Source organism: Oncorhynchus mykiss, chromosome 25 (assembly GCF_013265735.2).
Source record: "Oncorhynchus mykiss isolate Arlee chromosome 25, USDA_OmykA_1.1, whole genome shotgun sequence".
Lineage (NCBI taxonomy): Eukaryota > Metazoa > Chordata > Actinopteri > Salmoniformes > Salmonidae > Oncorhynchus > Oncorhynchus mykiss.
The window spans coordinates 27,167,500-27,389,531 of NC_048589.1; the positions used below are offsets into that span (position 1 = coordinate 27,167,500).

At 43.7% G+C, this 222,032-nt stretch overlaps 1 protein-coding gene across 1 annotated transcript; it reads right to left on the reverse strand.

The window, feature by feature from the left end:
- Positions 1-31,291: 31,291 nt before the first annotated feature.
- Positions 31,292-204,115, reverse strand: LOC110505725 (cysteine-rich motor neuron 1 protein). The gene is made up of 17 exons (XM_021585125.2): positions 203,763-204,115; positions 185,453-185,626; positions 119,817-120,059; positions 118,889-119,009; positions 118,658-118,779; positions 90,836-91,018; positions 80,049-80,246; positions 66,037-66,165; positions 65,150-65,306; positions 58,887-59,008; positions 56,965-57,177; positions 56,515-56,730; positions 51,953-52,174; positions 51,447-51,635; positions 43,912-44,034; positions 35,597-35,787; positions 31,292-35,200 (listed from the first exon to the last, which is right to left on the reverse strand). Exons 1-17 carry the CDS (start codon positions 204,061-204,063, stop codon positions 35,015-35,017), a joined length of 3,090 nt encoding a protein of 1,029 aa, XP_021440800.2. The 5' UTR covers positions 204,064-204,115; the 3' UTR covers positions 31,292-35,014.
- Positions 204,116-222,032: the final 17,917 nt, after the last annotated feature.

Below are 222,032 nucleotides of genomic sequence, written 5' to 3' on the forward strand. Positions count from 1 at the left end.
TATACTATACATTGCTTTTTTTGTCACAGAAACTGAAATTAATCTAACTATTAGCATTTTAGCAACCAGTAAATGTCAGAAATGTTGCATATTGCACCTTTATATGCATTAATTCATGTTAAATTAATACCTTGCATGTTTAGTATTGTATCCTTATTGAAACAGATTATTTTTGGCTACTGTGACGTTACATGTTATTTGTATTATTATTAAATATATATTTTACAATTGCAAATATTTGATCAAACTCATATTATGGTTAAATAAATTATTTACACATATTTTGTGTTCCTCAGTAAAACTTTACAGCATCCTGTTGTTGAGATGGATTGCCCACCTCAACAACAGCAACAGCCCCTTCACAATACACTCCATGCAGTTTGGCTTCAGAGCAAAACACTCCACAGAAACAGCCAACTGCTTTCTTCTGGAAAATGGGGACAAAGGGGGCGTTGTTGGGGCTGTATTTCCAGACCTAAGGAAAGCTTTTGATACTGTTAACCATGAGGATCTCCTCACAAAACTGTCCAAGTTAAACTTTTCCCCCGATGCCTTGAGATGGATGAAATCATACATTGAAGGCGGAAACCCAGTGTGTCAGAGTGAGCAATGAGCTGTCGCCCACTCTCAGCTATGATGTGGGCGTGCCCCAAGAGTCAATACTGGGGTCCCTCCTGTACAGCCTGTACAATAATGATCTACTGGGTTTGTAGTTTAAATGCATGCAGATGATACAGTGGTATATGTGCATGCAAAGAGCAAACAACAAGCTGCACAAGAACTACCTACTGTAATGGTCCAGGTTACAAAGTGTCTCAGTGGCTCATGTTTGCATCTCGATGGGAAAAAACAGTCTGCATGTTCTTCACAGAGAGGGCAACTGATGCTACTGAGCCAGATGTCTATGTGTCAGGGGAGAAGCTCCAGGTGGTATCCTTGGTATCATACTTTATTCCAACCTCTCTTTTAAAAATCAGGTGAAAAAGGTAACTCAAATAACCAAATTCAACCTAGCTAATTTCCGACTCAAACAAAATTCTTTGACTACAGAGGTAGCAAAACTGTATTTCAAATCTATGATACTCCCCCACTTAACATACTGCTTGACTAGTTGGGCCCAAACTTGCTGTACAACATTAAAACCAATTCAGTCTGTCTACAAACAGGCTCTCAAAGTGCTTGATAGAAAGCCCAATAGCCATCATCACTGTTACATCCTCAGAAAGTATGGGCTCCTGAGTCAGGAAAGATCTTGTGCAATACACCAATGCGTCTTGTATTCAAGATCCTAAATGGCCTGGCTCCACCTCCACTTAGTACTTTTGTTAATATCTCTACAGGATCGGTGTCCCTATACCGGGACGGTTGTTGCTAACGTGTGTTAATGTGATTAGCGTGGCGTTGTAAGTAACAGCAAAATTCCAGGACATAGACATGTCTTATATGGGCAGAAAGCTAAAAATCTTGTTAATCTAACTGCACTGTCCAATTTACAGTAGCTATTACAGTGAAAAAATACCATGCTATTGTTTGAGGAGAATGCACAGCAACAAAAAACTTCACGGCAATTGGTTCACCTCTGAAGCTAAATCATGCACTTACATTCAGTAATCTTGCTCTGATTTGTCATCCTGAGGGTCCCATAAATAAAATGTAGCGTAGTTTAGTTTGATATTTTTTATATTTTTATATTCAAACGTAGGAACTGGGTTCTACAGTTTTAACCCCTGCTGTCTCTGGCTCCACACCCACCACACCCGGCCATCTAGATGTGTGAAAGTTAGTGTATAAGCTAATGATCCATCATGTATGACATTCCTGGGAGTGTGTAAACTTAAATGTTGTATTACCATATAATTTTTGTATGTTCTCAATCGTTATGTACTTGAAAATGTATCAATTGACCAATTTGGAACATTTGGGCAGACAAATATTTTGTCCAGTATTGCAATGCTGGATCAATCTGAAACTTTGCACACACACACTGCTACCATCTAGTGGCCAAAATCTAAATTGCGCCTAAACTACAATTTATTATGGCCTTTCTCTTGCATGCAAAAGATGATGAAAAACATAATAGAAAACGCATATTTTATTATTTGTATTATCTTCTACCAGATATAATGACTTATATTCTCCTAAAATAATTTCACATTTCCACACATATCAAAGTGTTTCCTTTCAAATGGATTTCAAATATGCATATCCTTGATTCAGGTCCTGAGCTACAGGCAGTTAGATATGGGGATGTCATTATAGGCAAAAATGGGAAAAAATCATCCAATCCCAAACCCATGGCAGCAGATCCACAAGGTCTGCCATGAGCAGTGACTGTATAGTTCCCTTAAGGAAAAGCACATGTAGACAATCTGCTTTCTCTGTGAGAGCTTCCAATGTCTGGAGCACACTGCCATCAGACACACATACAGTGCCTTGCGAAAGTATTTGGCCCCCTTGAACTTTGCAACCTTTTGCCACATTTCAGGCTTCAAACATAAAGATATAAAACTGTATTTTTTTGTGAAGAATCAACAACAAGTGGGACACAATCATGAAGTGGAACGACATTTATTGGATATTTCAAACTTTTTTAACAAATCAAAAACTGAAAAATTGGGCGTGCAAAATTATTCAGCCCCCTTAAGTTAATACTTTGTAGCGCCACCTTTTGCTGCGATTACAGCTGTAATTCGCTTGGGGTATATCTCTATCAGTTTTGCATATCGAGACACTGTGTTTGTGAATAGCAGTTTTCAGTTCTTTCCACAGATTCTCGATTGGATTCAGGTCTGGACTTTGACTTGGCCATTCTAACATCTGGATATGTTTATTTTTGAACCATTCCATTGTAGATTTTGCTTTATGTTTTTGATCATTGTCTTGTTGGAAGACAAATCTCTGTCCCAGTCTCAGGTCTTTTGCAGACTCCATCAGGTTTTCTTCCAGAATGGTCCTGTACTTGGCTCCATCCATCTTCCCATCAATTTTAACCATCTTCCCTGTCCCTGCTGAAGAAAAGCAGGCCCAAACCATGATGCTTCCACCACCATGTTTGACAGTGGGGATGGTGTGTTCAGCTGTGTTGCTTTTACGCCAAACATAACGTTTTGCATTGTTGCCAAAAAGTTCAATTTTGGTTTCATCTGACCAGAGCACCTTCTTCCACATGTTTGGTGTGTCTCCCAGGTGGCTTCTGGCAAACTTTAAACAACACTTTTTATGGATATCTTTAAGAAATGGCTTTCTTCTTGCCACTCTTCCATAAAGGCCAGATTTGTGCAATATACGACTGATTGTTGTCCTATGGACAGAGTCTCCCACCTCAGCTGTAGATCTCTGCAGTTCATCCAGAGTGATCATGGGCCTCTTGGCTGCATCTCTGATCAGTCTTCTCCTTGTATGAGCTGAAAGTTTAGAGGGATGGCCCGGTCTTGGTAGATTTGCAGTGGTCTGATACTCCTTCCATTTCAATATTATTGCTTGCACAGTGCTCCTTGGGATGTTTAAAGCTTGGGAAATCTTTTTGTATCCAAATCCGGCTTTAAACTTCTTCACAACAGTATCTCGGACCTGCCTGGTGTGTTCCTTGTTTTTCATGATGCTCTCTGCGCTTTTAACGGACCTCTGAGACTATCACAGTGCAGATGCATTCATACGGAGACTTGATTACACACAGGTGGATTGTATTTATCATCAATAGTCATTTAGGTCAACATTGGATCATTCAGAGATCCTCACTGAACTTCTGGAGAGAGTTTGCTGCACTGAAAGTAAAGGGGCTGAATAATTTTGCACGCCCAATTTTTCAGTTTTTGATTTGTTAAAAAAGTTTGAAATATCCAATAAATGTCGTTCCACTTCATGATTGTGTCCCACTTGTTGTTGATTCTTCACAAAAAAATACAGTTTTATAACTTTATGTTTGAAGCCTGAAATGTGGCAAAAGGTCGCAAAGTTCAAGGGGGCCGAATACTTTCGCAAGGCACTGTAACAGCACCACCTATCCCACCTTCACAAAAAAAACAGACATGGCTAAATGCCATTCAGACTTGTTAACATAATCCCTACCTGTGTATGTAGCTTGTCTGTGGCTTGTGAGGTGTGGAAACACTATTGTGTTTATGTATTTTGTTTAGTTGCTTTTTGTGCAATTGCTGTCTGCATGCTACGTGTTGCTTGTTCTATTTTGCTCTGCATGTGCTCACTGTTCATTTTTTGTTTGTTTTATTATTGTAATTGTTTTAAATAACCTGCCCAGGGAATGCGGTTGAAAATTTGCCGGTTGGCTTAATCCGTCACTTTAACTGAAACTTTGATTAATGTGCACTTCCCTGTAAACATTGAAATAACCATAGTTACTATGGACACCAGTAACCCTAACAATGAGTACTAAATAAAATAATTGATACACTGTAGTTACATAGTAATGACACCAACAGTTGGCTACACAATAATAAGAAAACTGTGTTACTGTTATCAGGAACCAAAGTAAGACCCAAGTGCAGAACGTGTGAAGTAACAATGTTTACGGTAACAGGGGCAGGCAAACGACAGGTCAAGGCATGCAGGGGTTGATAATCCAGAGTAGAGGCCAAGATACAGGACGACAGGCAGGCTCAGGGTCAGGTCAGGCAGAGGTCGGTAATCCTGAGGTGGAGCAAAGGTACAGGACAGCAGGCAGGCTCAGGGACAGGCAGAGTGGTCAAGCAGACGGGTACAGGGTCAGGACAGGAAAGGTCAAAAACCAGGAGGACGAGAAAAAAGAGAAACTGGAAAAGCAGGCGCTGAGACAAAACGCTGGTAGGCTTGAACAACAAGATGAACTGACAACAGACAGAAAACATAGGTATAAATACCCAGAGGATAAGTGGGGAAGATGGGCAACACCTGGAGGGGGTGAAGACAATCACAAGGACAGGTGAAAGATAATGGCGTGACAACTGTGGTGTCAAATCTGGTGCATTATACAAATCTAGCTAATCAAGAGGACTATCTTCACATACCCCTCACCTACATGCATCTCACTTAGCCTACATAAGTTACATATAAGTTACATAGATATTACAATTATTTCAGGATATGTCTTAACTCCCCAAGCACCACAGCAAGTGTTCTACTATGCATCATTTATGTATTTTATTCTCAGCCCGGTGTTATTGTTGTAGGTCATGATTAAATATGCTTATTGTGTCTTCTATGTTCTATGAAGGAGTGGGCTGCTTATGAGGCATATGATTGCTCTTAAACTGAAAGGCCAATATTCCGCTCAGCAGGCAATTTTATCCAGAGCAACTTAAAATGCAGTGAGTGAATACGTTTCTTGTATATGTATGAGATCCCCCACAACCTTGGCGTGGGTGGTTGCTCCAATGCCTGTCCCTGCTGCTACTGCCAGACTACTGCTGTGAGAAACACAAAGAAGGAAGTGTGTTTCTCTCTCTCTCTGGGCAGCATGTCACATGATGTCATAGAGCTGAGGCTTTGTCTGGCCCATGGCCTGGACTCAGATGACTGATCTCCTGATTGTAGCCCATGCCTGGCCTGGTATCAGATGACTGGTCTCCTGATTGTAGCCACCCCTGATCCTTTCAACTGAAATCAGCAAAAACAAAATAACGTTTTATTTTGCATGGAGACCCAGTGCTCTTCAGGTAATGCACCATTGACTGATATCATGCACTGATCAGTGACGGCTGGTTGCACTTTGAATCGGAGGACGGATCATTGTAATGGCTGGGACAGACTTAATGGAACAGTATCGAACCCATGATTTCCAGGAGATGGATTCAGTTCAATTTATTCCATTCCAGTTATTAGTATGAGCCATCCTCCCCTCACCAGCCACCAGCCACCACTGGCACTGATAATATGAAACAGATAGAAGGAGTCAGTGTGTTGTGTTCAATGTCTTCATCACCCTCCAAACCATGTGTTTCCTTCAGGTCACCGTTCCCCAGCTAGGAAAAGTTTAAATAAGGTCATTTTTTAGTTGTAAATGGTGTACTGGTTGAGGAGATTTCATATAACCAGATACATTACAACCAACTGGTCTCTGTTACTACCAGCCCATTAAATCTAGAGGGGCACAGGCCCCCGCCATTTTCTCCATCTGTAGCTTATGCTGAAAATATATGATTTAGGATATGGTTTCTTCTATGCATTAATGATTCAAAGATATTGAATTCGGCCATCTGTACCCCTTCAAAAACAAAATAGGTACATGAGTAAGGGCTCTGCTTTTTCTCCTCTTAAAAACTAGTGTTTAAAAAATAAATGAATTACAGCATCAACCTACTCAGTGAATACAGTCCGTTAATACACACTCAGAGGATTCTTTATTCCCCTGGGATTAGATTATGCTGTAGGGAGCAGAGGAGTGCGAACAAAAAATATAACCGTTTTTCCAGTCATCCCATAAGAAAAGAATACATTTCAATATATTTGAAGTTACATAAAATGTATTTAAAACATATGCAGATACATATGCATCTCTGCTCATGCATGTAATGCCTGACAATATTCAAGGAATGCATGGCTATGACCTCTAGTCTACAGGGTGGCCAAAGTGGTTCCTAATTCGACTTATTAGTCTTTACATATTGATCAATGGAGATAATTTTTTGGGCCACCAATACACAATGATATAATTTTAATTGTGATAGTGAGTTTAAAAAAAAACTGGTGAAAAATCTTCCGGGTTTATCATTCTTTAAATTGAGTTTTTATTGATTTAAACATAAACTATATATCGTACAAAGCTCCACAACATGTGAAAGTGTAGGTATAGGTCTCATGTAATGAGTATTATTGTCACGTTCGTTTGTAGAGACGGACCAAGGCGCAGCATGATTACAGTTCCACATAAATTTTAAAGCGAAACTATAAAACAAAACTATAAAGAATAATGAAATGTGACGACAGTGGAGTGCTGACATACAACTACACATAAACAATATCCCACAACCCACAGGTGGAAAAAAGGCTACCTAAATATGATCCCCAATTAGACACAATGATTACCAGCTTCCTCTAATTGGGAATCATACAAAATCACCAACATAGAAAAACAAAACTAGAACCCCACTTAAAAATAATAAACTAGACTAACCCCCCAGTTAAGCCCTGACCTACCACACCATAGAAAATAAGGACTCTCTATGGTCAGTAAGTGACAGTACCCCCCCCCCCCCCCCCCCCCCCCCCATTTTGACACGGGAAGAGGAGTGGAGAAATATAATTTATTTATTTCAGCATCTTGAGAGAATGTGAATGCTCAGTTAGTCCAGCAGGGCTAGACAATCTGGACCTCTCTTTCTAAAATTATCCGCCGCAATTGTTGCAACCACTATTACTAGCCTGTTCAACCTCTCTTTCGTGTCGTCTGAGATCCCTAAAGATTGGAAAGATGCCGCGGTCATCCCCCTCTTGAAGAGGGGGAGACACTCTAGACCCAAACTGTTACAGACCTATATCTATCCAACCCTGCCTTTCTAAAGTCCTCGAAAGCCAAGTTAACAAACAGATCACTGACCATTTCGAATCCCACCGTACCTTCGCCGCTATGCAATCTGGTTTCCGAGCTGGTCATGGGTGCACCTCAGGTCAAGGTCCTAAACAATATCATGACCGGCATCGATAAAAGACAGTACTGTGCAGCCGTCTTCATCGTCCTGGCCAAGGCTTTCAACTCTGTCAATCACCACATTCTTATCAGTTTATCGACTCAACAGCCTTGGTTTCTCAAATGACTGCCTCGCCTGGTTCACCAACTACTTCTCAGATAGAGTTCAGTGTGTCAAATCGGAGGGCCTGTTGTCCGGACCTCTGGCAGTCTCTATTGTGATGCCACAGGGTTCAATTCTCTGGCCGACTCGTTTCTCTGTATACATCAGTGATGTCGCTCTTGCTGATGGTGATTTTCTGATCCACCTCTACGCAGACAACATCATTCTGTATCCTTCTGGCCCTTCTTTGGACACTGTGTTAACTAACCTCCAGATGAGCTTCAATGCCATACAACACTCCTTCCGTGGCCTCCAACTGCTCTTAAATGCAAGTAAAACTAAATGCATGCTCTAAAACCGATCGCTGCCCGCACCTGCATGCCCGTCTAGCATCACTACTCTGGACAGTTCTGACTTAGAATATGTAGACTACAAATACCTAGTTGTCTGGCTAGACTTCCAGACTCACATTAAGCATCTCCAATCCCAAATTAAATCTAGAATCAAATACATTTAGAATGGCTTTCAATTTCGCAACAAAGCCTCCTTCACTCATGTTGCAAAACATACCCTTGTAAAACTGACTATCCTACCGATCCTTGACTTCGGTGATGTAAATTGGGGCAGCAGGTAGCCTAGTGGTTAGAGCGTTGGACTAGTAATCAAAAGGTTGCAAGATCGAATTCCTGAGCTGTCGAGGTAAACATCTGTCATTCTGCCCCTGAACATGGCCACTGTTCCTAGGCTGTCATTGAAAATAAGAATTTGTTCTTAAGTGACTTACCTAGTTAAATAAAATAAAAATGACAAAATAGCCTCCAATACTCTACTCAGCAAATTGGATGTAGTCTATCACAGTGCCATCTGTTTTGTCACCAAAGCCCCAAATACTACCCACCACTGCGACCTGTATGCTCTCGTTGTATGCTCTCGTTGGCTGGCCCACGCTTATATATTCGTCGCCATACCCATTGGCTCCCGGTCATCTATAAGTCTTTGCTAGGTAAAGCCCCGCCTTATCTACCAGAGGTCCGGACAACAGGCCCTCCGATTTGACACACTGAACTCTATCTGAGAAGTAGTTGGTGAACCAGGCGAGGCAGTCATTTGAGAAACCAAGGCTGTTGAGTCGATAAACCGATAAGAATGTGGTGATTGACAGAGTCGAAAGCCTTGGTCAGGACGATGAAGACGGCTGCACAGTACTGTCTTTTATCGATGCCGTTTATTATTATTATCACAAGATCCAAGATGGCGCAGCAGTCAGACGACTTTGTCCTGTCGTGTCCCTTGTACATATCGTTTTTTGCATATTTTTCTTTGCATATCTTTTAAAATATTTTCGAAACCTCAACATCTAAATACTCTCTTGCAACCCGCCTTACCCAATGTAGCGTGGATCTGCTTTTTCCCCCCTAAAGTATCTATATTTACTTCGGATCTGGAATCCCTCAACTGAAGCTAGCCAGCTAACTACCAGCTATCAGTCAGCAAACCATTGCCAGCGGTCATCAGCTAACCTTCAGCTCGAATAGCTCTCGACAGTTCGAACAACGTGACTCTAACCAGAGCATAACGGACCTATTATTTTTATCCCCGGATTCCCACAGCAAACTGAACATTTTCATCTGGATCTTCACAACTAGCTAACCGCAACCCCGGATAACTACTCCTGGCTAGCGTTTCCATCCACTTAGCTTGAAGCTAGCCTGGCCAGAGCTCCTGTGCTACCACCGAAGCATGGGCTACAATATCCGGACCCCTTCTACAGCCGGTATGGGGCATGGAACCCAGCAGATCCCCTACGACTGGAATACCGACATATTCTGCCCGAGGACTCCAACAGGCCCCTCAGGCGCGATGCCCACTGAAGGCCCATTATGCTAGCCAGCTAGGCCTGCTAGCTACCTAGAGCTACTCGGAACCCTACTAATTCCACGACCGGTCTATCGACGTCAACGCATGAAGAGACAAAAACAGACTTAACCCCATCGCGACGTCCCCCAAAGGCTAACTTTCTAGCCCCTGCTAACTGCTAGCTTGTTTAACCCCAGTCTGCTAACTGCTAGCTTGTTTAACCCCGGCCTGCTAACGGTCTGAAATGCCGTGTCTCCAGCCAGCCCAACCACTCACTGGACCCATATTTATTTTCAATCTTTTTTTTGATTTTTAATTCGATTATACCTTCTGGTAACCTGCGTCACCCAATGTGATACGGAATCGCTATTATTTCTAATTTTAGAATACATTCAAGAACCTCCAGAAGCTAACCAGCTAATTAGCTACAAGCTGTTTAGTCATTGTTAGCCACTGCTAGCGGCTTTGACCTTCTGCACAGCCAGCCCTGTTTTTAGCCTGGATAATACTCGCCAGTCTACCAGTATCGAACTGTCTCTCCACAACAACGCCGGATTCCTGCCGTAATCCCTGGACCACTACTTCTGATCTTCACAGCTAGCTTGCACCCAGTACCGAAGCTATCCCTGAGGCCCACCTCCCGGCCTACTCAGCTGTTCACCCGAACCCCACTCATACACGGCTAGAGTCCAATACTCCACTGGATCCTTGCTGTAAACTCTGGACCTTGGCTAACGCCACTGCCACAAAGCTAGCACCAGTTAGCCGTGAGCCAAGCACATCTCCCTGCTAGCTAGCAAACTAAATTCTACAATACCTCTTTCGCCATCTCGCTTGGATTCTCTGTCGACACGGCCCCCCGCCGCACCACCACGACTCGTCTGCCGACGAAAACTCCATCCGCTGTGCCTTCAAACGGCCTCCGTCTGAGCAGACCCCCCTACCACCCCCGGGCTACTAACTTGCCTGTTCCATCTACTGCTGCCCCCTGGACACTATGATCACTTAGCTACATAGCCGATGCCTGCTGGACTGTCCATTAATCACGGTACTCCATTCTGTTTATTTATGTTTTATCTGTCGGCCCCAGCCGCGAACTCAGGCTCTGTGTGTAGTTAATCCGACCCACTAGTCATCGCCATTTTACCTGCTGTTGTTGTGTTAGCTGACTAGCTGTTGTTGTCTCACCTGTTGTTTTAGCAGCTCTCCCAATCAAGACCTGCGATTACTTTATGCCTTGCTGTATGTCTCTCTCAAATATCAATATGATGTGGAGGTAAACCCAGGCCCTGCATGTCTCCAGGCACCCTCATTGGTTGACTTCTGTGATCGAAAAAGCCTTGGTTTCATGCATGTCAACATCAGAAGCCTCCTCCCTAAGTTTGTTTTATTCACTGCTTTAGCACACTCTGCCAACCCTGATGTCCTTGCCGTGTCTGAATCCTGGCTTAGGAAGGCCACCAAAAATTCTGAGATTTCCATACCCAACTATAACACTTTCCGTCAAGATAGAACTGCCAAAGGGGTAGGAGTTGCAATCTACTGCAGAGATAGCCTGAAAAGTTCTGTCATACTTTCCAGGTCTATGCCCAAACAGTTCAAACTTCTCATTTTAAAAATTAATCTCTCCAGAAATAAGTCTCTCACTGTTGCTGCCTGCTACCGACCCCCCTCAGCTCCCAGCTGTGCCCTGGGCACCATCTGTGAATTGATCGCCCCCCATCTAGCTTCAGAGTTTGTTCTGTTAGGTGACCTAAACTGGGATATGCTTAACATCCCGGCAGTCCTACAATCTAAGCTAGATGCCCTCAATCTCACACAAATCATCAAGGAACCCACCAGGTACAACCCTAGATCCGTAAACATGGGTACTCTAGTTGACATCATCCAGACCAACTTGCCCTCCAAATACACCTCTGCTGTCTTCAATCAGGATCTCAGCGATCACTGCCTCATTGCCTGTATCCGCTACGGGTCCACGGTCAAACGACCACCCCTCATCACTGTCAAACGCTCCCTAAAACACTTCTGCGAGCAGGCCTTTCTAATCGACCTGGCCCGGGTGTCCTGGAAGGATATTGACCTCATCCCGTCAGTTGAGGATGCCTGGTCATTCTTTAAAAGTAACTTCCTCACCATCTTAGACAAGCATGCTCCGTTCAAAAAATGCAGAACTAAGAACAGATATAGCCCTTGGTTCACTCCAGACCTGACTGCCCTCGACCAGCACAAAAACATCCTGTGGCGGACTGCAATAGCATCGAATAGTCCCCGCGATATGCAACTGTTCAGGGAAGTCAGGAACCAATACACGCAGTCAGTCAGGAAAGCAAAGGCCAGCATTTTCAAGCATAAATTTGCATCCTGTAGCTCTAACTCCAAAACGTTCTGGGACACTGTAAAGTCCATGGAGAACAAGAGCACATCCTCCCAGCTGTCCACTGCGCTGAGGCTAGGTAACACGGTCACCACCAATAAATCCGTTATAATCGAAAACTTCAACAAGAATTTCACAACGGCTGGCCATGCCTTCCTCCTGGCTACTTCAACCTCAGCCAACAGCCCCCCCCCCCGCAGCTACTCGCCCACGCCTCCCCCGCTTCTCCTTTACCCAAATCCAGATAGAAGATGTTCTGAAAGAGCTGCAAAACCTGGACCCATACAAATCAGCTGGGCTTGACAATCTGGACCCTCTATTTCTGAAACTGTCCGCTGCCAAAGGGGGAGACACCCTGGACCCAAACTGTTACAGACCTATATCCATCCTGCCCTGCCTATCTAAGGTCTTCGAAAGCCAAGTCAACAAACAGATCACTGACCATCTCGAATCCCACCGTACCTTCTCCGCTGTGCAATCCGGTTTCCGAGCCGGTCACAGGTGCACCTCAGCCACGCTTAAGGTAGTAAACGATATCATAACCGCCATCGATAAAAGACAGTACTGTGCAGGCGTCTTCATCGACCTGGCCAAGGCTTTTGACTCAGTCAAAAGGCTTTTTGACTCAGACAGAGTTCAGTGTGTCAAATCGGAGGGCATGTTGTCCAGTCCTCTGGCAGTCTCTATGGGGTACCACAGGGTTCAATTCTCGGGCCGACTCTTTTCTCTGTATATATCAATGATGTCGCTCTTGCTGCGGGCGATTCCCTGATCCACCTCTACGCCGACGACACCATTCTGTATACTTCTGGCCCTTCCTTGGATACTGTGCTATCTAACCTCCAAACGAGCTTCAATGCCATACAATACTCCTTCCGTGGCCTCCAACTGCACTTAAACGCTAGTTAAACCAAATGCATGCTTTTCAACCATTCGCTGCCTGCACCCGCACGCCCGACTACCATCACCACCCTGGATGGTTCTGACCTAGAATATATGGACATCTATAAGTACCTAGGTGTCTGGCTAGACTGCAAACTCTCCTTCCAGACTCAAATCAAACATCTCCCATCCAAAATCAAATCTAGAGTCGGCTTTCTATTTCGCAACAAAGCCTCCTTCACTCATGCCGCAAAACCTACCCTAGTAAAACTGACTATCCTACCGATCCTCGACTTCGGCGATGTCATCTACAAAATAGCTTCCAATACTCTACTCAGCAAACCGGATGCAGTTTATCACAGTGCCATCCAATTTGTTACTAAAGCACCTTATACCACCCACCACTGCGACCTGTATGCTGTAGTCGGCTGGCCCTCGCTACATGTTCGTCGCAAGATCCACTGGCTCCAGGTCATCTACATGTCTATGCTAGGTAAAGCTCCGCCTTATCTCAGTTCACTGGTCATGATGGCAACACTCACCCGTAGCATGCGCTCCAGCAGGTGTATCTCACTGATCATCCCTAAAGCCAAAACCTAATTTGGCCGCCTTTCCTTCCAGTTCTCTGCTGCCTGCGACTGGAACGAATTGCAAAAATCTCTGAAGTTGGAGACTTTTAGCTCCCTCACCAACTTTAAACATCTGCTATCTGAGCAGCTAACCAATCGCTGCAGCTGTACATAGTCCATCGGTATATAGCCCACCCAATTTACCTACCTCATCCCCATACTGTTTTTATTTGATTTACTTTTCTGCTCTTTTGCACACCAGTATCTCTACCTGCACATGTTCATCTGATAATTTATCACTCCAGTGTTAATCTGCTAAATTGTAATTATTCACTCCTATGGCCTATTTATTGCCTACCTCCTCATGCCTTTTGCACAAAATGTATATAGATTCTTGTTTTTCCTACTATGTTAATGACTTGTTTTTTGTTTGTTTACTCCATGTGTAACTCTGTGTTGTTGTCTGTTCACACTGCTATGCTTTATCTTGGGCAGGTCGCAGTTGCAAATGAGATTCTCAACTAGCCTACCTGGTTAAATAAAGGTGAAATAAATAAAATAAAAATCTCAGCTCACTGGTCGCCATAGCAAGCTGGAGACTTATATTTCCCTCACTAACTTTAAACATCAGCTATCTGAGCAGCTAACCGATCGCTGCTTATAGCCCACCCAATCTACCCACCTCATCCCCATATTGTTTTTATTTTATTTTCTGCTCTTTTGCACACCAATATTTCTACTTGCACATCACCATCTGCTCATCTATCACTCCAGTGTTAATTTGCTAAATTGTAATTCCTTCACTACTATGGCCTGTTATTTTGCCTTACCTCCTCATGCCATTTGCACACACTGTATATAAACTTTTTTTTCTATTGTGTTCTTGACTGTACGCTTGTTTATTCCATGTGTAACTCTGTGTTGTTGTTTGTGTCGCACTGCTTTGCTTTATCTTCCTCAGGTCGCAGTTGTAAATGAGAACGTGTTCTTAACTTGCTTACCTGGTTAAATAAAGGTGAAATAAAAAAAATAAAATAAAAAATAGCAGCACCCACCCGTAGCACGGCTCCAGCAGGTATATTTTACTGGTCACCCCCAAAGCCGACTCCTCTTTTGGCCGCCTTTCCTTCCAGTTCTCTGCTGCCAATGACTGGAATAAACTGAAAAAATCCCTGAAGCTGGAGTCTTATATCTCCATCACTAGCTTTAAGCATCCGCTGTCAGAGCAGCTTAACAATCATTGCACTTGAACACAGCCCATCTGGAAAATCGCCCACCCAACTACCTCATCCCCATATTGTTATTTATTTTTTTGCTCCTTCGCACCCCAGTTTCTCTACTTGCACATTCATCTTCTGCACATCTATTACTCCAGTGTTTAATTGCTAAATTGTAATTATTTCACCGCTATGGCCTATTTATTGCCTTTACCTCCCTAATCTTACTACATTTGCACACATAGTATATAGATTTTTCTATTGTGTTATTGACTGTACGTTTGTTTAGCACATGTGTATCTCTGTGTTGTTTGTGTCACACTGCTTTGCTTTATCTTGGCCAGGTTGCAGTTGTAAATGAGAACTTATTCTAAACTGGCCTACCTGGTTAAATAAAGGTGAAATAAAAAATGTAAAAAGAGATACCATCTGTAGAGGTGCTATCTTTATCAGCATCATAAAAGCTGATAGTATTTCAACCACATAAAATATATATCCAAGGCTAAATTAAACCTTATCAGAAACATGTTAGGTTGTTTTCACAGCTTAACATTTCCTTACAACTGGTCAAAATGATTTCATTTGGACATTTTTCACGGAAAATATTTCCTCCTATTTTAGTGTTATTGCATTTTCTCCCTGGAAACGTCTTTGCTCCACAAAAGAAGGTGACAGAGAAAACTTTCCTGATGTCAACTAGATTGATGCATCCGTTCTATCGATTTATGACATTTTTCTGGTGAGCAAGGGATTATTTAGTCTTCTAGGGCAACATATAATGACAGAAGTGAAGCTGCGTGTATGTAATTATTGACAAGTTGACTAGCCTACCAAAATGTCAGAAATTATAATCAGAAACATTTCCAAATCAGGCCTCAAAAAATCCTGCACCATCTGTCAAAAAATATTTCCGCCGTCTTTGACTGTATCCTCCAGTGCATTTTCTATATTAGCGGGTTAGGGTCGGTTGGTCGGGTGCAGGCATCAGATTATCACATATACTCGGGCGGTTGCGGATGGGTTATTAGCAATTGTGGGTGGGTGCGGGTGAACAAGCCCAGTGACGCAAGCCTCCCACACGAGATTAATTATTTCTATGGACGCTTCGAGGCAAACACTGAGCCACGCATGAGAGCCCGTGCTGTCCTGGACAACTGTGTGATCTCGCTCTTTGTAGCCAATGTGAGTAACACTTTTAAACAGGTTAACACTTGCAAAGCCGCTGGGCCAGAAGGAATACCAGGGCGTGTTCTCAGAGCATGCACAGACCAGCTGTCAAGTATCTTCACAGACATTTTCAACATCCCAGTCTGTAATCCCAACATGTTTCAAGCAGACCACTCTCCCCATTCCTAAGAACTCAAAGGTAACCTGACTGAATGACTATTGTCCCATAGCACTCACATTTGTAACCATAAAATGCTATTAAAGGGTGGTTATGGCAGACACTCCAACCAATCCACAGATGACACAATCTCTATTTCACTCCACACTGATCTCCCACCTGGACAAGAGGAACACCTATGTGAGAATGCAGTTTATTGGCTACAGCTCAGCATTCAACAGCATAGTCCCATCCAAGCTCATCACCAAGCTTAGGACCCTGGGACTGAACACCTCCGCCCCCAGGTGGTCAGGGTAGGTAACAACACAATCTCCCACGCTGACCCTCAAAACGAGGACCCCTCAGGGGTGTGTGCTTAGTCCCCTCCTGTACTCACTGTTCAGCCACGACTCTATGGCCTCGCACGATACCAACACCATCATCAAGTGTGCTGATGACGATGAGACAGCTTACAGGGAGAGGGTCAGAGACCTGGCAGTGTGGTACCAGGACAACAACCTTTCCCTCAATGTCAGCAAGACAAAGGAGCAGGAAATGGAAAGGTGAGAACGCCATCAGCCACATTGACAAGGTTGTAGTGGATTGGGTCGAAAGTTTCAAGTTCCTCAGTGTCCCCATCACTAAGGACTTAACGTGGTCTTCTCACACCAGCACAGTCTTGAAGAAGTTGTGAAAGCACCTCTTCCCCTTCAAGAGATTGAAAAGATTTGACATGGCCCCTCAGATCCTCAAAAAGTTCTACAGCTGCAGCATCGAGAGCATCTTGACTGGCTGCATCACCGCTTGGTATGGCAACTGCACCACGCTCAATTGCAAGACGCTACAGAAGGTGGTGCTGACGGCTCAATAAATCACTGGGGCCGAGCCCCCTACCATCCAGGACTTCTATACCAGGTGGTGTCAGAGGAAGAACTGGAAAATGGTCAAAGACCCCAGCCACCCAAGCCATAAACAACACTGACACACAAAACACAAAAAACACATACATGCATATTGATGCCAAACATAAACTCAACAAAAAAAGAAAAGTCCCTTTCTCAGGACCCTGTCTTTCAAAGATAATTCGTAAAAATCCAAATAACTTCACAGATCTTCATTGTAAAGGGTTTAACCTCTCTGATACAAGTGTCCCACCTCGACAACAGCCAGTGAAATTGCAGGGCGCCAAATTAAAAACAACAGAAATCCCATAATTCCAATTCCTCAAACATACAAGTATTATACACCATTTTAAATATAAACTTCTTGTAAATTCAACCACAGTGTCCGGGTTAATAAAGGCTTTACTGCGAAAGCACACCATGTGATTATGTTAGGTCAGCACCTAGGCAAAGAAAACCATACAGCCATTTTCCAGCCAAGGAGAGGGCTCACAAGTCAGAAACAGCGATTCAATTAATCACTAACCTTTGATGATCTTCATCAGATGGCACTCATAGGACTTCATGTTACATAATACATGTATGTTTTGTTCGATAAAGTTCATATTTATATCCAAAAATCTCAGTTTACATTGGTTATTTTCAGAAATGCATTGTCTCAAACAAACATCCGGTGAAAGTGCAGAGGGCCACATCAAATTACAGAAATACTCATCATAAACATTGATAAACGATACAAGTGTTAAACATACGAATAAAGATAAACTTCTCCTTAACTTCACTAGGGTAGGGGGCAGCATTCTGAATTTTGGATGAAAAGCATGCCCAAATTAAACTGCCTGCTACTCAGGCCCAGAAGCTAGGATATGCATATTTGTTCGAAAATGTCCCTCTTTATGACCCCCAAAAAAATAGTTTTTGTTTGGGCGTTTTGTCCAGTAATTTGAATGCTTAAGGCGTGTGCACTAAGTCCAGATGTAAAGTTTTTTTAAGTACAATAAAAGTTAGTGGAAACATGCCAAATTATGTTTAAAATCAATCCTCCGGTTGTTTTTGTCATAAACAATCAATAATATTTCAATCGGACAAAAGTTTTGTCAATAGAAAAAGAGAAACAAGAAAGGCACGTTCCCGATCAGGCGCATTTCCACAGTGGACAGTGGAAATTTCCACTGTCCACTGATTGAAAGTGCTGTATCACCCTCATTTTTCATAGTAAAAGCCTGAAACAATGCCTAAAGACTGGCCACATGTAGAAGAAGCCATAGAGCCTGTGAACTGGGTCCTTTGTATGGTGGATAGGCTTTCAATGGAAAAACAGCCTTTCAAAATAATAGTACTTCCTGGTTGGATTCTCCTCGGGTTTTCGCCTGCCATATCATTTATGTTATACTCACAGACATTACTCTAACAGTGTTGGAAACTTTAGAGTGTTTTCTATCCAAATCTACTAATTATATGCATATCCTAGCTTCTGGGCCTGAGTAGCAGGCCGTTTAATTTGGGCACGCTTTTCATCCAAAATTCCGAATGCTGCCCCCTACCCTAGTGAAGTGAAACACTGTTTCCTATGTTTGTTCAATGATCAATTCTTTTTTTTGATCCAAGATGGCGTAGCAGTAAGTCGTCCTGTCGTGTCGTGTCCCTTGTATATATCGTTTCTTTTTCGTTTTTTTACATATTTTTCTAAGCATATCTCTTTAAAAACATTTTGCTAAACCTAAGCTTCCAATACTCTCCTGCAACCCGCCTCACCCAATGTAGCTATTTTTCCTAAAGTATTTATATTTACTTCGGAACCGGAACCCCTCAACTGAAGCTAGCCAGCTAACCACCAGCTGTGCTAGCGGTCTTCAGCTAACCGGTCATCAGCTAACCTTTAGCTCGGAAAGCTCTCGCCAGTTCGAACAACGCGACTCTAACCAGAGCATAACGGACCTATTATTTTTCATCCCCGGATTCATCCCCGGATTCCCACCGCAAACGGAACATTTCTCAGCTGGATCTTCACAACTAGCTATCTAGCTAAACCGCAACCCCGGATGATTACTCCTGGCTAGCGTTTCCACCCACTTAGCTTGAAGCTAGCCCGGCCAGCGCACCTGTGCTACCACCGTAGCATACTCCTGGGCTACAATACCCGGGCCCACGACCGGTCTATCGATGTCACCGCATGAAGAGGAATAAACAGACTCACCCCATCGCGACGTCCCCCAAAGGCTAACTCTCTAGCCCTCGCTATCTCCCTGCTTGCTAATTAGGCCTGCTAACTGCTAGCTTGTCCAGCTCCGGTCCGCTAACTGCTACCTTGTTTAGCCCGGGCCTACAAACTGTTAGCTTGTTAGCACAGGCCTGCTAACCGTCCGAATCGCCGCGTCCCAAACACTCACTGGATCCATATTTACTTTCTATCTCTTTTTGATTTTTAACTTGTTTATACCTTCCGGAAACCTGCCTCACCCAATGTGATACGGAATCGCTATTATTTTTAATTTTTAGTACACACTCAAGAACCCCCAGAAGCTAACCAGCTAACTAGCTACAAGCTATTTAGTCATTGTTAGTTTTTTTAACCTGGATAACACTCGCCAGTCCAGCTTCCCTGCCCCATCCACCGCTGCCCCCTGGACACTGATCTCTTGGCTACATAGCTGATGCACGCTGGACTGTCCATTTATCACGGTACTCCATTCTGCTTGTTTGTTTTATCTGTTGGCCCCGTTGCCTAGTCAACGCCATTTTACCTGCTGTTGTTGTGCTAGCTGATTAGCTGTTGTCTCACCTACTGTTTTAGCTAGCTTTCCCAACTCAACACCTGTGATTACTGTATGCCTCGCTGTATGTCTCTCTCAAGTGTCAATATGCCTTGTATACTGTTGTTCAGGTTAGTTATCATTGTTTTAGTTCACAATGGAGCCCCTAGTTCCACTCTTCATACCCCTGATAACTCCTTTGTCCCACCTCCCACACATGCGGTGACCTCACCCATTACAACCAGCATGTCCAGAGATACAACCTCTCTCATCATCACCCAGTGCCTGGGCTTACCTCCGCTGTACCCGCACCCCACCATACCCCTGTCTGCGCATTATGCCCTGAATATATTCTACCATGCCCAGAAACCTGCTCCTCTTATTCTCTGTCCCCAACGCTCTAGGCGACCAGTTTTGATAGCCTTTAGCCGCACTCTCATACTACTCCTTCTCTGTTCCCCGGGTGATGTGGAGGTAAACCCAGGCCCTGCATGTCCCCAGGCACCCTCATTTGTTGACTTCTGTGATCGAAAAAGCCTTGGTTTCATGCATGTCAACATCAGAAGCCTCCTCCCTAAGTTTGTTTTACTCACTGCTCTAGCACACTCTGCTAACCCTGATGTCCTTGCTGTGTCTGAATCCTGGCTCAGGAAGGCCACCAAAAATTCAGAGATTTCCATACCCAACTATAACATCTTCCGTCAAGATAGAACTGCCAAAGGGGGAGGAGTTGCAGTCTACTGCAGAGATAGCCTGCAAAGTAATGTCATACCCAAACAGTTCGAACTACTAATTTTGAAAATTACTCTCTCCAGAAATAAGTCTCTCACTGTTGCCGCCTGCTACCGACCTCCCTCAGCTCCCAGCTGTGCCCTGGACACCATTTGTGAATTGATCGCCCCCCATCTAGCTTCAGAGTTTGTTCTGTTAGGTGACCTAAACTGGGATATGCTTAACACCCCGGCAGTCCTACAATCTAAGCTAGATGCCCTCAATCTCACACAAATCATCAAGGAACCCACCAGGTACAACCCTAACTCTGTAAACAAGGGCACCCTCATAGACGTCATCCTGACCAACTGGCCCTCCAAATACACCTCCGCTGTCTTCAACCAGGATCTCAGCGATCACTGCCTCATTGCCTGTATCCTCTAAGGAGCCGCAGTCAAACGACCACCCCTCATCACTGTCAAACGCTCCCTAAAACACTTCTGTGAGCAGGCCTTTCTAATCGACCTGGCCCGGGTATCCTGGAAGGACATTGACCTCATCCCGTCAGTTGAGGATGCCTGGTCATTCTTTAAAAGTAACTTCCTCACCATTTTAGATAAGCATGCTCCGTTCAAAAAATGCAGAACTAAGAACAGATACAGCCCTTGGTTCACCCCAGACCTGACTGCCCTCGACCAGCACAAAAACATCCTGTGGCGGACTGCAATAGCATCGAATAGTCCCTGTGATATGCAACTGTTCAGGGAAGTCCGGAACCAATACACGCAGTCAGTCAGGAAAGCTAAGGCCAGCTTCTTCAGGCAGAAGTTTGCATCCTGTAGCTCCAACTCCAAAAAGTTCTGGGACACTGTGAAGTCAATGGAGAACAAGAGCACCTCCTCCCAGCTGCCCACTGCACTGAGGCTAGGTAACACGGTCACCACCGATAAATCCATGATTATCGAAAACTTCAATAAGCATTTCTCAACGGCTGGCCATGCCTTCCACCTGGCTACTTCAACCTCGGCCAACAGCCCCGCCCCCCCCGCTGCTCCTCGCCCAAGCCTCTCCAGGTTCTCCTTTACCCAAATCCAGATAGCAGATGTTCTGAAAGAGCTGCAAAACCTGGACCCGTACAAATCAGCTGGGCTTGACAATCTGGACCCTCTATTTCTGAAACTATCCGCCACCATTGTCGCAACCCCTATTACCAGCCTGTTCAACCTCTCTTTCATATCGTCTGAGATCCCCAAGGATTGGAAAGCTGCCGCAGTCATCCCCCTCTTCAAAGGGGGAGACAACCTGGACCCAAACTGTTACAGACCTATATCCATCCTGCCCTGCCTATCTAAGGTCTTCGAAAGCCAAGTCAACAAACAGGTCACTGACCATCTCGAATCCCACTGTACCTTCTCCGCTGTGCAATCTGGTTTCCGAGCCGGTCACGGGTGCACCTCAGCCACACTCAAGGTACTAAACGATATCATAACCGCCATCGATAAAAGACAGTACTGTGCAGCCGTCTTCATCGACCTTGCCAAGGCTTTCGACTCTGTCAATCACCATATTCTTATCGGCAGACTCAGTAGCCTCGGTTTTTCGGATGACTGCCTTGCCTGGTTCACCAATTACTTTGCAGACAGAGTTCAGTGTGTCAAATCGGAGGGCATGCTGTCCGGTCCTCTGGCAGTCTCTATGGGGGTTCCACAGGGTTCAATTCTCGGGCCGACTCTTTTCTCTGTATACATCAATGATGTTGCTCTTGCTGCGGGCGATTCCCTGATCCACCTCTACGCAGACGACACCATTCTATATACTTTCGGCCCGTCATTGGACACTGTGCTATCTAACCTCCAAACAAGCTTCAATGCCATACAACACTCCTTCCGTGGCCTCCGACTGCTCTTAAACGCTAGTAAAACCAAATGCATGCTTTTCAACCGATCGCTGCCTGCACCCGCATGCCCGCCTAGCATCACCACCCTGGATGGTTCCGACCTAGAATATGTGGACATCTATAAGTACCTAGGTGTCTGGCTAGACTGCAAACTCTCCTTCCAGACTCATATCAAACATCTCCAATCGAAAATCAAATCAAGAGTCGGCTTTCTATTCCGCAACAAAGCCTCCTTCACTCACGCCGCCAAGCTTACCCTAGTAAAACTGACTATCCTACCGATCCTCGACTTCGGCGATGTCATCTACAAAATGGCTTCCAACACTCTACTCAGCAAACTGGATGCAGTCTATCACAGTGCCATCCGTTTTGTCACTAAAGCACCTTATACCACCCACCACTGCTACTTGTACGCTCTAGTCGGCTGGCCCTCGCTACATATTCGTCGCCAGACCCACTGGCTCCAGGTCATCTACAAGTCCATGCTAGGTAAAGCTCCGCCTTATCTCAGCTCACTGGTCACGATGGCAACACCCATCCGTAGCACTCGCTCCAGCAGGTGTATCTCACTGATCATCCCTAAAGCCAACACCTCATTTGGCCGCCTTTCGTTCCAGTACTCTGCTGCCTGTGACTGGAACGAATTGCAAAAATCGCTGAAGTTGGAGACTTTTATCTCCCTCACCAACTTCAAACATCAGCTATCTGAGCAGCTAACCGATCGCTGCAGCTGTACATAGTCTATTGGTAAATAGCCCACCCATTTTCACCTACCTCATCCCCATACTGTTTTTATTTATTTATTTTTCTGCTCTTTTGCACACCAATATCTCTACCTGTACATGACCATCTGATCATTTATCACTCCAGTGTTAATCTGCAAAATTGTAATTATTCGCCTACCTCATGCCTTTTGCACACATTGTATATAGACTCCCCCTTTGTTTTCTACTGTGTTATTGACTTGTTAATTGTTTACTCCATGTGTAACTCTGTGTTGTCTGCTCATACTGCTATGCTTTATCTTGGCCAGGTCGCAGTTGCAAATGAGAACTTGTTCTCAACTAGCCTACCTGGTTAAATAAAGGTGAAATAAAAATAAAATCCATAAACAATTTATGAACATGCACCTGTGGAACGGTCATTAACCTAACACTAACAGCTTACAGACGGTAGGCAAGGTCACAATTATGACAACTTAGGACACTAAAGAGGCCTTTCTACTGATTCTGAAAAACACCAAAAGAAAGATGCCCAGGGTCCCTGCTCATCTGCATATTCAATCGCTCCCTATCCCAGTCTGTTGTCCCCACATGCTTCAAGATGGCCACCATTGTTCATGTACATCCTCCTCCCTCATGTGGTACCCTTCCTGCAGGCTCATCCTCACATGACCTTCCAGCATGACAATGCCACCATCCATACTGCTAGTTCTGTTCGTGATTTCCTGCAAGACAGGAATGTCAGTGTTCTGCCATGGCCAGCGAAAAGCCTGGACCTCAATCCCATTGAGCATGTCTGGGATCTGTTGGATCGGAGGGTGAAGGCTAGGGCCATTCCCCCCAGAAATGTCCGGGAACTTGCAGGTGCCTTGGTGGAATAGTGGTGTAACATCTCACAGCAAGAACTGGCAAATTTGGTGCAGTCCATGAGGAGGAGATGCACTGCAGTACTTAATGCAGCTGGTGGCCACACCAGATACTGACATACTTTTGATTTTTACCCCCCTTTGTTCAGGGACACATTATTCAATTTCTGTTAGTCACATGTCTGTGGAACTTGTTCAGTTCTTGTTGAATCTTGTTACGTTCATACAAATATTTACATGTTAAGTTCGTTGAAAATGAACGCAGTTGTCAGTGAGAGGAGATTTCTTTTTTTGCTGAGTTTATATACACACATACACACTTTCACAGTCTACACGTAGGCGGCTGCTACTCTGTTATCTGTTATTATCTATCCTGAATAATTGCCTAGTCACTTTTACATATTACCTCAACTACCTTTTACCGCTGCACATTGACTTGGTACCAGTACTCCTTGTATACAGCCTTGTTATTGTTATTTACTGTGTTTGTATTTGAGAATTGTCTTAATTTTTAACTCTGCATTGTTCGGAAAAAGGCCCCTTAAGTAAGTATTTCACGGTAAAGTCAACACCTGTTGCATTTGATGCGTTTGACAAAAACAAGTTAATTGGATTTAGTTGCAATATATTGGCAAACATCTGATCTGATTGGTCAAAAGACCATACATTTGGCAAATATCTGAATTGGGCTGCTTGATCTGTCAATGAGCCAGGTTCAGTGTCATACAGAGGTCACATTTAAGGACAAAACATGACATGAAACTGTGAGGTGGAAGAGGAAGTCACACACATCAAATTGCATCTTGTAGTGTTAGCACATGGCATTGACAGTTATAATGTACTAGTTATTGTTGGTCAGGAGCCAGAGATCAGAGTCATGGGTTGTGTCCCAAATGCACTCTATTCCCTAAGTGCACTTCTTAAGTTTGGTTCAAATTTGTGCACTAAATCAGGAATATTTAGAGTATTTGTGAGCCCTGGTCAAAAATAGTGCACTAAATAGAGAGTTGGATGCTATTTGGGACACAACATGGAGAAATAATGGTGGAATATTTAATAGTCTATGTACGGTAGCTAGCAGCATAGTGGCTGGTACTGCAGGTTTCAAGGTGATTGGCAGTTTGTATACCCTTGGGCACTGACTGACTATGTCTGCGTCATCATCATATGTCATCATTTTGGTCAATTGACAGGCTCATAAATGATTAGGGTTAAAATGTTATTATAAAGACAAGAAGGGACTAGCTACAAAACTCCTGTCAAACATAAATTATGATAATGACATTCAATTCAATTTTCAGATTGAATGCTATTTTCGATTCCTTCCAAAAATAAATACACTGTTAGATATCTATAGTACCTTTATAAGCCTATTATAGATTGTTTCGGATTTTAAAAGGATACCAACACAAATAATTAAGCAGGTAAATTCATACCACATTCGTTGAAAAAAACAAGCGGAACCAGTGTCAATCTGGCAGCAGTGTTTTCTACCTTGCCCCATTGCCTTCCTTCCCTCCCATGGACAGCAACAGGGTATGGCAGCAAATTAGAGAAGGCCCTGACATGTGGTCATGTGAATAGCTTGAATTCTCCATGAGTGTGTGAGAGTGTATGAGAGTGGGTGAGGGGGTGGGTAATTTCTGTGTGAGTTACAGTGCATTCGGAAAGTATTCAGACATTTTGACTTTTTCCACATTTTGTTGCGTTACAGCCTTACTCTAAAATGTATTGCATTTGTATTTTTCTTCATCAATCTACACACAATACCCCATAATGACAAAGCGAAAACAGATTTTTGGCAAATGTATAAAAAAAACAGAAATATTATTTCCACATGTATTCAGACTCTTTGATATGAGACACGAAATTGAGCTCAAGTGCATCCTGTTTCCATTGATCATCCTTGAGAAGTTTCTACAACTTGATTGGAGTCCACTTGTGGTAAATTCAATTGATTGGACATCATTTGGAAAGGCACACACCTGTCTATATAAGGTCCCCCGGTGCATGTCCAAGCCATGAGGTCGAAGGAATTGTCCATAGATACATAAGATTGCGCCGACAGAGATGGTCGCCTTGCTTCGAGTTTTAGGAAACTATGCTGTATTATTATTTCTTACATTGCTACCCAGGAAAAATAAGTCTTATTACATACAGCCGGGAAGAACTATTGGATATAAGAGCAACTTCAACTTACCAACATTACGACCAGGAATACGACATTCCCGAAGCGTTTTCTCTGTTCGGACCACCACCTAGGACAATGGATCAAATCCCAGTAGCTGATCCAAAACAACGGCGCCGCAGAAGGGGCAAACGGAGCGGCCTCCTGGTCATGCTCCATAGACGTGCACATCGCCCACCGCTCCCGAGTATGCTACTCGCTAATGTCCAGTCTCTTGCCTTCCAGAGAGACATCAGAGGTTGTAACATTCTCTGTTTCACGGAAACATGGCTCTCTCAGGATACGTTGTCCGAATCGGTTCAGCCATCGGGCTACTCTATGCATTGTGCTGACAGAGATAAACAACTCTCTGGGAGGAGGAAGGGCGGGGGTGTATGCTTCATGATTATCGACATGGTGTAATCATAACAACATACAGGAACTCAAGTCCTTCTGCCCGCCCAAACTAGAATTCCTTACAATCAAATGCTGCCATTTTACCTACCAAGAGAATTCTCGTCAGTTATAGTCACAGCCGTGTACATTCCCCCTCAAGCAGACACCAAGACAGCCCTAAAGGAACTTCACTGGACTCTATGTAAACTGGAAACCATACATCCTGAGGCTGCATTTATTGTAGCTGGGTATTTTAACAAAGCAAATTTGAGAACAAGGCAACCTAAATTCTATCACCATATTGATTGCACTACGTGCAGGGGCAATACACTCGACCACTGCTACTCTAACTTCCGCGATGCATGCATGTTATCCCTCGCAAGGCTGCTGGCCCAGACGGCATCCCTAGCCGCATCCTCAGAGCATACACCAGTTGGCTGGTGTGTTTACGGACATATTCAATCGCTCCCTATCCCAGTCTGTTGTCCCCACGTGCTTCAAGATGGCCACCATTGTTCCTGTACCAAGAAGGCAAAGATAACTGAACTAAATGACTACCGCCCCATAGCACTCACTTCTGTCATCATGATGTGCTTTGAGTGACTAGTCAAGGATCATATCAGCTCCACCTTACCGGCCATCCTAGACCCACTTCAGTTTGCATACCGCCCCAACAGGTCCACAGTGATTAACAACAACTACAACTAGTCAGCCTACAGGGACGAGGTGAGGGCACTCGGAGTGTGGTGTCAGGAAAACAACCTCTCACTCAACGTCAACAAAAAAAAGGAGATGATCGTGGACTTAAGGAAACAGCAGAGGGAGCACCCCGCTATCCACATCGAAGAGACAGCAGTGGAGAAGGTGCAAAGTTTTAAGTTCCTTGGTGTGCACATCATGGACAAACTGAAATGGTCCACCTACACAGACAGTGTGGCGAAGAAGGCGCAACAGCTCCTCTTCAACCTCAGGAGGCTGAGGAAATTTGGCTTTTCACCCAAAACCCTGACAAACTTTTACAGATGCACAATCGAGAGCATGCTGCCTGGTACTGAAACTGCACCGCCCTCAACCGTATGGCACTCCAAAGGGTGGTGCAGTCTGCACAACGCATCACCGGTGGCAAACTACCTGCCCTCCATGACATCTACAGCACCCAATGTCACAGGAAGGCCAAAAAGATAATCAAGGACTACAACCACCGGAGCAACTGTCTCTTCACATCACTACCATCCAGATGGCGAGGTTGTACATCTGCATCAAAGCTGGGACCGAGAGACTGAAATACAGCTTCTATTTAAAGGCCATCAGACTGCTAAGCAGCAATCACTAACTCAGAGGGGCTGCTGCCTACATTGAGACCAAATCACTGGCCAATTTAATAAATGGATCACTGGTCACTTTAAACACTGCCACTTTAATAATGTTTACATCTCTTACATCTCTTACATTACTCATATACTGTATTTATACAACCTATTGCAACTTCCCTATGCCGCTCTGCCATCGCTCATCCATATATGTACATATTCTCATTCACCCCTTTAAATTTGTGTGTATTAGGTAGTTGTTGGGGAATTGTTAGATGACTTGCTAGATATTACTGCACTGTTGGAACTAGAAGCACAAGCATTTCGCTACACTCGCATTAATATCTGCTAACCATGTGTAGGTGATCAATGCAATTTGATTTGATTTGATAGAGCTCCAAGACAGGATTGTGTCGTGGCACAGAAATGGGGAAGGGTACCAAAAAAATGTATGCAGCATTGAAGGTCCTCAAGAACACAGTTGCCTCCATCATTCTTAAATGGAAGAAGTTTGGAACCACCAAGACTTTTTCTATAGCTGGCCGCCCGGTCAGACTGAGCAATCGGGGGAGAAGGGCCTTGGTCATGGAGGTGACCTCGAACACTGCTCCAGAGTTCCTCTGTGGAGATGGGAGAACCTTCCAGAAGGACAACTATCTCTGCAGCCCTCAACCAATTAGGTCTTTCTGGTAATGGCCAGACGGAAGCAACTCCTCTGTAAAAGGCACATGACAGCCCGCTTGGAGTTTGCCAAAAGGCACCTAAAGACTCTCAAACCATGAGAAACAAGATTCTCTGGTCTGATATAACCAAGATTGAACTCTTTGGCCTGAATGCCAAGCATCACATCTGGAGGAAACATGGCACCATCCCTACGGTGAAGCATGGTCGTGGCAGCACCATGCTGTGGGGATATTTTTCAGCGGCAGGGACTGGGAGACTAGTCAGGATCGAGGGAAAGACTGGGGCAAAGGTTCCACTTCCAACAAGACAATGACCCTAAGCACACAGCCAAGACAATACAGGAGTGGCCTTGCCAAAGCCCGCACTTGAACCCAGTCGAACATCTCTGAAGAGACCTGAAAAAAGCTGTGCAGCGACGCTCCCCATCCAACCTGACAGAGCTTGAGAGGATCTGCAGAGAAGAATGGGAGAAACTTCCCAAGTACAGGTGTGTCAAATTTGTAGCATCCTACCCAAGAATACGAGGCACCAGTCAGAATATCAGCTAAGGGGTTCACCACGTTCAACACAGTATGATGCTGTGGGGATTATCAGTGTATATGTGTGTGTTTAAAGTGAGTGTAGTGGTTTATAATGAGCACTTCCAACTAATCCATGACTAGCATTGTAAAACTACGTACTTAACGTGATTTCAAAGAAGCTTCTCTTCAACTCACAAGAATGTAAAGGGAAGTCCATTGACTGTTCGGGCTGATCCTTGACCACATTAGCTGGAAATCACAAAATAAGTCCACTTAGATGTATAAGACGTCCAAAAATATCTCTCTGCAAATCATGATTCTTGTTTAGAGATAAAAAATATTATTTTACAGATATTATCACAAGACTGCATGCGCTGCCCACGGCTATAGCCAATACTTTCTGGCCAGTAGGGAGGGAGAGGCTTGGCGCGCGCACACACACACACACACACACACACACACACACACACACACACACACACACACACACACACACACACACACACACACACACACACACACACACACACACACACACACACACACACACACACACACACACACACACACACACACACACACACACACACACTATACTCACTGCCAGGCTGAGCTCCTTGTTACATTAACATAAGGGCTTCTGTGACAGAGTCGGCATTAGGGATGGAATAAGAGGATTAGTTGATGGACATTTCTGTCATGCCTGGTCAATTATGAAAATGAAAATGGTCAAAAAGGTAGAGTTGCCATGCTATGTCACCGACACCCACCCCCTCTCCTCTCTTCCTCTCCCTTACTCACACGGATGAAGACAGATATATATACACAGGCACGGATGTGCACACACAGTTAACAATCACTGAAGATATTGGGCACATTTGCACAGAATACATATTTATTTATCCATACATTCAAAAATTACTGCAGTAAAAAAAAAAATATATAGAACTTCTGTGATGGCTGACTGCTATATTCCACTTGGCAACACTTAACAATATACTTATACAACATCATCATCACCGAATAGCCTTGTGGTTAGAGCGTTGGGCCAGTAACTGAAAGGTTGCTGGCTCTAATTGCCCAGCTGATCGAATCGCGCTCTGCCTCTGAGCAATGCAGTTAACCCACTGTTCCCCGGGTGCCAAAGACAGGGATGTCGATTAAGGCAATCCCCGCACCTCTCTGGTTCAGAGGAATTGGGTTAAATGCAGAAGACACATTTCAGTTGAATGCATTCAGTGGTACAACTGAGTAGGTATTTCCCTTTCCCTAGAATGGATGTGACTGAGGTTATGAATGACTTAGTCTTACTATCAACAACATAATCAGTCACATATGTCATGTCTTAACATGTGTAGTAAACAGAGCATGAGTCAAACTAATCCTAAAGGGATAACTGTAGACATATGTGAATGAAGTATAAAAGGTACAGGAACTGGAAAAGGGATATCAGATATTTTGATGTGCCATCATGGTTCTCTAAAAGCTCTGTGTCTCCTCCCTGTGGCTTGTACTGGTCATTTGTGCATGTGCTGCACAGTACCAGATAATGTGACATAGTAATTGAACCCTGTTGTCCAGACCCTATCCACCCACATACCGACATTGACTTTGGTCCATTACTGAGAGGATACTGTACATTACCGCATACAGTTAAAAATGAGAGATGGAATCTCATTTATTGACTCAGTGTTATTTCTAATTGTTGCAACTGAGAAACAATTCCTATGAACATATTTATGTTAGAGGAAAGTCTACATGGAGTACCAAGGTCATTATAGCTACCTAAATCTCTATCTTGTGTGTAAAGCCCCTTAAACTGCTGTATGAAAATGTATTCATATATAAATAAAGGCTTATGGGTTGCTTTGACCAGAAAATCATATTATTTTTATCCAAAGTGACTTACAGTGTGTGCATACAGTATGTTAGTAATCCTTGCTGGAGTTGAACCTTTTACCTTGCGCTATGCTTTTGGTAACTGAGACATACAGGGCCAGGTACTGTATCACTTAGCAGACAACTGGAAGTGGTCACACATTATTTATCTGCCTCAGCTGGCTGGGTCTGATAAAATGTTTTGGTGCCATCACTTACTGAGTGAGTCATCGCTAAACGGGTTGACCTGCTGTTATATTTTCAAAGTGCTGCAGGTGAAATGGTGTTTTTGTTCCTGTGGAACGTTTGTTGTTGTTGATTGAACCTAGCCTCTATCTCTAAACCCACAGAGATTTCTTCCTCAAGCAGAAAATAGCCAAAAAAGTGCACCATTGACATTTCATGATTGAGGCAGAAATCCCTGAAGAGAAATCACAGAGGAGATGGACAGGTTTGTGTCAGATCCTGAGAGGTAAGAATGACAACACCAGTACTAGTAATACTAATAATGATTGCACGGAAGATCCACACAGCTGTTTTCAAATGATTTATTGTGCTGCAAAGAAACAAAAAATAATAATACAAGAACTTGCAAAAGATAATCTGCTGTGCTACGGGAAATTCAGTCAAATATTCATCTATCCTCTTAATAAATCTTGTTTTTGCAATATCATCATTATCAATATCAACATATTTTTTATTTTTACAAAAGCATGAAACACCAGTAATATTCAGACTCTAAAGGGGATTGGCAGTTGTGTAAATAAAATGGTTAACAGGAAAGAATGGGGACAGAGAGATATTTCCCTCTCAATAGGCTATCTTTATTGGAACAGAGGAAAATGCTCATCAGGGTGTCAGGCTTTTGTGCTCCTTGGACAAGGCAGATGTAGCCTGATCAGATGAATTTGTGTTGTCTAGCTATCCAACTCCTATGTTCTTTGTCACATTGTGTTACAGTAAACTGCGTGACAATGACCATAGGAGTTGGCAAGACAGCACAAACAGATCTGGGATTCGGCTAAATCAGGTCCATGTGATAAAAAACACAGAAAATATGTGAAAGCTTGTGATCCTCCAACTTCTCCACCTACCTAAAGTACAACCTTATTTACATGCTCTTCGAAAGACTGACACAACACTAAAATAGTTTCACAATTTCAGCTGCATCATCGCTTAAGGCCTATTATGTTCATGTTCAATTATCTTGCTCATTAATAAATTATTTAGGTAATTTAACACAATAAATTAAATCTAATTTGTTTCCCTCTCTCTTTCTTTTCCAACAATGTTTTTATTTGTTTATTTTGGCAAGTGATACTCAAGTATTTACAACAATACTTGGAGGATGCACTGAAAGATACAACGATTTCACCCTGTAAGACCCATTGTGAATAAGATGCATTCCTGTATGAAGTTACTCAACCATACTGTAGGGGAAGTAGCACCACATCCTGCAACATAGAGCCAAGTCACATATGAACCCAGCCAGTCAATGTGATGCGAGTATAATAGAACTTATGGTCCTTAATCAAATCAATTATTATGATCCATCACTTCACCGATTGGAAATGATGTGGATTGTGTATTTAAGTGAGGTTTCCCTGTGGTTTGTGTCCAGATGATAGACAGACCTGTAAATAATGGCTGGAGAATCAAACCAATCAACTTTCATTGAAAAAGCATTTACATACAGTACATGTCGTTTATATAGTAGATTTGAGTATGTTTTTCCTATGTCTGGAGAATACATATAGGTTAGGAGAAAACAGAGCAAGCTTCAGCTGCAATTCATGTTTTGAAAGGTAAATATTTACCCCTCTTGTTCTTGCCAGAAATCCCCACCTATAACAGAAATGCAGTGCCTGCATACAATGACCGTGAGAGTTCTAAGTTAATTTAGGTTTTGTAGATCAAATATTCAGAAACAACTGGAACCTAACTGTAACACTGGGTCTGACAGGGCTCAGGAAAAAACCAAGGGCATCTCTTTCAATGAAAGTTTTTTTTTTTTTAATTAACCAAAAAAGGTTATTTTCAATATAAAAGTGCCAAGATGTATGATTCTAGTTAAATTTCTGTCAGACAGACTAAGATACACTGAAGACAAACTATAAAAGTCAACTACTACCCCTACCTTCCTCCATCCCACCCTCTCTCCCAGAGCTTATGTCCACCCACTTTTCAATAGTTTGACTTCAGAAAGGACAAATGAAAGAGAAGAATAACAGATTGAGAGAGCCTGGTACTGCTCAGCTCAGAACTCACTTGTCTATATTTGGTTGGCATTTTGGACATTGCTTCTTTCAGGGAAACTGATTGACTCAAATAGATAGGGAACTCACAGACCAATCAAACAAAGCCCTCATAGACAATTATTTTTTTTCTTAAAAAAATGACATCAAATAAATGAGGGAAAAACAGATTGAATACGATTGTGTTTTTTCTGTCCTGTCTCTATCACTCCTCTTTTCAAAAAATCAATGCAAATGTTTGTTCTCATCATGTTTTCTATTATTAGATCAAATCTATTTCTCAATCATAAATACCTTCAATAGGAAATGAATTGAGAAATGTACATGTGAAGAAAAAATCATGTGTGCATGCATGTGTGGGTTGACACGTACATATATGAATAAACAACATACACATAGACACATACATACTGTATATAGTCACACAATATTTCATGTATTTTTCATCTTCAGCAGTAATATGTACATACGTGTTCCAACTGTATAATGTTTTGCAATGAATAAATGAAGACAAAGGTGCTTGGGTAATATCGAGAAGAGGAGACTGTTAGTCTTACAGCCAGTAAGACAAAAGGAGAAAAACATCAGAGCTACTTTAATATAGCTCGTCCTCAGAGAACCCCGAGAGAAAACACATTTGAACATATTCGTTGATTCTATGTTTTCTTGTATCCTCAGTGTTTCCTAAAGGAGCTAAATAGTCTCCCTATGTGTGTGCAACTCCATGTAAAACAGGACGTACAGAAACAAAGCAGAAAAGCTTGTAAAGCATATGCTCAAATCCTAAATCCTCAAGAACTACACGACCCACTGGGCACACACTGGTTAAATCAACGTTGCTGCCACGTCATTTCAATGACATTACATTGAACCAACGTGGAATAGACATATGTGCCCAGTGGGTAGCTTCATCCTGCCTTTATCAACCCAAACACATTTATTCTTTATCCAAATAAAAGACACCATTGTTTGCAGTGTGTGAAAGTCAGCGTCAGCCTGCCCTTTGTTGTTAAATACATTTAGCCAAAAGATTATGGAGAATTAAAAGTGACCAGGAAAATAACACTTATACATGTTGAGCAGAATATCAAAGGAAAAGAAATGGAGTGAATGAAGCGTCTTCTTCCTTTCCACCTTCTATCCAACAGGTGACGTTCCACAGAGGGAAAACAAGACAGCAAACCAATGTCAACGTTTTCAAAGAAGGTGAGGAAAGAGGAAGGCAAGAAGAGAGCAATAGTCCAGCTTGAACAGACCTGAGAGAGGTGCTCATCTGAGGTCTGTCTGTGACGGGGTCTACGGTATCTGAACTCTTTCTTTCTCTCATTCTCTCTCTTTCGGCTCAGTGCCACATAGAGTCTGGCAGTCGTCAGTCCGTCCTGCCACGGCTCAGATCAGACTGGCCACAGTGTTCCTCTAGCATCTCTCTTACAGGGTGTGTTTTGATACGACATACAGTCAGCAGAGCTTTGGTTCTAAAAGTTCAGTGTTCAACAGAAAACACTAGCTTGAATTATTCTGTTTATCTCTTCAAAGGCCTTTTTCAAGGAAGCAGGAATGCAGGAAAATACCATACTTTGAAAAATACCCACTTTTTCCTCATCGCAAAGATGTATATCTAACTTTAAACACACACTCACACACACATTCACAAAGACCCACATACAGAAGCACGCCTCCATCACACACACCAAACACACGTGTAACACTCACTGGCAAAAAGAAGTTGAATAATAATCTAGGAAAAGTCTAGATTCTGGTTCTTCCATTATGTTAGCTGTAGTTTAAAATCATCATCATTATATTTTGTTTGATTCGTTATTCATCCTAGTTATTTTGTCATTGATAGGTTTGGTATCATTTTTCCATCCGTCTGTGTTAAGTAATAGTTGTTGTGACGGTACTGTAGGTAATGCGCTCTCTCTCTCTCTCTCTCTCATTTTGGCTGCTTGCTGACTGCTGAGTGTTGGACACGAGGCGAGGCCAGGCCAGTCTCTCTGTCTCACTGAGTCTGGTAGAAATTGTCAGCCTGCAGGTTGTTGAGGTTGTTTTGTTTCTGCATGCTGTAGTAACCGCTGTACCTGGAGTCAGGGTCAGCGATCCGGAGCATGCGCTGCGAACTGTCCACCTGCACCTTGGTGCCTTTCTGGCAATCCACATATACCAGCTGGTTGTTGAGGCAAGTGGGCTGCAGGGGACACACACACACACATACAGTTAGTTACTTCCACAGATCACACTCTAGTTAGGCTCAGAGCTTTAGATTTCATTTATATATTTATACTATATTATATTTCTCAATAAGGCTCGTTTCAGGCTGTATACATACAGTAAAGGCAGAATTTGCTGCTCATCATTACTACAAAGCTAGGCAATGTAATCATTCTATGTAATAGCACAACTTTTTTTTTTCATTAAATTATTTCAAGATTCAAATGTATAGACATTGATCAAGTATGCATCTCCACAAGCTGCTGATGTGATAATCTCTGGCATTTTAGACCATCAACTATATTACAACAACAACAAAGCAGTACAGAAACCAACAAGGCATACTGTAAATGTGGGGAATGGCACCCCTTACCTTAGTTGGGGTGCGATAGCAGAGAACGGGGATCCACTGCTTCTTCTGGTTAATGAAGAGAAGAGCTGTGATGGTGAACAGCATCATGATGATGGGCAGTGCCACCCATGCCACAGAGGGCAGTGTGGTGTCTTCTCTGGGAACTGGGGTCTTCCCATCCAGGTAGGGCATTTGGAGACTACCAAAGTTCCCTATGAAAGAGGCAGCACACAAACATTATGACACACCTAAAAGTCTGTATCACGAGATGTTTATATATTATTCATTAACTGGCAATTGGTTTCATGTAAGATTTGCCTTCATATGTAGCAGTTAAAATGAAACAGCAGACTCTGCTCCAAGTGGGGAGATGAAGAGTTACATATGTGCCTTCGGAAAGTATTCAGACGCCTAGACTTTTTCCACATTGTGCTACGCTGTAAGTTACAGCCTTATTATAAAAAGTCCTCTGCAATCTACACACAATACCCCATAATGATAAAGCGAAAACGTTAGTAGAATTGTTTGCAAATATATTAAGAGTAAAAAACAGAAATACTCAGCTCAGCTGCATCCTGTTTCCAAATCAAAGCAAACTTTATTTGTCACATGCTCCGAATACAACAAGTGCAGACTTTACTCTGAAATGCTTACTTACAAGCCCTTAACCAACAGTGCAGTTCAAGAAGAGTTAAGAAAATATTTACCAAGTAGACTAAAATAAAAAGTAACAATAAAAAAGTAACACAATAAGAAAAACAATACTGAGGTTATATACAGGGGGCACCGGTACCGAGTCAGTGTGCAGGGGTACAGGTTAGTTGAGGTAATTTGTACATGTAGGTGGGGGGTGAAGTGAATATGCATTGATAATAAACAGCGAGTAGCAGCAGTGTACAAAAGGGAGGGGAGGTCAATGTAAATTGTCCGGTGGCAATTTAATGAATTATTCAGCAGTCTTATGGCTTGGGGGTAGAAGCTATTGAGGAGCCTCTTGCCGTGAGGTAGCAGAGAAAACAGTCTATAACTTGGGTGACTGGAGTCTCTGACATTTGTATGGGCTTTCCTCTGACACTGCCTATTATATAGGTCCTGGATGGCAGGAAGCTTGGCCCGAGTGATGTACTGGGCCGTTCGCACTACCCTCTGTAGCGCCTTATGTCAGATGCTGAGCAGTTGCCATACCAGGAGGTGATGCAACCAGTCAAGATGCTCTCGATGGTGCAGGTGTAGAACTTTTTGAGGATCTGGGGACCCATGCCAAATCTTTTCAGTCTCCTGAGGGGGAAAAGGTTTTGTCGTGCACTCTTCACAACTGTCTTGGTATGTTTGGACCATGCTAATGGGGGCCTGTTCTCGACCCGCTAATGGGGGCCTGTTCAGCCACCTTTTCCTGTAGTCCACGATCAGCTTCTTAGTCTTTCTCACATTGAGTGAAAGGTTATTGTCCTGGCACCACAGTGCCAGTTCTCTGGCCTCCTCCCTATAGGCCTCCTTTCATCATTGTTGGTGATCAGGACTAACACTGTTGTGTTGTCAGCAAACTTAATGATGGTGTTGGAGTCGTGTTTGGCCACGCAGTCGTGGGTGAACAGGGAGTACAGGAGGGGACTAACCACACACCCCTGAGGGGCTCCATTGTTAAGGATCAGTGTGGCAGACGTGGTGTTGCCTACTCCTACCACCTTGGGTGGCCTGTCAGGAAGTCCAGGATCCAGTTGCAGAGGGAGGTGTTAAGTCCCAGAGTCCTTAGCTTAGTGATGAGCTTTGTGGGCACTATGGTGTTGAACGTTGAGCTGTAGTCAATGAACAGCATTCTCACATAGGTGTTCCTTTTGTCTATGTGAGAAAGGGCAGTGTGGAGTGCGATTGAGATTGCATCATCTTTGGATCTGTTAGAGCGGTATGCGGATTGGAGTGGGTCTAGGGTGTCCGGGAGGATGTTGAAAAAATAAGTTACACAAAATGCAAAAAAACTAATAAAACAATTGGTTGGGAGAATGTAGAACATCATCCATGTTCTTCGGCGCCATCTTTAATACATTGATCATCCTTGAGATGTTTCTACAACTTGGTTTGAGTCCACCTGTGGTAAATTAAATTGATTGGACATGATTTGGAAAGGCACCTGTCTATATAAGTTCCCATAGTTGACAGTGCATGTCAGAGCAAAAACCAAGCCATGAGGTCGAAGGAATTGTTGCGCTCCGAGACAGGGTTGTGTTGAGGCACAGATCTGGGGAAGGGTACCAAAACATTTCTGCATTTGTGCCTGTTCGTTTCCCTGAGTTTTCCCCACATTCCCAGCATAAGGCGCTCGTTGATTCAGGCGCAGCTGGGAATTCTATCAACGGAGCATTAGCCGTTAGGTTAGGGATCCTCATTTTTCCTATAGTTAGACCCTTCCCGGTACACGCTCTAGATAGTCGACCTTTAGGGTCCGGGCTAATCAAGGAGGCCACCATCTCCTTGGCCATGGTTATGCAGGGTAATCATAAGGAGAGAATCAGTCTCTTTCTCATTGACTCTCCTGTGTTTCCTGTGGTACTAGGCCTTCCTTGGCTCTGCATAACCCCGCTATTTCCTGGCAACAGACGGCTCTCACGGGGTGGTTGCGAGAGTGCCCAGGGAGGTGTGTAGGGGTTTCCGTTGGTGTTACCACGGTGGAAAGTCCAGACCAGGTCTCCACCGTGCACATCACCCAGAATATGCCGTTTTGGCTCTCGCCTTCTGTAAAAATAATTACCACCTCATCGAAGGGGGAATTGTGCGATAAATCTCCTGGCAAACGCTGCGCTTCCCAGGAGTCACGTGTATCCCCTGTCGCAAGCAGAGACGGTGGCTATGGATACATATGTCTCTGAATCCCTGCGTCAGGGGTACATTCACATTCACCCGCCTCCTCAAGTTTCTTTTTTGTGAAGAAGAAAGATGGATGTTTACGCCTGTGCATTGACTATAGAGGTCTTAATCAAATCACGGTAAGGTACAGTTACCCTCTACCTCTTATCGCCATGGCGATTGAATCAATGCATGGGGCGCGCTTCTTCACGAAACTGGATCCCAGGAGTGCGTATAACCTGGTGCGTATCCGGGAGGGAGACGAGTGGAAGACAGCATTCTGTACCACCACAGGGCATTATGAGTACCTCGTCATGCCGTACGGGTTGATGAATGCTCCATCAGTTTTCCAATACTTTGTAGACAAGATTTTCAGGGACCTGCACGAGTGGTGTATATCGATGACATTCAGATTGACTCCGCTACACACGCCGAGCATGTGTCCTTGGTGCGCAAGGTACTTGGATGACTGTTGGAGCATGACCTGAACGTCAAGGCTGAGAAATGCCTGTTCTTTCAGCAGGCCGTCTCCTTCCTAGGGTATCGCATTTCCATATCAGGGGTGGAGATGGAGAGTGACCGCATTGCAGCCGTGCGTAATTGGCTGACTCCCACCACGGTAAAGGAGGTGCAGTGATTTTTAGGGTTTGCCAATTACTACTGGAGATTTATCTGGGGTTTTGGCCAGGTTGCTGCGCCCATTACCTCACTGCTGAAGGGGGGTCCTGAAAGGTTGCGGTGGTCGGCTGAGGCAGACAGGGCTTTTGGGCAACTAAGAGCTCTGTTTACTTCGGCTCCAGTGCTGGCCCATCCGGATCCCTCTTTGGCATTCATAGTGGAGGTGGATGCGTCTGAGGCTGGGATAGGAGCCATGCTCTCATAGCGCTCAGGCATGCCCCCGAAACTCTGCCCCTGTGCTTTCTTCTCGAAGAAGCTCAGCCCAGCAGAGTGTAACTATGATGTGGGGGACCGGGAGTTGTTGGCTGTGGTTAAAGCTTTGAAAGAGTGGAGACATTGGCTTGAGGGGGCTAAACACCCTTTTCTCATCTGGACTGACCACCGCAACCTGGAGTACATCCGGGCAGCAAGGAGACTGAATCCTCGTCAGGCAAGGTGGGCCATGTTCTTTACCCATTTTGTGTTTACCCTATTCTACAGACCAGGTTCCCAGAATAAGAAGGCAGACACACTGTCCCGGCTGTATGACACAGAGGAGCGGCCCATGGCCTCCTGCCTGGTAGCGCCGGTTGTGTGGGATCTGGATGCGGACATTGAGCAGGCCCGCTCAAGCGTACAGAGCCCGCTCCCCTCCAGTGTCCTGTTGAGCATATGTACGTTCCGTCTGCTGTCCATGACCAGTTGGGCCCACACATGCTGTCCATCTCCTGGGCCCACACGTCTCCCTCCTCTGGTCATCCGGGGATCGGTCGGACGGTGCGCTGTCTGACTGGGAAGTACTGGTGGCCCACTTTGGCTAAGGAAGTGAAGGTTTATGTCCACTCCTGCTCGGTGTGTGCCCAGTGTAAGGCTCCAAGATACCTGCCCAGAGGTAAGTTACATCCCTTACCCGTTCCACAACGACCTTGGTCACATTTGGCAGTGGATTTACTAACGGATCTTCCTCCCTCACAGGGAAATAACAAGATCCTGGTCGTTGTGGATCGTTTTCCTGTCGTCCTGTCGTCTCCTCCCTCTGCTTGGTCTCCCTACGGCCCTACAGACTGTGGAGGCACTGTTTACACATGTCTTCCGGCACTATGGGGTGCCAGAGGATATAGTGTTGGATCGTTGTCCCCAGTTCATGTCGAGAGTTTGGAAGGCGTTTATGGAACGTTTGGGGGTCTCGATTAACCTTACCTCAGTTTTTCACCCCGAGAGTAATGGGCAGGTAGAGAGAGTCAACCAGGATGTGGGCAGGTCTCTGCGGTCCTATTGCCAGGACCGGCCAGGGGAGTAGGCAGCGTTTGTGCCCTGGGCCGAGATGACACAGAACTCGCTTCGTCACTCCTCCACTAACCTCTCCCCCTTTCAGTACGTATTGGGGTACCAGCTGGTTCTAGCACCGTGGCATCAGGGTCAGACCGAGACTCCTGCAGTGGATGACTGATTTAGGCGCGGAGGAAACATGGGAGGCCGCCCGTGTCCATCTCCAGAGAGGCATGCGTCGCCAGAAAGCCAGTGCGGACCGTCACCGCAGTGAGACCCTGGTGTTCGCACCGGGGGACCGGGTCTGGCTCTCGACCCGTAACCTGCCCTGCCCTGCCGGAAGCTGGGTCCGTGGATTGTGGGGCCATTTAAAGTCCTGAGGGTGAACGAGGTCCCTCCACCCCCTTTGGGCATTTAGGGGGCCCCGGTGTACATCGTTCGTTCCATCCTGGATTCGAGGCGTCGGGTGGGGGGCCTTCAGTACCTCGTGGAGTGGGAGGGGTACGGACCGGAGGAGAGGTACTGGGTTCCGGTTGCAGATGTTTTGGATCCTGAACTGCTGCGGGAGTTTCACCGTCGCCGGCTGGATCGCCCTGCACCTCGTCCTCCGGGTCATCCTCGAGGCCAGTGTCGGCGAGCCGCTGGAGCCGCGCGTCAAGGGGGGGGGGGGTACAGTCACGACTTCCGCCGAAGTCGGCTCCTCTCCTTGTTCGGGCGGCGTTCGGCGATTGATGTCACCGGCTTTCTAGCCATCACCGCTCCATTTTTCATATGTCCATTTGTCTTGTCTTGTTTCCATAATCACCTGGTTTTCATTTCCCCAATCAATCTACTTGTATTTAACCCTCTGTTTCCCATCATGTTTGTGTGTAATTGTTTCATGTTATGTGGTGTTAGTTTACGCGCTTTACTTTTATGTTCCGTTTTTTGAGTGAGTATGATTTATGTAGTGCTCTCGTTTTTGGAACTATAATAAAAGTGTGCCTGTTCATTATACTCTGCTCTCCTGTGCCTGACTTTGCCTCCAATACACCATTGACACTTACATTGTTACCCCAGGAAATCTTAAGTTTTATTACATACAGCCGGGAGGAACTATTGGATATAAGAGCAACGTCAAATTACCAACATTGCGACCAGGAATACGACTTTTCCGAAGCGGATCCTCTGGTTGGTCCACCACCCAGGACAATGGATCGGATCCCAACCGGCGACCCAAAACAACTGCGCCACAGAAGGGGCAGACGGAGTGGTCTTTAGGTCAGGCTCCGTAGATGGGCACATTGTGTACTGCTCCCGAGTATACTACTCGCCAATGTCCAGTCTCTTGACAACAAGGTAGATGAAATCCGAGCAAGGGTTGCCTTCCAGAGAGACATCAGAGATTGTAACTGTCTTTGTTTCAAAGAAACATGGCTCACTCGGGATATGTTATCAGAGTCGGTACAGCCACCTGACAGAAACAAACATCTCTCTGGTAAGAAGAAGGGCAGGGGTGTATGCCTTATGATTAACAAGACGTGGTGTTGATCATAACAACATACCGGAACTCAAGTCCTTTTATTCACCTGACCTAGAATTCCTTACATTCAAATGCCGACCGTATTATCTACCAAGAGAATTCTCTTCGATTATAATCACAGTCGTGTATATCCCCCCCCCCCCAAGCAGACACATCGACATCCCTGAAAACACTTAATTGGACTCTATGTAAACTGGAAAACACATATCCTGAGACTGCATTTATTGTAGCTGGGAATTTTAACAAGGCTAATCTGAAACCAAGGCTCCCTAAATTCTACCAGCAATTATCAGAATTCACGACCCAGGCTGTCAAAACCCTGGATCATTGTTACTCTAACTTCCACGATTCCATTTTGTTGCTCCCAGCCAGAAACTAGACAGAAACTAAAACAGGAAACACCCGTGCTCAGGTCTGTTCAACTCTGGTCTGGCCAATCGGATTCCATGCTTCAAGATTGCTTCGATCACGTGGATTGGAATATGTTCCGCATAGCGTCGGACAATAACATTGATGAATACGCTGATTCGGTGAGCGAGTTTAGTGTGCATCGTGATGTTGTACCCACAACGACTATAAAAACCTTCCCCAACCAGAAACCGTGGATGGATGGCAGCATTCGCGCAAAACTGAAAGCCCGTACCACTGCTTTTAATCAGGGCAAGGTGACCGGAAACATAACCGAATACAAACAGTGTAGCTAGTCCCTCCGCAAGGCAATCAAACAAGCTAAGCATCAGTATAGAGACAAAGTAGATTTGCAATTCAACGGCTCAGATACGAGAGGTATGTGGCAGGGTCTACAGTCATTCACGGACTACAAAAAGAAAACCAGTCCTGTCGCGTACCACGATGTCTTGCTCCCAGACAAACTAAACAACTTCTTTGCTCGCTTTGAGGACAATACAGTGCCACCGACACGGCCTGCTACCAAAACCTGCGGGCTCTCCTTCACTGCAGCCAATGTGAGTAAAACATTTAAACGTGTTAACCCTCGCAAGGATGCCGGCCCAGATGGCATCCCTAGCCACGTCCTCAGAGCATGCGCAGACCAGCTGGCTGGTGTGTTTACGGACATCCTCAATCCTTATCCCAGTCTGCTGTTCCCACATGCTTCAAGAGGGCCACCATTGTTCCTTTCCCAAGAAAGCTAAGGTAACTCAGCGAAATGACTATCGCCCCGTAGCATTCACTTCCGTCATCATGAAGTGATTTGTGAGACTAGTCAAGGACCAAATCACCTCCACCCTACCTGACACCCTAGACCCACTCCAATTTGCTTAACGCCCCAATAGGCCCACAGACGACACAATCGCAATCCCACTGCACACTGCCCTAACCCATCTGGACAAGAGGAATACCTATGTAAGATTGCTGTTCATCGACTACAGCTCAGCATTTAACACCATAGTACCCTCCAAACTCAGGACCCCGGGTCTCGACCCTGCCCCGTGCAACTGGTTCCTGGACTTCCTGACCCCCCCCCCCCCCCCACGCATTAAGACTGAAAGAAATTACACAAATTAACTTAACAAGGCACACCTGCTAATTGAAATGCATTCCAGGTGACTACCTCATGAAGCTGGTTGAGAGAATGCCAAGAGTGTGCAAAGCTGTTATCAAGGCAAAGGGTGGCTACTTTGAAGAATCTCAAATATATTGTGATTTGTTTAACAATTGTTTTGGTTACTACGTTATTTCATAGTTTTGATGTCTTCATGATTTTACAATGTAGAAAATTGAAAAATAAAGTAAAACCTTGGAATGAAACCAATTTTTGCTTTGTCATTATGGGTTATTGTGTGTAGATTGATGAGAAAAAAATACAATTTAATCAATTTTAGACTAAAGTTGTAAAGTAACAAAATGTGAAAAATGTCAAGGGGTCTGAATACTTTACGAAGGCACAGTATGGACGACAGCAGAAACATTTAGCAGCTACAGCAGCACTGAGGAGACAGACAGTGTGTTTGTGTGTGTGTGAGTGCATGCTGTGTGGACACGTGTCTCTTTTTCAGACAAGGAAGTGTTTGATTTGAACTCTGACCTTTGAACTGGGGCATGATGTCGTTCTCACTGTGGGTGGGCCAGGCAGGCTGGTGCTGCTTCCTACCTCTGTGCTGGTCTGTCTTCTCAATGGGCATGTTGGTGGGGGCTGGTGCATACATCTCTGTAACATAACATGGAAACACATGGTTAGAGAGAGCAAGAGATGAATTAGGAGTTATATTGAAATATGTGGTGAGTAGGGATTAACATGGGTGACCGGGAACACTCTTTACATTTACCCCAAAATATTTATGACAATTACAATGTCGCCACTAATGCAATTCCACAAAGTACAAAACAGATTAGCAAAAACTTTCATTGCAAAGCCTTTAGCGTAGTGTATTTACTTCACACACACATAATTGATATTGCCGGACTGCACACACGACCTGAATGCAGTTAATAAACCCTATAGGAAACCCCTACAGCCTATAAAAGAACCTGTGCCACTTTGAGCTGTCATTGTGACTCTTCAGATAGTCACACATTTGATAGGCCTATGCACAATTCACTACAAAGGCATTTCTCTCACAGACATAAAGGTTGTTAACAATTCAGAGAGCAATGAGAGAAAATTCTATCCTGTTTTAGAGTTTAGGCTATTTTCCTATCCAGTCCCAATCCCACTGAAACCCCAAATCCTAAATTCTGTCTCGCATGAAAATTCCTTTCCTTCTGTAATCAATAGATTGCATTATCAAAGCACGTCTCTCACCTATGCATGTCAAAATACTGCTATATCATTTTCCTCATCGAGCAGACTCGGGATGGTTGTAACACGGGATAGTTATAACACTCAATATCTCCGATCAGGAACAGGCTAGTCCTCAACTGTCACGTGTACTCCCGCTCTCCCTCTCTGGCACTCGTGGTCGCCAGTTCTCATTATTACGCACACCTGTCACCAGCGTTACGCGCACCTGCGCCTCATGAGACATCACCTTCCTGATTACCTCCCCTATATCTGTCACTCCCTTTGGTTCCTTTCTCAGGCGTTATTGTTTCTGTTCCAGTGCTTCATGTCTGTACACTACTCATGTTTTTTGTTTTCTTCCATGTACATTTATTTATTAAATTCACTCCCTGTACTTGCTTCTGTTTATTAGCATACACATTACAGTATAACACCTCAGGTGATGCCGGGTCCATGGGCCGCTGCCGACGCAACCGGGGATGCCTCAGCTGGCTCGACCAGCTTCCATACCTCAGCTAATATGATAGGTTCACAAGCCATGGTTGGCTCATCAGGCTTCCATTGCAAAAGCTGGCTCGTCAGGATCTCAAGCCTCGGTTGGCTCGTCAGGTTCTCAAGCCTCGGTTGGCTCGTCAGGTTCTCAAGCCTCGGTTGGCTCGTCAGGTTCTCAAGCCTCGGTTAGCTCGTCAGGTTCTCAAGCCTCGGTTGGCTCGTCAGGTTCTCAAGTCTCGGTTGGCTCGTCAGGTTCTCAAACCTCGGTTGGCTTGTCAGGCTCCCGCACCTCAGCCGGCTCTACGGGCTCCCGAGCCTCAGCCGGACCTATGGGTTCCTGCACCTCAGCCGTTTCTACGGGTTCCCGCGCCTCAGTAGAGTTTGGCGTCCTGTGGCTGGAGCCACGCGTCAGGGAGGGGGTACTGTCACATCTACTCCCGCTCCCCCTCTCTGGCGCTTGTTGTCGCCAGTTCTCATTATGCACACCTGTCACCATCGTTACGTGCACCTGCGCCTCATGAGACTCACCTGGACTCCATCACCCTCCTGATTACCTCCCCTATATCTGTCACTCCCTTTGGTTCTGTCACGCCCTGACCATAGAGAGCCCTTGGTTCTCTATGGTGTAGTAGGTCAGGGCGTGACTAGGGGGTGGTCTAGCTCAACATTTCTATGTTGGTGTTTTGTATGGTTCCCAATTAGAGGCAGCTGGTAATCGTTGCCTCTAATTGGGGATCATTGTTAGGTAGCCATTTCTCCCATCTGTGTTTGTGGGATATTGTTTTGTGTTTGTGCATGTGCACCACTACTTTCACGTTTCGTTATTGGTTTATTGTTTTTGTTTAAAGTTTCACCATAATAAAGGTGTGGAACTTCAATCACGCTGCGCCTTGGTCCCGTCCTTATTACGAACGTGACAGGTTCTTTACTCAGTGTCACGCCCTGACCTTAGAGAGCTTTTTGTGTCTCTATTTTGGTTTGGTCAGGGTGTGATTTGGGTGGGCATTCTATGTTAATTTGTCTATGTTTTGAATTTCTTTGTTTTGGCCCGGTATGGTTCTCAATCAGGGACAGCTGTCTATCGTTGTCTCTGATTGGGAACCATACTTAGGTAGCCTTTTCCCACCTGTGTTTAGTGTTCTGCACCTGACAGGACTTTGTAATTTTGTTCTAGTGTTCAGAAGTAAATACAATCATGAACACTTACTACGCTGCGCTTTGGTCCGATCCTTCTTCATTAGATGACCGTTACACTCAGGCGTTATTGATTCTGGATATATGTTTCATGTCTGTACATTTCTCGTGGTTTTTTTTGTTCCATGTTCGTTTATTTATTAAATTCACTCCCTGTACTTGCTTCCCATTTTATTAGCGTACACGATGCATCAACACTCACGTGAAGAAGCAAGACTCTGCACATTTTGAGGTAAGAATGTTTTTTTTTTTTGTGATGGCATCACCTGCCTTGTAGTTAGATTCACCAAACATTTACCTGGTTAATGACCAGTGTGTCTTTATATATTTCATGTAATTTAGCAATGATAAAGTTTTAATATGTAGCTAAAATTGAAACTAGCTAATTACAAACACGCACACACATTCAGTTGAGAAGTTAATAGAGGGTTAATCAGGCGCACACACACACACACACCCCTCACACACACATTTTGAATGTAGTAGTTCAATCTCTGAGAAATTGACAAAAAATGCTAAGTGTTACAACCATCCCCGGTCTCCCCTACTTGCTGCCGTTATGAGAGCTTCGGCCGAGAATGTGATCAACAAACGGTATAAGAGTATATATGGATATGTTTAAAACAAAGTTGGTCCCCATTAACTTCTTAAGGTATAGTGGGCAGCATTTTCACTTTTGGATAAATAGCGTGCCCAATTTCAACTTCCTGGTACTCATGCCAAGAATATAAGATATGCATAGTATTAGTAGATTTGGATAGAAAAAACTCTGAAGTTTCTAAAACAGTTTGAATCATGTCTGTGAGTATAACAGAACTTATGTAGCAGGCAAAACCCAGAGGACTAACCGTTCAGAATGTATTTCATTTTAGGTCTCTGTCTGTTCATTGATTTCTCATTGGGAAACAATATTTCTTAGGAACTTCTTTTCAGTTCCTACCGCTTCCACTGGATGTCACCAGTCATTGGAATTTGGTTGAGGTTATTCCTTTGTGCAATGAAGAAGTATGGCCATCTAGGAACTGCGTAACACTGTTGAGAGTTGCACAAGACTTGAAAAGTAGCTTGGTTTGTTGTCTTCCTGTATTGAACACAGATAAACCAGTCTTCAATTTGATCGATTATTAACGTTTAAAAATACCTAAAGTTGTATTACAAAAGTAGTTTGAAATGTTTTGGAAAAGTTTACAGGCAACTTTTGAAATATTTTGTAGTGACGGTGCGCAATTTGGAAGCTGTTTTTTTTCTGGATCAAACGCGCCAAATAAATTTACATTTTGGATATATATGGACGGAATTAATCGAACAAAAGGACCAATTGTGATGCTTATGCGACATATTGGAGTGCCAACAAAATAAGCCTGTCAAAGGTAAGGCATGTTTTATATTTTATTTCTGCGTTTTGTGTAGCACCTGCAGGGTTGAAATATGCTATCCTCATTGTTTACTGTTGTGTTATCATCAGATAATAGCTTCTTATGCTTTTGCCGAAAAGCCTTTTTCAAATCTCACAACGAGTGTAGCTTTAATTTAGTATCTTACATGTGCGATTTAATGAAAGTTTGATTTTTATATAATTTTATTTGAATTTGCCGCGCTGCATTTTCCTTGAGCGTCCCCTATACCATAAGAAGTTTTAAGTTCCTTCGCTATTTAATCTCTTTATTTCCCTGTTATTCATGAGCCGATCTTCAATCTATATAATAATTAATTTGATTTGGCTAAATATAGGAGATATTCTGTCATTTGTTGAAGCTGTTTAGAAAATTTGGTCATTTGACTTTTGTTTAACTGCCGCTACACAAAGTTTGTATGATTGGACAACACTATAGTCGGGGTGCACTCTGTGTCTATCCTGAGTGTGCTCTGTCGCGATAGCCTTACTGCGAAAATGCTCTGAATTCAATGAGGTACATTATAACGCTCTGAATTTATGAACGGCCTGTTTCGAAATTCACAACGTCTTTGGCGATCAAAGAGTTTCTCTATCATTACTAAATATCAGTTTCCTCTGTAATCTTTACATAGTGGCGGAGCACTACTCTTACTTGGGGAAAACCCAATAAAAAAATTCTATAATAATTTGATATAATAAATGTATATAAGAATTTTGGGGTATTTTTTGGGAACATTTTCGGGAGCGAGTGTAGTGAGTTAGTGATGATGATGTCACTCTTGCTGCAGGTGATTCCTTGATCCACCTCTACGCAGACGACACCGTTCTGTATACATCTGGCCCTTCTTTGGACACTGTGTTAACAAACCTCCAGACGAGCTTCAATGCCATATAATGCTCCTTCCATGGCCTTCAACTGCTCTTAAGCCCTAGTAAAACTAAATGCATGCTCTTCAACCGATCGCTGCCCACACCTGCCTGCCCAACTAGCATCACTACTCTGGATGGTTCTGACTATGTGGACAACTGTAAACTCCTTCCAGACTCATATTAAATCTAGCATCGGCTTCCAAGGAGCCGATCTAGCATCGGCTTCCAACGAGTCCCCCAGCTCTGCTAGAACCATTGACAACAGCGTGCCGTTTTCAAGTGGTTTTAATATCATCACCTTTTGAAGAGCACAGTCATTTTGCAACAAAGCCTCCTTCGCTCACGCTGCCAAACATACCCTCATAAAACTGACTATCCTACCGATCCGCCTTCGGCGATGTCATTTACAAGATAGCCTCCAACACTCTACTCAGCAAACTGGATGCAGTCCACCACAGTGCCATCCGTTTTGTCACCAAATCCCCATATACCACCCACCACTGCGACTGGTATGCTCTCCTCGGCTGGCCCTCACTACATATTTGTTGCCAGACCCACTGGCTCCAGGTCATCTATAAGCTCACTGGTCAACATAACAACACCCACCCGTAGCACACACTCCAACAGGTATATCTCTACGGTCAGCCCCAAAGCCAACTCCTACTTTCGTCGCCTTTCCTGCCAGTTCTCTGCTGCCAATGACTAACGAATTGCAAAAATCGCTGAAGTTGGAGACTTACAAATGCAAATTAATTACTTAAAAATCATACAATGTGATTTTCATGATTTTTGTTTTAGATTCCATCTCTCACAGTTGAAGTGTAACTATGATAAAAAATTACAGACCTCTACATGCTTTGTAAGTCGGAAAACCTGCAAAATCGGCAGTTTATCAAAAACTTGTTCTCCCCACTGTATATCTCCCTCACTAACTTTAAGCATCAGCTTGTAAATGAGAACTTGTTCTCAACTGGCCTACCTGGTTAAATAAAGGTGAAATAAAACAAATTAAAGTGACCTTCTACTCTTCATTAGTTGTGCCTGAATCTGAGAAGAGGTCAAATTTTTATTTTAATCTCCAGCCAATCACAATAAGGGATTACATTACTCTGTCTGATCTTTATCAGCCCTCTTCTCCAACTGTTCAACCAGTTATTGTTGGGCACCACAACAATAATTTGAACATTTGCTCTAGTCTGCTTGGAGTGACAGGTGGGTGCAATCTAGCAAAGATAAAGTATATTAAATTCTTTCAAATAGTATTTGAACCCAGGGATGAATTAAGGGCAGTGGAGTTCTCGTCAGCTAATTACACTGCTACTGCATCTCATCGATCCAGGGCAGGACGGTGAGAGAGAACAGAGGGAGCTATTATCAATCCATTATCCTAGCCTAAGCAAAGCATGCTAATTTACTTGACATCACCAGTCAAACCCTAATCCCTCCATTCAGATGATTAATCTCAATGAAGGTGTTTGCTGTGGTTGTCCTCAATTAATCATAGTTTAACAGTCAACAGAATAAATATTTGAGGGACATGGTGTGAATGAGTCAATATCACTACAACGTCACAATAAGGTGCAATTTGCCGGCTGGGGGTCAAGGAGTCCCCAGCTCCCCAGCTCTGCTAAAACCATTGACAACTGTGTGCCGTTTTCAAGGGATTGTTAAATAATTGTTAACTATTTGGTTTTAATACCATCACCTTTTGAAGAGCATTGTCAGAAGTACACATCTCAGATTATTCTACATTTAGCTCTATCATCAGAGTTATACAGGAAGTAACTGCCTGCTTTTCATGATCAGTAAACATCAATGATCATGCAATTTCAGATGCGTAGGGTAGCCTCACAACATCTCTCAATATTGGCCACCATTAATTGGATATTTGAATAAAATAAAGGTGAACTAACATGACAAGTATGAGTGGTTTAGGTTATTTCCCATCCTTTGTGGCCTCAGCCTGTCAAGCACCAGAAGGGCACATTTGCCTTTAAGTAGACCTAATGTCCTTTTTTCACCAACCAGCATAGGCCTACCTAGCAAAGTTAGCATTTCAATATTGCTTTTAAGAATATTTAATCATGATTGCTGCTGACAGACATGGTAGGCTACATTGATCGATGGACCACGTCAAATTGGCTAGCTAGCTAACAACAGATCACCTCAATATGGCTAGTTAACAAGCTAACTTTCAGGGGATAAACTACATGGCTATATCCAAGTACTGGTTGATTTGCTTGTAATCCTATAGTGTTGATGGCACTAGTCCCAGCCTGGTGGGTCCTGTGGCAGCCCCAAGTCCCTGTCCTTTCACCAGGACAGGGACTTGCTAATGTCAAGTTCGTTCCAGAAGGCTAATCCTAACTAAATTACACATTGTTTGCTTGGCTAGCTACATGCCAAAATGGATAGGCTACCACATATCTGAAATGACATGATCAATTGATGTTTACTGCTCATAAAAAACATGTAGTGACTTGCTGTATAACTCTGATAGAGTTAAATGTAGAATAATCGGAGACGTGTACTTCTGACTATGCTCTTCAAGAGGTGATGATATTAAAACCAAATAGTTAACATTTATTTAACATTCCTTTAAACGGCACGTAGTTGTCAATTGTTTGCAGATCTTGGCAGCCAAATCGAACGCTCTGCACCATATTGTGACGTTTTACTGATAATGACCTATACATACCAACAATAGGAGCACTCTTCTATAGTCCTTATAGAAGTCCTGCACTCTTCTATAGTCCTTATTTAAAAATAGTGAAGTGAATACATAGCAGCAATATTGATGACCAGGAAAAGCATATTTTGCAAGGGCGCGTGTTTGAGGGGGAAGGAAGTCATTAGAGGCAATGAGACTGAATGCCAACACACACACCTGAACACATAGGGCAGCAGCTGCCCTCCACTATGGTGGGTTGGTGGCATGGCAGGATGGGGCAGCTGACAGTAGAGCAGAGGGTCTGTCCCTGAAGGCAGTAGCAGTGTGTACAGCTGTCTATGTCCCAGCGCTCCTCGTCTGCATACGTCTTCCCATTGAAGTGGCACACGGCTCTCGGTGTGGCATCTGCCAGGAGACATAGGAGAAGATCAAATAGGATCCACCTCCAAGGCAGGAACAAATATGGAGGATACTCATTCAGTAAATACACACAAACATATAGGCAAGACCATCTCACCGATAGGGATGAATACAATACAATTTTACACATTTAACAACTATGTTTGTGGTTTCAAACATTGGTGAGAACACAGGTCAGGTTAGAGTTAAGGCTTAGGTAATGATAAGCCTCAACCCATGTATCATGTGAACACATCTCTGGTTACCTCCCCACATTGTCTATAGTACAGGTAGGTCCAATGATCTGTGTGTATGCAGCATACCGAGGCAGTAGGGGCAGCACTGTCCTTTGCGCAGCACGGGCCTGGCACAACCAACGGGCGGGCAGGACTCTGAGAAGCAGCTGATCTGACCGTCCAGACACACACAGCTGGAGCAGGTGTTGGGCTTCCAGGACTCTGCTGCCAGGAAGATGTCCCCCTCCTTGTTCCTGCAGTAGCTGGGTAAGCTGTCATTACTGGGAGAATGGGGGGTGATGGGCTCGTCTATAGAGGAGAGAGGGACACACACACAGGATCAACTGACTGCACTGAACACACAGTGAATACATTTCTTCACTTGGTCGGGTATGCTTTTAAATAGTGATGGGATATATTATTTTTTAACGATATCTTATCATTTTGACAGTATCTCAACAATTTTTTTTGCGGTGGTTGGTTGTACCAAAACTCCAGTGCTTTTCCTTCATAGGTTGTTCTTCATCTTCTTTTTAAATAGGGAACACATTTGTTTTCAGCACTTTTATTTCCATGACTGATCAAAACTCGTTTTCTCATGGCTCTCTATTGTCCCTTTGCAGCAGACATATGGTGAGCAATATGTTCGGTACATCAAATCACAATAAAAACACGGTATTGAATCGCAATATCGTATCGGCACGTAAGTATCATGATAATATCGTATTGTAAGATCACTGGCAATTCCCAGCCCTATTTTTAAAGATGGGTTCTTTAAGCCTGACTGTGCTCTCAGAGCAGCTAATAAAACCCATAATACAGGGCTTAAAATATTGATGACATTCAAACGGTAGAATGTTCATTTTTTCGTCTTTGATTTATTCGACTAAAACATCTAAAACAACCAGCTTAAGAGATGGAAACACACCAGCTATCCATGTGAGAGTTGAGTTGGTGGCCTTCCAGGTATCTCTGTCCTCTTACACTGTGTTTTACAGTGACAGAGGCCCAAAGCACTGCTGCCTGTTTCACGTTTGGCTTGGTTTGCCATGTCTAAGTTTTCTCATGCACTATTCATCTCTAGAGCTCCATAACTTATGCATTATTCTTTTTTTACTCTCTCTACGGAGTTTGGTTCTGGGCTCCGATCTGCGTTTTTTTTCTCCAGCTGTTTACCGTCAAACTATTTCCCTCCACTCTCTCGTCCTCCTCGCTGTGTCTCTCTCTGTCTCTGTATCTCTCTGTCCCTGTACCCCTCTCTCTCTGTACCTCTCTGTCTCTACATCGCTGTACCTCTTGGTCTCTCTCTACATCTGTCTCTCTCTCCGTTTCTCTCTACATATCTACCTCTCTCTCTGTCTTCACCTCTCTCTCTCTGTCTTCACCTCTGTGTCTCTCACTCTCTCTCTCTGTCTACACCTCTCTGTCATAAACATTTGGCCATCACTCTCTAGTCTGTTTGGCCAGACATACTATTGTTGTGCTGCTGTGTTGTTGTAGTGGAAATACAGTGCCTTACAAAAGTATTCATCCCCCATGGCATTTTTCCAATTTTGTGGCATTACAACCTGCACTTTAAATGATTTGGATTTCATGTAATGGACAAACACAAAATAGTCCAAATTGTTGAAGTGAAGTGGTGTCACGTCGTGACCTTAGTTCCTTTTTTATGTCTTTATTTTAGTTTGGTCAGGGCGTGAGTTGGGGTGGGCATTCTATGTTTGTTCTGTGTGTTATAGTTCTGTGTGTTTGGCCTGGTATGGTTCCCAATCAAAGGCAGCTGTCCCATCATTGTCTCTGATATGAGGTAAGGCAGCGCAACAGGCACGAGAGGCAGCCCCCAAAAAGTTATTTTGGGGGGCACACGGGGAGATTGGCGGAGTCAGGCGATAGACCTGAGCCAACTCCCCGACGCGTTGTACTGGTCAGGCACTGTGTTATGCGGTAAAGCGCTCGGTGTCGCCAGTACGCGCTCATAGCCCGGAGCACTATAGCCCAGCCCCCCGCAAGTTCCATGCAAGAGTGGGCATCCAGCCAGGGTGTGTTGTGCCAGCTCAGCGTGTTTGGTCTTCGGTACGCCGTTTCGGCCCAGAGTATCCTGCACCGGCTCTGCATGCTGTGTCTCCGGGGCACTTGGAGAGTGCAGTTCACCTATGCCTGCGCTCCGCCCATGCCGGGTGAATTTGGGCATTGAGCCTAAGGGACCGGTGCGAGTGGTATGCACCAGATCTCCAGTGCTCACCCACAGCCCGGTTCAACCTGTGCCTGCATTCTGGAGGGTCCGGGCTAAAGTGGTCATCCAGCCTGGAGGAGTGGTGCCAAGGCTGCGCACCAGAGCTCCAGTGCTCCCCCACAGCCCGGTCCATCCGGTGCCTCCTTCACGCACCAGGCCTCCTGTAGGTCTCCCCAGCCTGGTGGGTCCTGTGGCAGCCCCACGCACCAGGCTGTCTCTCCGTCTCCTCCCTCCAGGTTCTCCCTCCTGTCTCGAGCCGCCAGAGTCGCCCGTCAGTCAGGAGCCGCCAGAGCCGCCCGTCAGTCAGGAGCTGCCAGAGCCGCCCGTCAGTCAGGAGCTGCCAGAGCCACCCGTCAGTCAGGAGCTGCCAGAGCCGCCCGTCAGTCAGGAGATGCCAGAGCCCTCCTTCCCTTCGGAGCGGCCAGAGTTGCCCTTCACTCCGGAGCTGCCAGAGTCTCCCTTCTCTCTGGAGCTGCCAGAGTCTCCCGCCTGTCCGGCGCTGCCAGAGTCTCCCGCCTGTCCGGCGCTGCCAGAGTCTCCCGCCTATTCGGGGCCCGCTGCAAGGGTACCCAGTCCGGGGTCAAGACTAAGGTGGAGTGGGGTCCACGTCCCGCGCCAGAGCCGCCACCGCGGACAGATGCACACGCAGACCCTCCCCTATGGGTTTAGGTTTTGCGGCCGGAGTCCGCACCTTTGGGGGGGGGGGGGGGGGGGTACTGTCACGTCCTGACCTTAGTTCCTTTTTTATGTCTTGATTATAGTTTGGTCAGGGCGTGAGTTGGGGTGGGCATTCTATGTTTGTTCTGTGTGTTATAGTTCTATGTGTTCGGCCTGGTATGGTTCCCAATCAAAGACACATGTCCATCATTGTCTCTGATTGAGAACCATACTTAGGCAGCCTGTTTTCCCACTATGGGTTGTGGGTAGTTGTTTTCCGTTTCAGTGTTTGCACCATACGGGACTGTTTCATTGTTTCACTTTGGTTATTTTGTATTCAGTGTTCAGTTATATTTCATTAAAATGGACACTTACCACGCTGCGTTTTGGTCCGATCTGTCCTACTCCTCATCAGATGAAGAAGATCGTTACAAGTGATGCGTGCATATGTATTCACCCCCTTTGCTATGAAGCCCATAAAAAAAGATCTGGTGCACCTGTGTGCAATCTAAGTGTCACATGATCTGTCACATGATCTCAGTGTATATATACACCTGTTCTGAAAGGCCCCAGAGTCTGCAACACCACTAAGCAAGGGGCACCACCAAGCAAGCGGCAACATGAAGACAAAGGAGCTCTCCAAACAGGTCAGGGACAAAGTTGTGGAGAAGTACAGATCAGGGTTGGGTTATAAAAAAAATATCCAAAACTCTGAACATTCCACGGAGCACCATTAAATCCATTATTAAAAAATGGAAAGAATATGGCACCACAACAAACCTGCCAAGAGAGGGCCGCCCACCAAAACATTTTAATCAGAGAGGCAACAAAGAGACCAAAGATAACCCTGAAGGAGCTGCAAAGCTCCACACCGCTGTGGAGCTTTGCAGCTCCTTCAGGGTTATCTTTGGATTGGAGCATCTGTCCATAGGACCACTTTAAGCAGTACACTCCCCAGAGTTGGGCTTTACGGAAGAGTGGCCAGAAAAAAGCCATTGCTTAATGAGGTGTTGGCGCAAACCCAACACCTCTCATCACCCCAAGAACACCATCACAGTGAAGCATGGTGGTGCCAGCATCATGCTGTGGGGATGATTTTCATCGGCAGAGACTGGGAAACTGGTCAGAATTGAAGGAATGATGGATGACGCTAAATACAGGGAAATTCTTGAGGGAAACCTGTTTCAGTCTTCAAGAGATTTGAGACTGGGATGGAGGTTCACCTTCCCGCAGGACAATGACCCTAAGCATACTGCTAAAGCAACACTCAAGTGGTTTAAGGGGTAACATTTAAATGTCTTGGAATAGCCTAGTCAAAGCCCATACCTAAATCTAATTGAGAATCTGTGGTATGACTTAAAGATTTCTGTACACCAGCGGAACCCATCCAACTTGAAGGAGCTGGAATAGTTTTGCCTTGAAGAATGGGCAAAAATCCCAGTGGCTAGATATGCCAAGACAAATTGAAAACGTTAAAATAGCATCTCTCTCAATGCCAGGTCTGAGCAGCAATAATTAATTACCTTAAGGACCTCAGCTCAGTTAAGACAGCTTTGAGACCCTATCCCCTTCACATTCACCTCTACCTTTATATACGGCTTAGGGCTTATGCTGCGTTTAATAATGAGGCCGCCCCTCTCTATTATAAAGTAAAACATCATACAGACTATTCTTGCCAGACAGACTCAAATATATAGAGACTTAAAGACCAATAGTGTTTCAAAGCTAACTCAAAAACCCAATGGCTACTCAAACTCACCTGGGCAGTGGGGGCAGCATGAGTCTTGCGTTCTGATTGGGCTCTGACAGAGCAGGGGCGGGCACACCTCTGTCTCACACAGGACACGCCCACTGTGACAGGTGCACTGGGTGCAGGCGTCGATGTTCCACGTCTCCCCCTCCACAAAGTATTCTCCCCCCGGGGCCAGACACACTGACGAATCCCCCAGGTCTGGTTTGTGGGAGCTGGGCTCCTCTGAGGGAGGAGGACGGAAGAGAGAGCACAGGTTCAAGGGTGAAACATATTGGAAACAGCTTTTTCATTAGTGTGTAATGCATTATCAACATTATCTATTATATGAAACAATGAGGAGGATGGGAAAATGGTGTGTAAACCTGAAATCCTCTAAAACAACAACTAGCCTATCTAAGAATAGCCTACTACCAGTGCACTGTTTTTTCCCCATATTTCTTTTTTTTGTTTTTCTACCTGGGCAGGATGGACAGCACTGTCCGGACCGTATGGCAGGGCTGTCGCAGGATGGCACAGGGCATGAGATGAGGGCACACATCTCCCTGCCGCTGTGGCAGTAGCAATCCCGGCAGCCATCATGCCAATTCTCTTCGTTCTCGTGCCGTCTTCCATCCATGGACAGACAGGAACCCTTCTTCACTAACGGGGCCACTGACGAGGAGCTCTGGTCTGGAAGAGGGACAGAGGAGAGAGGAAAGGTTTTAGAGATACAACTACCAGCATAACCCATAAAGAACAGTGTTTGGCGGACCAATCACTGACTGGCTTTTCTGAGCATGGTCCAACCACGACCAGATCAATACCAGGGAGAGAAAAAAAACACCTTGATTAAACTCCTGTCTGAGACTCTGAGCTATTCTGGGTGGATGCCAAATTTCACATATTCAAAAGGGAGACAGATTAAAAAGTTTTTCCTCATTAAAAGAGGAGTTTTCAGTGCTCATTCATACATTTTTCACAACGATTTAATTATTTAGTGTGAATCACAGTAGAACACAAGAGGAGCATCAATAATAGATCTGTGTGGAGGAGATGACCCCAGCCTGCCCTCTGGATGCACCAACAGGTGGGGTCAAAATCACCAAATGGCACCCTATTCCCTATATAATACACTACTACAAAAGTAGTACACTATATACGGAATAGGGTGCCTTTTATTTTATTTATTTATTTGCATTTTTTACACCAGATACAAATGTATACATACGAACAACAACTTACAGACGCACACAAACAAAGACTTCATCCCACATGCCCACACCCCCATCCCTAGTGCCTGCATTACTGTTGGCCACATTACTGTTGGCCACATTACTGTTGGCCACATTACTGTTGGCCTTAAATTGTACCAATTTGTTTTTCTCTGTCGCCCATGCTATTCTAATATTTAAATTATAAATCATTCGATTTTCCATTCTGTTAACGATGGCAGATTGATTGATTTCCAAGTTTTTTAGTATACGTTTTTTCAAGATAAGTGATGAGAAGAGAATCGTCCAGCTTGTTGGGTATCTCACTACACCCCCATATGCCATGTCTTGAAATATGCAGACAGATGGATTAAAAGTAAGTTTACATTGTAATACTTCTGATGGACAACTAGCTCTGCCAATAAATTTGGGACTTCATCACATTCCCAGAAAACATGGATTATTGAGTCAATATGGTGCTGTAGAATTTGTACATTTTGTCTCTTGTATAATGAATTATATACATTAGTTTATACTGGAAGTGTACATTTTCGTTAGGGTGCCTTTTAGGCAGAGGCGTAAAGTAATTAAGTAAAAATACTTTAATGTACTACTTAAGTAGTGTTTTAGGGTATCTGTACTTTACTTTATTATTTATATTTTCGACAACTTTTACTTTTACTCCACTACATTCCTAAAGAAAATAATGTACTTTTTACTACATACATTTTTCCTGAAACCCAAAAGTACCAGTTACATTTTGAATGCTTAGCAGAACAGGAAAAGTGTCTAATTCACACACTTATCAAGAGAACATCCCCGGTCATCCCTACTGACACTAAACACAAATAGTTTGTTTGTAAATTATGTCTGACTGTCGAAGTGTGCCCCTGGCTCTCCGTAATTTAAAAAACAAGAAAATCGTGCCGTCTAGGTTGCTTAATATAATGATTCATAGCCGTTCCAGGTTTCTTCAGAACAAGTCTGGCAGCAAGAGACTAGCCAGACAACCCTCTATTGGTGTAATAGTTAGAAACAGTAAAACATTGATAGAACAATAGTTAAGACATTAGTGGTTCTCCAAGTCTGACAGTGAAAGCGAGGAGAGAGTTTGAGAAAAAAGTATTATCAGCCGTCTCTAATTTATGAATGCATAAGCATCAAAGGTTATCAATAGATGGCACTCACCTCTGCACTGGCACTTCAGACAGCCCAACTTGTCCTGCTGGAAGCCCATTGGACAGGCTTTGTCACAAGGTAACTCTGGACACTTCTTACAGCGACAGATATCACAACCATGCTTGTTCTTTCTGATGGGGTAGAGAGGGAGAGAGAGAGATATATAGAGGGTGAGAGAGAAAGAGAGAGAGGTTAAGATCAGGTCTTCATAAGTTTAGAAAATATAGGCCCTAATTTATACAGTTTACGCCAAAGTATCTAAAATGGATAGCCTATGTCCATTAGGGATGATGTCGGGCGATGAAACGACAAAGGTTCATACATTTTCAATAGAAGAAAAGCGAGGAGAGGTGAAGTGGGCAGTCGAGCGTTGGGCGACGCGTACATGGCGTGGGAGCATGAACAGGACACACCTACTCATTCAAGGAATTTTCTTTATTTTTTACATCTTTCTACATTGTAGAATAATAGTGAAGACATCAAAACTACTACATGATTCCATATATGTTATTTCATAGTTTTGATGTCTTTACTAGTTAGTGTAGTACAATGTAGAAAATAGTAAAATAAAGAAAAATCCTAGAATGAGTAGGTGTGTCCAAACTTTTGACTGGTACTATTGTCACGACTTCCGCCGAAGTCGCCCCTTCTCCTTGTTCGGTTGGTGTTCGGCGGTCGACGTCACCGGCTTTCTAGTCACTACCGATCCATTTTTCTGTTTTGTTTTGTTTTGTCTGATTACACACACACCTGTTTTACATTCCCTCATTACATTCCCTATTTAACAATCTGACATACATTTCTGTTCTGTCTGTGATTGTTCATGTCGTTAGTGGTTGTGTTAGAGTTGTGTTGTATGTTCCTATTTGGAATTTTGCTTTATTCTTTGAGTAAACTCAGTTGGATTACTCTATACCTGTGTCCTGCGCCTGACTCCGCTTTCACTCTGCACCCAATCGCTGACAACTATAAGCTGGGGAAATATGAACCTTATGCAAATAATCAGCAATATCATGGCTTAATATTGACCAATCGTAACTCACTATAGCTTCCAGCCCCTACTGGTTTGGCTGTTGATACCTAGCATGTTGTCGACTTGCTAGCAACCACATGACGAGCCACTCTGGACGAAGCTAATGTGGCTAGGCGAAGCATCGCTGCTTATGGATCAAAGCCGTGAGGGTGGCCAAACTGTCCATAGCGGTGGTGTTGGAGTGAGGAGGCAGAAATAATATTGTTTTTCTTCCTCAGATTTGGGCTTTATTTTTAAAAAGGTAGAGAATAAATAGGGGACAAAAGTGCTTAATAAACAGGACAAAGAGCAACATATGTCACTGCACTGATCTAACCCAGGCCTCAATAATGCCTGATAGCAATTTGCATGATCTGCGGCAAGTAGGCCTACAGTACAGCCTACGAGGACAAATAAAGTAAGAATTTACATGTCTTTAGCTTAACTTTAGTATTAATCATACTCATTAGTGATCACTTTGTAGTTATACTTTTAAACAACAAATGCATGAATAGAAGAGCAATTAGTGTGGAGCTGCAAACAAAATGTTTAGTGCCAAAACCAAATGAATCGGCATGCACGACCACACTCTCATACATTGTACTTCAGCCTTCGGAAAAAAAGATACCAAATCACAACTATTGCAATTCAATAAACAGGCCACAATACCGTGTCATTGAAAATTGTAATGACAAAAATTGTGCAAAAATAAAATGATGCAAGCTACAGAAGTGCAACAGTGAGTCTATAGTGAAAGTAAGAATATTAGGCTATGATAGTTTCATCTCTCACCTTGTTCCATAACACAATAGCACTGATTACAGATGATGTCCATGAGATTTTAGTTTGCCTTTGTGTTTGTTTGTGTGACATGCTTTAGTTACAAACAACATTGTGTTTGCTTGCCGTAGCATCTGTTTCATTAGGTTGACATGGTTTTTGTCATTGCACAGAAAGGTAAACACATTGCAAACTGCCAAACAAATCTTTGTATAGCAGAGACAGGCAGTGGATACATTCCAGCCAGGTGGCAATGACAAGCAGCACCGGCGACATCAGTTAAAACAAGGACAGAGATAAGTGCGTGTGAGAGAGAGAGAGAGAGAGAGAGAGAGAGAGAGAGAGAGAGACAGAGAGAGAGAGAGAGAGAGAGAGAGAGAGAGACAGAGAGAGAGAGAGAGAGAGAGAGAGAGAGAGAGATTGTTTGCGTGGACAGGTGTGTGTGCGCCAACAGATGGCACAAATGACTGACCATAGGGACATATCAAACATACGCTTCGCTCCAAGGCTTGCTGCTCTGACCATACCGCGCAGGGCACCTTCCCTTTCCTAAGTTAAAATTCACATCCCTATCCCATCCAGTTCTGCCTCTATCCTTATCGCCTCCCCTCCTCTATCCCTCTATCCTCCCCTCCTCTTTCCTTCCATACTCCCCTCCTCTATCCCTCCATCCTCCCCTCCTCTATCCCTCCATCCTCCCCTCCTCTATCCCTCCATCCTCCCCTCCTCTATCCCTTCATCCTCCCCTCCTCTATCCTTCCATCCTATCCCTCCTCTATCCTTCCATCCTATCCCTCCTCTATCCTTCCATCCTATCCCTCCTCTATCCCTCTATCCTCCCCTCCTCTATCCTCCCCTCTATCTTTCCATCCTCGCATCCTATCCCTCCATCCTCTCCCCCTCCATCCTCCCCTCCTATATCCCTCTATCCTCCCCTCCTCTATCCTCCACTTCCTCCCTCCCTCTCCTTCTTCCATCCTCCCCCTCTTCCCTCTCTTCCTCACTCTCTTATCTCATGAACAATAGGAGCGAGAAAAAATAGCCATGTGCAATCTTCATTTGGTTTGGTGATAAGGATCTATCAGGGGCCATTTCAGTTGTGGGGAACATCAATAGAGTCTGTATGGAGAGAAGAACGCGGCCTGTTGAATTATTCAAACCATACACTTTGCTGCTCGAAAAAATAGGGGTAAGGTATATCTTTGATAGGGCATAATAGATATCTAAAATTAGAATCTTAGATGCAACCATTCACCCCATGAACACTCATTTGTGAGAAAGGAGAGAGAAAGAGAGGGAGAGAAAGAGGGAGAGAAAGAGAGAGCGAGAACCGTCGGTTCAATGCAGACAGACCAGTGGAGTAACAGCTTTATGTGACAGACAGTTGATGAGTGAGAGTTTAGGTTAAGATAGGAAGACTGCCTGCTGCTTGAGCGTTTTAATCTCTGTCATATCCATAACTATTCTGTCATAATAATCCCTAGCAGGCCGGCCGGCTGGTCGGTCCACAACACAGTTAAAATACAGGGCAGATGGATTATTGTGCAGCAGGACTGGCCTCCCCAGAGTCCAATAGAAAAAGCTGCTAGCCGCTCTATGAAAGAGAACGTGTATTACTATTACTACAAGGAACTGGATCAGCAGCCATTAAAGTGGGAATCTGTAATTCTTACATTTATTTTACAGAAGCCCGCTACTTTTTTGTCTATAAAGCAATGGCATTAAACAACTTTATATTTTGTGTTATGATGGTGTAAGAAAGTTGTACTATGAGCTCATGAGTTGACTGGGAGTGAAAGAGCCTGAGGGGTCCTGAATCATTCTGAACCACTGACAGATATCATCTGCTTCTTCAACTCTTGTTAATGTAATAAATAAGTTGCGCTGATGTGGGGGTAAATGATCTATTAACAAGCTCATCACCTGAGATTGAGTCATTTCATATTGTTTTGGTTATGGTTCATTTCAAACTAATCAGAATGCCAACAGTGCTCGTTGTTTCAGTCCAAACATTATGTTCAGAGACAAAGGCAGTATGCCAGTTGGGCATGTGCTGCAATTGTCCATTCTTATACAGTACTGTACTGCTCTAGGAAAGCTTTTGTTTATGCACAGCAAGCCTAGGCGTTATAAGTGTGTGTGTGTATTTATTTATATATTTTTTTGTAGGGGGGGGGGGGGGGGGGGGGTCAGCTTTAATATTGCAGATAGATTGTAGCTTCCATCAAAGTAATTGTCTGCATAATTTCCAATCCCCCATATATATTTATTATATATATTTTTTGTAAATATATACAGTACCAGTCAAAAGTTTGGACACACCTACTCATTCAAGGATTTTTCTTTATTGTTACTATTTTCTACATTGTAGAATAATAGTGAAGAGATCAACACTATGAAATAACACATATGGATTCATGTTGTAACCAAAAAAGTGTTAAACAAATCAAAATCTATTTTATATTTGAAATTCTTCAAAGTGGCCTCCCTTTGCCACGATGACATCTGCTAACCTTACCGCTAACCCTACCAGTTGTGCAAAGTAATTAAGTAAAAATACTTTAAAGTACTACTTAAATATTTAAGGGTTTCTGTACTTCACTAATTATATACTTGCCAACTTTTACTACATTCCTAAAGAAAATAAATATACTTTTTACTCCATACATTTTCCCTGACACCCAAAAGTACTCGTTACATTTTGACAGGAAAACGGTCCAATTCACACACTGTTCAAGAGAACATCCCTGGTCATCGCTACTGCCTTTGATCTGGCGGAATCATTAAACACAAATTCGTTGTTTGTAAATGACTGTATGTCTGAGTGTTTCCGAGTGGGCCCTTGGCGATCCGTCAATAAAAAAAGAGAAAATTGTGCAGTCTGGTTTAATATAAGGAATTTGAAATGATCAATTATTTTACTTTTACTTTTGATACTTATTTAAAACAAATACTTTTATACTTTTACTCAAATAGTATTTTACTGGCTGACATACTGAGTCATTTTCTATGTTTACTTTTACTCAAGTATGACAATTGGGTACGTTTTCCACCACTGAACCGTACCACCCCTCCCCTAATTGAAGTAAACTAATGAACAACAACACTTAGGCTTCTACTTCCAGCTTATACACACTATATACATTTGACAGACACAGTCTATTTGACAATAGTTATATTTGGTTTGTTTTTAGTCCTTCCTCTACCCTCAACCTCTCCCATCTATTTCTGATGTCCATCCAGTTTGATTTCTATTTGCCATATATTTTGAACTGTGCTGTTTCACAAAAGTTCTGAACCTATATACATTTTATAGACACAGTATATGTTACATTTGTTATCTTGTTGTTATTAGTCCCACCCTTCAGCTCCATTCAACGCCTCCCATCTATCTCTTAACACCATCCATATTTGATTTCTATTTGCCATATATTTTTCAACTGTGCGGTGATGCTTCAGAAAATTTCTGAACCTTTCTATTCTCATAGTTTCTACAGATTGTAAATTAAAGATTAAAAAAATAAAAAATTCTAAACGTATTATTATATTATTGATCGACTGACTATGACTTTTCAAATCACCCATTATTGCGATCTATCTATATCTGTGTGTGTTTGTGTGTATTTGTGTGTTTGTTGGCGTTTGTGACAGGCCTGTGTTCATATCTTGTTAACCAGCAGACAAGATTCCCTAGTGAAAGCTGTAATACATTGCTTTCCTGATGTATTTCTGTGTAAATGGCAATCAGAGTATTCGGGGAGGGATGCAATGAGCTTACAAGCATGGTACTAGTGGCCGGAAGCTAAAAGTTTCAGTTTCACTATCAGAGGCCATCCTTTACAACGCGCAACAGCAACACAAGCAGCAAACCCAATCAGTAACCTGGGTGGAGCTAATTAAACTGTCAACTCTACATGCAGTGCCTGTTTAGCCAAAATGAGTTATGGAGAAGGAAAAAGGGATCATTTTGTCAGTTTACGAGCAAAACTCACTTAAGCATAACAGGCAAAGCAGGTAACTGGGGTATTTGTGACATAGGTTTGAAGGAGTCGCGATTTCAATTTCAATTGGCCATCTGTCTAGCTGTCTCTGTGAAGTTCTACTGCTTTTTAACGTCTGAAAGTGACTGGCAAAGTAGGGCTCATTTATTCTGAAACGATGCAGATTTGAAATCGCTTCATATTTCAAAGCGTGGAGTGCTGGAGTTTAAAGTAAATGATAATTGCATGAGCTGGGAATCGGCATTTTGGCTTTTAAGTGTGTCTGAGTGGGTAGTGTGTCGGTAAGACTGGGAGAGGGAGGGAGGAAAGGAAGAAAGGGGAAAGGGAGGGAGAGAATGACAGAGTAAAAGGGAGGGGGGAGAAGGGGGAGATAGGGAGGTAGCAATATACAGAGCGAGGGATGGATGGATGGATGGAGCGAGGGAGTGAGGGAGGGGAGAGAAGGAGGGAGCAAGGGAGAGAGAGAAGTGCTTTCTCACATGAATCCAAAGGGGCAGGCCTTGTCACAGACCACAGCCTTGCACTTCTTGGGCCTAGGGCGACACTGACACACGTCACAGCCGTGGGCATCTGTCTGCAGGCCGAAGGGACACTTCAGGGTACAGACAGAGATCAGGGCACTGCACAGCTCTTCTCCTGTAGGAAGGACATAGACACATCAGACATCATTATCAGAGGAGGCTGGTGGGGTGGGAGGAGTTGTAGCAGGACACATTGTAATGGCTGGAATGGATCTTTGGAACAGAGTCACAAATGTGGTTTCCATTTATTCCATTCCAGCCATTACAATGAGCCTGTCATCCTATAGTTCCTACCACCAGCCTCCTCTGCTCAATATATGGCCAAAACTACAATGCAATTTAATAGTTCTAAAAGCCCAATTATTATTTTATGACCTGTGGCAATGGATTAGAGGTGCATACACTCCAAATTATGATTTTTATTGAAACTCATAACTAAGTCATAACTCATATTCTAACAGGCAGGAACACAAACCAAAAACATATTTGTTTTTAAAAGCTCAGGATGTCTCAGTGTGCCCTCTGAGTGCCTTTGGTCCACAGCCCAGACAGGTATATTCATATCGAGAGTCAGACATTCAGGACAGTGAGAGAAAACACCAGAGAACAATGTCTCAATGTCATTGGCCCATGGCGGTGTTCTCTCCTCTATATAAACCAAACTGTTCAGAAGAAAAAATATACATATTTTTCATAATATGCTTGACTGACCGAGACGTCAGACCAGACCAGGGAGGTCACTACCTGGACTTGTCCAATAAGAAACACTCATTTTCGCTTTACATCGGAAAACGTTTTAAAACGTATTCCACTGTGTTCCCTAATGAATATGGCCCAGTACTAACGTGTTTTGCAGTGGCAGGTGCGACAGCCGTTCAGGTCCAGTTGGAAGCCGTATAAGCAGTGCTTCTCTGACAGGGAGCAGTTCTCTAGTGACTGACAGGCAGGGGGTGCCATAGTAATGTAGGTGGGCTCTGTAGGAACACAAATCACACAAACCACTCTGGAGGTGAGTCATAGACAAATGAGGAACTTCACTCAACACACACATATGACGCGCACACACACATGAATACGCACGCACACACACACCCTCAACACAAATATACTCATAGGAGTCATCAGAGTCAAAAGCAATTTCTTTGCAAACCCTCAATACCTTCCATTAATGTGGGTAATATCAGAGAGCAATAATCAATGTCCATTATAACGGCACGACCAACCTACCCTCTGTGACTTGACTCCTCCATCTAATGCAGGGATGGGCAACTGGCCTTTAGATCAATTTCCCCCCCACCCCCAAAAATTACATATATAAAGTCCTGTTGCGGCTACTGTAGACCTTAATTGCAAAACAGTGTGTTTTAATCAAATATTTGGTGAAAGTGTATTCGGAAAGTATTCAGACCCCTTGACTTTTCACACATTTTGTTACGTTACGGCCTTATTCTAAAAGGCTTTAAATCGTTTTTTCCCCCTCGTTTTTATTTTTAATACAATGGCAAAAACAACCCGTTTTTCCTTTGTCATTATGAGGTTTTGTGTGTAGATTGATGAGGGGAAAAAAAAACATTTTAATCCATTTTAGAAGAACGCTGTAACATAACAAAATGTGGACAAAGTAAAGGGGTCTGAATACATTCCGAATACACTGTCACCAATTAATTGATTAAAAGACACTGTTTGGCAATGAAGGTCTACAGTAGCCTCAACAGCACTCTGTAGGGTAGCACTATGTTGTAGCCGGAGGTAAGCTAGCTTCCGTCCCCCTCTGGGTACATTGACTTCAATACAAAACCTAGGTGGCTCATGGTTCTCACCCCCTTCCATAAATTTACAGTGACAGTCTTCTAACATATCAGAGCTCTTTCAGCAATAACTGATGCCGAGCAGTTGCCATACCAGGTGGTGATGCAACCAGTGCTCTCGATGGTGCAGCTGTAAAACGTTTGAAGAATCTGGGGACCCATGTCAAATGTTTTAAGTTTCCTGAGGGGTAAAAGGTGTTGTCGTGCCCTCTTCATAACTGTCTTGGTGTGTTTGGACCATGATAGCGTCCACATCACCAACGAACTAAGGAACTTGAAACTCTCAACCCGTTCCACTACAGCCACGTCGTTGTTAATGGGGGCCTGTTGGGTCCTCCTTTTCCTATAGTCCACGATCAGCTCCTTTGTCTTGCTCACATTGAGGGAGAGGTTGTTGTCCTGGCACCACACTGCCAGGTCTCTGACCTTCTCCTTACAGGCTGTCTTATCGTTGTTGGTGATCAGGCCTACTGCTGTTGTGTTGTCAGCAAACTTAATGATGGTGTTGGAGTCATGCTTGGCCACGCAGTTGTGGATGAACAGGGAGTACAGAAAGGGACTAAGCACGCACCCCTGAGGGACCCCAGTGTTGAAGATCAGCGTGGCAGACGTTTGTTGCCTACCCTCACCATCTGGGGGCAGCCCGTCAGGAAGTCCTCGATCCAGTTGCAGAGGCAGGGGTTTAGTCCCAGGGTCCTTAGCTTAGTGATGAGCTTTGTGGGCACTATGGTGTTGAACACTGAGCTGTAGTCAATTAACAGCATTCTCACATAGGTGTTCCTTTTGTCCAGGTGGGAAAGGGCCGTGTGGAGTGCGATTGAGATTGGGTCATCTGTTGGGGCGGTATGCGAATTGGAGTGGGTCTAGGGTTTTCTACATGATGGTGTTGATGTGAGCCATGACCAGCCTTTCAAAGCACTTCATGGCTACTGACGTGAGTGCTACGGGGCAGTAATCATTTAGGCAGGTTACCTTCGCATTCTTGGGCACAAGAGACTATTGTGGTCTGCTTGAAACAAGTAGGTATTACAGACTCGGTCAGGGAGAGGTTGAATGCCAGTTGGTCTGTGCATGCTTTGAGTACACATACTGGTAATCCATCTGGCCCTGCGGCTTTGTGAATGTTGACCTGTTTAAAGGTCTTGCTCACATCGGCTACGGAGAGCATGATCACACAGTCGTCCAGTACAGCTGGTGCTCTCATGCATGTTTCCGTGTTGCTTGCCTCGAAGCGAGCATAAAAGGCATTTAGCTCATCTGGCAGGCTCGCGTCATTAGGCGGCTGGGTTTCCCTTTGTAGTCCGTAATAGTTTTCAAGCCCTGCCACATCCGACGATTGTCAGCGCCAGTGTAGAAGGATTCAGTCTTAGTCCTGTATGATGCTTTGCCTGTTTGATGGTTCATCTGAGGGCATAGCAGGATTTCTTAAAAGCGTCCAGAATAAGTGTTAAAAGCAGCAGCTCTAGCCTTTAGCTTGGTGTGGATATTGCCTGTAATTCATGGCTTTTGGTTGGGAAATGTATGTACGGTCACCGTGGGGACGATATCGTCGATGCACTTATTGATGAAGCCGTTGACTGAGTTGATATACTCCTCAATGCCATTGGATGAATCCCGGAACATATTTCAGTCTGTGCTAGCAAATAAGTCCTGTAGCGTAGCATCCATGTTATCTGACCACTTCTGTATTGAGCGAGTCACTGGTACTTCATGCTTTAGTTTTTGCTTGTAAGCAGGAATCAGGAGGATTCAATTATGGTCAGATTTGCCAAATGGAGGGTGAGGGAGAGTGTTGTATGCTTCTCTGTGTGTGGAGTAAAGGAGGTCTAGATTTTTTTTCTCCCCTGGTTGCACATGTGATATGCTGGTAGAAATGAGGTAAAACGGATTTAAGTTTGCCTGCATTAAAGTCCCGGCCACTAGGTGCATTTTCTTGTTTGCTTATGGCCAAATACAGCTCGTTGAGTGCGGTCTTATTGCCAGCATCAGTTTATGGTGGTAAATAGATGGCTACGAATAATATGAATGAGAACTCTCTTGGTAGATATTGCGGTCTAAATCAAATCAAATTGTAGTTGTCACATGAGCTGAATACAACACCTTACAGTGAAATGCTTACTTACAAGCTCTTAATTAACCAACAATGCAGTTAAGAAAAAAAAGAATAAATAAAAGTAACAAATAATTAAAGAGCAGCAGTAAAATAACAATAGCAATTCTATATACAGGGGCTACCTTTACAGAGTCAATGTGCAGGGGCACCAGGCACCGTTCTATAGCTTATCATGGGGTATTTTGCCTCAGGCGAGCAATACCTCGAGACTTCTTTAATATTAGACATCCCGCAACAGCAGTCATTGACATATAGACACACACCCCCGGCCCTCGTCTTACCAGACATAGCTGCTCTGTCCTGCCAATGCACAGAGAAGCCAGCCAGCTCTATATTATGCGTGTCGTCTTTCAGCCAAGACTCGGTGAAACATAAGATATTACAGTTTTTAATGTCCTGTTGGTAGGATATTCTTAATCGTAGATCGTCCAGTTTGTTTTCCAATGATTGCACATTGGCCAATAATACAGAAGGTAGTGGTGGTTTACCTACTCATTGGTGAATTCTTACAAGGCACCCCACCCTCCTCCCCCTTTTTCTCTGTCTTTTCTTCACGCTGATGATGGGGATTTGGGCCTTGTCTAGACAAAGCAGTATATCCTTCATGTCAGTCTCATTACAGAAAAATCTTGATCTTTCATGAGCTTAAATAAAAGATCCGTGAAATTTTCCATACCAAAAAAAACGTATTTCTCTCAAATTTTGTGCAGAAATTTGTTTACATTCCTGTCAGTGGGCATTTCTTCTTTGCCAAGAAAATCCATCCACCTGACAGGTGTGGCATATCAAGAAGCTGATTAAACAGCATGATCATTACACAGGTGCATGTCTCAAGTTTTGAGGGAGCGATCCATTGGCATGCTGCCTGCAGGAATGTCCACCAGACACAGAGAATTGAATGTTCATTGGTCTACCATAAGCAGCCTCCAACTTCATTTTAGAGAATTTGGCAGTACATTCAACAGGCCTCACAACCACAGACCATGTGTAACCACACCAGCCCAGTACCTCCACATCCCGCTTCTTCATCTGCGGGATCATCTGAGACCAGCCACCCGGACAGCTGATAAAACTGAGTATTTCTGTCTGAAATAAAGACCTTTTTTGGTGGAAAACCCTATTCTGATTGGCTGGGCCTGGCTCCCCAGTGGGTGGACCTATGCCCTCCCCTGCCCAGTTATGGGAATTCCATAGATTAGGGCCTATTTCATTGATTTCAATGGACTGATTTCCTTAATGAACTGTAACTCAGTAAAATTGTTGAAATTGCTGCATGATTCATTAATATTTTTTGTTCAGTGTATCTCTTAAAATGAAGTGTTTACATTTCAGTTCAGTGAATTTCAATCCATTTAAAGATTGTACAACATTTCATATCATATCGTAGGGTGCTAGCTCACCAAATTTCACAGTCATGGACACCAGCACAAGGTTTAGTTATGACAGCTTTGACAAGTTACTCCCTGATGCCTGTCACCCTGCCTGGTTGGCTGCTACTCTGCTGTATGGATCTCCTCTCTGCTGAGCACAGGGCCAGGACCAGTGCTGTGCTGTGATTATAAATATGACGAGGGTTGTACAAGAGTTGTAGAGGAGACCAGACCAGGAAGTCAAAGAATGAGTGGGGAGGAGGACATGGGAAAAAGGTTAGGAATAGGACAGGAGGAGGTAGGGAGGAGAGGATCATAGGAGGTGTAGGACAAGGGAAGAGAGGTGTGGAGGACGACAGGAGAAGTTAGGTGTGGAGGAGGACAGGAAAAGAGAGATGGGGAGGAGGACAGGAGAAGTTAGGTGTGGAGGAGGACAGAAAAAGAGAGGTGGGGAGGAGGACAGGAGGACGGAGTGGGGAGGAGGACAGGAAATGAGACGTGGGGAGGAGGACAGGAGAAGGGAGTGGGGAGGAGGACAGGAGAAGGGAGTGGGGAGGAGGACAGGAGAAGTTAGGTGTGGAGGAGGACAGAAAAAGAGAGGTGGGGAGGAGGACAGGAGAAGGGAGTGGGGAGGAGGACAGGAAATGAGACGTGGGGAGGAGGACAGGAGAAGGGAGTGGGAAGGATGACAGGAGAAGGGAGTGGGGAGGAGGACAGGAGAAGGGAGTGGGGAGGAGGACAGGAGAAGGGAGTGGGGAGGAGGACAGGAGAAGGGAGGTGAGGAGGAGGTGGCCAGGAAGAGTTACGGGGAGGACAGTCAAGGTCAGAGGAGACACCAGTGAGTAACTGCTGCTTCTTCATCTCAGAACCCAGAACCAAATCACATGTGCACTGGACAGTCTACCCAGCAAACTGGGAACATTCCCGTCTCCCTCTCTTCCAACCCTCGCCACTCAGCGCATACCCAGATTGTCATGTGCCATTGCAATCTTCACTCTCTCTCGCATTTACATTTTAGTAAGTAAGCGGGCGCTCTTATCGAGAGCTACTTACAGTAGTGAGTAGATTCTCTCCCACTATTCTCTCCTCTTCTGTTCTATCATCTGTCCCTTCTGATAAATCCTTCTCCGTCCTGTCTCCTGATTTTGCCATCTTCGACCCAACTCTCCTCCCTTTCCGCATCCCCTTTACTCCCGGCTGGCTAGACACTTCCCTTCTGCTCCGTGACTGAGTGACTCATTGCGAGCTTACAGAAGAGGGCTGCGGGCAGCTAGGCAAAAATGGAGGAAAACCAAACTTCTGGGGGACCTTTAATCCTTTCACTACCTCCTCTCCACCTTTTCTTCCGCTGAATCCGCTGCTAAAGCCACTTTCTATCACTCTACATTTCAAGCTTCTGCCTCTAACCCTAGGAAACTCTTTTCACCTTCTCCTCCCTCCTTAATCCTCCACCCCCTCCTTCCTTCCTCTCTGCGGACGTCTTTGTCAAGCACTTTGAAAAGAAGATTGATGACATCCACTCCTCATTCACCCAGCCAATTGAGTCCACTGGTCCCACTCATACTTATTAACTACCTTTCTGCCCTCTCTCTCCAGATTAAATACTGTGAGGTCCGGCCACTGGTGAGGTTCGGCTTCCCGACAACCTGCCCACTCGACCTGATCCCCTCCTCTCTTCTCCAGACCATCTCTGGAGACCTTCTCCCATTCCTCACTTCCCTCATCAACTCATCCCTGACCACTGGCTGTGTCCCATCTGACTCAAAATGTCCCGAGTCGCTCCCCTCCTCAAGAAACCCTCAACTCCTCTGACGTCAAAAACTACAGACCTGTATCCCTTTTCAATTTTTTTCTCCAAAAACTTGAGCGTGCTGTCTCTGACCAATTCTCTCGCTATCTCTCGCAGAACAATCTTCCTGACCCTAATCAGTCAGGCTTCAAGACAGGTCACTCAACCGAGACTGCTCTTCTCTGTGTCAGGGAGGCTCTCTGCACTGCCAAATCTGACTCTCTCTCCTCTGTTCTTATCCTCCTAGATCTATCCGCTGCCTTCGACACTGTGAACCATCAGATCCTCCTTTCCACCCTCCCAGGGCTGGGCGTCTCAGGCTCTGCATCCTACCTGGCAGGCCACTTCTACCAGGTGACATGGAGAGGATCTGTGTCTGAACCATGTACTTTCCCTGCTGGTGTCCCCCAGTGCTCAGTTCAAGGCCCTCTCCTCTTCTCTCTCTACACCAAGTCACTAGGGTCTGTTATATCCTCACATGGTCTCTCCTATCATTGCTAGGAGAGACTCAACTACTTTTCTCCTTCCCCCCTTCTGACACCCAGGTGGCGACACATCTCTGCATGTCTGGCAGATATCTCAGCTTGGATGTTGTAACAGCTAATGGGGATCCCTATAAAATAATAAAATACCCCCCAAAAATCACCACCTCAAGATTAACCTTGATAAGCTGGAGCTACTCTTCCTCCCGGGGAAGGCCTGCCCGCTCCAAAACCTCTATCCACGGTGTCCCCCTCCAAGAGTGCAAAGAACCTTGGTGTGATCCTGGACAAGAACCTGTTCTTTTCTGCATCAAACCTGTGACTTTCTCCTGCAGGTTCATGCTCTACAACATCCTAAGAGTACAATCCTACCTCACACAGGAAGCGTTGAAGGTCCTAATCCAGGCACTTGTCATCTCCCATCTGGACTACTGGAACTCGCTGTTGGCTCGGGTACTCGCTTGTGTCATCTAAACCCTGCAACTTATCCAGAAGGCTGCAGCCCGCCTGGTGTTCAACCTTCCCAAGTTTTCCCATGTTACCCCACTCCTACACTCATCCCAGTCCAAGCTCTTCTCTGCCCTGGCACCCCAATGGTGGAACCAGCTTCCCCCTGAAGCTAGGACAGCAGAGTCCCTGCCAATCTTTCGAAAACATCTGAAACCCTACCTCTTCAAGTTACATATCTTGAAAACTGATTGCTGACATGAAAAACATTTTGGGACTATATTAATTAACAATGTACTAATGAAATAAATACCAAAATATTGTTTTTGGGTGGAGTTTTCCTTGATGAATGCACTTTAAGATGTAAGTCGCTCTGGATAAGAGCTTCTGCTAAATGACTAAAATGTAAATCTGTAACAACCCCCACAGAACATTCCCCTAAGGTTCTTATTAGGTTTCTAGGTAATGTAATAACAAATTGTGTTCTGGGAACATTCTTGCAACATCAGTTGAATATTTTATACAAAAATGGTATTATCATCAGCACAACTGGATAGTTTTTTTTGTTTTTAGAACTTTTGGGACAACCTAATGAATGTTCTGGGAACATTCACAGAACCAATTTTGGTTTTCTGGGTAGTCCATCACCAGAGACTATGAATGAAATGATGCGCAACATCAGTTGTAGAAATAAAACATACTGATAATGCTAATAATAACAATGCTCAATCTATTGGAAACCATTTAAAAGTAAATAGATAGCAGCCTATATAGAGAAACATTTCATTAAACATAGGCAAAACAAAATTGTTGCTGACAATTTGGGGTCACTTAATTACTGGTAAACACAAAATGGCCAGGTAGGGAGGGAGAGTAGGTCTTTCTGAAAACAACGCAGTACCAATTATTCTGGAGTTAAAAATTTAATTAAGCACCAGCAGATAAAAGTAACAAAATTACAAAAACATCTTCTTTCCTCTCAAGGTTATTTGTTTCTGACGAACACCTCCATTCATTTATTTCAGGGCTTTTCGATGTTATGATTTATAAATGAGCACTCTCTCTCTGATTTCATTAACTAGCTAAAAACTAGGGCTAAAACAAGGTAGCCATAATAACAAACAATTGGTGGGCGGGCTGAAAACAGCCTAGTGGCTATAGTAGCAGAGGCATGGCAAAAGACTATACACACAAACAGTGACAAAACACACACACACACGCACACACAAAGCACACACACCTGTTGAGGTTGGATTCCGCTATAAGTTATGCAGCATTAAAGAGCTGGCCTGACTGAGGAGGAGCTAAATTAAGCTGCAGGGAGCACAAGGCCGTGCTCCCTGGGGCCGCTGGGACGAGGGCAGGGGTGTGTTTGTGTGTGTGTGTGTCTACTGGCTGGGAGGGACAAGGTCAGGGGTGACAGTGGCAGGACCTGGCTTGTGTTTACCTGGTGTTCCCAGAGGCCCAGACCCAGTAAACACAGAGGCCCAGACCCAGTACACACAGAGGTCCAGATCCAGTACACACAGAGGCTCAGACCCAGTACACACAGAGGTCCAGACCCAGTACACACAGAGGTCCAGACCCAGTACACACAGAGGCTCAGACCCAGTACACACAGAGGTCCAGACCCAGTACACACAGAGGCTCAGACCCAGTACACACAGAGGCCCAGACCCACAGCTCACACTGACTGACCCAGCCTCAGGTTTAAAGCTGATGGGCTCTAACAGGCAACGACTGCATGTCACAAACCCCCACACTGCAAGTTGGTGACTACATTGGTGTAAATCAAAAAACCATTGTAATAGTGTTTGAGTAATATTTGATATGGTAAATAGATGAGGCAATCCCATTCATTGTTTCTCAGATGATTCTAGATGGCAGTGAAATAAGGTTGAGGTCCTAACCAGTGAGATCTCTATTAAGGGTAGCCTGCTACATATCACCAATGTCAGGAGTTTTTGTTGAGGAGGCAGAGTAAGGTCATGAGAGGGATAACGATGTGAGGGCATGTCACGGTTTTCTGTATGTGAAGGATAGTCGGACCAAAATGCGTCGTGTAGATTGCGATCCGTGTTTATTTAAACTAACGTAAAACACGAATCGATACAAACACTACAAAACAATAAATGTAACGAAAACCAAAACAGCCTAATACTGGTTCACATACACACAGAACAAGGACATCAAGACACTAAGGACAATCACACACGAAACACTCAAAGAATATGGCTGCCTAAATATGGTTCCCAATCAGAGACAACGAGAATCACCTGACTCTGATTGAGAACCACTTCAGCAGCCATAGACTTAACTAGAACACCCCACTAAGCTACAATCCCAATACATACACACCACATACAAAAACCCATGCCACACCCTGGCCTGACCAAAATAAATGAAGATAAACACAAAATACTTCGACCAGGACGTGACAGGGCATGCATTAAACTCTGCTGCTCCCTGTCCTCATAGCATATCTCTCAGAGTATCTCTCAAGTCCCCCACCAAGACACAATGGTCAATATCCCCAACAGCACATATGGTGAAACCCATCTTACAGTATAATACAAAAACTCATCCCATCCATGAATGGAATACAAATATGAATAGGTGTTTGGGAGAAATCACATTTTGCAATTATATATCTTTTTTCCATCTCCCTTAAAACATTGTTTAATTAGAAGTCAATCAAAGCCAAACCTATCCTAGTGACAAAAAACATAGGGATTCCATTCCCCAAACTACTATCAGTAAATGTAATGGCTGTAAATGTGTGTGAGCACGAGCATATCAAGGAAGCGAATAATATCTTCACCCATCTGTCTATCTCAGCTTTGATCTGAAAAACCCTGGAAACATATTGCTCGAATGAGGAGGACAGAACACACAAACAAATCATTATCAGCAACACAAACAGTGTGCCTACTGTGAAATAGTAGTATTGAGTGAACCATTTTGAGCTTATTTCACCTATTTTACATAATACAGAAATAAAATACGGTCTAAAAATGCATAAATACACATGATCTGTTATTATTCATATTACCGTTCAAAGTGCATGGCCAGGCATGTGACAATTGGGTTAGCGTGGGAGGACTGGGGACAACATGGTGACCCTACCTGCCTCTCCCTCTTTAGGTGTGAGCCTCGGTCAGTCAAAAAAACACATAATTTCTTCAGAGGCAGACAGGCACATAAAAGATTAATGGAAGGTGGTGTGGGTAAGCGTGCTCACCATGGGGTAGAGGCAACGGGACCTGCAGGCATTAAGACATGGCATGGATCACTGCCCTCCTCTCTCCCTTCCCTTCCCTCCCTCCACCCACCCCAGGTCCACATTATTGCAGACACAGGAGTGGAACTGACCCCAGGCCAGTGAAACTAGCTACCTAAGTGGAGATCTTTGCGTCCTGATTACAAAACAAAACTCACCATAAATCCACTGGGTTGAGCTTGTAATGTATTACGTTGCTCTTTTTTAATGTCCCTGTTAGTCATTGATTTTGTTTTAAAATGCTTTGATAGTCTAATATTGGTCTGTTTAATTGGAGGGAGAAGTGGAGGAAGAACTGATACAGTGGGGCAAAAAAAGTATTTAGTCAGCCACCAATTGTGCAAGTTCTCCCACTTAAAAAGATGAGAGAGGCCTGTAATTTCCATCATAGGTACATTTCAACTATGACAGACAAAATGAGAAGAAAAACCAGAAAATCACATTGCAGTATTTTTAATGAATTTATTTGCAAATTATGATGGAAAATAAGTATTTGGTCACCTACAAACAAGCAAGATTTCTGGCTCTCACAGACCTGTAACTTCTTCTTTAAGAGGCTCCCCTGTCCTCCACTCATTACCTGTATTAATGGCACCTGTTTGAACTTGTTATCAGTATAAAAGACACCTGTCCACAACCTCAAACAGTCACACTCCAAACTCCACGATGGCCAAGACCAAAGAGCTGTCAAAGGACATCAGAAACAAAATTGTAGACCTGCACCAGGCTGGGAAGACTGAATCTGCAATAGGTAAGCAGCTTGGTTTGAAGAAATCAACTGTGGGAGCAATTATTAGGAAATGGAAGACATACAAGACCACTGATAATCTCCCTCGATCTGGGGCTCCACGCAAGATCTCACCCCGTGGGGTCAAAATGATCACAAGAACGGTGAGCAAAAATCCCAGAACCACAGAATGACCTGCAGAGAGCTGGGACCAAAGTAACAAAGCCTACCATCAGTAACACACTACGCCGCCAGGAACTCAAATCCTGCAGTGCCAGACGTGTCCCCCTGCTTAACCCAGTACATGTCCATTCCCGTCTGAAGTTTGCTAGAGAGCATTTGTATGATCCAGAAGAAGATTGGGAGAATGTCATATGGTCAGATGAAACCAAAATATAACTTTTTGGTAAAAACTCAACTCGTCGTGTTTGGAGGACAAAGAATGCTGAGTTGCATCCAAAGAACACCATACTTACTGTGAAGCATGCGGGTGGAAACATCATGCTTTGGGGCTGTTTTTCTGCGAAGGGACCAGGACGACTGATCCGTGTAAAGGAAAGAATGAATGGGGCCATGTATCGTGAGATTTTGAGTGAAAACCTCCATCAGCAAGGGCATTGAAGATGAAAGGTGGCTGGGTCTTTCAGCATGACAATGATCCCAAACACACCGCCCGGGCAACGAAGGAGTGGCTTCGTAAGAAGCATTTCAAGGTCCTGGAGTGGCCTAGCCAGTCTCCAGATCTCAACCCCATAGAAAATCTTTGGAGGGAGTTGAAAGTCCGTGTTGCCCAGCAACAGCCCCAAAACATCACTGCTCTAGAGGAGATCTGCATGGAGGAATGGCCCAAAATACCAGCAACAGTGTGTGAAAACCTTGTGAAGACTTACAGAAAACGTTTGACCTCTGTCATTGCCAATAAAGGGTATATAACAAAGTATTGAAATAAACTTTTGTTATTGACCAAATACTTATTTTCCACCATAATTTGCAAATAAATTCATAAAAAATCCTACAATGTGATTTTCTGGATTGTAACTATGATGAAAATTACAGGCCTCTCTCATCTTTTTAAGTGGGAGAACTTGCACAATTGGTGGCTGACTAAATACTTTTTTGCCCCACTGTATATAAGAACTGAAATTTGAATCTGTCTCATTACTGATATGAGATTCAGTCCCCTGTTGGTCCCTATCAGATCATCCATCCACTGACTGACTGCATGATAGAGTCCAACTCATCTAAATACAAATACTATTTATTACAGCAGATATATCCTTCAAGTTACTGTGTGGTAAGTCAAGCATTCAAGGCCACAGTATTAAAAGTATGCTAATGCTGATAGTGATCTTACAGTTCATCGTTTAACAGCTAACAATGCTAAGCTGTAACAATCAAATCAAAGTGTATTGGTCACGGACACATATTTGCAGATGTTATTGCAGATGCAGGGAAATGCTTGCGTTTCTAGCTCCAACAGTGCAGTAATACCTAACAATACAAAAACAATGTATCCATATCTTGCATCACTGATTTTAGCATTTGCTGACTCTTGAAGATTTGTTTCATCGTGACTTCCACCTACGAAGTTTTGACTGGTTATGATTAAAGACATTTTTATATACCTATATACGTTTGGTAAAAGGCCATTTGACACAGTGCTTAGTCCATAGATAGTGTTCCTGGTATCCATAAGATAAGGGGTTATACTGTATTACAAACATGGTACTTGGCTACAAAGGTAAAAGAGACTATAATCAACCAAGATCTTCACCTACAGTACCATCGATCCAATATATGCTTGTGTGTGGATGTGTGTGATATAGAAACCGGCAGCATACTACACTGCACTAGCCCCTTGAACCTTAGATGTAATCTCATCAGTGATAGGAAGCCAGAGAGAGCCTTAGAAAGATAACACAACAACATCCCCAGATAGCTTTGCAAAAATCCATAATTCAGACTTGCCTAATAAAAGATTATGATTCTGTAAGCCGCTAAGCTCACTGCTTCCACTAACCAGACAAACGAGCAACAAGCAGCAACCTAATTCCCCAGTGTGGTCTTCCCAAACCAATATGAGAATAAAGGAGGTAATGTGGTATTCTGATACACATGCATGATGAAACTAAAGCAGTGCATAATGTCGGGGGAAAAGAACACCAGGGACGATTTGTGTGTCACCGTTTGTATGCAGATTGCTGCTGTATGACACCAGCGGTAGAGGAGCCGAGGCACGCACCTGCTAACTGAAATTATGCGATTCTGCTCAGCTTCAAATAGATTTCCCTGGATTTCCCTAGATTTCATTAGAATCCTCACAGACACCGACCCTGTCTGTCCACTGAGTCACACTGCACTGCCAAGTAGATAAAACATACAGACACATAGACAGGTCCATATGGATACAAAGACAAATAAACATAAAATGTACAGTACACAACGGCAGAGAGAGACAGGGGTAATGGGGAGAGAGAAAATGCGAGAGACAGAGAAGCAGACAAACTGAAACTTACGCTGAGAGAAAGAGGCAAAAAATTTAGACAGAGAGAAAATAAAAGAGAGAAAGAGATAGAAACAGGCACAGCTAGCATGAGAGATAGAATTAGACAACAACTGAGTAGAGACATACTAGGAGATGCAACCAGACAGAGGCAATGAGACAGACACCAACAGAGACAGACAGGTTGAGGTGAGAGGGCATGTCAGGTGGCGGTGTGTGTTGCTCTCCTTACCCTCACAAACACAAACACACACACACACACACACACACACACACACACACACACACACACACACACACACACACACACACACAGAGATACAAGCATACACACTTACCCTCACACACTGGACAGCACTCTCCGGGTACGGTCACTGGGTTGAGGCAGCTGTGCCCACAAGCAGCGGCCACACACCGGGAGTCACCACTCACACACTGGCAGAACGTACAGTCGTCCTCACGCCAGTGGTCTCCGTGTGCTAGGATCTCCCCATTCACGTAGCAACCTGCGAAGTTCAGCACTGGGTAGATGGGGTCTGGAAAAGAGATAGTAGCAGAAAATATTGATTCATTTTAAAGACCCCAAAACAACAGAACAGGAGCCCGTAACTTGAATCCCAGATGGAATAGCAGTCGGAAGTGTGTTTTTGTCTTGTCCCGTCCTGTCCCTTGTTTAAATCGTTTTCTTCATAAATATTTTGTATATATTTTAATCTCAATTTCCATCTACGGACTGAATATACTCCTGCAACCCGCCTCACCCAATGTGGTACGGATCTGCTATTTTTATAGTTTAGAACCAGAACCCCGATCAGAAACTAGCCAGCTAACTAGCTACAAGCTAGTAGTCAGTTAGCCACTGCTAGCGGTCCTCACCGTTAACTTGGACATCAGCCAGCCTCAACCCGGTCAATTCCTGCCAGTCTGCACAGCGCGATATCAACTTAGAGCATATCTGACTGCTTTTCTCTACCACATCTCCGGATTCCTACCGCAAGCTCTGAATCTTTACACAGGAACATCACAGCTAGCCAGCCAATTCTTGGGCTACAATACCTCTTTTGCCAATTGGCCTGGACCCTTTACTGCCGACACGGAGCCCCGCCGATTCATCACGACTGGTCTGCCAACGTAACCGTCCGAGGTGGTTTTAACAGGCTCCTCCTTTGCGAAGTCGCCTGAGGCCCATCTGCTAGCCCCGACACGCTAGTTGTCTGAATCACCGTGTCTCCAGCTTGCCTAGCGTAGCAGCAACTACGGAATTGGCTCCCTGACTCATCTAGTGTTACTCTTTGGACCCTATAATAACTCGGCTACACATGCCTCTCCCTAATGTCAATATACCTTGTCTATTGCTGTTTTGGTTAGTGGTTATTGTCTTATTTCAAGGTAGAGCCCCTAGCCCGGTCCAATATGCCTTAGATAGCCCTTTTGTTCCACCCCCCCACACATTCGGTGATCTCACCTGGCTTAACTGGAGACAAAACCTCTCTCATCGTCACTCAATGCTTAGGTTTACCGCCACTGTACTCACATCCTACCATACCCTTGTCTGTACATTATGTCTTGAATCTATTCTTCCACGGACCCAGAAATCTGCTCCTTTTACTCTCTGTTCTGAACGCACTAGACGACCCTTATCCTACTCATCCTCTGTTCCTCTGGTTATGTAGAGGTTAACCCAGGCCCTGCAGCCCCCAGCACCACTCCAATTCCCCAGGCACTCTCACTTGCAGACTTCTGTAACCCGAAAAGCCTTGGTTTCATGCATGTTAAAATTTGAAACCTACTCGCTAAGGTTGTTTTATTCACTGCTTTAGCACTCTCCGCTAACCCTAGCCATGTCAGAATCTTAGGAAGGCCACCAAAAATCCTGAAATTTCCATCCCTAACTATAACATCTTCCAACACGATAGAACTGCCAAAGGGGGCAGAGTTGCAATCTACTGCAGAGATAGCCTGCAGAGTTCTGTCATACTATCCAGGTCTATGCCCAAACAATTTGAGCTTCTATTTCTAAAAATCTACCTTTCCAGAAACAAGTCTCTCACCGTCGCCGCTGGTTATAGACCCCCTTCAGCCCCCAGCTGTGCCCTGGACACCATATGTGAATTGATTGCCCCCCATCTATCTTCAGAGTTTGTACTGTTGGTGACCTAAACTGAGGTAGGCCGTCCTACAATCTAAGCTAGATGCCCTCAATCTCACACAAATGATAAAGGAACCTACCAGGTACAACCCTAAATCCGTAACCATGGGCACCTTCTTAGATATCATCCTGACCAACTTGCCCTCTAAATACAACTCAGTCTCAGCGATCACTGCCTCATTGCCTGCGTGCGTGATGGGTCCGCGGTCAAACGACCACCCCTCATCACTGTGAGCCATCAAGGCCTTTCTAATCGACCTGGCCCAGGTATCCTGGAAGGATATTGACCTCATCCCGTCAGTAGAGGATGCCTGGTTGCTCTTTAAAAGTGCTTTCTTTGCCACCTTAAATAAGCATGCCGCATTCAAAAAATGTAGAACTAAGAACAGATATAGCCCTTGGTTCACCCTAGACTTGACTGCCCTTGACCAGTACAAAAGCATCCTGTGGCGTTCTGCATTAGCTTCGAATAGCCCCCGCGATATGCAACTTTCAGGGAAGTCAGGAACCAATATACTCAGTCAGTTAGGAAAGCTAAGACTAGCTTTTTCAAACAGAAATGTGCATCCTGTAGCACTAATTCCAAAACGTTTTGGGGCACTGTAAAGTCTATGGAGAATAAGAGAACCTCCTCCAAGCTGCCCACTGCACTTAGGCTAGGAAACACTGTCTCTACCGATCAATCTACAATAATCGATAATTTCAAGAAGCATTTTTCTACGGCTGGCCATGCTTTCCACCTGGCTACCTCTACCCCTAAGCATCTCCAATCTAAAATTAAATCTAGAATCGGCTTCTTATTTCGCAACAAAGCCTCCTTCACTCATGCTGCCAAACATACCCTCGTAAAATTGACTATCCTACCGATCCTTGACTTTGGCGATGTCATTTACAAAATAGCCTCCAACACTCTACTCAGCAAACTGGATGTATCACAGTGCCATCCGTTTTGTCACCAAAGCCCCATATACTACCCACCACTGCGACCTGTATGCTCTTGTTGACTACATATTCGTCGCCAAACCCACTGGCTCCAGATCATCTATAAGTCTTTGCTAGGTAAAACCCTGCCTTATCTCAGCTCACTGGTCACCATAGCAGCACCCACCCACGTAGCACGCGCTCCAGCAGGTATATTTCACTGGTCATCCCCAAAGCCAACACCTCCTTTCGCAGTCTTTCCTTCAAGTTCTAATGCTGCCAATGACTGGAACGAATTGCAAAAATCACTGAAGCTGGAGTCTTATATCTCCCTCTCTAACATTAAGCACCAGCTGTCAGAGCAGCTTACCGATCACTGTACCTGTACACAGCCAATCTGTAAATAGCACACCCATCTGCCAATATCCCCATATTGTTATCCTCTTGCTCTTTTACACCCCAGTATCTCTACTAACATCATCATCTGCATATCTATCACCCCAGTGTTAATGCGAAATTGTAATTATTTTGACTCTATGGCCTATTTATTGCCTTATCTCCCTACTCTTCTACGTTTTCACACACTGTACATAGATTTTTCTATTGTGTTAATGACTGTACGTTTGTTTATGTGTAACTCTATGTTGTTGTTTTTGTCGCACTGCTTTACTTTATCTTGGCCAGGTCGCAGTTGTAAATGAGAACTTGTTCTCAACTGGCCTACCTGGTGAAAAAAAATAATAATAAAAGAGTTGAAAGGTCCATTTTGCAGAGATCAGGAGTTCCCTCTTCCTCGGGTTGGTGCCCATATAATACCAGGTCAACTCTCACCCTACTTACTCCACAGACGCTCATTAGACTGTATTATACTGTAATAGATGTCATGATTCTGACCGGACATTTTCCTCTGTCAAACGGTTTGAGGAAGAAGTGAAGCAAGGAAACATAATTTAAAAAACTTGGTTTGCTATAATCTTGGTTAACCCAGAACTAAAATATTGCGTAATTTTGTTAGATTCTCGATTAAGGTCTGGGGGCATACGTGTAAAAAAAAAATTGTCCACAAAGTTTACACCCTTGCAAATGGAAAATTCTCAGCCACCCAGTTTAAGACCCTTCACCAAACCTTGATAGGTCCAAATAACCAGTGACGAAAACCTAAACACTGGAACTACTGCTGCTTGTTACGTCATTCCTTCCCGACAGATTCTATGGTACCAGTTATGTTTACATAAACTGAGTGTACAAACATTAGGAACACCTTCCTAATATTGACTTGCACCCCCAGAAAAGCCTCAATTAATTTGGGGAATGGACTCTACAAGGTGTCGAAAGCGTTCCACAGGGATGCTGGCCCATGTTGACGCCGATGCATCCTTCCCACAGTTCTTTGAGTGGTTGACCATTGTTGATACAGACGGGAAACTGTTGAGTGTGAAAAACCCAGTAGAGGTGCAGTTCTTGATACACTCAAACCGGTGCGCCTGGCACCTACTGCCATACCCCGTTCAAAGGAACTTAAATATTACGTTTTTCCATTCACCATTTGAATTGCACACATACATAATCCATGTCTCAATTGTCTCAAGGCTTAAAAATCCTCCTTCCCTTCATCTACGCTGATTGAAGTGGATTTAACAAGTGACATCATTAAAGGATCATAGCTTTCACCTGGATTCACCTTGTCAGTCTATGTCATGGAAAGAGTAGGTGTTCCTAATGTTTTTAACACTCAGTGTTTACACTATACAAAGCATGTGGACATCCCTTCAAATTAGCGGATTTGGCTATTTCAGCCACACCCGTTGCTGACAGGTGTATTAAATCGAGCACACAACCATGAAATCTCCACAGACAAACATTGACAGTAGAATGGCTTTACTGAAGAGCTCAGTGACTTTCAAAGTGGTACTGTCATAGGGTGCCAACTTTTCAACAAGTCATTTTGTAAAATTTCTGCCCTGCTAGAGCTGCCCCGGTCAAAAGTGCTGTTATGGTGACGGGAAATGTCTTGGAGCAACAATGGCTCAGCTGAAAATTGGTAGGCCACACAAGCTCACAGAACGAGACCGCCAAGTGCTGAAGCACGTAAAAATCGTCTGTCCTCAGTTGCAACACTCAGTTCCAAACTGCCTCTGGAAGCAAAGTCAGCACAAGAACTGTTTATCGGGAGCTTCATGAAATGGGTTTCCATGGCCGAGAAGCGTCGGGCTGGAGTGGTGTAAAGCTCACTGCCATTGGACTCTGGAGTAGTGGAAACGCGTTGTCTGGAATGATGAATTACATTTCTCCATCTGGCAGTCCGACGGACAAATCTGGGTTTGGCGGATGCCAGGAGAATGTATTCCTACCCGAATGCAGAGTGCCAACTGTAAAGTTTGGTGGAGGAGGACTAATGGTCTGTGGCTGTTTTTCATGGTTTTGGCTAGGCCACTTAGTTCCAGTTAAGTGAAATCTTAACAGTTTGGGGAAAGCCCTTTCCTGTTTCAGCATGACAATGCCCCCATGCACAAAGCGAGGTCCATACAGAAATGGTTTGTCGAGGTCGGTGTGGAAGAACTTTACTGGCCTGCACAGAGCCCTGACCTCAACTCCATCGAACACCTTTGGGATGAATTGGAACGCTGACTGTGGGCCAGGCTTATTTGCCCAACATCAGTGCCGACCTCACTAATGCTCTTGTTCTTTGAACGGAAGCAAGTCCCGCAGCAATGTACCAACATCTATTGGAAAGGCTTCTCATAAGAGTGGAGGCTGATATAGCAGAAAAAGGGGGACCAACTCCATATTAATGCCCTTGATTTTGGAATGAGATGTTCCACGAGCAGGTGTCCACATACTTTTGGTCAAGTAGTGTATCTGTCCACGAGAGATGAGGTTTGCTATAAAGCTAAGGCATAGGGCTGAAGAAATGTAACCACGGTCAGGGAGAGCAGAACTATGGATGCAAGGACTGAATGAGCATGAGGTCAATATTACATTAATAAAAATGTTTGCTGTTGTAAATTACATTTGTCCCCAAAATATTAGAGTTTTATAGTTTAACACCTGGGACTTGGCCTAAATGGATAGGGGCTGATTGAAATGTTTCTTAAAGAAGAAATATGAAAAGCATTATGCATGAGCATGGTAGCAATTGAAAGGGAACAGTTTGGAGATCAAGGGAAAATAATTAGACCAAAGTTGAGGACACATAGTTCACCTGACACAAGACTGAATAAAAAACATTACACTGATGATTTTATGTGAATTTTACATTTACTGTACTCTTCACCACATTTGTTGATAACAAAATCTTAATATAATCTGTATACATTCAGAAACATAAGACTATTACTGGAAAATGTGAGATAGGTGCAACATAAGACAAAAAAACAAAAATACAAGGGTTTGAGTGAGAGAACTAACTTGTGTCTCCAAGTGGCCATACACCTCTCCAAAATGTGCACAGTTCCTATGTTATTTCAAAGCACTTTTATGACAGGAAAAGTATTGAACTCTAATTTTTTTTTCCCTCCTGGCTGTGCCATTGAGGAAGTAGAGCAAGCACACATGTGCAAAAACTCAGCACCCTGTCTTTCAAAGATAATTCATAAAAATCAAAATAACTTCACAGATCTTCATTGTAAAGGGTTTAAACACTGTTTCCCATGCTTGTTCAATGAACCAAAAACAATTAATAAACATGCACCTCTGGAACGGTCGTTAAGTCGCTAACAGCTTACCGACGGTAGGCAATTAAGGTCACAGTTATTAAACTTAGGACACTAAAGAGGCCTTTCTACCTACTCTGAAAAACACCAAAAGAAAGATGCCCAGGGTCCCTGCTCATCTGCGTGAACGTGCCTTAGGCATGCTGCAAGGAGGTATGAGGACTGCAGATGTGGCCAGGGCAATAAATTGCAATGCCCGTAATGTGAGACAGCGCTACAGGGAGACAGGACGGACAGCTGATCGTCCTCACAGTGGCACCCCACGTGTAACAACACCTGCACAGGATTGGTACATCCAAACATCACACCTGCGAGACAGGTACAGGATGGCAACAACAACTGCCCGAGTTACACCAGGATTGCACAATCCCTCCATCAGTGCTCAGACTGTACACAATAGGCTGAGAGAGGCTGGATTTAGGGCTTGTATAACTGTTATAAGGCAGGTCTTCACCAGACATCACCGGCAACAACGTCGCCTATGGGCACAAACCCACCGTCGCTGGACCAGACAGGACTGGCAAAAAGTGCTCTTCACTGATGAGTCGTGGTTTTCTATCACCATGGGTGATGGTCGGATTCACGTTTATTGTCAAAGGAATGAGCGTTATGCCGAGGCCTGTACACTGGAGCACGAAAGATTTGGAGGTGGAGGGTCCGTCATGGTCTGGGGCGGTGTGTCACAGCATCATCGGACTGAGCTTGTTGTCATTGCAGCGCTCTCAACGCTGTGCGTTATAGGGAAGACATCCTCCTCCCTCATGTGGTATCCTTACTGCAGGCTCATCCTGCCATGACCCTCCAGCATGACAATGCCACAAGCCATAATGCTCGTTCTGTGCATGATTTCCTGCAAGACAGGAATGTCAGTGTTCTGCCATAGCCAGGGAAGCGCCCGGATCTCAATCCCATTGAGCAAGTCTGGGACTTGTTGGATCGGAGGGTGAGGGCTTGGGCCATTCCCCTCAGAAATGTCATGGAACTTGCAGGTGCCTTGGTTGAAGAGTGGGGTAACATCTCACAGCAAGAACTGGTAAATCTGGTGCAGTCCATGAGGAGGAGATGCACTGCAGTACTTAATGCAGCTGGAGTCCACACCTGATACTGACTGTTACTATTGATTTTGACTCCCCCTTTGTTCAGGGACACATTATTCAATTTCTGTTGGTCACATGTCTATGGAACTTGTTCAGTTTATGTCTCAGTTGTTGAATCTTGTTATGTTCATACAAATATTTACACATGTTAAGTTTGCTGAAAATAAACGCAGTTGACAGTGAGGGGCTATTAATTGTTTTGCTGAGTTCAGTTGTTTTGTTTGGAACACATCCCTGCATCCTCACCATCACATAATTACTGTTGTTGTTTTACGCAATCCAAAAACGACCCATTTCAAATCGTAATCTGGGTCAGGTGCGCATAATTTGAAAGCTTGTTCTATGACTAGCTAAATTATAAAATATGGATTAAATAAATGCAAGTCCTCATCAATCTACACACAGTACCTCATAATGACAAAGTGAAAACGGGTTTTAGACATTTTTGCAGATGTATTACAAATCAAAACCTGAAATACCTTATTTAAATAAGTTTTCAAATCCTTTGCTGTGAGACTCGAATTGAGAGACTCGATTGAGACTCGATTGAGACTCGATTGAGCTCAGTTGCATCCTGTTACATCGATCCTCCTTGAGATGTTTCTACAAGTTGATTGGAGTCCACCTGTGGAAAATTCATTTGATTGGACATGATTTGGAAAGGCACACACCTGTCTATATAAGATCCAAGAGTTGACAGTGCATCTCAGAGCAAAAACCAAGCCATGATGTCGAAGGAATTGTCCATAGAGCTCTGAGACAGGTTTGTGTCAATGCACAGATCTGGGTAAGGGTACCACAACATTTCTACATCATTGAATACATTGACCATTGACCAGTCCTTTATCAAGCCAGTCGGAAGCCACTCCTCAGTAAATGGCACACTTGGAGTTTGCCAAAAGGCACCTAAAGACTCTAAGATAATGAGAAACAAGATTCTGATTCTTCCAAGCGTCACGTCTGGAGGAACCCTGGCACCATCCCTATGGTGAAGCATGGTGGTGGCAGCATCAAGCTGTGGGGATGTTTTTCAGTGGCCCAGCCAGAGCCCGGACTTGAACCTGATCAAACATCTCTGGAGAGACCTGAAAATAGCTTTTCAGCAATGCTCCCCATCCAACCTGACAGAGCTTGAGAGGATCTGCAGAGAAGAATGGGAGAAACACCCCAAATACAGGCGTGCCAAGCTTTTAGCATCATACCCAAGAAGACTTGAGTCGCTAATCGCTGCCAAAGGTGCTTCAACAAAGTACAGAGTAAAGAGTCTGAATACTAATGTAAATGTGTTATAAATTAGCAACGTTATCTAAAAACCTGTTTTTGCTTTGTCATTATGGGGTACTGGGTGTAGATGAGAAAATAATCTATTTTAGAATAAGGTTGTAAAATAATAAAATGTGGAAACCGTCAAAGGGTCTGAATCCTTTCCCGAAAGCACTGATTGTGGTGCTCTTCAAAGCAGCAGGATTTTTTATTTATCTGTGTTAAATGAGCTCGCTTGCACTGAAGTGGGAGGGGTGGCAATATCTGAGTGTCCTTAAAAAGTACCAATTTCAGTATGTGGTAGTTGGGGATACTTAAGTCGAACCGAAAGCTGGTCTTAGCGGTAATGCGTTTGGTTATGACATTGGATTTTGACAGTGGAAGCACAGCCTATCCAGCCTTGAAGCACAGGGACCATATGGACATGGAACAAGAGAGATGTTATTTTTGCGCCCGTAAACCTTGTGTTTAGAAACATAAAAAACAAATGATTAAAAAACAATTAAGCCATTAAGGCAGGTTTTTTTCATACCCAATGTATTCTCTAAGTTGTCAAGACTATCGATTAAGGGTTTGGCTGACGTGAGATGAGATCATCCAGTGGCACTAATACTTAGAAACGTTTAAGTTATTTTCCAGTAACAATCGCTTGTTCTCCATTTAGTTTGATTAAAAAACAAGCCCTTACCCTACTATAACAAAAGCTAGTATATTTGATTTGAGAAGAAGTGTGATGTGTAAAGGCCTATACTCATTGAAGCCAAGTACAACAATGTTGACTGTCAACACTCCAAACATATTGAACAAACACTGAATGTTTTTTTTTTACTGTTACTACAGTTTATTAAATAGGATAGGCTACAGTATCAATCCACAATGGACTTGGATGAGAATATTCCATGTCCCCCAGCTGAATTGGAGCTGATGACAATGCAAAGACTGTCAATAAGCTAGAGAATATGAGACAAATGCATGCAGTATTAAGCCATGGAACGACTGGATTGGCCAGTGAGTGGCCACGCCCTCATCACACCTACAACTTGTTTATTCATCAAGATCCAGGCCTTTCACACGAGTGCCAGCTATTGAGCTCATAATAACGGCTGTGAAAATAGCAAAAATATTTCTGACACACCCTATAGCACTACCGGTAGGGATTAGAATTACCATTGCATTAGGTTTGATAAAATAAAGCCCTCTCTGTGTGTGTGTGTGTGTGTGTGTGTGTGTGTGTGTGTGTGTGTGTGTGTGTGTGTGTGTGTGTGTGTGTGTGTGTGTGTGTGTGTGTGTCTGAGCCAAAGACAGTCAGTCAAAGATAGGTTGAGTGAGAAACAGAAGGAAGAAGGACTGACTCAGTGACTGTTTAAGTAATCTCATCATTCAGGCTTTAATTGCCTATAGCTGGGTATTGTCACGGTGGTGTAGGAGTTAGGCATTTGCCTCAGCTCATCTCTCTCCTGATGTTTATTAATGCTTTGCACTCAGGCAGAGCAAATCTGCTCTTTACCACAGGCACTCATTTGAATGAAATGGTATGAAATGCATTGGTCTCAGCAGACTGCCATTTCTGTTGCCACATCTCTGACCTTGAGGGAACTTTAGAAACCGATGTAACATTGCTCATAGGCTTGATCATGATCTGAATACATACAATAGTGAGCCGTGTAAGGACGAGGTTTGGTGATTCCCCTTAAAGGAACATGTTTCATTTGATTCTGTTTCTAGACAGTGACTATTATGGGATTTCTCATTTATGGTGATATGGGCCTGTATTAAAAAATGGTCTCAGTGTAACAGTGCTGATCTAGGATCAGGTACCACATGTCCATATAATCGTATTCATTACGATGTGAAAGGCAAATCCGATCCTTTATCAGCACTCCTACTCTGAGACGACTCTTTGTGAATACAGAGGGAGTCTGTGTCATGTCATACAGGGAGGGAGGAGTCAGGAGCGATGTCATTTGGTGATGATGTCATACCTTCACAGACTGGACAGCACTCTCCTTCAGGGATGTAGTAGCGTTCACAGTGCAGGATGCCACACTGGGCGGTGAAGCACACCGACACCCCTCCTTGACAGCGGCAGAAGTGGCAGGCGTCCATTCGGAACATGTCTCCGTCATGGTACTCTGACCCGTTGAAGCTGCAAGCCGGCTTCGTCTCTAGAGAGGAGAAAGGATTGATGATGAGAGAAATGTATCAATCAATCAATCAAATGTATTAATAATGCCCCTATTTTACATCTACAGTTGTCACTAAGTGCTTTTACAATAACCTGCCCTGATCCCAAAGAGCAAGCAGAAGCAGAGGCTCATTGTCTGGGAAAAACTCCCTTTCTTTCAGGGTTATTTCTTACGCCCACCGACCAAGCAATAGCAAAGAACAACATTTTTTAAAAGTAGGAACAAAAAAGAAAAACAGATTATAACGATGACAAAAGTGGTCCAAAATTCCCATCAGACAGCTAGTGCGGTGTCTGTTGTAAAGACACAGCAGAGTTTCATAAGGCTATGAAATTGGTCTCTCCTGGTCTCCATGGCAACACAAGGTGAAAAAATTCACCTTTCTTGATATAAGGCCTACAGTGGTGAGTGTGCGTCAGTGAGTACAACTCACAGATATCAATGTATGAGAGAGACAGATTGTAAACTATAGTACCTACAGATGGATGGAAACACTGCACCACTATAGGAAAACATTTGATGCAAGACGCACACATTCACACAAAAAGTTATTAACAATGAATAACTTTCAACCCATTTCATCTCCAACACAACACAACTGTCCCACTGGGCACAAACTGGTTGAATGGCACACACTGGCACATACTGGTTGAATCAAGGTTGTTTCCAAGTCATTACAATTACCTTGAACCAACGTGGACTAGACGTTGAATTGACATCTGTGCCTAGTGGGATCTTAACTCTTATCCCTCTCAGGAGGAGTCTGTTCACTCCAAGAGCAACTGGTAATCTGCCTGTCCTCTTCAGCTATTAAAAACCATTAAAAAAATGTCTGGTTCAAAAAATATAAAAAAACGCACAAGCATTTAATCTCGTGCAGCTGTATCAGAGAACAGTTCATTCCCAGGAATCAATGGCACAGGGAAATTGGTTTCTACATGTTTACAATTACAGGGCCTGCCAATATGGAATGTGGGGTCTTTCATTTTCTGCTATTCGTTTTGTCAATTAGTTGTGGTTCAATGAATAACAACGTGATGGGGCGATACTGCATGCATGGTTGTCACACCAGTGAGGGCTATGGATTCACTCAACAATTTTCTAATCAGGCCCACTTCTGTTCATATGTTCTTAAATGCTGTTCTGTGTATGTGTGCGTGCCTCCCTCCTCGTATCGACTGCTATGGTGTGTGTAAAGCATTGGAAGGTATGTTTTCGTGTGCGTGTGCGTGTGTGTGTGTGGGAGGGGGTATCACAATATTTTTTTCACTGCAAAAATGTAAACACAAAGCAGTCCGAACGTTTTGGTCCTTTAAAAACCTGCAGTATGTAAAATATTGTGTGCTATAGCTTGGAAAATAAATACATGTGACTCTGGATGACAACATTTGCTTCCAACATTAGGGCTGTTTTCCTAAAGAATTTATATCCACTTCGTGTTTTGTTTGCTTGCCACGATACTAACAAGTATTACGATACTGGTATCATCCCGGCCCTATTTACTGTCTATTATGATGGCATCAGTGTGTAGGTGTCATACAAGGACATCACTATACAATGCATGTATTTCGGGAGCAGTGTTACAAGGTCCTCTTTGTGATTTCTTTCAAATACATTGAGCATGTGATTGGGCCTGCCTGGAGTGCAGGTAATGGAGATGGGTGGAGTTTGCACTTTTGGTAACAATGCCATTGGTCCCATTGAGTCAGAAACTCAATCAAGAACTGGTCCAAGAACTTGGAAGAAAAGCTGGGGTCTCCAGAGCTGCAGGCTGCAGTGGATCAGAGCTGCCTGGGAGAGTAGTAAGAGAGTTGTGGGGCAGAATTACCATGGCAGATGGTAATTCTGGCATCGCATACTTCCTTCACAGATGTTCACTGAGTGCCTCCGTCTTGGGTATTATTGCCTTTATAAATGAAACAGTTACCCACTGGCACATGAAAACCACAGGCCAGCAACACTAATGGCTACTACAGCAAAACACTGTACTGTGGTTAGGGGGTACCAATGATGCAGGACAGACTGATGTTGTATTCTGACGCATGGGTAACAACACATCCATACTATAGGCTTGTGAATGGACAGGGCCAGGGGGGGTCCTCTGGGACTATTGCTTCTCAGTATACAGGTACCTGCCAAAATAAAGGAAACAGTCAAGTTAATTAAGGATACACAGTATATACTGTATATACTGTAGAAAGCAGATGCTTCCACACAGTGGAATTAGCATCCCATAATGCTTGGGGGTCATGTATAAAAATGCTGAGCAGGCCCAGTTGCCCATTACTTTGGCTACTTCAGTACGTCTCAATCACCGGTCTCAACCCAATTGAACCCTTATGGGAGATTCTGGAGTAGCGCCTGAGACAGCGTTTTCCACCACCATCAACAAAACACCAAATTATGGAATTTCCTGTGGAGGAATGGTGTCGCATCCCTCCAATAGAGTTCCAGACACTTGTAGAACCTATTCCAAGGTGCATTAAAGCAGTTCTGGTGGCTCGTGGTGGCCCTATAAGACACTATGTTGGTGTTTCCATTATTTTGGCAGTTACCTGTACATCATGATGCATTTGAAGCACATGGTTATTCTCCACCTGGATATTCTCCACATGGTTATTATCCACCTGGATATTCTCCACATGGTTATTATCCACCTGGATATTCTCCACATGGTTATTATCCACCTGGATATTCTCCACATGGTTATTATCCACCTGGATATTCTCCACATAGTTATTATCCACCTGGATATTCTCCACATGGTTATTATCCACCTAGATATTCTCCACATGGTTATTATCCACCTGGATATTCTCCACGTGGTTATTATCCACCTGGATATTCTCCACATGGTTATTATCCACCTGGATATTCTCCACATGGTTATTATCCACCTGGATATTCTCCACATGGTTATTATCCACCTGGATATTCTCCACATGGTTATTATCCACCTGGATATTCTCCACATGGTTATTATCCACCTAGATATTCTCCACATGGTTATTATCCACCTAGATATTCTCCACATGGTTATTATCCACCTGGATATTCTCCACGTGGTTATTATCCACCTGAATATTCTCCACATGGTTATTATCCACCTGGATATTCTCCACATGGTTATTCTCCACCTGGATATTCTCCACATGGTTATTATCCACCTGGATATTCTCCACATGGTTATTATCCACCTGGATATTCTCCACATGGTTATTATCCACCTGGATATTCTCCACATGGTTATTCTCCACCTGGATATTCTCCACATGGTTATTATCCACCTGGATATTCTAATGCAGGATCGGGATCAAACCTTTGAAGCTTGGATCACTCAAAACTCACCCAGAAAGCAACTTATGATATTGCAGATTGGCAGGCAGCATATTACAGATAGCCAGGCTTATGAAACATCAATACTTTCTTCAATGGCTAAAGTGTTTATTTCTCATACTTAAAAACACTCTTATTGCCAATGTGTTCCCCTTGGGCATGCTCAATGAAAGTCCTGCTCTCATGTAGAGACAAAGACACTCTTATTGGTAACTTTTAACAAGGCTTTAGATCTCATTACCTGGAGGACTATTTAGTTTCACCATGGTGATGGATGAGTCCACTGTCTCAGATATAATCCTAGAAAGAAGCCTATAAAGCAAAGGCAGGGATCCAACATGGCTTGGCAACATGTGTGTTTCAATATGTGTGTGTGTTTTGATGTGTGTGTGTGTGCATGTGTGCATGTGTGTGCATGTGCTTTTCAATGGATGTATCTGTGTGTCTTGAGTCAATAGAGAAAAACACCTTTCTAAGCACCTCCATAATCTACTTCTGATAGAGCAGAGTTTCATATTTTGGCAGTAGATAAACAATGGTGTGCCTGCCAAGCCAGAGAGCCAAAGAGCATAAGGACATCAATTAATCAAAAACAACAGATGTGCATGTTGTGGCACTGCATGATAGAGGAATCCTGTAAATATTTGATAACCCACCAACAACCTGGATACAGATTCACCATTGGCTGTGAAAAGCTTTGGAGGGAACAACATTTTAAAAAAGAAAGAAATTGTAATAGCTACTGTACCTGTTGTGATTTGCATTCTGTGAATATAGTTGGAAAGGTATTGCCAAAACAAACCAGAACTTATTACGATGTTATGCCTTTCATGCAAAAAAAAGTAAACTCTTCAGATTGTGAAATAACTGTGTATCAAGGACACAATTGAATGTGCACTGAGTGTACAAAACATTTTGAATACCTGCTCTTTCCATGACTTCAACTGACTCGGAGGATCCAGGTGAAAGCTATGATCCCTTATTGATGTCAATTGTTAAATCAACTTCAATCTGCGTAGATGAAGGGGGGAGGAGACAGGTTAAAGAAGGGTTTTTAAGCCTTGAGACAATTGAGACATGGATTGTGTATGTGTGCCATTTAGAGGGTGAATGGGCAAGACAAAATATTTAAGTGCTTTTGAACGGGGTATGGTATTTTGTGTAAAGCGCACCGGTGTCAAAAACTTCAACGCTGCTGGATTTTTCACGCTCCACAGTTTCCTGTGTGAATCAACAATGGTCCAATACCCAAAGGGCTGCGGAAAGCATTGGAGTCAATATGGGCCAAGATCCCTGTGGAATGCTTTCGACACCTTGTAGAGTCCATGCCCCGACAAATTCAGGCTGTTCTGAGGGCAAAGGGGGGTGCAAATCATTATTAGGAAGGTGTCCCTAATGTTTTCTACACTCAGTGTTCCATGTCCATGTTTCATGTCACATAGTACACATTTACGCCTTCATTCACCTTCTTTACCCTGAACTCTGTTTCCTTGCTCTTGTAGTGTTGTGTGCTGCAGACATTGTCTCACTTAGCATTCCCATTATGGCCACAAATCACACTTCCAAAAGCAACACCTGGCTGTCAATCAAAATATTGACAGGCACACGTTGCTATGGCAACAATAATCAAACAACACGCCGCTCCGTTCCGTTCCACAGCCTCACTTTCACCACCGCATGCCCTCAGGGCAATGAAGCAATGAATCCAACACACAACACACACACACATGCAGCACTTTGCTATGCTTTGTCATCTGGATTACTGTTCTCTGTCTTCATATCCATAAGTCACTCAGTCTAAAAGGTGATAAAGTCAGTCATAGTTCAAAGAAATACTTAGGCTACACATTTCCTCATGCTGTTAAGAAAAGAGCATCGCTCGAACCACTTAGTAAACCACCTCTTACTCGTACACCGTGTGAGCGTCTTTGACTGCTAACTCACAAGCTAAGGCTAAGGATAAGGCCTACAGTGCTGTGCCACGGCAAGCATGCACGAACAACTACAAACTTCACACCGATATAATTTAACTCCAAATTCATAGCATACAGAAAGGCTGTATTCAGTGAACCAATTTTGTTTCAACTGCAGTTCTTTTCTCATAGCACACAGAAAGCCTATATTCAGTGAACCAATTTTGTTTCAACTGCAGTTCTTTTCTCATAGCACACAGAAAGGCTGTATTCAGTGAACCAATTTTGTTTCAACTGCAGTTCTTTCCTCATAGCATACAGATAGCCTGTATTCAGTGAAACAATTTTGATTCAACTGCAGTCGAAACAAAATGGTTCATTGAATACAGGCTTTCTGTATGCTATGAGTTTGTAGTTAAATTATATAAGTGTGAAGGACAGCAGAGTGTGTGAGGAGCGAGAATAAGGAGGGAGCTACTAGTCCTAACACACACACACATAAACTCAGCAAAAAGACAAATGCCCCTTTTTTAAGACCCTGTCTTTCAAAGATAATTCATAAAAATCCAAATAACTTCACAGATCTTCATTGTAAAGGGTTTAAACACTGTTTCCCATGCTTGTTCAATGAACCATAAACAATTAATGAACATGCACCTGTGGAGCGGTCATCAAGACACTAACAGCTTACCGACGGTAGGCAATTAAGGTCAAGGTAACGAAACTTAGGACACTAAAGAGGCCTTTCTACTGACTCTGAAAAACACCACAAGAAAGATGCCCAGGGTCCCTGCTTATCTGTGTGAACGTGCCTAGGCATGCTGCAAGGAGGCATGAGAGCTGCAGATGTGGCTAGCGCAATATACAGTGCCTTGCGAAAGTATTCGGCCCCCTTGAACTTTGCGACCTTTTGCCACATTTCAGGCTTCAAACATAAAGATATAAAACTGTATTTTTTTGTGAAGAATCAACAACAAGTGGGGCACGATCATGAAGTGGAACGACATTTATTGGATATATAACTTTTTTAACAAATCAAAAACTGAAAAATTGGGCGTGCAAAATTATTCAGCCCCCTTAAGTTGATACTTTGTAGCGCCACCTTTTGCTGCGATTACAGCTGTAAGTCGCTTGGGGAATGTCTCTATCAGTTTTGCACATCGAGAGACTGAAATTTTTTCCCATTCCTCCTTGCAAAACAGCTCGAGCTCAGTGAGGTTGGATGGAGAGAATTTGTGAACAGCAGTTTTCAGTTCTTTCCACAGATTCTCGATTGGATTCAGGTCTGGACTTTGACTTGGCCATTCTAACACCTGGATATGTTTATTTTTGAACCATTCCATTGTAGATTTTGCTTTATGTTTTGGATCATTGTCTTGTTGGAAGACAAATCTCAGTCCCAGTCTCAGGTCTTTTGCAGACTCCATCAGGTTTTCTTCCAGAATGGTCCTGTATTTGGCTCCATCCATCTTCCCATCAATTTTAAACATCTTCCCTGTCCCTGCTGAAGAAAAGCAGGCCCAAACCATGATAATGCCACCACCATGTTTGACAGTGGGGATGGTGTGTTCAGCTGTGTTGCTTTTACGCCAAACATAACGTTTTGCATTGTTGCCAAAAAGTTCAATTTTGGTTTCATCTGACCAGAGCACCTTCTTCCACATGTTTGGTGTGTCTCCCAGGTGGCTTGTGGCAAACTTTAAACAACACTTTTTATGGATATCTTTAAGAAATGGCTTTCTTCTTGTCACTCTTCCATAAAGGCCAGATTTGTGCAATATACGACTGATTGTTGTCCTATGGACAGAGTCTCCCACCTCAGCTGTAGATCTCTGCAGTTCATCCAGAGTGATCATGGGCCTCTTGGCTGCATCTCTGATCAGTCTTCTCCTTGTATGAGCTGAAAGTTTAGAGGGACGGCCAGGTCTTGGTAGATTTGCAGTGGTCTGATACACCTTCCATTTCAATATTATCGCTTGCACAGTGCTCCTTGGGATGTTTAAAGCTTGGGAAATCTTTTTGTATCCAAATCCGGCTTTAAACTTCTTCACAACAGTATCTCGGACCTGCCTGGTGTGTTCCTTGTTCTTCATGATGCTCTCTGCGCTTTTAACGGACCTCTGAGACTATCACAGTGCAGGTGCATTTATACGGAGACTTGATTACACACAGGTGGATTGTATTCATCATCATTAGTCATTTAGGTCAACATTGGATCATTCAGAGATCCTCACTGAACTTCTGGAGAGAGTTTGCTGCATTGAAAGTAAAGGGGCTGAATAATTTTGCATGCCCAATTTTTCAGTTTTTGATTTGTTAAAAAAGTTTGAAATATCCAATAAATGTTGTTCCACTTCATGATTGTGTCCCACTTGTTGTTGATTCTTCACAAAAAAATACAATTTTATATCTTTATGTTTGAAGCCTGAAATGTGGCAAAAGGTCGCAAAGTTCAAGGGGGCCGAATACTTTCGCAAGGCACTGTATAGCTACATATTAGAACTGAGACAAACATATTGATTAGATTATATTACAAGCTGATTTGAGTGGTTTTTAAGGTTCAAATGAAAAGGTTTCGAATGCCATCGGCCTTCAGTTGATATCTACAAATGAAAATGGTATTAATAGCAGTCCAATCCTATGGTAACTGTGGTCATAGAAATATATATACAGAATAATAGATATATAATAATATATCCCCGCTACATTATGTGTGTACTTTCCCATGGTAAAAAACTACAGTCAGTTACATTGAGGTTTGATAAACACACAGTGGGTCCTGTAGTTTGTTTGCAACAGACAATGTTCTACAGGATTATTATCACCATTATGTTTATAGAAAACAGAGAAGCAGAGGCCTCTGTCTGTTCCTCTGTACTAAACCTCCCATGTAATGGCTATCTCTTAGTTATCAGGAACCTGTGAGAACCATGCACTCCTGGTGCACTCCTCTCCTACCAATCTGTCTGCCTGTATATCTATCATCTCAATGCCTGCCTGCCTGTCTTTCTGTCTGTCTGCTATTATCTGTTCTTCTCCAATTCTCTTTGGGTTTCCTCACCCCTGCCACCACCCCTACTCCCTCTCTCTCCCCTATGTCTGGACCAAACCCTTCCTCCCTCTCTCCCAGCCAGCTAGCCAGATCTCTTCATTCCCCCATGCCACCGCAGCCTCATGTTTTGTCTGTGTTGCTGAGACAGAGACTAAATAATGTCATAACATGCAGCACTCGACAGGTGTGCCTCCCTCTCTCAATCAGCAGACAGGCAGACAAGCCTCAGCTCTGTGGATGAACAGAATAACACACCAGCCTGGCAGGCAACAGCACCTGCAAATCAAGGCTGCATCACACATACGGCCTCAGAGTTTAGAGTAATGTGAACTTATTGAGTGAGATAGCTAGTGCTTACTGCTTACAGCAATGGAATGAAACAAATACAAAATATCTGATCCCACAATGGCTCCCAGGCCTGGTCAAATGTTATTCTAATCTCCTCCACATACTTTACAGATTGAGTTGTTGTGCCTAGTCAGTCACTGTGTTTGAATGTATATATTAGCATAACACGTAGAACGCATGCCCAATACGGGCGGCAGGTGGTTAGATCGTTGGACTAGTAACCGATAGGTTGCAAGGTCGAATCCCCGAGCTGACAAGGTAAAAATCTGTCATTCTGCCCATGAACAAGACAGTTAACCCACTGTTCCTAGGCTGTCATTGAAAATAAGAATTTCTTCTTAACTGACTTGTTTGAATAAAGGTAAAAAATAAATACTTTGCTTCACTTTATGTGGTACACCAGCCTAAGCTAGTATGGATATTTCTTTCCAGAAATGTCGAAACTGATGACCTTTAGTCAACTTCCTGTTTCTAAAGCCAATAACAGCACCAGGTTATCCTTTGACTGTCTAGCCCAGAAATATATTGTTTACTCTAACCTCCGTCTGCGAACTGACATAACATGAAATCAAATCCAAAAATCGGATCAAATTGTATTTGTCACATGCGCCGAATATAACGAGTGTGGACTTTACCGTAAAATGCTTTATTACGAGCCCTTCCCAAAGATGCAGAATTTAAAAACATTTAATAGGGGGATCAAGTGACCCATGAACGAGATGGCCGCATGAACTAAGAGCTCCGCACAAGTAGTTTCCAATTCCTAATCTTACCTCCACTTCAAGTTTAAATTCCTTTAGCTTTAGTCAAAAAGTGATGGCGGCTTCAAAAGGCGACATTACAGGTAACATTTTTACCCGGACTCGAGCATTAGCTACGGGAAAAGCCTCCAAGAAACAGCTATCTTCAGAAAAAGCTAGCGCCATTAGCCAGGAACAAGAGGACCCGTTCCCCCCCAAGGCCCAACGAATGCCAACCCCACACTCTGTCGAAGACATCCTTTCTGAGTTGAGATCCCAACGTACAGAACTCAACATTAAATTAGATGCCATTAACTCTCAGCTCAGTGTGATAGGGGGCAAGGTGACAATCATGGAAAATGCTTTGCCTGACATCAACAACAAGATAACCATAAACGCGGGGCGCCTGGACGAGGCAGAGGGGCGGATGCTATCCATCTCCTGGAAAAGAAAACAGAGGACCTGGAAAACAGGGGGCGAAGGAATAATTGTGTTCTATTAAATCTGGGCGAAAAAGAAGAGGGAAATATGCCACTGATACACTACCTGCAAGACAAACTTCCGAGTGGCTCCACCTGTCCACCGACAGGCCCATAGAACTCGAGAGAGCTCACCGAGCACTGAGGCCCCCACCAGCAGCCAGACAATCACCGCGCCCAATCACCATACGTTTCCTGAGATTCACCAACAAGGAACGAGTCCTACAGGCGGCGAAAATCAACACCATTACAGTGGGAAACGCCAAACTCACTTTACACCAGGACCTGTCAGCTGGAATACGCCGAAAGTGCCGAGAGTTTGACGAGGTGAAGAAATACTCCATTGACCGAGGCATCTTTAGGGGATTCAAATACCCAAACGAGCTCAGGATTCTTCACCAAGGAGCCCTGCGACACTTCAAAACTCCCGAAAACGTTTTTTGAAAGACAATCCAGGTGAATGAGAAATGGACCAATGACTCAATACGACTACTGTTATTACTAAAGGAGGTAAGACAACATATAGCCGACATCCAAAGACCCACCCGCCCCACTAAATGCCATATAGCCGTCCAATCTATATTTATTTTCCTTTAGCTGAGAGGGATAGGCTCTATAGCCTAACCTCGGCCTACTAACGTTTCAGCCTACTTTTATTTCCCTTTTTTTCCCCCGTTGCTATTATTACTTGTGGTTCCCTATGTCCCTTGGCGGAGGTATATGTAGGCTGGGCTATTGATTTTATTTTCTCCCTCTTTTAATGTGGTCTGGACTGGGGCTACGTTGTCACTTACTCAATGCGGGGCGGAGAGGAGAGGATGAGGCATTTCTTTGGTGGGGAGGGGGAGATGTTGTGCGTTGCTAACTGTTCCCGTTTTTTTTTTTGGGGGGGGGGGGGGGGGGGGGGGTTTCGGAACACAGAATTGAGACTGAGCAGGGGGGGGTAATAGATCCAACGGGATGTGTCGAATTGTTTGGGAACCCGGCTGGGGTGTTCAGAGATTATTATTTTATGTATACTTTGTATATTTTCCTTTTATGTGAACGCAGCTGTAACTATTATCCACCTTTACCCAGAGATGACTTGCACTACAGTTCGATTACCGTTCGATGATGATGACTAGCACCTTAAATCTATTGACATGGAACTGCCATGGTCTAGGTCACACAATAAAACGGAAAAAGATACTATGTGCTCTAAAAAAGGAAAAAGCAGACATTGCACTATTACAAGAGACACACCTCTTTGATGCCGAACATGCCAAACTCCGCAGAGCTTGGGTGGGACAGGTGTATTTCTCATCTTTCAAATCAAACAGTTGAGGTACAGCCATACTTATCCAATTGAATGTTCCATTCATAATTGACAAAAACAGATCTGATCCAGAGTGGAGATTTATTTTGATAACAGGGTCACTGTATGGACAACCAATTACTATCTTAAACATATACGCCCCTAACACAGATACTCCTGCTTTCATGTCAAAAATGATAACCCTGTTCTATGAGCATTGTGTTTCCTTTGGCGTGGTGGCCAGAGATTTTAATTGTACCCTTAACCCAACTCTAGACAAATCATGTCAAGTCCCCACCACCAATCCTAGATCTGCAAAGATGTTGAACTCTCTTACTAAAGAGATGGGACTGATAGAGAGAGACTAATAGCTCATCTAGGGACTATACATACTATTCTAATGTCCATAACACCTACTCCCGTATGGATTACATTTTTATCCCAAAGAGTTTCATAAATTCAGCCACGTGTACAATCGGAGCCATAGCACTTTCAGATCACGCCTTTGTCCACCTCCGCTTTGACCTCTGCAAAAACATCCTGAGGTCAAAGAGCTGGAAATTTAACACCTCCATGTTATCAAACGAAGCGTTACATGCATTGCTAACTACATGGATAGATAACTACACACAAGACAACAAATATTCTCCTGTTTCTCCGGCCACAATGTGGGATGCTGCCAAAGCCACACTAAGAGGTCATCTAATTGCATATGCTTCCCCTAAGAAAAAAGCAATGGAAGCACACAGGCTAGATCTTGAGAGGGAGCTAGAGTGCTGTGAAAGAGTACATAAACAATCCCCAGACAGCACCTCCTGGAGTCAACTTAAAGCAGCCAAAACCAAACTGAATTTGGACTATACTCGGGAGATTTAAAAAAAAAAGTTTTTCTTTACTAAACAGAAATACCATGAGTATAGCAATAGGCCGAGTAGATTGCTTGCTTACCAATTAAAAAAAGAGCAGTCAGAGCGTACAATCATGGCTATCCGAACAGCAGAGGATGAGGTCACATATGACCCAAAAAAGATAAATTGAACTTTTCATGAGTTTTACTGCAAACTATATACCTCTGAGAGAAAACACACAGAGGCAGAACTCCACTCCTTCCTAGAGGGAATCTCGCTAACTAAGCTATCAGCTACCGACCAAGAAGATCTCAACTCCCCCTTCACTCCCGAGGAGATCCTGGAGGCAATTACCTCCATGCCACCTAACAAGTCCCCAGGCCCAGATGAGTTCCCCAGAGTTCTACAAAGCTTTTTGGCCCCAGCTTAGCCCTATTTTCATGCCAATGCTGGATGATTTTTGCAAAAACTGAGTTCTCCCAGACTCAATGCACACAGCTCGCATTATACTGTTGTTCAAAAAAGACAAGGACCCTCTATCCTGCTCGTCCTTCCGGCCCATAAGCTTGTTGGATTTCGACTTCAAAATAATTCCCAAATTGCTCGCCAAAAGACTCTTCTTCCCAAAATTATAAAAGCAGACCAAACTGGATTTATTAGAGACAGATACTCTTCTGATAACATTCGCCGTCTTTTTGATATTATTGATCAAGTAAACGCACAGAAGACCCCTGTCCTGCTGGCTTCACTGGATGCTGAGAAGTCATTCGACAGAATGGAGTGGAGCTTTCTGTTCTCAGTCTTAGAAAAGTTCAATATGGGCCCAAACTTTATTAAATGGATCAAATCACTATACTCTCATCCAAATGCCATGGTGACTACTAACGGACTGAATTCTGACAGATTCCCTTTGGGACGGGGCACAAGACAAGGGTGCTCGCTGTCCCCCCTGCTCTTCTTGTTGGGGGCGGAGCCGCTGGCAGAGTTGATAAGGAGCAATCCAAGTATTACGGGTGTTTCTGCAGGTGGCCTGTAGCACAAGATTTCGCTTTACGCGGACGATGTCTTTCTCTACATATCCAACCCTGAGAAATTCCTCCCATTTTAGACACAATTGCTCAGTATGGCAAGTTTTCAGGTTATAAGATACATTTGAACAAATCCACTGTCTGCCCTCTCAATCTTACACTCACCAGCTCTATGAAGACACTATGTCCATTCCAATGGAAGACACAGGGGTTTCAATACCTTGGGATCTTCATAACACCAGATCTGAATAGCCTTTTCAAGGAAAACTATCTTCAACTCCTGGATCGAATCAAGAACAATCTCCAAACCTGGATCTCCCTTCCAATTAGCTTAGTAGGAAGAATTAATGTCATCCGTATGAACATCCTCCCTAGACTGAACTATTTATATCAGAGGCTCCCATGCTATCTCCCAGTTTCCTTTTTCAAACAACTAACCAAAGCATCACCAAATTTATATGGGGCAATAAAAAACCTAGGATCAAGTTCTCCACTCTATCGAAACCTGAATCTAAGGGTGGTCTTGCCCTTCCCTCCCTTCAATTGTACTACTGGTCTGCCCAAATCCGCAACATGCTAACATGGATCACAAACAGACAAGAGTCAAAGTGGATTCCGATAGAAGCCCAATCATGTGGTTCATTGCCACTAAGCTCAATTATATTATATAGCCAAAACCTTTGTGATTTACAGCATCCTACTAGCGTGGAGGGACTGTAAGAAATACCTGGGCATTTCCTCCCACTCACCCATAGTAGGCAACCAAGACTTGCCAAAAGTCCTGAAGGATGCCAACTTTATTCTTTGGCATACTCTAGGAATCAGGACCTTTTCAGACCTATTTCATCAGAAAACCACTACACTGAAATCCTTTCAAGAGCTCTGCAGTTAATTCAATGTGCCAAGATCCCATTTTGTTTTTTCAATATCTTCAAATTAGACATGCCATTTCCTCATTTACTTCCAAGAGGAGGTTTAGAACTCAGTTGAATGAAGTTGAAACCCTTCTTGTCACAGCACAATCCATTAAAGGCAAAATATCTTATATCTATAGACTCCTTTCTGAGAAAGGATGCTCCTCCTTCACTCCTTTGAAAATAATCTGGGAAAAGGACCTTGGTCTGACTATCAGTGATGAGTTATGGGCGGAGGTTTGCGACAGGGTATACTGCACCTCTACTAATGTAAAAATGAAAGAATCTAATTACAAATGTTTGTACAAATTTTATTACACTCCTTTGAGACTCCATAGATTGAAAACGGGCATCTCTCCTAACTTTAAAAGATGTACCTCTGAAAGTGGAACCTATATGCATGTATTTTGGAAATGAACTTTTTGAGGAGCTGAGGGCCCATGCCAAATCTTTTCAGCCTCCTGAGGGGGAAGAAGCGCTGTTGTGCCCTCTTCACAACTGTGCGGGTGGGTGTGGACCATGTTAAGTCCTTAGTGACGTGGACGCCAAGGACCTTGCACTTTTGACCTGCTCCACTGCAGCCTCATCAATGTGGATGGGGGCATGCTCTCTCGTCTTTCTCCTGTAATCCACGATCAGCTCCTAGGTCTAACTTACGTTGAGGGAGAGGTTGTTGTCCTGGCACCACACTGCTAAGTCAGTCCTGGATTTTTATTCTCATTTTTTCTGTCATAGTTGAAGTGTACCTATGATGAAAATTACAGGCCTCTCTCATCTTTTTAAGTGGGAGAACTTGCACAATTGGTGGCTGACTAAATACTTTTTTGCCCCACTGTATATGTTTTGCAAAAGATATGGGCAATACAGTGACTTCAGCACCCGTATCTACGAAAAAAATCTACTGCAAAGTTGTTAACCATCATGTTCACATATAGTCCATCCAATTTCATATGTACACCAGCTGAGATGGGATGTAAACTCTGCTGCTGAACCGGAGAAAGCTTCTTAAATTTCTGCATGAACATTGTGTTGTTGGGGCTGTTGGTCTGATTCCATTTTCCCTTAGACGTTCCCTGCTTCTCTTGGCCATTCCTCATAAGGACACGTTTTCTCTTCCGACATTCTCGTTGCCAGTGACCAGAAATCCCACAATAATAACATACATCAGCTTTCTCTTCTGCTGAACGAATAATGTTGTTGGTTTCACTCGGAACCTGCACAACTCTGATAACAGACAGTTTATTATGTTGATTGATGTCCCTGTCCAGTTGTGACAGTCTGTCTGATGTCACCGTAGTTTTGTCTCCCCCAGTCATTAGTTGTGGAAACAAAAGTTTTTCACAAATCATCATTTATGGATTGCATCAGCTGATGAGTGACGGCCCCATTTTTGGAAGAATTGAGTGTATCTCATCTTCCATGTCAGGTAACCCACAGTGTCTAACCACCTCTGCTCTAAACCTTTCTTCAAATTCAAAAAATTGTTATTTCGGGTTATGAATACATTTGGTTATCTCTCCCCAATTGGTGGTTGCATTGGTTAGAACCTTAAGGAAAATATGTATGGCTCTCCATCCATTGACCACATCTTGCTCACCCACAGCTCTATCAACCTTATCTTCAAGTATACCATGTTCACGGTTGTTCTAACAAAGGCTAATAACTGTAACCCATCATAAGGGTGTAGATAGTAGAGTTTCTTATAACGCTTCAAATGGTCCAACGTTTTCATACCCACTTCTAGGGGATGTTTCAACGTTTTTGACCATTCATACAACTGTTTTGGAGATGCTGATTAATGTGTGATTACTGTCACCGGAGGTTTCTCTTTACTACCTTTTACACCCTGTGTTCTGGTTGGCCTAAGACATCGTTTGTCACCACTGTCAGTATCTGTTGACTCAAAGCCAGGCAGTGCTGACCTGATGCTTGAAACCCGATCATCCTTGCGCAACTCAGCCGGAGGGTGGATTGAAGGAACAAAGGGTCCTCCATATGTTTGAGCAAATTTTAACCTGATTTGGTTCTTTTAAAATGATATTGGTCTAGACTCACCCAGCACTTCTGCCATCAATTGGGAGATTTAGAGTTGACTCTCCCAAAGTGGGTTGCGCTCAGCCTTCTCTCTTTCTTCTGGATCAACACACAGTTGAGTTTTTGTTGTTGTACTTGAGACCAAATCATTCTGGTCACGGCACCAAATGTTAGCAGTTGATGTTATTCTTTAATAACACAGACCCCAAAGCAAATCAGGGGGAGGAAAATAGGTTCATTCAAAGAGGATAAATCATAGATGGTATGCTGAGAGTTAGATGGTAGATGGTCGTTCCTTCCCTGTCATCAATGATTCTCTCTTAATGAATTTCCCCTGAATGAACGGACAGGATGTAGTTTATAACTCAGCCCTAGCTTGTAGTTGACCAATTACAATTCCTTGCAATAAAACTGTGCCAATGGCCAAATAACAAGTATCCTATTTCAGACTCAATATAAAGACAAATTTCTCCCATGTCTCTGCATTACTCCCTTATTACAGAAAAAACACAATTTCCATTGATCATTGGTACTCTATTGACTTTTTCGTCCTCTGTCTCTGCGTTGTGTATTTATCTTCGAAATATTCTTATAATGTCTCTCAATTTTCCCAAGAGACTTTGCATAAACATATATCAGATGTATAACACACATGCACACAGTGACTGACAGACTATATGAGTACTTATTTATCTATCTCTATGGATCAGACATGATTCTTTCTGATGAAAGCAGAACACAAAGTTTTGACTTTCAGATCTTTCATGCTTAGGTCAGTTCAAGTTTATTCAGGCTGCCCATTTGAGGGCTGAGAGAGAAGAGAAGAGGGCAGATTGCTGGTTGAAACATGATGAATGGTTGGTCGCCATGGTGAGGCAGGTGATTGACAGTTTATGTAATCTACTCAACACATGGTCTGAGAGAGAGACAGGAAACCACCTTAAACGTCTTGAGCTCATGCTGTCGGTTTTTCAGAGGCTCCTTTTCCCTTTTTGAGTAATATCTTTGCTGTGTCAGCCCCAGGCTTCACCCATCCATAGCAGTGTGTGTACCAGACCTTAAGCAATTAGCCCAGGGATAAGCCCTAGCTGTGTATAGGGCCGGGTTGTTCTGCCTGCTCTGGGATGACATGGAGAAAGCCAGACGGAACAATGTGTTCTCTCTTACAGCCATGGTTAGATTACCACACATCAAGTTATGAAGGAGCCTTGGAATGTTCAACAGAGGCAGCCGGCAGTCCGCTATTTGAGAGATTACTACTTTAATACCGGTACCTTAAACAAACTCTGGTTAGATCAGTGACGTGAGATGTAATTATGAAGTGTTTTGAAAGGCTGGTCATGACAAACATCAACACCATCATCCCAGACCCTGGACCCACTCCAATTCACATACCGCCACAACAGATCCATAGACTGACTTGCCTGGTTAAATTAAAAAAATGAAATAAAGAAAATATCCATAGATAATGCAATCTCAATTGCACTTCACACTTCCCTCCACCACCTGAACATGAGGGGAGGGGGACAGATATGAAACAAACCAAACCATTATCAATTTCTATTAGTCCAATGAAGATTGATGCAGGGGTGTGGATAGGCTCATTTGAACAACCAATTTTAGGCCTTGATTCTATTTGGACTAAGAAGAAAAATTAGTGTGGAACTTTGGATATGGAACGAATGTGCTTGACAGGTGTTGCCCACCTTGCACAAAACAATATCCCATTAGCAAGGAAGCTAAGGTTGCTAGAAAAGTAGAGATTAAAGATCTATGGGACATGGGTATAGTTGAAAAGACACATTCTGCCTCTAATAGCCCAGAATGGCCAGTGAAAAGATCAAGTGGGGACTGGCGAGTGACTGTGGACTACAGGAATGCAAATGAAGCTATCTCCAAGCTCACTCCACTGGTGGCTGACACTTCAACCACTTTTTCCTCATTGTCACCTGTTCACTCTGTGTTCTCAGTCATTGATATGGCTAATGGGTTCTGGTCAGTACCCTTACATCCAGAGGTCCGTGGTTTGCTTTTTCTGTGGATGGTCAACAGTATTAGTAGACTAGTGCTCCTATGGGCCTTCATAATAGTTATTTGATTTACCATCAGGCATTGATATATTGTTGGCCTTAGAATATGAAAAAACACATGCTGAGGACCTAAAATCACTGTTAGACCACTTGAATGCCAAAGGCCATAAAGCTAGCCCTAAGAAGGCCCAACTCATGCAATCACAGGTTATCTACCTTGGTCAACTGGTCTCACAGGGAAAAAGAGAGATGACACAAAGTCGCATGGCTGTCATACAAGCTGCCAAAGAGCCCACTACTATTAAAGAACTTCGCTCCTTCATGGGCTGGTGCAACTACAACAGATGCTGGGTGGACTCCTTCGCCGAAATTGCTCCTTAACGACCTCCTCAAGGGAGACCCTGATTCAAAAGAATGTAGCCTTCAAGGAATAACAGAAAGAGGTTTTTGGCAAGCTCAAACTAGCTTTGTCATCAGTACCAGCTTTGGGCATTCCGGACTCAGGCCAACCGTTCACCCTCTTTGTGGCTGAGAAAGATGGCTACATGACCTCAGTGCTGACACAAGACCATGGTGATTGTCAGAAACCTGTAGGCTACTATTCAAAGAAGTTGGATGATGTGGCATTGGGATGGGGTCCCTGTCTCAGAGCTATGCAGGCTACTTACGTCACTGTGTCGATGGTGGCATGTCACGCCCTGACCATAGTTTACTTTGTATTTTCTATGTTTTGATTGGTCAGGGTGTGATCTGAGTGGGCATTCTATGTTTCATGTCTTGTTTGTCTATTTCTATGTTCAGCCTGATATGGTTCTCAGTCAGAGGCAGGTGTTCGTCATTGTCTCTGATTGGGAACCATATTTAGGTAGCCTGGGGTTCACTGTGTGTTTGTGGGTGATTGTTCCTGTCTATGTGTTTTCACCAGATAGGCTGTTTAGGTTTTCGTTACGTTTATTGTTTTTGTAGTGTTTGTGTTTAGTGTGTTTTTTTTCATTAAACATGAATCGCAATCGACACGCTGCATTTTGGTCCGACTCTCCTTCTCACGAAGAAAACCGTTACAGAATCACCCAACCACCAACGGACCAAGCAGCGTGTCAACAGGCAGCAACAGCAGCGTAAAGAGGAATGGACATGGGAGGACGTTTTAGATGGCAAGGGCTGTTACACTTGGGAGGAGATACTGGCTGGAAGAGATCGCCTCCCATGGGAACAGGTGGAGGCACTTAGGAGAGCAGAGGCAGCCGGAGAGAGGAGCCGGCGATATGAGGGAACACGGCTGGCAAGGAAGCCCGAGAGGCAGCCCCAAAAATTTCTTGGGGGGGGGCTAACAGGGAGTATGGCTACGCCAGGTAGGAGACCTGGGCAGACTCCCTGTGCTTACCGGGGGGCTAGAGAGACCGGACAGGCACCGTGTTATGCAGTGGTGCGCACGGTGTCTCCAGTGCGGGTGCATAGCCCGGTGCGGTATATTCCAGCTCCGCGTGTCGGCCGGGATAGATTGAGCGTCGAGCCTAATGCCATGAAGCCGGCTCTACGCAGCTGGTCCCCAGTGCGTCTCCTTGGGCCGGTTTACATGGCACCAGCCTTGCGCTCGGTTTCTCCGGTTCGCCTGCATAGTCCAGTGCGGGCTATTCCACCTCGCCGCACTGGCAGGGCGACCGTGAGCATTCAACCAGGTAAGGTTGGGCAGGCTCGGTGCTCAAGAGCTCCAGTGCGCCTGCACGGTCCGGTTTTTCCAGTACCACCTCCACACCCCAGCCCTCCGGTAGCAGCTCCCCGCACCAGGCTTCCTGTGCGTGTCCTCGGCCCAGTACCACCAGTGCCAGCACCACGCATCAGGCCTACAGTGCGCCTCGCCTGTCCAGCGCTGCCAGAGCCTCCCTTCTCTTCAGCGCTGTCGGAGTCTCCTGCCTGTTTAGCGCTGTTAGAGCCTGCCTTCTCTACAGCGCTGCCGGAGTCTCCCGCCTGTTCAGAACTGCCAGTTAGCATAGAGCTGCCAGTTAGCATAGAGCTGCCAGTTAGCATAGAGCTGCCAGTTAGCATAGAGCTGCCAGTTAGCATAGAGCTGCCAGTTAGCTTAGAGCTGCCAGTTAGCAAGGAGCTGCCAGTCTGCAAGGAGCTGCCAGTCTGCATAGAGCTGCCAGTCTGCATGGAGCTGCCAGTCTGCAAGGAGCCGCCAGAGCTGCCAGTCTGCAGGATGCCGCCAAAGCTGCCAGTCTGCAAGGAGCCGCCAGAGCTGCCAGTCTGCAAGGAGCCGCCAGAGCTGCCAGTTAGCATGGAGCAGCCAGGGCCGCCAGTCAGCATGGAGCAGCCAGGGCCGCCAGTCAGCATGGAGCAGCCAGGGCCGCCAGTCAGCATGGAGCAGCCAGTCAGCATGGAGCAGCCAGTCAGCATGGAGCAGCCAGAGCAGCCAGTCAGCATGGAGCAGCCAGAGCTGCCAGTCAGCATGGAGCAGCCAGTCAGCATGGAGCAGCCAGAGCTACCAGTCATCATGGAGCAGCCAGAGCAGTCTGCCAGCATGGAGCAGCCAGAGCTGTCAGTCAGCATGGAGCAGCCAGAGCAGCCAGTCTGTGTCGACCAGTCTCTTCCAGATCTGCCAGTCGTCCAGACTCTTCCAGATCTGCCAGTCGTCCAGACTCTTCCAGATCTGCCAGTCGTCCAGACTCTTCCAGATCTGCCCGTCGTCCAGACTCTTCCAGATCTGCCCGTCGTCCAGACTCTTCCAGATCTGCCAGTCGTCCAGACTCTTCCAGATCTGCCAGTCGTCCAGACTCTTCCAGATCTGCCAGTCGTCCAGACTCTTCCAGATCTGCCAGTCGTCCAGACTCTTCCAGATCTGCCTGTCGTCCAGACTCTTCCAGATCTGCCAGTCGACCAGACTCTTCCAGATCTGCCAGTCGACCAGACTCTTCCAGATCTGCCAGTCGACCAGACTCTTCCAGATCTGCCAGTCGACCAGACTCTTCCAGATCTGCCAGTCGACCAGACTCTTCCAGATCTGCCAGTCGACCAGACTCTTCCAGATCTGCCAGTCGACCAGACTCTTCCAGATCTGCCAGTCGACCAGACTCTTCCAGATCTGCCAGTCGACCAGACTCTTCCAGATCTGCCAGTCGACCAGACTCTTCCAGATCTGCCAGTCGACCAGACTCTTCCAGATCTGCCAGTCGGCCAGATTCTCCCAGATCTGCCAGTCGGCCAGATTCTCCCAGATCCGCCAGTCAGCCAGGATCTTCCAGAACCGCCAGCCAGCCAGGATCTGCCGGATCTAACCACCTGCCTGAGCTTCTTCTCAGTGCTGAGCTTCTTCTCAGTGCTGAGCTTCCTCTCAGGGCTGAGCTACCCATCTGTCCCGAGTTACCTCTGTCCCAAGCTGTCCCTCTGTCCCATGTTATCATTGTGGTGGGTAACCTATTTAGGGACGTTTAGGAGGGGGATTAAAACTGTCATGGAGTGGGGTCCACGTCCAGCGCCAGAGCCACCACCGCGGACAGATGCCCACCCAGACCCTCCCCTATAGGTTCAGGTTTTGCGGCCGGAGTCCGCACCTTGGGGGGGGGGGGGTACTGTCACGCCCTGACCATAGTTTACTTTGTATTTTCTATGTTTTGATTGGTCAGGGTGTGATCTGAGTGGGCATTCTATGTTTCATGTCTTGTTTGTCTATTTCTATGTTCAGCCTGATATGGTTCTCAGTCAGAGGCAGGTGTTCGTCATTGTCTCTGATTGGGAACCATATTTAGGTAGCCTGGGGTTCACTGTGTGTTTGTGGGTGATTGTTCCTGTCTATGTGTTTTCACCAGATAGGCTGTTTAGGTTTTCGTTACGTTTATTGTTTTTGTAGTGTTTGTGTTTAGTGTGTTTTTTTTCATTAAACATGAATCGCAATCGACACGCTGCATTTTGGTCCGACTCTCCTTCTCACGAAGAAAACCGTTACATGGCATCGCTTGTTCTCAACCAACATCTTACCATCAAGTGTCCACATGCTGTTCATACTCTTTTGACAATGAATCGAGCTGCACAGGTCACAGCTGCTCATTGGAACAAATGGTCAACTGTGTTGGAGGCTCCTAACATAATCATACAACATGGCACACTATGTAATCCAGCTACTCTGATGCGTCCTCCAGATTCCACATTACTTCAACATTACTGTTGTGAGTTGGTTTTGGATCAGCTCTCTGATGGGTTTACTAAGAGTCATCCGTCAGAAAAACCCTGAGTTTGTCTTATACACAGATGGTTCAAGCATTGTGAAGGGGGGTGTGAGGGAGGCAGTCTGGTCAGCTACAATGGACAATGTGAAAGTGACAGGCACGTTAGATTTGAGAAAAGCTTTATGAGTGACACAATGCTATTGCATACAACTCTCTAATGCAGTAGGGGAAGCAGACAGACAAGTAAAAGAGACGTGGGGAATAAGTCCCGAGGGGGAACATGACGTAGTACCAGGACAGAGTGTGATGGTAAAAAAAATATGTAACAGAGACATTAGGACCAAGATGGGAAGGTCCTTATCAAGTTTTGCTCATAACGAGGTCAGCAGTAAAAGTCCAGGGAAAATCACGATGGATACATGTCACTCATTGCAAGGTTGTCCATTTTGATGACGAGAATAAGAATATAAGAAATATAAGAATATAATAAATAACTGATCGGTTAGCAATCAGGGGCCAATCTCGGGTGAAGAAGCATAGTAAGATGATCAGAACCTGATAAGCTTCTATGTTGTATATTGCAGTCATCATATTAGGGATATCTAGGTGAAATGTCCAACTCTTTCCGTAAAATCGGGACATACTTACTTAGGGAAATCTATGTGAAATATCAATTTCTATTGAAACCAGGACATGTTACTTTCACTTTTTTGTTTCCTTCGTTACAGGTTATGAGAATCTACAGTCTGAAGCTGAAGCAATATCCTTCGATTCAAGGACTGTACCTGACACGTTACAAGATCTCCGGTGAAGTGCAACCAGTGGAACGGAAGAAGAATTCCTCACTACCGGCAGACCGTCAGAACATAATTTCTAATAGTTATTTAAGTGGGACTGATACCAGTGTGGAAGAGCTGATCACTTTTAAAGGACTTGATGAATGATTACCTTGCCAACAGGACGATTGAATATTATTGTCTTGTAGACAATAATTTTTTTGTGTGAGTTTCCTCCTAATACAGGATGTGGTAAGAATCGTAAGGGACATCAACATTACACCTGTTAATACTTATTATCTATAACTTTGTTTGAAATCTATTTCTTATTATAACAGCAAGTACAATATGTCCTTTGTGATTTATAGAAATGCAAGGTTTAATGTGAATGATTTGATGCTTACTGCTAATGTTTTTTTATACTGTCTATTTTTTCATGTTTTCTATTGGTTTCTGAAAATACATTTCAAGTATATGTATTTTTTAAATGGTTTAGGGGGGAGTATAAGAATATTTAGAAGATAAATACACAATGCAGAGACAGAGGACGAGAGATCAATCCAGGATTAAAGGTCAAGAGGACTAAAAGTCAATAGAGTACTAACGATCAATGGAAATAGTGTTTTTTTCTGTAATAGGGGATTAATGCAGAGACATGGGAGGATTTTGTCTATATATTGAGTCTGAAATAAGATACTTGTTATTTGACCATTGGCACAGTTTTATTGCAAGGAATTCTAATTGGACAACCACAAGCTAGGGCTGGGTTATAAACTACCTCCTGTCCCTTTGTTCAGGGGAGATTCACTGAGAGAGAATCACTGATGACAGGGAATGAACGACCATCTACCATCTACCTCTCAGCATACCATTTATGATTTATCCTCTTTGAATGAACCTATTTTCCTCCCCCTGATTTGCTTTGGGGTCTGTGTTATTAAAGAATAACATCAACTGCTAACAACAAAAATGATAAGTTAACAAATTCAGTAGCGAGTCAACAAGATTGCTCAAATATGTGAGTCTCCTCGTATTCCTGGCAGAAGGCTCCTCTCAACTGCCTCCTTCAAGCATGAGTGGCCTTCTGCTACCATTGAATAAAGGACAGACCTGCATGTCCACTTGCAATAGTAGCACTTTACACACTCGATCCAAATGCCACACACATTCAATAGAAATGCCAACTTTAAGTGTACCTGCCATAAGTGCCAACAGAGATTAGCAGCTTTTACTGCTCCTTTTGCGAGCATGACGCTCGGAAAGACAGTAGAGCGCACCACAGACGGATAAACAGGTGGCTAAAAATAAAGACACAACAGGCACATCTATAAAACATATAGCTCCACTAAATGCAGCATAAGTTGTAGTGTACAGATGTAGGATCTTAATTTGACCCCGTTTGCTACAACAGGAAAAGAACCCTGCAGCAACAGGAAATTAAAATTAGTATCTGGATTATAATTAATGGACATTTTTGAAGGGGTTGATACAATTTTCTTAAAGGAAAATGTAAGACTGAAATGTTAAAGTGGAAATAAACCGCAAAAACACTACAAGTTTTACATTTCCTGCATTGCAGGAAAGTTCTCCTGGATCACGGGGATCGATTAGCTGGCTGAAGGAGTGATCCCGGTCACGCACGCACACACACACACACACGCACGCACGCACGCACGCACGCACGCACGCACGCACGCACACACACACACACACACACACACACACACACACACACACACACACACACACACACACACACACACACACACACACACACACACACACACACAGCCTGATAAAACGCTTATCTCCCCTGCAGGAGAGTGACATCACCGTCTGAGGAGGAAGCTAGCTAGTACCTAACTGTGTGTGTGTGTGTGTGTGTGTGTGTGTGTGTGCCTGCTGCTCAAAGGCCATTACAAACATGCTCTGCGGGTGCCTCAACTGTCTCATCTGCTGTTGCTAACATTTGCTGTCAGAGTGGGACAACAGAAGCCTGCAGACACCACTGTTTGCAGATGGCTTCCACAGTTCATCCAGTCAAACCTTCTTTCCTATGTCCTGGCCTGTTTGTCTTCCCTGAATGGTTCTTCCAAGACAGATGGTTGTGAGGAGGTAGCATTAGATGACAGACATGATGTCCTTTAGTTCTTTGATAAGTCTGCAAGCTTTAATGCTTTTAACATGAAACATGTAACATTAAATATTTTATGTCCATTCAACTGCCTTTCATTAAACGAATGGGCACACAATGGAGGAAAAAGCAATGGTGAAATCAAGTTTAACAGCTAAATCAAGGAGTCTGAATTTACGCTTATCTGCGGAGTACAGATTGTCCTACGACCACCATAACACAGCTGTTGGAATTTCAGTTCCCCAGTAGCGAAACACTGGAAAACTGTGAATAGTCATTGATTGAGAACAGCATGTTGTTCCACACACACACACACACACAAACAGTGTGTCAGCCATATTGAGCAGCCAGACATATGTGCTTATCAATTACTTAGAACACCTATGTAAGTAGGATGATAACACACACACGGGGGGGTGGAGGGTGGAAAGGAAACGGGGAGTGAAGATGAACTCATCCCAAAGGGTGGAAACTGAACTGGGGATCAATAGTACAGCTGCTGTTGAGTCAGGTCACCCCTGTAACACACACACACACACACACACACACACACACACACACACACACACACACACACACACACAACAATAATAGTGTAGAAATACCTCAGTATCTGTAGCTCTTTCACTAAACAGTGGTTGTGCATGTCTTGAGAGTGGGGGTTTACCATGGTGTCTTTGTGTGTTTGGCATTCATTTGTTTTATCTTAATTACTGGGAGTCACAGAAAACCTTGAAGAGTTCAGGTAGTATTACAACAGAGCTGTAGTGTTGCAGGGGTGATGTGTGTGTGTGTGTGTGTGTGTGTGTGTGTTACAGGGGTGACCTGACTCAACAGCAGCTGTTCTATTGATCCCCAGTTCAGTTTCCACCCTTTGGGATGAGTTCATCTTCACTCCCCGTTTCCTTTCCACCCTCCACCCCCTTCGGCTGGAGAATATTAGTTCCAGCTCCCTCTTTCCCTTCAGGCAGACAGATAAAGCCACCATAGAGCCAGCTGTTCAATCAGTGTATATTTCTGTTTGGTGCTTTGATGTTCTGAGGGTAGATCTCTGAACGCTTGTCTCTTTGTTCTGAAATCAGTAAATATACAAAAGGCAATTTCACATCAGGATGTAGGGATGACACAGACCCCTGGCTCTACATCGCCAACAGATGTTTGTTCTAGCTAATAGGGCTAAGAGGGGAAGGGAAGCGCTGCACTGCCTGTCACACCCTCTCCCCTGTCGCCCCAACGTCAACCAACAGAAAAATCTCCTCCTCGCTAGATTTGCTTTTCCCCACATCATTTACAACATACAGTATGCCATGGCTCTCTTAGACCTCCTCTCAGAGTAAATATACTGGAGATTTCTTTATTTTAAATGCAAGGTCTTGAAATTATTATTTTAATGGCTAGCTCACACTTGAAAGTTCACCACCGCTCATGTGGGCTTAGTAAATCCTTGAGAATTTGCTTTAATATGAAAATAATCTTCTGCCCATTCAACCTCCTCTCTCGCTAATTTGTGACTGGCCGGCTCGATTCAGTCTTATGTAGCAAAATTTGAAATTGTGTTTTTTTTTACATTGGATAAAAGTAAAAAATGGTATATCATACACTACAGTTGAGGAAAATTGGGAAAGTAATTCTGCTTTGAAAGTTGATAAACTTGTAACCCCACTTTTCAGAAAATGTCCCTTGAATATTTTGGTACACCTACTGGAGAGATCATCTTTGCTCATACCAATTCAGCATTCTACTAAGCCTTAGCCCCGCCCATCTCTTTAAGGATTCACATGTGAGGCCTTCTGCTAAACAGAGTGAGTACGGTAGTGAACTAAACAACAAAGATGTCAAGACTAAAGGCTGGTGTATAATACGTCTATCGACATGTCTGTATACAGTTGTCGCAGTGACATCATGAACTTTGTCGTCCAACATTCAACTTGTCGTTGTCCTTATGAAAAAGTATAAATGCAAAAATGACAGGCTGCGTGACACTATTTTAACACCAATAAACCCATCTGTTTAAGCTCTAATTTGTATACAGTACCAGTCAAAAGTTTGGACACATCAACTCATTCAAGGGTTTTTCTTTATTTTTTACTATTTTCTACATTGTAGAGTAATAGTGAAGACATCTAAACTATGAAATAACACATATGGAATCATGTAGTAACCAAAAAAGTGTTAAACAAATCAAAAGATATTTGACATTTGCCATCCTCCCACCGAGTACATGCCACCAACACAACCCTCTTCATCAGTCAATATGCTATCCTGTTGTTAGAAGGATTTTCACATAGCGGGTTCCACCTAACATCCAGCAAGGTATGCGGTTATATTTATCAAATACGCCCACCGAGTGTAAATATATTCAGTGTAAATATTTTCTCGTCTTAGTGCTTATCTCCAAACCTCCCCCGTTAGCTGGCCTGGCACAATATTCTGGGCTTTACCATCACCCTGCATAACAGCTCAGACACAGTGAGACTGATGCTGTGCAGTTCAGCGCCAAGCAGAGGGAGAGAGAAGGGCCAAGCTCACCGTTGATACACTCGTACACATCACAGCATCGCCCGGGGGTACCATCGCCGCGGGAGACCACCTGGGGGGAGCTCTCCACGGTGCATTGCGGGAAACTGCACAGACCAGGCAAACACTCACACCTAGAGAGAGGGGGATTCGTAGAGTTAGTAAACATCATACCTGACTACTTTATATAACAGCCAAAGAAAGTGCATTGATTGTTGCATTCAGGGGAAGTTCGAGGCACACCTGGTGGGAAGGGTGCAGCAGCCGTCCGCGGTGAGACGCACCTGGGTCTCATAACTGTCTGGTGGACACTGAACCTGCTGGACAAGAGGACACTCCACTGTGCTGCAGTCCACACTAAACACTAGGTACAGTAGGGTAAAACACAGAGACAACCATTAGTGCTGTAGTCCACACTAAACCCTAGGTAGGACACAACACAGAGAGAGTCATCAGAGCTGCATTAGGTATGTTAATTTGAACAGTTTCTCACAGCAGGAAAACAATCTTGCAGCAACAGGAAATGTGAATTATTAATGGACATTTTTTGTAGGGGTTGATACATTATTCGGAAGGGGAAATCAAGTCTGACATTTTTAAGTGAAAATTACAAACTTTAAAAGCCTTTTTAAACCTCGAATAGACTACAATTTACATTTCCTGCAATGCAGAAACATTTTCTGCGATCACAGAGTGATCAAATTAAGATAGCATACCTGTAGGGAGGGCATAACACAGAGACAACCATGAAATATCTTGTAGAAGAACACAATGGGAGTAGCGTTTGTTAAGAAAACAGACGTGTCAGTATTTTAACTGCAACGTGACATGTCATGCTGTCTGTTAATGTGAACAAGGAGATCACGGCACCAGCACATTCCTATTCTGGCAACCACTCCTTCTGTGGGCTAGGGCCTTCATTACAACACAACTCGAGGTGATAAACCACTGTCGGAAGGATGCAGCTGCCATTCATGAGTGTAAACACATTCATATGTAGCCTACAATTTGGGCATTGTGCTTGAGAAATGCGTTCAGAAAATGGTATCTAATAATAATCATATTTATTATTATTATTATTATTACTACAATGAGCTAAGTATCAGAATCAGAAAACAATATTGCCATGTCACAAATAGTTGCTAGAAATTGTTATTGGTAGCTAGTGTACCTGGTTTGCACTCGTACAGGTCGCAGCATTCTCCAGGCTTTCCAGAGCCCTTGGCTACCAAGATGTTGAGGTACCCAGGCTGGCACACCTTCCTCAGGCACCCTGCAGGGCTGCAGACACAGCGGCTGGGCAGGGGACAGCACTCTCCAGGGGGTGCGTAGCCTTCGATTAGCACCGCGTCCTCAGGGCAGCGGGGTGAGAACTGCACCTCACACCGCGCCTTGGAACAGTCAGGCCGCTCCTCTGCAAGAGAGAGAGAGAGATCAGATTTTTGATTGTAGCTTTAAGACAATATTTGTACCGTTACAGATTAAATAATCTGCCCTGGCTGTTACTTTTAGTGTAATGGGTAAAAACATTTCAAGTAATTTCAAACTGAAACTTCAAAACATGTCTGTATTTCTCAGGGAATGTTTCTGAAAGGAACACTGTTGGGACACCCAGAACATTCGGCAAATGGACGTTAGAGGAATCGGGAACGTTATTGCTAACCTTTAAGAACCTACAAAGGACATTCAAGGACCTAAAATGTGTCGGCTGGGAGTCAATCGAATTGACTATTTACCATTCAGGTCAAAGTCCAAACTTTTATACACACAATCAGTAAAGACACTTTTCCATCAGAAGCACAGCAGTTTCTTTCTGACTCCAAACTTTATTTAAACCGAGAGCTAGATGAAGGAAGTATAAAAGTGCATCAGATGGGCAGGTAAAACAAGCATTCAAAATTGACGTGAACGTGAATGAAGTGAAAATGTAAATTGCTAAAATGATGAGTACAGCAAACAAACAGGAACTGAGAGAGGTATGGCGCACTAATGCTTTCACTTTCCGGATAACACACAGATGCAGGAGGCTAACAGGCAGAAAGCTGAACACACAAACAATCAGATGTGACATGCACGCACACAAACCCATTAACACAAAATAGAAAGTGGGACGCACACACAATCGGATATGGCCAACTACCATCCAGTATGAATTATGCTGTCTCCAAAGTGCTGGAAAGGCTGGTGCACACACAGGTTGTCAACTATTTCTCACTCAACAACCTATCAAAGTCACTTTAGGAAGATACACAGCACATCTACTGCAGTGCAAAGAGTTGTGTAGAACATCAAGTCGGCTTGTAACAGCCAGGAGGACACAGCAGCACTGTTCTTGGATCTGAAGAAAGATTTTGACACTGTTCACCCCAACAAGCTCCTGAGGAAGCTTGCAAAATTAGGCTTTGACACCACTGCAATCAAGTGTTTCATATCATACTTACAGAAGAGGAGTCAATACACCAAACTGCAGAGCACGCAGTCAGGCCAGGAACCTGTGGGGAATGGAATCCCACAAGTTTGCTTGGACCCCTACTGTTCTCCATTTACATAAATGACCTTACATCAGTGCTGGAGAAATTTTGAAAACATTTACAGTACCAGTCAAAGGTTTGGACACACCTACTCATTCAAGGGTTTTTCTTAATATTTTACTATTTTCTACGTAGTAACCAAATAAGTGTTAAAAAAATCAAAATATATTTTATATTTGAAATTCTTCAAAGTAGCCAACCTTTGCTTTGATGACAGCATTGCACACTCTTGGCATTCTCTCAACCAGCTTCACCTGGAATGCTTTTCCAACAGACTTGAAGGAGTTCCCACATATGCTGAGCACTTGTTGGCTGCTTTTCCTTCACTCTGCGGTCCAACTCATCCCAAACCATCTCCTTTTAAGAATCTCAAATATAAAAAATAACATTGCTGCAGGGACTTGCATCCATTAAGCCACAAGAGCATTAGTGAGGTCCTGATGTTGACCGATTAGGCCTGTCTCGCAGTCAGTGTTCCAATTCATCCCAAAGGTGTTCGATGGGGTTGAGGTCAGGGCTCTGTGCAGGCCAGTCAAGTTCTTCCACACCAATCTCAACAAACCATTTCTGTATGGACCTCACTTTGTGCACGAGGGCATTGTCATACTGAAACATCAAAGGGCCTTCCCCAAACTGTTGCTACAAAGTTTGAATCATAGAATCATCTAGAATGTAATTGTATGTTAAAATTTCCCTTTACTGGAACTAACGTGCCTAGCCTGACCCATGAAAAACAGCCATTATTCCTCCTCCACCAAACTTCACAGTTGGCACTATGCATTGGGGCGGGTAGCGTTATCCTGGCATCCGCCAAACCGAGATTTGATCACTACAGAGAACGCATTTCCACTGCTCCAGATTCCAATGGCGGTGAGCTTTATACTACTCCAGCTGAGCTTTACACTACTCTAGTCACTTTACTTTACAGATTACCTCGACTAACCTGTACCCATAATACATAATAAAATAACAGTAATGAGGCTATATACAGGGGGTACTGAGTCAATGCGCGGGGCATTTAATTTTTACTTTAGTTAATTTTGTAAATATTTTCTTAACTCTATTTTCTTATAACTGCATTATTGGTTAAGGGCTTGTAAGAAAGCATTTCATGGTAAGGTATACAACTGACTGTAACGATTCTCGTCCTCCTCTTCTGAGGAGGAGTAGCAAGAAGGATCGGAGGACCAATGCGCAGAGTGGTAAGTGTTCATTATATTTATTTATAACTCAGAACACTAAAGAATAAAACAACAAAGAGAACGAAATGAAACCAAAACAGTCCTGTACGGTGCATACATAAAACACAGAACAGAAAATAATCACCCACGAAACACAGGTGGAAAAAGGCTACCTGAGTATGATTCTCAATCAGAGAGAAAACTAACGACACCTGCCTCTGATTGAGAACCATAGGCCAAACTCAAAACACAACATAGAAAAACGAACATAGACAACCCACCCAACTCACACCCTGACCATACTAAAACAAAGACATAACAAAAAAACTAAGGTCAGAACGGGACAGTACCTAAACCTATAAACGTATAGGGGAGGGTCTGGGTGGGTGTCTGTCTGCGGTGGCGGCTCTGGCGCGGGACGTGGACCCCACTCCACCATAGTCTTTCTCCGCCTCTTTACCCTCCTCCATGGCTCTTTAACGCGGTGACCTTTCGCCGCCGACCTCGGACTGGGGACCCAAGCCACGGGTCCCGAATGGATGGGAGATTCCGGCAGCACCGGACGGACGGGAGACTCCGGCAGCACCGGACGGACGGGAGACTCCGGCAGCACCGGACAGGCGGGACACTCCGGTAGCTCCGGAATGAAGGGCGATTCTGGCAGCTCCTGGCTGACTGACGGCTCTGGCAGCTCCTGGCTGACTGACGGCTCTGGCAGCTCCTGGCTGACTCAGGACAGACGGGCGGCTCTGGCAGCTCAGGACAGACGGGCGGCTCTGGCAGCAAAGGACAGACGGGCGGCTCTGGCAGCTCAGGACAGACGGGCAGCTCTGGCAGCTCAGGACAGACGGGCGACTCTGGCAGCTCAGGACAGACGGGTGACTCTGGCAGCTCAGGACAGACGGGTGACTCTGGCAGCTCAGGACAGAAAGGAGACTCTGGCAGCTCAGGACAGACGGGAGACTCTCGCAGCTGAGGACAGACGGGAGACTCTGGCAGCTCAGGACAGACGGGAGACTCTGGCAGCTCAGGACAGACGGGAGACTCTGGCAGCTCAGGACAGACGGGAGACTCTGGCAGCTCAGGACAGACGGGAGACCCTGGCAGCGCTGGGAGCATGCGGGAGCACCTGTAGGAAGGAGACGGAGAGACAGCCTGGTGCGGGGGGCTGCCACCGGAGGGCTGGTGCGTGGAGGTAGCACCGCATAAACCGGACCGTGAAGGCGCACTGGGGCTCTCGAGCACCAAGCCTGCCCAACCTTACCTGGTTGAATGCTCCCCGTAGCCAGGCCAGTGCGGTGAGGTGGAATAGCCTGCACTGGGCTGTGCTGGCGAACCGGGGACACCATGCGTAAGGCTGGTGCCATGTACCCCGGCCCGAGGAGATGCACTGGAGACCAGATGCGCTGAGCCAGCTTCATGGCACCTGGCTCGATGCCCACTCTAGCCCACACTCCCCGTGTGCCCCCCCAATACATTTTTGGGGCTGCCTCTCGGGCTTGCTGCCGTGCTGCCTCCTCATAACGCCGCATCTCGTCACCATATTAGGCCAGTGAGTCGCTGCCGCCGGCCTACTAGCTGTCACGATCCATTTTTCCTTTTCGTTTGTGTCTGTCTTTTTTTCTTTTACACCTGTGTCCTATTACCGTAGTTAATTTCGGTGGGTTTATTAACCTCTGCTGCCTGCTAATTATTTGTGCGGGATTATTTGCTGTTGTTGCTCTGTTAGGGGTGCGTGGTTGCGCCACAGGGTTTTTTCTCACGGTCGTCGTACAGTTTGGATGGTAATTAGGAGTAGAGGTTTCTCCTCTGTGTGCTAAGTGTGTTTCCCCACCTGTTGTTGTTGTGTTGGGACTTTCAATAAACAATTGTTTATCCTGAACCTACCTCTTCTTAGGAGGCACCTAACAGTAGAACTAACGGGAGCTGGTGTGGAGGGAGTGGTCGGAATGTAATTGAATGAATGAGACACGAAGGGGAAAGGGAGTTTAGGGAGAAGAATGGTGTGATGCTTGGCTTGGTTTATTTTTTGTTGTGCCCCGCACTTAGAAGTGGAACACTAGAGTCAAAGTAAATTAACGTTGTCTTCTAGACTAAATTTTATTTAATTTGCCCGATCGCGCAGCCACAAAGCACATTCCACTAAATAGTTTTTTAATCCTTTTAAAAAAAAATGTATCTCTGGTTAAAGATGAAACTTTAACGTCCATTTCAGTACCAGAATACTGGATTACTCATGTCCATCCCTAAATTAGCTACAGCGTATCATCAACAGGGCTGCTCGTATCATGACTGGGCATTCATGGAGGGATCGCATAAAACAGAGGTTCACTGACAACACCCTAGTGACTGTTTTCAAGGTGACAGTGCACAAACTGCCTGAATACATGTCAGGCCTGTTCAGGTGTGAATCTCCATCCATCTTCTGGGAGTGCACCAGCCAAAGCCTATAAACAATGGGAAATGTACCTGCTGGCATAACCATCAGTTAAAAACATGCTTTCTCAGGCAGTCTGCAGTTCTTTGGACCACTGCGTGTCATTTTGTATTTATGCAATTGCGTCTGATGTGTCATTCGGTGTATGTTGTGTTAGCTGTGCGTTGGTACGCATGCTACTGGGTATGCTGTATATGCTTCTGTGTAACATCATTGTTATGTGATGTGCACGTACATTTGTATTAATTCTATGGAACCCAGAACTCCCTGGATAACAGTGGCAATTGTTACTGAGTGGACTGTCCTGGCCCAAATTATTTTGTAAAAAAAGAACATGTACAAGTCAAACACTGCAAATTAAAAGCTAATTCACTTTGCTTTAGAACAGCCTCCAAGTCTGGCATGGCAGCAAGGAACAGAGCTAGGCAGAAGCTCTGGAGGCACATCTAGAATGTTAGATCTTTCTGAGGGAAGCAGGCCTACTTGGTAAGACTAGCTTTGAAGTGTTGTTCTTGTTGTTTTTGTTGGGCTTGAAGAATAAAAAAGAAAAGAAAGTTTCACATCGGGTTGGACGAAAGCTTCTGTAGTATATTGATTGTCTGTGACGGGTCAAGTTGAACTTACACAGAATAGAGCTTCACTGTGAAGACAGGCTCCAGCTACCTCAGCAAAGGGCCTGTCTGATAAGGCCAATCTAGAATTCTCAAATGACTGCAGCCTAGCAAAAATCCTAAAGGCAAGGGCAGCTTTCTGTTGTATCTCTTTTTCAAATCCTATCAAGATCCAGCGTAAAGCAACAAAGTAGGAAACAGCTGAAAGAGAAAACACGATAATGATTCTAGACTCTTTAATTACGGTTTGATTGAGATACCTGTGTTCAATTAGCATCACCTAACTTTTTCTATTAGGCCAGACTTCAGATCTGTATAGAAAATAGTGGAAAAAGTACTATAGAATCCACCTTTGTACTAACTTATTTTACATTGGCTCTTAGAAAAGCACATCCGCAGTATTAAATGCATCCATTCTGTCTCTCTACTGGGGGTTACTGATTCTGGGTGATGTCTGAGAGAGAAAGAAAGAAAGAAAAAGAGAAAGATAGAAAGAAGGCCCTCAAAGAGAGCAGTGATTCTGAGCAGAGGAGGATAATTAGGTTATATTAGATGAAGGAGACTGTTTTGGAGCACAATGCAAGAAACTACAAAAGAGGAGCTACGGAAGAGATAAGACCAGATCATATTTAACGACTGTGTTTGTGTGATTATACAGCTGTATCACATCTCAGAGTTCACTATGGACCGCTCACTAAAAGGACGGTGGAAACATTACTGCTGAAGGTAAAAAGGTCAATGCAAAATGGATATCAAATGACATGGTTTACTCATGGAACATATGTGAAGAAAACAACAACTTTGGAAGTAAACAACATCTTTGGAAGAAATGGACCAATTGATGTTGGTATGGTAACAACATCCTATTACTCCTTCACTTAGAGCTGACTCGTTGCTGACCCTATGACACTTAGGTCTGTTAGATGCTCTGGATAAGAGCATCTGTGAATGTCAGAGGATGGTAAAATGGACTCTTCTGATCACACTAACAACCCAGCGGACAAAACTGTAATGTTGTAATGACGTCATTTCAACCAGTTTTGCCTGCTACTGTACCTGGGAAGTTCAACCAGTTTTGCCTGCTAGCTGGGAAGTTCAACCAGATCAATAGATGGCAACAATTCACTTACAGTTGGTAAGTGAATATTGGTACCTCATTTTAGTCATTGACTCTATATGGGTGTCTACATTCAGATGTCTACATTCAAATATATATTTTTTAAATTCATTATGAAAGGTTATTACATTACACACATCCAGCTATAGTAGGAACCACAGTGGATGTGTGTAATGTAATAACCTTTCAGCAGTGTGTTGTAGAGACCTACTCAACGTGTTAACATATGTAGCTAGCAAATTGCCAATTAAATGTTGCCAGTCAAATCCTTTGCCAGTCAAATCCTCCTCTCTCTATGTTCAGTGTAGCAGCACATGTAAACGTCAAAGAGTATTTTTCACATGCAAAAGGCAGAGAACATTTTGTATCTGCATTTTCTTTGTTTATCGATTTTGTTAGTTCTGAAAATGCATTTCCTGACCCAATTGTGGATTTCTATTTCAATGGGCTGAATATTTCCTTAAAAGCAATGGCATGGCTCGAACCTTCTCTTTCTCATCCATCTACTCTGTTCTGATTCATCTATTAATCCTTTGACATTATGTTCCTGCTTCTTTCTTAGTGTATCATCAGGAAACCTATTTTCATATTACTCCCTTAAATAATGTACAGTAGCTACCCATGTATGACACATTGGGTTTACTTCACAATAAATTGTTTTTAGCGAGCAGAATATTACAAATAGACCTGAACATTAGGCACTGATTCTAGTTTTCAGCTCAGTCCACGTGTTTTTTTATATTGTTTTTTACAATAGTAATAGTTTTTCCAGTTGAGGATTTGTGAGGCATCTGTTTCTCAAACTAGACACTAATGTACATGTCCTCTTGCTCAGTTGTGCACCGGGGCCTCCCACTCCTCTTTCTATTCTGGTTAGAGCCAGTTTGAGCCAGTTTGTGCTGTTCTGTGAAGGGAGTAGTACAAAGCGTTGTACAAGATCTTCAGTTATATTGCTTCTTTAAATCAGGACAACAGTTTTCAGCTGTGCTAATATAATTGCAAAAGTTTTTTTTTGATCAATTAGCCTTTTAAAATGTTAAACTTGGATTAGCTAACACAACGTGCCATTGGAACACAGGAGTGATGGTTGATAATGGGCCTCTGTACGCCTATGTAGATTTAAAAATCTGCCGATTCCAGCTACAATAGTAATTTACAACATTAACAATGTCTACACTGTATTTCTGATTCATTTTATGTTATTTTCATGGGAAAAAAAGTTGTTTTTCTTTAAAAAACAAGGACATTTCTAAGTGACCCCAAACCTTTCAACAGTAGTGTACATTATCCCAAAAGGATGTCCACAGCACATATAATAGGGTTCCTTTGTGCTTTTTGCATCTCCAACAGATGTGACATTTCTGGGTGCATTACATGCATTCTAGCAGGAGTGTAGTAAGTCCTATGAATTATCTTAAATTGCAGTAGTTTGTCTTTGGTTGTAGGAGCAGGTATGAACATTTTCACATATCAATTTCTTCCTTTTTCCCCCTTATAGGTGCTGAACCATCAGGTAGAGTTTCAATCAATCCTTGATATAACTTGGCAATCAACTTCTTTGGTGTAGAATAAGCTTCTTTCAGTATTTTTTGTGTGCTAGATGTTTTAGGTTCAACCAGACTCTGTTGAAGCGATTGAATACGATTTCTGAGTTGTAAGAACTCAAAGAAATTGGCCTTAGATATTCAAAATCTTTCTTGTAATTGATTGAATGACAGTAGAGATCGATCATAGGATGCATGTTCAAAATTCATGATGCTACTTTGGAACCAGGACTTGAAGCCAGACTCAGTAAATTTTCATTTACGTAATTTGGGATTATGAAATGTTAAACTGTCGGGGCGACAAAACAAATCCAGGCAACTCTTCATAACGTGCTCTATATGAGAGTTCTCAAGCGGCCGCTGTGCATGCCACTTTTCCATCAGTCAGTACCAGACAGCTGGTGTTCACATTTGCTTGTAGCCTACAACAAGTGTGAAGGTTACTCTACTATATAAAAATGACAATTTACAAGTGGAGTCAGCTAGATATAAACATTACAGCAGTAAAATAGCAGTCAGACATCTTTGTCTTTGTCTTGTCTCGTCTCGTCATGTATACATCTTTTTATATATTTTTCTTCGCATCTCCTGCAACCTGCCTCACCCAATGTGGTGTGGATCTGTTTTTTTTTCTAAAGTATTTCTATTTAACTTCGAACTGGAATACCTCAACTGAAGCTAGCTAGCTAACTAGCTACCAGCTAATCAGTCAGCTCTGTTGACTCTGTTGAAGCGACTGAATACGGTTTCTGAGTTGTAAGAACTCAAAAAAATCGGTCTTAGATAATCAAAATCTTTCTTGTAATTGATTTGACAGTCGAGATCGATATCTGGTCATCAGCTAACCTTTAGCTCGGAAAGCTCTCGCCAGTTCGTACAACGCGTTTCAAACCAGCGCATACTGGACCTATATTTTATCTCCATATCCCCTGCAAACTCTGAACAATTTCATCTGGATAATTGCAGCTAGCTAACTGCAACCCGGGTTGACTACTCCTGGCTAACGTTTCCGTCCCGGAGCAAGCACCAACTAGACTGGGGTTAGCCCATGCTAGACCCATCTCCAGGGCTAGGGCTCCTGGGCTACTCCTGAAGCCCACTCCTCAGCTAGAATATCCAGACCCCTTCTACTGCCGGTACAGGGCACGGAACCCCGCCGATCCTTCATGACTGCAATACGAACATAAATCTGCCCGAGGATCCCAACAGGCCCCTCAGGCGCGACGTCCCCTGAAGGCCCATTCTGCTAACCGTGGCCTGCTAGCTATCTATAGCATATTGGACTATCAGCTGATCCACCGGCCAGTTTCTTGGACCACTATACCCATTTTGCCAATTGGACTTGGACCCTTCTGCTACTTGGAACCCTATTAATTCCACGACTGGTCTATCAACGTCACTGCACAAGGAGGCAAAAACAGACTTTTCCCCCATCGGGACGTCCCTCTAAGGCCCTTATGCTAGTTAGCTAGCCCCGGCCTGCTAACTGCTAGCTTGCTATCCCCAGCCTGCTAACTGTCTGAATCGCCGTGTCCCCAGCCAGCCCAACCACTCACTGGACCCATACGATCACTTGGCTACACATGCCTCTCCCTAATACCAATATGACTTGTCCATTACTGTCCTGGTTAGTGATTACTGTCTTATTTCACTGTAGAGCCTCTAGCCCCACTCAATATGCCTTAACCAACCATGTTCTTCCACCTACCACATATGCGATGACATCACCTGGTTAAAACGTCTCTAGAGACTATATAACTCTTTATTACTCAATGCCTAGGTTTACCTCCAATGTACTCTCTGCCTACCATACCTTTGTCTGTACATTATGCCTTGAATCTATGCTATCATGCCCAGAAACCTGCTCCCTTTACTCTCTGTTCTGAACGTGCTAGACGGCCAGTTCTTATAGCCTTTAGCTGTACCCTTATCCAAATTCTCCTTTGTTCCTCTGGTAATGTAGAGGTTATTCCGGGACCTGCAGTGCCTAGCTCCACTCCTACTCCCCAGTTGCTCTCATTTGTTGACTTCTGTAACCGTAAAAGCCTTGGTTTCATGCATGTTAACATTAGAAACCTACTACCTAAGTTTGCTTTATTCACTGCTTTAACACATTCTGACAACCCGGATGTCTTAGCCGTGTCTGAATCCTGGCTTAGGAAAACCACAAAAAAAAAAGAAATTTCCATCCCTAACTATAACATTATCCGCCAAGATAGAACTGCCAAAGGGGGCAGTGTTGCAATCTACTGCAGAGATAGAACTCTGCAGGCTATCTTACTATCCAGGTCTGTACCAAAACAATTCGAGCTTCTACTTCTGAAAATCCAGCTTTCCAGAAACAAGTCTATCACCGTTGCTGCTTGCTATAGACCACCCTCTGCCCCCAGCTGTGCTCTGGACACCATGTGTGAATTGATTGCCCCCCCATCTATCTTCTGAGCTCTTCTCTGCTAGGTGATCTAAACTGGGACATGCTTAACACCCTAGCCATCCTACAATCTAAACTTGATTCCCTCAATCTCACACAAATTATCAATGAACCTACCAGGTACAACCACAAATCTGTAAACACAGGCACCCTCATAGATATCATCCTAACTAACTTGCCCTCCAAATACACCTCTGCGATCTCAGCGATCACTGCCTCATTGCCTGCATCCGTAATGGGTCTGCGGTCAAATGACCACCCCTCATCACTGTCAAACGCTCCCTAAAACACCTGCGAACAGGCCTTTCTAATTGACCTATCCTGGAATGACATTGACCTCATCCCGTCAGTAGAGGATGCCTGGTTAGTCTTTAAAAGTGCCTTACTCACCATCTTAAATAAGCATGCTCCATTAATTTTTTTTTTTACTAGGAATAGATATAGTCCTTGGTTCACTCCAGACCTGTCTGCCCTCGACCAGCACAAAAACATCCTGTGGCGTTCTGCATTAGCATCGAATAGCTCCCGTGATATGAAACTTTCAGTGAAGTTAGGAACCAAAATACACAGGCAGTCAGGAAAGCTAAGTCTAGCTTTTTCAATCAGAAATGTGCATCCTGTAGTACAAACTCAAAAACGTTCTGGGAAGCTGTAAAGTCCATGGAGAATAAAAGCACCTTCTCCCAGCTGCCCACTGCACTGAGGCTAGGAAACACTGTCTCTACGAATAAATACACAAAAATTGAGAATTTCAATAAACATTTTTCCACGGCTGTCCATGCTTTCCACCTGGCTACCCCTACCCCGGTCAACAGCCCGGCGCTCCCCACAGCAACTCGCAAAAACCTCCCCCACTTCTCCTTCACCCAAATCCAGATAGCTGATGTTCTGAAAGAGCTGCAACAATCTGGACCCTCTCGTTCTGATATTAACTGGCAAAATTATTACAACCCCTGCTACTAGCCTGTTCAACCTCTCTTTCGTATCGTCTGAGATTCCCATAGATTGGAGAGCTGCCGCAGTCATCCCCCTCTTCAAAGGGGGTGACACTCTAGACCCAAACTGTTACAGACCTATATCTATTCTACCCTGCCATTCTAAGGTCTTTGAAAGCCAAGATAAAACAAACAGATTACCGACAATTTCAAATCTCACCTTACCTTCTCCGCTATGCAATCTGGTTTCAAAGCTGGTCATGGGTGCACCTCAGCCACGCTCAAGGTCCTAAACGATATCATAACATCCATCGATAAGAGACATTACTGTGCAGCCATATTCATCGACCTGGCTAAGGCTTTCGACTCTGTCAATCACAACATTCTTATTGGCAGACTCAACAGCCTTGGTTTCTCAAATGATTGCCTCGCTTGGTTCACCAACTACTTCTCCGGTAGAGTTCAGTGTGTCAAATCGGAGGGCCTGTTGCCCGAACCTCTGGCAGTCTCTATAGGGGTGCCACAGGGTTCAATTCTCAGGCCGACTCTCTTCTCTGTATACATCAATGATGTAGCACTCGCTGCTGGTGATTCTTTGATCCACCTCTACGCAGACGACACCATTTTGTATACCTCTGGCCCTTCGTTGGACACTGTGTTAACTAACCTCCAGATGAGCTTCAATGCCATACAACTCTCCTTCCTTAGCCTCCAACTGCTCTTAAATGCAAGTAAAACTAAATGCATGCTCTTCAACCGATTGCTGCCTACACCTGCCCGCCCGTCCAGCATCACTACTCTGGACGGTTCTGAGGTAGAGGTACCTAGGTGTCTGGTTAGACTGTAAACTCTCCTTCCAGACTCACATTAAACATCTCCAATCCATAATTAAATCTAGAATCGGCTTCCCATTCCGCAACAAAGCATCCTTCACTCATGCTGCCAAACATACCCTCGTAAAACTGACCATCCTACCGATCCTCGACTTCGGCGATGTCATTTACAAAATAGCCTCCAACACTCTACTCAACAAATTGGATGCAGTGTATCACAGTGCCATCTGTTTTGTCACCAAAGCTCCATATACTACCCACCACTGCGACCTGTATGCTCTCGTTGGCAGGCCCTCGCTTCATACTCGTCGCCAAACCCACTGGCTCCAGGTGATCTACAAGTCTCTGCTAGGTAAAGCTCTGCCTTATCTCAGCTCACTGATCACCATAGCAGCACCCACCCGTAGCATGCGCTCCAGGAGGTATATCTCACTGGTCACCCCCAAAGCCAATTATTCCTTTGGCCACCTCTCCTTCAAGTTCTCTCTTGCCAATGACTGCAACGAACTGCAAAAATCTCTGATGCTGGAGTCTGTTGCCTCCCTCACTAGCTTTAAGCACAAGCTGTCAGAGCAGCTCACAGATCACTGCACCTGTACATAGCTCATCTGTAAATAGCCCATCCAATCGACCTCATCCCCATACTGTAGTTATTTATTTATTTACCTTGCTCCTTTGCACCCCAGTATCTCAACTTGCACATTCATCTTCTGCAGATCCTACCATTCCAGTGTTTAATTGCTATTTTCTACTTTGCAACCATGGCATATTTATTGCTTCATATTTATTGATCTTTCAACTGTATTATTGATTCTATGTTTGTTTATTCCATGTGTAACTCTATGTTGTTGTATGTGTCAAACTGCTTTGCTTTATCTTGGCCAGGTCGCTGTTGCAAATGATAACTTGTTCTCAACTAGCCTACCTGGTTAAATAAAGGTAAAATAAAAATAAAAAAATAAAAAATGTGGCTGTAAACAAATCACCTACCGGTAGGTTATGCACATTTGCAAGCAATGCATGTGTAGTTCTTTTTGCTAGCCAGATAAATTAGCTAGCTAGCTAGCTTGCTTCACCTACTGTACCAGAAGACAGAGCTGGCTTTCGTAATTATTATCATTAGTGTCCAGGATGCTGCTGGCTTTCGTCATGCTGAAAAGTCTGAAATATGGTCCAACTAGCAAGTGTTGCACTAGGAAAATATTATCAATCCCTTGCTGAATGAAAATCGGCCACAATTCCAGTTTCATTCAGAAGCTCAAGCTAACAACAACAAAGCAACTTTGTAACAACAGACCCATTCGTGTTTTTAAATCTGCACAGACAGGCAGATTGACAGCCAGGAGCCACTATTTTTAACCATTAGGACAAGCATTTGTCAGCAAAATTACACGTTTATCCTGTATCACTCAACTCTCATTTATGAGTCTAGTTTGTATTGATTGAGAGGGATATAGCTACATATGTATTGTTGATGTGATGCTGTAGTCATGGATGGATCAGAGGGACATATAGAATATGCATGAGATCAATAATCAATTTGCATCCTAATTACCTAGAGAAATCTGACCTGCAATTTGTAAACAAAGCTGCTGTACTTATACTTCGTAAAACCTTAATTTGTATCACTTTGAAGTGATCCAAATGGAAAATTAATATTTAATATATTCATTTTGAGATATATTAAACCAGAAACAAATTGCACCATTTAAATTGTGACTTACTTAGTCTGGCTTTAAAGGTGTTGTCATTAAACACTGAAAGTATGGTTATTATAATAATAATAATAATAACAAATTAAATAATACAATTTTTTTTGTCAGTATGTGTAATCTGTGACGGTAGAGGGGTCTGGCTCGCTGCGTGTTCAGCTCCCAACCACTGCGGAGTGAGTGTCAGTACTATGTGTCAATGCTATGTGCGGTCCACATCATAAATGTACATCTATCATAATGTCATGGATGAAGCTGGGGTAATGTGCAAATAGCTTTTTCATTGATCTGCTTTGTGTACAGAAGACAGGTTTACTCACCTGTACACCACACACTTTTCCATAAATCATGAGCCAGAGGAACCTTGGTTTCTGACATTTCTTTGAATGAGAGAGACTTTATAGTTCATAGTGGTATCCTTGAAATGAGAAGGAAGGCAGCAACTCCAAATCATACCTCTGTCATCTCTAGCCTAGCAAGTGAAGCAGTGTGGGCAGCCTTAAATGTACTCGTGATTTAAAGTAACTGCCCAATGTTTTCAGATTTCTACGATATATGAGTGAAAGAGTTTCCCTTTCAAAAAATTATAATTAAGTATGTTAAAAAGCAGTTTTTCTGTGTTGGAATGGGGTGGGTGTACTCTAACAACAGAATGGTGTGGGCGTACTCCAACAACAGAATGGTGTGGGCGTACTCCAACAACAGAATGGTGTGGGCGTACTCCAACAACAGAATGGTGTGGGCATATACCGGTAATAAAAAATATTCATGCAAATAGACCTTTGATTGGCCAGCTCATCATCCTCTAGACCAGTGGTTCCCAAACTGTGGCGCCGGGCCCCCCCCACCCAAAAAACATATTTTAGTGGGAACTCAGTCCGGCTTTTCAACTTACGAAATTGGAGGGTACATCATCAGTTTTCCTCTGGTCATGTCAGTCATTGCATACCTTAGAGAGCTATTTATAGATCAACTAGCCCATTTTAGCTAAGCCCATAGATTTTGTTGTAATGTTTGAGTCACTTATATGACATTAATACATATTAGGGATGTCTAAATGTATAGAATTGTAAGAAAATTAGCTTAAAACTGCAACATTTTCTCCGCACCCCATGATAAAAATCTGTAGAATTGCAGGAAATAAGCTTTGAAAGCTTAAGAATTTTCTCTCAGCCAACAAGAGGGGTGTGAACAGTTTTTGTGATGAACAGTGCTTGTGCCCATAGACATAAATGTGGTGCGGGACGTTCCCCAATGCTGGAAGGTGGGCCTGAGGGAATATGTTTGGGAACCCCTGCACTAGATCGCTGATTGGCCAGTTCATCCTCCTCAGATAGATTACATGTTCTATGGGAAAATGGCAAGCATTTTTAAATGGTCTGTTTGAGATACAAGTTTGAGGTAGGCTTTTAAAAATGTTTTTTCTCCACTTTATGCTTTGGCCACAAATATGTGTATAGGATAAGTCAACAACATAATTTTGATTTAAGTTAACAGAATATTAACTTTTAAAAGGAAGATTTTCACTGGGCAGTCACTTTAAATGCCTTCCTTCTCTTCCTCCCTCTGATTTGTGTTTCGACAATGGCAGCTGGTGGGGTTTGATCACATCAGACTGGTGTGTGTGTGTTGCCAAACATCTGAATAGGCACTTGAAATTCATTGTAATGGGTGTACAATCAAATTGATTGGCCACACCATGCCTTCTTTAAGATCTTGATGGCAAATAAATCTGCCTGTTAAAATAAAGAAAGACAGTGCTGCCATTACATCTAGTATACAGTGCAATGAAACGGATACAATACAATCAAACTGATTAGGCCACTTCCCTTGGATCTTGGTGACAAACATACATGCACCCCCACACACACAGTATAATGAACACCAGGTGAAGGAAATCCAAGTACATTTATTTTTAATACAACCCACTAATTACATCAAAGCTGCGGATAATTGTCCAATCTGTAAGACTAAACCATAGACAAGGCCCTGCTCTGCTGAGAGAGACTCAAATGCAATGCTTCAGGTTTATAAATGTAAGCAATTATTTGCTATTCCATATAGAGCCAGTGAGAAAGGATGAGAAATCCTCACACCTTGCTTGCTGAGTCATAGAAAGAGAGCCCCAAGGGATCAACACAAACAACCTCTAAAATACTGAATGCAAAATATGTGACATCTCAACTCATTAAAGCATTTTGCAAGAGAAAATAGGAGGATATAAAAACAAACAGTTGAGTTCTTTGTTCAACTTTAACTGTCAAATTAGTCGTCTGGTTGAATTACTTAATGGTGCCCGAACCAAATTGTTGATTAATATTTTCTGTCCAAGCAGGTAGCGTATTCATCTCTCACAGGAAGTCTAAAGCCTTGTTCACACTGCAGGCCTTAATGCTCAAATCAGTTTTGTTGTTCAATTCCGTTTTGGAATACTGACTGTCCAAACTGCAATCATTTGCTAACATGGTTATGTTAGTGGTCATAGTAAGGACGGGTGTGTGCAGAGTGGTATAGGCTGATTGGTGGTGGTGCTTGTGCCTCCTATCGCTCAGAAGTTATGTAGCAAGCTAATGTGATAACAATGCCTTCTATAGATGTTTCCCAGTTGCTGTGAACGTTCAAAATCATTGTGTACGAATACGTTTGAAGCCTCAAAGGATAAGATGATCCAACTTTCAAAACTAGTCATTTTTGGCTAACCACAGCAGTCAACTAGCTAGCTAGGTACCTGTTACGCTTTCTAGTACATTCACTAATTTGTTTGTAAACAATTAACAAGCTAGCACATGTTCTTGTCAAACTGTCAGAGTAGCAAGCAAGCAGCAATATATGCCTAATAACAGTCCAATAACAGTCCAACAACCACTTGAAGGGCAAATACATCAGATTTGACCGTTCAGACACAAGTCGCATTGCCAGGAATCAGATTTGTATCTGACTTCAAACCACCTACGAAGGGGTTTTGAAATGTGGCTTGAAATATCAGATTCCATGTCCTTTTTAGCCGTTCAGACTGCAAACTGCTTTATAGTTTTGGTCATTCAGTAGGGGTCCCAAATATCTAGCATGGTCCCATATCTGTTTATGAGGTATAGAGGCAACTGTCAAAATAAAGGGAACACCAACATAAAGTGTCTTAATAAGGTGTTGGGCCACCACGAGCAAGAACAGCTTCAATGCACCTTGGCATAGATTCAAACTTCTGGAACTCTATTGGAGGGATGTGACATCATTATTCCACTAGAAATTTCACAATTTGTTGTTTTGTTGATGGTGTTTGAAAATGCTGTCTCAGGCACCGCTCCAGAATCACCCATAAGCGTTCAATTGGGTTGAGACTGGTTACTGACAGTCATGGCATATGGTTTACAACGTTTTCATGCTTATCAAACCATAAAGGGATCACTCGTGCCCTGTGGATGGGGGCATTCTCATCTTATGGGGGGCATAGCCATTGTGGCCAATATAATGGCCTGCTCAGCAGTTTTATACATGACCCTAAGCATTATGGGATGTTAATTGCTTACTTTACTCATGAACCAGACCTGTATGGAAGCACCTGCTTTCAATATACTTTGTGTCCCTCAATTACTCAAGTGTTTCCATTATTTTGGCAGTTTCCTGTATACTGGCTGTTATGCAACTATAGGAGTCAGCACAAACAGACCTTGTAGCAGGCTACCAAATATCCACACATACAGCAAGAGAAACGAATGGGGTCCAGTGGACAAAATATTACAGAGATCAAAGATTAAGTTTGAAAATCCCAATGTTGTTTTGTAATGGTCTATGCTATAATATTTGCTCTACAATCTCTTTTAATTTGTTTTATCATCCATCCATGGAGCTGTGTTGTGTCTGGAAGCGGGGGCAGAGGAGAGTATCCATGGAGCTGTGTTGTGTCTGGAAGCGGGGATAGAGGAGGGTATTCATGGAGCTGTGTTGTGTCTGGAAGCGGGGGCAGAGGAGGGTTTCCATGGAGCTGTGTTGTGTCTGGAAGCGGGGGCAGAGGAGGGTATCCTGGAGCTGTGTTGTGTCTGGAAGCGGGGGCAGAGGAGGGTATCCATGGAGCTGTGTTGTGTCTGTTAGCGGGGGCAGAGGAGGGTATCCATGGAGCTGTGTTGTGTCTGTTAGCGGGGGCAGAGGAGGGTATCCATGGAGCTGTGTTGTGTCTGTTAGCGGGGGCAGAGGAGAGTATCCATGGAGCTGTGTTGTGTCTGTTAGCGGGGGCAGAGGAGAGTATCCATGGAGCTGTGTTGTGTCTGGAAGCGGGGGCAGAGGAGGGTATCCATGGAGCAGTGTTGTGTCTGGAAGCGGGGGCAGAGGAGGGTATCCATGGAGCTGTGCTGTGTCTGTTAGCGGGGGCAGAGGAGGGTATCCATGGCGCTGTGTTGTGTCTGGAAGCGGGGGTAGAGGAGGGTATCCATGAACCTGTGTTGTGTCTGGAAGCGGGGGCAGAGGAGAGTATCCATGGAGAAGAATGAGATGAATATGAGATGGCGTAGATCCACTCATCAACGAATCTCCTTAATCAAGTCAGTCACACAGATAAAAATACACCATATGGAACAGCTGGGACTGTGCAGAGACACACACACAGTAACTGACGGACGGACGGACAGACGGACGGACAGACAGACAGACAGACACAGACATACACATGGATTTTGTGTTGTAGATATGTGGTAGTAGAGTAGTGGACTGAATCTGTTTGAAATGGAATGTAATGTTTTTAATTGTATATCAGTGCCTTCATTTTTCTGGAACCCAGGAAGAGTAGCTCATCCATAATAAATACAAATACACACAGCACTGCACAAAAACGCACTCTCTCTCTCTCTCTCTCTCTCTCTCTCTCTCTCTCTCTCTCTACCTCTTTTTTTCTTTACCTCTCACGCTGTCTACCTCTCTCTCTCCCTCCTTTACCTCTGTTTCTCTCTTCCTCTATCCTTACCTCTCTCTATCCCCCTCTATATTTTCTCTCTCCCTCGCTCTTCCTTTCATAATTATCATCCACACACTCTTTTTTGATTCAGATAACATATGACAACCAGCTGGCCCATGTCATACTACGGCAAACAACATCTGCTGTGACATAAAATACAGTATGGCTCACAAGAGGCACGACGCAAGTGTGCACACACACTGCAGTGCTGCTATTCACACGACACACCCCACAATATTGTGTGTGTGTGTGTTGTGTCCTCCAAGGTAACATCAGCTCCCTGATTGTTGTGGTTCCATTTTGACCTCATCACTACGGCAACCAGTTTTTTATCCCCTCCATGGTTTCTCTGGCAACCAATTTTACTGCATTTGGTCACACTTTCCCTCTGGAGTGCAAAACATCTGTGTCCTTCTAACTAGATTCAACTGGAGGAGCATTGTCATAATCCTTCAAGTGGGACACACAAATTCATGCTTCATAATCTACAATATTCTTCAGAGATTAATAAATATGTTTGTGAGGGTGGTTGGTAGTAAATGCCTTGTAGTAAAGCAAATGTGCTCCTTGATATCCTTATTTGCATAGCCAAATTAAAAACTTGAAGAAAATGATCAAATGCTGTTATCCTGCTAACCCATTAGACATCCAGTCTGTTAAAGGATACTGTTACTGACATACTATACAGCTGAAATGTCATTGAATGACACCCTAAGCTATAAACACGGAACAAAAATATTAGTGGCTTCACAAACACTTGTGAAATATGTATCACAAGGCTTGAAGAAGGACTACAGTGAGTGAGTCGTTAACATCATTAGACTGATGTCTTTACCTACATCATCGAGAGAGAGAGAGAGAGAGAGGGAGAGAGAGAGAGAGCATCCCAACGCGTGTCACCCTGGCTGATCTCACACCTGTTCCTGTCCTCACCTTCTTTCATATAGATTTTGTCTGCTTGATATTACTTTTTACAGGCAATGGAGTTTGCAATGGACATGCAGGAGTTTACCGTAGTTTTTTAATTACGAAGATCCCAAGTCCCCATTCCATTCCATTTCTGACCTTGCATTCAATTTCAGTTAACCTCCAAATAGTGATTGAAGGCTCAATGATTATCCAGATTCAACCTCACAAATCATTGCTGTAACTAGTGCTACATTTCATCTGACCAAGGCAAACACAGTCTACTGCACTGTCAATATTATTCTTACACATAGAGAAAGCTCTTTGGTCGCTCAGCATGGTGCCTGTATCAAAGTGTTTTTTTTCCCCCCTCATAGCATATATCTTAGTAGTAACATGGGGATAGATAGATAGTCCAGCTAATATACTACTAGAGAAGTCAGATAACACCATGCATCATTCTGCCTAACTGTTTCAGACTTATGCTGGTAGGTGAAGCCCAATGGGCAATGCTGGTTGTAATGACAGTTTCACCCAGCGGGCTGGCACTGAGAGCTTTTCTTGACATACCGTTTGGTTTCATTCAACCGCTTTCAACACAATATGAATCACACACCTGTGCAGCGTGGAAGTTAATGTTTGAAACAATGAATATCATCGGTTTAATGTGTCTCAGTTAATGTAACGGGTCTTCAGATTTCACAAAGTCTCCTCAACCCTAAAATAAACCATATGTTAGTGATAGCAATATTAATGTACAACGCGAAAGCTTGAGAAAAATCCAATCCGGAAGTGCCCCATGTTTTGAAAGCGCTGCGTTCCAATGAGTCCCCATTGAGCTGTGGATGTGCTATCAACCAGCTTACGCTTTCTACGTATTCCCCAAGGTGTCTACAGCATTGTGACGTAGTTTAACGAATTTATGTTGAAGAATAGCCGTAGGCGGCTACATTGCGTAAGTGGTCACCTGATGACTCCCAGGGTGACTCTCGCGTAAAATACAGAAGTAGCCATTACTCCAATCGGTCCTAATGAAAAACGAATTGTCCCGATGGATATATTATTGAATATATATTAGAAAAACACCTTGAGGATTGATTATAAACAACGTTTACCATGTTTCTGTCGATATTATGGAGCTAATTTGGAATATTTTTAGCGGTTTTCGTGACTGCAATTTCCGGACGATTTCTCAGCCAAATGTGAAGAACAAACGGAGCTATTTCGCCTACAAAAATAATATTTTGGGAAAAATGAAAACATCCGAAGCTCATCAAAGGTAAAAAATTTAATTTGATTGCTTTTCTGATTTCCGTGACCAAGTTACCTGCTGCAAGCTGGACAAAATGCTATGCTAGACTATCGATAAACTTACACAAATACTTGTCTAGCTTTGGCTGTAAAGCATATTTTGAAAATCTGAGATGACAGGGTGATTAACCAAAGGCTAAGCTGTGTCTCAATATATTTAAATTGTGATTTTCATGAATAGGAATATTTTCTTATTTATGTCCGTTGCGTTATGCTAATTACTTTCAGGCGATGATTACGCTCCCGCATGCAGGATGGGGAGTCAGTAGAGGATAAGCAACCGATATTTGCATGCAAAACATATATTAACATGCATTACCGTTTCTACGGACAGTGGAAGAACTGCTGTGGCGTGCGGCATGAAATAGGGGTGTGCTTCACCCGCACCACGACGAAAGAGCAGCAGAGGCTGCCGAACAATCGACGAGGTGCACCGCATGGTTTCAAACGGCACTCTCTCCCCACTCTTCCAAAGAGAAAGTCACATATTTTTAAGTTTGGTGTGGCGATGGAGGGGTGTTTGAACAAGGGCTAAGTCATTTAGCTGATGCTCTTATCAAGAGCGACGTACAGTTAGTGCATTCATCTTAAGATAGGTGAGACAACCACATATCACAGTCAAATATATTGGGCTCCCGAGTGGCACAGCGGTCTAAGGCACTGCATCTCAGTGCTAGAGATGTCACTACAGACCCTGGTTCGATTCCAGGCTGTATCCATTCCAGCTAAACAATGGATATATTGTTTTTGCAACAACAAAAAACATTTGAATACACACCTAAAATCGATGAATAAAAAATCTGAGAATAGTAATATTTTGCACATACATGAAGGTACCCATAAACAATAATTTCTGGTGAAAAAAAAACATAAATGCGAAACAATTATGGATATAACGTTTTTTTATAACTTAATTTCTGCATCTACAGAGAAAAAAAAATTGCGACTTTGTGATTGTAATTTGGTTTAAACTTCTGCACAAAGCCTGGTTAGATGGAATATAAAAACATCTATGTCGTTAGACTTGGAAATATATTGTGCAACCTGCTCTTTAATGTACTGCTACAGTATGTATATCTGCAGTAAGGCAGCTTTAGAGTAATCTGACAACAGTAACCAAAGTGATGCATTAATCTTGCTCAAGTCCCAACACAACCAATAAGCATTTTAACAGTGGATTCCTTCTGTGGGGATAAAGATTGGATTTAATAATCTTCTTAAGGAAATGTAAATCATTTCTAAGCACACTGTCTACTCACACACTGTCTCCTATTATCAATATAATGCTCTGTGCGACTATGCAGCAACTGCAATTAATTACTGTTTTAACCGTCATCATAAAGATGTTGAGAAAATTCTTCAAATTCTGTATCATAAAGGCTATATACCATCTGCTGCAGGCACTTCATTGTCCATACCGGGACAGATTCTGCATTTAAAAGTTTGCTTCAACAACAACAACAAGATTTACGGAAGAACGGTGACAAAGAATAAGTGTGCCGACATGTTTGAGAGTAAACAAAAAGAAGTTGAAAGCTTCAAGAAAACAAAAAGTAGTCGAGAGCTTCAAGTTCCTTGGCGTCCACATCGCCAACAAACGAACATGGTCCAAACACACCAACACAGTCGTGAAGAGTGCACAAGAAAGCCTATTCCCCCTCAGGAGACTGAAAAGATTTGGAATGGGTCCTCAGATCCGCAAAAGGTTCTACAGCTGCACCATCGAGAGCATCCTGATGGGTTGCATCATATAGAAACTGCCTGGCCTCCGACTGCAAGGCACTACAGAGGGTAGTGCGTATGGCCAAGCTTCCTGCCATCCAGGACCTCTATACCAGGTGGTGTCAGAGGCCTTAAAATTGTCAAAGACTCAATTGCCACCCTAGTCATAGACTGTTCTCTCTGCTATCGCACAGTAAGCGGTACCGGAGCTCCATGTCTAGGTCTAAGAGGCTTCTAAACAGCTTCTACCACCAAGCTATAAGACTCCTGAACATCTAATCAAATGGCTACCCAGACTATTTGCATTGCCCCCCCTCCCCGTTCTACCTGCTATTACTCTCTGTTATTATCTATGCATTGTCACTCTAATAACTCTACCTACATGTACATATTACCTCAATTACCTCGACTAACTGATGCCCTTTGACTCTGTACCGGAATCCCCTGTATATAGCCACGCTATTGTTATTGAACTGCTGCTCTTTAATTATTTGTTACTTTCATTTGTTACTTTTTTTTTAGGTATTGTTTTAACTGCATTGTTGGTTAAGGCCTACTAAGTAAGCATTTCACTGTAAGGTTGTATTCGGTGCATGTGACAAATGCAAATCAAATCAAATTGTTTCACTGTAGGGATGGTGCCAGGTTTCCTCCATAAGTGACGCTTGGCATTCAGGCCAAAGAGTTCAATCTTGGTTTCATCAGACCAGAGAATCTTGTTTCTCATGGTCTGAGAGTCTTTACCTGCCTTTTGGCAAACTCCAAGTGGGTTGTCATGTGCCTTTTCCTGAGGAGTGGCTTCTGTCTGGCCACTCCACCCTAAAGGCCTGATTTGTGGAGTGCTGCAGAGATGGTTGTCCTTCTGGAAGAGTGGTGGTGGTTCCAAACTTCTTCCATTTAAGAATGATGGAGGCCACTGTGTTCAATCCTGTCTCAGAGCTCTACGGATAATTCCTTCGGTCTCATGGCTTGGTTTTTGTTCTGACATGCACTGTCAACTGTGGGACCTTATATCATGTCAAATCAATTGAATTTACCACAGGTGGACTCCAATCAATTTGTAGAAACATCAAGGATGATCAATGGAAACAGGATGCACCTGAGCTCAATTTCAAGTCTCACAGCAAAGGGTCTGAATACTTATGTAAATAAGGTATTTCTGTTTTAGTTTTTTTATACATTTGCAAAAATGTCCAAAAACCTGTTTTCACTTTGTCATTATGGGGTATTGTGTGTAGATTTTAGAATAAGGCTGTAGCGTAACAAAATGTGGAAAAAGTCAAGGGATCTGAATACTTTCCGAATGGACTGTAGGCTTATATATACATAAGATACACACTTACACTGCTGCTACTCTGTTTATTACCTCTACAGATTGCCTTGTCACTTTTACCTTTACCTACGTGTATATATTACCTCAATTACCTCAACTACCTTGTAGACTTGCACATTGACTTGATACTGATACTCCTTGTATATAGTCTCATTATTGTTTTTTTATTGTGTTTCTATTTCCTTTTTTGGGGGGAAAATGTTCTTACTCTTAAACTCTGCACTGTTGTGAAAGGACTCGTAAGTAAGCATTTAATGCTAAAGTCTACAGCTGTTGTATTCGGCGCATGTAACATAAGATTTGATTTGAGCGGCCTCTATATTACGTAGAATAGACGCTGAATTGACACCTGAGCCCAGTGGGGTGGTGTTCAAACGTTTTCTCGCAAAACCATCCCAAATCTAAAAACCTTAAACCTTAAAAAACGATACATTTAGATTTTACAAAATAAAAATAAACCAATTAATAGATTTACTAAACAAAATGTTATTTTCAAATGATCTTTCTCAAAAACATTTGTATATTGTCCCATACCATAATCTGTACTCAAAACATTTCGTTCCTAATTTCTGTTGCTATGTGTATTTTTATTTTTCATTACATTTTTGCGACCCCACTGCACTTGAATATAACTGTTTTAAACAAACACATGTACTGCACAGTGCATGGCCCCGTCAAACAACAAACCTAACTAGTCCCCATACTCATAAATTAACTGGTCGCAGTATCCCCCCCCTCTCTCTTTCTGACACATTCACATCTCGATGAGTATTTAAAAGGTTTGGCCTTCAAACCTAAGTTGTCTCTGCTTCTCCATCCACCCCAAGTGTGTGTGTGTGTGTGTGTGTGTGTGTGTGTTATCCTCAAGATAACTGACACCCTAGTGACAGCTGGGTTGCTGTCACCTTGACATGCCAGAGAGCAAGAGGGAAGGTGGGAGAGAGAGAGGAAAGGAGTGAGGAAAGGACAGAGAGAGAGAGGAGGAAAGATGGGAGGAAAAATAATAAGTGTGATCCGCAGCTTCCTGGCTCGTAGTCAGTCAAGTCAGAGGATCAATCTGTCCCTTGCTCCACCAGAGTCACACAAGTTTGCATGAATAATGTAATGCAGCCTCATCCATCCCAACACTTAGCTCTGCCATGAATCTACATTCAGACCAGGCTCATCCCTCCAGCCTCATCCCTTAACTCTGCCTTGAATCTACATAGAGACCAGCCTCATGCCTCCAGCCTCATCCCTTAACTCTGCCTTGAATCTGTCATTGAACAATGTGTGCTAATGAATCAAAGGACTAGGGCAGTGAGAGCAGAGGGATGTTCCACGTGGCTGAGGAAGAAAGAAAGATCCATAAGGCATTGCAATATGTTCCCTGTTCTCCCTGTCTCTCTCACTCCTCATGTTCCTCACATGTCAGAGAGCTCATTACATGGATGGGGAGTCTCCTGTTCTCTCCCCACACTCTGCAGCCACCCGAACTGCTCCTTCACTGAATCACAGCCAGACTTGTAAATCATTAACAGCTAATGTAGCAATATAACCTTTGAATATAACTATTTAATCATTACAACGGCTAATGGAAGCACTTCCAACATGGCTGCCAGGTTAATGCTCACTTGGTAGCTACCACCCTGGAAATAGTACTACTCCCTTACTTATCTTCTTCCTGCCTACTGCCACATACAGTAAGGCAGAGACAAGAAGACTAGCTAGCCTTGTTTTCTCCTAGTTATAGAGTGTTGCACTGATCCAAAAGGGCTACACATGGCAAGCCATTGGAGTAAATGAGATGGCAACATTTGACCCATATTCAGGCTGACCAAGTCAGATGTGTCCCAGATGCACCGAAATAAAAACTGAAGCAGGAACATAGTAGTTGTAATTTTGTTCTCCATTAAGAAACCAAAAATCTCTGCTCAACAGAAAAAGGGAACTAACAACTGAGTCACTGATAACCAAAACGAAACCAGGTGGGGTTTTAAAATGGGTTCTGAAAGGCATCCATGGGGGTGCCTGCTGAGTGCTGGCCAAGCAAACTCAAATAGGGTCTTAATGCACACCCTCCATGGACGCCCACTAGATTTGCCTGATAACAGACAAACTAAAAGAAAAGAAAACCCACACCAACTTAGGTTAGGGAGTGAAAATAAACCAAACAGGGAGAAAAAAAAATAAAAGGCTTTGTATTCACAAACTTAAGGAAAATGCACGCGCTAAACCGAGGTCTAGCTCTTCCAACATCTCTCATGTCCACCAGAGCATCGGCTCTGCAGCTCTTAAATTTCACATGTACCAGCACAGGTGAAACTAATGACTGACTAATGAGGCGACAGGTGCAGCACTGTCACGACTTCCGCCGAAGTCCGTCCCTCTCCTTGTTCGGGCGGCGTTTGGCGGTCGATGTCACCGGCCTTCTAGCCATCGCCAGCGATCTACTTTTCATTTTCCATTTGTTTTGTCTTTGTCTTTACACACCTGGTTTTAATCCCCCAATTACTTGTTCATTATTCAACCCTCTGTTCCCCCATGTTTGTTTGTGAGTGATTGTTTATTGTATTGCGGTCCGTTATGTGTGGCCTTGGATTTATTTGACGTGTATTGTATTATTGTTGAGTAAAATTGCGTACATTACTCATATCTGCTGTCCTGCACCTGACTCATCTACACCAGCTACACACAGACGCATTACAAGCACATCATGACAAACGACAATGACTCCAATTAGTGCACGTCAACACCCAAATAGAACCAAGCTCGAAATCGAAGTTGAAAACAAAAAAACAAAAACTGTAACACTTTTAATACTAGACATCAGCTCACGCCGTACTAAAGCCATGCAAGGAGACAGTGTTACGCCCAACGATTTATATACACTAAATGACTGATATGGGTGCTGTGTTGAAGCCACTGTGCCACCATCTTGGCACTCCCCCATCATTGTAAAATAAAATATATGTTTGGAAGCTGTAGAAATGTATTTATTTGCCACATATTAAATTACAGACACCTTAATGCATACTTAAATTATATTATGTGAGCTAAACATACAAATAAAAAAATGTAATAATATATACAAATGTTTTCCTTAAAATATAGTTCTTTGGAGATTACCAATGTTACTTTCCCCACTACAACAACAAAAAAATACTTAAATACATGTCATTTTGTTCTTGAAACATTTAATTGAAATACCTTAGAATCCCATTCATTCCTATGGAGGACTTCTCGTACTGGGAGTGCTAATATGGCCGATCTGTGGCTTCAAAGCCTCTCAATGGTATATACATAGCATCAGCAATCCAGGGTTTATAGACATAATTGGTTACACCTCGGAATGCAGCACTGTTGCTCCGATAAACTAAACTACTTTTAAATGGGTTTCAAGGGATGTGACAGAAGTGTGTGTGTGTGTGTGTGTGTGTGTGTGTGTGTGTGTGTGTGTGTGTGTGTGTGTGTGTGTGTGTGTGTGTGTGTGTGTGTGTACACTTTACATATTAGAGTGTTTTGGTCGTATAAGAAGACCTCAGTTTTCTGAGAGAAACCCTCTCTTCATTTCTATTGTATATGATGGTGCAAAATGATCAATTTCACCTCGAGGAGTAATAGTTTTAAAAATGACACAATGTCAGTAACACACAAAAATAAGCATGATGACATACATAAACAATATTATTAATAATAATACCCAACAGTTCACACAAAAATACAATTGATTCCTTAAAGCTAAACCTGCTCAATGACAAGTATGGTTACTTGCTATTCAAATGAAATTGGAGAACAGTTTTATTTAATTGTCTTGCCCCTTGGTAGTTTTAGCTCTAACTGCCCCTGTATGCCTAGTTCGTTGATATCTCCCATAAGATTAACATGGTTTCCAAACTAAATTCCATGGGGGATTAGGTGTCCCAGAGAAAGTAGGACAGAAAGCTGGACTTTTCTAAACACCATAGCAGCAACCATTTTAATAAGTCAGTCGACTGCTCTGACTTCCAAATCCAATACATGACCAATACATGACCAATACAATTACACACAACGTTATACACTGCAAACTCTTTTAAAGGTACATGACCATGCCCTAAACAGGCACAACACTTACATTACTATACTATTTATGGAAATTTCACACTAACCCAAACCAGTTACTTCCAACAATACCATACTTGTTTCATTATTAACGATAGTAGAACATGATTGTGATTGTTCAGCAGTGTTCAAACAATAAAGAACTAACATACAATACTGTTCTGTACTGTACAATTCTTTCCCATTCTTTCGCATATGTGATAACATTTACTAACAAACTTGAAGCTTGTAACCCTGAGGTAAAGTATACCTCGTTGGTAGTCAGTGTACTTTCCCACCAGCTCCAGGGACAGAGGCCCCAGGGGTCATGAGCTAGATTAAGATTAAGACGCCCACAGCGGAAGGACATTCATTCGGGGCCTGTTTGGATGGTGCTCTCCATTGGGATGAAGCATGGGAAACTCTGGCCACTCTCCCTCTCTCTCTCTGGCCTCTCTCTCTCTCTCCCACTTTCTCTGGCCGCTCTCTCTCCCACTTTCTCTTACCTCTCTCTCCCACTTTCTCTGGCCTCTCTCTCCCACTTTCTCTCCCACTTTCTCTGGCCTCTCTCTCTCTTTCTCTCTCTCTCTCTCTCTCTCTCTCTCTCTCTCTCTCTCTCCCACTTTCTCTGGCCGCTCTCTCTCCCACTTTCTCTCTCTCTCTCTCCCACTTTCTCTGGCGGCTCTCTCTCCCACTTTCTCTGGCCTCTCTCTCCCACTTTCTCTCTCTCTCTCCCACTTTCTCTGGCATCTCTCTCCCACTCTCTCTCTCTCTCTCTCTCTCCCACTTTCTCTGGCCGCTCTCTCTCCCACTTTCTCTGGCCTCTCTCTCCCACTTTCTCTGGCCTCTCTCTCTCTCTCTCTCTCCCTCTCTCTCCCTCTCACCCTGTGTAGAGGAGATAGGTCTACACCATGAGGGGGGAATAGTTTCAGTGTGACGCCTGTGAGTCAAATGGAACTCTCCCTAGGAAGCAGGGGATTACGGTACCCTCAGAAACCAATCATGTGGAGCCCAGATCTACCCCTAGACCAATCACGTGGGGCCCTGGGCTATCCCCTCTTCTTCCTGTCGGTTACAAGGGTTTAGTATGGTGTAAAATCCGAATTAAAAGTTGAACGGTTGAGAGATGGCCCGTGTGAGCAAGATGAAACATCATTGCGCGGGCAAACACTTGATTCGAGAGAGAAGAAATGTGGTTGAGCGAGCAGACAGGTCCCACAAGCGCAGGCCAGCATGGTGTGCGCAAATTAAACTTGAGAACTTGCGAGTGTGACTATGACCGAGCAGAACTGCATTGCTGCACACAGTAAATTAATTTGAGAGCATAGATTTTTGTTCGCCTGAAGAAATGACTGAACTCTCACAAATACGCAGCGTCCACACACAGACGTCTCCTCTCTCATACCAATTTTCCAGTTTGCTCTCCAAAATCCATTTTGCTCTCGCAACTGCTTACTATAATTTCATAACAGAGGGGGAATTCTAGCCAATTAACATATCCTGTAGCAGTCTACTGAAACGCAATTGGTCAGGTTTTTTGACCAATCACGGCTTGACTGCTCTTTAACCAGATTTTGGACTATAGAGATGAAAGGGGACGGTGAAAGGTGAATGATGGCTGACAATAGAGGTAAGTTTGATATTTTTCAGTAGAGAAACTAGCTTACCAACTAGCTAGCTTATCAACTATGATTTCAATGTTGAAATTGTAAGTAGTTAAGTAGCTAAAGTTTAACCATGTGGTTTAACCAAAGCCAATGTGGTTTAATTTTGTCTCTGGTTTAACTAAGAGCATTGTAGCTTAGTCGAGGAGGGATTTAGTAGAGGAGAAGGATTTGGATGACCAGCATGACTGGGTGGAAGAAGAGGGGGAAGAGGCAGGGTGAGAACAGACAGGGAAGAACCTCATTGGGGAAGAGGTCAGTGATTGAGGAGGGGGAGCCAAGAGAGGTCAGGGTCTGAACCAACCGCATACTTTGAGGTAGTCTTATTTGAAATAAAGATTTGATAACTTTTCCTCTGTCAGTTTTTGTACATTTACAATAAATGAGAATGACCTCAAACCATTTCTCTCTCTCCATCCCTCTTTCCATGCATGTCTACTATCACTTCTATGTTTTGGTGAAGTTGTTCTCTGCTCAGCTGTCAGAGACAGGAGATACAGGAGTCCATTATGTTCCAAGTAGTTTACCTTGTCTTTCCTCTATGCACAGCACTCTGGGGATATGAGTAGTGTGGGTTAGGGATGAAGTGAAAACCTATAGGAGGATAGTTTTCCACAAGTTGGTTTGGGCATGAAATGACAGCAGGCTGTTCAATACGGAGCCATACTGACTGACAAGTCGCGTGTGTCACATTCTGACCGTAGTTCCCTTTTCATGTCTTTGTGTTAGGTTGGTCAGGGCGTGAGTTGGGGTGGGTAGTCTATGTTCCTTTTTCTATGTTGTTAAATTTCTATGTGTTTGGCCTAGTATGGTTCTCAATCAGAGGCAGGTGTCGTTTGTTCTCTCTGATTGAGAATCGTACTTAGGTATACTTTTGTTGTGGGTGTTTAATTTCTGTTTAGTGTCTGTTCACCTGGCAGAACTGTTTCGTTTTCTCTTCGTTGTTATTTTGTGTACACTTACCGCGCTGCATTTTTGTCCTCCTCTCCTTCCACCAACAAGAATCGTTACAGCGTGGATTGGTACAGAGCAGAGATGAATTGCGACAGAGCTCATGTCATTGTTTTAGTTGGAATCTTATGTTGAACGATGCATTTATTATCTGTTTGCATTATATCTTTCTTCTACTTGTGCTCTTTCCACAAATGGCTCTGGCTTGCTGATAACATTTGATCTGATGAGACCCCCTACACGACTGTAAAATATATGTTTTCCTCAGTGCAATGTTTGGTGAATGCATGGTGTTGTTTTGTCCTTGAATGCTGTGTGTACTGATTCCATCCTCACCTCCTCCATCACTGCAACGGATTGTTCGGTCTGCTGAGAGGGTCATTGGCTGCCACCTGCCACCCCCTCTTCCAAAGACTCCCCTCTGGCAAACGGTTCAGAACCTCCCGCCATCGGAACAGTTTCTTTCCCCGTGCCGTGGCCCTCACCAACTGATGATCCTCTCAGCCATTGACTTTGCACTCTCTGCACATATCTTACATGCATCAATTATAATGTACAGTACCTGATAGTGTTCATAGTGCGTGGAACTATGGAAATTCTGCATCTATATTTTTTTGGTCTGTATATTATGTTCATTGTGGCAGCACCAATTCACAGAGTCTTAAATTTCAATCGAGCTGTCTAAAGTGATACTTCTGTGATACAGCTTGAATCCAGCTCCTAATCTCCAAGCACCGATTGCGTAATGCTGCAATCTCACTAGAATGGCTAAGACATGAATATAACAAGACAACTCCTTTGAAAAAGTCCCAACTGAGAAGAGAGAAAATACTGAAAATCACATCAATTGGCTGTGTAGTGAAGCTAACTTTCTTCAAATTGCCATGAAGCAGTTTCCTCTGAAGTTGTCTAGGACAGAGACTAGTGGGAGAGTTCTGCATCTGATTTTGATCGCATCACAAGATGGATTATTTTCTACAGTCACCACCACAGTGGAATGGGAAAAACTTTCAAACAAAGCCCTCCCAGTGCTGCCATGCCAGGAACACATCTGACACATGCATCGTTGTAATTCATTATCAGTGACAAAAACCAGCAACACAGAAAGAGAGGGCAAGAACAAGAACAAGCTACAGACAGACATCTTGTCTTCAGATCATTAAAAGTTGATAAGAAAGGGTTTTATTGTGCCAACTAGGTGGCAGTGCAATTATGAGGAGTGTCCTGACAGATAGGGTTGGCAGGCTGTGACTGCAGTACATACAGGCGGGCGCGGTGACAGCCATATCACGTGTAGCATCAAGACTTCTATCTCTCCCTCTCTCCCTCTCTGTCTATCTGAATGCCAGCTCAATTTCCCCCTTCGCTTCTCCCCTGTAATAACCTTGGCTTTAATACATTAAAAAAATGTCACCGCGACCGACTTCATAATGCAAAAACGCACATAATAATATAACTGTCATCATCGCATCTGTCCTTGATCTCTTCTTCCTCTCGCTCTTTCTCTGCGCCCTTCCTTTCATTCTCTCTCTGCCATCCTCTCTTTCTCTCTCCTTCCCCTCTTTCTTTCTCCTTGTCTCTCTCCCTCTCTTTCTCTGTCTCCCTCCCCTCAGTTCCTAGCTCGTCCTTATCGCCCTCAACAACCGAGTCGCTACCTCCTGCTACCTGCTGCCGTGTCAAACTTCCTGCATTCCTCCCGTAGCGCCGGGCCTGTCATGCAGAACGTCTCCCAGTCGGGGCACACAAATGATTTCCTAACGTGTTCAGAAGAGTTATTCATAAACAACATGGCACAAACTGCAGGCCCCTGCTTTTCAGAGGGAGGAGGTTGTAAAAAGGGTTCACAAAGTAAGGAAATCAACAGGAAATAGATTAGAGTGGAGCTGTGGAGTGACATTCTTGTGTGTGTCATTCTTATGCGTGTGTGTATGATTATGTTAGCCTTGCTGTGTTTCATTGACTTGTTGTGTGTACTGTAAGCAGGGCCTCCCATAATAACTGTGTGCTCCACAGCTTTGTTTATCTTGATGAAAATGTCTGACAGCTGAGACAGAAGCTTAGACAGACACAGAGTGGAAGGTCATGAGGTGTGTGTGTGCTCATGTGTGCGTGTGTCTGTGACAAACGCAGGGTAGCAGGCAGGTCATCAGGTAATGATGCTGTCTCTGTCATCAAGAACATCCACAATACAGTGATCCAAATACACCATTAAATGCATTTAAATGTTCTGTATACACTGTTTGATGAATGGACAGCAGAATACTATTTCAAATATCTCAATCACTTTCAAATACATTTCAAGGTACAGTTGAATATTTAAATGTATTTGGAAATACACTGTGGCAGCAACAGCCCCGGTCACCTGGTTAGAGGAGCTGGCTGTGGCAGCAACAGCCTCGCTTACCTGGTTAGAGGAGCTGGCTGTGGCAGCAACAGCCCTGGTTACCTGGTTAGAGGAGCTGGCTGTGGCAGCAACAGCCTCGCTTACCTGGTTAGAAGAGCTGGCTGTGGCAGCAACAGCCCCGGTTACCTGGTTAGAGGAGCTGGCTGTGGCAGCAACAGCCCTGGTAACCTGGTTAGAGGAGCTGACTGTGGCAGCAACAGCCCCGGTTACCTGGTTAGAAGAGCTGGCTATGGCAGCAACAGCCTCGGTTACCTGGTTAGAGGAGCTGGCTGTGGCAGCAACAGCCTCGGTTACCTGGTTAGAAGAGCTGACTATGGCAGCAACAGCCTCGGTTACCTGGTTAGAGGAGCTGGCTGTGGCAGCAACAGCCCCGGTTACCTGGTTAGAGGAGCTGGCTGTGGCAGCAACAGCCCCAGTTACCTGGTTAGAGGAGCTGGCTGTGGCAGCAACAGCCTCGGTTACCTGGTTAGAGGAGCTGGCTGTGGCAGCAACAGCCCTGGTTACCTGGTTAGAGGAGCTGGCTGTGGCAGCAACAGCCCCGGTTACCTGGTTAGAAGAACTGGCTATGGCAGCAACAGCCTCGGTTACCTGGTTAGAGGAGCTGGCTGTGGCAGCAACAGCCTCGGTTACTTGGTTAAAGGAGCTGGCTGTGGCAGCAACAGCCTCGGTTACCTGGTTAGAGGAGCTGGCTGTGGCAGCAACAGCCTCGGTTACTTGGTTAGTGGAGCTGGCTGTGGCAGCAACAGCTCTAGTTACCCTGGTTCCCAGACCTACAGACAGGTGGTTTGTCCAGGTGTCTGACAGATATTGTGTTGTACAGACTAGTGTTGATATCTGGGAAAGTATTTGAAAATACTCATAAACACTGATTCAAATACACTCATTCAACCCATGTATTTTAAAATAGTATTTGAAATACTTTGAAATAGTAGGCTATTTATAGGAAATTATTTGAAAATACTGTACTTTCAATAGAAGTTGATTTGGTCCACATTATATGAAAATGCTCAAATATACAGAACATTTAAGTATTTAAATAACATTCAACATTGTTGAATCGGAATCCATGTCTGGCTCCATATAAGTTATGATCTGTGCTGCTGTGTGTTTAAAATGTATTCTCTTGAAATGCTGAAAGAAGGTTCCTTCTATGGTTTTTTGCTAGGAAATGTGCTCAATGTTCACAGTGAACTCTTTGTCTTGTCATAGTATGGTATAAAATGACATTTCCTTTCCTCTAGTAGGCCTACTGAAATTAAATCAGCAGAAGGAGAAGAGAGAAAAGGAGTGTAGAATAAATAGTGTCTGCTTTCAGAACACACTTGAACATTCTTCACTGTGTTCGTTCACGTCAGCAAATTCCCATCTTCAGAAGAGCAACCTGAACATTAATCACTCACAGTGTTCAGTATAGTTGAAATACAGCTATTGCTATTGCAGTCCATTTACAGCAGAACAAACCCAAACTTTAAGTGCTTTGTTTATTAACATTTTAAACTATAAAGCTGGAATGGCTACCGCGTTCCTCCATTTATCATTCTGTTTCCTTGGGGGTTGTCAGCCACGAGTAAGTCTCAGCACGCAGAGCAGCATGGAAACAAATCCCCTTCAGAATCATTTCTCAACGTAACTGCTGTAGCTCCTCACTGATCTCCCAGGAAAACCTGGCAGCCAGAAAAAAAATACTAGAAAAAATGCAATAAATAAAAAACATCTTGCCTTGTGAATTAATCATATTAATAAAACCCAGCAAGTGGCTCACCAGAGATAGATCCGCTGATTGCCAGTTTACAAGTGATACAATGCTTTGCTCTCCTGGTTCTCTCTCTCTCTCTCTCTCTCTCTCCCTCTCTCTTCTTTTTCGCTACTTATCTCTACCCCCACTCTCTACTTCTCCCTTCCATTGTTTTACGATTCCTTCTGTCATGTTAAAGACTTATCTAAAACAAAATCATATTTACAGTGGCGCTATAGACAGGTGGACTTTTAGACTTGTCTGTTTGACCTGTGTCCACCTGCCTGCCGCAGGGCCAGAGCTACAGCAAGGAGAAACGAAAGTGTCTAGAAGTACTGTATGTTATTGTTAATTGGGCTTTTGTTTTCTCTGTACAATTTTATCTACAGTATAAAAGGTGTTAATGTAAGTTAGTGCTGTTATGATACATAATCATGAGACTCACAATACTGCGAGATTAAATTAGTTTATCCACCTTATGTAGCCCCGCCACATCCATTTCGAACGCGTTTGTCTTCAACTTGCTGTGCATTGACACACATGCAAACACAGGAAGGGTATGGCGTTAAATATGAATTAATATTTTTAAAGCTATTAAATAATGGTCACAGAATTGGAAAGATATTTCTCTGTTGAGGTAAATTACTTAAACTATTTCAACTTTAATTTTCACATCTTATAAGCCCTACGGCTGCAATGTAAGTCCTGTTAGCATTCCCATAGACTTAACATGGATGGTTAGCTAGCTAGTATAGTTAGACTGTCTCTAATGGCCTTTATCCACACAGGCTATTTCCCTTTTCAATCAAAGACCAATACTTGAAAGGGCACTGTTGTTATTGTTGTTACCATTGACAAAGGACAGAAACAATGAATTTGCAATACATTTTAGTCATTTAGCAGACACTCTTATTCAGAGTGACTTACAATTAGTGCATTCATCTTAAGATAGCTAGGTGAGACAACCTACTATCACAGTCATCGCAAGACCAACAGCAAAGTCAGTTCAAGTAGGAAGAGACAATGATTACATTTTTTTATAAGTATGGGATTTATTTATTAAGATACTCTGTGAAGAGGTAGAGTTTCAGACATTTTCGGAAGATGGGCAGGGAGTCCTCTGTACTGACGTCAGGTGGAAGCTCATTCCACCATTGGGGTGCCAGGACAGAGAACAGCTTTGACTGGGCTGAGCCGGAGGTGGGAGCTGTCTGCGCACTTGTTGCCAGGATAGATAAGGTGGATAGACAAGTAGGATACTGTGATTAACTGGACTTCACATTTCAGAGTATATTTCTATCTACACTATGGAAGGTCCTACTGTACTGAAGTATTTCAATACTGGGTGTTTCTGTGTTAGAGGAATTTCAGGCCAACACCCAATTTGAGCTGGGAGAGATCATTCCTCTGGGGACTTGGGTTTACACCTACTGCACTGTACTTAAAAATAAAAAACAAATTGTCAGCTTTAATCCTTTAAATCATGGTGGGCGACTGGGGGCCCATGGGCCGCCTCCTTTTTGTAGTCACTTTCAATCAGATATGTTTTCTGGGAGAGATGATAATGCTTTTTTTGATGATAAGCAATCCTAAAAATAGTCCCCTTGAGGCATTTACACTCACCAGACAGTTTATTAGGTACATTACCCTGTTCACGAAAATGGCTGTTGCTTGTTATATAAAGCAGGCAGACGGGCATTATGGCATTCAGTTACTGATCAATTTAATGTTAAAATGGGCAAAACACATCAAATCAAATCAAATTGTATTTGTCACATACACATGGTTAGCAGATGTTAATGCGAGTGTAGCGAAATGCTTGTGCTTCTAGTTCCGACAATGCAGTAATAACAAGTAATCTAACTAACAATTCCAAAACTACTGTCTTGTACACAGTGAAGGGGATAAAGAATATGTACATAAGGATATATGAATGAGTGATGGTACAGAGCAGCATAGGCAAGATACAGTAGATGGTATCGAGTACAGTATATACATATGAGATGAGTATGTAAACAAAGTGGCATAGTTAAAGTGGCTAGTGATACATGTATTACATAAGGATACAGTCGATGATATAGAGTACAGTATATACGTATGCATATGAGATGAATAATGTAGGGTAAGTAACATCGCTGTAACAAGTGACCTAAGCGACTTTGAGCGTGGTATGATTGTCGGTGCCAGGCACACCGGTTCCCCACGACTGTGTCTAGGGTTTACAGAGAATGGTGTGACAAACAAAAAACATCCAGTCATCAGCAGTCCAGTGGGATAAAACAACTCGTTGATGACAGAGGTCGCAGGAGAATGGTAAGAATCGTGCAAGCTAACAGGAAGCCCACAAACAAACAAATAACGGCATAGTACAACTTCACGATCCTTGTCACAGATGGGCTATTGCAGCAAACGACCACACAGGGCTCCATTGCTATAAACCAAAAACAAGAAGCAGCTCCAAAGGGCACACATTCACCAACACTGGACAATTGAGTGGAAAAACATGACAGAGAGTTCAGTTTACTTGAGTGGCCTGTGCAGGCCCAAGACCTCAAGTCTTTAGAAAGAGTTTCAGGCTGGTTTTTGGAAAAATGAGCCAGAAATTTTAATTTTTCTAGGTGGCTCCCATTTTGGCTGTAGTGTTTCCAAGCGCGTGGAAGAGAGCACGTTCTTTGGTATTTTTCATCGGGAAATACAATAACGATTCTCCGTCTTAAATTGTATTGTTTATTTACGTATTAGGGTACCAAAGGTTTGATTAGAAATGTTGTTTGACTTGTTTGGAAAAGTTTATTAGTAACGTTTGGGATGCATTTTGATGGAGGGAAACTGGGTGGATTATTGACTGAAGCGCACCTGCTAAACGTTTTATGTTTTTATGGATATAAAGAAGGACATTATCGAACAAAAGGACCATTTGTGATGAAACTGGGACCTTTTGGTGTGCCAACAGAAGACGATAATCAAAGGAAGGGATTTTTTATATCGCTATTTCTGACTTTCGTGTCGCACCTGCCTGGTTGAAATATGTTTTTCATGTGTTTGTATGCGGGGCGCTGTCCTCAGATAATCGCATGGTGTGCTTTCGCCGTAAAGCCTTTTTGAAATCTGATACAGCGACTGGATTAACAAGAAGTTAAGCTTTATTTTGATGTATTACACTTGTGATTTTAAGAAAGTTAAATATTTATAATACTGTAGTTTGAATTTCGGGCTCTGCAATTTCACCGGATGTTGGACAGGTAGGACGCTACCGTCCCACCTGCCCATAAGAAGTTAAACAGGGTCAACATTCCCAAACCCGCGGGGCCAGACGGATTACCAGGACATGTTTTCAAAGCATGTACGGACCAACTGGCAAGTGTCTTCACTGACATTTTCAACCTCTTCCTGACTGAGTCTGTAATACCGACATGTTTCAAGCAGACCACCATAGTCCCTGTGCCCAAGGAAGCGAAGGTAACATGCCTAAATGATTACCGCCCCTTAGCACTCACGTCGTTGGCCATGAAGTGCTTTGAAAGGCTGGGCATGGTTCACATCAACAGCATCCTCCTGGATACGCTAGACCCACTCCAATTTGCATACCGCCCCAACAGATCCACAGATGACGCAATCTCAATCGCACACCACACTTCCCTTTCCCACCTGGACAGAAGCAATACCTATGTGAGAACACTGTTCAACACCGTAATGCCCACAAAGTTCATCACTAAGCTAAGGACCCTGGGACTAAACACCTCCCTCTGCAAATGGATCCTGGACTTCCTGACGGGCCGCCCCCCAGGTGGTAAGGGGAGGTAACAACACGTCAGCCATGCTGATTCTCAACAAGGGGGCCCCTCAGGGGTGTGTGCCTAGTCCCCTCCTGTACTCCCTGTTCACCTACGACTGCGTGGCCAAACACGACTCCAACAACATCATTAAGTTTGCTGACGACAATAAAGGCTGAAATCAATCATTCTCTCTACTATTATTCTGACATTTCACGTTCTTAAAATAAAGTGATGATCCTAACTGACCTAAGACAGGGAATTTTTACTAGGTTGAAATGTCTGAAATTGTGAAAAACTGAGTTTAAATGTATTTGGCTAAGGTGTATGTAAACTTCTGACTTCAATCGCATATACTAGGCGGTGTCAGAGGAAAGCCCCAAAAATGGTCAAAGACCCCAGTCACCCTAGTCATAGACTGTTTTCTCTGCTACTGCACGGCAAGCGGTACTGGAGCATCAAGTCTAGGACCAAAAGGTTTCTTAACAGCTTCTACCCCCAAGCCATAAGCCTGCTGAACATTTAATCAAATGACCAAACAGGTGCCATTAATACAGGGAACGAGTGGAGGACAGAGGAGCCTCTTAAAGAAGAAGTTACAGGTCTGTGAGAGTCAGAAATCTTGCTTGTTTGTAGGTGACCAAATACTTATTTTCCACCATAATTTGCAAATAAAATCATTAAAAATCCTACAATGTAATTTTCTGGATTTTCTTCCCTCATTTTGTCTGTCATAGTTGAAGTGTACCTATGATGATAATTACAGGCCTCTCTCATCTTTTTAAGTGAGAGAACTTACACAATTGGTGGCTGACTAAATACTTTTTTGCCCCACTAGTACCTCTGTTGGTGGAGTGTATTGCTTGCACAGCCAGCATTGTGGGTTCGATTCCCGGGGCTACCCATAAGTGAAAATGAATGAATGAATGACTGTAAGTTGCTTTGGATAAAGGCGTCTGCTAAATGGCATATATATGTATTATATTACCATATCTCACGCCTGGTGTGATTGTAAATGTTTTATCTAAACAGTGTGGGATTAGATGACATCTCTCACTCCGTGGTGTGATTGTATCCGAGCCTTCCTCAGGCCTTTAAACCATGTGGTCTGACTTCAGAACCGACAGGCCTGACATGCGGCATTAATCCTAGCTGCTGCACCCACCCAAGTCAGCTTTTACAAATGAAGGACACCCGACCAAGAGTGGAGACTGGGAATGTTTTATTTTTTCTCTCGATCCCTTCTCTTTCTTTTGCAAGGAAAGCAAAATCCCGAGCCTGATGGATGCATCTGTGTGACGTGTGGGCTGGTGGGAGACAATTGGAGACGCAACGGAGGGAGGGAGGTTAGGGAGGGAGAGATGGAGGGAGCTAGCACCACGCAGCGTCTCAACGCCTCTCTGCCGCTCCGCTCTGACACACCAAGCCAGTGGATTTCAACACGCATAGATGAGGGCTGCGATGGCTGGAAAGGGAGCTGACAAGAAGATAAGCACAGCTCAGACAGCTTCATCCATCTCATGTCTTTATCCCTGACTTTAAGGCTTTTTTGGGGGGGGGGACTGGTAACCTATGGTCATTTTCATGTACTGTAAAAGGACCCATGAGCACCAACATGTGAAATTCATAGGAGCATGTCAAATCGAGTGTGAAATGAAAGCTAAGAGTCTATATTTTTGGGAAATTAATAAACAAAGGCTTTGATTTCTTGTCAAACAGATGATAAGGGGTCTTTGAAAATATCTACCAGAAAAAGTCTTAAAAGGTATTAGAAATACATAAAAAAACAATCATGTTGAAGTAAAGACTATCAATACATATTAGCTTAGGATAATTTGTTCTGTCTTCTGTAAGTTTAAGAAAACTTGCCCTGTGCCTTCCGTTACCAAAAACCCACATATCTTTAAGATATTTTCTAATTTCTCTCCCTCATGAGTAGGGAGGATAATGTAATGAAAGTTCACAGAAGTAACAAGTAAAGGTAGATCCACCAATTAGTTACAGTGTTTTTACAGATTTTATAACAGATGTTTTTCTGCTAATATCATTTCCCAAAAATAGGTAACGTAATTTCTGCAATTGAATTGGCTACAATGGGAAATCATGCTAGTCACAAACCCCTGTTGGGTCACCTGTGACTGTCCTCCCTTCCACTGGCATACTGTTTCTCTTTCTGTCGTCTGGTGGTCAAAGCAAGAGAGTGAAAAGTGTGGCAAGTCTCTCTCTCTCTCTCTCTCTCTCTAATTAATGTCACCACTCCTAGCTCTTACTGACACCTACCAATGAGCCCCCTCTCTTTAATTTATTGTAACTAGCATCCTCACCCACTGAGCCACCAACCAACACCGGACGTCTATGGACGTTGAAAAGTTGACATTTGGTCAGTCCACCCAGACCTTGATTTCATCGCCCACAGATGCCGTTTTTTTGGTCTGGTGCAGACAAGCCTTGTTTTTAACATACACAGACGTCTGGACTGGCCTTTATTTGCCCAAACATAGACATCCATGACATCCGGACCGGGCCGAATCTGAACCAATCATAGACGTCTATGTTTCACTATTTTGGACAGCAGATTACAGTACAGTACAGTAGAGTACAAAACAGTACAAAACAGTAAAGTACAGTAGAGTAGAGTATAATTCAGTAAAGTACATTTCAGTAAAGTAGAGTGGAGTAGAGTTCAGTACAGTACACAGTAGAGCACACTAGAGTTGAATACATTATGTCAAGTACTGAACTGAACTATATTCTACTTTACTGTACAGTACTGAACTCTACTGTTCTGTACTGTGCTGTACTTTGGTGTCAAAACTTGTAAAACATAGACATCTATGAATTGGTTCAGATTTGGTCCGATCCGGACCAACCAAATTTGGTCTTGTTTGGTGGTGGAGCTCATTAAAATAATAGCCATGGTATAGAATAATACCCAAATATGCAATGGAGAATATTGCATTTTTTTTTTACCTTTGTGTACCTATTTAGGATACATCACCATGAAGAGGACATTCATATCCATAATTATGTATTCCTGTGTTGGTCAGAACCAATGATGAAGTTCCATCACTGCAATTCTGTTACTGGGTGTAAATCCATTTCACTTACAATAGGTCAATAACCTAAAAATATATATTTTTCCAACTCAAGGTGTCATGTCATGGCTGACACCCTTCTTTCTGCAGACATCTTTGAATCTTCATTCAGAACATATTTAACAGAGTTTTGGAAAACGTGGTTACATAAAAAACAGAGGGAGATTTTACAGACATTCTGTTACCAAATTTAGCATCTGCACAGCTCTTCCAGTAAATGTGTTTTTGTAAATTCTGTGTATGTTGTTAAAAGTAGTGCTTGTGCATAAAGATGTATGGTTAGTTCAACTTGTAAATCTATGGTTTTTGTTTGGCATACATTTAAAACCTCTTAGGGATCCCTTCACCCCCATTCCCGCTCGGATCCCGTTAACGGGATTGATTTGACAACATCCAGCGAAATTGCAGTGCGCCAAATTCAAAAACAGAAATACTCATAATAAGAATTCATTAAACACACAAGTGTTATACATCAAAATAAAGCTTAACTTCTTGTTAATCCAGCCACAGTGTCAGATTTCAAAAAGGCTTTACAGCGAACGCAGACCATGCAATTTTCTGAGGACAGCGCCACGCATACAAACGCAAGAAAATCCTATTACAACTAGCCAGGTGCGACACAGAAATCAGAAATAACGATATAATTCATGCCTTACCTTAGAAGATCTTCTTATGTTGTCACGCCAAAATGTTCCAGAAACATCACAAATGGTCCTTTTGTTCGATAAATTTCTTCTTTATATCCCCAAAATGTAAATTTGGCGCGTTTGATTCAGAAATACACCGTTTTCAACTCGCCCAACATGCCTACAAAGTATCTAACAAGTTACCTGTAAACTTGGTCAAAACATTTCAAACAACTTTCCTAATCCAACCTTAGGTATCCTAAAACGTAAATAATCGATCAAATTTAAGACGGGATAAACTGTGTTCAATACCGGACGAAAACAAAGTGAAGCACGTTCCAGGTCGCGCGCACCAAAAGACTTCTCTGAGTGACACATGGAAATATCAGGGCTACTTCTTCATTTCTCAAAATAAAAACATCAACCAATTTCTAAAAACTGTTGACATCTAGTGGAAGCCATAGGAACTGCAAGCACATTCCTATTAAAAAGAGCTTCCCATAGAAAACTAATAGAAAACACATTGACCTGGAAGGATTGTGCTCGGGGTTTCGCCTGCCAAATCAGTTCTGTTATACTTAAAGACATTATTCAAACAGTTTTAGAACCTTCAGAGTGTTTTCTATCCAAATCTACTAATAATATGCAAATCCTAGTTTCCGGGCCTGAGTAGCAGGCAGTTTACTTTGTGCACGCTTTTCATCCGGACGTCAATATACTGCCCCCTAGCCTTAAGAAGATATTATAAAGTGAAAAATCTGAGCACTAACTTTACATACTGTGACAACAATATGTTTGTTGCAACTTATTGTTGAGTTTGAACTGTGAAAAGTATTTGGAGAGAAATGTCATCTCACTGGCCATCTAACAACTTGAATGCAATGCCCTGTCTGGCATGTTGCTAGTACGGCCTGTTACCTTCAGGAGACGTAGCATCACACGTACATTGTCTAACAACGACTGGGGGTGATGATGAAGAGATATCAAGACAAGGATGCTCAACAAAAAGGGGGAAAATAAAGAAAAAATAAATAGCCTACTGTTATCAAAGTATCTCATCTCCAGAGCTTTAGTCCATCCAAAAGACACCGTGGTTTCCTTACCCTGGAAGCAGTCTATGGACAAGGTATGACTGCAACCCATGCTTTCACAGGCAATGTTTCCAAAGGCTAATATTTTAGCACTTGTGGCACAAATCCCATTCAAGTCATGGTACAGATATTAGATTTTTTGTATCATGTCCAAACCATCTGAAAGTATCTAAAATTTGTTGTGAAGCTCAACAAAGTCACTTATAGATGATTTGAGCATGATGCAAGAAAAATGCTATTATCGGTACCATGACCATGACCAATCGGATTTGTGCCACAAAGGCTAAAACGTTAGCATTTGGAAACAGTGCCAGGGAAACTAAACCATTGCTGTCATACCTTGTGTATAAACTTCTTACCTGGTAAGGAAACCAATGTGTCATTTTGTAATATGGGTGAACTATACCTTTAATAAAAAACTGTTACGACTGTGTTAAGACTCTTGAGTAATTAATAAGCACATTCTTTATTATTGTGTCTTTTCTCAATTTGTGGCGGCCAATGGAAGACGAAGTCAAGATGAAGTCCATTTTATCTTGTGCATTTTTCATAGATGTGCTGAAGTTGTAAAGCCGCACGTACAGTAGAGTTCAGCAACCCCCCCAACTTCATAGTGGACTGCCTTTGAAACTGATTGCTATGATGTTCAATTATCCTCAAGTGCTTTTACTTAATTTGACACTGGTTTCTTTTTGAACTTATAATCAGTTAGTTCATGAGTTTTGAGTTCATTAATGTGCATGATTTATGCATTTATGATGGCTTGTATGTCTCTTGTCTCTGTATACCTGTCGTTAGTGGTGTTGTGTTGGTTTTTGGTGCATTAGTGTCTGTCTGTCAACCTTGAAGAATCAATACTGTCGACCTCTGCTGATGACAGCCATAGCCGGCTCTGCTTGAAAACATCCCAACTCCTGACACTAATGTATCGGAGCCGCCTAGCCCATGGACTGGTGATTTCCCCTCCAGGCATGATGGGTAGCAGGAAGCCAAGCTGTGCACCATTACAGGGACTTTGGGATGGGAAACAAACAATGGCTTATTTTCCTCAAGTCAGGAAGGGGATCTGGAATTCAATAAGCCAGTCAATTACACCCCTGCACAATTCTATAGGCATTAGAATGAATTGAGCGCACAAGCTTTGTGGTGATAATGGAATGGGATGGACTTCTGGTTCCAGTCTATATCTCACCGACCCCAGCACCACCCACCCCTATAAGCAGCCCTTTATCACACGAGGCACACCATCACACCCCCATACTGAGATCAGTTATTTTCAGCAGTATTAAATCATCCTTCTTTGAGAGTTCTCCCTACAGAGGGGCAATGTGTGTGCATGTGCACATACGTGAGTGTGTTGGGATAAATGAACCCATATTTCTAACGAAAGGGGCAATAAGAGAAGCTGTCTGCCTTGTACATTCCAGGCAAAGTCTAAACGTGTCGTGCAAACCTAAGAAATCCTTGACTTGAGAAACCATGTTACATAATACATGGAACCATTAGGCCTGCAGATGCTAATATGGGAATTCATGAACAAAGGCTTTGATGGCTTCTATGAGGAATTATTAACAGAGTGTAGAAGGGGCCTTCTACTAGCTCGTCTCAAGGACAGGCCTTGTACGAATCCAGTGAGACAAAGAGAGAGAGAGAGAAAGAGAAAGAGCAAGAGAGAGATAGAGAGAGAGAGAGAGAGAGAGAGAACAGGAGGCACAGGCAGACAGAGCACGTAGAGGAGGAGGTATATTGAAGCTTTGCTTAAAGCTTTATAGACCTTTGTTTGAAAAAATTATTTCCCTTAGACTTTTTGTAGCGCACATAATCAATAATGTAATACTGTGCCTATCAGGTTTAAAACCAGCAGAGTTGAGAACTTCAGGAAAAAAGGTGCTTGGGATTCTTTTTTGATATGTATTTAAACATATTTTCTGCATAAAAGTCCCCGAAGTACCTTAATATAGTACCTTAAACATTTCCAAATTGAGTTTAAGTTGTTTTCCAATAGCTTGACCTTATCTTGGAAGCTCATACATAGCCATAGTAAACTGTATGGTGGAATACTATGCTGTTAGACAAGCACTGTCGACTCAACTTGAAACACATACCCCTTTCTGTGTCTGCATCACTTCTTTCTTCCTGATTTCGAGAATGAGCACATTCAGAAATAGACAGACATACTGTAAATGTGATATTTTTTTTCTCCTCGCAATAAAATGTGGTTGCAATGAAAAAAAACACCCATACAGGGCTAACACACTCTCACAAACACCCATACAGGGCTAACACACTCTCACAAACACCCATACAGGGCTAACACACTCTCACAAACATCCATACAGGGCTAGCACACTCTCACAAACACCCTCTCGCATTCAGAGGGGTTGGGTTAAATGCAGAAGACACATTTCAGTTGAAGGCATTCAGTTCTACAACTGACTAGGTATCCCACATTTCAGTTGACTTCATTCAGTGGCACAACTGACTAGGTATCTCCTTCCTTTCCTTTCCCTTACCCCTTTCCCATACAGGGCTAGAATATGCTGAGAAACATACACAGAGGGAGAGCATATGCTCATAAACATACATACAGGGCTAGCACAAGCTCATAGAAATACACATAGGGTTAGCACATGCTCACAAACAGGGACAAGAGACCTCTCCAGAGCTGTTGTGAGTTGACAGAGATCACATAATACGAGCACTTCACAGTTATTTTCCAGCCCAGTTGTCACAACATTGCCTTTGAGGGGGTCATTTAAAATCAGAAAGAAACACTCAATAGTTTTGGACATGACTGGTAAACATTGAATCTATTTGCTAACGTTCACTTGAAAACTAACCGACACTGGCAACACTAAATGGGATAAACACAGCCATTCGGAGGAAAGTCAGGGACCTCAATCTGGAAATGGAACTTATATTATCTCCTGCTATAAAATGGAGTGTCTCCTCTGGCTTGACATTCATTTCCATTCCATGGCTGAATGCGACTGTGCTTGGCAGATGCTGATGGCCTAGTCCACTCTGATACCGCCATGACAGTCACTCACATGTATTTCACCTGAGCAATTTCCTGAGTCTGTCGAGTGGTCGTTCATGCATACGGTACCTGATGAATGGAGTGACACATGGTGACTGTTTGCAATGCCCTTTCCCTTCAGTGATGGTATTTGCACTCGACCATAGGTCACCGTGAATTTGATGGGCCAAGCTATTTCTGACCCGGGGAAGCTTATATTTGCATACAAAGAGTTTTGGCCCAACTGAACGGAGAGTAATTCAACTGCAAAGCCAGAGCAGAAAAAAACTTTGTTGACAGCCCATACTGCTATCCTCAGTGACAAGGTAATAAAATAGAGCTGTTTCTCCAGATTGCAACACCAATGACATTTGGTTTCAATAAATAAATAAACCAACACACACTTTTATCACAAGACGGTAGCGAGCGAGCAGGAAACAAGGCTCCTACCACATCTCCCACAAACCATTTACAAAAACCAAAACAGACCAGGCTATACAATCACATTAGAAAGGAGCAACAACACATTTTTCTGTGAAAGGTGTTTTGTTATCGTTAGGAGAGGGGGGACAAATGAGAGGCACGCATGAACAGTAGCCTCCGTTCCGCTGGAATTCAACACAAAGACAACATAATGTTTTAGCTCTAGTGACCAAACAAACATACCCATGGAATTCAATAAGAAACCAAAACACTGTCTTTTCAAGTCTGCCACTGCCACTGTAGCTACTGTATCTTATAAGACCAGTACAGAACTAGAGGCTAGGCAGGAGACAAGCTTATCACAAACAGTCCAGTGTTGTTGGTTTAAGTCAGGGATGGGAAACTGGCAGTATGGATGTGGGTACGCAGACCCACAAGCCACAGCGGCCCCTCATGATTAGTTCTGTATTTTGGTGGCCCCCACCCCCATCAAAGTTGCCCATCCCTGGTTTAAGTATAGAACAACAGGAGACGATCAACTGCAATCTTTGGCAGAAGGTAATCATCCACCTAAATCCAAATCAAATTCAAATGAAGGAACACAGGAAAAAATAAACACATCTCATCTCTTATGTTTTGTCAGGAAACATATTTCTTAGAATATAAAAAAGAGGTTTGATGTTTCATTAATTTAAATGTGTATTTATTTATCTAGGATAGTTCACTCAGTAACATGTGCCACTGTTTTCCAGGGAGTCCCAGGATCCATGTTATTTTTACAGTACTGCTTGAGCCACTGGAGAGGTCAGATGTAGACTATAGTCTGATGACAATGTCTCATTGGTGTATAACACAGAACACCGGTCATTGTGCTCATTGGTCTGTGTCTCTCCGACAGTTCAAATAGGACAGGCACTGGGTCAACAGTATACGGTCAAAAAACACCTCTGAGAGAATGGAGGAACATGTCAGGGAATATTCTTCATAATGTTAAGCCTTGCTCACGGTCACCACCCAATCACCCTACATTTGTCCAGCAGGAGCCATTTGAACTACAGAGAATAGGGCTTTGGGACTTGCAATGATGAAACGCCCAAACACACACACAGACACACAGACACACACACACACACACACACACACACACATGATTGTGGAACTTCCAATGGTGTAAAGGTTTCGAGCCCCATGTTCCCTGAGCTCTGCTAATCTGATGGTTCCTGCATGTGCCCACTGACTGTTTTCTGTCTGTGGCCTGAAAACTTCCGCCTGAGAGGACCTGCCAATACCATGAGGTCAGGCTGCAGTGATGTACGCGTGGGCCCCATGGTGTGTGCGTGGCACAGGAGGCTGGTGAGGAAAGGACAGCTCATAATAACAGCTAGAATGGAGTGAATGGAATGATATCATACACAAGGAAACCATGTGTTCTATGTGACAACACAATTCCATGAATTCCATTCCAGCCATTACTATGAGCCTGTCCACCCCAATTAAGGTGCCAACAGGAACCTGTGGTGTGTGGGGCTGCTAAATATCGAACAGAGGCCCCACCACCACAACTACAACCACCATTGGCGATTTTAGACACTTTAATTTCCCTTTGTCCCCAACACAAAGGACACAGTGGCCTTTTCTGGTCCAGTGTGTCACACATTGACCACTGGGTTTTCACTGGATTCCTGTCTGAGTCACTGCATGGTGGTAGAGACTAAAGAAGCCCTGGGTTAGAGGACGGGAGGCCCCACACGTGGTAGTGCTGGTTTGGTTGACTTGTGGTTGCTGGTTGAGGGAGTGTGTTTATCTGCTTTGGTATCTATATTTTACAAAGAGTGCCAATGCTTATGATACCATTGAGGAAAATGCATACTTGGATGTAGAGTTAGCAATCTGTCCTGATTATTCTCTGTAACGTACAGTATATCAACCATGACTAATAAGTGAAATCTAATTTGCTCTCTACACTCTTAGATTTTTTAGAACCGATTTGGTTCCAGGTAAAACTATTTTGGGAAACATGTAGAAACCAAAAAGAGTTCTTCAAAGGGTTCTCCTATGGGGATAGCCGAAGAACACTAAGGTTCTAGATGGCACCTTTTTCTCTAAGAGTGTAGTGACAGCAAAACAAAAGATACAACATGTGATTCTTCGACCATTCAGAACAACTGTTCTTCTATTTCTGGTCAAAATGTGATATTAATTTCAACAACATGAAAACCAACCAAAGGAGAGTCTATGGGTCAACATCTAATCCATCTTTTTCATGTAATTTATTCTGTCTTGACAGAGAGTGTGACAAAGGGCCAGACGGATTATCAGGACGCGTACTCAGAGCATGCGCTGACCAGCTGGCAAGTTTTTTTCTGTAATGTACTGTAGTCTGTAATACATACAGTACATGTTTCAAGCAGACCAGCATAGTCCCTGTGCCCAAGAATGCCAAGGTAATCTGTCTAAATCCCTATGGCCCCATAGCAATCACATCTGTAGCCATAAAATGCTTTGAAAGGCTGGTCATGGCTCACATCAACACCATCATCCCAGACACCCTGGACCCACTCCAACAGATCCACAGATGACATAATCTCTATTGCACTCTAAACTGCCCTCTCCCATCTGGACAAGAGGAACAACTATGTGAGAATGTTGTTCATTTGGGGCAGCAGGGTAGCCTAGTGGTTAGAGCGTTGGGTTAGTAACCGAAAGGTTGCAAGTTCAAAATTCAAATTCCCGAGCTGACAAGGTACAAATCTGTCGTTCTGCCCCTGAACTAGGCAGTTAACCCACTGTTCCTAGGCCGTCATTGAAAATAAGAATTTGTTCTTAACTGACTTGCCGAGTTAAATAAAGGTATAATAAATTGACCACAACTGCGTTGTAGGCCTGATCACCGACAACGATGACACAGCCGACAGGGAGGAGGTCAGAGACCTGGCAGTGTGGTGCCAGGACAAGAACCTCTCCCTCAATGTCAGCAAGACATATGAGCTGATGGTGGACTGCAGGAAACGGAGGGCTGATCACGTCCCCATTCACATCGATGGGGCTTTATCGGGGTGGGTATGAGAGCTTCAAGTTCCTTGGTGTCCACATCACTAAGGTCCACACACAGTTGTGAAGAGGGCATGACAACGCTTCTTCCCCCTCAGGAGGCTGAAAAGACTTTGCATGGGCCCTCAGTTCCGCAAAAGGTTCTACAGCTGCTCCATCCAGAGCATCTTGACTGGCTGCATCACCGCTTGGTATGGCAACTGCTTGTCATCAGACCGCAAGGCGCTACAGAGGGTAGTACGTATGGCCCAGTACATCACTGTGGCCGAGCTCCCTGCATTTCAGGAGCTCTGTACCAGGCAGTGTTAGAGGAAGACCCTAAAAATTGTCAAGTCATAGACTGTACTCTCTGCTACCTCACGGCAAGCACGGTAATTATTATGAGCCGTTCTCCCCTCAGCACCCTCCTGTGATCTGCATTGAACCTTTTTGCAATCACTTTTTTTGACTCATCACATACGCTTCTGCTATTGTTTATTATCTGTCCTTTTGCCTAGTCACCTTATTCCTAGTTATACGTACATATCACCTCTATTACCTCGTACTCCTGCACATGGAATCCGTACTGGTACTCCGTGTATACAGCCAAGTTATCATTACTCATTGTGCATTTATTATTACTTTTATAATTATTTGTTATTACTTTTCTATTATTTATATATTTTCTCTCTCTCTGCATTGTTGGGAAGGGCTCGTAAGTAAGTATTGTTACGAATCCTGTGATTAATAAATTTTGATTTGTGTCCAGTGCTCACAGTAACCGGTGGCCATATTGGCCTTGTTGCCCTGTAAATGTGACACGGCCACAGCCTATTAACACATGTCTCTGTGACTATAGCGTTACAGCCTCGGCCAGACTCAGTGTCCCACCGGCCTAACAGATTGATGTGAATGAGTTTAGGAAGCCGCAGACGCAGCGGCTCTAAATCTTGGCTGAGGTCAGGTGGTGGAACAGAATACGTTGGCGGGCCGTATGGCTGTGCGGCGCAGCACTGGACAGATAGACACATGTTCCAAAAACATTTGCGTCTGCCAAAGTCGTCTGAGGTGAAACTCACTGCAGAAAGCAATGCATGCCATGGATCTGTTTACAGACCTCTAAAATGAATGACTTTCCCTGTGTCCCACATAGTCAGTTAATGTGCACATACACACTGAGAAATAGGGCCTTTCCTCTGCCTGACATTTATTAGGCACATTCATTCACTGCTCCATCTGAATGACATACATAAGGCATAACCTTGCATTACATTTCACTGCCTCGATCTGCGTTACATATTCTGTTGTGAAAGTATAGTCCTTTCTCCGTGGTTGTGGAAGGCTCCATGAAAACAGCACCATATTGAATAGAGAAGGCACATAGAATCAGGGAACTCTGCCTGCCTGTACAGAAACATGTTGATTTAGACATGAAGCAGCCGCAAATCCTCCCTCGTCTCGCTTTCTCCCCCTTCCCCTTTCTCTCTCTGTTTCCCTCTCTCTCTCTCTCTCTGTACACAACAGGGTCTGCTACAATTAGCACGGCCGTCTAATTGTTTTGAAAATAGGCAAATATCCAGGCAGCAGCACTGTAACCCTACCAAAGCAGAGATAGAAAGAGAGAGAGAGAGAGAGAACTCCTCAGCAGGAATGTGAGGCATTTCCTTTAATGTGCTTTGGCCTTGCTGGGTCAGGGGAACCAACTGACGCTCCCCTCGCCTCACACTGAGCAAACTCCCTGAAAAAAACTTCCTGTTTAGCAGTCCCCTGAATAAATATGGCTGAACTGAAATGTCTCTCTCTCATTCATAAGCTCTAATACTCAAATATTTGTTTCCACATGACTCTCTTACTGTACCTCAGTTGTTGTTTCTGTGATATCAATGACCATAGGGGTTGGCAAGACAGCGCAAACAGATATGAGACCAGTCTACTAGTCTAGATGCTCCTTGCCTGCCTGGCTGCGTGGCTCCCTAGCTGGTTCACACGGCTCTACTCACTCCTCACCCCTGAACGTTCCAGCAAAGTGTTCCTGCTGAGAGCTGAGAGTCTGTAGCGATAGTCCAGTCATCAGATCCTCAGGAGAGTACATCATTAAATGCTATAAAGACACAGTCACATTACAGCCCGATTCAGAGGCCAGAGATCAACGATGCTGGTCAAACATACTGTAGCAAGCAGCCTGTCTGTCAGTTACAGAACGTTTGTTCGTGTCACGCTCTTCGTACGAATGAGACCGAGGTGCAGAGTGGAATGCGTACATTCTTTATTACTATAAGAATGAACACTGAACAAACTAACCAAAATAACAAAACGACACGTGCTGCTATACAAATGAGTGCTGACAGGCAACTACACAGAAACAAGATCCAACGAAACACAAAAGGGAAATGGCTACCTAAATATGATCCCCAATCAGAGACAACGATAAACAGCTGTCTCCGTGCAGTCCAAAACTATATCAGGCCAACATAGAAATACAAAAACCCCTAGACCTACAACAACCCTAGACATACAAAAACCCTAGACAATACAAAAACTAGCGTACCCACCCTAGTCACACCCTGATCTAACCAAAATATAAAGAAATCAGAGATAACTAAGGTCAGGGCATGACAGTACCCCCCCCCCCCCAAAAAGGTGTGGACTGGGAACTGTACTGTCGCCGGAAACTCTGGACTGGGAACTGTCGCCGGAAGCTCTGGACTGGGAACTGTCGCCGGAAGCTCTGGACTGGGAACTGTCGCCAGAAGCTCTGGACTGGGAACTGTCGCCGGAAGCTCTGGACTGGGAACTGTCGCCGGAAGCTCTGGACTGGGAACTGTCGCCGGAAGCTCTGGACTGGGAACGGTCTCTGGACTGTGGAGGCGCACTGGAGATCTGGAGCGTAGAGCTGGCACAATGCGCCCTGGCTGGATCCTCATTTCAGCCCGGCAAGTGCGGGGCAATAGTACAGGACACAATGGGCGCTAGCACAGGACGCACTGGGCTGTGCAGACGCACCGGAAACACAGTACGCAGAGCCGGCACAGGATATCCTGGTCCAAGGAGGTGTACTGGAGACCAGGAGAGCTGAGCCGGCACTGTCCTGGTGGGATGCCCATTCTAGCCCGGCAAATGAGGAGCTGGAATAGAGCGCACCGGGCTATGAATGCGAACTGGAGACACCGTGCGCATCACTGCATAACACGGTGTCTGACCAGTCACACACTCCCCACGGTAAGCACGAGGAGTTGGCTCAGGTCTCCAAGAGGCAGCCCCATTTCGTGCTTGTCTTGTTGGTACAACTCTTCGTAATATCGCCGTTCCGCATTCGCTGCCTCTAAATCCTCCTTTGGACGGCGATACTCCCGAGCCTGCGTCCAGGCTCCTGCTCCATCCAGAATCTCCTCCCAGGTCCATTCCTCCTGAACACGCTGCTTAGTCCATTTTTGGTGGGACCTTCTGTCACGCTCGTCGTACGAAGGAGACCAAGGCACAGTGTGGTATTCATACATCCTTTATTATTATAAGAATGAACACTGAACAAACTAACCAAAATAACAAAACGACTATACAAATGAGTGCTGACAGGCAACTACACATAGGCAAGATCCCACGAAACACAAAAGGGAAATGGCTACCTAAATATGATCCCCAATCAGAGACAACGATAAACAGCTGTCTCTGATTGAGAACCATATCAGGCCAACATAGAAATACAAAAACCCCTAGACCTACAACAACACTAGACAAACAAAAACCAGCGTACCCACCTTAGTCAAACCCTGACCTAACCAAATTATAAGGAAAACAGAGACAACTAAAGTCAGGGCGTGACAGTTTGTGAGAATTTGTTATCCTCTTGATTGTTCCCTTTTTCACATACACCAATTAAGTAATATCTATTAAATATCTTCAATATGGAAACATACTGTTGTCTCATTACACAAATAGCTGTGACAAAGAATGTGACACCTGTCAGTTTGTTCAATTACTACATTCATTTTGGTCAGTTATATGTTCAGTAATAAACCCACACAGGAGTTTATAGATCAGTTAAAAGTTAACTCGTCAAGCAGTTGGTCTTGAGCAACTCCAACTAAGGACCTTGATCGGAGTGTCTCAACACAAGGGAGGACACAACAGCCACTTGGGACTAATTGGGACTAAAGAATTTCCTTAAACACTGAGGGCTCAATTTTCGGCCGGCGTTAAGCCAGCGCAATTGTCAAACACGCTCGTTTGCAGTTTCGACCTGTTAAAGCCATCGCTCTTCTATTTTCAAACCATTTGTTCCAGGATTGGTAATTTACCTGTCTTATGTGAGCTTGCTTGCAGGGAGGTGGGAGGGGTGGCAATGTCTGAGGTATGTCCTTAAAAACGTGCGCCAATTTCAGTGCCAATTTCAGTATGTGCTGGTTGGGATATTTAATACCAACCAAAAGCTGGTCTTAGCAGTAATGCTGTTGGTTTTGGCATGGATTTTGACAACGGAAGTGCAGTCTATCCAGCCGTGATGCACAATGCCCATGGAACATGAGAGATGTGCTTTTTGTGCACCTAAACCTTGTATTTAGAAACATACAAACATAATGTTTATTCACATTTCATTTAATTTGATTACAAACCAAGCATAGCCTCCCCTCCTCTCAATGAAGCCTCTTCTGTTTGTCATGCATTTGAGCTTAGAAATAAATCTTAATCACCAAAGCTTTATTAAAAATTTGGCGGAGGCAAAACAGTGGTCAGAAATCCTTTTTTAAAATCTATTACATAATTTTAGCCAGCTCCAGTTATTATTTTGTATGTGCGTAAAAAATCCTACATGCAGGCTTTATTCCCACCATGAACGTGAGATGAGATCATCCGGTGGCCCCTCCATATAGGCTATATGCCCACCATGGAACGGGAGATGAGATCATCCGGTGGCCCCTCCATATAGGCTATATGCCCACCATGGAACTTGAGATGAGATCATCCAGTGGCACTAATATTTAGAAACGTTTAAGTTATTTTCCAGTAACAATCGCTTGTTCTCCATTTAGTTTGATTAAAAAACAAGCCCTTACCCTACTATAGCAAAAGCTGGTTCAACAGCAATGCATCTGGTGTCTTTCGGATCTTGGCCATGCATTAGCCAAGGAACCTATCCATAAAAGGTTTCTAAATGGTCTACTCATGAGGGTTTTGCCGACATGCTTTTGCATTATTCACTATTCACATAGGCCTACCTGCAGTGCATACTCCATTCGGCTTGTATTCATCCCCATTTCCAAAGAGCGCCTCATGTCCGGTGACCAAAGACTCCAACAAACATAGACTGCTCAAAATGTTCAGTCCTATAACGTCGTATCATCAGTAGGCCTATCGTGCTTATTGAGAACGTGCCTCCCACATACAAAACAATTTACGTGAGCCTGGTAAGGAGACTTTCAATGTGTAAAGGCTTATACTCGTTAAAGCCAATTACAACAATGTTGACTGTCAACACTCTAAACATATTGAGCAGATGCTAAATATTTGTTTAAACTTTTGATATCACTCGTTACTGTAGCCTATGCTGGGATTGGACGAGAATATTCTGTGCCCCCAGCTGAATTTGAGCGGATGACAATGCAAAGACCTTCAATAACCTACAGAAATTGAGACGAACGCATGCAATAATAAGCCATGGAACGGCTTGATTGGCCAGTGTGTGGCCAAGCCCTCATCACACCTACAACTTGTATATTCATCAAAACCCAGACCTTTTGCGCCACAGCCAGCTATTGGGCTCAAAATAACAGCTGTGAAAATAGCAAAAATATGTATGACACACTCCCTGACCTATAACGCTACCGGCAGAGCTTAGATTCACAATAGAGAAAGGGGGATACCTAGTCAGTTGTACAACTGAATGCCTTCAACTGAAATGTCTTCCGCATTTAACCCAACCCCTCTGAATCAGAGAGGTGCAGGGAGCTGCCTTAATCGATATCCAAGTCTTCTGTGCCGGGGAACAGTGGGTTAACTGCCTTGCTCAGGGGCAGAACGACAGATTTTTTTACCTTGGCAGCTCGGGGATTCGATCCTGCAACCTTTCGGTTAGTGGCCCAACGATCTAACCACTAACATTATGTTTATTAAAATATAGCCCTCAGTGAGCAAAGAGACCTGAAGACTCCTTATCAGGTTATGATATGACAAAAAATACAGTTTTCTAAGCTAAAAATATCATTAAAGGCTTGAAAGGTCAACATGCTATTCCAGTTTCATTGAAGATTGATTTTCTGCAGTAGAAGCAGGCGTGCGGAATATGGGTGTCAGTAGGAGCGAAAAGAGCAAGAGCATTATCAATCTCCTGTTGAACTTTCAGGAGACCTTTGTCTCTGTGTTAGAGAGTATTTAAAGGCCATTAGGGCAGAATGCATGATCAGGGGTCATTCAGCCTATCAGAAAACATCATAAGAACACACTATCACTATCACAACCTATCAGAACACACTAGCCGTACAGATCAACCTATGAGAAAACACCAGCCGTGCCTGCTCAACCTATCAGAGCGCATCAACCAGCCATACAGATCCAATCTATCACAACACACCTTCAGAGGTCATCAGGCCTATCACAACACAACAGGCTTGGAGATGTACCGCACAGATTATTTAAGATTTATTTGTTCAACAAACTCATGACAGATCACATAATTTACAATCCTGACATACTGTACATTTGTCCAGAGGTACTTTTTCAGTCAGATTGGTAATCTTTTACAAGGACATGGCTGCTAGTGCTATTGTGTGCACCTGGATTGGGCCTTATTCACCTTCTCTGTTCCGCGGGTGATGTGGAGGTAAACCCAGGCCCTGCATGTCCCCAGGCACCCTCATTTGTTGACTTCTGTGATCGAAAAAGCCTTGGTTTCATGCATGTCAACATCAGAAGCCTCCTCCCTAAGTTTGTCTTACTCACTGCTCTAGCACACTCTGCTAACCCTGATGTCCTTGCCGTGTCTGAATCCTGGCTCAGGAAGGCCACCAAAAATTCTGAGATTTCCATACCCAACTATAACATCTTCCGTCAAGATAGAACTGCCAAAGGAGGAGGAGTTGCAGTCTACTGCAGAGATAGCCTGCAAAGTAATGTCATACTTTCCAGGTCCATACCCAAACAGTTCGAACTACTAATTTTGAAAATTACTCTCTCCAGAAATAAGTCTCTCACTGTTGCCGCCTGCTACCGACCCCCCTCAGCTCCCAGCTGTGCCCTGGACACCATTTGTGAATTGATCGCCCCCCATCTAGCTTCAGAGTTTGTTCTGTTAGGTGACCTAAACTGGGATATGCTTAACACCCCGGCAGTCCTACAATCTAAGCTAGATGCCCTCAATCTCACTCAAATCATCAAGGAACCCACCAGGTACAACCCTAACTCTGTAAACAAGGGCACCCTCATTGATGTCATCCTGACCAACTGGCCCTCCAAATACACCTCCGCTGTCTTCAACCAGGATCTCAGCGATCACTGCCTCATTGCCTGTATCCGCTATGGAGCCGCAGTCAAACGACCACCCCTCATCACTGTCAAACGCTCCCTAAAACACTTCTGTGAGCAGGCCTTTCTAATCGACCTGGCCCGGGTATCCTGGAAGGACATTGACCTCATCCCGTCAGTTGAGGATGCCTGGTCTTTCTTTAAAAGTAACTTCCTCACCATTTTAGATAAGCATGCTCCGTTCAAAAAATGCAGAACTAAGAACAGATATAGCCCCTGGTTCACTCCAGACCTGACTGCCCTCGACCAGCACAAAAACATCCTGTGGCGGACTGCACTAACATCGAAGAGTCCCCGCGATATGCAACTGTTCAGGGAAGTCAGGAACCAATACACACAGTCAGTCAGGAAAGCTAAAGCCAACTTCTTCAGGCAGAAGTTTGCATCCTGTAGCTCCAACTCCAAAAAGTTCTGGGACACTGTGAAGTCCATGGAGAACAAGAGCACCTCCTCCCAGCTGCCCACTGCACTGAGGCTAGGTAACACGGTCACCACCGATAAATCCATGATTATCGAAAACTTCAACAAGCATTTCTCAACGGCTGGCCATGCCTTCCGCCTGGCTACTCCAACCTCGTCCAACAGCTCCCCCCCCCCGCAGCTACTCGCCCAAGCCTCTCCAGGTTCTCCTTTACCCAAATCCAGATAGCAGATGTTCTGAAAGAGCTGCAAAACCTGGACCCGTACAAATCAGCTGGGCTTGACAATCTGGACCCTCTATTCCTGAAACTATCCGCCGCCATTGTCGCAACCCCTATTACCAGCCTGTTCAACCTCTCTTTCATATCGTCTGAGATCCCCAAGGATTGGAAAGCTGCCGCAGTCATCCCCCTCTTCAAAGGGGGCGACACCCTGGACCCAAACTGTTACAGACCAATATCCATCCTGCCCTGCCTATCTAAGGTCTTCGAAAGCCAAGTCAACAAACAGATCACTGACCATCTTGAATCCCACCGTACCTTCTCCGCTGTGCAATCTGGTTTCCGAGCCGGTCACGGGTGTACCTCAGCCACGCTCAAGGTACTAAACGATATCATAACCGCCATCGATAAAAGACAGTACTGTGCAGCCGTCTTCATAGACCTTGCCAAGGCTTTCGACTCTGTCAATCACCGTATTCTTATCGGCAGACTCAGTAGCCTCGGTTTTTCGGATGACTGCCTTGCCTGGTTCACCAATTACTTTGCAGACAGAGTTCAGTGTGTCAAATCGGAGGGCATGCTGTCCGGTCCTCTGGCAGTCTCTATGGGGGTGCCACAGGGTTCAATTCTCGGGCCGACTCTTTTCTCTGTATATATCAATGATGTTTCTCATGCTGCGGGCGATTCCCTGATCCACCTCTACGCAGACGACACCATTCTATATACTTCCGGCCCGTCCTTGGACACTGTGCTATCTAACCTCCAAACGAGCTTCAATGCCATACAGCACTCCTTCCGTGGCCTCCAACTGCTCTTAAACGCTAGTAAAACCAAATGCATGCTTTTCAACCGTTCGCTGCCTGCACCCGCACGCCTGACCAGCATCACCACCCTGGATGGTTCCGACCTTGAATATGTGGACATCTATAAGTACCTAGGTGTCTGGCTAGACTCTAAACTCTCCTTCCAGACCCATATCAAACATCTCCAATCGAAAATCAAATCAAGAGTCGGCTTTCTATTCCGCAACAAAGCCTCCTTCACTCACGCCGCCAAACTTACCCTAGTAAAACTGACTATCCTACCGATCCTCGACTTCGGCGATGTCATCTACAAAATTGCTTCCAACACTCTACTCAGCAAACTGGATGCAGTTTATCACAGTGCCATCCGTTTTGTCACTAAAGCACCTTATACCACCCACCACTGCGACTTGTATGCTCTAGTCGGCTGGCCCTCGCTACATATTCGTCGCCAGACCCACTGGCTCCAGGTCATCTACAAGTCCATGCTAGGTAAAGCTCCGCCTTATCTCAGTTCACTGGTTACGATGGCAACACCCATCCGTAGCACGCGCTCCAGCAGGTGTATCTCACTGATCATCCCTAAAGCCAACACCTCATTTGGCCGCCTTTCGTTCCAGTTCTCTGCTGCCTGTGATTGGAACGAATTGCAAAAATCGCTGAAGTTGGAGACTTTTATCTCCCTCACCAACTTCAAACATCTGCTATCTGAGCAGCTAACCGATCGCTGCAGCTGTACATAGTCTATTGGTAAATAGCCCACCCATCTTCACCTACCTCATCCCCATACTGTTTTTATTTATTTATTTTTCTGCTCTTTTGCACACCAATATCTCTATCTCTACCTGTACATAACCATCTGATAATTTATCACTCCAGTGTTAATCTGCATAATTGTAATTATTTGCCTACCTTCTCATGCCTTTTGCACACAATGTATATATAGACTCCCCTTTTTTCTACTGTGTTATTGACTTGTTAATTGTTTACTCCATGTGTAACTCTGTGTTGTCTGTTCACACTGCTATGCCTTATCTTGGCCAGGTCGCAGTTGCAAATGAGAACTTGTTCTCAACTAGCCTACCTGGTTAAATAAAGGTGAAATAAAAAAAATAAAAAATAAAAAAATTGCCAGAAGGAGGAGGCTTTGGTCGCAATCCAGGCAGACTACATTGCAGCAGATTACTATATCAAATGGTTAGCTGATACACTACATGGTCAAACGTATGTGGACAGCTGCTCGTCGAACATCTCATTCCAAAATCATGGGCATTTTTACGTAGTTGGTCCCCCTTTAGCTGTAACAGTCTCCACTCTTCTGTGAAGGCTTTCCCCTAGATTTTGGAACATTGCTGCGGAGACTTGCTTCCATTCAGCCACAAGGGCATTAGTTATTCCATTATTCCTGCTCCACCAAACCTTACAGTTGCAAGTGAGTGTTGCAACCGAGGACAGACGATTTCTACGTGCTACGCGCTTCAGCACTCAGCAGTCCCGTTCTGTGAGCTTGTGTGGCTTACCCTTTCAAAGCTGAGCCGTTGTTGTTCCTAGATGTTTCCACTTCACAATAACCGCACCTACAGTTGACTGTGACCGAGGCAACTCTAGCAGCGCAGAGATTTGACAAACTGACTTGTTGGAAAGGTGGCATCCTATGATGGTGCCACGTTGAAAGTCACTGAGCTCTTCAGTACAGGCCATCCTACTACCAATGTTTGTCTATGGAGATTGCATGGAGGTGTACTCAATTTTATACACTTGTCAGCAAGAGGTGTGCCTGAAATAGCTGGATCCACTCATTTTAAGCAGCTTCGGCCATGTAGTGCAGTTTTGGCCATGTAGTGTATGTTAAACACCTACCCAGGAGATGTGAGATCATGCAGGAATGTGGTAAGCCTGGAACACGGCCATTGTGTAATCAAGAATTATGGTAATAATACCTCTTCATTTGATGGGGGTTTAATATGAAATCAATATGGGTATTGTCTACTCACTCAGGATACTAAAGATAAGACAACCAGATGAGTCACGACCAACAGTCATGACCATAAATAGCAGGCATGAAAATGTATGGTATTACAACTGGACAAATGCACCCCTCTCCACTTCCACATTCGAAATCAATCAGCTTGCTTCACCCAAGTAGTGCAAAAATGAAAAACAACCCGGCTTTATGTAACAGCCCAGAAAATGAATAATTCTGTCTCGAAATATGATTCTCAGGAATAGAGGAAATGGCCCATTATCATGGGGCTCTTTCCTGATGACATATCACATCACATTTATTTAAAAAGCCCTTTTTACATCAGCAGATGTCACAAAGTGCTTATACAGAAACCAAGCCTAAAACCCCAAACAGAAAGCAATGCAGATGTAGAAGCCCGGTTGCTAAGAAAAACTCCCTAGAAAGTCAGGAACCTAGGAAGAAACCTTGAGTAGTATTTGGATTTCAATTTTTAAAAATCTTACATTAATTTATTAATATTGATCAATACCAACACACCATTTTGATTTGGCAAATATTTCAATATATTGTTGAACATAATATACTCTATTTGCATATCAAACTTCCAGAGTGGGATCTCAGCTACTTTTAGAGTTATGATCCAATTTGTAAGCATTACCAACCGAGTGATTGTGAAAAGAGAGGAAGATGGTGCTGCAGTGGATAACAGACGAGGGCTCCTGACCAATTCTGCTATTTTGTGTGTGTTTTTACACTGATCTTAACGTTTCGTACATAATATCTATGTCATCATTTCCTATGACCTAAAATAGCTTATGGTCACCGATACCTTGTGCTTTTTGGCTGTTCGGACTGCAGGAAAAATAAAAAAAATCAAATCGGATATGCAAATGAATAGGATTTGAGTCACATCTGCCCATTTGAACACGGCTTAATTTAACCGACTCTGAGAAACTCTAAAAGGAAGAATGGGATAAAATCACAAATACAGATGTGCAAAGCTAATACAGACATACCCAAGATGACTCAAAGGTGCTTCTACAAAGTATTGACTCAGGGGTGTGAATACTTACAGTACCAGTCAAAAGTTTGGACATACCTACTCATTCAAGGGTTTTTCTTTATTTTTACTATTTTCTACATTGTAGAATAATAGTGAAAACATCAAAACTATGAAATAACACATAGAATCACGTAGTAACCAAAAAACAATTCACTGATTTGATTTTGATTTGACTCAACCAGCTTTACCAACAGTCTTCACATATGCTGAGCACTTGTTGGATGCTTTCCCTTCACTCTGCGGTGAAACTCATCCCAAACCATCTATTTGGGTTGAGGTCGGGTGATTGTGGAGGCCAGGTCATCTGATGTAGCACTCCATCACTATCCTTCTTTGTCAAATAGCCCTTACACAGCCTGGAGGTGTGTTGGGTCATTGTCCTGTTGAAAAACAAATGATAATCCCACTAAATAAAAAAAGATGGGATAGCATACCACTGCAGAATGCTGTGGTAGCCATGCTGGTTAACTGTGCCTTGAATTCTAAATAAATCACTGACAGTGTCAACAGCAAAGCACCCCCACACCATCACACCTCCTCCATGCTTCGGGGTGGGAACCACACATGCGATCATCCGTTCCCCTACTCTGCGTCTCACAAAGAAGGGGTATTGATGAGTCCAAAAATCTCTAATTTGGACTCATCAGAAAGGAAAGATTTCCACCAGTATAATGTCCATTGCTCGTGTTTCTTGGCCGAAACAAGTCTCTTAGTCTTATTGATGGTAGTGGTTTCTTTGAAGCAATTCGACCATGAAGGCCTGATTCTCGCAGTCTCTGAACAGTTGATGTTGAGATGTTTTGGTTACTTTAACTAAGTGAAGCATTTATTTTGGCCGCAATTTCTGAGACTGATAATTCTATTGAACTTATCATCTGTAGTAGAGGTAACTCTGGATCTTCCTGTGGTGGTCCTCATGAGAGCTAGTTTCATCAAAGCGCTCAATGGTTTTTGTGACTGCACTTGAAGAAACTTTCAAAGTTCTCAAAATTTTCCACATTGACTGACCTTTATGTCTTAAAGTAATGATGAACTGTCTTTTCTCTTTGCTTAGTTCAGCTGTTCTTGCCATAATATGGACTTGGTCTTTTACCAAATAGGGCTATCTTCTGTATACCACCCCTACCTTGTCACAACACAACTGATTGGCTCAAATGCATTAAGAAGGAAAGAAATTCCTTGCACACCTGTTAATTTAAACAGATTCCAGGTGACTACCTCATGAAGCTGGCTGAGAAAATGTCAAGAGTGTGCAAAGCTTTCATCAAGGCAAAGGGTGGCTACTTTGAAGAATCTGAAATATATTTTAATTTGTGGTTACTACATGATTCCATTATTTCATAGTTTTGATGTCTTCACTATTATTCTACAATCTAGAAAATAGTACAAATAAAGAAAAACTTTAAAGTAGTTTTTAAATTTAACTAGGCAAGTCAAAAATTATTATTTACAATGACGACCTACCCAGGCCAAACCTGGACGACGCTGGGCCAATTGTGCACCGCCCTATGGGTCTGCCCTCTTTGAACCAAAACAAGGCTCATTGGTACGCTGAGAAATGTCTGTAAAACCTATGATGCTGTTGATTATAATAATCCCAGTCTGTACTCAGTGTAATCTCTCAGTCTGTGGTTACGGGAGCAAGAGTTCATTCTACACACACATCCAAAGGACTACCTTGCCAAGACAGAGAGCAGACACACACACATAGACGCAGAAGCAAGCACGCACGCACACACACACACAGACAGACAGACAGACAGACACACATACACACAGACAGACAGGACCCAGACCACCAACGTTCACAACACCTTCCACCACCAGCCATAACAAATGACTGAACCAGCCAAACAGGACACAACAGGATACATTGGTTTTTAGGAGCATATATCCACGTGGGTGATGGAAAGATTAACACACTCCAGTTGGTTGTAGTAATGCTATGAAGTTGATTGGCAACCGCCATAAAGTCCAAAGAAGAAAAAGAAGCCTGAACAAAGGAGGAGAGATGACGAGAAACAAATGTACCGTTTTATCTGTGGATTAATTGTCGGAGTAGAGGACCTTGTGCATTTCAGGTAAAATAACAACCCAATGTTTATATCCCAGGACAAATTAGCTAGCAACAGCAAGCTATCTAGGTAAATTGGCAGAAATTTGTAATGCTTTTTGACCTGTCCCCAAATTAATATAATTGGTTCAGTGTCTGTTTTGATATTTCAACCTACATGTCCTGATCGTGTCTGGTGTGGGTGAACAAAATCAACCTGCGCACGACAGAGCATGCCAACGCACGAATGCACGTGTGCGGTGGTCTGGTCAGCATGTGAAGGTATACCTGCCACAATTTAACAACAAGGGCCCTCATCCCCATTGCTAGGATGGTTGGTTGCTATAACAAACCTATATTCTGGTGATTTAATTGGCCGTCTGCTGCCAGAGAACTGTGAACACAACTGCAGACACTGAGATAAAGTCTGGGTAACCATGGGGGACTGCATTCTGATAGGCCTATTAGAATCCTTATCAGCTTTTCAACAAAAAGCTGGTTTGTTTGTGTGGTTGTTTTTTTGAATATCACAGATGCACTGAGGAGAGCCTGTCAGAGAAAAAATATCTGACTAAACAAACAAAACCCCTCACACTAAAAAAATACAAAATGGGAGAAAACAGGAGCAGCAAAAGAGTAGATAAATAAATGACAAAATTGTGTAGCGCCAGAGATTTACGAGTTGTTATTCAAAGTGCAACTGTAACAGAATTTGAAATATGCTGGGGGAACAACAGAAAGGGATGAAGATCCTGAAAACCAAGCTCAGTGACAGCTATTCAATCAGTATGGAGGCTGCATACCACCCCTAAGCGAAGCTGGGAATTGATCATTCAGTTTGATTTATGTCTGGGCATTTAGTAATTAATAAAGAAGCACATAAAAATTAGCTGAGTTAATTACTGCCAATAATATATCCTATAGAACTGGAAGAGGCATATGGGCGCGAACATAATATTGAGAAAACCACTATGAAAACCTAACAGTACGAGTCAAATCAGAACTCAAACTACCAACGCACTTGATGATCCATTTAAAGTCAAAGCATCTAACAAACCATCCATACAGATGGTAACTAACAGTAGACTACACAGCATACATTACTGCATGAAAACACCTTGTGTGCTTGTGGCTTCAAACATGACTACGCATGCTCTACTACCCACTCTTAGGAACTGCATCATGCAGGCCAGAGAGAGAGAAAGGTGTTTTGTCGAGCTGTGTTCCATTCTGGGAATAATGTTCCTCCTTCTAAATATCCTTCTTCTATCAACTGAGCCATACAGGTTCAAGAGGACAAACATTAATATTTCATTGTTAAACATTAATTGACATGCATAATACCTTCAATCTTCCTCAGAGCGGTCTGGCATGCGTCCTGGCTGGGGAACTCAAATGGGTTGTTGCAGGTCCGTATGCTGTCACACTCACACCTCCCGTCGATGATGTTGCAGCCTGTGATCAGGTTCTCATTGCACGGCTCAAATCCCAACAGTTGGTCGTCGTCCCAGTTTTCATCTGGTCAGGACCAGGAAAGGTACAGTGAGGACAATGTAATTGTAAGATTACATCAAATCAAGGACATCAACACATTTGTTTTTATCAAGTTGACAATATAACATTTCATTAATGTTTCAATTCCAGATTTGTTTTCATAACGCCTCCAACAATCCTAACTGGAAAGCATTACCGGTACTCACACTATCCCCCAAGAATGTATTGCAAATAAAACACTATAAAGGTCAGTAATTTTCAACTCCTCAGCTGAAATATTGATCAGTATGTTACAGTGGGAACATTGCAAATGGCACCCTATCCCTATTATAGTGCACTACATTTGACCAGAGCTATATGGGCCTTGGTCAAAAGTAGTGCACTACACAGGGAAGAGGGTACCATTTGGGACGAAACCAGTATATCCAGGTGTAGGAAGAAGCATTCCATTCCACTATCTAGCTCCCCACCACATCATCAGTGATTTTATCCCCACAGAGTCAATCTCAGCCCCTAGACCCCAACACACTGCTATCTGACAGCAACATTATGAAGTTGGATTTGCAGTGCAAATAGGGCATTGTGTGTGTGTGAGCGTGGGTGTGTGCCTGCATGTGCATGTGTGTGTGTGCCCGCTTGAGCACGTGTGCCCACTCTAGCGCTTGTGTTGGCATAGAGTATGATGTTTTCATCTTCTATCTCTGAGCATAGAAGTGACATTGAGTGAAAGTGTGTGCGTATGGACAGATACAGTAAAGTATGTGTATATTATTGTCAATAACTGTTTGTGAAATGCATACGCTTCAAGATCAGAGAACACAATGTACATGTGACTCATCATTATATAAACATCTAGCATTACCAATACAGTAACAATACATAGCCAAAGTATATGGACACCTGCTTGTCAAACATCTCATTCCAAAATCATGTTATCCACTACTTTATCAAAATCAAAATGGAAGATGTTAAATTATTTATCATTTATCGTTCAAAATGCGGTAATAATTGATAAGGGCATTGCCTAACTCAAGCGTTTTTAGAAACCTCCCACTGACATCAAAGTATGATTTATATGACATTTTGAATTATGCAGCATTCAACACATTCTGTATCTGAAATTAGAACTTGTTTTAAAAGTTGGATGAAATCCTCATTGAAACAGTAAACCCAACACCAAAGCAATGCTAAAAGAAAAGTAATAAAGTTGGGGCCTCATGGCATCTGAAGCCCCTGTGATTTTGTTTGAGGATAGCTCCCTGGTTCCAGTCTCAGACAGCACACTGTGGTGGCACCGGATAGTTATCTTAGAAGGGGGCCCTGCCTGGCTACATGAAGGAGCAGGCAGTATTTGTATTAGCTGGTACTGAAGGTACCTATTAATTACTCAAGACAACAAAGATATTTCAAACATTTAAGCTTTTAAATGTACAGTAATTTCGCGTAGGAGAGGAAAATTAAAGAACTATCGTCGTCTGACAAAATGATGCAACAAAAGCACAAATAAAAATGGTTCTTGCTTTTAAGAAAATAGGATATTTTTTAATTGATTTACAGTAGCTACAGAAGATGCTCTGCTCTACCTATCCTGGACTTGTGTTTTTCGCTAGCTCAGGATTCTAACCTAGGGCTTTATTTCTTTAGTTCTGCCAGCCAACCCCCTAACCCCTCCATCTTTTCTTCTGGTCCTAAATTATATCCACTATCCAGCCCTGGAAATTCTATCACTTCTCCCAGGCCCACGATTGATGGCATACCTGGGCTCAAATACTATTTGAAGTCTTTCCAACACTTTTAGCATTTGCTCTAGTCTGCCTGGAGTGCAAGATAATTGGGGTTTGCTCTTTTGCAACTATTCTATTGGTTCCTTCTATGCCAGGCAAGCACAATCAAGCCCAGGTAAAGTATTTGAAATTAGTTCGTATTAGTATTTGAACCCCGGTCTGTTTGAGAGACTTCAGGGACGAAAAGGGGGAGCGTGACAAGGAAGAAGCATTGGGGGAAGAGGTAAACATTTCCGCTTGTCTTCCCTCACTACAGACACCAAATTTAATCCAGCCTTCACTGGCCCTATTTGTGGGAGCATCAGAAAAACACTGGGGCACAAAATCACCCTTGACGGCAGTCACAGCAGGCACATCCATCTTTGGGCAAAGGTGTTAAAGGGTTGTCTCACCACCGAGTGTTCTGGATTTTACTTGAGCTGGTGAGCCTGTCATGGCCTCTGGCGTCACTCAATTAAATGTGTCTTCATTTCTTTCTGTTATCTCACAGTTTATTCCCCCAAATCACATTATAGTGAGTGGAAACAATATTTTATTGAGTTGAAATCCATTCATAAATCAACCCAGCAAATGACTGGAGGGTGTAAGAGAATAGGCATCTGGGATTGGTTTAGCTTGGCTGGTTCACAACCCCTATGCGCCGCTCTACTGATATAATCTATATTCTGTTATTTTTATATAGCCATCAGGCAACCATTCCTTCTGACAGGAGATTTTAAGTTTGAGATTGTTACTTTCAGAGCCCCATTGCTCAGCTTACCAAACAAAGTGGCAGAGTCAGCCTGTTCAAATTACAGATTGTATCGTTTAGTTTTAGATGGATTTTTAGATGGATGGATGTCATTACAAGTGGTTGAAAAAGAGAACATTTGAGACTGAGAGCAGACAGAACAGAACTGTTTCTGAAAACAGACAGCAGAACTTTGGTTCCACTATCAGTGCAAACCTGCAAATGAGAAGGAACATCTGTGTTCTGAGCACAACACTAATGAGGAGAGTCATGGTTAATGTACATGCTTCAGGTGCATCTGGGTACGGGAGTGTTTGTCATGTGCTAATGATGCTTGACAATTACGCCTGATGGAAATCTTTATCAATGAAAAGACTGAAACTCTAGCCACAATTGTAGTATGACCTAAAATAAGGACGAGCGACAACGAGGTTCTAGCTCCAGCCTGTTTATCAACCTAACCCTTGCATGTCCTACATAGGTACGGATACCCCCAAGGGACATTCTACTACATCTTCCCCTCTCCCAAGAACAAGAACTCAACATGCATAACCACTGAAGCATAACTGAAATGCAATTTGGAAACCAGTATTATTCTCTAACATGCTACTTCCCATCCTGAAACAGTATGAAAGCATTCAATCACACAGTATGAACATTAACTTAGGTACAGTCTCTTTTTGCTGGGTATGGTCCCCAACATTATGTTTTCTCTTCACGTAACATAGTCTTTCAGCCACTCTGGTGGCTTCACATCCCTTTTTGGGCGCGCTTGTGACTCTGTGAGCATTCTCTCTCCTTCACCCTCTTTTTGTGCATTTTCTGTGGCCTCAGTCTGTATGGCTGGTAGATCTGTAAGAGCTGAGGTGTGTTTTGTTCCTTCGTACCTCTTCTGAACCTGTGTCCACCACATAGGAGCGTGGGGCATCCGCTTTCCTGTGCACTATTGCTGGTGTCTTTGAGTTTGTAATCCACACACGTTGACCTTCGGTCAGCTCTGGCCTCTCCTTAGCACGTTGTCTCCGATTAAAGTCTCCAGTTTGCGTTTGTTTCAGACGTTTGTCCCTCTCAGCGAAGGCCTTCCTGTTAGGCCATCGGGGTTTAAGCTGAGCCGACGAGACAGGCAATGGGGAACGCAGCCTCCTGCCCATCAGGAGCTCGGCAGACGACGGCCCATGATGCAGTGGTGTAACTCTTTAAGCTAACAGAGCCCTGTATGGATCCTTGTTCTTTTTCAGCAGTCCCTTGACTGTTTTCACAGCTCTCTCTGCCTCACCATTACTCTGTGCATGGTAGGGGCTACTGGTCACATGTATGAAGTCATATTCTGCGGCAAAAGCAGAAAAGGAGCTTGCAGAGATCTGGGGAGCGTTATCTGTAACCAGGACCTCAGCGACCCCTTGCCTGGAAAAAATTGATTTTAATCCATTGATAACACCAGCTGATGTGATGGGTGTCTTCGCTATTTCAATGTATCTTGAGTAGTAATCTACCACTAGCAGATCAGTGTCATTTTTCCAATAGAACATATCCGCCCCTACCTTTTGCCATGGCCATTTTGGCAGCTCCGTTGCCATCATTGGCTCCGGATGACAAGGTTGACATTTTGTACAGACCTCACACTGGGCCACTAGCTTGGCGATCTGAGTACTCAGACCAAGCCACCACACTGACTGTTGAGCCCTCAGTCTGCATTTGGTTATTCCCATGTGTCCATCATGCACTCTGTCTAGCATTTCTGGTTGTAGAGTCTCTGGGATAACTATCCGTTGTCCTTTCATGAGAAGGTCTCCATTACAGTGGAAGTCACTTTGGTGCACCCAATAGGGCTTCAGCAGTTGAGGCAGTTCCTCCTGCCTGGGCCATCCCTTTTTGCATTGCTGCACTATCTGTTGGCAGATGTGGTCTCGTTGTTGCTCCTCTGCAATCTGCTGCAGTTTGGTCTGAGATGCAGGTAGACTGTCCCTTATTGCATTAATGGACACCTGTACCTCTCCCTCTAGACATTGCTCCTCCTCTGAAAATGGACGTTTAATTGGGGCCCTGGAGAGTGCATCTGCTGTGATCAGTGCCTTCCCTGGCACATACACCATCTTGTAGGTGAACCTCAGTAATCTGAGGCGGAAGCACAGAACTCTGAGAGGCAAGTCGTCCAGTGCATTTGTCCCTAACAGAGCCAACAGTGGTTTGTGATCAGTCTCTGCTGTAAACTGCAGGCCAATAAGGTATTGGCTGAGCCTTTCACATGCCCATGTGATAGCCAACGCCTCCTTCTCCACTTGAGCATATCTTTGCTCTGTGTCTAATAAGCTTCGGGAGATGTATGGTATTGGACGCCACTCCATGTTGTCCTGCATCTGTGTGAGGACCGCCCCTAGGCCAAAGGATGATGCATCTGCTGATACTTTTGTCTTAGCACTCTCTGTGAGGCCAGATCTCCTTTGATTTTGTCAAACGCTGCTTGTTGCATGCGACCCCATGACCAGTCATTCTCTTTGGCTAGTAAGTTTCTCAGAGGTTTGGTTGTATCTGAGAACTGTGGGAGGAACTTACCCACATATGTGGCCATGCCTTAGAAGGTCCTGACTTCAGCCACATTCTGGGGTCTGGGCATATCTGTGATGGCGCTGATCTTCTCTGGGTCCGGCTCTATTCCAGCTGCACTGATTTTGTGTCCCAAGAACAAGACCTCTGATTGTGCAAAAGTGCATTTTTCATTGAGTGTCAGGCCAGTCTCCTGGACTCGGGTCAGAACTGCTGTGAGCCTTACATCATGTTCTGCTCTGTCCCTTCCGCACACGAGCACATCGTCCGCGTGGACTATGACGCCACTCAGCCCATCCAACAGCTGGGGCATGTGTCTTTGGAAATGCTCAGGACCGGAAGCGATTCCAAATGGCAAAACATTAAAACATTAAAACGTTGTTATAAACGTTGTGAGTGCCCTACTCTCTGATGACAGCGGTATCTGCCAGAAACCTGAGCGGGCATCCAGCTTTGTGAAGACTTGTGAGCCATCCAACTGAGCCAGTGACTGCTCAACTGATGGTAAGATGTGTCTCTCTCTGCAGAGTGCCTCATTCAATTTAGTCATGTCCACACAGATCCTTATTTCCCCATTGGCTTTTGGGACCACCACCATCCCTGCACACCAGTCTGTGGGACTCTCTGTTTTAGACACAGCCCCAATTTCTTCCATCCTCCCCAACTCTTCCTTTACTCTGGCCAATAAAGGGATAGGCACCCGGCGGGGGGTGGTAAGGGCATAGGGGACAGCATCCTCTTTCAGGCGGATTTTGTAGTCACCTTCTATCCTTCCTAGACCAGAAAACACTTTTGGGAATTTATTTTTGAAAACCTCACCTGGGTCCTCCAGTTCGCTCACTCTCTCAATGAGTTGCAATGCTTCAATTGCTGGCAGCCCCAGCAACGGTCTGGCTAGAGAGTCAATGACGAAGACAGGCTGGATGGCACTTTTGTCTTTACTCTCCAGTTTAATCACCAAGTGCCCTACCACTGGTAAAATCGTAGTACTGGGACTGTACAGTTTTTTGTTTGTAGAGAGCAAAGGGCCATCTCTGCTATAGCTATACAGCCTAGTTGGGATAGCTGTCACTGCTGCCCCAGTGTCTAGTTTAAATGACACAACCTCCCCATTGAGTTTAATGTCTGAATGCCAGCCAGTATTGTTTCCCTTTACTTCTCCCAGAAAGATGATGTCCTGCTGTACCTACTCTGACACCTCATGCATTTGCTTTAATTGACAGACAGCTCAAAAGTGTCCTCTCCTGTGACATTTCCTGCTTTCCGGATCCTTTGCTGGGCAATCTTTCCATCTGTGGAAAGGGGATTTTCACATTTGCGACAAACACTTGAACTAGCTACTGGTGCTGTCTGTGATTGTTTTCTCCACGTCTGTCTCTGTTCTGTGTTCCCCTCCGTTTTTTTTTAGCTCTGTATGAAAATGCATGTATTTCCCCACTCTCTTCGTTCTGTAAGGAGCTGCTGTCGCGCAGTATCGTCTGCTGTCTTTTTTCTGTCTCACTCTGCCTAACCTGGTTTACAGCTTTGGACCAGGTAAACTGGGAATCCAACTGTAACTTTTCAGAAAGTGATATATTTCTTATTCCGACTATAATCCGATCTCAGATCAGCTCTTCCCTGAGCACGCCAAACTGACAATGTTCTGCTAGTTTGTGAACAGCTGTGATAAAACTGTTGGTGGTTTCACCCTGCTCCTGTTTGCGCATATTAAACCTAGCTCTCTCAAAAATAATGTTGTGTCTCCCTATAAAATGCGTTTCAAAACAGTCTTTAACAGCACTGTAGTTTAGTTTCTCTTCCTCGGTCAACGTTGAAGCATTTAATATATCCTCGGCTTCATCACCCATAGAGTAGATCAGTGTATTAACTTGAAATGCCTCATTTATCACGTTTAAGCCTGATGCTACCCTGTACCTTTCAAAGCGCCTGATCCATTTAGGCCAGTTTTGAATGTCCATACAAACCACATTTTCCGAGGGACTAATGCGAAATCCGTCAGCACTAGCCACTGGTCTGTCCGTGTTTGCGCCAGAGCCCGTTGAACTTGGAGTCGCAAACCCTGAAATCCCGCCAGCTTCTTCCTCTTGCAACATGTTGCTTAGCAGTAACTTAGTCCTTGCTCGTTAGCTAGCAAAATAATGATATGCGCTGTTTTATCTCCAACACTGTGCCTTCCCTGCTTTGAAACAGCCTGAATGTATGATTTACTTGGTATGTCCTTCACATTTATGTGAATTTAAAACCACTTCTGACACCATGTAGTATGATCTAAAATAAGGACGCGCGACAACGAGGTTCTAGCTCCAGCCTGTTTATTAACCTAACCCTCGCATGTCCTACATAGGTATGGATACGCCCAAGGGACATCCTACTACAACAATAATAGTGGTTATTAAAAACAAAAAACTTTGTTTGAAGTGAGAATAGGCATTGGTCTGAAACAGAAAAGAAGGGAAATTCATGAGCAACACAATGCCTATTCCATCCATGCTCTACCAAGGTTTTCGAGGTGACCAGAGTAAACGGTCCGCTCCTCAGTCTCAGTTGCTAACATATGCATATTACTATTAGTATTGGATAGAAAACACTCTGAAAACTGTCTGAATGATGTCTGTGAGTATAACAGAACTCATATGGCAGGCAAAAACCTGAGAAGAAATCCAAACAGGAAGTGAGAAATCTGAGGTTGGTATATTTTCAACCCAGGCCCTATTAAATTCACATTGGGATATGAATGAAGTTGCACTTCCTAGGGCTTCCACTAGATGTCAACCGTCTTTAGAAACTTGAATACAAATTCTACTGTCTTGTGGGACTGAATAAGAGCTGAATGAGTCAGGTTACTGGCAGAGAGCCATTTCCTGGTCACGTGCATTCCACATGATATCGCTCCTCTAGGAATTCTCCGGTTGGAACTTTATTGAAGATTTATGATAAAAACATCCTAATGATTGATTCTATACTTAGTTTGAAATGTTTCTTCGACCTGTAATATAACCTTTTGAAGTTTTTGTCCTTAGTAATGCACAAGCGTTTGGATATGTGTACTAAACGCGCTAACAAAAGTACCTACTTGGACATAAATAACGGACATTATCGAACAAACCAAGCATTTATTGTGGAACTGCGATTCCTGGGAGTGCATTCTGATGAAGATCATCAAAGGTAAGGGAATATTTATCATGTCATTTCTGGTTTCTGTTGACTCCAACGTGGCGGCTAATTTGATTATTTTTCTGAGCGCCGTCTCAGATTATTGCACGGTTTGTTTTTTCCGTAAAGTTTTTTTGAAATCTGACACAGCGGGTGCATTATAAGGAGAGGTATATCTATAATTCCATGTCTATAACTTGTATTATCATCTACATTTATGATGAGTATTTCTGTTGAATCAATGTGGCTATGCAAAATCACTGGATGTTTTTGGAACTAGTGAACGTAACGCGCCAATGTAAACTCATATGTTTTTATATAAATATGAACTTTATCAAACAAAACATACATGTATTGTGTAACTTGAAGCCCTATGAGTGTCATCTGATGAAGATCATCAAAGGTTAGTGATTCATTTTATCTCAATTTGTGCTTTTTGTGAACAATCTTTGGCTGGAAAAATGGCTGTGTTTATTCTGTGGCTATGTGGTGACCTAACATAATCGTTTGTGGTGCTTTCGCTGTAAAGCATATTTGAAATAGGACACTGTGGTGGGATTAACAACAAGATTACCTTTAAAACGGTATAAGATACATGTATGTTTGAGGAATTTTAATTGTGAGATTTCTGGTGTTTTGAATTTGGTGCCTTGCACTTTCACTGGCTGTTGTCATATCATCCCGTTAACGGGATTGCAGCCCTAAGATGTTTTAACCAACAGTGCAATTCAAGAAGAGTTAAGAAAATATTTGCTAGATTATCTGTGCAAGTGTCTACATCAGCAGTTTACACATGATGACTTCAGCCTTATGTGAAAAACCTTACTTGCAAAATATAGCTAGCTAGCTAGCTGTCCTTGCTAGTTGGTAAGCTACCTAGCCAATGATAGCTCTCATCTGACTGGTAAACGCTTGTTAATCAAAATAAAACCATATTCATTGGCTAGCTACCTTTGTTTGCCTGTTAGCTAGCTGGTAAAGTTTGCTAGCTAGCTACCTAGCAAATCAAAATATCTGTTTGAATGTATTGATTTCCCTCAGCTTGAATACCACCATATATCTAGCTATATACAGTAGCCTATGTTTGTTTGCATACAAAACTTAGTCAATCCAGGATTTTTTAGGTCCAATGGTCACTTTATGGACGCTATAGTCTTGTTTTAATTTCGTTTTCAGGATTTGAGCTAGGTAGGTACACGGTACACTCTTAAAACCTCTTATGGATCGGCCCCTTTTTTTAAATTTTCGCCTAAAAATGACATACCCAAATCTAACTGCCTGTAGCTCAGGCCCTGAAGCAAGGATATGCATTTTTCTTGGTACCATTTGAAAGGCAACACTTTGAAGTTTGTGAAAATGTGAAAGGAATGTAGGAGAATATAACACATTAGATCTGGTAAAAGATAATAAAAATAATAAACCAACCGTTTTTTTGTATTTTTTTGTACCATCGTCTTTGAAATGCAAGAGAAAGGCCATAATGTTTTATTCCAGTCCAGGTGCAAATTAGATTTTGGCCACTAGATGGCAGCAGTGGATATCCAAAATTTTAGACTGATAAAATGAACCATTGTATTTCTGTTCAAAATTTTGAATCAAGACTGCCCAAATGTGCCAAATTTGTTTATTAATAACTTTTAATGTTCAAAACTGTGGACTTTCCTCAAACAATAGCATGGTATTCTTTCACTGTAATATCTACTGTAAATTGGACAGTGCAGCAGTTAGATTAATATCAATATCAGATATGTCTATGTCCTGGGAAATGTTATTGTTACTTACAACCTCATGCTAATCGCAGGGGACCCACCAATCCTGAAGAAATTAAAACTCAGTTGCTAACGACCCTGTTAAAAAATCTAGTATGTGGTTCTCGGTAATGGACGGACAGCTCATGAAGAGAGACGGGGAGTGTGTTGTGTACTTCCAATGAAGTTGATTTGCAAAATGTCATCAAGATTGGTGTCATATTGGCTTAAATATGATGATAGGGAGATTTTATTTAACACTGAGCTTCAACCAATACCTATAATAGGCATGACTATTGTCACCTTTTTTAATAGGTGATGGCAGCACTATATGGTGTACCGTTTAGGTGAACTGCACTTTTAAACCCTGTTTAGAGAACTGCACCTTCAAATAATCTTGCTTACAGAGCGTCACCTTTAAATCTTGTTTTGAGAAAATCACCTTTAAATCTTGCTTTGAGAACTTTACCTTTAAATCTTCAAATCAAAACAAAATGTATTTGTCACGTGCGCCAAATACAACAGGTGTTGACCTTACAGTGAAATGCTTACTTACAGGCTCTAACCAATAGTGCATAAAAGGTGTTAGGTGAACAATAGGTAAGTAAAGAAATAAAACAACAGTAAAAAGACAGGCTAAATACAGTAGCGAGGCTATAAAAGTAGCGAGGCTACATACAGACACCGGTTAGTCTACCACATGTAGATATGGTTAAAGTGACTATGCATATATGATGGACAGAGAGTAGCAGTAGTGTAAAAGAGGGATGGTGGGACACAATGCAGATAGCCCTGTTAGCCAATGTGCGGGAGCACTGGTTGGTCGGACCAATTGAGGTAGTATGTACATGAATGTATAGTTAAAGTGACTATGCATTTATGATAAACAGAGAGTAGCAGCAGCATAAATCTTGTTTAGAGAACTTCACCTTTAAAGCTTGTTTAGGAGAACTGCACCTTTAAACCTTGTTTAGAGAACTGCACCTTTAAATATTGTTCAGGAGAAACAAACCTTTAAACCTGGTTTAGAGAACTGTATCTTTAAACCCCATTTAGAGAACTGCACCTTAAAACCCTGTCTGTAAGTCCCAGGTGGTCATCTGTCTAACAGGAAACTCTTGGGAATGGATTTTTGTGGAGCTCATCTCATTCTGTAAATACCCAGCTGCATAAATGGCTAATATCACAGAGTAAAAATGTAACCTATGCATGTCGCCTTAGACAAGGGTGTGAGCTAAGCAAATATATTATTATTATTCCTCCCCAACCCTTATGCCATAGCATGCATGTAGCTTGTATAGAGAAGCTAGAGATGAATGCTAAACAGCAGCAGAACACACACAAAAACAGAACATTCTATCCTCGTGTTAGAATCTCTGTTACATTGGATTCCTGTTTTTTTGTCACTCAGAATTATTTAATGTTGTCTTTAAAGCACTAAATTATTTGGCATCAGGCTTGCCAGTCTGACAAGCAGCCAGCTTCGCTAACTTTCAGATACGCTTCTGTGAGCCAAGTGCACACATTCTAAGAGTAAACTGTTAAAACAAGAGAAATACGTGTCCTAGTTCCTCTCAACGTTTTAACCATCTTCCTGACAGAAGACAGTCATGTCTATGTATACTGAACAAGAATATAAACCAAAATATAAACGCAACATGCAACAATTTCAAAGATTTTGCTGAGTTATAGTTCATTGAAATCAGTCAATTTAAATGAATAAATTAGGCCCTAATCTATGGATTTCACATGACAGGGCAGGGATGCAACCATGGGTGGGCCTGGGAGGGCAAAGGCCCACCCACTGGGGTGCCAGGCACAGCCAATCAGCATGGTTTTCTTTTTTATTACAGACAGAAATACCCCAACACCCCCCCCCCCCCCCCCCACCCTCCCTCCCTCTGCTCAGATGATCCCGCAGGTGAAGAAGACGGATGTGGAGGTCCTTGGCTGGCGTGGTTACACGTGGTCGGTCTGCGGTTGTCAAGAAAGGAACATTCAATTCTCTGGCAACAGCTCGGGTGGACATTCCAGCAGTCAGCATGCCAATTGCACGCTCCATCAAAACTTGAGACATCTGTGGCATTGTGCTGTGTGACAAAACTGCACATTTAGAATGGCCTTTTATTGTCCCTAGCACAAGGTGCACCTGTGTAATGATCATGCTGTTTAATCAGCTTCTTGATATTCCACACCTGTCAGGTGATGGATTATCTTGGCAAAGGAGAAATGCTCACTAACAGGTATGTAGACAAATTTGTGCACCAAATTTGAGAGAAATAATATTTTTGTGCGTATGGAACATTTCTGGGATCTTTTATTTCAGCTCGAAACATGGGACCAACACTTTACATGTTGTGTTGATATTTTTGTTCACTATAATAACAACACAAAACTGTTTTTTTTTGCATAAAATGATTATCTTTGAAACAAGACAGCCATGATAATCACTTAGCTTGCTCCATCATGTCATAGTGGCTCTGCCAAAGAGGACGTTATCCAGACCACGTGTTGTGTCTCAAATGGCACCCTATTCCCATCTTGCTCTGGACAAAAGTGGTGCACTATATAGGGAATAGGGTGCCATTTGGGACATAGCCATGGCGTCACCCAGCTTGATGGAGTCCGCCATCATGACTCCAATCCATTCAGACCATAATTTCCACGGGGTGAAACCTATAATATATAGCATTTATGCGTACATACATTTTTTTAAGTATGCGTGGCCCCGGGATTGAACCCACTATCCTGGAATTGCAAGCACCATAATCTACCAACTGAGCTAATCTACCAAAGGAAAAATGCTCACTAACAGGGATGTAAACAAATTTGTACACAGAATTTCAGAGAAATAAGCTTTTTGTAAGTATGGAACATTTCTGGGATTTATTTATTTCAGCTCATGAAAAATGGGACCAACACTTTACATATTGCGTTTATATTTTTGTTCAGTATAGAAAGAAACCACATTACCGCCACATTACCATTTATTATTATCGCCACATTACCATTTATTATTACCGCCACATTACCATTTGAAAAACAAGGGATCCAGCCATATTGCACAGCACGCAGTGAGTGCATGTTTTTCTAGCTTTTTGGCACAATCCTGGTCTTATCTCTATAACATTTAATTTTACAATCAATATTTGATCAACACTGCTACTGGGCCTCAATGGAGGGACTTTAATTTAGATTTGAAAAGCACTGATGCAATGAATCTTGTACTGACCACAGTCCAATGGTTGATTAATTATCTTTAGATGAGTTCATAACCACAATGATAATCCACGCTGGAAACAAACCAGTCATTTTCTCATAGACTCATTGGTTATGATCATTACTTAACCATTTCTGTAATTGTACAATTGTCATCTGGTTTATTTAGCCTATTACTCATTGAGAGACAACACCCAAGAGCCACTCAAACAATGTGACAATGGTGTATTGTGACACCGTGGTGTGCAAGGAACTCCATGCTTGGGATACATGGCACACCTATTTAGAACAGTGTCACTTCAAAGTCATTCACAGTTATAGCTTTGCCATTTGGGCTCACTTAAAGGCTCTGCGTTGAGTGACAGACAACCTCAAGAAGACCCTATTGTGTAAGCCCCACTGAGGCTAGGGGAAGGTGGTGTAGTAACACCAGGGTTGTGGGTTTGATTCCAAATGCTGCCACATACACAAACGTGTTATGTACTTATTGTTTTGTACGTTTCTTTGGATAAAAGCATCTGCTAAATGGTAAATATTTTTTTATTATTTGCATATTGCCCCCCGGTAGACCTGGGAGCTATTCCTATGAGACAGACCTTTCAGACGCTAAACAACTGGTGCACGTAATCAATGACTTCCAATATGGTTAACATCAAGGACAGGGTAGAACCTATTCCTTATCACAATTTCCTCTTTAATAGGCCCGCGTGAACAGGAAACACTCATTCCTTCCTCCTCTTGTTCCTCTAAACATTCTGTGAAAGATGTATAATTCAGTGAGACATGCATACATATTCATGAGAGATTATTATTCCACATACTTCAAAAATCATGTCAATGACTGACTACAAACACTTTTGTGGTGGAGCTGTTCTCCTTTTCAGAGTCGGATAACAATAATCATTGCAGTTGTTTTTCACTCAAATGGCTGTCAAACTATACAATGGCAAAATTATGTAGAAATAGAAATGACAGATAGGGTGTCAGACAGTCAGTATGTTGTAAAGGACATTGCAGTGCTGCTGTGCTGAGAATCTGGAGGCAGTGAAACGGCCTGAAGCTGGAGCTGCCTGTAAGTCTGCCTGCCCAGCTGCCTGGGCGGTAATGTAACTTTTGTGGCAGAGAGTAGATAATATCCCCTGAGACCCTGACCATCCGACAGCACTAACTGGGGAACTGGGACAGAAACAAATATATAACATCCACAGCAGGGCCCTCATCCCAAGTGGGATGACCCTGAACCCCCAGAGCCTCCAGAGAGACTCCAGTCTGATGGTGCTCTTTGTTACATGTTGTCCCGTTAGCCAGGCAGTGTTCTGGGGATCTGTTGGAGATGAGCTGTTAGCCGGGCAGTGTTCTGGGGACCTGTTAGAGGTGAGCTGTTAGCCAGGCAGTGTTGTGGGGATCTGTTGGAGATGAGCTGTTAGCCGGGCAGTGTTCTCGGGATCTGTTGGAGGTGAGCTGTTAGCCAGGTACTGTTCTGGGGATCTGTTAGAGGTGAGCTGTTAGCCAGGTACTGTTCTGGGGATCTGTTAGAGGTGAGCTGTTAGCCAGGTACTGTTCTGGGGATCTGTTAGAGGTGAGCTGTTAGCCAGGTACTGTTCTGGGGATCTGTTAGAGGTGAGCTGTTAGCCAGGTACTGTTCTGGGGATCGGTTAGAGGTGAACTGTTAGCCAGGTACTGTTCTGGGGATCTGTTAGAGGTGAGCTGTTAGCCAGGACCTGTTCTGGGGATCTGTTGGATGTGAGCTCGGGGTAAGCCACTTAAACCCTTACCCAGTGTGACTGTCCAAATTGAGAGTGATCAGTGAGTGTCACTGGCTTTGGCTGACATAATCTGTTGGTTTTGGAAATGTGATCGGAATCCTTTCAACACCTACCTGGCTTGGGACTGCGTGGGTATAAATTCAGGGGCTAAAAGGCATTTATTTAATCTGACCCTTCGCGTAAAGAGAGACGCTCTCCGCTGATAACAATATCAGACGGAGGTACCTCGGAGGACTGGCGGAGTCGAGCCCCCTGTGTTACACCAACAAAGGCCTGTGCACCGCCTGCGTCGTTGTGACACTCATCATCATTCAAAATGAGTAAGCTGACATTAGCTGTCATGAGGCATGACACATTGTGTGCTCTGCCTCTGTGACACTATGAACAGCAGCAGGTATGTAAGTGGTGGTGAATTATGGGGCTCTGATGTGCTGGGTGAATATAGGGCCTCTGAGGGAAAGCTAGAGAACATTAGTGGTTAGAGGTGAGAGGTGGTGGCGACTATAGCTCTAATGTGTTGGGGAAAGGACCTGTGGGGAATGGGGAACATTTAATGTTGGAGATGGGGGGTGTGCTCTGGGGTGAAGGTCATGCTCTGTACTTTAAATAACTGGTGTTCCATACTTTGCTCTGGTTCAACCCTCCAGGGGACTATTGTAAAGACAAACTATAGCTGCTGTTTTATCCACATGCCTTACAATAGACATCACCTGCCTGAGAGACTGCATAGGCTACTTACTGGCCAAACATTTGAGACGCTCATCAACATGTTTTCATTCATGGCTGCCCCTGTTGAAACATGACTCCTCGTGTCTCCCTCTGTGGCGTCCTCCAAGACTCTGTCTGTCTGTGGCTACAATAAGGATACATATAGGACTACATAATCAATCAAATGTATTTATAATGCCTGTTTTTACATCAGTCTATGTCACAAAGTGCTGTACAGAAACCCAGCCTAAAACCCCAAACAGCGAGCAATGCAGGTGTAGAAGCACGGTGGCTAGGAAAAACTCCCTAGAAAGGCTAGAACCTAGGGAGAAACCTAGAGAGGAACCAGGCTCTGAGGGGTGGCCAGTCCTCTTCTGGCAGTGCCGGGTGGAGATTATAACAGAACATGGCCAAGATGTTCAAATGTTCATAGATGACCAGCAGAGTTAGATAACAATAATCACAGTGGTTGCAGAGGGTGCAACAGGTCAGCACCTCAGAAGTAAATGTCAGTTGGCTTTTCATAGCCGATCATTCAGAGTTAGAGACAGCGGGTGCGGTAGAGAGAGTCCAAAACAGAAGGTCCGGGACAAGGTAACACGTCCAGTGAACAGGTCAGGGTTCAATAGCCGCAGGCAGAACAGTTGAAACTAGAACAGCAGCATGACCAGGTGGACTGGGGACAGCAAGGAGTCATCAGGCCAGGTAGTCCTGTCAGAGGTTGTCTCTCGCCACACATATATTGTCATGTATTGGAAAAAGCTTTCATATCTTTGAGCTGTAGGATATTATGAATCCCATTTGATTGATTTGGTTACATTCAGTCTGCTTGAATTTATTTAAGTATTCAGAGTGAGACAAAACAGATATCACATGCGTCACATTCTCTGTTTATAATCTATGCATAGTCACTTTAACTCTACCTACAAGTACATATTACATGTAGGTAGACTAACAGGGGGCCCTGCACATTGACTCTGTACTCTGTACCAGTACCCCCTGTATATACTGTAGCTTTACTTGTTATTTTACTGCTGCTGTTTAATAATATGTTACTTTTTTTTCTATTTTCTATTTTTTATTAATCTATTTTTTACTTAACACTTGTTTTTTTTTATTCTTAACTTCTTAAAGCATTGTTGGTTAAGGGCTTGTAAGAAAGCATTTCACTGTTAAGTCTTCCATCTGTTGTATTCCGCGCATGTGACAAATACAATTTAATTTGCACTTTAAAATCATTATATCCGTTTCTTCTCCACTTAGATTCTATAGTTGAAAGGGAGTGCTGCATTTGGTTGAGTTGTGAACTAACGTGAATTCAACGTGAAATCCACACGAAAATGTCACCCTGACATTGGATTTAAGTTAAAAGCTGGATGAAAAAATACATTTCCTTATGTTGATGACTTTTTGCAAATCCAATCAGTTTTCCACGTTGTTTCAACGAAATCACATGAAATGTGTCGGTTGTATTGAACATATTGATTATCCCATGTATAAGGAATGAAATATAGAATAAAAATCTCTCAGATGTGATTAATATTTATTTTTCTTCAATGTTCAAGGAATCGAGCACCTTCATCAACATTCCACAAGTGCAATTTGGCTATATAAACTTTCGCAAAACTACAGCATTCTAGAGAGCCAGAGACAGACGCGTCACTAATTGAGTCACCGCGAATTGCGAACACTACATAGCCACAAAATATAATAGGCTACACCTGTGATTCCAGGTAGCCCACCCTTTTGATGGGCACGTCCTATTCGTTAGTGGCGATGTAAAATATACCGGGCTGAAGCGTATGTTGAGTTGCATAGCAGATATTCCATTGAAAAACATACAAGCCTCGGCGGAAAGAGAGGTGCTGGCACCGCGTCCAACAACAGCAAGGAATCCGTTAGCGATACCCTAAATAATTGGAAAACCGACATGCTGCAAACACATTAACCATCTCGCTTGCTCAATATCTCTCTTATTCCAGACCCCCACCATACCGTAAGATAAGCAGCATGGAGAGACATGTTTATGCAACTGCAAGTTATAGCTCTACCTTGACTATATAAATAAACAGCATGAAAAGCAACAGAATTCACTTTTGAAAATAGTAACAACTTCCTAGTAGCCACAAAATAATAAACGAATGTTCAGCATTATTATTAACACAACATTATTAGGACTATTGCTGTGTACTAACTTTTAGTAGCCTACGAGTTCAATAGGACTTAGAATGTATTATATATCATGACAGAAATGCCAGGTGCACATTCTGTAGAACTCAAACATTGCTCATTGCTATTCGTTTCAAGTCATTTGAATGCATTCTATATGATATAGCCTATTATGCATTGTGTTCCGCTATCTGATTTTGAGACTATAGCTTATAATAGACTGCCATGCGTCGCCGAAGTGGAACCATACATTTGTACAATGGACATGTTTTCTGTGAACTTTTAAACATAGCATAGGCTCTATTCATAATGACGAAACAGTGTAAATAGAATACAAACCTTCACAGACTCCGACCTCATACTGCGTGATGGATCCACCGTTTAGCGGTGATCTGATCACGCACCGCAGCCCGCGGTCGCAAGTCCCATACAGACCGTAGACGCCACCGCAGCTTTCGTTTTTCTGCTTGGCGCAGACCGAGCAGCAGCCGCAGATACCGAGCACAACCGCGCCAGAGCAATGCTTTGGCTCCTCGCATTTAGACTCATCACACGGCAGACATAAAAGTGCCAGGCTGCTCTTCCAAATCAGGGAGATCAGAATGAATCTCGTTATAAGGTACATCCTGGCAGAGGCCATGTAGAATTTGATGTAAATATATCCACAACGCACTCTCCCCCCCCCCCCCCCCCCCCCCGACCCCAATCACCAGTCCAGCGAGGTAGAAAACCCCAGCTAAACTATGCAACGCGAAAAGCACCACGCAGTTCTTCTAAAGAGGCTCAAAGTTCCGGTAAACCGTCTAGATTTGTGCTGTAGGTTGTAATACTTTCCGTTGGAGAAACTTTTGCCCCGGTGCTTGTAAACCAGGAAAGAAAACGATCCGTCAAAATGCTCATGAAACTGCAACTATCCCATACATGGTTTCTTCGTTACGCACTGTAAATCGTGAGTTTCAGTTTGTTTTAAGAACTGGAAACTTTCTTCACTGTACTCATAGGTCTCCTTCTCCTTCCCCTCCGAGTCACTCTGTCTCGCTCTCAGAAAGCAAGGGAATTCTTCTTATTCAGTTCGTCCATAACTGCAACAGAAAGGCTCTATAATCTATCCGTTCCCTCTCGTGGGAGCGCAATGGGTTACTCTATTCGTTTTGTTATGCGAGATTCGCTTTGCCTAATTGAAACAAAATGTTTTCCTGATACCGCAGGTTCAGTGTGTACTATCATGTTATCGTCCTCCAGTGTAGCTCTCTACGTCTGCTGCTGCGCCCACTTGGTAGTTCAGTCCCCTCCACCGTGACCTCATAACGGAACCACTCCCATCTTGCATTTCTTTGCTCCATTGGATAGTTCATTCCAGATATGGAACACAGGAAGCCGAAGAGTCAGTGCAACCTGGTCTCAGAGCATTTCGTATTATTTTCAGTGATACGCGGGTTGGGAATGTAGTTTAGGAACAGGGCAGGTGTAGTTTGGTCCAAGCATGGTCTCAAGAAAACAGCAGTTTACACTGTTAATCAGTCCTGCTTTGCATGGGAGGATACTACTTAGACCAGAAGAGACGACACAGTGAATATCTGCATATTAGGACACTGTAATTACACAACAAGTTGTCACTGACCTCAAGCGATATGCAAATGACCACCCAGATCATTTACATTGACCACCCCCTCTTTGTTTTTACAATGCTGCTACTCGCTGTTTATTATCTGTGCATACTTCACAAATGACCTAGACTAACCTGCACATTGGCTCGGTACCGGTACCCCTGTAAATAGCCTCGTTATTGTTATTGTCATGTAATTTTGATTTGATTAGAATTTTTTATTTAGTTTATTTGATAAATATTTTCTTAACTCTATTTCATGAACTGCATTATTGGTTAAGGGCTTGTAAAGTAAGCATTTCACAGTAAGGTCTACACCTGTTGTACTCAATGTCACAAGCTTACCAGATGAGCTAAACTACTTCTTTGCTCACTTCGAGGCAAATAGCACTGAAACATGCATGAGAGCAGAAGCTGTTCCGGAAGAATGTGTGACTCTGCGCAGCCAATGTGAGTAAGACCTTTAAACAGGTCAACATTCACAAGGTCGCAGGACAACTGGCAAGTGTCTTCACTGACATTTTCATTTTCAACATGTTTTAAACAGAACACCATAGTCCCTGTGCCCAAGAACACTAAGGTAACCTGCCTAAATGACTGCCGACTGCAGCACTCACGTCTGTAGCCATGAAGTGCTTGGAAAGGCTGGTCATGGCTCACATCAACACCATTATCCCATAAACCCTAGACCCATTCCAATTTGCATACTGCCCTAACAGATCCAAAGATGATGCAATCTCTATTGCACTCCACACTGCCCTATCCCACCTGGACAAAAGGAACACCTATGTGAGAATGCTATTCATTGACTACAGCTCAGCGTTCAACACCATAGTGCCCTCAAAGCTCATCACTAAACTAAGGACACTGAGACTAAACACCTCCCTTTGCAACTGGATCTTGGACTTCCTGACGGGCCGCCCACAGGTGGTAAGGGTAGGTAACAACACATCCGCCATGCTGCTCCTCAACACAGGGGCCCCTCGGGTGCATGCTCAGTCCCCTCCTGTACTCCCTGTTCACTCGTGACTGCACGGCATGGCATGACTCCAACAACATCATTAAGTTTGCCGATGACACAACAGTGGTAGGCCTGATCACCGACAACGACGAGACAGCTTATAGGGAGGAGGTCAGAGACCTGGCCTTGTGGTGCCAGGACAACATCCTCTCCCTCAATGTGATCAAGTCATAGGAGATGATTGTGGACCAGGAAAAAGAGGACTGAGCATGCCTCCATTCTCATTGATGGGGCTGTAGTGGAGCTTCAAGTTCCTTGGTGTCCACATCACCAACAAACTAACATGGTCCAAACACACCAAGACAGTCATGAAGAGGGCACAACAAAACCTATTGCCCCTCAGGAGACTGAAAAGATTTGGCATGGGCCCTCAGATCTTCAAAAGGTTCTACACCTGCACCATCAAGAGCATCCTGACTAGTTGCATCACTGCCTGGTATGGCAACTGCTTGGCCTCTGACCACAAGGCACTACAGAGGGTAGTGCGAACGGCCCAGTACATCACTGGGGCCAAGCTTCCTGCCATCCAGGACCTCTACACCAGGCGGTGTCAGAGGAAGGCCCTAAAAATTGTCAAAGACTCCAGCCACCCTAGTCATAGACTGTTCTCTCTGTTACCACATGGCAAGCGGTACCGGAGCACCAAGTCTATGTCCAAAAGGCTATTTAACAGCTTCTACTGTAACGACGTTCGTCTGTAGAAGGAGAAGCGGACCAAAAAGCAGCGTGGTGGTTACTCATGTTCTTTAATGGAAAATGAACGATACATGAAATAACTTAAATCTACAAAACAACAAACGGAACGTGAAAAACCTATACAGCCTATCCTGTGACAACAAACACAGTGACAGGAACAATCACCCACAAACACACAGTGAAACCCAGGCTACCTAAGTATGATTCTCAATCAGAGACAACTAATGACACCTGCCTCTGATTGAGAACCATACTAGGCCGAAAACATAGAAATGCCCCAAAACATAGAAAAACAAACAGACTGCCCACCCAACTCACGCCCTGACCATACTAAATAAATACAAAACAACGGAAATCAAGGCCAGAACGTGACAGTACCCCCCCCCCCCAAAGGTGCAGACTCCGGCCGCAAAACCTTGACCTATAGGGGAGGGTCTGGGTGGGCGTCTGTCCGCGGTGGCGGCTCTGGCGCGGGACGCGGACTCCACTTCATCATTGTCTTAGTCCGCCTTATTGTCCGCCTCCGTGGCTTTCTCACCATGGCCACCCCTCTCAATGACCCCACTGGACAGAGGGGCTGCTTGGGACAGAGGGGCAGCTCGGGACAGAGGTGAAGCAGCTGCTCGGGACAGAGGGACAACTGCTCGGGACAGAGGGGCAGCTGCTCGGGACAGAGGAGCAGCTTCTCGGGACAGAGGGTCGGCAGCAGCCTGGGACAGAGGGGCGGCAGCAGCTCGGGACAGAGGGGCGGCAGCTGCTCGGGACAGAAGGGCAGCTGCTCGGGCGGCCCCTGGCTGACTGGCGGCACTGGCGGCCCCTGGCTTACTGGCGGCCCCTGGCTGACTGGCGGCACTGGCGGCCCCTGGCTTACTGGCGGCCCCTGGCTGACTGGCGGCACTGGCGGCCCCTGGCTGACTGGCGGCACTGGCGGCCCCTGGCTGACTGGCGGCACTGGCGGCCCCTGGCTTACTGGCGGCCCCTGGCTGACTGGCGGCACTGGCGGCCCCTGGTTGACTGGCGGCACTGGCGGCCCCTGGCTGACTGGCGGCACTGGCGGCCCCTGGCTGACTGGCGGCACTGGCGGCCCCTGGCTGACTGGCGGCACTGGCGGCCCCTGGCTGACTGGCGGCACTGGCGGCCCCTGGCTTACGGGCGGCACTGGCGGCTCCTGGCAGACGGGCGGCACTGGCGGCTCCTGGCAGACGGGCGGCACTGGCGGCGCTGGGCAGACGGGAGGCTCAGATGGCGCTGGGCAGACGGGAAGCTCAGATGGCGCTGGGCAGACGGGAAGCTCGGCAACGCTGGACTGAGTAGCTCTCGTAGCGCCGAACAGGCGGGAGACTCCGGCAGAGCTGGAGAGGAGGAAGGCTCTGGTAGCGCCGGAGAGGCGGGAGACTCCGGCAGCGCTGGAGAGGAGGGAGCCCCTGTAAGGATGGGCCGGAGAGACAGCCTGGTGCGGGGAGCTGCCACCGGAGGGCTGGTGCGTGGAGGTGGTGACGGATAGACCGGGCCGTGCAGGCACACTGGAGCTCTTGAGCACCAAGCCTGCCCAACCTTACCCGGTTGAATGGTCCCGGTCGCCCTGCCAGTGCGACGAGGTGGAATAGCCTGCACTGGGCTATGCAGGCGAACCGGGGACACCGTGCGCAAGGCTGGTGCCATGTAAACCGGCCCAAGGAGACGCACTGGAGACCAGATGCGTAGAGCCGGCTTCATGGCACTTGGCTCGATGCCCACTCTAGCCCGGCCGATACGCGGAGCTGGAATGTACCGCACCGGGCTGTGCACCCGCACTGAGGACACCGTGCGCTCCACAGCATAACACGGTGCCTGCCCGGTCTCTCTAGCCCCCCGGTAACCACAGGAAGTTGGCTCAGGTCTCCTACCTGGCGTAGCCATACTCCCTGTTAGCCCCCCCCCCCCCAAGAAATTTTTGGGGCTGACTCCCGGGCTTGGCTTCCTTGCCAACCGTGTTCCCTCATATCGCCGGCTCCTCTCTCCGGCTGCCTCTGCTCTCCTCGCTGCCTCCACCTGTTCCCATGGACGGCGATCCTTTCCCGCCAGAATCTCCTCCCATGTGTAGCAACTCTTGCCGTCCAACACCTCGTCCCAAGTCCATTCCTCCTTGTGCCGCTGTTGCCCGTTACCACGCCGCTTGGTCCTGTTGTGGTGGGTGATTCTGTAACGACGTTCGTCTGTAGAAGGAGAAGCGGACCAAATAGCAGCGTGGTGGTTACTCATGTTCTTTAATGGAAAATGAACGATACATGAAATAACTTAAATCTACAAAACAACAAACGGAACGTGAAAAACCTATACAGCCTATCCTGTGACAACAAACACAGTGACAGGAACAATCACCCACAAACACACAGTGAAACCCAGGCTACCTAAGTATGATTCTCAATCAGAGACAACTAATGACACCTGCCTCTGATTGAGAACCATACTAGGCCGAAAACATAGAAATGCCCCAAAACATAGAAAAACAAACAGACTGCCCACCCAACTCACGCCCTGACCATACTAAATAAATACAAAACAACGGAAATCAAGGTCAGAACGTGACATCTACCCCCAAGACATAAGACTCCTGAGCATCTAATCAAATGGCTTCCCAGACTATTTGCATTGCCCCCCCACCTACATGTACATATTACCTCACTAACCGGTGCCTTCGCACATTGACTCTGTACTGGTACCCCCCTGTGTATAGTCTCACTATTGTTATTTTACTGCTGCTCTTTAATTACTAGTTACTTTTATTTCTTATTCTTACTCAGATTTTTTTTTTCAACTGCATTGTTGGTAAGGGGCTCGTAAGTAAGCATTTTACTGTAAAGTCTACACCTTTTGTATTCTGAGCATGTGACTAATAAAATTGGATTTTATTTGATTCGGAGCATGTGACAAATACATTTGATTTGATTTGATTTGAAGTGTAAATAGTGGACTAGACTATCAACTAGTCGTTTTGGAAAGGCTTATTACATGCTTATTACAAAAACAATGCAGCCAGTTTATTTAATATGTAGGCACTATTCATAATGTAACCTATTCATCATAATAACTAAATATTTAACTTAACTAGGTTATAACAGATTAGTGAAATGTTTATAACGCAATATTAACGATGACTGATATGACCAAACCCAAATATTAATCTTGGAGCCAAGAACCAAATTATTTTGTTCTCTAGACAAATTATCCAAATATAGGCTACAATAGTTTTTTATTCTCAACATCAATCAGGTAAAAGGCAAATGTGTGTTTCATTCTTTGATAAATGCCTTTTGAGATAAATTAATGGGGTAATTGTAATATACTTTAGGGGATGTGGAAAATGAATAAGTACAGACACATTTTGCTATGGAGCCAGATCGGTGTGAAGCAAAGCAATTTTCATTAATAACATGGTTGATAACCACAATTCACATTATAACGGCTCAACGTGATTATTGATCCAAGTGTTATTGTCTAGGGATGGGTTTGGTTGATTCCCCTACACTTTAAGTTGACATGCATGTGGTCTTTTCAACATTAGGCATTGGATACTCAAGAAGTCAAATGATGGATTCCTTACCTCGTGATAACGATGGAATAATGTATTCTCTAATTCATTCAACAAGTCACTAAACCATTATGCCATTATATAAAAACATGATTTATAAGTAATTAAAACAATACTTGTTAGAAGACAAAATCATCAGAGATTCACCATGGTTATTGACTGTGTGGTAGAGAAGAAAGCATTTTGTGTTAGCCTACCACTGCATCGTCAGTAGCGCTGAAATCTATCTGCATTGTAATATAGGATCCTAATTACCTTAATTGTGTTGTGCGTGGAGTCAATACTAGGCCCCCACACCTCTTAGGTGTTTTTAGCAGCATTTATTGCTTTGTGTAAAAAAAAAAGCATATTTGAAAGCCTGAAGAACACAACTTTTACAGCCTGTACCACCAAGGTTTTCAGTTTAAAAACATCTACAGTAGCCTAGACCCAAGAGCTTTTGCGGTCATATATTCCCAGACTACTTAGCTACTGATCTTGTCATTTCTTCTGGATGTGCTCATCTTATTCAGGGCACTCTTCTATCTTTTATCTGTGACAGTCGGGCAAGCGATGGTAAAATGGAGCCGGCTACCACCCTTTCCCTTGATTCCATTGTATTTGACCATGTATGAGCTGGACATCTATATCCCTGGAGGCAAGTCAGAGGGGACCTCAGCGTTGATGGGGTGAAAGGCCTTTTTTTATGGATCAATAAACCACTATCTTTTTTGCTCTTTTTTGCTCCTCTTTTTTATTCCCCCTTCCAAGAACTGTCAGGTTTCCGTGGTTCTGTGGCTGGTTGGGCTTTAAAACAAACCACGGGATGACAGGCTTTCATTCCAGGAGGCAGTTCTGAGGGATCTCCCCTAAGTACAATGTTCTCTAGCTTTATTTATACCCTATCCTTCCGCTTACTGATCTACGTATCGCTCTCAGAGATTTGGATGTGTAATTTGTTATGTATGCAAATGGTGCTGATCAAGAGGACTGTATGTGTATGATTCTCTTACTATAGTTTGATGAAATGTGGTATGTCATCCCTAGCTAGGTGCTACTTGCTCTTAACCGGTTGGCAGCGGAGATGCATTTTTAGAAGGACAGAGGACACCTGCCATTTAATTCTGGCAGCGACAATCAGTCTACCCTGCTTTCGCGCCGCACAGAATCCTGTTCTGTAGAAAAGAGACAAAATAACTGTTGACCCGGGCTGCGAGCAGAGCCGACCAATGATAGTCTAGCAATTAGTGTAGACCAATTATAACAGGGTAATCAATCGCCACTCAGCTGAGAGCAAGGTATTTGGGGTTATTCGTTAAATATAAAAACAATTTTTAGTATTGGTTAGAATAATGGAACAAAAACCAAAAACTTAACACATTCAACAGTCTGCTCATCTTTAATATAGTAACAATGTGCACTTTACTAAGTCCTATTGTTGAAGGTATTGTGTATAATTGGGAGAAGAGGTGTACAAAAGGATGTGGTGAAAGCAAATTTATATTTAGTTAATTTGGTGCCGAAACCTGGGAGCGAACACATTTTTAAGCCACTTATGAAATGACAGTCCACTTAGCTCTCCCCAACAAGAGGGATTTTGTATAATCAGGTTATGTATTGTTATATAGTACACGTTTTTGGAACAGATTGATAAAAAGACAGAATCACTAAAAAAGTGTTTGACTGGGATCTTACTCATACAGTGCCTTGCAAAAGTATTCGGCCCCCTTGAACTTTGCGACCTTTTGCCACATTTCAGGCTTCAAACATAAAGATATAAAACTGTATTTTTTTGTGAAGAATCAACAACAAGTGGGACACAATCATGAAGTGGAACGACATTTATTGGATATTTCAAACTTTTTTAACAAATCAAAAACTGAAAAATTGGGCGTGCAAAATTATTCAGCCCCCTTAAGTTAATACTTTGTAGCGCCACCTTTTGCTGCGATTACAGCTGTAAGTCGCTTGGGGTATGTCTCTATCAGTTTTGCACATCGAGAGACTGACATTTTTTCCCATTCCTCCTTGCAAAACAGCTCGAGCTCAGTGAGGTTGGATGGAGAGCATTTGTGAACAGCAGTTTTCAGTTCTTTCCACAGATTCTCGATTGGATTCAGGTCTGGACTTTGACTTGGCCATTCTAACACCTGGATATGTTTATTTTTGAACCATTCCATTGTAGATTTTGCTTTATGTTTTGGATCATTGTCTTGTTGGAAGACAAATCTCCGTCCCAGTCTCAGGTCTTTTGCAGACTCCATCAGGTTTTCTTCCAGAATGGTTCTGTATTTGGCTCCATCCATCTTCCCATCAATTTTAACCATCTTCCCTGTCCCTGCTGAAGAAAAGCAGGCCCAAACCATGATGCTGCCACCACCATGTTTGACAGTGGAGATGGTGTGTTCAGGGTGATGAGCTGTGTTGCTTTTACGCCAAACATAACGTTTTGCATTGTTGCCAAAAAGTTCAATTTTGGTTTCATCTGACCAGAGCACCTTCTTCCACATGTTTGGTGTGTCTCCCAGGTGGCTTGTGGCAAACTTTAAACAACACTTTTTATGGATATCTTTAAGAAATGGCTTTCTTCTTGCCACTCTTCCATAAAGGCCAGATTTGTGCAATATACGACTGATTGTTGTCCTATGGACAGAGTCTCCCACCTCAGCTGTAGATCTCTGCAGTTCATCCAGAGTGATCATGGGCCTATTGGCTGCATCTCTGATCAGTCTTCTCCTTGTATGAGCTGAAAGTTTAGAGGGACGGCCAGGTCTTGGTAGATTTGCAGTGGTCTGATACTCCTTCCATTTCAATATTATCGCTTGTACAGTGCTCCTTGGGATGTTTAAAGCTTGGGAAATCTTTTTGTATCCAAATCCGGCTTTAAACTTCTTCACAACAGTATCTCGGACCTGCCTGGTGTGTTCCTTGTTCTTCATGATGCTCTCTGCGCTTTTAACGGACCTCTGAGACTATCACAGTGCAGTTGCATTAATACGGATACTTGATTACACACAGGTGGATTGTATTTATCATCATTAGTCATTTAGGTCAACATTGGATCATTCAGAGATCCTCACTGAACTTCTGGAGAGAGTTTGCTGCACTGAAAGTAAAGGGGCTAAATAATTTTGCACGCACAATTTTTCAGTTTTTGATTTGTTAAAAAAGTTTGAAATATCCAATAAATGTCGTTCCACTTCATGATTGTGTCCCACTTGTTGTTGATTCTTCACAAAAAAATACAGTTTTATATCTTTATGTTTGAAGCCTGAAATGTGGCAAAAGGTCACAAAGTTCAAGGGGGCCGAATACTTTCGCAAGGCACTGTAACTATCCGTGGGCTACAGAATTGTTGCCTACAGTGCAATCAGGAAGTATTCAGTCCCCTTCTCTTTTTCCACATTTTGTTACGTTACAGTTATTCTAAAAAAAATGTTTTTTTAATTCCCTTATCAATCTACACACCCTCATAATGACAAAGGTACAACCGTTTTTTAGCAATTTTTGCAAATGTATTAAAAAATAAAAAACAGAAATACCTTATTTAAATATGTACTCCCTTTGCTATGAGACTAGAAATTGCTCTCAGGTGCATCATGTTTCCATTGATCATCCTTGAGATGTTTCTTAACTTGATTTGAGTCCACCTGTGGTAATTAAATTGACTGGACATGATTTGGAAAGGCCCACACCCGTCTATATAAAGTCCCACAGTTGACAGTGCATGTCAGAGCAAAAACCAAGCCATGAGGTCGAAGGAATTGTCCTTAGAGTGCCGAGACAGGATTGTGTCGAGGCACAGATCAGGTGAAGGGTACCAAAACATTTCTGCAAGATTGAAGGTCCCAAAGAACACAGTGGCCTCCATCAAATCAAATCAAATCATTCTTAAATGTAAGAAGTTTGGAACCACCAAGACTCTTCCTAGAGCTGGCCACCCGGCCAAACTGAGCAATCGGGGGAGGAGGGCTCCAGAGAACTCCAGAGTTCTTCTGTGGAGTTGGGAGAACCTTCCAGTGCCACGATCGTCGTCCTCCTCGTCCGAGGAGGAGTAGTTGGAAGGATCGGAGGACCAAAATGCAGCGTGTTCATCGTGAATTTAATAAACAGAGAACACTTGAACAAACTATACAAAACAATAAACAAACAACGACCGTGAAGCTATATACGAAATGTACTGACACAAGCAACTAACATAGACAATCACCCACAACCCACACCGACAAAACAGGTTACCTAAATATGGTTCTCAATCAGAGACAACGACTAACTCTGCCTCTGATTGAGAACCATATCAGGCCACACACAGAAACAGACAAACTAGACATCAAACATAGAATGCCCACTCAGATCACACCCTTGACAAACAAAACATAGAAACATACAAAGCAAACTATGGTCAGAGCGTGACAGAAACCCCCCCCCCCCCCAAGGTGCGGACTCTGGCCGCAAAACCTGAACCTATAGGGGAGGGTCTGGGTGGGCATCTGTCCGCGGTGGCGGCTCTGGCGCTGGACGTGGCCCCCACTCCACCATAGTCTTAGTCCACCTTAGTAGCGTCTTTTGAGCGGCAACCCTCTCCTCACTTGACCGAGGGGCAGCTCCGGACGGAGGGGCAGCTCCGGACGGAGGGGCAGCTCCGGACTGAGGGGCAGCTCAGGACTGAGGGGCAGCTCCGGACTGAGGGGCAGCTCCGGACTGAGGGGCAGCTCCGGACTGAGGGGCAGCTCCGGACTGAGGGGCAGCTCAGGACTGAGGGGCAGCTCCGGACTGGGGGGCAGCTCCGGACTGAGGGGCAGCTCAGGACTGACTGACTGCTCTGGCAGGACTGACTGACTGGCTGGCTAGCGGCTCTGGCGGCTCCTGGCTGGCTGATGGCTCTGGCAGGCTCCTGGCTGGCTGACGGCTCTGGTGGCTGCTGGCTGACTGGCGGCTCTGGCGGCTGCTGGCTGACTGGCGGCTCCTGGCTGACTGGCGGCTCAGGACAGACTGGCGGCTCAGAACAGACTGGCGGCTCAGGACAGACTGGCGGCTCAGGACAGACTGGCGGCTCTGGCGGCTCAGGACAGACTGGCGGCTCTGGCGGCTCTGGACAGACCGGAGACTCTAGCAGCTCTGGACAGACGGGAGACTCTAGCAGCTCTGGACAGACGGGAGACCCCAGCAGCTCTGGACAGACGGGAGACTCTAGCAGCTCTGGACAGACGGGAGACCCCAGCAGCTCTGGACAGACGAGAGACTCTAGCAGCTCTGGACAGAAGACGGAGAGACAGCCTGGTGCGGGGGGCTGCCACCGGAGGGCTGGTGCGTGGAGGTGGCACTGGATAGACCGGACCGTGCAGGCGCACTGGAGCTCTTGATGACCGAGCATGCCCAACCTTACCTGGTTGCATGCTCCCGGTAGCCAGGCCAGTGCGGCGAGGTGGAATAGCCCGCACTGGGCTGTGCTGGCGAACCGGGGACACCATGCGTAAGGCTGGTGCCATGTACGCCGGCCCAAGGAGATGCACTGGAGACCAGATGCGTAGAGCCGGCTTCATGGCACCTGGCTCGATGCCCACTCTAGCCCGGCCGATACGAGGAGCTGGAATGTACCGCACAGGGCTGTGCACCCGCACCGGGGACACCGTGCGCTCCACAGCATAACACGGTGCCTGCCCGGTCACCTCTCGCTCTCCGGTAAGCACGGGAAGTTGGCGCAGGTCTCCTACCTGGCTTCGCCACACTCCCCGTGTTCCCCCCCAATACATTTTTGGGGCTGACTCTCGGGCTTCCAACCGCGCTGCCGTGCTGCCTCCTCATACCGGCGCCTCTCTGCTTTCGCTGCCTCCAGCTCTGCTTTGGGACGGCAATATTCCCCTGGCTGAGTCCAGGGTCCTTTGCCGTCCAGAATCTCCTCCCAAGTCCATCTCTCCAAGTATCGTTGATTCTCCTGCTGCTGCTGCTGCCCGTTACCACGCCGCTTGGTCCTTGGTTGGTGGGTGATTCTGTCACGATCGTCGTCCTCCTCGTCTGAGGAGGAGTAGTTGGAAGGATCGGAGGACCAAAATGCAGCGTGGTATGTGTTCATCGTGAATTTAATAAACAGAAAATACTTGAACAAACTATACAAAACAATAAACGAACAACAACCGTGAAGCTATATACGAAATGTGCTGACACAAGCAACTAACATAGACAATCACCCACAATCAACAATGACAAAACAGGCTACCTAAATATTTGTATCTATATTTAACTAGGTAAGTCAGTTAAGAACAAGTTCTTATTTTCAATGACGGCCTAGTTTCATCAGCTGTCCATGTGGCTGGTCTCAGACGATCCCGCTGGTGAAGAAGCCGGATGTTGGGATCCTGGGCTGGCATGGTTTCACTAGGTCTGCACTTGTGAGGCTGCCAAACGTAGTGCCAAATTCTCAAAAAATGACTTTGGAGGCATTTTATGGTAGAGAAATTAACATTCAATTCTCTGGCAACAGCTCTGGTGGACATTCATACAGGTAGCACTCTCACTCAAAACTTGTGACATCTGTGGCATTGTGTTGTGTAATAAAACTGAACATTTTAGAGTGGCCTTTTATAGTCTCCAGCACATGGTGCACCTGTGTAATGATCATGCTAGTTAATCAGCTTCTGGATGAGCAAAACCTGTCAGGTGGATGGATTATTTTGGGAAAGAAGAAATGCTCACTAAGAGGTATGTAGACACATTTGTGCAAAACATTTGAGAGAAATAAGCTTTTTGTTTCTATTACACATTTCTGGAATCTTTTATTTCAACTCATGAAACATGGGAACAACACTTTACACATTGAGTTTATATTTTTGTTCAGTATACATCTGAATCTAACAAAAGTTCAAAAGGTCAATTTGTGCTGAGCTAAGATCCTGCCTCCTCCCTCTGGCACTAGAGACAATTTAGATTCAACAGAATCCCTGAAGAGGAAAGATTATGTGTATTGTGTGATCTTGGGGAAATAGAAAGTAAAGTTGTATTGCCCTCTGTACAATGACTTGAGACATGTTTTGTTTAGAAAAAATTGTTGGTGCTCACCCTGAAGTGTTCTGGCTACGGGATGAACACAGGCTGCAGTTATTTTTCAGAAAGGGACTTTTTGACATTGCACAATTTATGTTCAAGGCCTGGGAGAGAAGGAGAGGTGTATTGTTTGTGTAATGTGACAAGGTGAAAACTGTACTTTGTCATGAGTGCTAATTATGCATGTAATTGTTAAATGCATTTAATTTGTTTCATGTAAACAATTTGGTTTGTGTTTTCTGCACAGCACACATACATGATATTGTGTCTTATACATTAAGGAAATAAATACATCTAAATCAAATCGTCAAAGAGTGAACAAACAGTTATGACTGTAATTGTTTGTTTTGGTTGTAACCCTTGAGAGTACTACAGGTACCCAGGCACCAGTCCCTATTGAATTATCTTCAGGCAGTGATCTGTCATTAACTAGGGATGGGTAAAAAAATATATACAGTAGAGTATATTAGTTTTGCAGATTTCATATCGATACCGTGTCTCCAGGTATTGATATGTTAAAAAAAATATCTGTCTTTGGAAGCTTTCTCAGCTGTAGAGAGAGGTTTCCAGCCGTTCACGTTCCTGACAATTATGTGTAAAGTGTAAGGTCCATTGCTAATGGAACTGTAGTCTATTCAGTCAAATACATGTAATATCAATTTCTTAATTCCAAAGAATTTATGAGTGCCCAACAACAACATACTTTGACTCTTGAGAGTAGAATATTACATTTAGCTGTGATCTTAGAGATCACAGACTTACAATGACCTGTTAAATCAGTTATCTTTTCATTGAGAAAAAGTATCAAAGCATTTACTTTCTTGAAAGGGATCTCATCCTCCTCTTCTGAGGAGGAGAAGCGAGAAGGATCGGAGGACCAAAACGCAGTGTGGTAAGTGTCCATAATGTTTATTTTAAAACATAAACTGAACACTATGAAATACAAAACAATAAACGTGAAATGAACAAAACAGTCCCGTGTGGCGACAAACACTGACACGGAAGACAAACACCCACAACCCAAAAGTGAAACCCAGGCGACCTAAGTATGATTCTCAATCAGGGACAACAATTGACAGCTGCCTCTGATTGAGAACCATACTAGGCCGAAAACAAAAACCAACATGGAAAAACAAGCATAGGCTGCCCACCCAACTCACGTCCTGACCATACTAAAACAAAGATAAAATAACAGAACTAAGGTCAGAACGTGACATTTCTATAGAACAATATTTGTTAATATTGGGAGAACATCAGGAAAGTATGAGAAGAGCCTTTAGAAATGTCACTGGGGTGCACTGCAAAATATTTTATCTGTCTTAAAGAGGAGGGAGATTCATGTTACTGGATTATGACGTGGTGAATTTGTGACATCAGAAGTAATCGGATGAAATTATTTTAAATGCTGGAAAAAGTCGGAAGTTGTTCCTTCTGAGAGGAATTGAGCCAGGAACTGTTTGCTCAGTTAGCACTCCAATCCCAGAGAAATTCAAATAAGCTCTGATAAGGCCCCAACCACATTCAGTACGTGTGTATAATACATTATTTACCACCCACTGCTGTTTACCTTGGCACTTGCTGCTCTGTTTGCTTGTTGTCTCTCTCTCCACTTAAGCCTGAAACAATTGTCTCTAGATGAATGGTGTATCTTAAATTAAATAACAAAACACTTAAGCTACCAATAAGCTTTATTTCCAACAAAGTGGGGTAGACGAAGAAGAAAAAAAACAGACTACAACAAAAAACAAATAAGTAATATTCTCACAATAAGAAGTGGCGGGTTAAGATTCATGAGGCAATTTGATTCCTGAGCCTCTCCAATACACATAAGCTGTAAAATGTCAGCTTGGCGTTGGCTGGTGTTGGGCAGGTTGGAGCTGTGATGGCGGGGGCCGTAGAGCCATGGAGAGTGGAACGCCTCTGCAGGCACTGGGCTAACTGCCCCATTAATCATCCACAGAAAGCGAGAGGGAGAGAGAGGAGAGAGGGAGAGAGAGATGGAAACACAGAGAGAGAGAGGGAGTGGGGTAGAGGGAGAGATGGAGAGAGGGGAGAGGGGAGAGGGAGGGAAACAATAAGATGATAGTTGGAGTTGTATTGTTAGATTTCAGTGCAGCCTTTAATGTTATTGATCATAAACTATTATTGAAAAAAACTTACTTGCTATGGCTTTACATCACCTGCCATCAAATGGTCGGAAAGTTATTTATCCAATAGAACCCAGAGAGTGTTCTTCAATGGAAGCTTCTCTAACATCAGATATGTTCAGTGCGGTGTCCGTCAAGTCAGTTGCCTTGGACTGTTATTCTTCTCTATTTTTACAAATGATTTGCCATTGGTCTTACAAAAGCTAGAATGACTATGTATTCGGATGATACCACACTCTACATCTCAGCACCCAAAGCCAGTGAGCTCACTGAAAAAGGAGTTACAGTCATTATCAGAATGTGTGATTAATATCAACTGGTCTGAAATACATCTACAATTAAAAGCATTGTATTTGGTTCAAAACATTCTCTAAAACCTAAACATCAACTGGAGTTGTGTATAAAGGGATTGACCATTGAGCAAGTTGAGGAAGCTAAAACTCCAGAATGAATTCAAAGCACAACATTATACAGAGCCTTGATCGCATGGAACTTGATTCCATCTCCAATTACTCAAGCAAACAGCAAAATTACCTTTAAAAATATATATAAAGCATCATCTCATGGCACAATAGAGACTGTGAAATGACACACACACAAACACACACAAACACTGTCCATCACACTCTAACACACACAATCTACACACACATTATTATTTGGTTGTATTGTTTGTATATCGTTGTATTTCAAATTTTTGTGACTGTCATTGTCTATCAGTGTATCAGTGTTTTGTTATTTGTCATGTTTGTGTTTTTTGTGGACTCCAGGAAGAGTAGCTGCTGTTTCTGCAAAAGCACACCACACATCACCACCCTATAGCACCACATATTTATCTGAGAGCCCCAGCTACTGAAGGGGCTACATTCAAACACCTCCCCAATTGGATGCTTGGACACATTGTGTGACTAATTCTATTAAAAGTGACATTTTTTGTTTGTGGGAATTCAAACACCTTCATTGTTGGCACATTGTTATTCTGTTAATGTGTTTTCCAAGTAAGCACTCTTACTGTCACACCATGATCTGTTTCACCTGTCTGTGCTTGTCTCCACCCCCCCTCCAGGTGTCACCCATCTTCCCCATTAACCCCAGTGTTTTTATACCTGTGTTCTCTGTTTGTCTGTTGCCAGTTCGTTTTGTTTATCAAGCCTACCAGCGTTTTCCCCTTGCTCCTGTCTGTTTCTAGTTCCTGTTTTCTATTTTTCCTGGTTTTGACCATTCTGCCTGCCCTGATACTGAGCCTGCCTGCCATTCTGTACCTTGTTACACCACACTGGATTACTGACCTCTGCCTGCCCTGACCCTGAGACTGCCTGCCATTCTGTACCTTTTTGACTCTGATCTGGAGTACCGACCTCTGCCTGCCCTTGACCTATCATTTTGCCTGCCCCCTGTTCTAGTAAAACTTGTGTTACTTTGACACTGTCTGCATCTGGGTCTTCCCTAAAATGTGATACATAAGGCCTCCCGGGTGGCGCAGTGGTTAAGGGCGCTGGCGCCAGGTGTGCCACCAGAGACTCTAGGCTCGCGCCCAGGCTCTGTCGTAACCAGCCGCAACCGTGGGGCGACGCACAATTGGCCTAGCGTCGTCCGGGTTAAGGAGGGTTTGGCCGGTAGGGATATCCTTGTCTCATCGCGCACCAGCGACTCCTGTGGCGGGCCAGGCGCAGTGCGCGCTGACCAAGGTTGCCTTGGTGCACGGTGTTTCCTCCGACACATTGGTGCGGCTGGCTTCCGGGTTGGATGCGCGCTGTGTTAAGAAGCAGTGCGGCTTGGTTGGGTTGTGTATCAGAGGATGCAGGACTTACAACCTTCGTCTCTCCCGAGCCCATACGGGAGTTGTAGCGATGAGACAAGATAGTAGTTACTAAAACAATTGGACACCATGAAATTGGGGAGAAAAAAGGGGTAAAATTAAAGGAAAAAAAAGAAAAAAAATGTGATACATACTGTACATCAAACATTAAAACATAAACATTAAAACAAACTCAAGAAAAAAAGTCAGAAAGATTAGCATTTTCAAATGCAACGTCAAACCCTTCTCACAAGCCTAATCTTGTGTTATTACATTACATTATTCAGACTACATAAGAAAGGCAGCCATTATTATAAATTATGTTATTTTTTTGTCATTTCATATCATGTTTTATTAATCATTTTCTGCTTCTGAAATGGCACCCTATCCCATATAGTGGTCAAAAGCAGTACACTAGGGAATAGGCTCTAGCAAGGGCAGACTGGCAATTTGGCATTTTGTGCAAATGCCTGATAGGCTGGAGCATTTGTGGGCTTGTCTAACTTGTTTTTTGGGGCTGCAAAACTATCATTATTTGTTAAGAAAATGGGGCTTCCATAAAAAAATGAGTTGGTGTGGGAGCTTAGAGAAATAAAATGGGCTGGTGTTTTTTTAAATGCTATTTGCGATTTCTGGTTAAAAGTAGTGCACTAAAGGGATGCAGGCCTTGCCATAGACAGACAATGGTTAACGGTTATAAACGCCACGTTGTGGCTGATGCAGAGATACCTGTCTGATGTGAAAATGATG

Coding starts and splice junctions, on each gene's coding strand:
- LOC110505725 (XM_021585125.2), bottom strand. CDS start 204,063: ATGGCCTCTGCCAGGATGTACCTTATAACGAGATTCATTCTGATCTCC. Junction 120,060..185,452: donor CGCTCTGAGGAAGATTGAAG/GTATTATGCATG, acceptor TCTCTCTTGCAG/AGGAGCGGCCTGACTGTTCC. Junction 52,175..56,514: donor ATGCTGCCCCCACTGCCCAG/GTGAGTTTGAGT, acceptor TCTCCTCTATAG/ACGAGCCCATCACCCCCCAT.